This window comes from Conger conger, chromosome 15, assembly GCF_963514075.1.
Source record: "Conger conger chromosome 15, fConCon1.1, whole genome shotgun sequence".
In the NCBI taxonomy this organism is placed as follows: Eukaryota; Metazoa; Chordata; class Actinopteri; order Anguilliformes; family Congridae; genus Conger; species Conger conger.
This window is the reverse complement of record NC_083774.1, coordinates 16,182,472-16,432,471: the sequence shown is the minus strand read 5'-3', so window position 1 is coordinate 16,432,471 and position 250,000 is coordinate 16,182,472. Positions and strand designations below refer to the sequence as shown.

Sequence of the window (250,000 nt, the reverse complement as noted above, 5' to 3'; positions counted from 1 at the left end):
ACACCCCTCTATTGGGACATGAACCCTCACAAAACAAGCCAAGCCTTGAATTGAACTGAAATACGCCCTGTTCTCCCTTATCCAAAACGCAAATCAAAACAAATTTGACATTTTGCTGTAATATAGATCACATCTCTATGTGCTTATTTGTAAAGAGGGACAAGCTTCTTATGTAGAACAAATAAAAAGTAACATTTCCCATCATTATCTGCCCAAAGTTAGGGTCAAAGTACACTGTGTGTGAGCAGTCTCTCACACAATATTAACATCATCTGAATAAAAAACAAAACAAACTTTGACACGGAAGTTGCATGCCTCATCCAAAATTCAGACTTGGAAGCCTCTTGGAGAACGTTACAAATGCATTATGAAAAGCAAATGTAAAATAGCTGAAATTGAGCCTTCTTTCACAGGATAGAGTAGAAAGTATTGCGTCTGTGAAATAATGCAGTGTCCTTAGTTTTTGTTTTGAAATCAACACAAAATCGGTACAGCCCATGCAGACCATTACATGTAATTACATAAACATTACACATATGTAATTACACAATTATAACATATTATTATTGCACCATTCTATGACTGTTCCTGGGAGAACAATGAGCTGATTGAACAGGCAGCTTCAGCTCTTGAAGAAATACAAAATTATGTTTGCTTCAAACCACTGTAAGATATGTACTAACAGGCAGTGTAATTTATATTCAGGTATATTCAGGCAGGTATATTCTGTTCATTTGTACAGTCCACAAACATCCATCAAATGTAAGGTTCATTTATACAACGGCAAGACAGATTTTAGTAAGTGATGCACACTCTGTTAAGGACAGATGGACTGCACCTGGAATACCTATACACTCAGTGAGCACTTCATTGGGTATTTATTAGACATAATTTTTAGACTGCTGTAGCCTATCCACTTAGAGTTATGATGCGTTGTGTGGTCAGAGATGCTCTTCTGCATACCACTGTTGTGATGTGTGGTTATTTGTGTTACTGTCACCTCCCTGTCAGCTTTGGTCTGGTCATTCTCCTCTGACATCTCTCATTAACAAGGCATTTCTGTCTGCAGAACTCATTTTGTTTTGTTTTTTTGCACCATTCTTTGCAAAGTCTAGAGACTAGTGTGTGTGAAAATCCCAGGAGATCAGCAATTTCTGAGATACTCAAACCAATCTGTTTGCCACCAACGAACATTCCACAGTCACTTAGTCACTTAGATCACATTTTTCCCCCCATTCTGATGGTTGATGTGAACATTAACTGAAGCTTCTGACCCGTATCTACATGATTGTTTATGAGCATTGCACTGCTACCACGCAATTGGCTGATTAGATAATCACACAAATAAGTAGGTGTAATAAAGGAAAAATGTTCCTAATAAAGTGCTTGGTAAGTGTACATGATCCACATTTGTAATACAAGCTATTTTAACCCACTTCACAAGTGTATTAATAGGAATGACATTTAGATGTTTTTTTAAGTTGAAAAAGTAGATCTGCCATTGCGTCGTTTGTGCTTTTATAAAAGTCCCAGCTCTTTGTGAAGCACCCAACCCCTATGCTCCTTCACCCTCACCTCTAACATTATCCACAGCCAGCTTTCACAGACCTGCAGCAGGGGCTTCAGACATCTGCTGCTGAAAACCAACTCCCGAGAACAGTCACCGTCTATTCCGACACGGGCAGAGGCTTTATGTGAGCTCTCAGTCCCCATAGCGAGACGTGCTGAGAGAAGACTATATTAGCACATTGATTCAGAGTGACTGAGGGCCCTCCCGTGACAGTGGAGATGAATGGTGTGTCTTGCGAGATGTAGGTACTAGTGTGAGACTGAGGGCTTCAGAGAAGGAGGCGCGCATTTGAGGGCCGGGACAGAGGTGCGGGTTTGCTGCCTGTCGCACCGATTTCCAGAAGCGTCCCCATTGCACAGATGACACAGCCAATTCCCTCCGTGTCCTGGTCACGTCCCCAGTCTGATTCTCTCAATCCGGCCAACTAATCATCCCAGCAGTTTAACTGGAAAATCTATTTCCTCCTCCTCCACTTCAGGTTATGTGTGGAGAACCTTCTGGTACAAAATGGCTGCCCTGCATCACCTAGAGTAAAGCTAGAAGATGTAATATTTTCACATGACGTCTGACTGTAGCTACCTGCCCCATATGTGGGGGTTAATTGGTGTACTGCATAGTCCTAATGTAGGCAAGGCGAAGAGAGACTTAAGTTCTAATTTGCATCCATAGCAACATGTTCATTTTGATTTCAGCATGTATGGGTATAAATATCTACCACCAAAATATATGCATTATAAAAAGGCTTAATTACAACAATGGTTTGCCATTATAATGTTATTATATCTATGCTTTTGCTTTGACTAATTACAGGGATGGGAGTGAGGAACAGTCATTTTTGGGAGCTTGAGAAAGAATGAATATCCATGCCATAATACTGTGTATCTAATGTTCATGTCTGCACACCTGTATTGCGCAGACATCTTAGAAACAGCAGTGAAATGCAAAGCTACCATAAATCAGAGAAGATTAGAAAGGTTTTAAACTTCAAAGCACCGGCCAGGAAAAGGCGAGCGGATGAACAGATCAAAGAACGCAATCCTTTATCATTTAATTAGCTATGAATGCTGGCATCCATGAACTGAGTTTCTCAGCCGTATGATCCATCACAAGAGGAGCGAGATAAGACCGACGACTTCACCGGGTTCATCATGTCTGCATGCGCCACAGCTCCACTTAGCTCACAGAGTTCATCATGCGTGGATGTATCCAGTTAACTCTGTGCACACCTAGTTCATCATGTCTCCACTTAACTCACAGAGTTCATCATGCGTGGATGTATCCAGTTAACTCTGTGCTCACCTAGTTCATCATGTCTCCACTTAACTCACAGAGTTCATCATGCGTGGATGTATCCAGTTAACTCTGTGCACACCAAGTTCATCACGTCTCCACTTAACTCACAGAGTTCATCATGTCTCCACTTAACTCACAGAGTTCATCATGTGTGGATGTATCCAGTTAACTCTGTGCACACCCAATTCATCATGTCTGTTTTATCTCCACTCACTTTTTACCAGTTAAGTAAGAGTTATCACACTCTTACAGCTGAATCTTTACAACAGGAAATATTCCTCACAAGCTCTATAGCATGGTACAGTAAATGAAAGGGGCTGTTGTGTCTAGTCATCTCAGCGTAGCATGTTGACTCTTACACTGCGATTCGGTCACCTTGCGTGCTGTTATTTGTCATGGCACACATCGAGGGGATGACTCACCGCAGCTGACCGAGGCATGCCTGCCGTCGCTGACGGTAAATATTGTTTAAGCTTGAATGCTGACAAACATTGCATTTAAAATAATTTATTTTAAATGTGGTATTCTAAAGCAAATGTCAGACTAATTATTTTAATAGTGTTGGTATCCTGAGGCTAAATTCATTCAATTACTTGAAACTGTTTGCAGCAGCTTCAGTATGAACTTCTGGCATTCCAGTTCAATGCCATTTATCAGACGTCTGCAGAACAACTTTAACTAGATGTATTTTGCGGTGTATTAATGTTCCTGTCCAGGGTGTCATCCTAAGCATTACACTGATGTGTGTTCAGCAATTAATGCCCTCAGAAAAAAATACAAGTTTTTTTTTGTAAAACAGTGAAACCGATCGATTTAAAGCAAAGTTCAACATTAATCTTTTCCCATGGAATTACTGAGTCAAAACATACCATGCCAGTTACAGTATCTACACACCAAACAATAACAGTTAGCAATGAGCAGACTGCCAAGTATTCGTCTTCTCGTTTACAATGCAGAACCATATGCCAATATAATGCTGCTGGAGGAGTTTCTTTTATTCATAATATCTTATATATTATAAAATTTTGGTATTATGGGTGCATTTGAACTTGAATACCCCATTCAGAAATGCATGGATAATCGTATGTTCTATGCAAATATTATTTCTTCCCAAAGTAGACCGATAAGACTTGGAAGATATTCAGGAGATTAGATTAGTGAAGAAAGTGAGCTTTAAACTGGAAATTAAACAATGGTAACAGCAGTCAACGTGTCATCAATCTCTCTTCCCCCGCCCCACCCCCTTTATACTGTACCAAATAAAAATATTGATCATTTTGTTGGTTGAACAGACAAAGACACAGGCACCATCCCTGCATACTTCAACTAGGCACATTTCATGACTCTTTTTGAACTATTATACTGTAATTATGTTGTACATACGACACAGTCATGCAGGATGATGAGCCAGGAATGTAATTCATAGGACCTGCACAGGCAGAATTCCTCAATTCCAGAATTCCCAAATGCATGGAAAATCGCCCTGGAACTCATCGCTTCCTTATTTACCATACGGCACCTCACCGTAAGCCAAACAACATCCCAATTAACCCCGGCTCCCCGGGAGAGCCAACCGCATAAAAATAAAAACGGCTAACATGAGGTTAAGGACATAGAGCCCGGGAGCGTCTTTCATATCTCCAGATACGCATCGCGCGGAGTTTAGTATCCCTGATCCTCCTCTAATGAAGCGGGAAGATAAAAACATCTTTAATAATCCCCTCCGCCAACCTGATGAAAAAGGCGTAGGGGGTTTAGGGTCATAAAGAGCAGCGTGTCTGAGGAACAGATGGGCCGTGCTTCGGAAAACGGTGCCCTGGATATCAATCCTCCCATCTTCACTAGGCTGGGGAAGAGCCAGCCTCCATTTTGGCTCTCAGCGCTGTTGCTAGTAATGAGAATCTAACAGTGTGCTTAGATAGCCCTCCCCGGTTTCCACTGTGCCCTCTCCTTGGCAGTGCCACACACGTGGCCCTTTCACGCACCGCAGGGGGCACCGCTGTGTGACGGGCTGTCGCCATGGCTGCATCTTCACCGTGCCGCACACACGGCTCGCGGTCTGGGATATTTTTATACCGTCACGTACACCGCAGGTGCTCACTGTGGCAGTTCATGCCGCGCAGCCTCTGACAGCTTCCTGCAGGTCACATCCTGTCCAGAGCCACAGCTTAATGTGCAGAGATAAGATGCCACACCAGGTTACTGGTGTGATGCACCACTAGAGACCACACCCGGCTGACCTCACGTGTGTCCATTAGGCAAACGGAACATGCCCTTTCACTGTTCTGGCTGAACATCGAACAGATATACGCTTACACTGAGCAATTTAAAACACATGGTACAAACAGAGGCTTTATATACCGAACATCAAAACAACATGCATGTCCTCATTAGCTGAGGTGCTGAGCAGAGGAATCTATCATAAATGTAAAACTTGCGAGCACTGACACACAACATTGTCAGGTAAGTGTAACAGAAACCATGTGTAAATAACATATATAATACATATATATAACATACACAAATAACATTTCAGTCAAACTCTATAGGTCATATGAGTCTCCAGTACTATTCTTTTTTTTAAAAGCCCAAAACTACACAATCTCAGACACTATAAAATGGATTTGGCTACATAGAGAAGGCAGTTAAGTGAGTAGTTAAAGAACATGTGCAATAGTAAAATCCTGGTTCATGCCTTTTGGTCAAAGTGAGTCTAATGGGTGCAACCAAATTCATCCCCCTTGTAAAATAAGTCTGTCAGTCCGGCTGAAAGGTTTCACTGCACCCTTCTGGTGCCTTGGCTCACAGGAGCAGACTAATGGGTTTTGTCTGCTAACCTGCACAATTATACGGCATGAAAGGAACTGGATGCTTGTGTAAAGGCATGCACTGCACAGTACAGCAAGCTTAGCGGTGAAAACAACACGTTTCATCTCAATGTCTCGGCTGTTAAATTTGGAAGAGTTCCTTTCCCGACCCCTGAGGATGTTTTTTTGCCTTTGTCAGCAGTAGAGCTGAACACAGGGCACAGGGTATGACAGTGGCTGTGATCATTAACACACCCTGCAGTAACCCCCTGCTGCTCCTGTACACACACGCGGCTTTTCAACTCCGCAGACTTCCCGGGCGCTCCTGTTAGACATCCGCAGCATGGGCCCTCTGACTCTCTGCTGTGGCGGTCCTGTAAATCAATGGGGCCCGGTCCCACAAGTTAACCACTTTCTGCCATCTGTCACCTGCAGGGGGCTCACCCCCAAGTCTGGAATGAGATATTCTGAGCCGCGTAAAAAGAAAAATCGGTAGGCAGAAGCTGCCGTGTTCAAACAATACAGAACCGCCATTGCTTATTTCTGATCCCACGCAGTCATTTCAGTTGTTAATTGACAAATTAAAATTACTGTATGTGGATGGTAACAAAGTACCTCAGTGGATCATAGTACTCATAGTTTTCAACATCTTGGGCTGGGGTCCTGTGCGGATCTTCTTGTGGCTACACTGGGGATCAAACCACCGGCCTTGCGTGTCCCAGTCATGTACCTCAGCCACTACGCTACAGGCCGCCCTGTACTCAGAACTCAAAACATAATCAAACTAAATCAAATGAGGAAAACATTTGAAAGGAGGAGGAGAGCCCCAGCGACATGGTGAAACTGTGACTTTAGAAGCACCCTGACCTTGAGTTTCATTAAACAGAGGCTGAATTGGGCACTATTCATTTTCTTCCCTGGCATTTGCAGTGACAGTAGGCAAAGTCACATCAATGACAGGATATGTAACAGCTCGGATGGCTGGAACTTACTAATTAAGGATGCAGATTGCAGACACTAAGGCATCTGGCCAGAAAAAATCTTCCCAGATGGGTGGGTGGGTGGGTGCTGTGTGTATGTGTGTGTGTGCATGTGTGCGTAAACGGTCAGGTCCAGGGTGCACAAGTGCTCAGATATCTTAATTTTGTGTCTGCTGTCGAATCCCTCCTCTTCCCCCTCTTTGCCATTTATTCTGCTACATCATTTCCACTCCATTTACCTTCAATGCCCTCTAATCAGACACCTCCACATCTTAAAACAAAAAACATTTTGCTTAATTAATTTTGAGGTTTTCAGGCAGGAGAGTAACCCTACTAGGGAGAACATAGTAGTTGTTTTGTATTGACTCTCTGTAAATGACAAGGAAAATCACAAATCAACAATGTTTTTTTGAAGTGTTGTAAGAGGGTCCTTGAGACAGAGGTAAATAACCGTTGAAGGGGAAATCATCATGAACACATACTTACGTATCTAAAAGCGCACAGTCGAATAAGGGTACGCTTAAGATTTCATTAAAAAAAGAAAGGGAATTGGAAAAAGATTGGAATTTAGCTCGTGTGAGTAAGTTGCATTACGTCAGACTAATGGCCCAAGCTCATTCTAAGAGGATCAGAGGACAGAAACTAGGGCCTCACTCCGTTCATGCAGAACCGACGGCCCACAATGCAGCAGTCGCTGTGATTTCCCGGCGCGGCTGCCTTCCTCTGCCGCACCTCTCGGTGGGAAAGTGCGCTGAGGAGATTAGGACCCGGCCGAGCCCAGATAAAGGCCCGACAGAACCGGGGCTGCAGACAGAGAGGGCCCCGGCCTGTTCATCAGGGGGACTTCATCCTGCCCGGGCCTGTTCATCAGGGGATCTCATCCCGTTTCCACTGATGGAGTCTGGGAGGGCCCGGGCCTGTTCATCAGGGGGATTTCATCCCGCTTCCGCTGATGGAGTCTGGCAGTCTATTTCTTTCAATGGCTGCAAATCCTCCAGCCATAATGCGTGTAAATTAGATCAACAGCACTTCGCAGGTTATTAACGGGCAACAGGGAAATCTGTCCTGTCCTCACACACATACGCTCGTACAGACCCTGGCCCAGGCACACACACAGGTTCATTTGATGAGAGCCAGGGAAAGTGTATAACACGTACAAATAAAGATTTGTGGCAGAAGTTTGACCCAGAATCTCCTTACAAATGAACCGTTGCTGGCAATATACAGCAAGAAGTAAAAAGGTTTTAATATGCAAAACCTAGGAGATATTTAGTATTACAGAGTATACCCAAAATATACATTGTACTCCAATTATATTTTCTTATAAACCACAGTGAACGATAAGTATGCTAGTGCTAGGGAAATTGCCCTTTTTACCTTTTTACAAACAAACAAAAATAGCTATACTTCAGTTTAAGTTTTGTATTTACATATAGTTACATATAGTTTTCAGTACACTGACCCAGAAGGGGGTGGGGGGGGTTTTACCAAAACAAAAAGACATGAAGCTGGCCACAAACATTTATCAGTATTTTGTCTTCTGATTACCCCTTGTTGACCTTGCTGTAAGACCGGAATGTGCTAGCTACCCCCTTCTAGGAGAAGCAGAGACATTAATCTCACAGGCTGTCTGTCTGTTAGAGAGAGAGAGACAGAGGAAGATTCTTAGAGCATATTTCCTAAGCAATTAATGCAGCATACATGGTCTAATTGTAATAAAGATAATACTAAAAGGTCCATTTTAATCATGTGATTGTCTCTATGTTAACACACATTGTCAATTAAGAATCAATTAAGAAAATTACCCATACACTAGATTTGGACTACAAGTAATTTCACATTAATGTGGTTATTGTTTAATATGGTTATATTTTATTGTTTTAAAGTTTCCGCATGGCAGTTCTCTATAAATGATCTGAAATTACCGCGCTCTCAGTCGGTCTGGTATTTGTTATCAGCATCGACAGCTGCAGACTGCATCACAAACATTTGAAGCATTTAGATTTCATATCCCTTTTAACTGCATAAAGGTTAACAGTGACTCTGAAGGGGACGCAAGGTGACTTCAAGAGATTGGTGAACAGGAGACAGAGCTTCGTAGAGAAAATCATCGATTCTTACAGCCCTTCTCTTATCATCAGAATTCCCCGGCAAGCAGTCTTACACCATCAGATTATGGGTGGTGTAGTTGAAAGCCAATTTAAAAGTAGTAGGGACCTTACAGTTAATGAAAAAAATGCTGCTTCTCCTGTGAGGTTCTTGTCCCTGGACTTCACTGATCTCTAACAGCTCAGAGCACGTAGTGTTGACTAGCCAATGCTTTCAGAGCATTCCTAATATCAGTCTGCTGTCTTAACACTCTCACACAGCCTATGAAAAAGGAGCAGCTTTGCAGTCAAAATGCCCATGATGCTTAGGGGCATGCCAGAGTGAGCGGCAGCTAGCCATAGTGCTGCACCTGAGCCTCTTGTGAGAGACACACTGCAGGTAACTGTGTTAAAGGCAGACTATGTAGAATTTCTCGCTCCTGTGTTTGAACGTATATGCCCCATTCTCAACCCCGCCTTGCAGTCACAGGCCACCATGTACCAAGAGAGCACTGAGCTGAGAAACCACGGTCTGATATGATTCACAAAACATTAGCTTTAGTGAAAGTAAAATTCTCAGCCAGTATTCTGGAGCTATATTTCTTACAATAACCGACGGGCGCACAATGGATGTAACCGGTCGCACGACATTTGGCTTGCACACTGGGCAACTGGAGTGTGTTTATACTTTGTGCTGAGGACAACGACCACAGTCTAGCGACAATAGAACGTTCATGAACGTTCTGCGATTTTGGTCGAGTGACACTCGGCCACTGGACTTTAAACTGGCCACCGGAATTAGAATGTGCAGTTAAGAACACTGCAATCACATCTATTTCTGATCTTACACCTTAATGGCTTTTAAAAATTCCAAGAGAACAGCTTTCCCTCCGTATACTACCCCATTATTCACTCACTGTACAGTTTTTGAAGGCATTCCCCTCCGCATGCCAGCAATATGACCAGCAACCTCATCCCCTTTCATTACTGCAGCAGTTCCACTAGCTCCCCAATTCAATTAAAAATCTGCACATGGTATCAGCAAGATATTGGTAATAAAGTCAAGGTAATAACAAATAAAAAAATACTCAGAAAAAAAACCTCATCTCTTAAAGTACAGTGAAGATGGTCAATTACAAAACATGACAAGATTTGACATATGCAGCTGTAATCTCATGTTATAAAACGATTCTCCAATCTGTTCATTTCATTTCATCCTACACCAGAATGGAGAGATGAAGATAAAGAGGAAGCAGGCCAGATGGCATCAGTCCGCAGCTGCCTGGGTCTCAGACAGCTTACTCCTACGACATTTGACCCAACAGTCCATCTCCCCCATGAACAATCCTCATTTCACCCTGACCACTGTCGTCAGTATTTATCCTGGCTGTTTCACTGGAGCCTAAAGGGTGGGTTAAATTGTGAAAATCAATAAGCACTTGACAATTAACGTGAAGGAAAGTGTTTACTCATTACACTTGACAGGCAATGCCAAGCCCACAGCCCTGGTAAGACAGATTTATTTCCAAACCAACTCTGGTTTTAATGTGCACTCTTGGAGTAAGAACATGAAAAATAATATTTATCAGATATTTGAATCACAAGAAGCAAATGTGGTTCATCTTGTGAGAACATCAATTTACGTTACAATTCATACTACCAATGTTTGCAAAGAAAACCAAATTATTTTCCACTGAATACAGCAATAACCTGTTGCCTTTATATTTGAAATAGAAAAACTTGCAACTTACAATTTTGCAGCTGACATCAAATAATGAATTTTTCTTTGTGTCAGCTGTATCTAGCTTCTGCATCTGATGACATACGGATGAAGCGATGTCACTGAGGCAGGCGGAGAAGGCAGAAGTGATGTGGCACTTGCTGACAAATCTTGTGTTCGAAATGAAAGTTTGTTGAAACGCAGCGCAGGCAATAAAGGTGTTGCCATTGATGTAGCATGACAGAGCAAAAGATGGCATCAGTAACAGAAGAAAAGAACTCATCAGCAAGAACCACTAACCAATGGGGAAGGACCAAAGGGGAACCATGGAAATGAGACACCCACCCCAGAACAAGGCCACAACTAATGAAGATGAATGCTGATCATCGCAGTGGTGGACAAGTTCGGCCCTGGAGGGCTGGTCTTCATGGTGGTATACGTTCCAACCAGTTACCTTAGTTTTAGTTTTCTGGCAGTTCTATAAACTGCTGGTTCACTCCTGTACACGAGCACAGTCAAATCTTTAGGATACACTTGCAGTCTGCAGCACTAGCTGGTGCTTGGACAAATGTCATATCAAGATATCCTGAAATGGATTGGCTGTTCTTGTGCACACCCACACATACACACATTCTGTGCTGCTGAGGTTCCCAACCCTGTTGATGGAGATCTTCCGTGTGGTATGTTTTCATTTTAACCCTAATTAGCATCTCAGCTAGATCTCTAGCTGTTGAATGAGTTTTATTAGCGTGGGAGTGAAAACCTACAGGAGAGCAGCTCTCCAGGAACAGGGTTAAAAACCACTACTGTACGGACTGTAAGGCAGAGACCCACAACCCAGCAGTGACACTCCTGCAGCCTGAGTCTCTGGGCCCAGTAAAGCTGGCTACGTCCACTACACCTTCACTACACATATGTAATACCGTTCTTCGCAAAAACTACATGAGAAACTATTGCGGAACACATACTATATCATGCCTATTCGTTTTACTATGATGATATAAATATAATATTATTACTGCAGTTCCATTTATGCATGGATGCCTCCACAGCATATTTGATAAAACAGTTTTATCCTGTCAGAGAACTGGTTTCTGGTGGCTTTAGGCCCCTTAGAGTAAATCTATGAAAATACTTCTCAGCTATGCCCTACCCTCCTTCCACCCATCCAGGGAAAGCCTTGGAAAAAAATATACTCGTCAGCCTGCCCTTGGGACAGGCTCTTTTGAAGGAGTCTTCAAAATACAGCTGAATGACTCTAAAAATATTTTCTAATACAGAATGAAGGTCATGCATGCTCACTAAAACCCAACTTTGGGTTTATATTAATAAATGATCAACTTGCATAACTTGTTTTCATACTGGTTGTGGAGTCTGTGAGCAATAGCCACTCACTTTCAAAGATGAAAAGTCTTCCAGCAAAGATTTTTGCCGGCTCTTAATAATTCAAGAGTGCTGCAGGCAATGTTACACAGTGGAAAGTGAAAAAAGATCAATGCACACACAGCTTCAAGCTAGTACCTGTATAGCTACAATGGTGCACGCATCTTTCTCTGCATTAATAGTTCAGGTTTTCGATTCAGTCAAAAGCATTATTTTTTTATTCTGTGTCTGTGGAATTGCGTGTACAATCATTTGTGACCAAAAGTACATTCTAATTTGCTTAAAGACCAAATATAATGTCATTATAATGTCACCTGTACATTTCCCTCACCATATTACCACATCATAAAATTTGTGCTTCGACAGAGGTATCGCCTCAGATGAGAATTTAGTTTTTGCCTGAAAATGTCTTATTTGTGTCAGTTGGTCCATGACTGCATTATCCGCCATTACATTTGAGAGCTCATTTCACCCTGTACCTACCTCTAATAAGAGCACACTGCTTGTACAGTTGCTGCGCGGTTACGGCTGACAGTGGCGATGTGTTTTCTAGATGGGGGAGGGACAAACGCTTCCTTCTCATGCAGCTCTCCAAGCAGCAGCTAATCCGGCCCTTCCCCCTTCCCCAACGCGTTGGACTCAATAAGCCAACGACTGCCAAATCTTTTCTGTGTGATAGGAGAAAAAAAAAAACTTAAACCACCTCTGTTGCAAAATAAATAAATAAAGCATTTCTCTCATCACTGCCATGGGTGTTACTAAACAAAGTCGGCTGCAATGAAGCTGATGAAACCGGAGAGCACGGGTATTAGGCTCATTCAGTACCGTGAGCCGGATCGGAGCCCTGCTGACTGCCACTCGGTCAGAACAAATACAGTTGTAAAAATAGCCGCATTAGCATCGCAATGGGAGCCGTAATGACAATAGTAGCGATAATACGTAATGAAGAAACGGGACGATGTGCTAGGAATGCAGAACGCAGACTTCAGCATACCTCCGTTCAGACGCACGTGACACGGTCCAGAAGCACCTTGTTATGATTCAAATCTGTATGAGATCGCTCGGTCCGAACCACAGTTCTGATAGCCAAAGATTAGCCAACAGTAATGACATGCAATGTATGATAGCATTTAAGATTATTATCTTAAGATGTTTATCCTATAACCAGTGGGGGCAGAGTAAGCATATCTCATACACATATCTCATGAGCACCACCCCACACAAAGGAGAGTTATTTTCACTGACTACTTTTCAAAGAGCTCAAGCACTTCTTTATCCACTTCAAAAAATCACAATTTAAACTGCACAATCCTGGGTAAGCTAAGGAATGGCAGCATTTATGTTGAACTACCTAGTGATATCACACTAGCAGGCAAGGCCCCTGGCATCCTGTAGATAATGATGGCTGCATCTCCCTGCATATGTTCACTAAACATCTGCTGTTAGTTTTCTCTCTTACATCATCCATGACTGTGAATGACAATCTAACTGCCATGCCACAGAAATGAGAGATTATAGTCAGTATAGGCTACCTGACATGTACAGAAGTGGGAGAAGAAACACTGGAAAATAACAGAAACAATCCAGCGGCCCTGTGTAGGATGCTATCAGGTGTTATCACTGAAGACGGGTTACACACGGGTAGGCCAGGTACAGGGGCTGATTGCCAGTTTCTTGCTGTGAAGAAGGTCAATAAGACGGATCTGTCTCCCCACTGCAGACAGCGACTGGAGTGCCCCCAAAACAGGGTCAATACTGACCTCCCAACCTGCTCAAGGGAGCGGAGAAGCGGTGCATTCTGGGATACCGCTAGGAGAGAGTGCCAAAAGGTCTATTTTTAACACCATAAAAAAGAGAGCAATTAAGATCTCAATACCTAGAAAACTAAAGGTGGACGCTGGGTTTGTCCCACTGAGCATCAGGGTGCCTGAGGACACAAACAGAAAATAAACACAGTTTTCCACACAGAACAACAAATCAATTGGATTAAAGCGGTTCTGCAGACACCACCAAGACAGAAAACATCAACAAGCGCAGTTTAATGAGAAGCATTAGCCATCTGTGAGGGGAATTTAAAACAGGTTAACGGGGGTACAGTGAACTGCTGCCAAGCACGTATCACAGGGAATTCAACCCTGGGTAAAACCATAACTGAGGAATATATTATTTATAACAAAACCAACAGAACTGTACCAGTATATACTATTATACAGCTTTCTCTTTTTATCAAAATAATCTGACTACCAAGCTTAGTCCAGTAGTTTCTACATTTAGCTGTCCCCCAATTGCTACAAGAGCAAAAACAAAGGCAAGGGTAATACATGTACTCTAGCAGTCAATACGGCAGCCTGTCAACTCATACTGTGTGTATATGTAGCCCAGCTTGGGGGGTGATTCCATCTTTTCTGTAGCCCTCCTGCTTTTCCCCTCTGAATAAAGAATGAAACATTTTGGGTGGAGCATTAAAAAAGCATTAAGAGGTCATTCAGTGCTGAAATGCAACAGGTTGTGCCGCTGTTGCTGTACAAATGGAACTCGATGTACAGTAACAAGTTCCAGAGCTTTTTTTAGAGTGTAATCTCCTTTTGATAAATATTCATGCTGGAGCACTGGCCCATGGGTACAGTACAGTCATGCTTTGCGGGATTGGATTTGCATGGTAATATCTTATGGTACACCTCTGCTGCTCATTAGGCAACTAGACATATGTTCTCGAGTCCCAGAGAGCAAAAGCAAGAATTTACACATCTCGAGCGGTGGAAATCTATGTTGAGAGACATTTTGACACAAACTAGACTAACCGCAATATACCTAGCTCAGATTTTACCCAGATATAGCCTAGTCAGAAAGAAAACTTTCTGTCATGTTTCATGTTTGTCACGTCAGGTTTCATGTTTAGTCATTGTCTTAGTTACGTTATTGTCAAGTCACGTATTATGTTAGTCTTGTCTCGCCATGTTGTTATGCTTTATTTCTTGTTACATTTATTCATGTCATGTTACGTTTCATGTTTAGTTGTTGTTACGATGTTATTGTTAGTCTTGTCATGTCACATTATGTAGTTTATTCATGTCAGTTGCGAACTTGTTATGTCATGATTTATGTTTGTTTCATGTTATGTGGTTCTGTTCATTGTTTGCATACACTTTTTTGTGTCTTTCTGCAAACCTTACATTCCTGCTTTCTCTCTCTCTCTTTCTGTCACTCACACTTCCCTAAATTGTTTCAGTTCCCCTTGTCTTCTTACTAATCTACTAACTTTAGATCAGGATTGGGTAATACTAACATTGTTCATGTTACCTTTCGTTTCTTGTGCATGTAATTTAGTAATATACTAACGCTAGGGCAGGATAGGTTTATTCCTAACGATTACTAATTACCTCGTTAACTTGTCAATCCTCCACACCTGATTTCCATTCTCATGCTGCTCTCAATCTAATTGTCTGCACCTGTCTACACCTGCATATGAAGCTCAGTTCCATGTCATGCCTTTGCAAAATTGTTGCTGCCTGGTCGTCAGTGCATCGCTTTAGCGGTTTTGGCAAGCCATTGTCTACCCGTTACGATCCAAGCCTGTTTATTGACCAAAGATTATTGACTTCTGTTTTGTTGACCATTGCCTGCTGTCTTTCTGCTTTTGCCCCGCGGAGCAGACTTCGGTCTTGACTCTTGCGCCGTTATCAACCCTGAGCCTGCCTACTGTCCGTCTGTACTTCTGCCCCGCTGACCGCTTTCCTGGCTACCTGACTTTTTGCATGGTGTACCGATTACGAGACTGCCTTCTCCCTCGGTACTGTACTTTGGTTTTGGCTAGATTTTACGCGTAAGAACATTGCTTGTTTTTTGACTATGCTCACTGGACTCTCCCTGAATAAAGCCCTAACGGGACTTTATTACACCTCTGTTTCTGAGTCGTGCATTTTGGGTCCAACCCCCCACGCACCCGTCTCACTTTCACTTTTCAACCTAATATGGCTGGGTTGTGTCACCTTAAAAGCATTTCACTGGATTTTCCCCACAAAAAAGTAAATGCATTGTAATTGCAGCTGCCTTATTTCTAAAGGCAATTTTGTAAACCCAGCCATGTACATTAAGCCTGAGATTAGTTTGTGTTAAAACCACTATATTTTGGCCTGGATGGTTTGAATGGTGGAGCACTGTTTTTGTGAATCGTTTTGTTAATCCTCCACTGTGAATCATTCACAGTCTATATGCAGCGGTACAGCACAGCATTCGAGACTCAATAATACAAAGCTTTCCTTATTGTTTGACGAGACAGGAACACACAAGACAAGCGAATCAGATTTCAATCCGCAGCTGCGTGGTGAAGGAGGATATTAGCATTAATCAGCATCTTCACAAATCCAGAAAAATGCTCCATTTATGTTACCCTCTTGAAATTTCTTAAGTTTTTCTTCAGCTCATTCTCTGCCAAGTGTCTCTGTTTATCTCTGAATAAGCCATGAAGCTTTGCAATTTATCTTGCAGTGAATTAATTCACAGCTTGATAGGGGAACAGCATTACAATGTGCGTAACCCCCGTTAGGCTTTTCCACTCAAAGGTCTAAAAATGTAGCATAAAGAACCGAAGACAATGATATGTCTCAAAAGGAAAATAATTTTCATTTATATGATACAGCTTCTCCAGCTGTTCATGCCCTGCCCAGATATGAGAAAAACAACAAAAAGTGCACTTTTGTTGTTTTAGATATGTTCCCCATTCATTGTTCCTTCTTTTTCAGTGTTACATAATATAACGATATTACATAATGATTTTGGGAAGCAGCTCAAAAGTAGTTGGACAAAGTCGTTCTTATTGAGTTTAGTTAGGGATTAATTAGTCATTATGACGAAATGATTCCATTAGAATCGATTACAATGTGACATACTTTGGATATATAGTGTAAATGAAAAAGGTTTGAGGGCAATAATCCTTTTTTTCTTATAAAAGTAATACAATGACAATAATTTATGATATTATAGAACAGTTTTTTAAGGACGTAAATAATAAAACAAGATGAAATAAAGAAACCGTGTTGATCTCTGCTTCTAATTACCGATTAGTGGCTTGCACTCTGAAGTCCCTTTGATTGCATGTGAGCAGGTGTGGAGGGTAACAGCTGTTGGTGTCGCTGAGAGGGCTGTTTCTCAGCCTGTCTGTGTGAGTACCTGCGTGCCCTTCCTCCCCACGCAGGTCTCCAGTGTGGGACTACACCATTAAAACATTTTCTGTCTGCGAATATTCATGAGTGCAGCACCACAAATACAGCCAAGACATTCACATAGCGTTGGGTGCGCTGTGCCAACACATTTATTTATTTATTTATTTATTTATTAACCTTTATTTATGCAGGGTAAGTTGACTGAGCATGTGTTCTTTTGCAGCAATGCCCTGTTAATGCCCCCCCAAGTAGCCTAACCTGCATGTATTTGGACTGCAGGAGGAAACCTTCCCACAGACACACGGGGAGAACATGCACACAGAAAGGCCCAGGCCGGGATTCAAACCCAGGACCTTCTTGCTGAGAGGCAACAGCGCTATCCACTGTGCCACTGACATTTTCACCACACCCATTCGTGCATTTAGAATGATTACTAGTCTACACGGAAGGAATCGTTACATGACCCATGTTTCACTGCCTAGAATGTGCCCCACAGGACAGCAAATCTTGCCTGCGTTCAGTAACAGCGGTTCTGGAGGTTGGCAGATTTGGGGCAGTTGACAGAAAATTCCGCCAATAATCAATCAAGGAGAGAGCTGTGGGATGGAGAGTGATTAGGCATCCACTCTCCAGCTACATGGTTCCATACACTGTGCATGCATGATAATGTAATGCAATAACTGGGCGGCCTGTAGCGTAGTGGTTAAGGTACATGACTGGGACCCGCAAGGTCGGCAGTTCGATCCCCGGTGTAGCCACAATAAGATCCGCACAGCCGTTGGGCCCTTGAGCAAAGCCCTTAACCCTGCATTGCTCCAGGGGAGGATTGTCTCCTGCTTAGTCTAATCAACTGTACATCGCTCTGGATAAGAGTGTCTGCCAAAATGCCATTAATGTAATGCAATGTAACTGAATCTCCTTCTCAGATACGCTTTGTTTGGTTTCTCTCAGGCTCTTTTCACAGTGTACTGGTTAATGTTTTAATGTTGAGACAGGTTTTTTTTTCCAATGGAAGCCAGATTTGTTTCAGTATGACGCTTGCCTTGCATCAGCAATAACAACACATTTGAAATTAAAACAGCAGAATTGTGAAGACTATTTCTGTCTTCATGCTGTTTTCTGTTTCTTTTTTTAAAAAGTAAGTTTCAAGACCAAAATAACAACTTTCCAACTATTTCAAACATGAAAAAGGTCCTTCTCGTACAGTTACAAGTGAATCATAAATTGGACTAGCACTGGTACTTTAAAAGCTACTTAGTGCTTCCCTTAAAATGAAGTTTTAATAGCAGTGAAAGTAATATACATAAACTAAGGACATTTCGGAGTCATTTTAGTTTTTAAACTTTGGTCATTTGGGCATGTTTCATGTTTTATTCAGGAAAACTTAAGTGTGATGATTCAATTCAGGCTTAGATGATTCTTTAATGTGACACATTTCAAATTGCTTCCTTGCTTAATAGGCATGCAGAATATACATCCTCAGCACTTATTAACCCAGCATCTTTTATAAATGCAACTCAATATAATGATTATTAAAAATAAATGTAACCCCTGGAGATATTTTGTATCAAGCTAAAGTAATTGTAAAGGATTTGGAGTGTCAAGTCCGGAACAAAATAATGGTTGTGCTAGGCATTTAGACTTCCAGTTTGTCCATGCCAGGATTTGCTTCATTTACCCCAAGACATCATCTAGTATAATACAATTATTACCACTGACCCCACTAATCTGTCTTCAGTAACCACAGAAAAAAAATCTTTTTGTTGTTTTATCAAGGAAATCTAATACAATGAGCCTTTATTTCTTTATTTTTAAATATTCATGAACTCGGTCCAAAAGCCCTAAAAACCGGGAGTGAGATTCATCTGATGTGTGTAAAGACAGGGGTTTTTAAAGAAGATTACAAGTCTATTAATGTGTGGATGTGATCAAGAGCTTTCCAATGAAACCATGATAACCTGTAACATATTTGCTTACTATGATTAATAAAGCGATGAATGAAGCTTTACTCTATAAATCATTGGTACCTAAAGTGTGGCTAAATGTATCCATTTGTCACCCAAATTTACATTATTATCTGCAACTGCAGCCCCATTCATGAGCAAACCCCACTGCCAGGCTGAGTGTACACATGCACAGCCCTTCTCCAAAATGTGTGCCGTCAAATTGATGAATTTCTTTCATTTACCAAGTATGTTTACCACAAAGTATCAGTAATAACCAACTAAATCAGTAATAAATCAACATCAACAGCACTTGATTTAATGTACTCTTTATCCATTTGTTTCTCAGAAACATCATGTGAAGCCTACATAAAGCACACATCTATTAAATCACGTGAACCCTAAATAAAGCACACATCCACTAAATCAGGTGAACCCTAAATAAAGCACACATCCACTAAATCACATGAACCCTAAATAAAGCACACATCTACTAAATCACCTGAACCCTAAATAAAGCAAACATCCACTAAATCACGTGAACCCTAAATAAAGCACACATCTACTAAATCACATGAACCCTAAATAAAGCACACATCTACTAAATCACATGAACCCTAAATAAAGCACACATCCACTAAATCACGTGAACCCTAAATAAAGCACACATCTACTAAATCACATGAACCCTAAATAAAGCACACATCTACTAAATCACATGAACCCTAAATAAAGTACACATCTACTGCAGTACTGAGCATTAGAACTAGCAACAGTGTCGGTCTTCCTATACAATCCTACATTCCCTAATTCCATGTGAACCCTTCCGCTGCACACAGGGTGTGAGAAAGTTGTTTGTTGAACAGATCCTGGCTTGCGTGCATGCCAGTCAAATACAGTGATGAGTTCTGCTTGGAGCGTTTGAAGACATTTCACTCCCTGACAGCTGTTCAGGCATTACATACGACAGCCATGTCAAACTAACTCACATAATACACACTTCCCTTGCATGCGTAGCAAAGTGCTTGGGTTAAACAAAGCAAATCAGTTGCCCTTTATGTGCTCATTATATCAAATGCATGACTGAACAAAGATAAAAATAAACCAATAACAAAAGTGCTATTAACAATGCTTTCATTTTTAGCAGTGAAAGTATCAAATATACAAATGGAGCCTCTAAAAGATGAACCTGAATGATTTAATCATCAAAATATTAATAATCTGCACTCAACAATTTAATTTTAAAAAATGGATGAACAAATGTCCCAGCTTCACTTTGCTGTAATTTTGCGCCACACTAAGGGTTAAATCTGTCCATGTGTAACAATATTCAATTGCTCAATGTACCATGTTACTTCAGCTTGAATGTACATTTAAATAGCCACATATGACCCCACTTATTCTTGGGTGGAGCTTCACAGAGGACTATAATCTTTAATCTACAGTGAGCCAGGTTAAGGGAGTACTGTATATTTTATTTTAATATGCTACTATTGTCACTATTACTACTGTCAATCTCCTGTTTATCTGTGTCATATGCCATCACAAATGCAGCATACTTCAACTGATAATTAAATCAATTCACATAATTGAAATCATAGGAAACTAGTGACCATACATCCAAGATGGCCTCACAACAGTCTGTAAGTTTCTAATGTCCTTCAAGCAGTATGTGTCTAAAGACCACTGAGTCAGTGTGCATAGTGTCATTTCAACCCTGTCCTGTCACTAAGCTTACAAATAACAAGCTGTGTATAATGATCATAACTGTACAAGCAGAAAATTATGTGCGGTGTACCATAAACATCTCGCACATATAAATAGTTCCAGCCATATTTTGTCAGATCATATTTTACACTATTTCATAGCAGTTTTACCCAAACAAACAAGAGAAAGATGATGATGGATAGATTATCAACTTTATAGCTTTTGAAGAGAAAGCTATGCATTTTGGCTGCAGAGGGAGTTTAGAAATCCAAATACACTGTAATTCCACTGGGGACTTGCACAGGCGCTGAGTGATTTAATGCAAGCATGCAGGCACGCATGAGCGCACACACAGTACTCTTCTCTCAGGTGGAAAATGATGGTGGAACGGTTGATTCAAAATGAATACTAATGAACAGAACGTATGGTACATGCACAAACACACAAATGCATTATCAAATAAAACACAACCACACTGTTTTAGCAGAAGCGTCACCCCAAAGAATATTCTCAATAAATATTAATATTTTACAAGATCTTCCCCTAATGATAGCAGTTCTAATGAATAAGTGCTTTTAATGAGCTCTATTACGCCACTACATCGTTTTGGTATGAACTGGGATAATCACACAAGAATAAAGCCAGAATGCAGTATCAGCCTTGAGGAGATGGGTGGGGGGGGGGACAGTAATGTCCCATCCCTTCATTTTCTGCACTGCTCTGGGTCCTGGTCGTTGGGTGGTGATGTGGAGTCTGTGTGCAGTGTGCGTTCTCTGGATGAAAGGCAGGAGTACACATCTATCGCAGGGCCCACACACCATCCACTCACACATTCGTATCCCAAGGATAATATAAAGCCTCTTATCGGCCAAATCTGCATGTGTTTGGACTGTGGGAGGAAACTGGAGCACCCACAGGAAATCCACGCAGACGCGGGGAGAACGTGAAACGCCACACAGAGAGGCCTTTAGTGATCCAAGCTCAGTGCCTTTCTGCTCTGAGGCGACCGCTCTACTGACTGTGCCACCGCGCCGCCCACAACAACGTTTCAAATGTTTAACCCTCAACGCAAAACGGACTATTCTAGAATAAATCTGTATGAATTGGAACTGGAAGTCTCAAAAAAAATGTACTTCTCAAATGATTTAAATGTTTTTTTATATGGGTTATAGTTGTACTAAACGTAATAGTTGAATAGTTAGCTACTGCATGCATTAACTCTTTTGAAATGTTTTTTCAAAAATCAGCATCTGTGTTCGAGAAATCCATACCTTTCAGTTACCAGTAGCGATTGTTACATCAGGATTAGAATCGCGTATAAAGGCCAGTTTATAGTGCGACAACATGGATGTCGCTGGAGTGCATTTCTACTTGTTGCTAAAGACTCAGTCAGGCGACAATAGAAGGCTGATGAACGTTGTGTGATTTCAGTCGAGCGACACTTTCCCTTGACTATAAACTGCCCTTAAGCAGCATTAATGGCGTGTTAACTGAGCGTTCTAATGCTGAAGTAACAATCAGGACTGGTATTTGAATGCAGTCTTGAAAGAAACCTACTCTTCAAAGGGTTAATAGGGTGCACATTCTTGTAAAAAATCAGTTTACCTGTAAGCTTATACATCTTTATTTGTTACCCTTATACCCATGCTAACAGATCCCTAAAGGTACAGAGCATTGGTATAAAACCAGCCATGGTATAAATGTGTCAGCAGTCCATGGTCACAATGCAAGTACTGTATACAGTAGTTTGTTTTTTAATATTGTTCAAATTTGGCGAAAATATCTTTGGTATATATTTGCTACCTACTATAGGTTCAGGTATCTGAGCTCTGAAGACTTTACACCAGTCATATCTTACCCTGTAATTCACTGCAGAATCTGCAAATATTTATAAAAGGTTTTTTTTACCCCGGATCTACAGAGCAAAGGAAGCTACTGCACTGATAGAAATATGACCAGTAGATCTTCAGAAAAAAGTAATTTACATTTACTTTATGTTAAAGTACACCCCTGACACAGAAGGCACTGACTCTGTCAACTCTGTGGCCCTCGCTACTGTACAATGCAAAGTACAAAACCACAGTTTATCTCAAATCTACCTGTCCCTACCACCTGTTATTCCCAATGCACCACTTTACTCATTATCCGCAGTACACATGTGCGACCGCAGCTTTGATGTCCTATTGTGACACATCTAAACAACGACGGTTTCCAGCAGGGCATATTCGACCTCTCCGCAAACATGAAAAAGAAGCATGATTGCACCAGGGCAGCCACGTACCGAAAGCCCCTGACAGTTAGCAGATCTGATATTGGCGTATTGCATAATGGTAATTACATGATGATAGGAGCGAGCACTTCAACCTTCATTTCTCAGTTTAGCATCTATTTATAAAACGTCAAGTTAATTTAATGACTGACTGTCACTGTAAGCGGGGCCAGCGAGAATAACCATGAGTGACAGACGGCTCTCCTCTGTTGGCTGCCAATTCTGGGCCGACAGAGGTGGCACACGTGCTCAGCTGGCTCATTTCAGTGACATCTCAAAACGAGAGAAGGCTGATAACGAACATTTCCTGCATCCTGCAGTACGTTTCTATTAATGGTTGGCATTTATGTAGCGCCTTTATCCAAAGCGCTGTACGATCGGTGCTTCTCATTCGCCCATTCACACACACACAATCACACGCCAATGGTGATTGGCTGCCATGCAGGGCACCAACCAGCTCATCAGGAGCAACTGGGGTTCAGGTGTCTTGCTCAGGAACACTTTGACACACCCATGGCAGGAGTCAAACCGGCAACCCACCGACTGCCAGACGACTGCTCTTAGCACCTGAGCCAATGTCGCGCATCACACTTTGTGTTCTGCTAGCACACACTGTAATGGGCAAAACCTGTATGGTTATCCAGCACAAAATGTATTATTACATTTGCCACCTGTTTTCATACTTTTTATGGTTTTTTATTCATATATACTGTACACAAGATGGCACACACCCAAAAGTTAGAGAGGTGTAGATTCATGGATTTACGGATTCATGGAAAAGGATACGCATCCATATACCATTCATACAGGGAATGCCTGTAGTGACTCCCGGTTGGTCTAAATGTGAATGCACTGCTTACTACAGTCAAAAAAGGATGCTCATTCCCTGGACAACAAAGCTTACTCAGATTCCTGAATAGCATACATCTTTGAAAAAAATCTCAAGGTTAGGAATGCCCTTTGAACTACAGCCATGGTCAATATAAATGCAGAAGTCAATGAGGGCAATTATGAAAAATGTAATTCAATACACAAAATGACAAAGTGAGGCTGTAATGTTTCACATCGCATACAAGGGTAATAGATGTAATGCAAAACACATTATCCCCCTGTGCCTCTATAGGAAATGACCATGTCACTTCCTCTTTCAGTTAATCTAATCTATAAGGGAAGAGCAACACCCTCCATCCCTTATCTGCACTGACATGCATCCAATAGCATTATGTCAGCCATGCTATATAAATAAAAAGACCAACATTGAAATAAATGTGGATGTCAGGCTCTGAAACTATAGGCCATCTCGGTGTGCAGTGCTTGGGCCATCAGTGGCTTTTTTCAGCAGAGTCAAAAATGTCATTTTGTAACATATTCTTCCATTAACCTGAGACACCATGATGTGGTGGCCCCTCCATTAATTAAACCTGCATCCTCAAGCAAGGACATAACATTTTTGCTTCCCTGACCTCTATACAGCCTTTTTCTTAATATACGGAACATTAAATTCAAATAAAATAAAAGAAAAAAATGAAAGAGAATTTTTAAATACTTTCTCCTGGGTCTCAGGAGGTTAAAACACTGCTGCCTTGCGCATTGTGCACCCAGTGAATGATGAAATGAAATAGAACCTTGTGAAATATAAATCAGACCGGTCTGGTGTAATAAGAAAGCAAATTATTACTATTATATCTTAATATAAAACAACAAATAATTTGTATTTGTTGTAATATATGCCCCATATTTCAACAGACACATTACCGTATATGCTACAGCACGGAGCCTTGGTGAGTTTAACAACTGTAACTGAAATTCATCCCTCATGCAAATATGAAAAGTATGACTATGACAACTGTGACAACATGAGCGGGTAGCAGCGCCTCAGGAGAGCTAATGTAAATCAAACACGACAGCGATGTGACATCCACATACCTGCCATGGACAGACAGATATTACTCCAGTCAGGGTGCATTAGCAACACTAGAAACACTTTTACAATGCAGCCCTATGGGGGGGGTGGTGGGTGAATTAGGACAATTCCAAGAACCCCTTACAGTAATTGTGCAGTGATGGAGAGGCCTGGGGCGGTGGAGCCCAATGGGAGGTCTTATGATGGGGCCAAACTCCCAGGAGGTGTCCACGGAAGTCGCAAATCCATGCATAAGATAATCATCGTCAATATATTGACACCAATTGCCTTGTGTCATCTCTCCCAACGTGGGGAATATATGCAGCAGTAATAGCCATGTATTTGTGCTTTGTTTAAAAAAAGCAACACCGCTTTGATTATTACATTTTGAAAAATATACTTTACACAGACCAAAATCAATGAACGCAGATGCAGTGTGCAACCTGCGTAATGACTATCAATCTGTCTATGAAGGGTCCAGCACAAGGGGACACTCTTTAAGCCTCTACACAGTCTAAACTCTTAGCAGTGCTCTCCATCCTCAGCATTTCTGTGTTACAGTAAAACGTGAACGCAATAACACTGGTTAAAGCTTAAGCCTGATAGGGGTCAGTTTTAATCACACATTCTTGAGATGCTATCAGGCCTCTGACATGCAAATCTCATTAGAGACCAAATTCCACATCAAGTGAGTATAGAGCTTCAGTTACGCAATGCTCGCTTGGCCATAATGGCATCAGGGAAGACACAAAGAAAGTGTCACCGCCCATTAAGCAAGAGCTGTACCAGGATGTGGTGGGGGGGCTCTGATCTGTTCTGAGCTGAGCGTAGCCCCTGGGCTTCATATCTGGGGAAATTTCTGCATTATTGAGATGTCTTCACTAACCAATTAAGATGTGCATGTCCTTGCAAAAAAAAAAGTATGTAATGGTTTCTTACTCAATACATACAGGACATGAAATCCATCTGCCTCAATCACACAGACATGTGCTTACTCAACACTATGTGCCTGAAATGGCGAAAATGCAATAATAATTTCACTGTGCAAGAAATCCGCAAAACTCATATTTCACTGTAAAGGCAAACGCAGGTTCCAATGCAGGTAACATTCTAATCTGAGGGGAGGAGAATCAGCAGTCCGTTCAGATGGCTAAGCCTGGTTTCACTGTCCTGTGGCCCTGTCTATCTGTAGCCTGTTCTGCCTTCCCCCTCTCTGAATAAAATGGGGAAAATACATAAGGAGGGTGTTCTGCCCACTCTCATGCACTCACACAGAACTCATTTTGCGTTGCTCTCTGTGTGCAGTTCACACGAAATGAATTCCGCACAAGAGACACCACCTCATCCAGTCTTCATCGTACGGGGGCCGCCCAGGACCGCCCACGACACCCCCCCCACCCCCCTCCCGCAGGGGCCACTGTGTGATTGGCAGGGCCCAATCAATCCGGCGTCCAGGCAGCACAGCAACAGGAAATAGAGCTGGCTATGGTTAATGGGAAGCAGATGGCACCTACCTGGAGCTTCTGGAAAATCATTAAAGAGGGATGATCGCACAGCGTCTGCCACGTAGACACTGCTCCCGGACCCCGGAACAGAGACGCGACCGCATTCATGAAATCAATGAAGGCAGGGCGGGATCGTTCGGCTTCGACCCGGTTAGGGATGGGGTTACTGATGAATGAAACTTTTAAAGAAAATGCATTTGGAAACAGGGGACTTGCTTTTTTTTTTTCTATTCATCAACTGTGATCATCAGATCAGAATCGTGGATTTACTCTGAGAGGATGGTATGATCGAACAGATTCTAAATGCACCGGTACACATAATCCATAGAACTTCAAAAGCAGGTTTAATACTCCCAGCTTCAGCCTAAGCATAATGCAGTCTAAATAGAATTATGCAATGACAAATAATCTGTATGTCTCAAAACAGATTTCCAAAGGCTCAATACTTTACGTCCAATTGAAACGGTTGCAAATTAAATCTCAACTATGTCAAGCTGACAGATTTTTTTAAAACCTTTGGCATTTTTACACATCTGTAAAATGAATACCATCAAAATCCCCAAAAAACTTACTTTTTCAATAGCTGTGGTCCATCGACTGGAAGCAGTTGGCATGTCACTGTCTTCGTTCTCCCTGAAAATGACAGCACACACAATAAAATATTTTCCCACTCTAAACCTCCCCATCACCCTATCCACACAGAGTGTTCTCGGATGCAGATTAAACGATAGCATGTTAGCCGTTGGTAAATGACAGTTTTCAGGTTGAATACTAACATACTGCAATGCCATCACTTTGACCGGAAAACATTTAAAGGTTAGACACAGACATACAGTAACAACTGTAGTTAACATTTGACTGGTCATGTGGAAAAAAAACCTGTGTTAAAACCCCAGATTTCAACTCAGGTTTCATATCTACAGCACAGGATCTTTTTATGATTTCTTGCCTTTGTGTGAAAATACAAAATATTGTGTGTCTGTATGCATGTATGCGGATGAGAGTAAATGTGTGTAGGCGTGCACATAAAAGAGTGTGCGGACACACATGCGTGTGTGTATTTGTGTGCATGCTTGTACGTTTGTGTGTATTATTGTGTATTTGTTGCATCCCATGTGGAATGTACTGCCAGACCCAGGGTGCTGTGTCCTGTGTCCTGTGTCCTGTGTGTTCTGTGTGTCCTGTGCGCTGTGTCCTGTGTGTTCTGTGTGTCCTGTGCGCTGTGTGTCCTTTGTGTTCTGTGTGCTGTGTCCTGTGTGTCCAGTGTGTTCTGTGTGTCCTGTGTGCTGTGCCCTGTGTGCTGTGCCCTGTGTGCTCTGTCTTGTGTCCTGTGTGCTGTGCCCTGTGTGCTATGTCTTGTGTCCTGTGTGCTGTGCCCTGTGTGCTGTGTCTTGTGTCCTGTGTGCTGTGTCCTGAGTGCTGTGCCCTGTGTCCTGCGGGCTATGTCCTGTGTCCTGGGTGCTGTGTGCTGTGTGCTGTGGCTGCAGACTCTGCTGTGGGCTGTTTGCATTCTGTGCAGATGGACCACGGAGTGCTTGTGACACCTGGTCATATCTGTGAGTGCAGGTGGACTCAGCGGTGGGGGCGCAATGTGGGCTTCTACAGTGGACAGAGCAGGAGGTGTGGGAGGCACAGTCTAACAAGCGCTGCTGTCTTTCTCTTCTGTTCATTATGACCAGTCCTTCTCTAGCCCATATTTAAACAAAAGTTTAAGATGTAAAACAAAAGTGCATTTTAAAAAACATTATTCAGCTCAGATAGTCCATTGTGAGTGCCCCTGGTAATGGAGCAGTCAACACAGAAAATTCCCTGAGGCACAGAGGCAGTGAGCAAGGCCTTGGTTGCATGTCAATTCAAATGATTATGAGGACAATAAGACCTCCGAGGACAATTTGTATTTGGCTGGCACATACAATACAGGTCAAACAACAGGCCATCACTTCAGGATTATCCACTTTTCCTGGCAACCAAATCCAGAATGATAAATCCCAGCGGTGAGTCCGGCTGACCTTAATTTAGAAAGGTATGGGTGCATGAACATAACAGCACATGAAATGGAGGCTAATAGACACTGAAACACAGGTGCTATTAGAATAATAGCATCTCAGCCACAAATTCCTTTGGGAATTCAGAGAGGAGAAGAGATTTGTATTCATGTGCTCTATTTAAACTGTACATACGTAACAGCACCTACGGAGCAAACGCACCACGCTGCTTTGTCAGGGCTTTGACCATGCATGCTAAAGAGGGAATTTAGGGCACATTATACCACGAGCTGGAATTTCATCCAAAAGCATTGTGACCCATCACTGATTTGAAGTACAGCTGTGGCAGTTTGTTCTGATTACATAGAACATTTTGATTAAAAAATATAAAGAATAGTACATGAGCAATGAGATTAATGTCCCTTGTACTGAGCAAACCAGTGAATTAATTTCACTATAGAAATTATACAAAAAGGGGGGGGGGATCATATCCTGAAATCATATTTTTCTGTTTGACTTTGCATAATTTACAAAGTAAATTTTTCCTCGGTGCATTTACAGTAGCTGTAATTATAATCATCGTGACTCACACTGTGTGTAAGGAGATTAGAATACTAAACCGTCTCATTCTTCATAATCCCAGGATATCTACTGGATTAATTAGTGTCTCAAATTTTGGAAAGGAGCCACGTTCTCAAGATGGAAATTGCCGTCCTGGGCGTTTTTGACAAAGTGGGACACGAGACGAACATGAGCAGGCAATCTTTGTGTGTCGGCAGACTCTTGAATAATTTACGAGTTTCAAGCAAGTGCAAAATGAGCAGGAAGCGCTGGCGGGGGGGAGAACGGGTTGAATGAACCTTGTCTACCTCCTTTCAGAGACTGCAGAGAGCCATCTGGAGAAGCCCGCAGATGACTTTCATTAATCTTTATCATTGGCACTTTAAGAAACAAGCACACGTCTGAGCAAATAACGTACACCGATGTAGCTGAAGTGGGATGGAGGAATAATGATGCAGGAATGTGAAGAATCCTGGCTCTGTGTGCGTGCCCATCCACAATGAGAGTGTCAGGTGACCACCACCTTAAGACACCTGACCCAGGCGAGCTGATTTTACATTATGATACTGATCCAATCACAGACCAGAATTGAAAAAGTTTCAGCACATATAACATGTCATGTTTGATACATATGCATCATATGCATATGTATCATATGCACTCCTGGTCCTGGAGAGCCGCAGGGTGCCAGCTTTTTTTGTTACTCAGCATTTAATTGATCAAATAAAGCAGTTAATTACATAGTTAACTCACATCATCTGGTTTCTTGTGTCTGAATTGGGTGCTGATATTAAGGCGAAACAAAAACCAGCACACCCTGCGGCTCTCCAGGACCAAGAGTGAGGAACACTGTGCTACATCAGAAGCTTAGCAGTTGCTCAGATCAATATAATAACAAAAGAAAATGTCTTAGATGCTGAGACCATCCGGTCCTGGGTGATGATGATCCAACCAGACTTTGGGGTGAACATTATGCTGATACACAGTATAATAGTATAAGCCACCCAGAAGCCCCAAAAGTTTTTTTTAAACTTTTGTTTCTTGTTTTACTTTTGGGGAAAAAAAACTCTCCGGAGTACATTAGTGAACAAAAGTTTTGAATACCCTGAGACCTATGTTCAGTGTTTGTGAGGTGCTGTAAGGACAAGTGGTGATTGATTTCAGACCACTGTCTCTAGAGGTGGGATGGCAGAGAGTAGTGAAAAGGTGCTCGGAGCAGGGGCCGGATCTTCGCCCGTGGAGTTGCTGTGCTGGCTAAAGAGACTCCACACAGGCTCACCTGACGGAGGAGGGAAGCTGAGTCAACACAAGCGGAGAGGAAGCCTAGAGCCCCACTAGGAAGAAAGAAAACGCTGAGTGGCCAACCTCAATTTTCTCAGCTTCATTTATCTCCGTCGTTCATCTTAGAAACCTGTGGAGCTACAAATACGGTGTATGTGTCTGTACGTGTTGTGCATAATTGTGTTTGAGTAGTTTTTTCTCCTTTAAAAATTTTTTTTTTTTCATCTATGCTGATGGTATTAATGTGGCACTTCCAAGATGATTTAATGGTAAGACTATGAAGTAGCGCAGCATTAAGTACTGTTTGTAAATTATCTTGCAGAAGCATATGGAGGGTGATATTCTCAGGGCAGCTCTACAGACACCAGATGAGAGAAGCTGTAGAATCTGCACTAAAATAATGGCTAAGTTGGAGTCCTAAGACCAAATGAAATACTAAATGTTCAAACACTGCTTGAATACAGCTGCAATACCAGTTTCAACACTAATAACTTGGTGCATTTAATTAGTGATAATAGTACATTGGAATGGTCAAACCTAACAGATTGCCAGGCCACTATATTGTGAAGAAATCTAATAGAAACAAATCTTTCTCTTCTGTGATGTGTTCTGTCCCTCCACCATGATTTAATCACAGCCTGCACGCGGCTGATGACTATATAATATGCACCACATGAGCAGCACCAACCTGGTCAACGGCAGCCATTTTGCACCAGAATGCTCACCGCACATCAGCTTCGGTGGGTATTCAGAATGTAGGTAGTGCCTCAGCTGTCCTGAGAAGTTGGGACCTCTCCAGTTACCATGTGTTTAAATGGGTTGGTACTGAGAATTATACTGTATTATCCTTTTTTCACTGCAGAGAGCAGGCTCTGCCTGACTGAGGACCATTACTCTGCGGCCTTTTTGGGAGCAATGTTTCCAAACAGACAAAGTGGCAAGAAAACAAAATCCTGACCGGCTCCAGAGGCTTGTGTGATTTTTCCACAGCCTCTAATGAAGATGAAGCAATGTGCCCTCTGCCTCTCCAAGCAGAGATTAAGCCTTTCTTGTCATCAGCGTCAACAAAATGGAGGGGGGTGGGGGGTGGGGAGGCATTTTCAAGCAGAAGAACAAGTGAATGAGGGGATACAGATATTGATTGGCTGCATGTGGGGGGGGGTCAGCTTATCCCAGTCCATAAGCCCTGATGTGCTTTTTACACTAGCAGCAGCATAGAGGCTCATCTCACAGCAACAACCACCCGCCCCTCCCAGACAGACGGACAACTGGAGTGATGACAGGCTTCACGCCTATGAGAACCAAGTCACCATGGGACACATATCCACGCCTACAGCCTGTTGGGGACGGTGCCAAAACGATCGACACTCCTTTCTAATCCCCCACCCCCCCCTCCCCCCACCCCTTCAACACCCCCCCCCCCCCCTTGGCTGATCGATACAGGTGAGATCAATCAAGTGACCTTCAAAGCATCTGAATGTCCCACCATCAGAACCGGCTGTTGGAGGGCCGAGTCAGAGCTGAAGAGCTGCTGTAAAAGGCGGTGGGATATATCTGGGTGCGTTCGTGAAAATCCGCCTGCCGGAAAGTGCAGTATTGACCACCGACGGAGATAGTAATTCTGTTACATCACAAGCTCGCGGTCTCATTTTTCCGCACTGTCGACGCTGCCTTAAACGCGTTAAATGCAGTGCAAATATTGTGACAGGCAGGCGAGCACAACGTAAATATAAAATAAAAACTGGGCAGTCATATTCGGTTGCAGTGATGACTGGCGGTCTGTGTACATCATTGGGGCTGACTGGCAATTTGTCCAGACAAACCTGACGGAAGCAACAACACCCAGTGTATCCGAATATCGACTGAGGTAGCATCTGCTATGTTTTTTCTGAGCAGATGCATATGCAAGTGCAACAAATGGACTTTATGTGGATCTGTTATGTTCAATTTATTTGCGACCCTGGCAGGCAAGATAAACTTAGAAGTGATTGGAGGATATGTACATATATTAAAGAGAAAAAACAGGAAAACAGGCTTAGATAAAAAGATAAAGACAGACCAATAGATAAAGAGTACGTATGATTTTCCAGGCAGATGACATGGCTGAGAATTGGTCTTGATAGCAGATTAGTCAAGCCAACCTTAGGGCACAGTTTATTGCAGGCAGAGGATGATTCAAGCTCAACACTGTCTGCAATTACTATCACTTTTAATCAGCTTCAAACAGGGAGGGAGCGATGAGCGCAAGTCTTGGGCTCTTCAAAAAGTAATGTGGACCGATTCACTATTTCATTGGCTACATTCAGCCGGACAATCGTTTCACGTTACAGCAAAAGCCTCCACAACCACCAGTGTACACACTGAAACAGTATATAGCGGTTTCCATAGTGGTGTGAACATAGATGTGAAACTGTTTCAAGATGAGGTGCCATGCTGAAGACAACAAACCCAACTGTCACCTTCAGTTTGAGAGCATTAGCTCATTTAACTGGCGTGTTAAATACGGGGTTCCTCTTGAGTACAATTTCCAGATCAAGGTTACAGTGGCTGGTTATTTAATCATCAGACAACAACTTCCTCCCTGTCAATGTCTTTTTTTCTGGCTTCATGTCATGTTTTTTATTAGTTCAGTGCATTGGGCATCCAGGGAACAGCTTAACTGCAGCAAGGTCGAGCTGGAGATGTGGAAGCCTGCAGTGCAGATGTTAGAGAGATGGAACAGCACCTAATTTATGAGCCAACATCTTCCACAGGCCGTACATCAGATTCAATCACACAGCACCATTCCACAGCTGTGCACTGTGCACCAGGTGATCCTCATCAGATAACACTCAATGCCTGCTGAATTCGAAAAGTATGTACATGCTCTCAATGCGCTACAGTGTCCATTTCAAGCTGCTCTACCATTACACCGCTCTTCATCCTGAAGCCAAATGGATTAACAAGAGAATGCATACATTTGCAGCTAATTTATATTTACTGATACGTACTTAAATGGTCCTCGGTTAATGACTTGCAGTTAAAAGTATCAGCTCCTGAATATATAAATGTTATAAGGGGAGACTTATATGCCAGCTCCCTAAAGAACAGATGTACGTACTGAACCAGACCAACGCGCCCCACTCTATAAGCCTTCCATGCAAGGCAATTGAACACTAAATGGCCAAGTGACACTTTGAATGGGAAAGTTATGTACGCATCACTTCACATTGATCAGCGCCAAAAGCTGTGGAGGAAGACCCGCTTGACACATCGTCTCCTTGCCACCTCAATCAAACCCACATTGTTATAAACACACCGACTCACGCACACGGCTTCCTACACGTCTTTGAACTGATCTAATGGCATAGTTACAGTCGTATCCCTGTCTGCCTAATTGTTCGATATTACAAAACCTCCCATCTGCCTCACAAATGGCTGACTTGTTCATCAAAAAAAGAAAAAACTTTAGTCATGGTGACATTTTAGGATGTAGCGTTACCATTGAAAAGACAGGTCCTGCAAGTTTAATGGACTGTAACTGAACTGAAGCCTGAGACAAATCATCCATCAACCTACTTCATGCCTAGTCAACTTGCTTATTTTCGAAGCTTTGAAGGTTTGTTCTGAACAGCAGAATTCAATCTTCAATTCAATGGCCCCCTTTTCTGACCAAAACAAAATGGAGTAAACACACTTAGGTATTTCCTCTTGCCATGCCATGAATCCTGAAAGGATTTTTTCATAAGATGGAAAGCTGAGGCCCAAATCTTTCCTTGGCCAATTCCTCTTCTAAGTCCTAACTCAGCAGTCAGGTTCAATAAGAGCCTAAATACCTCAGGCACTTAATACTAGTAAGCAGTGACAGCTAGAGAAATTTCGAATTGCAGCAGGAACCAGTCGCAATTGAGGTTTGGCATTCGTACAAGATTAAAGTAATTACCAGTAGGAGGGTCCCCTCCCATCCATTTCCACTCTCTCCTCAATAGGTTTTCAGGAAGCAGGACATATACTATGATCAGTGTCCTGTGACACAGGCACATCTTAGCACACTGGTTAGTTATGGATTTCAATGACATAAAAAGCACTCAAACAAAACCAGATGGTAATTGTATGTTCCTATGCAAATGTCCCTTTGCATTCTTTATGTTTAGAGACAGTGATTATGGATGTGTTATTGACTCAAATATGCTCACCAGTTAGAAGGATTCATTCCTGTCAGTTAAACATTTAAATTATTTGTATTATTATTTCAAGAGTAAATTTGGACAACATTATCAATTTAATGGAGCGAAACATTAAACACGCTTTGTTCTTTATTTAAAACAGATCATTTTGGTGTCTTTTAGTGACAATTACATTTCCAAAACCTTAGTACAAACAGGTTTGTTTGCATAGCTACCTATGTTAGCGATTATGTAATTTTGGCAAAATCAGGAATGAAGTCAAGGTAGGGCCACCTTCATTGGGCTTGTCCTTTTCTCCTTATTGCTGTTTATTTTTAATGTGACTAAGCCAAGATCTGCTGCTACATTTTGTAAAGCTACAATTTTTAGAAGGCATTTCACCCTGTTCTCAAAGGCAGAGTTCACAATATTCTTCATTTCTGTAATTTTTACTATATGTTTACATATTAATTATATGTTTACTATGGCAAACTCTCCAGTGCACCCTCTACAGAGCAATTTGAGGCAGGCACATTTGGTAGGTAAGGTCAGTTAATGCTTTCTTAGTCAATCAATTCCAACTGAATCAATAACTGCACATTTCCCTTGTGAAGATGTTATTGTTATTTCAGCATTTTTGTTTTGTTTAGATCTCCGGGTTATCGACAAGAGGTTGCATCTAGCCAATAACGTTAATAATGCTGAGATGATTGAACAATTATCAGCGGTGGTCCTGTCGTTGTTGGCTATTTTTCACGCTCGTAATTCAGCGCTTTCCTTAAACACGGTCACTTTTCCGTTCCAAAATTAAGCGGAACGAAAGGAAATGAAATCGTATTCACTCACGCGGTTATCTCTTCTTCAGGCTGGTCGCCTTGGGTGACCTCGCAGTTTTCCTCTCTCTTCTCCGGGGAGCTGGGAGGGGGGCTGCAGACCGGTGCGGTGGGGCTACAGGCGGGGGGGCTGGGGCTCCGTGGGAGGTGGGGAGAGCCGGGGGGCTCTGGGCTGTGCGCACTGACGGGAGAGATGGCTTCTGGCTCGTCCCCAGAGATGAGCAGGCCCTCGATCTCGCTGGCCTGTGAAAGGCTGGCCTCGGGGGTGGCTTGGCTGAAGGTTGCGGTTGCAGTGAAGGACGGCCTGCTGTCCACTGAGTAGCTGTGAGGGAGGGAGCCGAATACAAAAACAAATCAGCGCCCGTCTTAGCAGCCTTGGTTATTTGTGGTGTGCTTGGACAATTTCAACTTTTTGTTTTGAAGACGGTCAGATTGGTAGAGTAGGGGGAACAGCAACCGGTCACGACAGGAGTGAAAGCGCTTCTCTCATGATTACAGAGCTCTGCCTCTTTTACACCTCCAAGGCCTCCATACCATCCCCTCAGACACAGGCCTGGTAATGCAGGAGTCCTCTAACCGGTGAGGAAAGGTGTCAACTCGTATGAAAAAAACCTTCCACCATGGGAGCTTGAAAAACGGCTCCAAATAGCGATGGAAAAAAGGAAGCCAAAGAAAGGTCCACAGACACTTCTTTAAAATCTGCAGCACAAAATGAGAAATAAAACTGCTCCAACGAATGTATGGTACCCATTCCTGCTCATCTAGCACGGTAACATGTAACATGCCCGGAGGAAAGTCTACAAGCAAAGACATTCATCTGCTTCATCTGTTTCCTCATCCCAAGTTTAAAATGACACATAGTAATTTTTTAATGAAACAGCGATGGGCATTGCTAATTTGAATTGCATATTACATATTATGTATATTACATTTTTTGTAATATCTATGTTATGCCTACAGTATATTCCATGAAAATCAATTCTTAATAAAAATGTTAACCAAGGGAATGAAGATAAAATTATTCCAATTTCATATCCTGGAGACAAACGCTGCAATCACTTGAATTTATATCTCGACAGCACACTCAAAAAAGCAGCCAATAACAAACGGCAACTGATAATTTCCTGAAGACCAGGCCAGACACAGTGATGAATGTCATCATGCACTTTAATAAAAGTGATTGGGCATTCTTTTAAAAAGCCTTGAATTGCATTGATGATAAAGGCTTGCATGGTTCAGCAAATCAAGTATTCAGTTTATCATTTTTTTCATTTTCCTCAAACATGTGAAGGAAAAATACATTTTGATTGAGTAAATAATGGTAAAATCTCTCTTATTCAGTCCCCAGGACTACAAATGGCCTTGAACCAGAAGCAATACTTCAAAGATGACTTTGCTCTCAAAGACAAGTGAGACCAATGAAACAAATGAAACAAATAAGACAAATGAGACAAATGAGATGACACAGCATTGATGAACACAGCAGAGATGAACACAGCACCGTCCATTAGAGGGGTGGCAAGAGTTTAGGCACATTCACTATTTTAGGAAGCCGTCACTTATGAATTTTACGTATTCACAACATTCCTTTTCTGATTGTGAAATACTCACTGTTTATTTTCTGAAGTTATGGAGTGATATGTCACTTGTTACTGATAGTTACGATACTTCCTACCTTGATGAAGAGACGGCTTTCAATCACAACGCACAATTAACTTACTAAAATTCTATAATTAACTGACAAGAAAAATGCGAAAAAATACTTTTGTGGAATGCAGTGCCCAAGTTACTGACAATCTCAAGTTTTAATCGACAGCAGTCAATGTGTATCATGCTTTAACTAAAATGAATATCTGGTACAGCACAGTACAAAGCTCAGGTGAGAACTAAATCCATTCAAGCAGGGTTAGTCCTGCGGAATGAGACACTCTGTTTCCCCATACAATGCCTGGGGAATCCTATTCTCTTTCCTACTTTGCTCAAAATAAACAGGTACAACAGGGTCACTGTAGCGCATATTTGAGAGATGCTCATGTACAGCTATACTAATGCTGATGTATTGTAATACCATTAGAGGGTCTTGCAAAGTCAATTGACTCATTAAATAACATTATTTATTCCCTTAGCAGGAATGCATTTAGCATTCTCGCCCCTCTTAATTTGGGTGAAAGCCCTACCCCCAGAATACACTATCAGAGCCTCACCGTGGACCTGAAAAGTCTAGTGCCTAACAGTCAGACTAAGACACTGCTTCTGTATTCAAGCTGCCTTGAATGTATGCGCCAATAAAAGCTGGGTTCTCTCTGCTGAGGGTTAGCATTTGTCAGTTGGAGGTGGACAGCAGCACTTGGGAGCAGTCAGTCTGTGCACTCCTTCTAGCACATTCTGACCCCCATAGAAAATCACCCAGACTAGAGGCTGACCTTGTTTTCAGGGTCTGTCTCCTTGCTGCGGCTCCCTCCTTTAATTTAGGAGTGTACAGACCAAGTGGCCAAAACAGAGCTTGCTTTTTGGATGCTCATTTCCTGGTCATGCTGAGAGACTGTGAGAGACGGTGCTCACCAGTGCCACTGTGGTTGGCTCTAGTATAGGTCATTCAAACCTGTGTTCAATATGAAGTCAATGGTACAATTGTGTTTTCCTTCATCTGATGCCTGTGTTGATTTTCTTTAAGTTATCGTGTTATCACGTCAATACAGTAATACTTTGTTGAGGAATGAGGGATGGATTTCTGTGCGTCTCTCTCACGCTTAGTGGAGGAGCCGCACTGGGATTCCCTACTGCACAGTCTCTGGCTCCAAATGTACAAAATGGCGCCGCCGGTAAACATGACTTCCTGGGCTTCAAAAATGCTTTTCACGAGCCCATGGATAGTCAGTGGGTGATGTAACAGTCACTATGTTTCTACAGTCTACGGCACAGACTAGACCATGCGTGCCTCTGCAGTCTGCTACACTCTGCTTCTCAGGCCCACCTACTGAGCAGTGCAGCCAGAGGATGCTGCAGCCGGCACAGACTACAGCCACCCAGCCAACGTGCCGAGCTGCTGCAGCACAGAAGCAGGGATTACTCCACCCATCCCCCTGCCCTCCCTGTGCAAAGCTGCAGTCAATCTGGCGCTGCATTCTGGGAATCCCCAGCTACGGTCAGCCCGCTCACAGACGGGATCATACGGTATGAGAAGTGCTGTTTAAGGGCGTGGCCCATCGAGTGCCCCCTGCAGCTGTTCTTATCACTTGCAGAAGGGGCACAGGGGCACTACAAGGAGAAATTGAGTTTCTTTCATATTTTAGAGAGGAACACAGAGCTTGCTTGGTGCATTGAGTAGACTTAAATGAATGGCAGGATGAAGCTTATTTCAAACACATTAAATATACTTATTCATACATAAAACTGCATCCTGTAAGCGTATTCAGTTCATGGAGCAAGCTGAGAGATGCATAGAAAGTAGCTGAAGAACCAATAGAGTTTCAAAGACGAGGCAGCCAAATAATAGTTATTGCTGTTATTAATTTGCTATTGATATTTATTAATGCTGTTATTTAACAATACTTTTAAAGGTACAAAAAAGGCACACAAAAGGTACAAACTTTCTTGTTAATGACTTGTTTGGTTTAAAAATGAAAGTAGATGAGCACATCAGAGGAATATAATTTGCCTACAATGCTATCCTCTGACATGAAGATAATCTTTTTTTAAAGCAGCCTTCAAAACCTTCACACTCAAGGCTTTGTCGGTGCATGGGTATGCAGCTCCACTAAAAATAATAATATGCACTTAGGGGCTCACAGAGCTGTGAGATCACTTGCCCGTCATTTCAGAGGGGCGGGCTGTCCGTAGAGAGCCGTGAGCTCACCTGTCCGTCAGCTCAGAGGGGCGGGCCCTCTGTACAGAGCCGTGAGCTCACCTGTCCGTCAGCTCAGAGGGGCGGGCCCTCTGTACAGAGCCGTGAGCTCACCTGTCCGTCAGCTCAGAGGGGCGGGCTTGCTGTACAGAGCTGTGAGCTCACCTGTCCGTCAGCTCAAAGGGGCGGGCTCTTTGTGGAGAGCAGTGAGCTCACCTGTCCGTCAGGTCGAGATGAATCTGGCTCACTGGAGACAGCGATAAACTGGGAGCCCAGCTGCAGGTGGAGCAGGTCTCCACTTCGCTCCTGTGGCAGATGGCCAGGTCCACGAGCTCCAGGTCCCTGCACAGGAATCACAACCTCAACAACGTTTTCCCGAGGAGGAACCTATTCCCACAACACATTTCTCTCCACCCTCGCAAGTCAACTGCGGCCGACTGAAGTCAGGGACAAAACAAACAGGGCTCCCGTCTACATCAGCGGATTCGAGCGTCAAGCCCCTACATTGTCTCGCCCGGTAGTTATTAGTCATACTTCGGTCACACTCGGAAGTTCTCCCAATGACGCCGGGGGAATAAGAGAAACTACGGGGACGCGGAGGGAAGCCGGAAAGCAATCAGCGGAGTTTGAAAGAGCCGACCCCGCAGACCGGCCCATTTATCTTGATGTCAGGCGGCGGTGTGAGGTCCCGTTAAACGGCCTCCTACCACAGCTCCCCTCCGCAGTGCGGACCAGAGGCGCCACGCCGTTATTTATCCATCTCCCGATGCAAATGAGCCCGCCTTTCCCCCCACCGTGATGGAGCGCTGTCACACTGTGAAGATTCAGTCATTCCCCCACACGCTGAATGTGTCTGCTGTGACAGGCTCCAATCAAAATCAGAGCCCCCCCCTGACTCCCGTCATACTGAATGGACCTGCCACGCCTCATATGGCACCTTCATATTTAATGAGAAAGCTCTCGCAATTTGGTCGTACGTAAGACTTCAATTTCTATCGACTAAAGTCTGGGTTCAATCAACATTTGTCTTTTTAGAAATAAATGCTATTTTTTTTCCCCCTTCACAAACACAGTTTGAAAAGTGAACGTTACGCTTTTGATGATTTAATCATCATTGAAAGTGAACTACTTCACATATGGACAGATGGGTGGATGGACTGATATTGATACTGACCAGACTATTATATTATATAGCTAAATATTAACTTGATATTTACTGCAGAATATAACACTACCTCTGTACACCTCTGTACACCGTAAATCAAGCACAGCGCTGTGTGAAAATGGTCATTTTTTTCATCCTAAAGCCTCATCGATCATGTCATATTTCTATTTGAGGCCTGCTGAAGATTGAGTTTTTCTTAAATGAGGCTTTCCTGTGGAAAGTCGTTCAGGCTGTCTGCAAATGGGGTTCTGCAGGGTTTCACACATTCAAGCATAAACACAGAAAAGCAGTTATTTAAATGGCTGTGCTGTGACTGCAGATGTGCCCACTGCCACACTCAAAATGTCAGGTTAAACAGCAGGAGATGGCACAGACTATACACGAACCTGTGGAAACTGAAAACACATTTTCAGTGAAGCCAAGAAAATCAGACTAATGGAATCAGAACCTGAAAAAGAAAACAAGCAAAACAAAGGCAGAAAAGAGAAAACCACTGAGGACAGTTGTCAAACCTTGGCTAGGTCATGGATGTCAATACACACTCAATGAGCACTTTATTAGGTATTTATTAGACTTATTTTTTTTACTTATTGGTCTTCTGCTGCTGTAGGCTATCCACTTAAGTGGTTTAATGCATAGTCTGTTAAGAGATGCTCTTCTGCATACCACTGTTGTAATGTGTACTTATTTGCGTTACTGTCAGCTTTGAGCAGTCTGTGCCTTCTCCTCTGACCTCACTCATTGCTAACTATTTACCATTTTTCGTTTTACCCACCATTCTCTGCAAACTGTTGTGCTGGTAAATCCCAGGAGATCAGTTTCTGTTATACTGAAACCACCCTGACTGACACCAACAGTCATTCCACGGTCAAAGTCACTCGGATCACATTTCTTCCCCATTCTGACATTTGGTCTGCAAAACAGCTGAAGCTCTTGACCATGTCTGCTGGTGTATAGGTCTACCTAATAAAGTGCTCACTGAGTGTATGCCAAAACATGAAACCCAGAATACAAGGTTTATGTTTGGAAAATAAGTATATCTCAAGCCTTGACATATAACATTTTATGCTATAGAATATATTTGTAATATATTCAGACTTTTAAAGTTTTCCAGAAAATAAGTATTCCTCACTCCTATGAAGTGAAACCTGTAATATCATACACATTTTTTGTAAATAAATAAATAAAATAAAATAATGAATATTTTATAATACTTTATATTCAAATAAGTAGCAAAATATTACTTCGTAAGGGAGTTGAAGGGGATCTTCGCAGCCACAAGGCACTGAAAATACTAGCGACGCCCTTCTCATAATTTACACCTACACTGCAATAAAAGTCTGTCCTAAAACCTGTGATGAGACTGAAAAGCCTTTTTTTTCTCTCAGGTATAGAAAATGATATCTTGTTTTTGCATGAAAAATGCAAATGTCTTACCCCATTGGCAAATCTTAAAATGAGCAAATCTATCTCGCCTTATTGGAAATCTTTTTTGTCTTATTTATCAAAAAAGTTTGGGCCAATTTAAGCTTAGTCCCAGACTAAACTGAGTTTTGTATGGAGAATTTAGTCTAGGACTAGGCTTAATCTGTGTCTGCAAAACTGGCACTTTAAGTGTATATATAAGACATTCTTATAATATAAAAATAAGATTATTTTTTCAGTGTGGAGAGTATGACCGCATTGGGCTCAGCCTGGTGCCCCAGGAGAAGTGTGCCTCCAGAGGGGGAGACCAGCACCCCCTCTCCCCACAAAGAGCTGCTGCAGCTCTGCCTCTTCCCCCCGCGTCCCCCTCCGATACCCGTCTCCTCAGTCAAACCCAGTCTCAGCGATCCACGCCGCGGAATACTCAATAAGTGTCGTCTGGCTTTCTGACTTTAAACAACGGAGATAACGCCCCCGCGCCTTTTGATGTGCGGTACGGGAAGACGAATGACTCTTTTTGTTTTTCAAAGAACACTGCAGAAGTAGCCCTGCTGCTTGTTGGGCTCAGCTTCTCACAGGCTAGGCATAGCTGCCATGCTAAGCTGTGAGTTTCAGTCAATCATTCGTTCAATCAGACGACCATTATTCACTTTGCTAGCAGTGGTGTTGTTGGGCCAGTAGGGGGCGGCATTTCCTCTGAACTGTGCTTCTGGTAACAATTTTGTTTTTCCCCCAATTTAAACAGCTTCACAATTCTCTCCCACTCCAGATTTAGTGAAAGGCACAATATAAATTATACAATTCTTTATTAGTAGTAATAAATGTGGGTTGACATTGGCTCGGGAGGTAAGAGTTGGGAGGGTTGCTGGTTTGATCCCGCCCTGGGTGCGTTGAAGTGTCCCTGAGCAAGACACCTAACCCCCAAAGGCTCCTGACGAGCTGGTTGGTGCCTTGCATGGCAGCCAATCCCCACTGGTTTGAGAGTATGAGAATGAGAAGCATCAATTGTACCAGGCTTTGGATAAAGGTGTATAAATTCTGACCATTTACCATTCGTAATAATAGTGGTGGTAGCAGTAGCAGTAAGCAGTGTCACTGTTAGATCCAATAAAGCTGGGGAGTGATCCAGCAGGGGGTATTTTGTCTAGGACATTTTAGGTGACCATAGCCTGTAATATAGATTGCGATTGCAGGGATGGGGAGATTGTGACTGGAAAGCTGCATCAGAAGATTTCAGGTTTTCCAGGCTGGCAGGACACACAGGAAGCCTGTCCTGGGTCCTGTCGGGGTGCGGGCCCTACCTGCTGCTGCGGGGTGCGGGGTCCGTCCCCAGCACGCAGGGCTCAGCGCGGTGGGGACTGTGCCCAGGGAGGCCCACAGCACAGGGGGACGTGGGGCTCTGCTGACTGCGGTAAGCGCTGGCCTGGACCTCCCAGCGATCCCCAACAGAGGCTGGAAAACAAAACTTAATCTATTACATTTGATTTTATATTTCTATAGCATTTTTTAAAGAGACACTTACAACAATAAAGGAATATAGCGTAGTGGCTAAGGTACGTGACTGGGATCTGCAAGGTCGGTGGTTTGATCCCCGGTGTAGCCACAATAAGATCCGCACAGCCGTTGGGCCCTTGAGCAAGGCCCTTAACCCTGCATTGCTCCAGGGGAGGATTGTCTCCTGCTTAACTTAATCAACTGTATGTCACTGTAAGAGCATCTGCCAAATGCCATTAATGTAATGTAATGTAATATAATGTAATAAAAACTGGAAAAGGCTGAGCCTGCCCATCCATCCCCCCCACCCCCCCACAAAAAACAAAACAGCACCTGAGGTTCAAAATACAAAAATGAGTTTATGTCTGGACTCAATCAATATGTGTCCTTAACTGACTGCGGGATGGGATCCAGGCTTTACATGACAGTGGTTAAATGCATTCTTACAGGACATCCTTCAACTACGCGATGGCAGTAAAGAAATATAATAAAAGGCTTATTTCTGGTGTGGATGCGTCATATTTCATCCCGCGGTGAGCAGACTCGGGAGAAGCCCAGCCGGAGTAATAAGGTGACTGGGCACAATAAATGACCACAGCCGTCCGTCTGACTGCATAGCAAACATCCACCGCGCGCTTCTCTGATGGGATCCGGAGATGAATCCAATCACATTTTAAAATAACACCTAAGGCACCTTCTTAATGAATTCTGTAATATCTGGCACATTCATTACTACTACCCCCCCCCCCCCCCCCCCGCACACAAAAAAAAAAAACTATAAAGAAATGACAAATAACTGGATTTCAAAGAAAAGGTTCAAGGTTTTTTTGAAAGGAGCTTAAATGTGTTTTGTGTGTATTTGGAAATACTTTGGCGCCGTTCGTTATTTATTGCTCCTGTTAAGTATCCCCCAGGCAGCCAGCCCTGGGATTCGTAAAAGCTTCGCTTTCTTCTAACGTCAAGTCACAAAGCCACCCCATACACAGTGGGACACAGTCTGCATTAGTCACGTCATACATCATTTCCTGTTAGTCTAACACGCAGGGGCGGGTGACACTGTAGCCCAGCCGGACCTGAAGCCACAGGGTGCAAGCTTTTTCGTGTTGTCCCTGCCAACGTGCTTTTTGGGAAAAGCACTTAAAGCAAATTGCTTCATTAAAACAAACAGCTGTAAAGACGGATAAGGTGTTAAAAGGAAAGTACAATTCACCCTGAATAAGGGTTTGTGGTGGGCATAAAGCTCGGAATGCAATATACTAGGTGAAGATTTCTCAGGAGTCAGAATTAAACTGGAAGGTTCATGGTTTTTCCACCACGTATTAAAACAAGGCCCGTCCTCCTTCATTCAGAAGCCAGTCTGCCTGAACATGATCACGTAATGAATTGTGAGGGGGGACGCTGTGATGTGTAATGGACTGGGCCCACAGAGCTCGGCCGACAGACTGCTCAGGAATCTGTCCCAGGGTTCTCTCCCTGGAGCCCGGCGACGCATCAGTTGCCACGGTGACCAGTGGCCAGAAAGCAGCCAGGATAGGTGAACCAGGAAGCGAAGGTCAACCCTCTGCAGGGAACAGACAACCGGTCTGACATTCTCCCCGTTCTTCTCCATTACCGAACTAACTGAGCTCCGGCTCCCGGCTCACTATATGTAGTACGGGACCCTGATTTGGACCAAATGAATTGCTTGTTTCCAGTACATCCCAGAATGCTGTTGGTTTGTTATCGTTTAACTGAAGTCCAAAGTGGGCTGTAAATCCGTAGCCTTTCAATCAGCCCCCTTTGGGAAAAGCGCTCTAGTCTAAAGTGCTATTCATTCCAACAGGCTTACTGACAACAGTGTATTGCCTTCCACATCTTCAGTATTGATAAACTATTAAGATACAAGATATATCGACATACATACATACAGTACGTCTCATATTCGAACACTGAAATGTAGTAGCATGTGTGTTGGGATAATTACAAAATTTGCCTATAATTTATAATAAAAAGGAAAGAAATTGCATATCTGGAAAACAGTTCTGATAAGTTACTGCAATGACATTTACAGCCATAATCCATCAGGCAGAAACAGCAGCAAGATGGGGGACCGAGTGCTTCGGGGCACAAACATGGTACAACAGGGACATCTACTGGCAGTAACATTTTTTATTTTGTGGACACAGAATTGAAGGAAATCATTTATCAGTTAAACCATTTATACTGCTGAACATTTCACTGCAGCAGTTGGATTCAAGTACATTTGCAAAGTCCCGTCTGGGGTTTGAAGTGCCATGCAGTTAAAATATGCCCCCCCTTCATTTCATTCAATGAATATTTGAATAATCTTTCAATATATTTGAAAGAGAAATGTAGCAGGCTAAGGTACCGGCACACAGTGAAAAACAGAAATAGCATTTTGTGCACTCACAATATAAAGAGGTGTCATCAGCAGCATCTGCATTATCATCTGTTCCTTTGGGGTCTTGCTCTTCCTCCGATTCCTAGCAACAGAACATCCATGAAAACATGACCGATTTAGCACTTCAACAATAACAATATGGAGAGTCTGGCCAGAGCTACAGTTGGACTATGCAGAAGTAAAAGGACCTCCACAGTACTGCATACTAGCTGTGGTGAGGCTGATGGCACCATCAGCGTGTGCTTCCTTACATGAGGTGGAGAGAGAAAGCCATTTCGCTCTTTTTCACACTAGCCTTATTTTGTATGCACTCCTGTAAGTTACATCTTTTAAATGAATAGATACTGTAAACACACAACCACGATTAAGGGCCAGTTTCACAGTCTCCATAGTCTTAATGGAGAATCTCCATTCAATTTAATCATCTGTGAAACTGTCCCAAACACAATGGTTTACCTTTAGAATGCCTTCCTCCACGTATATAGCTTTAAGCCTTTGTTTCAGAAAGTCAGCTTCTTCTTCTGGGATTTCTGTATAAAGCAAATCATCAACTGTGAAGCATCATTGATTGGCATCATTGGAAACTGATGGTTGCATGTTAAACCATGTGGCTAGCTGCTGGCCTATGCATGAACAATATACTTATTAAAATGTATTCTCTTAGTGTCTTTATAACTGTAGATAATGTGACCTGCTCAATGAAACTCAGTCACATTGACCCCAAGAATATTTTGAGTTTTGTCCAATTGTGTCCCATTTCATTTTGAGTGCCACCAAGTGATGTTTTTGATAAAACGTTTTGTCGCAAGAGTTATGTGAGGCTCTCAAAACTACCAATGTGAGACTACCAACACTGGGCTAATGAAAGTCATTTTATGTATAAACCCTTTAAAACTATATTTTTACTCTGAACATTTACTCTTGAGAGTAACTCTTAAGACCTACAGACCATTAAAGCAAATACATTAACATGCAGCCACGAACGCAGCTGATGTGGTTGTTTGTGACTGGTAAACGGTGACAAGCTGGCTAGCCTCCAAACAATGCACAACTCAGGTGTTACTTTCACTTTGACATATTGCGTTTAAAAAATAAAAAACCATATTTTTAGTCGAAAGCCATTTGCTTACGACTGATTATTATAGAACGGGCCACATACTATAGTATGTGAAAATCAATATGTTTTATACTTGAATACATTATAATCAAGCAAATAATAAACCTGGAGAACTGCCACTCCACCTTGCCTCTCCGTATGAGATATGAACCTTTCTACCAGGTACTGTACAGTACATTCCTTCATTACTGAACACACTGCTGAAGTCACTGCAAAGGCAGGTACAGCACACACCTTGCACCAAAAGCATCACACAAAGAAGTGAGAAATAATAGCAACGGTAGAGAAAAAATATGATCCACTTTCTCACCTGTCGGTAGCTCGTAGTAGACATCTAACAGGATCTCATGACACGTTGGATTTTCGGCACCACACATTTCATTTCCCACCATGACGACGTCTCTGTGTAAAGGCCACCACTGTCCTGGCCCGTCCTGGTCGCAGACCATGCGCCGCAAAAGAATAAAGGACAACAATGTTTCTGCAGCGGAGCAGGTGGCCCAGGATGCAGTCCTGAGTGTAACAGGATGTGGAGGACCATTCGGACGAAGCTGAAGGAGGAGAACGTGGAGCTTACCTGTTCTCTACATTCCACACTGCTCAACGGAACCCACGATGACCCCAAGAGCGTGTCCAGCATCGACCCTTTGTCCCACACCTCTACACAGAGACCCTTTTCTATGTCTTTAATTTCACTAAAAGGTTCAGAAAAAAACAAGTATTTTAAAAGAAAGTTAACACTTCTCAGCACTATCAATTATAGTGAAGCCAACTCTAAGCTAAGCCATTTTGAATATCTCACACATACGTTAATAGCGTGACTTGAAACAGATAACAAATCCAATATGATGTAACATGCTTGACCATTTTCTGATTAAATCTGGCCTGGAAATATCCATTTGTCGTAAATGATCATAATTGTCCTGATCTTTCCAGGCAGGCTAACTTATTGAATACAGATGCTGAAAGTGACAGCCATAACTTTTTGTCAGCCTCACAGTAAATGCGTGCTAATGAGAAGACACTTACAACATAAAGTCTTGCTCCCACAATGGTTCGTTCCCTCTTCGGGCTGGTGTGGTGCTCTTTAAATTCTGCACTTTCATGGTCACGTATGCATTAAATGTATCTGTGAATCAAAAATAAGCACACAGTGGAAGGGCTTCATGCAATATGCAAACCAATACATAGTCATAGTTACTGTATATCTGCACTGAGTCTTAGTCCTGCACACCATCAGATGGGTAAAGGGAATGATTCAAAAACTTTTTTCTTTCCTTCCTGAAGTGATTGATGATCCTGTTATTTAAGAAAGGTCCAAAGGCCTTGGCAAAGACACTGCAGTTCTGTCAATCTAATCTGGAATCGTGAGAGCCACTGATGGCGGTGTCTGATGTCATACCAAGGTCCCAAGCCAACGGCACACGTTGTATTTTACTTTGGCTCCACGGGCATTCTCAATTAATTAGAAGGCCTGCGATTCCGTGCCACGGATCCATTAACAGCCACGGGCACTTCTCCCCCCACCCCCTTTCCCATTGGCCGCAGATACATATTTCATGGGCAATTAGACTTATTTAGAACATCGTCGCACTACTCGATGCCAGCTGGCAAACGGCCAAACAGTAAATACAGAGGACTTTAATCAATTTGATTTTTCATACAAGTGAAAGCGCAGGCTTCTGGGAAATGGAAACCTTGACATGGCGCCTGAAAGAACATGACTTGCATTCTCTGTTTTGAGCTGCACATAACATTCACTGGTACGGTGTAGCATGATGTGTGTTACACATGTACGCACGCGCGCATGCTCACTTGCTCAGTAAGTTTACTCGCATACAGTACAACCCCAAAGATTGGCATAGTCTTGCAACTCACCCGGCGGCCCATGCAATCGTGCTCGCCTTACTGCAAAAACAAGACACAAGATGCAACTCAAACAACAGTTTCACCTCCATTTTCTACATAATCTATACATCTAAATTAAACAACACCTTAAAACAGGTAGGTGAATCGGATTTACGCAATGGCACGGCCATTGAACAGCCTAGTTTATTTGTGCGCATTTGTTAATATTTGTTTAAATAACCTCAGGCTCAACAAATGATTTAAAATAAACTTATACAAATGTAACGCATACATTTCGTATTCTAGTAGGATATGTTGTACTTGCTTCAATATAACCAACTGCGCTGTCCAAATAGTCATATATAACGCATCGTTTGGCATTTAATATTAAACCTCTATGAAACTGCAATTACAGCGTTCTAAAAACAAAAAACGTGTAACCTACTTACGCACCTGTTGACCGCCTAAAGTTCGCGAGCACAATTTAATCGGCATATTTTATTTTCATCCGAAAATCAAATGTTTTCTCTTTGACTTTACCTTTTATACAGAGCAAATACATCTTCAAAAGCCTGCGGAGGCTGTGTAATTTCCGCAAGTAGGCTATTCTCTCTGGTTTTCCTCTCCGCCGTCTCCTGTCCGACAGACTTCCCTCGCGCTCACCCGCCCCAGTCTGAGATGGACCCACTCCCAAGGGCAGGACGCAACAGCAAGATACAGTACCATGGAAATGTGCACTGACGCTCGTTTCCACTGTACTCAAATGGATTTACAAGTTTGTGGACATAGCAACAGGACTTATATGGAATAATTTTTAACAAAACGCAGTATTAAGGTAGCTGCCGTAAAACAAAAGGCAATGCCTGTTCCAGCAAAAAGTAACTGCATTTTTATGGGTTTGACACTTTTTCAGCTAGGGAGTTATTCAAATGGAGCTGTGTTTACCAACATAAAAGGAGCACCATACAACAAATATATGCGAATAAGAAATTAATAAAAACTTTTGATATACAGCAAACAATGTTTATCACTATTAGCAATGTGTTACGTACAATATAGAAACATGCAGTGTTTCTATATCTATATCCAGGGTTCCAATCTAGGATTTTTATTGAAAAATAAAATTTACTTAAAAATAAGACAAAAGGCTGCATAAAATATACATCCACACATATATTATATGATATGAATATAGAAGAAGGAATATATCGTTATGTTCAAACATATATGGAAACTATTTACTATCCTTTTTTAATTATTTGTATTAAGTAATCTCATTTTTTTCAGAAAACCATTGGGGTCAAAAGTATTGACACCTATAAAAATTATTGTAAATAAAATCCAGGTTAAATTGATAATAACATTTTACTTCATTTGGTTAATCTCAGTCTAAATGAACCATATTGTGTAATTCACTGGAGGGTTTTTATGAAAACTCAAGTCGAATAGATCATATGTTACTACATTATATGTATGTGGCACATGATGGGGAAAGATAATGGAGGGGTGATACATTCAGCAGCACGTTGGCGCCACCGTCTGGACGAGTAGGGCAGTTGCATGCTGGTTCATCAACAAGATGCATCAAAGTATTGCTTTGAGGATTGGCACTGTGTCTTCCTCCTTGGTAATGATAACCAGCTTTTGCCCACTTATAGGCTGGGCATTTCCAGACGTGATGGGACTCTGAATGCACTTGGATTTCAATTCATGTTTACTGAATCACTGAAACAACAGTTTTCTTGTAACAACAGCCACGTGCTTGCTTTCCTGTTTTGGCTCATATTTTTATTGCACAAAACCCATCCATATTTATCCAACTGGGAAAATAAATTGAAAATAAAATAATGAAATTAGGTAAGGCCTTCCTATTAAAAATGCTTGCCTGAGGGACATCCAGAGCTGGATGGACAACCACCATCTAAAGCTCAACCCAGGTAAAACTGAAATGATATTCATCCCTGCTAATGCCTCTCCCCATCTGGATCTCTCCATTTCCCTCGGGGATACCACACTCACGCCGTCACCCAGTGCAAGGAACCTCGGCGTGGTGATGGACAGCAGACTGTCCCTTTCCGAGAACATTGCGGCGGTGACCCGGTCTTGCAGGTTCTTCCTATACAACATACGGAGAATCCGCCCCTTTCTCACCCCCTACTCGACCCAGCTCCTGGTCCAAGCGATGGTTCTGTCCCGCCTGGACTACTGCAATTCCCTCTTGGCTGGCCTCCCAGCGTCCGCCATCAGACCCCTCCAACTCATCCAGAATGCAGCAGCTCGTCTGGTCTTCAACCTTCCCAAATACTCACACGTCACCCCCCTGCTTACTTCCCTCCACTGGCTGCCTGTCATGGCTCGCATCAAATTCAAAACATTGGTGCTAGCCTTCCAAGCAGTTAAAGGGTCTTCCCCAGCTTATCTGCAAAAAATCATCAGACCCTACACCCCTGCCAGACCTCTTCGTTCAGCCTCCACAGGCCGCTTGGCACCTCCCCCTCTCAGAACCTCCACCTCACGCTCACGACTACTGTCTGTTCTGGCTCCACGGTGGTGGAACGAACTCCCCGTTGAGGTCAGAACTATAGAATCTCTCCCCACCTTCAAGCGCAAGCTGAAGACACACCTCTTCAAGCAGCACCTCTCCCCATCCCTCCCTACCTCCCTGTGAACCTTAATTGTTGTCTCTGTGACTTGCTTTGTGTATCGGTATTTTAGTTGGCTAGGTAAGCAGTGTTTGGATAGTTAACTTTGGTGACTTTTGCTCTGTTTGTTCAAAAAAAAAAAAAAAAAAAAAAAAAAAAAAAATGGCCCTTGTCCTTATCTTTGTTGTGCAGGTAGCAGTTGAAATTGTACTTACCTCTAGGGTCTTTCAGCGAACTTATCCCTGGTTATGGGTATGCACTTTGTTGTACGTCGCTCTGGATAAGAGCGTCTGCCAAATGCCAATAATGTAATGTAATGTAATTTGGCTGAAATTTCCTCTTATAATTCAATTTCAAGTAAAAATTTTGTGAAACCAAGAACTAATAAATGTCTTATGCAGAAGCAACAAAGAGAGTGAGGGAAGAACAGGGAACACAGGAAACACAGGATAGAGTTGGAATAGGGGGAAATGTGACAAAGATATAATACATCTGGATAGACGAAGGTTTTTGGCGTTCATGCGTTCAATGCCATGGTTATAAATTGTGGAAGTGAAATTGAAATTGAACGATAGTGTTTTTTTAATATAAAGAAATAAACGAAGTGAACGTAATATGTCCACTAGGTGGTAGTAATGCACCAATCTGTATTTGATCAATCGGTAAATTATTATTATTCCAATTCATGCTTGAAAACCGACACAATTTATCTGAATTAAAGCACTTCGGCGATATAAATAGTGATATAAAATTCCTCCACAGTGATGATCAAATTATAGGGGTTTGGTTTTGTTTTTGAAATATTGCTAATGAACATCAGTTATGCTTTATAAGATACTTTCTATATTCAGGTAGAGATCCTGCACCTATACCCTACCTCTGCAGTGCAGTGGCAGACGTAGTGCTCCACATCCTGGGAGAAAACAGTGGCTCAATCCATTGGAGCTGGTGCCTGTCAGGCTGCTGATTACTCAAACCGCAGATCTTATTAAAGTTCGTATTCAATTATAAAATAATTACTTCAAATTAGTTCACTCATAATTGTTGGCTATTTACTCAATACTCAAAATAGTTTTATTGCTGCATAATCATAAGAAAAACAAACTTAACAAAATTAAATATCGGCTCATGTTTTCCAGTAATGCTGACAACACCATATCGACCTGGAGTACCCGGAGGAAACCCACGTGAGCACGGGGAGAACATGCAAACTCCACACAGAGAGGCCCCGGCCGACTGGGATTCAAACCCAGGACCTCCTTGCTGTGAGGCAGCAGTGCTACCCACTGCACCAGGCATTCAGAGTGATGAACATTATAACAAGAGTGTTTGCTGTTAAAACTGCTGGATTCAGAAATGAAACATATTTTATTTAATTTAGTTCACACTTCCCCGACAAGACATAGAGCAGTCAAAGGTGAGTGTGTGTGTGTATGTGTGTGTGTGTGTGTGTGTGTGTGTGTACAGTATTCTTGCGTGTGTCTGTTTTTGGCCAGTTAGATGGGACTGCCAAATATCTCTGAGATGTGTGAATTGGTCCCAAATCGACTCTTAATTTTCTCACTGGAGTCTCTGGATTTTCACAGTGATTGCTTAGTGTTCTCTTTGGCAGAGAGACCAGGCAAGAGTACAGTGTGTGTGTGTGTGTGTAAGTGTGGCTCGTATTTATGCAGTTTGTACAGAAACCTGCATTGAGGTGAACATGTAGATTTGATTTGGTGGTCCTTCCTAATTTTCCAGGATGAAGAGAGCACCCAGATTCCCTTGAAACAGAATGCACACAATAGCTTTGCACTAAATATCCCTTCTCTCTGGTGGCTAGAGTTTAGTTATCAGTTCCAGCAGATACAGCTTCATGCTTTTCTGCCTAATTACTGGTATTAAACTTGCTTACATGAAGCAAGGCTTAAAAAAATGTCATGAGGGACTTCAGCTTAGACATGAGCCATTCCACCTTAGATCATTCATACAAAATGTATTCCTTATAGGACAAAAATGTACCTCCACTGGTCATTATTTCAGAGAGTGAAGGGCTATTGACAATAGAACGTGGGATAATTGCATATAGTATGCTAATTGTTGTCATACAGACTGTGTGTGCAATTGATCTAGGCCTATAGCTATACATTGTAAATGTGCTGACATGCTGGTACATAATTTCAGGGAGGTTTTCAGATGATTTGTAGCCTATTTAACGATTTGCAGTTATTACTCTGCAACACAGTGTCTGTTTTAATTTTTTCTCACTGCATGGTGCAGTTGCAGATCAGTTTCCCCACAATACAGATACTTATATCAGCTAACTTGAACAGACAATGCCAATCCCCTGATTACCTTCATGTGTTATCAAGTACTCAGTCCGTTCTCAGTTCTACGAGAGAGTTAGTAGTTCAGTTATAGGCTATTATATGATAATTGTCATATGGATCAACCTAGCTTGTCCGTACGTATGAAAACCTGAAAGGAAAACTTGCTTTCGTGCCAGTATGAAATAGGTTGTATGAGAACACGTGTCTGTGTAATGGCGTTTGTTTATTCCCGAGGTGTCCTAGTGTCCGCCAAATTATGACTATTTATTATCCATATTTGGTGGGGGAAAATGTATGTGGGTGAGAGAAAACACCCCTCCCCGCATAATTGCACAACCATGAAGCCCAAAACCTCGCCCCAAAGCGCATGAAAGTTCCATTTATGTTTTTCTTCCACTGCTTATTTATTATTTAATTAAGTAGCCTACACCCCCTCCCTCGCAGCACGGTTTGTTTTGTTTCCACCAGGGTTCGAAATGAGCTCTCTACCCTAGGCGAGCGGTGTAGGCTAGCCTGCTCACTGTCGTATATACCATTGCATCATTCTGGAAACATACTTTCGCTCGGAAGCTGTGTACTTCTTCACTTTTCCGCGAAATGCTCGGGGGTCGTTTCAAAATGTCGCGCTCACATGCTATTACGCAAATCGAAAGCAGGGAGAGAGATCCCTCGTCATTTTGAATTGAGCGGCGCCTCTGTGAAGTACGGCAGGTCAGCTGGCGTATCACACACAGATTTATTATTTATTGAGAATAAGATGGCGGAGTTCTCCCCGGTACTGTCGCTGCGGGATGGAGACGGTCGGCTCGGACTACCGGTCTTTCCCAGGTCACGGTCAGGCTCGGAATCCGAAAGTGAGCTCTCGCAGAGCCTGGCCCGCACCAAGACCCGCTCCTATGGCAGCACAGCCAGCGTCACCGCTCCTTTGGGAGAGAAGTACATCGAACACAGAGTGACGGACAGTGACACGCTGCAGGGAATAGCACTGAAATACGGTGTGACGGTAAGCATATAGCCCATCCAGGCGAAGGAAAATGCAAACGACTAAAAAAATATATATATTTAGACGAAGAGGTAGGCCTTACTGCATCGGCATATGCATCCCATGAAATTGAATCGACATTGTTGTGTACAAAAACATTCGGTCCGATATATTTATTGTAATACTAATGATGGTATCACACAGTGGCTGTTAGATTTAAAAGCTCAGTTGCAAAAATCCACGGAAAAGCATTTTGACACTTATATAACGTGTCAGACTTGACACGCCTGTAAATAATCGACGGACATTTATTGCAACTGTCCTGCAAATAGATAAGTAATCGCTTACTTTATTTGTTTGGCCGCTGCTTGTAACCACCAAGTAGAACGTACGCGTTCAAGGTCTCCCATCATCACTAAATGTACAGATTATGTGTGAGTGCATGTGTGTGTTAAAAATGCTAATGTAATGCCATGTTTCATCAGTCTTTTGTGTCTTCTCTATGGTCACGTTCAGCCCTGACAACACACAGAAAAAGGTTTATTTAAAGTGACTATACTGGTACGTCTGTCAATGGCTGCAGATTGAATTGAATGGTGTTATTATTTTATGTATTAAGCATCACCAAAGTTAGAGAAATCGAATGCATTGCGATATCAATTTATACCAGTCTAAACATTTCCATCTATTCCTATGTGGAGATTTAATGGGTGGAGTTCAATTTATTACCAGACTCTGAGCTATTGGTTCAGGGTCCTTAATGACATCATGAATTCCCTGACCTAATGGCCAATAAATGTTTTTATCTCATTGCATAGCTCTGTCACCTCACAACAACAATTTGTAGGGTTCAAATCCCAGCCAGGGGAGCGATTGCATCTTGGTATCTTAATCCCCCTTCCAACTTTACCCCTCTCCCAGTCTCCCTTCTTGTTCAATACAATTTACTTGTGGGTGGTACAAGTAATTTCGAAACAGCCTGTTGCAAACCAAGTGCAGACTGACTGACGTACTGGTTTGGTACTATAGCGTACTATCAGCGGCCTGTAGCATAGTGGTTAAGGTAAATAACTGGGACGCGCAAGGTCAGTGGTTCTAATCCCAGTGTAGCCACAACAAGAGCCGCACAGCCATTGGGCCCTTGAGCAAGGCCCTTAACCCTGCATTTCTCCAGGGGAGGATTGTCTCCTGCTTAGTCAAATCAACTGTACATCACTCTGGATAAGAGCGTCTGCCAAATGCCAATAATGTTCTATGGCTTCAGAGAAAACCATTCATGCCCCATGATTCAGCACATATAAATGCAATGCAAGCGGTTTGCAGATTTGAAAAATGCATCACTCAATGAAATAATAAAACTAAGCAATTTCTGTGATGTTTACCTCTTCAGATGAATGTCTGCATTCATCTGATTGGCCTACGGTGACCCATCATCTTTTTTTATTTCTTTGTCTTCCAGATGGAACATATAAAGAGGGTTAACAAGCTTTTCGGCAACGAGTGTATATTCCTGCGGAACAGCCTGAACATCCCGGTGGCGTCGGAAAAGGCCTTCAACGGACTGTTGACTCTGGAATCTCCGGAAGGCGAGGCGGGCGATGGCCATGTGCTCTGCGACGGGCCCGCGGAGACTCCGGACGGGGACGGAGCGTCCTCATCACCCACGCCCGCGCCTCAGGACGCCAGCTTACGCCCTGCTCCGCCAGAGGAGCTTTCAGCCAAGGACTACTTACACAGACTGGACTTGCAGATTAAAATGTCCAAGCAGGCAGCCAGGAAACTCAAAGAAGAGGATATCAGGTAAGCTGAGAAAATGGAAAATACAGTCGGGTCCATAAATATTGGGACATCGACACAATTCTCATCTTTTTGGCTCTATACACCACCACAATGGATTTGAAATGAAACGAACAAGATGTGCTTTAACTGCAGACTTTCAGCTTTAATTTGAGGGTATTTACATCTGAATCAGGTGAACGGTGTAGGAATTACAACAGTTTGTATATGTGCCTCCCACTTTTTAATCCCTGGTGATGCTCTGCCAGGCCTCTACTGCAACTGTCTTCAGTTCCTGCTTGTTCTTGGGGCATTTTCCCTTCATTGGCAGCCATACATGCCCACGCCATGACACTACCACCACCATGCTTCACTGATGAGGTGGTATGTTTTGGATCATGAGCAGTTCCTTTCCTTCTCCATACTCTTCTCTTCCCATCATTCTGGTACAAGTTGATCTTTGTCTCATCTGTCCATAGGATGTTGTTCCAGAACTGTAAAGGCTTTTTTAGATGTTGTTTGGCAAACTCTAATCTGATCTTCCTGTTTTTGAGGCTCACCAATGGTTTACATCTTGTGGTGAACCCTCTGTATTTACTCTGGTGAAGTCTTCTTTTGATTGTTGACTTTGACACACATACACCTACCTCCTGGAGAGTGTTCTTGATCTGGCCAACTGTTGTGGAGGGGTTTTTCTTCACCAGGGAAAGAATTCTTCTGTCATCCGCCACAGTTGTTTTCCGTGGTCTTCCGGGTCTTTTGGTGTTGCTGAGCTCACCGGTGCGTTCTTTCTTTTTAAGAATGTTCCAAACAGTTGATTTTGCCACACCTAATGTTTTTGCTATCTCTCTGATGGGTTTGTTTAGACTTTTCAGCCTAATGATGGCTTGCTTCACTGATAGTGACAGCTCTTTGGATCTCATATTGAGAGTTGACAGCAACAGATTCCAAATGCAAATAGCACACTTGAAATGAACTCTAGACCTTCTATCTGCTCCTTGTAAATGAGATGATGAGGGAATAACACACACCTGGCCATGGAACAGCTGAGCAGCCAATTGTCCCATTACTTTTGGTCCCTTAAAAAGTGGGAGGCACATATAGAAACTGTTGTAATTCCTACACCGTTCACCTGATTTGGATGTAAATGCCCTCAAATTAAAGCTGAAAGTCTGCAGTTAAAGCATATCTTGTTTGTTTCATTTCAAATCCATTGTGGTGGTGTATAGAGCCAAAAAGAGGATAATTGAGCGAAAAAAGAGGTCCCAATATTTATGGACCTGACTGTAACCCAAAATTTTGAAAACGAACCTTTTGTAATCTTTCTTGTCTACAGATGTAGCATTAGCCATTATTTGAAATGGTTTGCAGTTTCTATTCCTCTTTTCTGTCCACAGTGCCTCTCAGGGAGATGTGGCACAGTCTGTAGGGTGGACGACTCTTCAGATATTTTCCAGTCCCCCTCCCCCCTGGGGGACCTTCTCAGCAGTGATCTCTTCTTGTTAAGGCCAATCCACATAATGATAATAATAATTTTACACTTAGCTGACGCTTTTACCCAAAGCGACTTACAGTTGATTAAGCAGGGGACAATCCTCCCCTGGAGCAATGCAGGGTTAAGGGCCTTGCTCAAGGGCCCAACAGCTGTGCAGATCTTATTGTGGCTACACCGGGGCTTGAACCACCAACCTTTCATGTCCCAGTCATGTACCTTAACCACTACAGGCTGCCACTATAACTATAGCAATAACGCTGACTATAACCAAGATGTGAGCATCCACACTGCTGAACCATAACGTTCTGTAAATAGTCCCTCTGCTCTGTCATCTCTGCCATTGTGCACGTGGCGCCCTGTAAATTCAGTTGGATTCTGATTGGCTGTCAGTGTTTTATCATCCATGCAGCTGGAAAAAATCACTCTGAAAGTGATTCCAACATTATCGTTTGTCACTGTCGTTGTAGTTGCGGTGTGGACTCCGGCATCCAATTGTTTTAAGACGATTAAAAAAAAAACAACATGTATATAGTTATAGTGTGGATGTGCCTTTTCCCTCTGCTTTCTCTGTCTGACTACCGCAAAAAGTACAAAAAGTGCTCCAGAACAGCCCCTGCCGACGTAGTACAGAAGCATATGTGCACCTCCACTGGGCCTGGGACTATTTTACACCCTGCAGGACGCACAGTACCACAGGAGCATTGTCACAGATTGGAGGAGAGGCATATCTCTCAGTGATGACCACTTTTAGCTTGCTTATGTCATGGAAAGGAGGCAATATGGCAGTTAGTATAAGAACCATGGCTGACATACATTCACCCTTTATTGACAGGATTGGCCCCATTGTGTCATACAACTGCTCGCATTTAGTATAAATCAGCTGACCATTTAAACCTGCAACTGTGGGGCCCAGCCAATATTTGTGCCAATAGCTGTTATTGGCTGTGACTGTGAAATCACATGGCACACACCCGTTTTGCATCGTATTTCACAGCCTGTCACAGGGTCACATTGGCCATTACATCACATTACACACCCGCCAAACCCCTTGTTCAGCATGCTTATAGCCCAACTGCACATCGATACAGTTGATTCATGTTTAATGATAAAACAGCAGTGTAACATTTGGACTCGGGTTGCAGTCCACTTTTAGGCCCTACACAGTATAGCATTAGAATGTAAGAATGAACCATGACTCAAGGTTTCTACTGTATGGAGTGTAATGTGTGGTTCAGATAGTAGCCTATATTCAAGGAATTTGGGAATTTCAATAATTCAGTCAGGAAAATGCCCTTTTATATTTTAAATGAGATGATGAAAACTGGTTGCACAACTGACTGGTCTAATACGCTGGAAGAATTCTGACCTTGTCTATACTTGAGTCGCTTCATGAGTGACTCTCATTACAGCAAAGTCGAGCGAGCCAATTGAATTATCCAGAAAACAACTGTAAACGCCATTTTCCCTAATCCTTAAGAGAGGAATATGTAGCTTTTGTGTGGAAAAAAACCCATTCAGAAGTTGTTATAAAAGCAGCCAAAAAGTCATGTGTCATTGAAGTTCTTGACTGAGATGTGAATCAGTGTCTGACAGGCTCTCTAATTTTAGATGCTGGAATGCCTCCTTCCCTGTTTGAGAAGGGATGCTTTTCCCCAAAAATCCTACACCGGACCTGCAACCATGTCCTGGAGGGTGCGGCCAGGGAGTATGGCACAGGCTGTGCCCACAGCAGGTGTCTTGGGCCAGGTTTTTGGTGGTCGTTTTTGTGCAGTGATCCCTGCAACACCCGGATCCCAGCTAACACAAAGCATTCCCATAACGTTACTGGGATGTTTGGTCTATGTTATAGCACTACTGGCACGTCCCAGCTTCTGTCTCCATGTCAGTCAGTCCACTTCCCGTAAGGATCAGGGCCTGTGACACTGCCACAGCCTGACGTTGCTTTTCTTGCTGGATCAATGCAGTGCAGTTTGCTGTGCGACGCAAAAGATTAACAGATTTGTTGAGAGTCTGTGGATCAGCAATAAAGTGGATTTGATTAATGGTGCAAGCCATACAGGTGATTTAATGAACCGTAGGCCCAATTTTGTGCTGCGTGGGCAAGGGCTTTGCACCTTGTTATGGAAAATTCTCTTGTTCCATCGGTCACAATAGGGAATAATTCTACACATTACAATTTGAATTTGATGAGGCTGGGGGGTGGATGTATTTATGAACCCTATAGCTGCAATAGCCATCGTAGCAATGGTGGGGCAGGGCAGGGGAAGTGTATGTGTGTGTATATATAGATGTCTGTGAGCGTGTGTGTGTGTTTTATTTGTGTGTGTGCGTGCGTGCGTGCGTGCGTGAGTGAGTGAGTGCAGAGGGAGACGTGACAGTGACATGGATTAGCTTCAGAAATGCTTCAGTTCTGCCTGTGCATTTCTGAAATTAAGACTATTTAGTTTTTGTGGTTATTGTACTGTGTCTGTGAACAGAAAGGGGTTGAAAAAGGGGTACAGAACAGGGTATAAAAATGGATGTACTGTGCATGTACACTCTTTTCAAACCAGACCAGTAGGGTTATCCCACTATGCCAGTAGGGGCAGGAACAGAATCAGATTTTCCGGTTGGTGTGTGCGCAATCTGTCGTGTAAGGATTAACGGCTCCCTGTCAACAGTTAGTCACGTAGCGTCTGTGTCTCCAGACAGGGACTGTGCTTCAACGCTGACAGGGATCAGCTGGATCCAAATGGCTGGGTTCCTGGTGCAAAGCATGGGTGTTTTAGGTCGTAAAAGAAGAGGAGGTGTTTTAGACAGTAAAACTAGAGGTGTTTTAGACAGTAAAACTGTTGGATGTTTCTAGCAATTATTATAAATCTGATTTTTTGTGTGTGCTTGGTACTCTCAACTGAACAGCTGACATTTCCCAAAGTAAGTTTGACAGTAAGCAGACAGTTATGACAGATGAAAGCACTGCTCCCCTTCCCTCGACAGGCTGGGCCCTATAGTTGCTAGTTAGATTCCTGGCCTCCACTAAGCAAAGTAGTAACTGGAAGGTACTCAGAATTAGGAAAAAAAGAGGTTGTTTAAAGTAAATTGAAATTAAATTTAGAAAATAAAAACAAAACAAATAAAATAAATGTAAACTATCACCGAATCTTGCATCTCACATGATTTTGGCATGGGTGTGTGAATTCTGATTGGATGGCAGCCTTGGTGACAAAAGAGAAGTCTAACCAAACCCGATTGTTGCAAAGAGTGGGGGTGGGGGACAACTCGATGTGGTAAGTTTAACCCAGTGTAGCAATGCAAATTGCAATTGGAGTGCACTGTGGAGAGATTTGAGAGACCCTGAAAAAGCGAGCAAAAATATGAATTGTGTGGGTGCTAAATGCAGCTGCTTGACCCTATTTAAGTACAGAGATTTCCCTGTGGTTTTACAAAAACCTGAACAGTTTCACATCACATTGCTCATTGGATTATCACTGTGAATCTCTGAACGAACCCTTGCGTACATTATTGAACACTGTTCAGTGTGGGGGGGGAAAGGTCCCAAGTCTTATAAAACTATATAAATGAACAAGCTATGTTCATTATCGTATTATTTTTCTTGTTAATGTTTGTGCAGAAATGTGAATTTTATGAATTGCCATTTTAAATGACCCCGTAGTGTAGATATTGTTATCGACGATTATGCTAATATCAAAATGAAAATTAAAGCGTTGAGGGTTTATTGTAACCAAATAAATTAGCAGTGAACAGTACAATTAGCAAAACAGTAGCTGTGGCAGGCAGATTGTGTTTTGAATGTATCATTCAATTTTTTATTTATTTTGTTGTCCTTATACTGACCTTTCGGTGTAATCCGTTTCATGCGTTGTGAACGTTTATGGGCCATGTTGACGAACGTGTTGCCTAGCGCTGAGAGCGAGCGGCTCTGCGGTGAATAAATGATGAGAAGCACGGCGCAGCGCTGATGCGTGTGTCCGGGTTTGGCCTCGGCATCATCTCTATTCAGTTCTCTCGAGAGCCTGTTCTTCTCGGCAGTCTATTTATAAAGCAGCGAGGAAAGAGAGAGAGAGAGAGAGAGAGAGAGAGAGAGAGAGAGAGAGAGGCGGAGTAAAAGCGGTCACTTGAGGCGCCGTTTCTCCACCTGGGACTCGTAGAAGCTGGCCGATAACGAGCCGCTGAGACGTACAAATGGAAATTACGAATGTCATTTGGATTATATCGGTTTTGCGGAGGATTTGCGGTTTGTGTCAGGGCCGCTGATGACTTTTGCAAGCCCTGCTGAAAAAAAACAAAACAAAAAAAAAATGTCTCAAGCTAGATTTTTAAACAGCCGGTAGCTGGTTGACCAGTTCAGACCGGCTCCTTACTCAGCATGGTGTGACCAGCTCTAGATATGTTTTGAAACAGCTGGTAGCTGGTCATTTCAAGCTAGCCATAGCTGGTAGTTAGGTGAAGGCGGTGCTCAGAACATCTGCCTCTCCTGTGATGGGCTCGTGGCCAGGCCTTGTTTCAGAGCGAGCTGTTAAAGGCTGGTCTTTATGCTGCAGAATACGGGATGGGAGGATCGCATTGTGACTCAGTGCTGTCAGCCCATTCTTAGGGAGTAATTGTAGAGAGAAACCTTGTAATGAAGGGTTGAAATAAAGACTGTAAAACCCGACGGGCCGTGTGCGGCTGCACTATAAAATCACGTCCAGGGCAACGTGCAGTGCTTACAGTACATTTCTAAAGTATAATTCCCAGCTCATGAACAAAGGCATTGTCCAGTTTGGGGATCCAAATATCCAAGGTCAGACAGTGAGTTTGACCATGTGAACACATAGCTGCCCACAACAGGAAAAAATGTTTTATTTTCTTATCCTTAAAAGCATGGGCTGCAAAATTGTGATGTCTAAATAGTGCATTTTATTGTTTCAAAACCAATTTAATGATGGATTGAAGAGCACCACCAAGTGCAGATGTCAAAGAGACTTTTTTTCCCCTGTCAGGGATCATGAGGAGGACTTGCTCCCCACATCATCGTACCAGGAGATCTGACGAGGAGGAAGAGTGCGGATGAAGGAGCAGTTATGTACCCAGGCGCCATTTTATTATTTTTGATTTTACCTTTCCTGTTTTCTTTTATTCTTGCTTTTAACCAAATCATGACAAGGACTTCATGTCCATGTGTTTGCACTGAAGTTTCAACCTTTGCCTTTTCAAAAAAGAAATAAATGTTGTTATTATTATTATTATTATTATTATTATTATTATGATTGTTATTATTCTTAGTTTTTATTATGTCTTGTCCATGGAGAGAGAGAGAGTATTGGGCTTGACCCCTGACCTCTTATGTCACATCCAGTGAAAGCACAAGAGTGTCATATTCGGGAAGCCGCTCCTTACTTAAATGGGTTCCCAGCCCTGGTCCAGGGGCGTTGGTTCACATTACTGCTTTGTCATACTGAGAGCTGGGGGAAGTGGGTGTGTACGGACTGGGGCTTTATTAATGCAGCAAATAATATAGTCCAGGGGTTTCAAACTGAGGTCCAAGAGGTTTTTCAAACCCTGAGGTCCAAGAGGGTTTTCAAACCCTGAGGTCCAGGAGGGTTTTCAAACCCTGAGGTCCAAAAAAAGCTCCAGGTGATCCTCACCGTTAATAAAAATGGCTTTTGTTACACATTTTCAAAATCACACATTTCAGACTATCAGACTAGCTATCAGACTGAATAAATATTACATATTCATGTTGTACTAAATGCGTGCCTGACATGGATCCATGAAAGCTCCATTCTTAGCATGTTAAATAGCTACTCTGTACAAAATGTTATAGGGGGAATGTTATAGGGAACCCCTGGTTTCAGCAACCATTTCAGTATTCAGGTAGTGGGAAGAAATATCCTGAATTCACTTTTTCAGGAGTTGTTAATCTTTTGCTTACAGCTTCTCTTGAACACATCCTATTTAAAGTCTGTCTTCAAGTATTCAACATATTTCAAAAACTATAGTCTTCAACGTCTTTTTTTAAAGGAATGAAAATATTCACTTGAAGTTGTGGGTGTGTGGAGGTGTGTTAATTTGTGTTATTTTTACATTTTTATTTTGCCTATTAAAAGCTATTTTGTGAAAGGGACAATTCTGTTTTGAAGTGTGAATGTGTTGTGGCAATTCCAGTTTAAACCTCAGTAGATTTGGTTGTTTTAATAATAGGTTTATGACCATTTGGTTTTGAGGAACAATAAATAAATCATCTGTAAACCAAAATTCTCCCTGTCTTTGTATTTTTTTGTCTTACCTTTCCTGCCAGTCTTAATATTTTCTTAAATATTTAACTTTTCTTCCCCCAGTGTGTAAGCCTGAGTTTGTCTGTAAGCCAGTCTTCATTGCTGTCTCATCAATTAAGTGTGCTGTTGTCTGTTTACCAAACACAGCGCTGTCGCTACCACTTTTCACTCCCACCAACTAAGACCTTTAGTGTGTTCAAAACCTTTTAGCACATGCAAAATGATTGGTGGAAAACAAATCACATGACCAATTGTTGTGACCATATTCTAGATGCCTGTGGCTTCTCTGTGAAGAATTGCCATTTAGTCTCTTCCTGCCATGGCAGTTCACAGTTAGTCATATTAACATATTGCCAAAGGCCGTCTCCATAGGAACGGGGGACTGTAACCTCTGACATAATTGACAAGGCAACTGAAAATAATGTGCGTCCACTCTCCAGTCATATTGTATTTGCCAAGGATAGGAAACGGTTACTGAGTGTGTGTGTGTGTGTGTGTGTGTGTGTGTGTGTGTGTGTTGGCATACATAATGCCTGCACATTACATCATTTTTAATTATTCATAAATATGTAATGTGATGTAATCTCACAGAGCAAGAAGCACTGTGTCATTTTCGAGTGGAGTGAAGTGACTGAATGTTGGAGTGGAAGCTATCAACAGACAACTAAGCCTGCTTCTAGTAAGACCTGGAGCCTGTATCACAAAGCCGGATTACGGAGTTAGCTGGATAACTGCACTGAATAAAACCCGGAACCCTCCCAAATCTGGAACATGGACTGAAGTAAAAAGAGCTGTTCCAGGTTTTTACAGTATCCAGCCAACTCCCAAATCTTACTTTGTGATAGAGGCCCCCATGTTTTAGAGTGCACATGAAGATTGTACTTGAACTGCAAATCCTCTAAAGAAAAGATTACTTGTAAAGTATGATTAGAGCTGACTACATCCGTAAAGAAAGGCAATGTTTTTAATTGCTTTTACATTCTGAAAAAAGTTCACAAATATTTACACTCAAAAATACTTTGTTTTTGTGTCTCCTCTAAATCCACAACATCAGGATGCACGTTGTAAATGTTCTGGAACATGCAGGGTGGAAAAAGGAGTAGTCACAAGTACAGAGAGGAGTGACACCAGTGCCCTCTAGGGGCTTGGAGGTCCTCTCACTAATCAAATACAGTATGTCTAACAGAAACCAAACAAAAACAATCATGTTCAATGACAACAGAACACAAAGGTCATCTCTTTTTGGCAGAATCAAAAGTACAACAGATAACACTCACAGAAAAGAACTGAAATAACAAATTACTCAATGACAGGTTACATGTAATGATTACATTTTGTTGTATTTTAAAGAGCAAAAGAAGATCTATTGCACCCTACAAGATCTGAAAGCTCTATGATTTGTCATCTAATCTCTAGCCAAGCAAAATTAATTTCTACCAACATCTGGTATATAGTGTCGATACGTTCGGTTGTTGTAATTTATTTTTCAAGCGCTAGAGGGTTCCAAGGAGGTAATTTGTCTGGTAGTGGGCAGAAAATAGCTGGAGCGCAAATGCTTTCCTGACCAGTTTGTGCTGATTACAGGACACTGCTTTCAAGAGCTGCTGAATGCCAAGAGGCATTCTGAGAAAGGCCTTGTTTACCACTAAAATGACCCTTAAGCATGTGTCTGTTTGAAATTTTGTTCAAATATTTTCTTTAAAAAACAATAAACTCCCAAAGCACTGTGAGTGAGATGGTTGGACGTATGTGAGAAATGCACTCAGTGGGGATGAGGCTGATAAATGTTTGACACTTCATCAGTTGGTATCCTTTGACTTCACCGTAGAAGTTTGCTAAATTGCTTTGACTATTTATGGTAGGGGGGGGGGGGGGTTACCCTGTATAAGTGCAGGGAAGTGTGGACTACAATGTAGAAAAAGGGATTAAATCTCAGTAAAGTTTACACGTGTGACTACGGAACCGGTTTGTGCGGTGTTCGAGCAGGGTTTTGTTTGGTCCCTACAGGCTGCCGTAGATCCTCTTGATGACCTCGCCCTCAGCTTTGGGAAGAATCCCACGATCGATGTACGAGTCCACCTGCTGGTTCATGAAGTCCCTCAGCTTGGACAGGTCATACTCTGTGGTGGAGAAAAAAAAATCACAGGTGCATTTGCTATAAACCTTCTCTATTTTAATCTCTTGATAATATGCTTTCTTCCTCCAAGTGTTGAGCAAGTGGCAGATCAGGCTACAGCTGCAGTCAGAAATGTTTATTGAAAAAAATGCCCTCAAAACTCAAAGCCACGATTGTACTAAACTCATCATTATGGCGTGTATTTCATATTTCCTGCGCAAAAGAACAGAATCTACTCTGACAGAGTCCTGATGGAGCGTGTCAGTTTAATTAAACTGTCATGCACGCTGGGTTCCTGTTGAGACTGAAGGGTAGAGACAGCCTGTGAACTATCCAAGCTCCTCTCCCCAGACCCCCAGACCCCCAGACCCCCTGCCCCCAGCTCACACCCATCATTATGCTGGCTCTTTTTGTGAGATAATGATGTATTTAAGGGCAGAAAAGAACAGGACCTAAAAAAGATGCCAAGCTAATGCATCAAGTCATGGACTCCAAATGCTAGTGCCTTTGAGGGTTATTGATCAGTTACTGTAAATAGGGCAGGCTAAATAGGGCCGTTTCAAATGAAAAGTATTGTTATTATTTGTATTACCTGTCTTGATACAAGATAGCAAAAGCTCCAAAGTGTTCTTTTTTTCATGGAGATAACACAAGAATTCAAAACTTTAAAATTTACGTTTATTTATTTATTTTATGTTCTACTTGGAAAGTAGGAAAAACGAAATGCTGTTGCACTGTACAACGATCAGGTGGTGACACAGTTTAATTACGCCTCTGTGTCTGGCCTTGGGCGTTGCTTTTATACTCTATTGCCATGCATGAGTTAGCACAAAATTCGCGGCTCTGTTCTTGGTCTGATGAGCTTGAGTGTGAGAGAATGGACCCGTCCTTTCAGAACTAATGGAAGGAGCAGCAGTGATGCACACTGCCGGCTGGGTGAGGCAGAGAAGCCCTCGCACACACAATGACTCCAACGGCACAGGCAAGCCTGCGCGAGCAAGATTAAAGCAAATTGCAGGTAAGCACGGCCAAATAAATAAGCTTTTGTGAAGAGGCAGAGGGCTTGCGTCTCTTGTCATTAAGGCAAGGCTTTCAAGACACTCATACATATTCAGGAAGCGTCTGGGGCAAACTAAACAATGCGCAATTTCACTTGCAAATTGCAGACAAACAAAAGGCGTTCTTTAATTGGACTATTGTTTTACAAGTTTCCACCAAGAATTGGGCAAAACTGGACATGGACAGGAGGAGGTCTCCTAATATCACTTTAAGTAGGGCACCTCTTAGAGAAGACAGAAGCCATTCTAATACTTTAAAAATGTTAAAATATTATCTGAACAAAGAGTTAACCCTAAGCAATGCAACCAGAAGAAGAGGTGGGTTTTATTTTTTTTGATGAGAACAGGCCATTCAGTCCAGCAATGCTCACTTTTTCCTACCCCCTAGTTTGCCTAAAAGCTAAATAGTATCAAACACTGTATCAAGCCTGGTATTGAAAACCCCCAGTGCTTCTACCTCCACTACACTACATGTACTGGCAAGCTATTCCACACATTGACCATTTCGCTGTGTGAAAAGATACTTCATAATATCTGTACAGAATTTCTCCTTTGCCAATTTTCATTTGTGACCTCTCGTTCTGCTAACCAAACTCACCCTAAAGAATTGCCTATAATTCATTTTCAAATTCATTAAAGGGATTAACAATCAAATCCCCCTTAATTCTCCTTTTGGTTCAAGAGATTAAGCATCTTCAGTCTATCCTTGTAACTCTTATCTTTTATACATGGAATCAATCTGGTTGCCCTTCTCTGAACCTTTTCCAGTGCCTCCATGTCTTTCTTATAGTGCGGTCCCCAGAACTGCACACAGTACTCCAAGTGTGGTCTAACAAGAGTATTGTATAAGGTGAGTATAACTTCCTTGGACTAATACTCAGTACTCCTACCTATGTATCCTATGGTCCAATATTGTACCCCCCATAAAGTAATCCTGCCTTATACTTCACATTTAGTTGTATTGAATTTAATTTGCCAGGTTATCGCCCACTTCTGGATTCTATTTAGGTCTTCCTGGATTACTTTAGTAGATTCCATACTGTTACCTAAAACTCAGTTTTGTATCATCTTCAAATTTAACTAAATTACTTTCAATGCCTATGTCAAATGAGACAGGCCTATGTCAAACTATGTTAAATTCCTTTAACATAATGTTAATCCTTTGATTTCAGACCCCACATTAGCCTGTTTTAACCTTAGAAAAAATGTGTATCTGAACTGAAGTGGATGTTGTCTCTATGAGGAGCACTTACCAGAAAATCACATCATGTCATTCATGAAAAGCATGTCTTTCTATTTTGTTTTGCAAAAGTATTTGAAAGCATAACCTTGAGACAGTAGGCACACATATTCCCAGGTTTAAAATTTTCCCCAGGGGCAGTTAAATCGTTAAATTCATTCTGCAGTCTGAGACTACCTGAGCCTTGTGAGGTTCTTACCCTCTCGGTTTCCATCTTTCCCATCTTTGTTGTGCTTCTTTAGCCACTCAATGTTCTTCCTGATTGCCTCCAGATAGGTGTTTGACTTCCCAGACTGGCCTGAGTGAGACAGAGAGAAAGAGGCAGCCATTGTCACAGTCATGATAGATGTGTCTCTTTGAATTGGACAGATTCAATTACAGCACAGTGCCCCTGTGAGTTCTGCAGTCGTATCAATTACAGGGTCCCTCTCTGTTTCCTCCCCCCTGCTCCCCGCACTCTGTGTGTACGGGTCAACGCAGGAATACCAACCGCAGCAGGACGATGCAGCGTGCACCCAGCTTGAGTCTTTTCCTGGGGCACTCATTAACACGACCCTGCTGTAAAATCCAGCTATGCCAGATTGACCAGCTTTAAAATTGAGCTGGTCTAGCTGGGCATGAGCTGGTCAACCACCATGGCCATGCTGGTCATACAGCTGGTCTAGCTGGATATGAGCGGGTCAACCAGTTAGTGCTGGTAGCTTGCCAGAACTGGTAGCGGGTCAACCAGCTACCAGCTGTTTCAAAACATAGCTTGAGGTGGTCAAGCTGGGAGCTGGTCTGAACTGGTCAACCTGCTAAACCACGTCAAGCTGGGAGCTGATCAGTTCAAGCTTGAGGTGTTAATGTTTTTCAGAAGGGAAGTAATGACTGCCATCGTTTTCATTTTATATGTGTCTGTCCTCGACACCATTTCACAATTACGTTTCTAAATATAGGCCTCCACTGTATATCCTTTCAAGTTCTCTGAACAGTTCCCAGGGCTTCCGATTAACATAAAATGCGCAATGAGGTAACACTGAGTAGATCGTGACACTGATTCATAGCTTGGCCTGGCTAAATTTGTCCTTAATCTTGACATGCAGTTAAATGCATTATGTATTTACAACAGTGATCAACAAAATTGCACTGGCAAGCAGCAAACACAAACACTCGATTTGTCGATTTTAATGGGCTGTAGAAGTGAACTTTTCATTTTTTTCAGTTTGTCATTCTTACAGCCAGGTGGAATTCTCCTGAGCTGTGCTTGGCTGGGCAGTTCCCGGGACAGACATGGCTGGATAGTTCACTGGTGCGGCGAATGACATGCCTGAGATCTGTTCTCGTGAGGGCGTGCGTGTGTATGCATTTATGTCCTCCTGCTCTGTCCCTGCAGGGAGGGGGGGGGAACAGCACGGTGTCACGCTCCGACACTGCCGTAATGGGACTCGTGTTTACCCAGTCTGCAGTGCCGGGAATCGCTCCCCCCCATCCCCCCCTCCCTCTGCACATCAGCCACATCAGACTCACTCTGAACAAAGAGGAGCCTGACTCGTATTCAATCTAACCTCCACGGCGCTCTGTCCTTCATCCTCTTCACTGTACGCTTAGAGGATCTGAACCAGCGTTATGTTTCTCAAACTGTTTTGCCACAGAAATGACAGTTCAAATCAACGCAATTTGTACGTGGGTGGGGAAAAAATTTGTTTGAATTTGAAAGGCAATAGACTTAAAAGTTAGGATACAAAGTAAGTCGTGGTTAGGTTAAAATGGTCATAAAGAAAAATGAAAAACAAACTACATTCGTACTGAACTGTACTAACTGTGCTATTTCTATATGCTATATAACTGTATCCTCATGTAGTTTTCTTGGTTTTGCCACTAAAATCTCTTAATGTCCACAAACTTCTGACAGTGTATCCGTAAATGAAGTATAATGCAGTTATTAATTATACAATTGTGATTAACACCGGAAGTGATGTGAAGTAGCATATCAGTGGAACAGCTTGTCTGAAGCATTAACAGATGCCAGACACTGACCGGTCTCTGTGGCCAGCTGGGCACTCTTGGTGGAGTCCTTCAGAGACTCGTACTCTTTCTGCATTTTGGCCGCGGCCTCCTTGGTATTGTCCACCTCATCGCTCATCTTCCCTGGTGGAGGTGGGGGAGGGACACACTGATTTTCAATTTGCCATGGATTCTGTTCTTAGTAGGGTTCATTAATTAATTGAATAATTCATTTCAATGAATCCTGTAAGTAGTTGTACAGTGTACTGATCTGAAATTGCTGAACTGCACCTCTGGTTTAGAAAGAGGGCACCTGTGTCAAAACATCAGTCCACAGCTGGACTTGCATCCCATACGAGAATTCTTTTACATTTCATTTTATGGGCAGCCTGTAGCGTAGTGGTTAAAGTACATTAACCCTGCATTGCCCCAGGGAAGGATTATCTCCAGCTTAGTTTACTCAACTGTACGTCGCTCTGGATAATAGCGTCTGCCAAATGCCATTAATGTAATATTAAATATTGAAATATTTATTGGTGGGTACTATTGCAGCTTTACCATGGACTAAAATGTCCCAGAGGTAAGTATTCTCTAAATCTTTTTTGATTTTGTTTTGATAAATCTGATGAAGCAGATGAAACTGTTGGGATTCATGGTGAGGTTGTATTACCTGCTGGCAGTTTCCCATCTGGGGCATCCAGAGACTTCCCCAGTTTGCTCTTCGTCTGGACGGCTATCATGGCGTCCAGGTTTTCTGCGGGTGAACAAAACTAATCAAAATGCAATCCGGCCTCATGCAACGCGAGTTATGAAAATGAATGGAGCCTGCGTGAAACAGAGCGGGCGTGTTATGGTGATTTAACACGCTCAGCGGGGGTGATGACACCGAGTCTCAGAAACAGCCGTTTCCGCTGAAAGCACCAGGTGGCTGGAAAGGTGCGATGCGTTTTCGAGTGCTCTTTTGAAAAGGCTGTTTTTCCGAGGCGCTGTTGTCTAATTACGTGGCGGTCCTGCGAGAGGGCATGGTCTACGTCGGGCGGAGGATGGCCCAGTGTCGGCTGAGTCATCGCAGCGCACACAGAACCATAAAACACGGGACGAGAGCGGGCAAAGCCGCCAGACGTTACCCAGCAACAAACAATCGCACCCCTGCTTCTCACCAGGTGGTCTTAGCGTTGCTGTGGATACCCGCAGCTCATATAACTGGAGTTCATCAGATTTTTGTTTTTATTTATTTTTTTGTCTTCATTTTTCTTAACGATCAGTCAAATTCAAACTACAATTACAATTAAAATAGTCTTTTGTAAGCTGCTACACCAAATAATGACCAGTTCTGTTCAAGGCAATGGAAAGTCCGCTGAGTAGACGGTTTCATATACCAGGGCAGGTCTTTCTGCTGTTACATACAATTTAAGTGCAGAGTGGGCAGGCTGGTCACTGTGGTTATGGTTACCATGAGCTCCAGCTAATGAAAGCTCTCAACATGGAGCCCGTTGGGGTGGGCGGAGTCAGAATGCATTACAGATAAATACACAATGTGCACTTCCTGTCTTCCTCTCTCACCACATGCAGAGCTGATGACATCACCCTGTTCTGTGGTCAGCCTGCTCTCTCTGGAAAGGGCTCAATGATACTTAATGCCCATTGTCTTGCTTTTGACCTTTATTACAAGGCTAGGAGTTTATTATCAAACAGATACACTGACAGTATGGTCTGTCCTGTGTGCCTGGGGGCCAGATTTGTGGAAGAAATGCATATCTGTGTTCGTTCCCAGTTAATCTTTCGTAATTATCCCAGTTGCCCCAGAGTGCGATAAGATCGGGTCCAGAAAATCTTTATTTGCTTAATTATCTGTCATGATTGATGAGAGGAAAAGCTTCCTACTCAATTCATTGAGTGTAAAATGGCAAGCCGCCATCTGATAAATTTCCCTGCTCTTGGAATCAGTTTTTCCAGCTTGGGTTTACTAACCTACACCTGTAATTTACATTTTAATTACCACTTTAAAGGGAAAATAAGCAATATAACCAGCCTTCAGATGGCTTTCCATGAGCTGTTGATATCCCCAAGGGAAGAGGGGCATTGATCTTACACCACACTGGTGACGCAAATGAGGGGCTATAAACATTATTACATTGTCTTTATTGTTTACCAGTTGGGAATAATTTACTGTACGTACTGTAGCTTGAATGTATTTTTTATGTCCCACTCAATGTTGAATTACAAACGTATATGGAATTTCATGATTTAAGTAACAAATGCAACATTTTCACCATCTCAGCGATCTTCCTCAGATCTCATGACAGCTGAAAGATTTTAGCTAATCGCACCTTTACTAAAATCATTAAAGATATGGGGTTTAGCCTAATCTTTGGCCCTGATTTACTAAGAACTAACTTTTAGCATGTGCAAAACTAATAACACAACCAATGATTGGTGCAAAACAAATACCATGACCAGTCACTGTACTAACGTCTGTTATGGGTTTTTTGTCACAGTGAGGATGGGCAGCCTTACCCAGGTAAGCCACACCTTCCTCGGGTGTGATGGTGCCGTATTTCACCATCATCTTCACAAAATCAATCAGGGTCTTCATTATGGTGATCAGGGTCTCTCGTTCCTCTGCGTCTTTCTCTGCGAACACGGTTCAGTTTAAGAGAGTCTGCCATTGTCTCCTTATCAAGAAAGCATAGTGTTCATGTGTGGATATATGTGGGTGTGCGTGCATGTGTGTGTGTCTGTGTGTGCTTGCATGTATGTTTGTGTGTTTGTGCGTTTGTGCATGCTGGCATGAATGTTTGTGTGTGTCTGTGTTTGTGTGTGCGTGCATGTATGTGTGTGTGTTTGTGTGTGTGCGTGCATGTGTGTTTGTGTGTGTGTGTGTGTGTTTGCATGCATGTTTGTGTGTGTGTGAACCCTGGAGATGCATTACTCTGTAGTCCTACCTGTGTTAAGGCTCTTGAGGAGACTGTAGAAGTTTGGGAAGTACTGCAGGTCCTGTAGGCCATCCTCACTGTTGGTGGCCCATGACCTGTCCACTGTGTCATCAGCACCCATCCCCGCCTGCTCCTCCTTATACTTTCTACTGGGCGTCTCGTCCACTTCCTGTTTCTCAGCCACTTCCTACAGACAAAATGAGTTGGGAATGAGCTACATCCCACCATGGGGGTTTCCAGGGTGATAGTTATTGCCTGAGGTGCCATTTAACCCTCTATATATTCATCTGCGCTTATATTTCAGCGGAGTTGGTTGCAAACAACCACGGACAGATGTGGGTGGCACAGCTGGTGCTCAAGGTCGTACCATGTTGGCGTCGGGGTTCTGCTCCACCCCCACGTTGCCCCTGGAGATGGGGTAGTCCATGCTGAGGTCATCCACCTCGTTGTCCTTGGCATTTTTGGTGATGAGCTCCTGTAGAGCCTCAGCCACCTCATACTCTAGAGTGTCAGCCTGGCTGTCCGTGATCTAAGTACAGCACAGGGGAGAGAGGAGAGAGGTTTTCACCTGTCATATACAACTGCCCAACTACAGGAATTTTAAAGCAGTTGTGATGACACTAATGTCTTCAGTGACAGAAATGAACTTGAGCTGCCACTACAATCACTACTTAACTAAATTTGTTTCTGTCACTGAAGATATTAGTGTCATAATTATATTCAATCTCTCCTAACATTACCACCAGTAATGCATGCGCAAGCTTCTATTGAATTTTGAACAAATTCACACCATGAATTCAAAAAGGCTAGTACCAGTCCCAGTTTTAGGAGTTTGGACACGATCCTGTCAAACACCCCTCTGTCGTCCTCTTCATAGATTTTGGTGGCGATCTTCTGAACGATGTCCTCCGCTGTTAACGGGGTCCCGTCCACTTGGCGGAAACTCTCTGGGTCATCTGAAACAGACGTCACTCTGTAAAGGGGACTTTACCCTGGTAATGTTGACAGGTACAGCAGGAAAGTTCAGGTAGTTCACTGGGCTGCAGGTTTTAGGTAAACGTTGTGGAGCCATAGTCCATTTGGGTTCCCTGGTGTCCTGACTAAATTCCCAACCTGGCTCTTTCAACCTGCCCCCTAACCTTCCCCTGCTTTAATTGGCAAAAACATTCTTCTCTCCACCTCAGCTAGTGTGTGGTGATTGGCCTGGTGCAAAATGGCAGCCGTACATCACATAAATATTGGTGGTGGTTGAGGCGAGTTTCCCCCTCATCACTGTGAAGTGCTTTGAGTGTCTCAAAAAGCGCTATGTAAATACGATGTCCTATTTATTTGTGCAGAATCAGTCAGTTCACATGGCTGGAGGTGTTTGAGAGCAGGCACATCTCTAGGCTTTCTGCCACCTAGGCCAGACTGTGGAGATTGCATTACCCTGATGCCTCCCCAATGAATTTTGCCACGGACGACCACCCGTGTTGCCTACGCCTCCAACCTGCCCTATTTGAGAGTAAACCCAGCAGTCATACAAACAGACTGCTGTATTCTAGTTCTCCCAGCTACACTTTTATCTCCTGCAGAGATGCATTGTAACATTCTCCCCTTCTCATCAGAAGACACCACAAGCATACTTCTCCGACAAGAGGCGTTGAGAAAACTGCAGAGCTTGTGGCGAAGCACGGCTCTGTGCGGTGCTCTGTCGGATTTAAGCCGTTCGCCGCGCTCGCATAAATATCATCCTCGCAGATCAGCCGGCTATGGGAGGACAGATCTGCCAAAAGCAGAGCGGAGCTGCGGCTTCCTAATTTCTCTCTTACATAAAGCAGTAAATCTAGGGCAAGGAGTACAGCCTTACCAACAGTCATTTTTACAGCAATGTGCTGTTTACTTTAGCCCCCCCCCCACCCCCAGGAACTGGGGCAGGAAATGTTCCTATGTATATTTTTTGCAGTATTAACTAAAAGCGCCAATGCCAAGGAGTAGCACAGTCAAAAAGGTGTCCGTTACATACAAGAGAACTGAGAACTGAGTGCCTTCTCTGCAATGGGTTATCATCAGAGCTAGTGGGCCTCCAGATGTCAGATGAGTGCGCTGATTGGCCATGCCTCACTTACTCAGACAGTGTAAGCTGAGCACAATGCAGGTGTTACGGATCAGCGCAAAGACTCGCTCAAGCAATCCGAGTCTAGCAGCGCAAGGTCAGGTCACTCTGCAATGCGAGTAGATATAGATCCGACAGCTCACAGCGCAGTCCTAAATCTGCTTACTGCACTCACAGTTGTATCATCTCTCTGCAGTGACAATGCTGACGGGAATATATTTATTCTGTAAAAACCAGATACTCAGGCATGTACTCTGCATGTCAGTGCTTATCCGGTTACACATGAATAATTAAAACGCCTGACATGAAAGCAAATTAACGATAAAAATTTTAAATACATTTTACATTTTACATTTTAGTCATTTGGCAGACGCTTTTAATCCAAAGCGATTTACAAGTGCATAGGTTCTACCACAAGTCAAAGCATCACATCCAGAACTAGAAAAATACACCTGGACTGCTGTTCTAAACATATAGTCGTCTATAGCTGAAAATGTCCTCTCGATAATTGTTGTATCGTCAAAGGTCAGCTTAAGACAGAAATTTGCATCATACTATTCATGTCTTAATTGAATGAGGAATTGTCCTGCCAGACATGATGCAAATACAAATGAACCTCTGCTATCTGATAAATATGACATCTTTCATGGATTAGGGGTATCTCAGACAGACAGGAGGCCTCTCTTGACACTGGTTTCATGGCTCACGCTTGCTTCGAGACACATAGCAGCAGGTGGCCCAAATGTTTCCAAGCAACAGAAGGTGGACAGATAATCCCCTCGTTTTTTATTATTTAAACAAATTGTTTTTCCCCTGGCGAGAAACCAAACTCTACCCCCCCCCCCCCCCTTCCTACTGCGTCAGGATGAGAGATCACACCCTTCCTCCTCTGGAACAGCCTTAATAGTTTCAGCTGGAGGGGCTTAACGATCCACAATGTCCAATAGGAAGCACTGCTGCTGTTCCACTCTAATGCAGAGGCTGGTTGTTCTAATCTAAATGCCTGGCACACACTCTTTTCCATGAGGTATGTTTTGTCATTTATGTCATTCAATGATGTAGGGGCAGGCAATTTGCTCAGAGGGGCAAGAGCAGTGGGCATGAAACCGACAACCTCCTGGAAAAAAAACTATCCACTACACAACACCTCTGCCTATAGACAGATTGTTTACCCTTTCTGGAATATAACGGTTTTCTCTGATGGCGTCTCCTAGAACCAATTATACATGGGAGTCAAAGTCAGGCTGAAAATTCAGACGCAGCAGCTGAATACCTGGGTGTGTGTAGTCTGTACCAGTTTTGGTGGAGTCGTAATCATCCGCCAGTCTCCTGCTCTTGGTGGAGTCTGAATCGTCAGGGACGTATTGAGTTTTCGGTTCCTCTGCATCGATGGTCTCGTTACCTGGGTCCTTTGACCCTGCTGCTAACGACTTGAGCAGCCTAAAATCGTCGTTATCTGGGTCTGTTTCTGCCTCCGTAGGATCAGACTCTTGTTTGTTGTCTGAAAGTGTATATGACAAACATTAGACACACGTCATTACTTCGCAATTAGTTTCTCTTAGTAAGCTTGTAATAGGAGATGTGGGGACAATCTGAACCCTAGTTCATCCTTAGATGTTATATATTCCATTAAAAACGCTTTTTTTTGTATGCTCTCTGTACGCAATATTCTGTATTCATAATTTCAGTGTCAATCTCTAAGGATGGAAAGCCAAAACAAGCTTTGAATTTAGAGCAATTACATACTGGGTCATTTACTGGATTGATTAGATACAGGCCTTGGAAACAGAGAGGAGTGATGAAAATATTACCTATGGGTTCTATTTTGCTGCCGCTGTCAGCTTCTGCGATCTGTTATGAGAGTCAAAGGGTTAGTATTTGCAGTTGAAATTCGACCCAGTTCATCAGAACCACGATCACATGTGGCACAAAACCATCCACCAACACGGCAGGCTTAGAAGCAATGCCTGATAACTGAATCAGTATGAAAACCAAAATGCAGTCAGACTTGGAAACAAGGCAGTTGTTTTGGAAACAAGGCAAGGCTATTTGTTTTTTTCCAATAGCCTACTGTGGACGCTTTTCAGGAAGGGAGCTTTAAGATTTAGCATTAATTTAAAGACTTCTGCTCCATCTGCTTCTGAGTTTTGGTGTGTTTTTTGACAGATGAAAAAATCAGCAGAAGGGAGAGCTTATTGTGAAGTACCTTGTTGTTAGTTAGGGCTACTCTAAAACTGTGGCGGGCATTATCAGTCCATCTGACTAAGAAACAATTTACATTATCCGAAATGAATTGTTTAATTGACATTCGATTCACTGGTTCCTGGTTAAGATATCGCTAAATTTGTAAATCAATATTTATTTGTAAAAAGCCTTTTTTTTTTTTACTGTTTTCACGCGTCCTTGTTAATCTGTTATACAATGAAAGTATCACTTACCTGTTCCTGCAATGGCCTCTCTTCACTCAGTCGTCTGTTGTACACAGATTTATCTATATCGAACAAAAAGAGTTTGGTAACAAAACCTGAAGCCTACCCATTCATGTATCCTGTAGAAGGGTGACCTTACACATAATCTTACACATAATGTATCACAAATTCAAATAGCAGAAATCTATTTACAGCATGTTACAGAAGCTGTGATTTGACTAGCCTGCATTTCTATGAAAGCGATGCATTGGGAGCCTACATGTCAGACCGCAACGGCAGAGTTATAATCCTCTTAGTAATCAAAAGATTATTGTCATGAAAATAGAACACAATAGATTTAAGAGAATGCTTTAAATTTCATTCAGCATTTTTGTAGGCTAGCTTTTGGTTTAGGTTTCTTAGTATTGTATGTATATTTTTATGAAATCACATCCCCACTCTAATGTTGTGGGATCTTGGCCAACTCATTGGCAATTCGCTCTTTTGTTGTAATCGTAGAGAATCGGGGATTTGATGAAAAATGATAATCTCTTCTCAAGTTTAGGCGACAGTTTAAACTAATAAAGAAAACAATCGAAACTACAATGATGACGAAGACATGAAACATGCTGCTTACCGTCGACCGATTCAGGTGTGGGAAACGCAGACATCTGATACACACTTAGGTTTATAATCTGCACAAAAATAAAGAACCAAATGCTCTTGGACGCCATTCTTAAATACATTAAAGTTAACGGTTTGCGGTATTGTCCAAGAGATTAACTCTTTGTAACGTTTTGTATATCCGAACTACGTCAGAAAAAGAAAAATAAATCTGTCGAATGTCTGGACAGCTCAGCTCTGATGAACAGGCGCTTTTCCGGTGGCTATCGTTTTCCTGTGCAGAGAAGCGCCTGTGAGTCTATTGGCGTTGGCAGAATGTTTAATAAAATTCCCTGCGTTGGAGCTGTTAGTTCCCGCAGTGCTGAAACCAGGTCGCTCAGTGTAATTTAAAGACGATAAAAACCAAGCTGGGCGGCGCGGAGGCTTCGACTTTTTTCGAGCGTTCGTCTTGCCCGTTGGTTGTGGTACCCAAGAGAACAAAACCTGACACTGGGAGAGAGCCCAGTGGAAGAGGTGGGCGAGAGAGAATATCCGCCCCTACGCGTGCGTCAGCTTCCACACAACCTGCGTCAGTCCATCCCTTTAATGCAATTTTTATGGTTATTATAGCATCAGGAAGCTTGTCTTCCAAAAGATTGATAGGTCAGCCTGGTATTACCCAAATTCGCATTAAACACGTAGCCCATCCAAGCAAATTTAGACGTCTGTATCCTATTTTAGGCTACTTCATTGTTATGTATTTTATAGACCTACAAAGGCGACACAAACAACACATATACTGTCTGGATGTTCCTCGAAGCCACTAGCCTACTGAACGACATGTATGCTATATTTCTCATAATTCCCCTGCCAATGTGAGAATCATTCGATTTCCATTAGCGCCCTTTCCAATCAATCTCTCTGGGCCAGTTTCACAGACACACATATGCCTACCCCTAGAATAAAATGCAATTTTGAATGGAAATTATGAATACAAAACTCAATTTACTCCAGGACTAAGCCTAATCGGTGTCTGTGAAACTGGCCCTCAAATAAAGAATGATTATTGTCAGGACGGGGCCATTAGTGCAGGCAGTGTGGGAGTGAATATAATGCATGATAAAAAAAATGTATTAAAGTGATTCTGAAATAATAACCAAACAACAATGTGATGTAAATACCATCGACTATATATGCCCTACTCAGTGCTGCTCCCTAATGCAGAATAAGGAGTGAATATAATGTATGATGAAAGTAATTTCTGAAATATTAAAGTTTCCTAAGCTCGTTTTGTGATTCTGAAATCAGTTTATAATCAAACTACAATGTGACGTAATTACCAGGTATATACTCAGTGCTGCTCCCTAGTGCAAAATAAAGATTACAACCATTTTCTGAAGATTTTAAATAAAGTTTTGATTTCAAATTCGGGGAGGTGACGTCAGATGCCGCTCATGGTTTATTTACTGTAGGATGTAGCTAGCAATGTTGTTGCTGCTAAGCTCCTAGTTGTCCTCCTCCTACTCGCCTTTCTTTGTACATATATTACGGATGTGATACATGAATTAAACTACATATCTCTGAAGCGCGTGTCCATGTCAGAGCTGAAATGAGTGATGTTGTTGAGAAGACACTCACTGCTCTCCCAAGTCTTCTGTCACTGGATCCGCAGCCCGGAGCAGGGAAACTTTCTGCCACTTCGAAATTGGGAAATCTAATCAGAAGCGTAACTGAACTGACTTCCAAGCATGTGAGTGAAACCCAGCCCGTTGTGTGCGGCGGTTCAGATTTAGAATGTCTTAACGGTGGCGAGCCGGTTAGCCAGCGACAACACTGACGCAAAGACACAATCATCATCGTCTGTCTCTTAGCCATGTAGATGACTGAGCTGGCGGACCAAGTTGATGTAGTTTATTAATGTGACGATGGCAGCAACACTAACACTGGTGCAAAGACACCACAATGTGTTGTCATTCACCTAGCTAGCGAAATGGCAATTCGGTACTGTCAGCCAATGACGACCAACCTTACTGATGAGTTGTATGCATCATTTTCGCTCTGTTCTGTTAAGGAGGAAGAGAAACTTATCAAGAAAGAGCTGTCTGCTCTAAAAGAACAGGTTTCCTCTCCAAACACGACATTGGTAAGTTGCTAACTCAGCTCACTCAGCACAACTGCATTATTCACTGTTTTATAGTATATATTTGTCAGTCCCTTCCCAAATATTATTAGTAGTGTTCACACATTGTAGGGTTGTCTCGGGTGTTATCGTTGCTCAAGAAGGCATCTGATTAGACACAACTAAGCCAAGCTATAGTTTCATATATCTTTTGCCTTCCTATACTTTTGCCTCTTGTGGTGCTGAGGTACTGCCCAGCAAATGCAGAGAGCAGGTCCATTTTATTTTGTTTTGCTGTATTTAATATAGCTCATTTTTGTATTGCCATAGTATCTTTATGGGGACATGGAACCATTTATATGAGAATATGTCATGTGTTGAATATGTCAGCTTATTAACAGAATGCTTGATCGTTCTATTTTCTTTTATTTTCACATTTTCTTAAGAAGTGCTTAATTCTTTTACTGCCTGGTTCAATTACAGAGACTTTGGATAAAGGCGCTATATAAATGCCAACCATTTACCATTTATCATTTACAGAGACAGATGAAGGAGGTCATGGTGAGAGCCATATACTGTGAAATGCTGGGATATGAGGCGTCCTTCAGCTACATACACGCCATTAAGCTGGCACAGCAGGGCAGTGGCCTGGAGAAACGAGTGGGTATGTTCTTTTCAGGGCTCCTCCTGCTTTTACATCGCACCAGCACTGCATGCTTTCCCAGTTATCATTTTAAGAAATCATAGGAATAATAATTTGAGGTGTCCTCAAATTAAAGCGAATACACAAAAATGTACAGCACTGTGTGCATTTTAGTAGCTGACGGTTTCAATCCAAACCAATGTCTTGACAGGGGTCAGACCCCTGTGCTGTATTTTGCAGATGCAGTAATTTGTAATAGTATCGGGCAATGCGGCACAGACCCGTTTGTCTAAATGGCAAGTCTGCCTTTTGTGAATATGTTGGAAACATACTTTATCACGGTAATCCCTTAGCCTGTCATTAAACCCCATACAAAGTGTGACACAGACATAAAATGGGAGTGGTAAAGAGTATCATGTAATGGGCCACTGTGTTTGAAGCTTACCTATAGTCTATTTAGTGATTTGGTTGTCATTAACACTGTAGAGGAATTAGCAAAATTATATGAACTGGTGGGCTCCTTTCTCCTTGTCTAAAGTATAATGATTTATTGCGCTCACGGACCCCCTTTCTGTTTGGAAGAGTGTCGCCCCCTCAGCTCCCTTCCCCCGCAGGAGTCGTGTGTTTTGTCTACTTATCTGACTCTGCCTAGGTATAAAGATGGGTGACTACAAACTACAAATTCTTGTCCTTCTCTCCATGATCATGAAATAAAGCTGGTCCAAGATTGAATTCTGAATAGGCCTGAATTGTTCTGAACTGAATTAATCGTCAATAAAAACCCACACTATTTTGTTTTTTTGTGCTCTTAGGTTACCTTGCGGTGTCGTTGTTTCTGAATGAAGGCCATGACCTGCTGCTCCTGCTTGTGAACACAGTTTTGAAGGTATTTGTGTTTGTAAATACAGAGGGTAATGGTGGTATTTGTAAATACAGAGGGTATTGGTGGTATTTGTAAATGCAGAGGGTATTGGTGGTATTTGTAAATGCAGAGGGTATTGGTGGTATTTGTAAATGCAGAGGGGATTGGTGGTATTTGTAAATGCAGAGGGTATTGGTGGTATTTGTAAATACAGAGGGTATTGGTGGTATTTGTAAATGCAGAGGGTATTGGTGGTATTTGTAAATGCAGAGGGTATTGGTGTATTTGTAAATACAGAGGGTATTGGTGGTATTTTTAAATACAGAGGGTATTGGTGGTATTTGTCAATGTAGAGGGGATTGGTGGTATTTGTAAATGCAGAGGGTATTGGTGGTATTTGTAAATACAGAGGGTATTGGTGGTATTTGTAAATGCAGAGGGTATTGGTGGTATTTGTAAATGCAGAGGATAGTGGTGGTATTTGTAAACGCAGAGGGTGCAAGCTGGCACTAGATGACACGTCGCAACACCTTTTGTTTCAGGACCTGCAGAGTACAAACCTCATAGAGGTGTGCATGGCCCTGACTGTGGTCAGCCAGATATTCCCCAAAGACATGATCCCAGCTGTTCTTCCTCTGGTCGAGGACAAACTAACTCACTCAAAGTAAGCCTCCTCTCTCTAATTCCAGTTGTTTATTTGCAATTGCTGTTGCAAAATTGTTAAATGTTCTTTAAAGTTTTTCACGTTTTTTATTTTTTGTATTAAATGCATTCTTTACGTTGGTGTTCAAGTGACTGAATTCTTACTGACTTGTGGGACATTATGATGGCTGGCCAGTTGTAACCCTCAAATGAAATAATACACAGACATGGATGAAAATAAATAAATAAATAAACGATGGCATATTCCAATGGCCAGAACAATTAGTGGAAATCTGGCATAGCTTTAGGTTTCAGCTCATTTTTGAATGAATTTTTTAGGGAAATAATTCGGAGGAAGGCGGTGCTGGCGTTGTACAAGTTCTACTTGATGGCACCCAACCAGGTGCAACACATCCACGACAAGTTCCGGAAAGCTCTGTGCGATAAGGACCCCGGAGTGATGACTGCATCTTTGCACATATACCTCCAAATGATAAAGGTAGTGTTAAAATGCATGGGTTCACAGCTGGAATTAATTCAGTATAGTTTGCACAATGATCCAGTATTTTACAGTATGTATCATTTAAAAGCATGCAAGTAGGCACAGTTTTCACATGTCTCAGGTGCTTTTTCATTTTAATTGGATAACCTGTTATTAGTGTTTTTAATTGGATAGCCTGTTATTACTGTTATTAAGTTTTCTTTATAAAATTTTATTTTGGCTGTTAACATTTTATATTTTGCGTTTGATATTTTGTTGTTCCTTCGGTTTGTTTTTGTGTACATTGCCATAGTGAAACTGCTTTAATAATAATTAAAGATTACTTATTGTAAACCTGTGTGCTCTCTCAGGAGAACCCTGACAGCTTTAAGGAGCTGACGGCGAGCTTGGTGGCCATACTGAAGCAGGTGGTGGGAGGCAAACTTCCTGTGGAGTTTAACTACCACAGTGTTCCTGCCCCCTGGCTGCAGATACAGCTGCTCCGGATGCTAGCTCTTCTGGGGAAGGAGGACCAGAGGTATCCCACAATTCTCTCACCTGCAGGAGCTCCCGGCGATGCTCTTTTCACATTGCAACAGCAAAGAACAAAATCTTACCCTGATAATAAAATTAAAAATAAAATGAAAAAAGACATTTTATAAGCCTCTGAATAGTTTCCGTGGGACAGGAACCATGCCATCTCAGCTGGGCCTTTATGCACAGCCCCTAATTATAAGCACATGAAAATTAACATCATATCCTGTGTTATTTTGAGCATTATTTGAGCCATGGTTAACTTGTTGTTAACGTTGTTATTGTACTGTGCAGCATTGAATACACAGCATGCCTCAGTGAGGCTGTAAAGATAGAACATTCTGGAAAGACCACCAGCATTAGAGGCACACTGTTCTCTTCTTTTCAGTGTCAGTGAGCTGATTTATGACGTCTTGGACGAATCTTTAAGAAGAGCAGAAATCAACCATAACATCACTTATGGTAGGCTTGTGTCTACAATTCCCCAAGAAAAAATGATTAGCTGCTTGGAGTACACAGCACTGTAATAATAGCCTTATTTCTCTTCAGCTATATTATATGAGTGTGTGAAAACTATCTACACCATCCATCCCAAATCTGAGCTGCTGGAGAAGGCAGCCAAGTGCATCGGGAAGTTCGTGTTATCACCCAAGATCAACTTGAAATACCTTGGTACGTGTGAAACCTTGACACTTCACAGATGGTGAAAAGTGCCTAGAGGGGCAACTTGAGTGGTTCCGGCTCTTAAATTAAAACCCTTTACAAATGTTTTCTAGTTATGGCCTGTTCCATACCGGAACAAGGAGGTGGGAATTAGTGAAAGGTAAAAGCAGTCAACAATCATGGAATGTTCAGGACAAGGTGCATTCTCTACAGACTGTAACACAGCATTTGATCCAAATTTGGCAGAATATCTTGTTCTGATCAATAAAACTTGGTATCAGCTATTATCAGTTTTTTAGCAGACTCGAATGTTTAACCCCACAGTGATAACAGCTTCCCTAATGTGCTTTCAGGTTTGAAAGCTCTGACCTACGTTGTACAGCAGGACCCTAACCTGGCCCTGCAGCACCAGATGACCATCATCGAGTGCCTGGATCACCCTGACCCCATTATTAAGAGAGAGGTGAGGCCTGCCCCTGCCATATAGCACTTTATAAGATAATCACACCAAGACCAATTATTGTGTTGATACCATCCCACTATTTTTAATAAAATGACTGTCTTGCCTTCTCCCAGACGCTAGAGTTGCTGTACAGAATCACAAACGGCCAGAACGTGTCGGTGATAGTGCAGAAGATGTTGGATTTCCTCAGGCAGAGCAGAGACGACCACACCACCATTGACCTGGTGGGCAAAGTGGCTGAACTGGCAGAGAAATATCCTTCCGTGTGCTTTTAATACTCAGCTACAAACTTAATGACCCCTTTAAGGTTTATGATGCACTGTTAAAAACTAGTCCTTTTGTTTCCCTTTAAGGTTCCCTTTATGACACACTGCTGAAAACGGGAGCTTTTATGACTGTGGTCTGGCAACCGTTTGGACAGTCAGTTTGGGTCAGTGCAGTGTTAAAACTCACCGTGTTCGCTTGCAGGACTGTTATTTTATTATTGTTTATGAGTTATTACGTACTATTATATGTGGCAACCTGTCACCTCCACTATTTACTTCACAGGTCTTTGAGCACTTTTTCAAAGACATACAGAACACAATGCTGTTTAGAAGAATTAAAACTGATCTCTCTCCATTCATATTCCTATTTGGGTGTTGGTTGAGTTGTGGTCGAATCTGTTCCTATACGCCTCCGTACGTATGCCCCGGACAATGTGTGGTTCATCCAGACCATGAACACGGTGTTCTCCCTGGGAGGGGATGTGATGCAGCCAGAGATACCAAACAGCTTCCTCCGGCTCCTGGCAGAAGGTACTGTACAATAATCCATTGTGGTTGGAAAAGGCCAGCATTGCTGGGCTGAATGGCCTGTTCTCGCCATTGTTATGTTAGGTCAGACATGGACAGGTTTTCCACATGTTCATGTATATTTATACCTTTTAAGATGTAGCTTGAAGGCCAATTTTCATCAGTATGGACAGGTCTGTATTTTTTTCCTTCTCATCCCAACAGTAGTGAAGACGTGAAAAAAAAAAAAAGGGTGATGCTTTTGTGTTTGTGTGCATGTGTGTGTGTGGTTAAATGATGTGTGCTTATGTCCGTGTGCGGGCGCGTGCCTTTGTGTGCGTTTGTTTAACACTGTGTTCGTATATCTTGCTGAAGGCTTTGAAAGTGCGGAAGAGGACACTCAGTTGAGGCTGAATGCTGTGGACTCGTACCTCGCCCTGCTGAAGACGGACACCTCCCTCCTGCCCCAGCGTTTCCTGCAGGTCATCAGCTGGGTAAGAGCAGTGCGGTTATACTCATTACACCACCACTCATCTGCCGTGAGGCTCAGCTTACATCACACTGCTGGTCATCTGCAGTTAGACTCAGCTTACATTGCACTGCTGGTTATGTGCCGTAAGGTTCAGCTTACATTACACTGCCGGTCATGTGCCTTTAGGCTCAGCTTACATTACACTGCTGGTCATCTGCAGTTAGGCCCAGCTTACATTACACTGCCGGTTATGTGCCTTTAGGCTCAGCTTACATTACACTGCTGGTCATCTGCAGTTAGGCCCAGCTTACATTACACTGCCGGTTATGTCCCTTTAGGCTCAGCTTACATTGCACTGCTGGTTATGTGCCTTTAGGCTCAGCTTACATTACACTGCTGGTTATGTGCCTTTAGGCTCACCTTACATTACACTGCTGGTCATGTGCACTTAAGCTCAGCTTACATTACACTGCTGGTTATGTGCCGTAAGGCTCACCTTACATTACACTGCTGGTCATGTGCCATAAGGCTCAGCTTACATTACACTGCTGGTTATGTGCCTTTAGGCTCAGCTTACATTGCACTGCTGGTTATGTGCCTTTAGGCTCAGTTTACAGTACACTGCTGGTCATGTGCACTTAGGCTCAGCTTACATTACACTGCTGGTTATGTGCCTTTAGACTCAGCTTACATTACACTGTCGGTTATGTGCCTTTAGGCTCAGCTTACATTACACTGCTGGTTATGTGCCATTAGACTCAGCTTACATTACACTGCTGGTTATGTGCCTTTAGGCTCAGCTTACATTGCACTGCTGGTTATGTGCCTTTAGGCTCAGCTTACATTACACTGCTGGTTATGTGCCTTTAGGCTCACCTTACATTACACTGCTGGTCATGTGCACTTAAGCTCATCTTACATTACACTGCTGGTTATGTGCCGTAAGGCTCAGCTTACATTACACTGCTGGTCATGTGCCATAAGGCTCAGCTTACATTACACTGCTGGTTATGTGCCTTCAGGCTCAGCTTACATTACACTGCTGGTTATGTGCCATTAGACTCAGCTTACATTACACTGCTGGTTATGTGCCTTTAGGCTCAGCTTACATTACACTGCTGGTTATGTGCCGTAAGGCTCAGCTTACATTACACTGCTGGTCATGTGCCGTAAGGCTCAGCTTACATTACACTGCTGGTTATGTGCCTTTAGGCTCAGCTTACATTACACTGTCGGTTATGTGCCTTTAGGCTCAGCTTACAGTAAACTGCTAGTCAGCCTTTAGGCTCAGCTTACAGTACACTGCTGGTTATGTGCCTTTAGGCTCAGCTTACATTGCACTGCTGGTTATGTGCCTTTAGACTCCGCTTACATTACACTGTCGGTTATGTGCCTTTAGACTCAGCTTACATTACACTGTCGGTTATGTGCCTTTAGGCTCATCTTACATTACACTGCTGGTTATGTGCCTTTAGGCTCAGCTTACAGTACACTGCTGGTCAGTCTTTAGGCTCAGCTTACATTACACTGCTGGTTATGTGCCTTTAGGCTCAGCTTACATTACACTGCTGGTTATGTGCCTTTTGGCTCAGCTTACAGTACACTGCTGGTCAGCCTAGGCTCAGCTCTTATCACCAGCTGGCCCTGCAGCTGCCCTTCCTCTCCCTCTTCCTTTGGAGTGGGCGCTTTCCCCCAGATTAATGTTCCTGGACTACAAGTGGCCTCCTCCACATGCCTTTAAAATTGCTGTTGCCATAGTTTCCCAGTTAAATTATGTGCGCAATGCTGCCTGGCTTCCTTCAAGGCTGAGTAGGAGACAGAAATGGAAGAATTTGCCCTCTGACAGTGAAGGAGGGCCACAGTATTGATGGTACATTTAATTAACATACGCCCTCTGCCAACCAATAGAGCTGCCCCTTTAAGAAGAGACTGTTTTACCGGGTGCATCTAACTTAATAATGAATTGTTGTGTGGTTTTAAAAAGACAGATGCCCATAAAAAAAAAAAAACAGGTTTCCTGTCTGGCAGGTTCTTGGCGAGTTCTCCTTCCTGAAAGCGGGCCTGGAGCCAGGCCTGGTCTTGGCCGAGCTGGCCCGGCTGTTGGAGCAGGGCCGCATCACCACGGAGACCAGGAGCTGGGTGCTGGCGGCCATGTCGAAGCTGTGCGGGGGGGCGGCGTGCGCGGGCGTGGCCGGGGAGGTGGCGGCACGCTACGGAGGGTCTCTCTGCACCACCGTCCGCCAGCAGGCCCTGGAGCTGGGCGTCCTCAGCCAGGACCCAGCCCTCAGGGACAGGGTGCTTCCCCAGAACGCCGGCTGGGACAGCCTGGAGGTACGCTGAGGCTGAGGGTAGGGTCATGCAGGTGCGGGTGGCAGAGGTCCTCAGCAGTATTCCTGTTGGGAGTTACTGTGATTGTGCACGGTCATTTACTGCATTGTAGTGCTTTAGCTTCAATTGCATTCATTTAGCTGCTGCTATCCAGGGCAGAGAACATAAGTGGCTGACCTGGCTCACTACATTTCCACAAAATGGCACTTTGCATTAACTTTACTCAGGTTTACCTCTTGACCATGTCTGCATGCTTTTATGTATTTAGTTGCTGCCACATACTTGGCTGATGAAATTGCATTAACACGCTGGTGTACAGGTCTTAACAAAGTGCTCACTGAGTGTGTGTGTGTGTATGATGCAGGTGGACTCTTCCCTGTCCTTCCTGGATGGGTTTGTGTCAGACGCTTTGGCCCAGGGTGCTGCCCCGTATAAACCTCCCCACCAGAGACAAGAGGAGCTCTCCCAGGAGAAAGGTACTGCAGAGATGTGTGTGTGTGTGCGCATGTGCGTGTGCGTGCGTGCGCGTGTGTGTGTGTGTGCGTGTGTGTGCGCGTGTCTGTGTGCTCAGGGATACTCTGCTGTAGTCAGTTTTTATCTTCAGGACTATCGCACTGCTGTATAAGACTAATCTCTTTATAACAGGGCATATTTCAGACATGCTTTGCAGACATATGTCTGGTCCTTTGACCAATGAGAAGAGATGGATACTGTCTAGCCGCATTGAAAATTGTGACAATGGCCAGGTCTGCTGAAGAAGGTGTATAGGAACAGACTCGACCAGCTATACTTTGAGAATGCCTGTTTGTTGACACACATGTTCAATACATCACATTCATATGCTGTTTTATGCTTTGTATGTGGAAATTATTTTGACCCATGTTTACAATTTTATACCAAGAAATGATTTTAAGGAGCCTGGTTTTAAGGGCATGTTGTCCAGGTTTAGGACTGCTTTCTTTCTGTTGGTTGATGTTGTGATATCTGCACTGCGCTTATTTATAACTAGGGTGCTGACGGGGTTGTTGATGAAATGGGAGCTAACAAATGGGGAGCTACACACATCACTTCACACATTTCACTGTAGAATCCGGCTGGCAGCACTGAGAGCTGTATCAGCTTTCTGGGAGGAAAAAACCTGTGATGTTCTCTGTGATTTTATCAAGTGCTGTTCTTTAAGATTTTATCATTTAGTTAGAATTCCATATTAACCATTTAAATATTCAAATAGGATTTAAAGTAGCTTGGCAGAGGCTGTATTGGTCTCTCTCATTCTCCCAGGCACAGTAGTGTAACAGTGTAACCGGTGGTGACTATGATTGGCCTGTGTCCAGACTCTGCTGCAACAGTGTAACCGGTGGTGACTATGATTGGCCTGTGTCCAGACTCTGCTGCAACAGTGTAACCGGTGGTGACTATGATTGGCCTGTGTCCAGATTCTGCTGCAACAGTGTAACCGGTGGTGACTATGATTGGCCTGTGTCCAGACTCTGCTGCAGCAGTGTAATGGATGTGTTCTTCTCCCTCAGTGTTGAACTTCGAGCCGTACGCCCTGTCTATGCCCGTCAGTCTGTCCAGCTGCAGCCTGACTGACAGACAGTCTCCCACGGGCTTCTCTCTCTGTTCTGGTCTCTCTGGCAACAGCGCTGAGCTTTCACACAAAGCAGGGTGAGTTCCCATGATCCCTCACTTCTCAGGGCTTGGCAGGGTTGGTGTTTCCAGATAACTTTTATCTGCTGTGAGGAATATTCTTTTTTGGTAGTCATCCTTTTATAGATTTTTGAAAGGAGGGAGTTGTAAAATACAAGAGTTGTCGGAGTAAATAACACATTTCCTGTCTTTTATGTCTGATACTTTGCTCACATCAGTGTGGTGCCATTTCATTTTCACACCCACCCACACCCATCACACTCGATAAAAGTGAAGAGTATCTGAGAGTACATGCATATTTGTGTACAGTTGCAATTAATGCATTTTAAAATGCATAAATGTCACGGTGTTATAGCTTTAATTTTACTTTCAGCAAATTAAATTTGTATTTTTAGCTTCATAGCTATGTTGGCATAGCTTCTGCTCCATTGATCTGAGAGTGAAATGAAGATTTGGTATCGAGTCTAATCTAACCCATGGGGCAGCCGTGTGCTTGGTGTGATGAGTAATTTGTCCTTGGCTCTGGTATCTGCTGTTTGCAGCTCCAGCTCGCTGAAGATGGAGGGAGTGCAGCGAGTTTGGGGGAAGGAGGGGTACCTCCCCCAGAAGGAGGCCACAGAGGAGGTGCCTGCGGTGCCCGTGGTTCCCCCGGCGCCTCCCCTCCAGCAGGGCGGCGCTGACGGCCCGCAGACGGATGTCCCCGACCACGCCCTCGCCCCCGCCCCGGGCCTCGCCTCTGAGCTGGAGCAGGAGAAGCGGCAGCTGGCCTCCTCTCTGTTCGTGGGCCTGGGGCTGCAGAACGAGCCCTGCCTGGTGAGAGACCGCCTACGGCTACATTACAGTCGTTTACCGGAAGCTTCTAAGCTCCTCAACAAGTGAAATAAATGGCAAAACTCTCACGCATGGCACACTCATAAACAATATTCATAGTAAGTACAGACAATCCTCCCCTGGAGCAATGCAGGGTTAAGGGCCTTGCTCATGGGCCCAACGGCTGTGCGGATCTTATTGTGGCTACACCGGGATTCAAACTACCGACCGGGTCCCAGTCATTTACCTTAACCACTACGCTACAGGCCGCCCTTCAGGAGGGGGGGACTAAGGTACAGTCTGTAAAAGTGTGTGACATCGTGGATAACTCTCTCACAGATGGGGAAGCCTGAAGTGCCTCCACAGAGGTTCAGGAGGAAGGCCAGGTCGCAGGAGCCAGCAGGGGGCAGTGACAAGCTCTCCGACTCCTACTCCTCTCACAGCACTGTCGACAGCCTGCTGGACTCCAGCCCCACCCCCCTGCCGGAGGAGGAGGAGCTTAGCCCTGCCGGCTCCCTGGGGGAGGGGTCGACCACCCTCGGGCCCCTGGGGGAGGGGCCGACCACCCTCGGGCCCCTGGGGGAGGGGCCAACCACTGTCAGCCCCCTCGGAGAGGAGCCAACCGTTACTGCCCCTCTAGAACATCCGCCTGTCACTCCCAGTCTATTGGACGCGGGGCCAAACACCCCCAGTCCCCTAGGGGAGGGGCCGGCCACTGACAGTGTGCCAGGGGAGGCCTCTAACCTCACCGACTCTCAGGAGGAGCGCCACAGAGAGTCCCCTCCTCCCCTGCCTGACGAGGACACGTGGGGGTATCAGGCCGGAGACGAGGGGGACGATGAGCCCGCCGAGGTCAGCGCGGGGGCAGCGGGGCCCGGCCGACCGGCTCCCCCCGGCCTCCCCGCGGAGCTGCTGGAGCTGCCCCACTCCGAGCTCCTCAGCCTGGGCTCTGACCCCAGCCTGGCCCTCTCCGTCTGGAAGGTCTACAGAGAGGAGGCCCTGGAGCTCCACCTGCTCATACGCAACGCCAGCGGGGCCTCCCTGCAGGGCGTGGCTGTGCAGCTCTCCTCTGACCAGCTGAAGGTACTGCAGCTGCCTCTCACTGGACTTTTACATTAATACTGATAATGTTTCTCAGTTTATATACTGCCCTGTCTTTAAAATTAAAGCACCTGGCAATGTGGAACTGAAAAGCAAGAACTATTAAAACCATAAATGTTGTAATTTATAAACAAAAGTAAACATAAAAAATGAAAAAGTCTTTGCATGTACTAATTTGGATTCATAAGACCTCGATTTGGAGCTGTGGTATGGGGTATGAGGGGTGTGGCCGGGGGGTGGTGGTGACGTCAGTCTGTAAGGAACACACCGCGAGTGAGACTTTGTCTTCGGTTCCCTCCAGGTTCTGGGCGATGCCAGTCGGGTGTTCCCCTCTGTGGATGACCTCGGCACTGTGACCTGCCAGTACAGCGTTGTCATGGAGACTCCCCTGGTCCAAGCCTCGGTGGGTGGGGCGGTGACCTACCACAGCCGGTCTGAGTCAGCCAATGAGCTGCAGTTCTCCCTGGGCCTCGCCTTGACGGACTTCCTCAGGTAAGGCCCGCCCTCAAAGTGCATTTGTGGGAAAAAAGTAGATCGCCTGTCGAAATCAAAGCCATTTTATTCACTTAGTATGTCTGCTAAATGGGAAGATATTTTATATTAAAGATTTAAATGCTGATTCTATATACTTAGCTGTATGTAATGGTTGTAAGGCCATTCACCAGAAGTGACTTCCTGTCCGACATTGGTGCACTCTGGGTACTGTAGGCCTTTTCTCCTGAGCATAGAGGACTATGGGAAGCTGTGGCTGTCCTTCAGCCATGATGTGAAACAGAACCTCCAGCTCTTGCCGGACAAAGAGGACCCATTCTCTGCCACACTGAACGTCCTGAAGGAAAAACTACAGCTCCACCTTGTGGAAATCATAGGTAAACACTGCTGCTGCCACTAACCTCAAATTGTTTTCATGTTAGATTTAATCCAGCTCTTCCAACCCTGTAGCCTTCTTTTTGAGGTGTATTGGTCTACAAAGTAGAAAACCAAAATGGGCACACTGGCCATTTAATTCTTTTTCTCAGAATTAAATGCAAATGGTGTTTCTTTTTTTGTCTACACAGCCACAATTTGGTGACTTCAGCAATTGCTAAATGGGATTTATCACCATCATTAATTAGAATAGCTCCTATTGACTGAATTCAGGCCACTGTGTTTCTCATATGAGGCTAACCTAAGGTCTGACTCACCCTGGTTGTTAAATGAATAATACTTATGAATAATTCACGAGGTGCTAATGTTGTTAATTAGCCTTTTTGTGAATAAGTGTAATTGATTTTCAGTGGTTCATTATCTAGCCCAGCGTCACCATGTCCCTGTGTGTGTGCTCAGGTATGGAGGGCGTCATGGCGTGTCAGCTTCTCCCAGGATCCCCCTGTCTGCTGCACTGCCACGCCCAGGCGGGCTCCCTGACGGTGTGGCTACGTTCTCCCGCTGGGGACCTGCCCGACTGCGTGCTGTACCACTGCCAGAGGGCACTGCAGGAGAGGTGAGGGCCGGCCAGGGGGAGAGGCGAGGCCCAGCCGAGAGCCAAGGCGACCGGGGGGAGGGACACAGGCCCGCCGGGGGGCGCCACGGCAACCGGGGGGCGGGACATGGGCACGTTTCCACGACGACCAAACCCCACCTGTCAAAAGCTTCCAGGAGGTGCAGTCACGGGGAACAACACCAGGAAGGACTTGGTGGTACACGTTTGGGTCACGCTCTCTAACTTAAAAACTACAGAACAACAAAAGACACAGTGCTTATTCTGTAAACCGCACCCCGTCCCTCCTTACGTTTTATACTTTCACTAGGCGAGATGTTTACTGAAGCACTGTATAAGGCAATGTGCTTTGCTTTACTTAAGGGCACAGCAGTGGTGGGATTTAAACCTGCAAGCCCAGCCTCTTCACTGCAGCCCCACTGTAGTCACAGCCTTCAGCCTTCATTTAGAATAATAATGTATTACTTTTTTTATGTGAAGATTTTTTTTAATTTTTTTAATTTTCAGTTTGGGTTTTTTCTCAGTTCGTTTAGAAACTGAATTGGCAAAATGCAGCTTACCTCAGGTAAAAAGAAGAGCTTACGGTTTGTTTCTGAGAGAGTCGTGATGTGTGCGCATCAGTCACCATGTATGTACTTCTGCTGAGACCCTGCATTTAGCCTGAGGGGAATCTGATCTCAAACGCCTTCAAGTGCCATGTGAGAGCTCACCAACTGACTACACTTCGCTTTGGACTGTATGACTCGAGCGCTCTTTCTATATCTACAAGAAGATGTTCATATGAGATGAAAGCCTTCTATCATGTGGCAGCCATGAATATAAAATCAGATAATTTTCTCTCTGTAAGTGGCACGTGGCAGCACATCTGCAGCGCTGCAGTTTCCGTGTTTCGGTACTTGAAAGACGGAAACTGGCGTTGCGTTTGGCTCTGTGCTGCTGAATCCTGTAAGACCCTTTTTGCCACGAGCAGCTGCTCCTCTCTCGGCTGTGTATTATATCCGCCTCTTCCGAAAGGCTGCATCAGAAGCTGAAAAGGCTCGACTTTCATTAGCCTCTTACAGCCTGTGTTTACTGTGTTTAGCATACGCTAAACTGGGCCAGGATAACTTTGCAGTGAGTAAATTGCCTCATGTTGATATCATGTTTGTCATAAAGCAATATACTTTGTCTGCCTATCGGTGTTTAAAATGCCACTGCACACTGAATGTCTCTGTTGCTGGCTGGTTCACGTTTTTGCTTGTGTCCCGACTGTAGTGTTAATGCAGTGCATGGATCCATCTGTGATTTATAGCGATGCTATAGGAGTCCTACTCCTACCACAGGATGGCCAGGTGTGTGTGTGTGTGTGCGCGCACGTGTGTGTGTGCACGAGTGTGTACCGTGTGTGTGTGTGTGTGTGCGCGTGTGTGCATGAGTGTATAGCATGTGTGTGTGCGTGTGTGTGTGCGCGCATGTGTATAGCGTGTGTGTGTGCGTGCTCGCGTGTGTATAGCACGCGTGTGTGTGTGTACATAGTATTTACTACTGTTAACATACTGGGTAGTGTCTTCATGTATGCTGACGACCGCTGTTGTGTAAGGCCTCTCCATTCTGGTGCTGTTTGGAGCCTCCTAAACTGTTACATCTCCACATCCTTCAGTGTTTGCATGTCCGCAGGGCAGAGCTGAGTGTGCAGGACCAACTCCTCCTGTGTCCTGGGTGTAGCACGTGCAGTGGCACTGTGTTATAGTGCGGCCTGTAAGTGTTTGGACGGTGACACGCTTCTTTTTTTTTTGTTTTGGCTCTTTTTTATTCTGTATTCCAATACACTGGATATGCGGTGTAGACGGTCAGCTTTAATTTGAGGGTATTTGCATCCACATTGGATGCATATTCCATGTAGGAATTGCAGGATCTTTTTTATATGTAGTTTCCCCAAAGGTAATTGAAAACGTTGACCATAATCGTAAATAAATTGGTGGTATTTAGTACTTGGTTGCTAATCCTTTCCATTCGATGACTGCGAGTCTGTAACCCATCAGCAGATGTTGGGTATCTGCCCTGGTGATGCTCTGCCAGGCCTGTACTGCTGCCATTTTCGGTTCCTGTTTGTTTCTAGAGCGTTCTGCTTTCAGTCTTGTCTTGAGCAAGTGAATTGCATGTTCAATTGGATTCAAGATGGCTGTTTGACTTGGCCAGTGAAGAACATTCCACCGTTTGGCCCTGAAAAACTCCTTGGCTGCTTTAGCAGTATGTTTGTAGTCTTCACTTTGTGACAGACACATCTATGCCTACAGTCTGGAGAGTTGTTGATCTGTATTGCAGTTGCGTTTTTTCTTCACAATAGGGTGACATTGGCTCAGGGGATAAGGCAGTTCGTCTGGCAGTCGGAGGGTTGCCGGTTCAAACTCGATCCCGCCCTGGGTGTGTCAAAGTGTCCCTGAGCAAAACACCAAATCACCTGATGAGCTGGTTGGTGCTGTTCATGGCAGCCAATCGCCGTTGGTGTTTGAGTGTGTGTGTGTGTGAATGAGAAGCATCAATTTCACAGTGCTTTGGTTAAAGGTGCTATATAAATGCAGACCATTTTCCATCCACTCCACTGGTCGTCCGTGGTTTACCAGGTGGTTTGCTATTGCTGAGCTGGCCAGAGTGTTCTTGCTTCCTATCAATATCAAATGGTTGATTTTGACACAACCATTGTTTTGTTCCACCCTACAATGGCCTGCTGTACTGGTATTGGCACTTACTTTGTCCTTATGTTGGGAGACAACAGCAACACACTCCAAATGCCACACATAGAATGGACTTTCTTTTCTTGGCTTTCTTGTGCATGAACTAATGATGCAATGACACTGCTGACCAAGAAACAGCTGAGCAGCCATTTGTCCAATTACTTTTGGTGCCATGAAATGGGGGAACTGTGTATAAAAGGGGCTGTAATTCCTGTAATTCACCCCATATGGAACTGGAGTACAGCGCCAAGACGACAAAAATTGCGTCACCGTCAAATACTTATGGACTGCACTGTATATTAGTAATTTTCCTGCAGTGTTTGGAACCGATATTAATAGAACATAAACGGTGTTCTGACACTAATGAAGGATTAGTCTCAACACTATGTCTCTTGTGGCATGTTAATACGCACCTGCGGTGAACCCAGAAGGGTTCGGTCACGTTGTATTTATTTTTAATAAACATACTGTGCTGAACAAAATGCCAAAGGTATATGGTGTCTTTATTCATGTCTGCTGTCTGAATCTAGCAAATAAAAAATCTATAATTTATATATGTCAGTTACTATTTATCCACACATGCTTCAAGAAACCAAGATGTGAGAGGAGCATCTAGGATATTATTTTGCTTTCATTTTACTGGTAAAATTTATTTCAATTTAAATTGTTTTATCATTTAATTTGGTGCTTAGATGCAGGTTCTTCCTGATAAGATTCACGTTTTTAGTTAAACAGGCCATAAAGTGCTTTGTTCTGGTTTTCAGTTGTGAACTTAAACACAGTACGTATTTTTGCACATGTAATTTCTATATTTTGGTGTCCCCAAATTGAAAAATAACAGAAAGAAAAAAATATCATTGTATTACTTTGTTTTAGGAGTTTAGGAGAACACACACTGGTTAGGTCACAGAGTTTGTACATTGGCAGGTTGGAGGTCAGTGGTTTGAGTAAGTGTATTTTGTTTTTGTACCTTGTTTGGAATGTAGTCCTGATGGCTTCCCACCACTAGAGGGCGCCAGTGTCCTCTCTGAATTTTGAGTCATTACATTACGTTACATTACTGCCATTTAGCACTCATGCAGACTAACTTTTCCACAGTATCCCTTTATACAGCTGCATATATACAGAAGCAATTCAGGGTATGCACTAAGCTAGTCATAGTACTACTGCGGCTCATAACAATCCTAATGTATGCCATGTCATAATAAATCTTTTTCAATGTCAGAAGAATGTTCTGTGGACGATGACGAAGAGGAACCGCAGGATTTGGGAAGGTGATGATTATTTGAGGAGGTATTTGTTACACACACACACACACACCCAGCCTGGCAGTGTTAAAAACACACACCCATCCTGGCAGTGTTAAAAACACACACACACCCAGCCTGGCAGTGTTAATCACACACACCCTCTCACACTGCTGCAGCTGGCCTCCACAGCATTAGTGAGATTCAGCGAGCTTCAGGGGGGAGAGAGTCTATTAAAACAGGACTGTATGCTGCCGGGATGGCAGTCCTGCAATCACGATATCACTTTTTCAGTTTTGTGTTTTTATGTGTTTATACAGTCCTGCAGGCTGGAGATCTGCTATGGGGAAACACTAACTATTTAGGTTCAAATCGATATGTTCGATATAATCTATCAGTAGTCTTTAAGAATGAAATTAAGGACTTGCGTGCAGTATGCTTGTGTGTGTGTGTGTGTGTGTGAGTGTGTGTGTATGCGGAGAGTGAGAGTTGCATTTTAAATATTCAACCTTTGACTCATACTAAAATATGGTCCTCAACAAAAATCCGGGCCAGCGGCAACTTTCTATTTTTCGTTTGCACAGTTGGTACGGTTTGTTCCGCGTCCTCATTTAATATATTCAGTGGAATTTGCAAATTGCTCCTAAAAAAAGCCTTTCTCATGAAGTGAAGTTTCACTGGCTCACTGTCTCCTGGATGCTTGTCTGGGAGATGCGTTGGCCGTGCAGAACACTGCCTGTGCAGTTAACATGCCTGACGTGTAGTGCCCCTTTCTGTGGTGAGAATAATAATAATAATAATAATAATATATTTTTATTTAGCTGATTCTTTTATCCAAAGCGACTTACATTTCGTTACACTAAACATGTGAGCAATGCAGGCTTAAGGGCCTTGCTCAGGGGCCCAACAGCTGTGCGGATCTTATCGTGGCTACACCGGAGCTTGAACCACCAACCTTCCTGGTCCCAGTCATGTACCTTAGACACTAGGCATGCTGCCCCTAGAGCAGAGGGTGAAGGCTGGAGAGCTGTATTACTGTTGATAAGGGTGCAGTAATGTGCAATACTGTACCTTATTGGTGATTTTATGTGCTTCTTATTCCAGAAGCAGGTTAAATCTACTGCTGAGCCTTGTGTCTGGCGAGTGTCGGATTACGGAGAGCCGCCCTGCGCTTCTGTAAGCTGCCCATCTAGTCAGGGAATTGTGGGAAGAAGCAGGCTTTTTCTAAAGCCTTCTGTGACGCTTTACCGAGCACATGAACTCTCAGCAGTGGTTTACAGTGTTGCATTTAACTGATGTTTATATTTGAGACTATGACAGTTACTCTTTAAGTGTTCTGGGACCTTCTGGCAGTTGTCCTGGTAAGAAGCAGGTAATGCCAGTAGCCATTAATGTGCCAGTAGACATTTGATGCGAAAGGTTTCATAGAGCGCTCTTAATCCTCTGTTGCCGGTTCTCAGTGGTGAGAGCAGCTGGCCATTCACATATTAATGGAGACGTGCGCTTCAGGGTCAGAAAGTACGCAGTGTGTGAGGGGGGGTGGACAGGGGGGCCCTCCCAGGCAGACTCATGCCTGAATCCTCTTCCTTCGCTCTGAAGGCCACTGACTGAGACACGACTGGGAAGTGTGAGCAGGACGTCTGTGGGTGTGCCCTGACAATTCCTTTACTTTCTGCCTGTGGGTGGGCCAGCTGTTCTGGCACATGTCAACACCCCCCCCCCCCCCCCCCCGATCCCCCCCATCAAAAGGCATTAAAGTGCCCCCTGAGTGTTCCTTCACTTCAAAGCTCATGATGTCAGCTTGGACCGGAGCTTGAGGTTTAAATATCGCAGGAATAATTTAACTTCACTCATCAATTTTTTTTGTGTAAAGATTATGTGTGCGTATGCGTACAGCAGGAGAAAGTCTGTGTGTGCGTGTTTCATTATATGTTGATTTGCTTTTATTCAAATATGACCAATAGCATACTGTAAGAGGGTCCCAATTTCATGCATCTCAGCCATGCAATAACTACACACATACACACACACACACACACACACACACACACACACTGCGGATTGCATATAAGCTGGCAGTTGGAAGTCTTTGATCACTTGCAATCCTGTTACTGTTTGCCTCTCTCCCATGTTGCCATTATTTTACAATCCATTTTACTATCACGCTCTCCTTTTAAAAATCCCAGAAGCTTAAAGACACACCGGTCTTTAAGGGATCTTATATTACAGAGCCTGGTGTGTGGGCAGCGCTGAAACTGTCACATTCAATCACTCAGAATGTTCTAGAGCTTTCCGGCCTTGGTTTACTCCCATTGGATTTCTATAGGAGGAATCTGGCTTTAATGAAGACTTGGACAGTGAAGGCCTCTCAGCATGTAAAACCCTATAAGAATGGAGTGTCATCCTTTAAGATGGAGTGCAGTGGGTGCTCTGTGTTTTGTGACTTTTTTTCCCCCTGGCATTCACTATTTACCACAAAGGACAAGTCAAGACTATTCAGATTCATACATAATGTTTCCGTGTATTCACTCGGTTCATTTGTGTCACCTTGTGATGTGGGCAGTGAAGGGAGTGACTCAATCAGCCGATTCAGATTCATTCCACGCTGTAATCAGCGGAGCTGGAGCTACACCTCAGAGCAGGCAAATCTAACATTTAAAATCAGTCGCTGTACGCTGCAAATGATTTGCCTGTCCTGTGAAACATGTATCCGGTGGCGATCGGCACAGAGAAATGGACAGAACGTCACACAGTGTATAAAATAACATTCAGGGACAGCGGGCTACAGTGCCGCTTAAAAAAAATAAAAAATAAAGCGTATTCGGACTATATGAAAATAAGAAACTGCAGCTTATAAAAATCTTACAGCAATGAGGGGAAACATTATGATTTCATAAAAACGTATTCATTGCCACCTCTTACACATATGCAATTTTGTATTTTTTTTTCTTACAAAAGACATAATCATATGATATATTCAGCAACACATATATTAAACTACATCTGTGAAAGAACGTGGAAATGATCGATTACATTTTTCTTTTCTTTTTTTTTATAGATATTTTTTAAAAATACATTTCTGAAATTTGGAAAACTACGCTCGTGACGCGTGACCCTCTCGGCCGCATGAGTGGGGTGAGGGGGGGTGGGGGAGCAGTGGAGCGTGGAGGGGGTTAGAGGTTCCCCTCGTCCAGGAGTTTGTTAATCCCGTCGCAGATCTTCTGCAGGTACAGTTCGTACTCCTCCGAGCCGTAGAGCGTGGAGAGGAAGTCGGCGCTGGCGAAGTGGTTGAAGACGTGGTCGATGCGACCGTGCGAGCGGGCGGTCAGGTGCGCCTCCACCAGCTCGTGCAGCAGGTCCCTGCACTCCAGCAGCAGCTCGGACAGGATGGGCGGGTCGAAGGTGTACTCCACCTGGTGGAAGCTCACCGCCGTCATGGCCGCCTGGTTCATCTTCTTGCGGAAGCGCTCGACCGTCTCCATCTCCTCGGGGCTGAAGCGGTGGTTGCGGTAGAGCACGGCGATCTTGAGCGCGATCTTGATCACGTCGCGGACAATCTTGTGCGCCTCCTTCTTGCTCCGCGTGTGCTCGCGGCTGGCCTTGTACAGCTCGTCCAGGATCTCGCTGCTGGTGTCGTCCGTCAGCAGGTTAGCCACGGCCAGCGGAGCCACCGAGCTCAGGACCTTCTTCTGCAGCTGGAGGGCCAGGCTCCTGGAGTTAAAGCCCTCCTGGCCTGCGTTTCAACAAGCAGACACAAGGGGGCGGTAGAGAGGGATTAATCGCACGTACACGTTTATCAATCCTGTGCGTCTCAGTATGTGTTAGTTTGTTTAGGTTGTCTGCTAGTAAAGCATTAGGTAAGAAGTACGTGGACATGAATGATCGCATAGCTAGTGATGTTTAATACATGCATTAATACAAGTATATAATAATTGTAATAATTGTGAATATAGGAGAATGTTATGTCGTTTTCCACATTCCACTGGCTATGAACATGCAGTGGTCATTTAGCTTTAACAGAGATTATTTGAATATGAGTTCGTCTGTGGTTTATCATAAATTATTTAATGGTGAATATTTTACTGTGTATATTACCAGTCAGCGCTTATCCACTGAGCTACGTGCCGCGGTTTTATTGCTATTAGTGATGTTCTACACTCACACCTCTCTATAGCACTCTTCCCGCTAATTTCCCACCTTATCTACTGCCTTTTTATTTATGCTTTCCGATCGCTCTCCTTAACAACGTGTGATTTTCGCTTTGGGAAATATTCAACATTACACTCACTGACAGTTGGTGTTATCTGTGACTGTGTGTATGCACGTGTGAGCGTGTTTGTGTGCACTTATGTGCGCCTGAAGAATGTTGAGATCAGAGATTTTGTCGTACGTCTGCCATCTTAACATTGTTTATCATTTTCATGTAATTCACGGTTGCACAATATCGACGCAAGTGATGCCGTGCTGTCCACAGCACAATGTAAATGTCACGCTATTTTAATGACATGTGACTATTCCGTTAATAGTATTTTAAAACGAGGGTTTTTTTTGGCCTGGGGCCCTGTTGCGTGTTATTTCCCTGGTTTTACACGTTTATTGGCAGGACGGACTCGTCAGGGGAACACGCAAAGAGAAGCCAGCTTCCGTCAGGCGATCGTAGCTACGCGCTAGTGAACGCGTCCACCCCAGGCCGTGGGAACCGCGAATCAACTTTTATTTTAGTCTTATCATGCAGCCGTTTGCTTGGCTGTTTATGCCAGTTATGATCAAAGCAGCAGAAGATAGTACGTTTTTTACTGCAAACAAAAAAAAAGCATTCCCCTGCCTCCCACGGAGAGAAGCATGCACCAGGGATTAACTGTTAATCACTTCATTTTAAACTCGAGTCAGAACGGTCTGTGTAAAACATTAACAGATATCGTCTCATTACATATTCCACTGCACTGTCCAAGGTCAGACTCGGAACATTAAGACTGGGGTGGCGGCTTTTAATTGGTGACATGCTTATGCCCATACTTGGTCACGGTCTAGGTTTAATCCAATCATATTTGTGTCCAGGAGGGCGATCTCGCCAGGCTGGAAAACCTGTATCCATGTAGCACAGGAAGTAATATTGATGAGGTGAGGAAATGGCTGCATATCAGAATAGTGTTTTTCAAGAGTACCGAAACTTTGGTAGAGACCCTGGGTTTGGCAGCCCATGCGGTGAGCACGGTTACTGAGACTGGCCGTCAGCCAAAGAACACAAGAGGACTGGGGAATTGGAACAACTGTTAATTTCCATTCTCTGCCCCCAAACCAATACTGCCGGCAGTCCCCCTCCCCAATGAGCCATGGAGGAGAAACCAATCAAGTGAGATGTTATAATGGCAATGCCCTGGGGAGAGCGGGAGAGAGAGGAAGAGAGGGGAGAGAAAGAGAGGAAGAGCTAGAGAGCGTTCACTGCATATGTGTCTCCTTATTGTATGACAACAGACCGAGTTATGTGTATATTTCTGGCAAGCATATTTCAGCATTTATTCATAACCACATCCTGGACTGCTTCTGTTCTGATAGTGGGATGCTTGGTTAACTTTTGAGACTGTTGGTCAGATCAGTGCCAGACAACATTTTAAGAGCCAAAACATTCACTATTCATCTCTACTATGGCAATGTTTTTAATGCTCTCTAGTAACTTCCTTTTAATACAATCGAGGTATTAAAACGTCCAGTAAAAGGCAAAATATCTAATGAAGCATGCCTAACACAGGGCATTGAGGCAATGTTTTTCAACAGTGGCCCTCCCACAGTTCTGTTTGGAGCGGCGTTGTCCTCTTCCCTGCCAGATCTGATTACTGATCAGGGTCCGTCAGGCAGCCAGCAGTAATGTTGATAGTTACTGGCTTCAGTTCCACCTGACACTAGTGTCCTCCTAAACTACTCTGAAATATCACCCCCTACCCCGACTAACTCATTCCCAGTTTGTGTCTGTGACACTCCTGTTTAGTCAATATCTCGTGTCGGATGTGGAAGGATTTCTCTGTTTTGTGTGTAAATGTCAGGCCAGGAGGATGCTGGGAAATGCTCTCTGGTTGGCTGGGTGTGCACAATATGGGCGGAGCAGCTTGCTGGGCTCCTCCCTGCTCTGATAACCTCATCATAGCGAGAGACTGGGTCTGTCACCTCTGCTGTCTGACTCATGAGGGCACGACAGGGGTGAGAAGATCAGCCCCTTCCCCCTGGAGAAAAGAGCCCACCTCTTACCCATGACAAATCCCCAAAGTTAATGAGCAGTTTCCCCCGGGCTTACCCAAAACCTCACAGGAGAGCCGCAGGTTTGTTTTTATTTCCGGTAAGTTCCGTAAGTAGGTCAGGGTGACTGCCAGAGACGGGAGATTGAGGCGGGTCGGTGGAGTGCTCTCCTGTGTGAGGGCCTGGGGAGAGGACACTTTGTGCTGATGTAGTTTGATTACAGCTGAGACCGCGCTCAGCCTGCGTCAGCGCTAAGCCCCGGGTAAAAACGCCGCGGGCGGCCGGGGCGCCGATCTCTCCCTGCGAGAGACGCAGCTGCCTAGCGCGACGGTCACAGGTCCGCCAGGGGTTTCTAACCGAAATGAGCTGAGCGATTCTGACTGCCTGTCAGTCCGAGGACCTGAGAATCAGGGAAGGCAGGCAGGTCACATGACTATGAGTCTGTTGGGCATTGAACCTGTGGCTTTCTGATGTTGTGGTTGTTCACACTACGGCTTGAACTACTTTTGTCTGTCAGGTTAGACTGAGGTGTCTGGCCTGATTACTGGAATATCAGGCAAGGTTTCCATCGAATTACCGTGAATAATGCACACATGATGCACCATGATTCATAATACGTCTACGCATATAAATCATTATAGTTGCATCTTGCTAAATGCACTTCTGCAAAACATTTAAATACAGTGCACGTGTGTAGTTGGTCTGCTGCTGTGAATATTTATTTAAAAAATGCAAATTTAGTCATAGCTGGCAGATGGAACTAAAGATAGATTCTGGGGCAGAATGTGTTTTGCATAGGGACAGGGACACAACTCACAATGTTTACAGGGACATTACTCACAGCCTGTGTGTTTACCTCACACAACCTTGACAGAGACATAGGTGACACACACTCGGAGACACAGGTGGCACACACTCAGGAACACAGGTAACACTTACTGAGAGACACAGGTAACACACACTCAGAGACACAGGTAACACATACTGAGGGACACAGATAACACATACACTTGGAGACTGAGGGTTAACAGTGTCTATACTGCGGTGCTATCTTTCTCATGGTGAATAATAGTATACTCACACCTTGAGGTGTAAAGGGATTTATGAATTTATGCTTTGAATTTGCCAGAAATCTTGAAACCCAAAAATGTATTCTCTCTGAAAGTCCAAACTTATAAGTTCAGCTTTACCGAACCCAAGGATTATCCTGCATAAAATGCCTGGTGAACACTTGTGTCTTTGCATTAACTGGCAAAGTGCATACAGTAAGTACAGTGTTACTCACTCATCATACTGACACTTAATATGGCACTGAAACATCTTTCTGATACCTCACTCCTGTCACTTAAGGGCATGGTGCCATGCTTCATAAATGCTTATCAGTTATTTGCTTGGGTTGCGGTTTGGGGTTGCCAGTGACAACGACAGAGCTGTTTATGCAAATATTAAAATCCATAGTCCATTTCTCGTTCACCCCTGTGTTGCTGTGGACAAAGGAGAAGTCAGAGCGGTGGTGAGCAATGCATTTAGTTCCCGCCGTTTTAAGCTGTGTGGAAAGGCATGCAGGTTAAAATAATTTCTCCGCCTCTTCTGCCTCTGAGTCATGACTGGTCCATGCATCGCTCTCTCTCTCTCTTTATCTTTTTCCCTCTTTCTCATTCTCTTTCACTACTTTCTCTCTCCCACTACCTGCTCAGGCTGTCTCCTTCTCTTTCCTTCTCTCCCCTTCCCACTTTGGTAGGCCTTTCATTCACTACCCTCTCAGAGGCCTCTGTAAATGCTCATCCCCTCACTTACAGCCGAAGGCCCCGCTACCACTGACGTTTCTCACTCCTCAAAGCATTATTACTGTACACAGAAGGCCATCAGAAATGCCACTGCCCTGCACAGTGACAGTTTACACTTCAGTCATTTAGCAGACACTTTTCACCTAAGCAAAAGGAAAGTTCATGTCACATGCCACCACAAAAAAAGCCTTCTTTTGACAAGGTGTCAGATGAAAGGTACTTTCAGGATAACTTATTTCACCACCGGGCATAAAAATGTTTATGTGGTTTATTTGCATGTGCGATGGGCTGATTTGAATGGTGAGGGAGCGTTGCTCCCGGGCTGAAGTGAAGCAGAAAGAGGCTTTTCTGTGCTGCTCACAGCTCGGACTCACGGAGCCCTGGGGGAAGTCTCTTGAGACACAGCTGCTGCAGAACTTCACTTGTGCCCCAGAGGGAACAGTGGCAGATTCAGCCCTTTCGGACGGAACAAAATTTGATTATCACAAAAAGAAATGATCGTCTTGGAGACAGCCACACATAAATACATTTTAGTTTTTAGTTAGATATCTTTTCTGTTCCTGCATTTGCTTTTGAAAGATGCAAAATATGCATCATGGTGTTTTGCCTTATGTATAATCTGTGTTTTGTTGAATGGCATTGCATAGCCAATTGTACAGTACAGCACAGCTTGTTCCATAACATCTAAAAGTGTCAGAGTATTACGTCGATGATCCCTCTTCACTCAATTACACATCTTAATCTTTAATCTTTAATTTAGGGCTTCACGTGTGAGATTAGAGACTGGTAGTATATTCAGATACACTAATATTAATGGAAGCAGAATATTTAAAATGTTTGGTCAATCTGGATCAAAAGGGTTCTTCAAAAAATATATTTGCAGATCATTCAATCTGAGGATTACTCCATTGGCTTTCCAAATGTAATATTCTGTGATGCATTTTTTATGGGTTCCATAAAGATACTGCCATGCATAACTTTAATGTAAACCCCAAATGTCCAGATGGATTAATCTTTTTAGTCTACTCTGCATGCTGAGTTAGTGCAAAGTGATGGGCTCTTTCACTCTGGGCTCAGCAATATACGAAGCAGCGATTGACATTTTTACTCTGTGATCCACAGTGATTGGTTGTTTCACTCTGGGCTTGCCTTGCAGTGATTGAATTATTTACCCTCAGTCCTGCACTATGGCCCACCGAGAGTGTGGTGTGTGTGGGTGTGTGTGTGTGTATACAGGTATATATGGCTTGTGTACATGCATTCACTGTATGTATGCATGCGTGTGAGGTAAAATACCATGCAGAGTTACTGTGGAATATTATCAGAGCGAGATATTAAATTCCTTTGAAAACTCAGTCGATATAAAATGTTTGATGGCTTATCACCTTGTCCCCCCTCAATTTCTTGTCTATGGCTGGACTCTGGCTCCTCCATTGAGTCAAACCTCAGAGCCTAAACGTTCAATGTCCGCTGCTTAGTTAAGAAGGCCTGACATGGTAGAGGTTACAGATTAACCAACATCACGAGCTGTAGCTGTGATACTTCTGACTGGGGGTGGCCAGTGTTACATTAGTACTTCAGATAACCTATATTATAATGTCTGAATGCAAATATATCTGAGCCTAAAGCTCTGTGTCTGTTGCTCAGCTGATACGGTCTTCTATGTGCCATGGCAGATCATATCCAAAATAGAGATTATTAATTCACGTAAGAGATCAGAAGGTCAGACTTCTGCCCCTGTATTTAATCAGTTTTCAGCCATAAAAGAAAAGAAAATATGGGTACGATTTAACTGTATTGGACTTAAGTTTAATATGTTTTGTTCAGTGTGTAGTACCATTTGTAGTATTGAAGTATACGTGGTTGATTCCCCCTTGAATATTACTGACATTTTAAATGTAACTTCGGAAATATTTAAAGGTTTTATTATCACATTGGAGCTCTGTGTCCTGCACTGTGCCTCCCCCTGGTTATGCACATCTGCTGATAAACTGGTATGATGCTGATATAAAGGATGGCGGTCGTCATACTTTTGGCTCTGACCGGTACAGATCTTTGCACTTGGAGCACAGATAGATGTGACCTTTGAAAAACTTTGATTGTGTCTGGAAGACACATTGGCTGTGTCTTTTGCAATCCTTTGACTGTCTGGCCCACATGTTGACTGTGTCTTTTGCGATCCTTTGATCCTTTGTGGTACGGACCCGTAACTGTGGAACAGGCTCTTGTGGGTTCAGTGAGATGAGGCTAGTCGTGACAGTACGCTGCAGCATTGGAGCCCTTTGACCCTGAGCTGTGGGGTCACTGCGAGCCCTTTGACCCTGAACTGTGTGGGAACGCCAGCGGAGGGTTCTGAGGAGCCCCGCGGACTCCTCTGGGAGCCGGATGGGAAAAAAGGAAAATTCCGGACTGTTCTAGCCTGGAGCGCGCCTTCCCCCTTCCTCAGAACCCTGGAGTTAAAGCAGCCTGCTCCTGCACCAGGCCTCTCCTCCAGAAGCAAGCTGGGCTTGTTACAAAAGCTGGATTTACATTTACTGTCAGTCCCGTTTTCACAATTACTCCCCCCGTCGACTGCGTTTATATATGCGCTCTGACTGAAACCCTGTGCTGCAGCAGCACTGGTAAGAACAGCAGCATGATTCTGTGGTGTAGATGTTGGCGGTAATTGGCAGTCAGCAGCCATCTGTTGGCATCTGCCAAGCAGTCATCTTGATGATGACTGATCCCTCTCCGTAAAGGCTGAGAGACGTCTCCTGCAGAGCACACCTGGTCTTTGTAGCTGATCCAGCAGAGAAGGTGTAAGCTGACTGACACGGTGGCAAACTGCAGGTGATCGCTGTGTTCACAGCTCTCAATCCGCCCCCTAAACTGACAAGCAGTTTCTCAGAAACGTGTGTTCACAGCGCTCAAAACTGACGAGCCCCGGGGACGACACCATGTGTACTGCTCTCTATCCAGCTGGGCTCTCAATAAATTCACCTTACATGAGCTGTTAACTCAATATGCATTTTATATTGGACTTTTCAGCATTTCATCTGGAGTGTTTAAGGTAATATGCATTTATTATTATGCTAATACAATTATGTGTTAATATCTGCCGCTTGTAACTGTTAAGATACATTTACAAAAGTCACAAAAGGTCTCACTGAACATGTACTTACTCTTATCCATGAAGTTGAAAACCTGCCTTACAGGAGTTTGAGTGAACTGATTGTTACAGGAGTTTGAGTAAATAACCTCCATAAATATCTTTAAAATCAGTGCATCGGTGCCCCAGCAGCAGAACTTAAACTTAACTGGGACAAAAGCAAAGTGACAGCCAGAACCCAGTTTGCAAAACTGAAGGAATATAGTGACTTCATAGTGAGCCTTCTCAAATCAGTTTGCATTGGGTGAACAGATTGCGTACTTTCAATAACATCCTTGTACAAATCAAATAAAAGACTGCTGTTCGATGTGATGCACTTTGATTGGTTAAGGTCAGACGACACATTTTGGTGGTTCATGACGCCTCTCTCATGCACCGCAGATTGTTTCACGACTCTGAAATGACCTCATCTCCCTTTGGCTGTCCTTGTATTAGCAATAACATCGGTTAAGATATCAGCACACTATAAATGATCTAACTGGCCACCGAGGCCAAAGTCTACAGATTAACATTAAGGTGATGCATATTAAAAGGCCATAGATATGAAAACATACAGCCTGTAATGTTTGAGGGGATAAATATTAAGACGCACAGTATCTAATGCAGCCGGTAATGTTTAAGGTGATGAATATTAAAACATACAGCAGGAAATGTTCCCCCTAGTGAATGAGCCGTATAGCCGTAAACACATTGGCAGTGCACCTGAATGCACCTCCATCTTATAGACCTGTCTCTGCAGAACAGAACAGCAGGTGGAGGCTGGGGGTGGGGGGGGTATTACAGTAGCTGTCCTTCACTGAAAAGGTAATTTGAAAGTTGTTGCGAAAAAGCTGTGTAACTGCGTGCCTACCGTAAATCCTCAAATTGTGTCCGGGATTCTATTTGAATCCGGGCCTCCGATAATAGCCGGGGGTGTGGTCGATTCAGACAAATAAAGGCCGGCCCCCAAATACAAGCCGGGGTAATATTGCCTACCAGTAGGGCTATCAGTCCATGAGCACTAGAAGACATTGTTTCGATTTAACTCAATGAAATAAAAGCGCTCTTCTTAATATTTTATATTGTTGGTTGGTTTAATACTGTTGCCAATGAAAAGTCGTTGTCCTACACCATGGGTCTCCAACACGTTGCTCTCAAGCTACCAGTCCCTTGCCGCCCCCTTCTGAGTAGCTTGCCAAAGGCTGAAGCAGTTTACATTTAAACACAATTGTTGCCTCGAGGCATTCCAGCCTACGAATTTAATAAAAAGTAAATCAGGCAAAATAAAAAATGAACTCAATTTAGGCTACTTGGCTACGCAATGAGGTTTCCATGTATTTACAGCACAGCGCACGTTCAATGAATGAATGAAAGCAGCTGCCTTGGCTCACAATAAAGAGACGGGTGGAAATCCCGACACTCTTTCAACTACATAAAGCTTAACAGTGAACCATCAAATACCCCCCAGATTTCAGTGCCCATCAGTCCCAACATTTAGCAATAGAATCAAACAGTCCAAAAGTCACTTAAATCCCAAACCAAAGCGAAAATCTTTTGATAGCCTACCGGTATGCTGCTCCAAACGAAAGTATGTCTCACAATAAAACGCACTTTAGGAAAAAAAGATCCTTAAGAATAAAATTCTACAACCTAATAAGAAATAAAGGCCTGCCTCGAATACAAGCCTGCCCCAAATAAAGGCCTGTGCTTTGTGCAGCCTAAGTAAATAAAAGACCCCGGCCACAATTTGAGGATTTACGGTAGTTTATGCCAGATCTGTGTGTGATGAGAGCCGTGTCCCTGCCCAGGGATTGTGCACATCAGTGCTCTGTCACCCCTGTGTACTGGCCATGTACACCAGATGTCTCTGATCCCATTAGCAGTTTCCTTCCATACGTCACGGTTTGGGGGGTTTCTGGGATACAGGCAGTGTCTGTCTCCCGTATAGGTTAATGCAGATTTACGGGCTCTCCCGCACATGTACCCACAGAGAGCTTCCAGGCCAGCACAGCATCATGGGTAAGGAACCAAGCGAGTACCAGCTGGTGCATTGCTGCCGGACCCTTGTACTCTGGGTATTCTAGCTGGCAGCCGTGGTATGCTAGTTTGTAAGTTGATGTATTCTTCAAGGGTTCCAATTGTATCTGCACGGTCACACTAGGACTCGGAACCGTACTGTCCTCTAGGGTCCTCTTCACACTTGTTCCTGTGTTCGATCTGCACTTCTGCTAAATGGTCTGCTAAATGCTTTGTACTACTGTACTACTTGAGATTGTTTCTGGAAATATCATCTTGCATTAAGGGAAAAGGCCCTAATGTGGTCTGATCCATTTATGGATTTCATACTTCTCTAGATTTTTTCATTAGTCTAGTTATTTGCTTGATTCGGTATATTTGCTAAATTGCCATGCTGTCCGTAAGTATTTGGACAGTGACACCGTATAAAAAGGGCTGCAATTCCTACTGTACATGATTCACAGGATATGAATGTAAATGCCCCCAAATTAAAGCTGACAGTTTCTACTTTAATTGCATATTACTCATTGTTTTTAAATTCAATGTGCTGGAGTACCATGCCAAAAAGCCGGAATAGTGTCACTGAACAATGACATCCGGACTGCAGTGTGTTTGCCATGAGAACAAAGTGAGTCTCAGAGTGCATTTGAGCCCTCTGTGGGGATGAGTGAGCCCCACGCACTTTGTGCTCCACCCCTTCTCCAGCACAGGGCGAAGGGCGGAAATGACTGCGGTCAAATTTCCAAATGCCTGGGCCGAGTCAGCCCTCAGCGCTAGTAACGGGCTGGAGGGAGAGAGGGAGGGTCAGAGAGACAGAGAGACGGGGGGAGAGGGGAGCATTTCGGCCTGTGTTATGAGAGATGGATGGAGGGTAGAGAGACAGGGAGAGGGGAGCTTTTTTGTCTGCGGTATGTAGTAATGGAGGGAGGGAGGGGCGAGCTGGAGGGAGAAGAGAGAGGGGAGCGTTTTGGCCTGTCTTATGAGAGATGGATGGAGGGAGGGGGAGCATTTTGGCCTGTAGTATGGAGAGCTGGAGGAAGAGAGGGGAGAGAGATGGGGAGGGGAGCTTTTTGGCTTGTGGAAGGAATGTGAGTGAAAGAGAGTGATGAGGCAGAGACGGAGACAGAGGCAGCTGTGCCTGTAGTGTAATGAGAGTGAGACTTCCTCCTGCAGAGCTGGGAGAGGCCATGTTCTTTACGGTTCCGTGAGCTGCGGACCCCAGAGAGCGGCAGGCTAACGACGCTGACCTGCGCTAGGCTACAGGCTAACAGCACTCACCTGCGCTGGGCTACAGGCTAACAGCACTGACCTGCGCTGAGCTACAGGCTAACAGCACTGACCTGCGCTGGGCTACAGGCTAACAGCACTGACCTGCGCTGGGCTACAGGCTAACAGCACTGACCTGCGCTACAGGCTAACAGCACTGACCTGCACTGGGCTACAGGCTAACAGCGCTGACCTGCGCTGGGCTACAGGCTAACAGCGCTGACATGCGCTGGGCTACAGGCTAACAGCGCTGACCTGCGCTACAGGCTAACAGCACTGACCTGCACTGGGCTGCGGGGAGCGCCCGCTACTGAATTTCATCAGAGAGACGAGGCTGGATCTCAGCCCCTTGCCCCCGGCGGCCCTTGCCGACGGTGTGACAGATGTTCCCACTCCTGGCTGCTCACGTGCGCGATCTCCGAGGCGCGTGAGAGACGGGGGCGCATCTGTGCGGCAGATTGAAGAATCGCTCCGGCCCCGACCCCTCCCGCCTGCCTCTCCTCCCCCGGCATTCCCCCGTCATCGCGCGTCACCATTACTCACTCCGCTGAGCGCTTGGCCTCCGCACAGGTGCATGCTGGGAAAGGAAGACGACACGGCCGGTACCAGGCACGTGGCTTACAGATGTTGACTTTAGGGTTGTTTATGGCGGGGGTGTGCTGGGTTCTGCCATCTCCCCTGACTGCATACCCCTCTGCCTGAGGCCTGAAGTTTTTACTGTAGAAGAGGGAGCTCATATTCAGCCCTCACGTTCACATCTTCATGAAGGAAAGCCCCACAGAGTTGATTAAAAGGTTCGATTTCAGGGTAGTCTCTGTCGGCAGGGCCACCTTTGAAGCTGTGCGTTTCTAACCGGACTGAGGGGCTGGAGCGCGTGCAGTTGAAAGGATACTCCTTATTCCCACACACAGGGGACTCATCACCACCCCCGTTCCCCTGTCCAGCCCCTCTCCAGAATACACAGCGCCTCTTTCTTAAGAAAAACAGACGTAAGGAGCTTCCTCCTACGTAGAGACCTCTGTCTGATAACTACAACTCACATACAGTATGGATAAGGTTCTGGCAGACACTGGCCAGTGTGTTAATGTAGCTGTGTATTGTAGCACAGCACAGCATAACACGATGTTACACTTGGCAGTACATTGCAGCATGACACAGTCTACCATTAATTTACAGTTCAGCATGGTATACATCACTTTATCAGCGTGGCCTTATGCAGTACAGCCAGGTATTGCACAGTCCAGCACAGAACACTATAACATTATGGTACAGTATACAGTACAGCACAGAGAGCACACCAAATACAGTGTGTTTTAGTCCTGTTCTGATTCAGGATACTTTATTCATCATGTGTTCATTCAGGTATGTACAATGAAATGTTGGCAGTGCAGAAAAGGGATCAACTACATTCCTTCCCCAACTGTAATAATACATAAACAAGAGACAGGTACATCATTTGTTTTTGATTATGTGTCCTGTATATGTGTGTGTGTACCAGCTGGAGCATTGCCGCTAAAGTGTGTGTTACAGCCTAGAGCTAGCTGGCACGAGTCAGAGGTAGAAGCATATAAATCTCACTGCCGATCACTGGCATGTGCGTGTGTGTGTGTGTGTGTGTGTGTGTGTGTGTGTATGCTGTTGGCGGAAACTACAGTAGCAGCAACCCAAGGAGCCCTGGCTGGGGCCTGAACCTGTGACCAAAAAAGCAATAATTTGGGTCAGTTTTGGGACAGTCATGCAGGTAATGGAGCTCTTCTCCCATTAACACCAAAGGAAACCTTGAGCTGCCTGCACACACTTGTGTACATGCGGCCGCACACGCACCCAAGGACTCTGCCACGCGCACAGTCACAAAGAGAGGGCTTTCATGACCTGCCCTAACGACTTTAGGAAGTCTACCCTTCAGCAAAAAACATACCTGCTAGCAGGTATTGCAGGTCTTGTGTTGTTAAAACACTGATACCAGGGTCAGTAAACAAAGCCAACTCAGACGTTACTGAGTACTGAGGCAGGGTCACGGGTCATACCATAGAGCCCCAAGCTTTGTACTCGACAGAGCAACAGAAGTTCCACTCAACTGCCTTAGTTATTTACTAAGTCCTGCTTTGCATATACATGTACTGTAGGATGCAATATTCTCTCTGGGGAATCTATACTTTATTCTTTGAAATTCTGCTGGTTCGCACATACTCAAAACAGAAGCCAATGAAATAACTGCCTTCTGCTCCCAGTTTTTCTCTGTATATTCTGCTGATCATACTTCAGTCACTTTATGTCACCAGTAGCAGGAAGTAGTCAAGAAAATATTCACCATGGAAAAAAACTGTTTGGCTTATATTTGACCGATTTAGGGTGCAGAAACGCCAAATAGCCGTGTTAACAAGGCTCTGAGAAGCTTACACAACCTAACAGAATGAAAGTAATCCCTCTTCTTTAAAAATGCACGACCTCAGTTCTCAGCTCATCTTCAGAGGAAAAAGCAAAATGTGTTTGTTTTTTCTCAGAAAATCAAACTAGTCCCATAAAATCACGGATAGCTGCAGGCTGTCAATAAGGAGGCACAAGTGACCCCTATTTTGGACTGACTGATTGGCGCTTTAGAAAAAACAAGCATCTCTCTCACACAGGCCTTAAGGCCAGAATGCACTGCCGAATAGTGGACTGGCCTGTTTAGAAGCCGTCTTAAAGGAGGCTTAGCTCGTAGCTTGTCTGCATTACTGCCATTGGCCTTTTACCATGATTTAATCAACCAAAGCACTGTCCCTCTGATAAACTGTGTGTCTAACAGCACTGTGATAACTGCCCCTCTGATGCATTGTGTGTCTAACAGTGCTGTGATAACTGCCCCTCTGATGCACTGTGTGTCTGACCGTGTTCTGATAACTGCCCCTCTGATGCACTGTGTGTCTGACCGTGTTCTGATAACTGCCCCTCTGATGCACTGTGTGCCTGACCGTGTTCTGATAACTGCCCCCCTGATGCACTGTGGGTCTAACAGTGCTGTGATAACTGCCCCTCTGATGCACTGTGGGTCTGACAGCGGTGATAACTGCCCCTCTGATGTACTATGGTCCTGACCGTGCTGTGATATCTGGTCTTGACATGTTGCACTCCACGGACACGTGATACATCTCGGCAACATCAATCAAAGCCCCCCCCACCACCACAGAGCACAATAAGGACATCTCTCAACATTGTGCTAAAGCGTGAATCTAAGGCAGTAAGCCGGCGACCTTTGGAATACGATCCGTGTCATTCGCCCAGGTTGTAAATCTCTATCGGTTACCACCAGCCCTTTACCCCACCGACATCAAAGCGGAGTAATGAAATCTCCTGCTATGAAGTAGCACTCTACTAACAATGAGCCTGAAAGCACTGGCCACCGCCGTACGCACCCCTGCACACCTCATGGTTTTCACACACCGTTCATTACAGCACCCGTATAAAACCCAAACGGACCGAAAGCCCCCGAACGCGGACGCGCAGATAGAGAGCTGTGGAGTGCTTTGCCCGAGCCTGCCAGGTCCTCTGGCAGCCGGCTCCTGGAGGTACAGGCGATGCCTCTGTGTCGGAGAGAGCGCGGCAGGGAAAGTTTACCTGGAGAAAGCTCCCCCTCGCTCAGCTCCCCGGAGTCCGAGTCCATCTTCCCCCCAGCGGGACCCCGCTTCCTGGAGACACGCTTTTCAGCTGGGACACTGGAGCTCTTGTGCTTTCTTTTCCTTTTTTCTCCTCTTTTTGGCTCCGGAGCAGCAGCTGCGTAAAGAAGCTAACTGACGGCACGGCTGCCTGCGATTTTGTAGGCTCCCTCTTTCTTTCTGTCTCTTTTTTTCTCACTCTCCCTCTTCTCTCTTAGTTTCTCCCTTTCTCTCTCTCACACACTTCACTCTACCTCCTGCTTGCTGATTCTCTCTGCTCTGACTTTGTCCCTCTCCCTCTCTTCCTTTAACTCTGTCTTTCTCCCTCCCTCCTACTCTCCCTATATCTCTCCTCCTCTCACTTTCTCTATTCAGTATACCCCTCACTCACTTATTCTCTCACTCTTTTTCTCTGTTCAGATGTACTCCCTCTTTCTCATTCTTTCTCTCTCCCACTACCTGCTTAGGCTTCCTCCCTCTCTTTACTTCTCTTTTAAACTCTCTCTCCCTTTGTCTCTATCTCTATCTCTCTCTTGCTGTCTCTCCCCTTTGCTCTCCCCTTGCCTCTCTCTATCTCTTTCCCTCTCACTCTCTCTCTCTCTCTCTCTCTCTCTCCCTCTCCCTCTCACACTCTCTCTCTCTCCCACTCACACTCCCTCTCTCTCTCTCTCTCTCTCTCTCTCTCTCTGGTGTGACGGCTCAGTCTCCCAGGTTGTGTTCTCTCTCCACAGTGGGGGTGATATCCTGGTGTGTGTGGCTGTAAAACTGCCTCCCTGACTGGAACTCACGTGAGTGCCTCTCCGGGCCACCAGCTCTCATGGGTCTGAACTCTGAACGTCTGCGCACACTGACCCTTGCCCCTTGTCACTACAGAGCTGTTTAAAATGATTTATGTTTTTACAGACAGGTAACAGACTTAGGAAACATATTTAGATCTAGGTCAAGTAGTTTAGTTTAGTTTCAAAGCAGAAAAAAAACATTACTAGCGGCCCCAGATTTTAGAGGAAGCTACTATTGAGAATTCTTTATGAATGGCTTCACACACACACACATTTACAGGGTTCATTTTGCTAGCTGTAGCTGTACGGTCCGGTCCGGTGAGTGTTGGTGTATCAGGCGGACAGACAGGACAGGGGCTTCAGCTGGTTTTAATAGATTTTTAATAGATAATTGCGTGTTCTGTTCTCACCAGGGCACAGTGGAGCGGAGGTGCCATTCACTCAGCTTGGCACCCTAAAGAGTCTGGTGGAGGAGCTTGTTCTCCAGGGGACATTTGATGGTATAATGTTGCTGGTCGGTTTTGGCGGCGCTGCTGCTCGTTAGCCTGTGTTGACAGTGTAAACCCGTCTGTGCTGCAGGTGCTGAGAGCGGCAGGCTGCTGGTCTACCGCATGTTTGTACGGGGAGCAAGGAAGCGGTCATGAGAAACTGTACCTATTCCCTCATATTTAGTACATTACCTCACCACTTACTGACAGGTTATCCATTAATACAGTCAGATATTGTGCTGAAAGTGCCTTTGCTGAAGGGTGTGACAGCACGTTGCTCTCTGTTTTCTACGATTTCATCCCTGAATCGGCAGGGTGCCGTCTCCTTCTTCTCGTCCCTAGTGCGATGTCGTTACTACCCTCACGATGAGGTGTCACCTCTTTGTGCCCACTTCTCTTGTCCAAAGTCTCTTTCACTCTGCTGAAAAAAACGGCTCAAGCTAGGTTTTGAAAAGGTTTTGACTAGGTTTAGGTATGGAGCTGTCAGACCAGCTCAGTAATGGTTTGACTAGCTCTATGTTTTGAAACAGTTGGTAGTTGGGTTTTTACACCAGGGTAGCACTGCATCCAGGTTTGCTCCTGTCGACAGTGGAGCATAATGCTTGCCGATTGCCTTTTCTTCTCCTGAAGAAGGGGGTTGAAAGCAGTCCTTTGATGTTCAGTGACTCATGAGTTGATGCCTTTCCAGTACAGGCTGGAAGAGCTGATGGTCTCTGCCAAGAAGAAGACCAAAGGAGTCTCAGAAGTGTACTGACTGAGTCAGTGCCTGGAAACTGCTTTTACACACAGCCATCCCAGTGTGTGGCTTTTTATGTTCACCAGAAGTAGCCAAAGTATTCATCTGTATCTAATCTCCAAGCTACAGATAATGGATATACAGCGAGAGCCCACACACACACACACACACACTCACTCTCTCTCTCTCTCTCTCTCTCTCTCTCACACACACACATTTGGAGAGTGTTACAATCCTTGTTGTGCTGGCTCTGTACTCCTGTGGATTTGGAATGAAACGGGGAACATGAGTGAACTGTCAGCTTTAATTTGTGGCCATTTACATCTACATCGAGTGATCCATGATGGAATTACAGCTGTATATATAGCATACAAGCTTAGAGCGCATTTTAATGCCATGCTAATTACTGGGCACAGCGTCTCTGTTAATGCCAGCCAAAGACTGCCGCCAGCCGTGTGGAGTTAACGGCAGTCTGCACGCAGACACAGCCATTTTGAGCACAGCTGTGGTTCCCCTCTGTGGTTTGGCCTGATGCACAGTGTGGTAGGTGACTGTGTGCCATTGGTTGCCAACACATATCTGTGAAGAATCTGAGATTGTTGTGTCAATTGTTGAGCAATTCAGCCCAAAGGAACAGCTGTATTAGTATAAAATACAATAGTTACATTTTAAACAGAGTGTGGCTTATTAGCTATAAATGAACCCGCCTTTTTTACTCATCTTTGTTAGGGGCAGTGGTTCCAAACTTTTTCAATCAGGACATTTTTAAACCCCTTCCCCTCCTTCTGATAAGTTTGGTTCTGCTCAGATGGTTCTGCTCAGTTTTGGAGGGTACTTTGTTTGCCAATACTTGCCGATTAAGCTGCACAGAAATGTCCCAGCCCAGATATCTCCAGACCTGTATCATACGTGATGAGTCTCTATTGCAGAGGTCTTTGATTTCATCATCAATGAACCTAGTTTAACAGCCACATGACACAGTTCTTTCACAGTTGGGCCTGGTTAATAATGAATTTTCACTTTCCCTTGTGTGAGTACTAGAAAAATTGCTTTCATGTCCTTGTTCTAATTTTAACAGTATCATTTTCTATTAAACATGAATACAGCTCATTTGTTTTTGTTCGCTTTTGTTTGCTTTGCAGCGGACAGAATTGTACGTGTTTCGGTAAAGATAAACACTTGCCCCGTTTCAATTAGCTGCCGCGGTGATTATTCAATGTCTGGGCTTCATTGTTTTCCAGGTTGCAGAGCAGCGTGACCGTTTCATTTTTATTTGAAAGAGGATGCTTCTTGCTACACTTCCTGTTCGAGCTTTTCAGGAAGGAGACAATTAATTCACAGCGGACTGAGGTGGTGCTGTGTGTATAAATAAGCAGAGCATATAGTAGGCGATAATTACAAACCTGCGATTCGAAAATGACGCGCAGGTAGGCAGGGTGTCATCGGTAATTAACTGAGTGTGAACCGAGAATGTAGCTTCTTTGTACAATGGTTCTCCTGCTGCTCTACCCTGTAAAATAGACACGGCAGTTTTTTTGTCCGGATTAACAAAACCACCGCAGAGGTTACTGTCACAACGCCCGACTGCAGGTTATACTGTACACAGGCATGGTACTATGGGATTCTCCTGCAGACAGCAGGGATATGGGAGTCTGTTTGGACACATCGTATGAGATTACCGTAGGGTTTCCTGTGAACTCATCGGTATTCACAGCCGCTAGGTTCCGTGGAAAAGCTTTGTGCTCTTTGATGAGCGTAAAGGGTTATAGAAATGTTGCGTTTTGTTTTCCCTTGGATCTGGTTCGGTGGAAGAATGTTCCAGATCATTCTGCTGCTTCATTTTTTATGTTTTATGTTTTATTTTTTATTTTTTTTAAAGACCCTTTGTAGTTTTCCATGACTGTTTACACTAGTATGTACTGTGACAATAACAACATACTGATCTTTCCCAGAGAGAATCCAGCCAAAGCTAAACAAATGATGTGGCGTATGGCGTTTATGACACTGCTAGGTTATAAATATAACATCAGAGGCCAGCGTCATCTGTCAAAGCCCCTAATTCTTCCTTCTATAAAATTCTGGAAAATTCCACTAATTCCATTAATTTAGGTTCGCAGGGAATGGCATTTGAAAATGTTTATCAAAAGCTTAATTGCACAGCGCTGTGTTTCTGTGGTGTTTGCTGAGAGAGATGAAACGGGACATGATCATGTCGACGTTGCCTTCGTCATTCTCGTCCTGTTCAATCTCATCCTCATTCTCATCGTTGTCCTCCTCAGGCTGGTGTTCTCAGCACAGGAGCCCTGTGTTTCACTGTGATACTGTCCCAGCCTGGTTTCACGCAACTTTATAAAGGAACACACACTATTTGACAATTCAGATATTGCGTTTTCCTTTAGCTGCCGCTGGATGCTGGTTTCTTTGCTTCAGAGTCAGTAGCTGTTCCTCCTGTCCGTTCTCACTCAGGCATTTTTGCTTGGGTTACTGATTCCGTTCAGTTGCACATGATGCTTATTCGCAAATATCTGTTAAACAAAGGTTAACTAATGCATGCGAATGCTTTTTTTGGGCCACAGGTTCAATGTGCTTTACAATAACACAGTATAACATAATAATATTATGCATTTAATATACAGATGTGAAGAGCTTGTGTGAAATGTAAAAATCCAGAAAGGAACTGTGAAAACCTAAGCAATAAAAATATAAAATATTCTTATTATACTAATATACTCAAATTCTGTATAGAAATATGTCTTTAAAGCTGACTTGCATCTGGAGATATTCTGTGCACCCCTAATAGAGTCAGACAGAAGTGCTCCATAGTTATGGGTCAAACTGTCAGGCTAGGCTTTCCATAGTTGTGGAGAGAGTTATCAATCAGCTGAAGGGTTCAGTGACCCGAATGGGACTCGGAGTAAGATGCAAGTCATTAAGCGCTCAAGCGGCTACAGGCAGCAATGTAAGATAAGGCTGGCAACGTTTCCGAAATTAGCTCCTAAGAAACCTTGATGGAGCAGCAGCGAAGCATCATGGGAAATCCCTGCGGCTGAGAGACGAGGATGTGGCAACGAGGGAGTTCGCCAAACTGTAATCCCTCCGGGACTCTGACGGGAGCCATCCTCCGCTCACTTACGAACGCCGGGCCGTGTGTAATCAGAGCCTGTTACCGCCAAGCCGCCGCGTTTCATACAGAGAGGATCAACACTTGATCCCCCAATATATGTAAGCAATATGATCACCTCTTACATCCTCTCTCACTGAAAGTGACTGAGGGTCAGAGTGACCCGGCACACCAAAATAAATAACCATTACCAACTTAGAGGTGAAAATACAGAGGCAGGCAAAATGTGTTCCCAACAGAGAAACAGCTTAAGGCCCTAAAGTATATACATTTATTGTGAATTATGAATAAAATGCCTTTATTTTATTATTGACAACCAGGCTATGTGTGTTTATAAAACGTGTATTTTCCATAGCTACAGATCGAGGCAAAAACGTAATTGTAAACTTTCACCAGTGTCTGTGATCCATGCCGACTACAAGGTCGTAATTAAGATAGGAGAACATGCCACAAATACTCATGTTTCTCCCTCACTTCCTTGTATCACAAACAAAGAAAACAAACATTAACACATTACATTAATGGCATTTGGCAGACACTTTTATCCAGAGCGACGTACAGTTAATTAGACTAAGTAGGAGACAATTGTGGCTACACTGGGGATCGAGCCACCGACCTTGCGGGTCCCAGTCATGTACCTTAACCACTACGCTACAGGCCACCCCCATCTAAAGGATGTTCAGGTTCCAGACCCTTGTGATTTAGCAGGACTTTGATAGCTATTCCTGCGATAGAAGAGTCATTATCAACATGGATCCTGCACACCCATGAAAAATCCTGCGCAGCAGAATTGGTGTTTCCTCTGCCTGGTGTTTCCTGCTGTTCCTGTGTGTTCTGATGGTGATGATGGTGATGATGGTTTACTCTCCTCAGTATATCACACTTGACTGTGGGCTGGTCGTGCATTCTTAGAGCACAACACAGAGGAGAGCTGCAAGGTGCGCTGGTTTTTGTTTTCGCCCGAACATCAGCAAACTATTTATAGACACAAGAAACTAGGTGAGGTGAGTTAACTAATTAACCGCTTTAATTATTGTCAGAATTTTTATTATTTTATTTGTTTAATTTATTCCTTTTTAAAGACTTGTCATTCATCTGTCAATATTACCATGTCTCCAGGCGGTGTTCTCTGTAACAGCGCTGTAAGTTAATCCCTGTAATATTGTGGCCTTTTAAAAGCATTCTATAGCCAATGGGTGACGGCGGTACAAGCGGCATGTGCTATGGTATGAGTCATTCTTTTAATGCATTATCCTGTCACTCCTTTTCTCACACTTCCCGCCTGGTCTGGCCATTTCTCAAAAGCAGTCAGATTTTGTGGATCTCGGACAATTGTTCCGTGTGTACGGTATTGTTGAAAAACATATTTATCAGAATTTTTTTTTACTTGACTGCTAGGAAAACTGTGAGGAGCATGCATATATCCTGGCCGGGGTGGTGGTTATGCACCGTGACCTTTCAGTGTGTACCATGACAATAGCGTCGCCAGGATAGCTTTCATCTTCTCCATAGCGATGAGCTTTCCCTGTCACCACCTATCAGATGACAAAATAGTCATAGAACCTAGTTATGTCTATAGTACGATAACAGCATTCTGACATGTGCATCTGGGGTTTGACTGTCTTGGACCTGCCGGATGTTACAAATGAATCGCTCTGTTGCGACCATCCCCCCCGCCAACCCCCAATTTTTTTTATTGCCCCAAGCATCCCAGAATGCAACACATTTCCTACAGGGAGATACAAGCTATGCGCTTTATATCCTTATCTGGGGCATCGGCCGTGGCCGAGGGGCTTGACTTCTGCAGCAGCGGGGCAGTGGGACCGGGGATCACACGCCAACCAGGAGATTCCATCTGAGCAGTAGACCAGCCCCCGGCGGGCCCAGGCCAGGTTCGAGTCCTGGATGTTCATGGGAAATCTGCACAGCGGAGCCATCATGGAAGCGCTTACTTCACTGGAAATGTATTGGGAATACGAGCGGCTCTGTGGGTTTGGTGGCCAGTACTTTTCCAGACTCTGAAAGGACGTTTTTGTCAGCTAAATACTGTCTCAGAGGGGCACATTTGATTGTATTTCACATGGTCTTAGGGTTTTTAATCCAGAATTGATTCCGAAATTTTTTCAGTTCAACAGTTCAAACCTTGAACCCTGGTCTCCTGCCTGAGACAATCGCACTAACCAGAACCCCAAATCTGCTGGGAGCCAGGGCCGCCTTTTCAGTATACAAGGCTGTTCTCTTTTGACATTTTTTTGATTGATTGATTAGCAAAAATGCAGGCATGAAATTACAATGCGAGATTGTCTGCCCCCAGGATGCTGTTGAGGGTGAAAATATAGCTAACCAAGTTACATCAGCAAGCCAAAGTTTGGATTTGGATTTGAGTGATGGTGGTGGTGAATTTGCATGTGTTGGTACTGACAGTCTGTTGTGGTTACAGGTTCGAGGGCGTCTGACATTATTGTCCTATGGGGTGGGGGTTTGGTAATGCACACACACACACGCGCACACACACACACACACACACACACACGCACACACACATACATATCTATCATTTCTGGCCAACACTGCCACTCCCAGTAATGCATGACATGTATGTGTCACAGCCTGGTTGTGCTACAGTATTCAGGCTAATGTTCTCCTGTGTGCTCTGGCGCCCTCTGTTGCCTAATCCAGGATCTGAACGTGCAATATTACGACTATTTCATATGCATCTATGTGGCTGTGCTTTTATACATCTATGCATATGCAAGACACTTAATCATCACAGTGTAACACCGAGTCAGTTAAACTTCAGGGATATCAATCTGTCCATTTAGGAAGCACAAGTGATGGTGAATCAATTTCACCTGCTTTGGTGCAAATGAAAGTGACAACAGGTGCAATGGAGATGCAAAAGCAAGACAACTCCCAAAAAGGTCATGGTTTTGCATGTGGTGGCCACAGACAATTCCTCTCTCCTCATCCTTCCTGACTGATTCTTCCTTGTTTTGTGTTCTGCTAGTGTCCTTGTCACTACTGGTAGCATGAGGCGGTACCTGCAGCCCAATCTGGTTGCACAGGTATTCCTGCTCCTCCAGGATGGCACATCCATACTTGCGGTCGCAAGAAGGTTTGCTGCGTCTCCCAGCACAGTCTCAAGAGCATGGAGGAAATACCAGGAGACCTGCCGTCATAGAGATGGACAGGGCCGTAGAAAGGCATCAACCCAGCAGCAGGACCGGTAGCTGCTCCTTTGTGTGAGAAAGAACAGAAGGAGCACTGCCAGAGCCCTAAATGACCTCCAGCAGGCTACTGATGTGCATGTTTCTGACCAAACTGTCAGAAACTGGCTCCATGAGGGTGGCATGAGGGCCCGACCTCCTCTAGTGGGACCTGTGCTCACAGCCCGGCACCGTGCAGCTCGATTGGCATTTGCGAGAGACCACCAGAATTAGCAGGTCCACCATTGGCGCCCTGTTCTCTTCACAGATGAGAGCAGGTTCACACTGAGCACATGTGACAGGCGTGAAAGAGTCTGAAGACACAGTGGTGAACGTTATGCTACCTGTAACATCATCCAGCATGACCGGTTTGGCGGTGGGTCAGTGATGGTCTGGGGAGGCATATCCTTGGAGGATCGCACAGACCTCCATGTCATAGCCAACGGTACCCTGATGAAATCCTCAGACCGATTGTCAGACCTTATGCTGGTGCTGTGGGCCCTGGGTTCCTCCTGGTGAAGGACAGTGCCCGGCCTCATGCGGCCAGAGTGTGTAGGCAGTTCCTGGATGAGGAAGGCATTGATGCCATTGACTGGCCCTCACGTTCCCCTGACCGAAATCCAATTGAGCACCTATGGAACGTTATGTATCGGTGCATCCGACAGCGCCAAGAACCACCACAGACTGTCCAGGGGCTCACTGACCTCACTTTATTCCAGATTTTCAACGTGGATAAATCACTCATCAAGATCTGATGTGTCCCTTAAGTGTGCTGAGCAGTGTGTATAATACGGAAATGTAAAAAACGTTCATATTATATCAAGTTAGTTATATTGTTCGATCTCTTTTACATTGATTTTAATTATCGACTGACTGTATTACATTTATTTTTAGTGCATAATTAACAGGAAAAAAATCAACATAAACTTTAAGTTTTTAACTGAAACCAAATGAAGGAAAGGAGTCGTTTTACTGTCAATAATTGTTTTACTTTTGGGTTACAGGTAGGAACAAAGTGCTATTATATCAGTCTGTCTGTGATACTCCAAAATGTTTAAACAGATTAAGCATTTTAGTGCCTGCGAAGCCAAAAGGTTACTCAAATAGCCAACCACAAAATATAAAAAAACAATATCAAGGTAGCATTTCTACACTTAAACATTAAAAACGAAACTGTACAATATAAAAATGTCAAATAACAAAACAATTTTTGCTACAACATGGATGAACAGAAGCAATGCGAGCCATACTCTGTCTTTACTGTGTGCATCTGGGTGTGAACATCATGGAGATATTGCTGTTATCCTCTACTATCTGTTGCGACATGTTGTTGGTTTGGCGGATGTTGCTGAGGGTGCGGCCGTTGCAGGGGCTAACAGTATACCGTGACAACAGCGTTGCCAAAATGGCTTTCATCATCACCATGGAGATGTGCTTTCCCACACATGAGCGCGGCCCGGAGCCGAAAGGCTGGAAGAAGCGGTTGGGCACCTAACGGACGACAGCACACACCACCCAGTTACGACAGCACACACAGCACAGTTGCAACAGCACACACAGCAGTTACAACAGCACACACAACACACTTACAACAGCACACACAGCAGTTACAACAGCATGCACAGCAGTTACAACAGCACACAGCACAGTTACGACAGCACACACAGCACAGTTACAACAGCACACACACAGCAGTTACAACAGCATGCACAGCAGTTACAACAGCACACACAGCAGTTACAACAGCACACACAGCACAGTTACAACAGCACACAGCACAGTTACAACGACACACACAGCACAGTTACAACAGTACACACAACACAGTTACGAGTCAGCCCCTACAGCACAGTTATGACAGCACGCACAGCTAGGAGGAAACATGGATAAATTGTTCAAATACTCATAACAATAAGATAAAGCCACTTACGTTTTTTTCAAAGTTCTCTATTCTGAATTCATTGGGCTTGGTGAAGAATTCACTTTTGTGCATACGCCCCACATTCAGGATAATGTTGGTTCCCTTGGAAACCTTGTAGCCTTCGATGACATCGTCCTCTAAGGATTTCCTCATGGTGAAATCCACCACTGGATGATAGCGCAGGGACTCGTTAATGAAGCTCTCCATGGTGCTTAGGTGCTGTATGTTGCTGTTGTCCACCTTCCTGTCCCCTGTGAATGCATTTTTCAGATGTTAAGAGGAGTTCCTCACCAAGTTCCATCTCTTATTTTGATGGAAGCCTGTTTTGACGGAAATATGGATTTGTTATATAAAGAGCTGGCAATGGCTACATGACAGTACAGACCGAAATATAATGGCACCGATTAATACAAAATGTTCACACATGTAACCGTTTCATTGTTTAGCATTTCCTTGAAACCTCATACCTTCTGAAATCAACACAGGAAACAATCGCTCCATCAACAGGGTATTTTAAAGCAGACAGCAGTATGTCATTATATCAAGTCTTGAGTCCATTTCATTGGTTTAAATCAGACAGTTTTTAACACTGTGCTTGCACTGCTCCGTGTTAGCATTGCTGAAAACACTTTTAATAGATGCCGGATCAGTTAAGGTGATGGTTTTTACTCTGGAGTCACTGCAGGGACTGAGGCTGCATCACTCTGATGAGTGGGATAATTGTTATGAGAGGCTGGTTGGTGTCGTGTTCTGCGATGTCACACGTTTCCTGTGGCGGGCGGGGGCACTTGCCGCAGATGTCCAGCAGGTGGCACTCACCGATCACCGTGTCCAGCTCCTTGAGGATCTCCCGCTCCACCTCTGGGTGCTGTTTGAGCAGCATGATCATGAAGAACAGGCTGATAGACATGGTGTCCGGGGCGGCAATGATCATCTCCAGTATGCACTGCCGCACGTTGTCTGCCGACAGCTCGCCGTGGTTCTGTGAGAGACACGCTACATTAGCTCAGGAGGTAAGAACGGTTGTTTGATAGCAAACTGTTTGATTTGACTGTTCGGGCAATGTGCATGTTGAGGATCAGATAGCCTCACCATCCCAGTCTAACAGCCATGCGCTGGTTATGCCTCACCTGAGCGAATATTAAATCAGTGGCAAAGTCAGTCTGGTCCAGCTTCTCTGCCTCCTGGAGAGCTTTGCGTTTCTTCTCCACCAGTATTTCCATCTCGTCCTGCAGCCCCTGGCTGAAGAAATAACAAAAAGGACAAGTTCAGGAAAAAATGCTGGATTAAAGGCCTTCCACTATGGTGAAGGTATCCTTGCATCTAACTGTGAACTGTGCATTGAATCAAGGCATATGTAAGGCAAAACTAAATAAAAAATAACCCCCAAAAAAACATTTCCCCAAACATGACCTTTTTGTTAAAACTGTGTATATGGTGTGTGTGCGTGAATGAGCGTGAAGGTATGTGTGTGTGTGTGTGTGTGTGTGTGTGTGCATATTGCATAGCTATAACTGATGTGCAGGAGAGACTTACACTGCTTCCTTGTGTTCTCTGTACATCCACTCAAATTTGAACATGAAGTCTGGCCTGATCAGTACTGACTGCCAGGTTTCAAAATACTTCTGAATTTTAACCAGCAGCTCCTTTTCTGAAAGACAAAAACACAGAACAACAATGACAATCATGCCTGGCAGTGAACTGAAAAGAATATTAGTCATTGATTGGCTTAAGAGGCCAGAAAGGACAATTTAAATCATGATTTAACAATGCTGACCTAAATTATGACAGAGGCTACTGGGATCTCTAGGAATGAGGGTATAATTGTGTTAATATTCAAATTATCCAAGTGTCCATTATCAAATGACCCTTGCTTAACGCTGCTCTCAATATGCAGTGGGCAATGGACAACAGACTATATAACTGTAACTGAGTTACAGAAGCAGGGTTGTAGTGGTGTAACATGGACTACAGTATGTACCTGAAACTGAATTACAGAATCAGACTACTGAATTTCACTGAAACTGAGTTACAGAGTCGGGGTTGTAGCAGTATAACACAGACCGTCTTACTCTGTACACAATACAGAGACATGATGCAATGATGCAGCTGTGTAACACAGGCTACGTGTCTACAGAAGCAGGGCTGTGTCTGAGCGTAGAGGTGACATCACGGGGGCGGGGGGGGCTGACCGTTGAGGGGCACCCTGAGGAACATCCTGTTGGAGATGTCCACGATGGTGCTGCGTAGCAGGCTCAGGATGTCCACCTGTCCCGCAGGGGTGGTGTAGTCCTGCAGCTGGTCCAGGTGCCCATCTGTGGAGCTGACACAGATGGCCACCGTGCCCTGCAGCCCGGGCCCTGTGAGAGCTGACACAGGAACAGCACGCTGATGGCTGATCTTTTCACTGATCCCTCACTCACACAGGAACAGCACGCTGATGGCTGATCTTTTCACTGATCCCTCACTCACACAGGAATGACCATTAATTATATGTAATTTTATGTGACATCTCATATTTATGGAAGGAATATCTTTTTATTTTCTTTGTGCTTTAATTCTCGCCCGAGAGAAAAAGAGTACCTTTGGTGAAGTAGGTGCGCAATTTCCTCCAGAGGTCTATGTTGTTGTTGAAGATGACTCCTCTCTCATGCATGCCAATACAGCGCAGTCCCTGTTCACTGCCAAATCTACTGATGTATTGCGGTTTCCTTAGGACCTGGTACACTGCCGATGACCTGGGGGAATCATTACAGATCACACCTTCTACGGAATGCTATATACTAATTACATAACTACTATAATTGAGCCTTTTGAAATTAATATGGCTTAACTCACTTTTATTAATGATGAATCATAGCCCATTCGTCATACAGTGTAATCTCTTTTCAAAGTTCACTTTTTAACATTGTATTGCACACCTGCAGCACGCTGGCAATTTCTTTTCTTTTTTTTGCTGTCACTGACATGAAGAAACGTGTTTGTGGTGCGTTTGCACTGTAAGGTACAGGTGTTGATAAGCGACAGTGTTTGTGGTGCGTTTGCGCTGTAAGGTACAGGTGTTGATAAGCAACAGTGTTTGTGGTGCGTTTGCGCTGTAAGGTACAGGTGTTGATAGGCGACAGTGTTTGTGGTGCGTTTGCGCTGTAAGGTACAGGTGTTGATAAGTGACAGTGTTTGTGGTGCGTTTGCGCTGTAAGGTACAGGTGTTGATAAGCAACAGTGTTTGTGGTGCGTTTGCGCTGTAAGGTACAGGTGTTGATAGGCAACAGCGCTTGCCTGCTTAAGATCACCGTCTCCTCCCCGTTTATCCACACTCGGACGATGTCGCCATATCGCTCGTTGTAGTAGTTGCTGGCGGTGCCGATGCCGGTCCAGATGAATCTGAAGTAGGAGAGCAGGGGGCCGACGCCCAGGCAGAACGGGGGTCCTAGTGCGGCAGGAACACGAAACACAGAAACCGGGTCAGACCCAGATAAGGGACAACAGCATGCCTTATAGTCACCATTAAAGTCCATTAAAGATTAACTCTGCATTGCATATGTGTGTGTGGCACAGGTGCGCAGAACAGTGATGCAACCGGGATCAAGGCTGAAAATGAATGTAGGTCTAACAATTCGCAAAATTGGTAATTTTCACTGATGGATTTTTTTCATTTTCTTTTTTTGCATTTAACGGGAATATTAGCAATTACATTGTTTAACATGCATTAACTGATTGAAATTATGTAACATGTCATGTGTAGTCAGATAAAAACTAAGATAACATGGCATCAGGTGGATCAGGAGCTTAAATACAGCCAATAAGAAAAAAAAACATAATACTACAACTACAAGGACAACTACAACTACTACTACAACTACTCATTTGTAATTATTATTATTATTATATAGCACTTTTTAAACAGTGTTTTCAAAGTGATTCACGAAAAATGCAGAGATGCGCCTGTTTCCCAGCCTGTATCACGCGCATTATTCTAGCCTGCAGCTGGTCAGCTGTCCAGTGACAACACAGTGAGCAACAGTTACATCTGAACAGGCATTTCCGGCACTGAGATGTCTTATTCTTGCAAAAAAAACGCATGTTTTGAAAATAAAATAAAATAAAAATATTTAGGCAAATGCTGCGCACGCTCATAGCGCCGACAGTGGAAAAACACCGGGCCGCAGCTGGGCGAGACTCACAGACCTGGCACGGGGGACGTGTCCGAGCGCCTCCAGGCCAGCAGGAGCAGGAAGAGCAGGAGCAGCAGAGCGGCCGTGGCCCCGGACACGGCGCTCCCGGCGATGTCCGTGGCGTTGCGCGGAGCCCTGATGAGCACCTCCATCAGGATCTCCTCCAGGTGCACCTGCTTCATGGTGAACGCCGCGTGAGGAAGTGGACGCTGGGAGGCCGTGATCACCGTGCGACCGGCTCTCAGCTGGACTGAGCGCAGGGGAGGGGGGCGACCACACCGTCCTCTCCGTATATATACACACCGTCTCGCGTGGTTAATAGACAGGCCAGGGAGATTCAAAAGTCAAAACAAAGGAGAAAGTTTTAAACAAACTGGACTAACCTTGCTTTTTCCAGCCCTGTCCGATTCTTGTCCTTGAGTATCTTTCTGCAAGAAAAAAATTGGCACACTATGTGAAACCAGTAACCAAAACACATCCAATATTAGTTTTTTCCCCCTGCGTGACCTCTTGACCCTCTGTTTCTGCAGCTGTCTAACCACACTGCTCTTTATTCATCTTCCAGGAACATGGCTTTAATGCATTCAATGCGGTGTGTGAAATGTGGAGAAATCTAGAGCAAGGTGAACACCTGCTCACTACATTTTTTAATAGTAGTTATCTGCAAGTAATTAAACACTGTTATTGCATTTTTATCATTTCTCTCTGATATTGTCCTCCTGCGCAGTTGCAAGAATTCCTTTTATGCTGGTTTTCTTTAGTCCTCTTTGCTTGTATGCCAGTTTCTGAGTGCACAAAATCTTCCCTGGCCTATGCATTAGAATTGTTTTTTTAATTAGAATAAAAATATTTTTATCATAATTTGAAATGTTATAATTTGTATTATTATTATTATTATTATTATTATTATTGCTATTGCTATTGGCTATTGGCATTGCCGGACCCATAGGGCCGGGTTAGAATTGTATGTTTCTATTACCAAATGACTGATGCACCTTGTTGAAATGTACATGCGTGTGGTACCTGACGCAGTAGCTGCGGTCTGGTGTGGAACACTCGGCAAGCTGTCACAAGATGGCAGAACAAACAGCTATGCCAGTCAGCTTACACTTCAAGTTCATGCTAGCTCGACGAAAGCAAGCAAGTCATACAACACTTCAGACTGCAGTTAAACATATCAGCCTCTTAGTTAAAATGACATAGCAGTCTTTTCATTCGAACACTGCAGGTATTATACGATGCTGAGCTATGAATAGCTGGAAGTTATCTGGTAGCCCACAGGTAGCTTGGTAAGCAGATAAAATGATAACAGATATAACATCAGCTGATCCTTATCTTCTATAGTTCGCTAGTTTAGATTCCATGTTACCTGGGTAGCTATAGTTTTCTCAGTTAGCTTAGTTGGCTACCACCCCGCTTAAGCAGTAGGCAGATACCTAAGCTAGCTAACGTTACCCACCTCTGCTCATCAAAAAAAAAAAAAGTGTCTCTGAGCAAGATAAATGTAGACCATTGACCATTTACCATCTGGATCTTGAGGTGAAGGTTTGATCAAATCACTAATGTTTGGTAACATGAGACTGAAAAAAGCATACGTTTTTATGTAACATTATTAGTTAAATTCAGAGAATTCAGTTCACATTGAGTACTTTATTAGGAACACCTGAATACCTACTTATTCATGCGATTATCTAATCAGCCAGTTGTGTGGCAGCAGTGCAATGCATAAAATCATGCAGATACGGGTCAGGAGCTTCAGTTAATGTTCACATCAACCATCAGAATGGGGAAAAAATCTTTGACTTTGAGGATTGTTGGTGCCAGACAGGGTAGTTTGAGCATCTCAGAAACTGCTGATCTCCTGGGATATTCACACACAACAGTCTCTAGAGATTGCAGAGAACAAAAACATCCAGTAACGCATTCTTAATGAGAGAGGTCTGAGGAGAAGGGCCAGACTGGTCAAATCTGACAGGAAGGTGACAATAACACAAATAATCACGCAGTCATATGCAGAAAAGCATCTCTGAATACACCTTACGTGTCAAAATGATCCCTCACTCACACCGGAACAGCACACTGATGGCTGATCTTTCACTGATCCCTCACTCACACAGGAACAGCACACTGATGGCTGATCTACTGTCATCGTATTTATGTTACCAAGAGGGCTATAAGACTGACATATGTTATAAATAACTTGCTATGTTCTGTTAGTTAATATCTGCAAATAATCTGTAGTGTAGTCTTGTGTAGTCTTGATCGCATGACCATTAATTATTTCAAAACCGTGTTGTTAATTGTATGTGACATCTCATATCTATGGAAGGAATATCTTTTTTATTTTCTTTGTGCTTTAATTCTCAGCTGAGAGAAAGAGAGTACCTTTAGCGAAGTAGTTGTGATTGAAGATGACTCCTCTCTCATGCATGGAAATACAGAGCAGTCCTTCTTCACTGCCAAATCTACTGTTGTACTGGGGTTTCCTTAGAACCTGGTACACTGCCAATGACCTGGGGGTATCATTGCAGCTCATATCGTCACGTACACGATATACAACGTGTCAAACCTTTCAGTAGGATAGGCTAGCAGCAGAGGACTTAATCAGTCAAAATAAAATAATAATAAATACCTAATGAGTGTATATAATTACACAAACAGCTGAAGAGTGAAGGTTTGGACACAACAGGAGAATTGCTTGTAATCAGTGCAGTTGTCACAGACATATCCACGGAAAGACCGGTGTTTCGCTGATCCAACACCTCACAGTATTTATTCCCATTCATTACCCCAAAATGAAAGCCCCTAACAAACGTAATCATTCCTAAATCAGAGTTATTTATGCAGACATTCCTAGTATTGGCAGCTTGATCGTTTGGAACTATATGTGGTATTGGCTTGCTTACAAGCACCACAAATCCACAATCTCACGCTCTATAAGCCAAAAAACATTTTCTAACATTCTGAGATGGAAATGCCTCAATGAAGAAAGTAAATATTCCCTATAAATGAGAGAATAATATATTTAACATTTTCTGGTTTCTTGGGGAAGCAGATATCACCAATATAATGTTGTATATTTTCATTATACAAAAATGAGAGAGGGTCCATTTCTGCCCTGACAGACATGGGTAAACACCTGTAGTTTCTGCCACATATACTCCCCCACTGCTACATCAGGGTCCGGCTAAACGAGGCTCTCCTGGCCTTGTAATTATTATTATTATTAATATGTATAATGACAGCTAATTATGAAGCCAATATGGCATGATATGTGGCATTCAGTATGTATGACAGGAGCAACAAGAACCAAACAAAAATTGGTACAGAACTGTAAAAATGGCAGCAATTTCTCAGAAGATAAAGAAGGCATGCAGTTTGTTATTAAATTGATTTTCATAAAAATGAAATGTGAGTGTCAGGCTGATGATACTCACCCAGCTCTTTCCTTCAGCTGACTGAGAGAGTGGTCTGTGGGTGTCCTCTCCTAACGCAGTATTTAAGACTCTTCTGTTCTTCTGCACAAGACTAAAAGTTAAAAAGAGAGGTGGCACACTCTTCATTTCAATGCAGTCTTTTTTTTTTTGCTAACGTTTCGTCAGCAAAGCTCCCTCTGTCAGGGCTTTGACAAGACTGTCAGCATTCTTCCCTCCGCAAAAAAACCTGTCCTTTTGAGCCTAGGCTTGTAATTTATTGGTTGCTCGGATACACCTTGGTAAATGTGGTTTCAAGTGCCATCTGATGTCCCTTTTTTTCATTAAGAACCCCCACACCCCCCAACATCCCTGAAGCAGAACAAGTAAGCAATGAACCAAGACCAATTTGATGAGGAAGTGAAAAATAGCAATAATAACATACCACTCAGACCAGGGGACTCTGGTGTGAATGTAGCAATTTTTTACTTCACAAAGCAGTAAAAAAAGAGAACTGGGCTAATTCATCAGCTGAAGAGCTCTTTCAGCAGCTCTCAAAACTTTTGGGTCAGCCTGACCCTGCTGGATCAAAAGCCCAAAGGAGAGGTTCAATACATCTGCAACAGTGGCAGTGTAAACAGTGACAAAAACCAAAAGTGGAGAGGAACATGGAGTTTCTCCAGCATGACGAAAAATAATGCCACTGTGTAGTGGGCCTGCCCAGTCCTGCTTCTTACAGTTATTCTGATCCACCTGACAAATCTATATTTGTCAAAATAAATATGTGACGTGGTTCTGGCATCATGTTATGTTTTGGATGCAGATGTTTTTTTATTTTATTTTCATTATTTTATTAAACTCTGTGCAGCTGTGATCAGGATTACATAGTGCTGCGTCATGATATCCCCGCATTAGTTGAACATAACGGTCTCGTGATTCTCATGTCCGTTTAATAATTTTAATTAACCTCTTTCAAGTAGCCTCATTCGTGTTAGCATTGTGTCTCCCTATGTTAAGTATATGGACAATTAATTGTCGAAATTCCAATTTGATAAAATGTAGTCATTAAATTATTAAAAGCATGTATATTTCTGAATTTCCCACAGAATGAGTGGTCTTGTGTCGGGATATTATAATTTTATTTATTTTTGCGCAAAAAATGTTTTAATGTTTTATACTAACTTAAGTTAATTTAAGTGTATCCATGGCAGAGAAATGGTGCAGCGTAGCCCATTGCCATTGTTGTAGACCTACAAAATGGCATTGCGATTGGTTTTGAAACAGGTGAGATATTGAGGTTCAGAATTTTTTTAATGGAAATGCCAACCAATGCGGTACCACGCTCACGACAATTAAGTCATCACCTTCATCCTGTGTTGCTGAAGTTCCCCTGCAAGGAGGATTGCTTCCAGGATGACAGTGCCCATGTAACGGGTGAGAAATTGCCAGCCTCTCACTCGTCCAAATATTTGTTGAATAAACGCGTTACCTGCACTTCACCATGCTTGCTAGCGGAGCTAACCACGCTACACCCATATCTACAGAGCGTGTGCCATCTCCCAACGGGTGAGCAATGTCATGTGAGCCACACTGCTTGACTCTGAGGGAGAGCTTGTCGAAAGCTCCAGGTGGTTGGCAGGCTCTGCGGCGCTAACGAGGGAACATTTAAGCTCATGGCGCGAGGTGCTAATGCAGGTTACAGTCTAGGTATGCCCTGGCCTTTTATACAAATGAGAAAAAAAAACACACAAAAGCAATCGCTGGGGAAACCAATTGCTTGACCCGCTGTTCCCCAGAAGTGTCACTGAACTGCTCATTATTCATTTCAGCATGTATTGGATGCGGTGTGTGAAATGTGGAGAAAGCTAGAGCAAGCTGAAAACCTGCTGACTGTATTTTTTAATCGTAGTTATCTGCAAGCAATTAAAGACTGTTATTGCATTTTTATCATTTCTCTCTGATATTGTCCTCCTGTCCAGCTGGAAGTATTCCTTTCATGCTGGGGAATAAAATGCTTTGGTGTTTCGTTCCAGCAGGTCTCTCCTTGTTGCCAGAGAATCAGACCCCCAGTGCTGTCGTCCCTACAGAGCGTGGTCAGGCAGTTCCTCACACTGCGGTGGGTAACTATGATAGTTCCAAACAACATTTTCACCTTTTTGCTGTAATTGTCTTTCATTTAAACTTTGTGTTCTTAGCCTGGACTATTCTTTTTTTTTGCATGGCTGAATTTGAAGGTCTTCATATTTCACTGGGAAACTGGCCTCTGTGACTGATATGCTGATAAACCCTGTTCCCTTCGCTGTCACAGGGAGACTAAATATATGACGCTAATGGGGACACTAATAGAGTTCATTCACCTGAGAAATATGTAGCAAGTGGTTTAAAAATGCCTCATGTGCATGTGCCCTGGAGTGGATATGACAGTCATTGAGATAATGCTCGTCTCCACTAGGTGGCAGAGCTGAGCAAGGGTTTCTTTCTAGCAGTTCTCTATTTTGTAGACCATGATCTATGCAAAGTAGTTAGCTGTGAAGGAGTAATGGGACTGCTATAATGCAAAGGTCAGGCAGGAATCAGAACAGGTGTACATTTATTTAACCCAGGCTGGTGTCTTTTCTCATACTGTGAATATAAATATCCAGTAGTTGTAAGGAGGGTTGCCAGATTTAGAATTTGTCAAACGTGGAGCTAGGTGTTTGCTGTAGTTTCCAGCCGGGACCACAAACTGGACAAATTTGAAAACCAGACATCCGGTAAAAAATCAGGCACTACTTCATGGGCTTACCGTACTTGTAAGCCCATCATTTAATGGGAGAACAGAAGCACTTGGGTCCTCTGTTCCATCTGCTTAGCTGTGCAGTCAGTTAAGAGGTTTTAATCTCAACATGACTTCCTTGTCAAATACAGGCTTTATATATCAGAGGACTATACTTCAGACACAGCTGGCAGGGGCAGGTGTGTGATTGAACTGAGAGGAGCTGTGCTTACTTGACGATATCGGAGACAGCCGTGCCAACCACATCCCTTCCTCTCTGGATGATTGTATAGCTGAATAAGTAGAGCCCTGACTAGCTGCTGGGCTGATCAGGATGGACAACCCAACAGCCCAGAGCAGTCACAGCTGTGATAAGCTACAGGGCGGCCTGCAGCGTAGTGGTTAAGGTACATGACTGGAACCCACAAGGTCGGTGGTTTGATCCCCGGTGTAGCCAAAATAAGATCCGCACAGCCGTTGGGCCCTTGAGCGAGGCCCTTAACCCTGCATTGCTCCAGGGGAGGATTGTCTCCTGCTTAGTCTAACAACTGTATGTCACTCTGGATAAGAGCGTCTGCCAAATGCCAATAATGTAATGTAATGTAAGCACTGTGCTTTCTCGATACCAACAGCAAAGCTTTGTTTGTATTGAGCTTCACATGAATCATATTCCACGTAATATCTCTCGGCATCCTTGTTGTTTTCCCACAGGCCTAGACGTAATCTCATCTCATCTCTCGTCCCACTGCATGTACCTTTCTCGTAATTGGCCGCCATTCTCTTCATTGTCCGGTTATTACTTCTTACAATGAGCCTTTCTGTGTGGTCAGAGTCGTTGTGTCCTCTTATCAGAATAAAAAGAACTTTGTGAATTCACTTAACGCCTACTCTCTCCAGGAAGGAATTTCCTGTGTTCAGTTGGAGGTCTTTGTGGAGAACAGCAGCTTGTACAATGCTGCCTCTATGGGTCTGGGAGCTGAGATCCCCTGTCTGACAAGGGAGGCTGTTTCAGAGTCCTAGTAAGTATGAATGCATGCATGAGCAATGGCTATACTTCCTGTGTATCTTTATTAATCACTCTCAATATGAGGCCAGCTCTTTCCTGTGCCTAATGCTCTAATACATGTTAATGTCATTTCTCCTGGATGGCCTGTCAGACATATTCAAAGCATTCTTTGTTCATAGGCTTCTTGCATGTTCTGTGTACTGTACAGAATATATGCGCTTGCATACATTTCTTGCTGTTGACCTGTATGTTTTGCGCATAGAATTGGGAGTTTGGCAGAGGCAGGATTCAGACATTTCTGATGTTTCAAAACCAATTTTTATAAAATGGCCTTACCGATGTCAATTATTTGCTGGGAAAATGACATTTCTGTTACTGTAGGACAGGGTATGTTGTGGGATTTCAAGTTCAAGCTCAAATAATTCACTATGTGTGTGTGTGTGTGTGTGTGTGTGTGTGTGTCTCTGTGTGATTTGTGCATGTGTGAGTGTGTGCGTGTGCATGTGTTTGTGTGCGTGTGTGTCCATGTGTTTCATGCGCGTGTGAGTGGGTGTGTACGTGTGTGGATGTGTGTGTGTGTCTGTGTGTTTCATGCATATGTGGGGTGACATGGCTCAGGCAGTAAGAGCAGTTGTCTGGCAGTCGGAGGGTTGCCGGTTTGATCCCCCGCCCGGGCTGTGTCAAAGTGTCCCTGAGCAAGACACCTAACCCCAAATGCACCTGACGAGCTGGTCGGTGCCTTGCATGGCAGCCAATCACCGTTGGTGTGTGAGTGTGTATGAATGGGTGAATTAGAATCATCAATTGTACAGTGTTTTGGATAAAGGCGCTATATAAATGCCAACCATTTACCATATGTGAGTGTGTGTGGGTGTGTCCGTGTGTGTGTGTGTTTCGTGCGTGTGTAAGAGTATGTGCGCTCGTTCTCCTTCACCCTTGACCTCTGCTCTAGGAGACGTACGTGGGTACTTTCCATGGTTGGCTCAGAGCCACTGCAGATCAAAGCAGAATTCTGCCATTGGCAGAAATCACTAAGGAGAGCTGGCTCTCGGAAAGTTCCTCAGAACAATCCCAGAATTCAGGCTTTTATTACCATGACGACCCACCACTCTTTCCCAACGACAGACCTATACCCCTCTCAATGGTACCACTGTCTTTATATATATTTTTTATGAACGTGTCATTAACTTACATAATATCAGCCCTGAGCTCATTGCTATAATGGGACTGATAAACATGGGGAATACATGTTCTGATTTTTTTTTTGCCGTCTTGTGGAAAAAGTGGAGGATGTTACAAATGAGCAGTAAAATTAGCGTAGAATTTCAACCATAATTAACTTGGGATATTGATATAGCTGTTCCTGCTGTATCCAGGCGATGTCTAGAAATGACTGTACAGGGAAGGGGTTTAATTCCCCCTGCTCCTATTGCTCATCACTGCCCCCTCTGTTCAATTAGGGGACTGCAATGTGCCAGCATCTCCCTCACAGCACTGTGTGGACAGCAGAAATGCGAGGATGACTGCAAGCGAGGATGTGTCCTGCTAGTGTGTCATCTCCCAAACTGACAGAGGACATTTTCACAACTGGTTTACAAGGCTTACAAATATGATTTCGCATTACAAAGTGTACAAATTAAAAGTAGTCTGTGGAGAGATGAGGAGCATTTGAATGGGTTATATCGAGTGAAACTGAAGGTCTGTGCTGTCCAGAGAGTGAAATATCTTGTTTGTTTTCAGTCCTATGAATGCTTCAGAGCAGTCATTTTTAATTAGAACTAACAGCATATTCAGTCACTGATTGCATCGGTTAAAAACTTTTAATTTTAAATTTTAATTTTGAACAGCTGTCAAAACGAAAACGATACCAGCTGGACAGTCATCTGCCTTTGCCTGTGTAGGTGGCAGCAGATAATGTGCCAAGATGGAGTTAGAGAATAATTCTCTGCCATATAACCAGATTTAAAAAAATAAGTGTCAACAGCCATTCTTGTTGAAAATAAACATCATTCTCTGACTCTGTGTCTGGGTGACGTTCGTCAAGCAGACTGTGACCTGGATTACATTAATGCTTGATCCATAACTGACTCATGACTTTGATTCTGCGACACAGTTGCAAGTTATTTAGGGTGACTACTGAACTTGCCAAACTGTATTTGTAGGAGAAGAAAGCTCTTGTATTCAATCATAAGTAAACAATAGCAGAATCTGTGTGTACTGAATCCAGGGCCTTATTTGTTTCAAAATCTAGTAATTTACCTGTCTGTTGCTACCTGAAATATTGTGTAATACATTTTGTTTAGAGTTAACACTGCTCTAAAATGTATGCATCCTAAGATGAGAAAATGCAGTGCCTTTTTCCTTTTCTTGCAGTTGATGGTGTTTTTTTGCTCAGATTCTCCACAGTGTTACATGTTAATTTAAAAAGATGAAGCATTGACAGGCAACAAAAGTCTTGTGTCAAAAACATAATATGCCTCAATTTCAGAATGATAATCAATTTGTCTGTGGGCAGCTAAATAATAAAGCTATTCATGGTTATGTCATAGTCAAATGTCCTCCCTCTGGTTAAATCAGAGTTTTCTGTTAACTCAATTTACATATCAGACATCAAAACATCCTTCAGACACACAAAATAGAAGATATTTTCAGAGTCTGGGCCATTTTATGCCTCTACAGTGCATTCATGCACCAAATAGTCTTTCAGTTTTCAATTGCTGGGTAATTTGCTCTTCTCAACTGTTCTTATGAACAGTCAAAAGCATTAAATGATAACGGAGGGGTTAATTATTAAGTTGATAATAACACATTATCCTTAAAAATGCCCTTGTTTCAAAATGAAGGAAATGCGGTAGTCTACAGTATGTTTTTTGTGGTCTTGCACTGGGGACAGGAGAAGTCACCCATAATTATATCACAGAAACATAATTCAAAAAAGTAAACTTGAATGGACGGAATGCTGGAATTACTCCTTTGCTGTTTTCAGTAGTTGAAACCTAGTAGTGTTAACTCCCACTTAAATGCATTGCAAAAACAAAAATGCTGGAATTACTTATCTACTACTTTCACTACTACTAGTATAATGGCAATGGGTGTCCAATCGTAGTCTTAGAGCCAGAGCCAGCTAGTTTACCCACAACCTAATTTATCAATTAAATTAATTTGATTGCACAGTTAATTCACCTCACATGATGTATTGAGTCTAAAATGGTTGTTTAAGGTGAAAAGATACACCAAAAGACCTATGACTCCCAAAATCCAGGGTCGGGGCCCCCTTTTAAGATGATAGAAATAGACGGTTATAAATATTCTGATTGTGAATGGCAGAATGCTTGATCCTCAGTTAAAGTGTCCTGTATCTCAGAGCTGCGCGTCTGAATAGGAGGGAAATCCAGTGTGTAATTCCAATTTCATCCCTGCTCCATTTCCCAAACTCACATTTCTCAAGAAAAAAAAAAGATTCAAATCCTTCTTCCGCCAGTGACCTACAGCCTCAAGGCACACGCGTCTTGTTAGAAAGGAAGTGTTACGGAGAGTGAGCTTTTTCACACACATTTCTACTCGCTTGCTTCTCGAAACCTGCTTTGGATTACGGAAAACGTTTCTTCACACGCTCATTGAAATTCTCTCTCTAGAGATGTGTTGTTTTGTGCCTAGAAAGGCTACAAATGTAATTACTTGTCAGGAAGAGAATAGCCCATTCAGGCCATGGAGGTCTGCCCAGTCAGAAGAGCATCCAGCACTGTGGTGAGGCTGAGGAGTAACACTTCCTTGTGTCCGTGTTGTTTACCCTTTACATTTAACTGAAATAAATGAACTTGCACTGTTCTTTATTTTGCTGTGTCTGTGTCTGTGAGTTGGCCTTTGTGAGCATAAGTACACCTGCAGTTTATTATAGGCCCTATACTGCCCTCAGTTACATACGTATGTGCAGCACTTAAGAAGGTGTCATTGAAAGGTTCATTAAAGGGTGATTGAAAGGTTAATTCTGGGTATATTCTATGGTAGAAACACACACACACACACACACACACACACACTTCACAATGCTCACAGTGCCCACTCTGCACTGTGGGAGATTCCACTTTGCTTCTCTCAAACATTTCCAATGGAGAAATTTCTGTCTAATCTTCACATCAAGCTGAAGACACCAAAACACAGTCAATCGACAAAATTTGTGCTTTCCAGGACCTTTCCTATGGCCTCCCCCAGTGAGAACCATAGGAGTTAAACATGTCGGGCAGATCTCTCCTGGATACCACTGAAGGGGGCTGGAGAAGTGGGTCATCTTTCAGAGATGGGGGGCTTCAGGGCCCAGTGCTGGGGAGGTTGGAGTGTTCTCCCCACTGCCTGCCTGGGGCTCTGAGGGTCTGGGCAGTTAGCTACTTTTATCTCTTTTTCCAGGAAGATGCTAATTCATCCTGACATTCAAGGGAAAGCACTTCCATTTGTTTTAAAAAATCTGGGGATGATTTTTAGGGTGGTTGTGGAATCATGCTTGGTAGAACCTATGAACTTCATTTTCCATGTACATTTTCATAAATTTAAATTCATTTTAAATCATGGTGGTTTTTGTCATTTTGTCATGTTTTTTCGGGCCTTTGGAGCCCATGAAACAACTGAATGTGGACATGCATTAATTTTTTAAGTAAATGTTAAACTCATTAATGAATTCAGAGTTAATTCGCCCAGGTACTTATGCAAAGAAATGAGTGAAAACCCAAAAAAATGAAAATCTGATTAATGAATTTGTCTTTCTATAAACATTTTTGAGATTCATAGATACTTCTGTATAATTATTGAACTGCTTCTCGCTACAGTTATGGAAGTGATATTTCATGTTGCAGAGTAAGGTAGCGTGACAAACTGTGACAGCGAATCATCTGAAGCGATGCGATTGTTGTGATCACCTTTCCAGACGAACGCAGTGCGGCACCTGAGGCACAAAATGGAGATTGATGTCTCTGGCTGCCTGAGCGACCCTTGTGTCGCTGTAATCTGGGCGGCATGCTGGCTCCGGCCACTTTCCTCTTCTGAAGCCACTGTCTCGCGGTGCGTGTGAAGAAGTGTTTGTGTTGATGCGGTCATTGTGCGGTAAAGCGGGCGAGGCCTGAGTCACTTGCAGGGCCCTTCCACTCCATCGCCTAGCCCTGAATGTGAATTATGTCACAAACGGCCCACGGCTACAGTTGCCGTGCATAAGATTAGGGCGCACAAAAAAAAAAGGGACCCTTCTGAATATAAATGGAGCGGCTACACAAGCTTGGAGCTCTTTCACAGAGGGACACGAGTTGCGCAACGCGGAGTCCAGTTTGACTTTTAGGGGAGAACAAGGACTGTGTTTGTCATTATCCCGCCTGTCTGGCCAGGATAACGTGAACATCGGATAAAGATTGACCTGAAGTGTTCTTTTGCAAGCTGCTGTGGTGCGAGATGCTAGTGTCCGTTGTGCGGTAAATATACTAGTTTCTGGTTTCTGGTGAATATTTTGGTTCTTTTTGTTTTTTGGTTATGGTGTCTGGTTTGTGTGGTGTTGGTGAAGCCTGGTAGGCAGGTGAACATATTGGTGCTGGTGTCGTCAGATAGCTGTTGTGGTTATTACACTGCTTGTTCCTGATTTGGCGTGATTGGTTTCTGGTTTGTGGTGTATATTTTGGGAACAGTTTTCAGGTGTGTGTTGGATATTCAAGATCTGGTTTCCCCTGATAGAGGTGGTGGATATTTGGGTGCAGGCTTGCCCTGATAGAGGTGGTGGATATTTGGGTGCAGGCTTGCCCTGATAGAGGTGGTGGATATCTGGGGGCTGGTTCTGAAGCGCTGAATGCTGAAAGAGGGGGGGGCGAGTGAGGCAGGACGAGGCATGGGGGCGGGCGGGGAGTCTCTGTCCTGGAGGATGAGGGTCCTGCTCTCGGGGCTGTGCGCTCTGACGCTGCTGAGCTGGGCCGGGCTGGCGGTGCTGCTCCTGAGGCAGACGCAGCTGAGTGCGCAGCTCGTGCAGCTGGACGGGCAGGTGCGGGAGGTCTCGGAGAGGGCCGTGGTGGAGTTCCTGAGCAAGGTGACCCCCCTCGCCGAGGGCCGGCCCAAGCGCCATCGACGCCACGGCCAGAGGGGCCAGAGCCCCTGGGGGCCACAGGGCCTCCCTCGCGGGGAAGAGCAAGACGACATGATGATGATGATGACCTACTCTATGGTCCCGGTAAGGAACAGACACTAGTGTGTGTGTGTGTGTGTGTGTGTATATGTGTGTGGGCAAGTGCATGTGGATGTGTGTCTGTGGGTGTATTTGTGCCGTTGTGTTATTGGGTGTGAGCATGTGTTGAAATATGTGGGTGTGCAGGTATACAGTAGGTATGCTTGACTGTGAGCATGTTAATGTACTGTATGTGTGTATGTGTATGAATATGTGCTGTCTGTTTGTGTAATTGTGTGATGTTGTATGGCTATCTGTTCTTAGCTGTGGTGCTTGTTTTTAGTTATGAAAAATATGCAGTTTTGTAGGCACCTTCGTGAGAAAATGACACAGTAAAACAAACCTGGTAAACGCATCAGTAGAGGAAAGAGCAGAGCCTGTGATTTAGCATTCGGACTCCCCCACCAAAAACATCCGTCTCCAGGGCTTCAGGCCCTGATGGGGTGTCCTGCTCAATGTCAGTGTCTGTGGACACCAGAGCCAGAATCCATGATGGAAAATCTTATTTAAACCATGGATTCTTTTATTAAGATTTTTTTGTGGAAGGAAAAATAAAACATAATTTAGTTTAGACTTCATTTTGACAGAAGTCAAACTGATCAGTAATGGTTTTTTCAGTGCGCAGGCCTGTACGTCAAAAATGTGGGCTTGTAATCACTTGTTCCTGTGACCTCACATTGCCTTCTTTCAGTGTCAATCATCAATATTTATGATATTTTGAAGACGTATGCTTCTTTATTTGTAGATCAGAGTCTTTGTGGATCTCTGCAACAGCACCAATGGAATTTGCTTGACAGGTATTCCTATATTTCACACGCATCAGTTTTTGTCACTTGATAAAACAAGATGTCCTCTTCTGAAACAATTCATCACAATTGATTAGCATGAACAACATGAATGCCAAATATAAAGTGGCATTCGGAGACACGTGTACCATATTTCATAAACATCATGATTTTGCAGTATCCAACATGCACATATACAGTATCTGTGAACGTTTACGTGGTGATGCAGCATTAGAAATGTAAACTGCTGAACATCCTGTTGACCTCCTTATGTTTTATTTATTTATTTATTTTCTTTTTGCAGGTCCCCCAGGACCCCCTGGTGAGAAAAAGCCTCTGCGTCCTGATCAGGAAATCTATACTCACTGCATTTAACATGGCTCAGGCCAATATGATTGTGTTTAGATTGTAAACATTTGATCAAAGAACAAGTTCAGGACAAAGTTTGCTCAAAGTCAACTGAATCTGAGCATTATTACATACAGTGGGGTCCAAACATTGAAGATCTGGGATTTTTTTTTCATGTAATCATAAACAGAAAGTTTTATGATTTTGAAAAATGTAAAATAAAGTTAAACTTTGCAAGAACTACTTGAAGAGCAAGGAGTGTTGCACAATCCACAATCACCTGATCTCAACCCCATTGAATATTTATTGGGGCACTTGAAGATGTCAATCAAGCATTCAGTAATGCCACAAAATGTTCTTTGGAACATTGTCAAATAATACTGGCTCATCAGGTTTTGCACAAAGTGCCAGCTCGAGTGCACGTTGGCATTAAAGCAAAATGGTGACATACCAAATACTAAGAAATTCTGGTACATTTTCAAGATTCAACTTTCTGCACAAATTGTTAAGCTGATAATATTTTTTATAATTAAAAAGTTCCAAAACATTTCCACTGGTGGTCTCAGACTTTTGGAGCCCACTGTATTACATTGATAATAATGTGAGCATTACTGTGTATATGACTGTTTGGTATATCTGCTGCAGGTTTGCCTGGGCTCGATGGAATACCGGGATTTAATGGAAGTGACGGGATTCCTGGACCAAAGGGAGATCCTGGAGTGCAGGGAAAACGTGGGAGGAGAGGTGAATTTACCTGCATTTACTCACCTAACCCCATCCCCCCCAAACCCCCCCCCACACACACACTTTTACCTGCCTGTTATTGCGAAAAGAAAACACACACCTTTGCAAACCTATGTCAGCCTTTGTAGCAGACATAGCATTAGTCGTGTTCAAAAATGAACATTTACAGAAAAAGAACATTTTGTCACTGTTGGTCAGAACCAACCAAACTAGAAATCTCCTCACTACCTGTTATACTATAACTTTTATTTAGGTCATATTTAATAAGAAGTAACATATTTACTACAGGATTTCTAATAAATAAACTGGCACTTAAAATGAAATATGACTTGATTGATTGTTTAACACCTGTTTCTACCTGTTCCATTTTTATTAGTTTTATTTCATTGTTGGCGGTGCCTTCTAGAACGTTGAGTGATGTGACAGAAGGGTGAGACTCACCCTCCTCTCTGATTATTCATTAGGGTGGTGTCAGAGAGTTTCTCTCATGAATGGAAAATACCCACGCGCCCACTGTTCCTCCGCCACTTTATCGCTTCATCAGACCAGAGCTGGGAAGGAAACAGACATACACAATGATGCTTTTCTTTTTTGAGGAAGCTTTTGGATTTTTTTACTTGGAGAATATTGAGAAAATGTTGGTGCAAATATGACAGAGCTTTCATGGAATTTTTGCCGCAGGGGACAAATTTGCATGTGAGACTATACTAACTTAGATCAATTTGTTACTTTTTACCGTTTTTGAACCATGATAAAACCACTGTTTGGTGGCTTCATTGACTGGTCATCAATGCAGAGCCAATTACCTAATATCCTATCGTAGTTTGGGTAATGATCATTAATTTACTGTTGAGTCACAGCTTTTTTTAAACTGTCCTTCAGGAATAATTCATCAGGCAAAATAGGGAATGGCTTCTTTTCACTCATATATAGTATATATAGATAAAAAATAGGAAATTACAGCTGTAGAAACCAAGCCATTTCTTGGGGGTTTGGAATGCATCTGGTCGTACAGTATGACTTTTTGGACAGTGTGTCTCTGTGTGAGTGGACCTGAGACAGCCGTCTAACCAGGTGATGTCACTGGGTAGCAGGCCATTGGTCCACTGACCAGGTGATGTCACTGTTGATGGCCGGCCATTGGTCCACTGACAGGTGATGCCACTGTGGATAGCCGGCCATTGGTCCACTGACAGGTGATGCCACTGTGGATAGCAGGCCATTGGTCCAGTGATGTCCGTGCTGTTTTCTCAGGTCCCCCCGGCCCCCCAGGGGAGAAGGGAGATCCAGGAGAGATGGGGGAGCCAGGCCCCCCTGGGGAAAAAGGAGAGACCTCCAATGATGTCATATTAGAAGGTGAGGTCAGAGATGATGTCATTTTATAAGGGGATAACAGAAGTTAACAGACTGGTCTCACTATAGGAAGTAGAGACCGGTCTTATTGCCAGACCCGTAGAGCCTGGCTAGAGTCATATGTTTCTATTATTGAGTGACTGACATGCCTTGGTGAAGGTTAACTTTGCTTCCTGTCTGTAATTGGGAAAGCAGTGATGCCTAGCCAAATTCTGAGGTAACTCCACTAATGTCCATTCATTCCGCTGTGTTAAGTGAGTAAAGAGACAAACGGTGTTGATTCCATGAAGCAGACAGTGTTGTTGGCTTGTTTGTTTCCACGGTATTCATGACATGGGTAATAGAATCAGTACATTCAAAGATATATATATATATATATATATATATATATATAGTGCAACCTGTTCTCTGCTACGACAATCTTAGTGGGTCACCATTTTGGCGTACCGGCAAGGGTTGAGCAAACCATGTATGAGGATTGTACGGGCACCATTTGGTGTGCCGGATTTCACGGGATGGAGTGGAAACGACACCCACCCGGTGCGACTGATTCGCTAGTCAGTGGGGTTTTGGTGCCGACCCAAAAATAGTACCATATCACAAACCTACAATGCAATGCACTTAAAAAAACATTTTAAAACATTCTGAGATGGTCTTGTTTCAGAAAGAACTGAGAAAAAACATTAATGCAAATCTTAGTTTATTTGATCCATGCGACTTGCGGAACTGACATGGAGCGCCATCACATAGGTAGTCAAAAAGCTGTGCATTTTAGTGAAGCAGTGCAGATTGAATACTTTGAAATGGACCTGCAGACTTTGGTTGCAAAGGGCAGCACTTTTATCACTGTCCCAGCATTTACCATTTTTTTGCGGGGTATTTTGGGAAGGCCCTCCAGGTCCAGTGGGTCCCCCTGGTCCTCCCGGTCCTGTTGGGCCCCCCGGTCCCCCAGGGCCGCCCGGCCCCCGCAGACCCCCCAGGAACAGAACTCACAGAGCTGACCTGCAGAGGGCCCAGGCTGTGGGTGAGTCTGGGCCAGCGATTCCTCCTCCTCTCACTATCACCTCACACACAGAGACCATTTTAACAGAGCCAAGATTACATTGAAAACCTTGGCACAGGCTTTTTTTGGGGGGCGGGCTAGTACAAGTTAGTGCCTTTGCAAGAATTCTACTGACCCAGACCAGTGAACAACATTGACCTTTATTCAAAGGTCATAGCCACAAATACTGTTTTGTCAAAACATATTGTTTACCACAATATTTTTGGATATCGTTTGGATGAAGCAATGGAAAACACAACAGTTTTGTTGACAGTTAACAGTATGTTGACAGTGTGTAGAGGGGTCAGCCTGAGGGTGTCTCTACAAATGAGATGCTGAATTCTGACCCTTCTCCCTCAGGCCTGTCATACGCAGTGCCAAACGATGACACCTCAGCTGAGAAGCCACAGGAGGCCCCATCAAAGAAAGCAGGTACAGGTTCATGAACTCATTATACTCTTGTTTGGTGCTGATAACTGAGCGATATCACCCACAGTTTGTCTGATGTGTCCTTTTTCTCTGCCTGACAGAATGCCTAGTCAAATCCATTACGAATCCAAGAAATATTTCCAAAATGGAGACTACGTTCGGGGCGTGGATGCAGGATACGTCTCTGGATGATGAAAGAATCTGGGTGGCTGACCACTTCTTAGGTACCTCATGAAATAAAATAATCATATACAACTGTGATTACACTTTTTTGTATTTTTTTGTATATTTATATATGTGTATATTTCAGGACTAGGTGAAATTGGAGTGAGCACCCTTTCACAGCCAGTGTACAGTATTTATACATGTCCACTGAAGAGTATAACTGTTTTCATGCATGACAGAGGAAGACTTAAGTGTTTGTTTTAACATCACTGTTTTAACTGTAATGTCTTTTTTATGTTGTCTCATGCATGTTTGTGTATTTATATTCTCTTGAAAAAGAGATGATAACCTCATTGAAGCTCTCTTCTGGATAAATAAAGGATAAATACGTAAATGGAGAGATAGCAGAATAAAATGATTTTTCAGGCTTTGGTTACATTCCGAGTTGGAAACCTGAAACTCGTGTATGTTATGGTCTGTTGTCTGTAAGGCCGGGAGCTGAAGGAGTACCGGAGTGTCGCCGCGTTTCAGAACGGCTCCAGTGAGGCCATCGACGTGCGGCAGTTCTTCTTCGGCTGCGGTCACGTCGTGCACAACGGCTCCGTGTACTACCACATCGCTGGGAAGTTTGCCATCGCCAGGTGAGTCTGCCAGTTACAGTATGTCAAAGTATGTCAAAGACACTTGCTCAGGCGGTAAGTGCAGTCGTCTGACAGTCAAGAGGGTTGTCGGTTCGATCCTGCCCTGGGTGCGTCAAAGTGTCCCTGAGCAAGACACCTAACCCCCAAAGGCTCCTGAGAAGCTGGCTGGTGCCTTGCATGCACTGTTGCTGTGTGAGTGTGTGTGTGAATGGGTGAATGAGAAGCATCAATTGTACAGCGCTTTGGATAAAGGTGCTATATAATGCCAATTTTATTTACCATTTATTGCTAATGTTGCTTTACAGATTCAACCTGCACAGTAAGAGACTGCACACCCTGACCATCGATAATGCCCTGTACCACAACCTCACCTATCTCCTGAACAACTCCAAGACGTACTTCAAACTGGCGGCGGACGAGAGTGGCCTGTGGTTGGTGTTTGCGTCGAGCATCTACGACACCGTCATGGTGGCTCAGCTGGACGAGAAGACGTTCTCCGTCGCCTCCTACATCAACACCAGCTACCCGCGCGCCAAGGCTGGGAACGTGTTCATCGCCTGCGGGGTCCTTTATGTCACGGACAACAAGGACACCAAGGTGACCTACGCCTTCCACCTGCTGAAGCAGAAGCCTGTCAGCGTGACCTTTGACCTGCGCTCGCCCAGTGGCGTCCTGGCCATGCTGTCCTACAACCCGAAAAACAAACACCTGTATGCGTGGGACAACAGCTACGTCAAAGTGTACGATGTTCGTTTCCTTAGCGACGACTGAACTTTCCCTGGACTTGCGTATCTTTTTGTAGCCATACTTTTAAGAAATTATTATATTGTTGTATTGTAATTATTTATTCAAAATTGTTTATGGGTGTGTTTTAATGTCAAATTATAAAGGGGTGATCGACTGTATGGAGTAATTACTCTCGTTTATTGATTGGAGCAGATTCCTGAAACTATAAGGTAGTATATTGACTCAGATGCTAGGGTTGCAGAAGAATGGACTTCATAACATAGGCAAAAGCACTGTCTCCCAAACTGTCTATGGGATGTCCCCATTGCCAATCCCCATCCCCACCCCCTTGGCTCGAGTATGGCTTGAGTAAGGCTGTTCACATGTCTTCCCCACCACACAAAAGATGCAAGAGTACTTTGGTGAAATAAAAAGAATTTATTAAACTTACAAAGGTAAAACTAACAATGGCAGATGGCCATTCTCTCTCTGGGACCTCACGTGGAGAGTTTGTGTTTGCGCTTCCCGCATTTCCGATAAACACACACATTAACACGGATACCTAAGCAAAAGACAACTGGTCAAACAGTCATAAATACATACAGCAGACATGGTTCTCACCAGAAACACAAATCTGTTCCATGAACACCACACATTTAACCAAAGTACGGCTAGTTCAGCTGGTATGATACAAACACAAGATTACAGGTAACGTGTGTAATCGCCCGTGCTGTAGTGATATGTTCTAACTTAAGACCACCTTCAAACCACTCACTACTCGGCCAAACAAAGCCAGACATTCATTGTAAATATGTCTTGAATGGCCAGATTTATCAAAGAGCAGGTGTGTATAGGCAATTGGTCACTGGTTTTTAAAGTTTTATATAGCAATATAGGGGCCCAGTAAAATTCCTCTCCTTCAATCATAATAAGTATAATAGATGTTACATCAAACTAGCCAGCCTTTCTACCTGTATGCTCTTAGTAAACCTTAGTAAATCCTTATAGTGTCTGCATCTTTAAATCAGATTTAACTGTGTCTCCTGTGTCGTGTGCAAAGGTTGAATTCACTATGGATAAACCACTAAAACTACAGTAACCAAAGTAGTTGTGCACTTTAATCCTCTGTACATTCCTACAGCAAAGGCAATAAGTTAAATATAAATATGCAAAGTAACAATAAAAATAAATCTTAAAACTATTTTGTGCAAAAAAAAGAAAAGAAACAACAACATCCTTGTGTCTCTGGTAAAGTGGAATGTTCTAGCGCTGGGTTACGTATGCACCGAAAGGACAGAACGTAAACCTCACTTTGGGCCTTACAGGCTCACGCCCCAGTTTTAAGGACAGTCGTGGCCTTGGTTGGCCGAGATAAGCGCAGTCTTCTCACCACAAGCCACCGACTCACGGGCGACGAGGGTGGGGCGGCTTCACTCCGCCACGCTTACTGAGGCCCGATCATTAAATATAATGCGGATAAAAAAGAACAAGTGCACTCACAGCGGAGACCACGGATGCGCTGACTGGATACTGAACCACAGTGCCGAGAGGTGCGAATAATGAGGACGGATACAGTACGGTACACACTTTCAGTGCTTTTAGAGAGCTCCATCATCCACATCGCACTCATTTACAGTTACAGTACATGCATAGCTTTCCTATAAGAACACCATATCAGAGATTCTGAAAACGATTCTGAAAACGAAATTCGCTTTAAAAATAAACGGGGTGTAAACTCTTCCCGCTCGGGCAGGGAGGGGTGCGTAGTCGGGGGGCGGGGGGTGTTGGGGGGGGGCGGAGGCAGTGACGGCTGAAAGACGTTTGGGCACGGGTGCGGGTGCGGGGCCCCCCCCCCCTTCCCTCCCGTTTGGAGTGTCACAGGATGTTGAATATGTTGGCGGGGATGTTGTAGCGGTCCGGTAGGACCCTCATTTTGAGGGTGCCGTCGGCTCCGCAGGTGAAGATTCGGTTGCCGGGGCAGGTCTCTGCCTGCATGACGCCCGCGCCGATGTTGCGGAAGATGGACTGCTTGGCGTGCTCGGAGCTGAAGGAGTGCAGCAGCCCGTGGCCCGTCAGCTTCCACACCTGTCACAGGTACACACGGAGGTGAGCGCAGGGGAAGGTTTCACACCGAAAAGTGTATGCTTATCTGTGTGTACTGTCTTTTAGGTTTCGTGAGCAAAACAAAACACAGCCCTGTGGCCTTGTCCCCGGGTATACTGTAATATTCTGTAGAGCTTCCTAAGCCTTGTCACCTTGGATCCATCCAAGATAATAACACATTAAAGGCTTGTTTCCACCAGGAACATTAACTATGCGCTAAAATGTACTGTACAATGCACAGCAGTGACTGGTTAGCCATGCATTATTGTAGAAGATGTGGTTTAAAAGAGAGCTCGGCATGATGACTATCACTGTTGCTTTGCTTCAGTTTTACAGTTATAATTACATTGTATTGTAACATTATTAAATTGAGCCAGAACAGTTTTTTGTTCATTTTAGTTGTGTGTACAGCCGTGAGCCGCACCTTCATGTTTCCCTCAGCGGAGCCGGTGATGAAGGAGTCCTCGGCGGGGTCCAGGGCCAGAGCCTTAATGGCGGAGTCGTGGGCCTGGAAGGTGTGCAGCAGCTGCCGCTGCCGGATGTCGAAGATGCAGACGAAGCCCTTCCTGCCGCCCGAGAGGATGAGCTGCTGCTTGGAGGCGTACTGCAGCACGGTCGCCCCGTTCTCATGGCAGGGGAACGCTGAGGGGACGCACAGAGCACGCTCAGAGCACGCTCAGAACACGCTCAGAACACACTCAGAACACGCTCAGAACACACAACACACTCAGAACACACTCACAGCCAACACTGCATTTTTTTACACCACTGCCATGTAGTAGAGTCTCCTATCCAGAGCAAATGACACAACTGTTTACAGTTCTACATCAGTTTATACAGCTGGTTTTCAGGGGGGCTTTTCTGGAACACCGAACACATCGGATATCTCGTCTGGCCTGAATTTTATATATTTAATATTATTTTATCTCATTAGGTTTATAAATGCCATAACGTCATGAATGAGAGGTACACATATTATAATACAGGCTGTCAAGTGGCACACCAGATCTGCTTGGCTGATAGTCATGTGATTAAGCAAAACCAACTTACCGTGTACCAGAGAATTATTGGGAGAAATCAGGGTGTCCCAAAGGCAGACGTTTCTGAAACATGAATAAAATAAAAACTTCAGGAGAAATATAAATGGAGGGAGTGTTAGTTTTACTCAAAGGGCAGTGGGTGTAATTGAGGACGGTGGAGCGTGTGTGATTGACGATGACCTGCTGTCAGTGGACAGACCGGCGCTGGCGATCAGGCTGGAGGAGGTGATGAAGGCGAAGTCACCGCAGGTTTTGGTGTGACACTGCCAGCTCTGTGTTCAAAGGGTGGGAAAAGGGGGGGTTTGATTTAGCCTCGGAAATTACCGGAACAAGCGAGACGCGGAGGGGGAACATAAATCGCCCGGGATACGAGTTCACATGAGTGCTTGTGGATTCAATCATACATGCCTCAGTAACAGTGGTCTAAGCAACAAATATCCAATATCTTTCTGCTTTGTATTTCTCCTCCCCAGACTTACCAAGTAAGGTTTGGGGCTGGAGGATGTTTGGTTGACCTGCCACAAGCTGAGGAAGCCCTCACCATCGGCAACCCCACACTGCAGAAAGGACAAGGGTGAGGCAGTTCAGTTTAGTCTGTTAAAATGAGTTAAAAGGACTAATCACAATGAGATATCTATAATTTGCAATGTAAGGCCTGAATTACACTGGACGTGTTACATGTGCGGTGCCTAGCTTGCTTCCATTCAGCTCCCACGCTAGTGTTGATTATAGCTGTTACACATTGTCTTGCATACCTTGGGGTGAAACGGCTTGGCTTGGGGTTGAAATGGATCAGCTTGGGGTAAAGTTGCTGCCTGTTGCAGCATGTGTAGAAAGCGAGCAACTCTCTAAAAACAAAGCTAAGTGTGTTGAGCTCTAAGGCTGAGCTACAGGTTTACGCTCACTACACTGCATTTATTTACATTTTATAAATAAATAAAATTCCATTTTGTTCTATATGTTAATGCTAAAATGTTTACCAGTATTCCTAATGTTCAATTTGTTATTTAAAAGTAAAATACTACAGAAAAGACAAGGGGTTAATTTTACAGTCTGTACCACAATGGAGGGACATGCAGATGGAAGAGGACCACAAGCCAACAATATGTAACCAAACACGCCATCTGATTTATCTCCAACTGTTAGTGAATGGGTGAGTTCCCCCAGTTCATTTACACAAAAACTACAGGTCAGACCATTTTGGTCCGGCTAACAAGTTTTAAAATAATTCCTCCTCTTGTATGTGGCTTGTATGAGGTGGATAGCGTTACTGCTGCTGCTCCCTGATGAAATTAGCTGTGAAGAAGGACACGGTGTGACCACAATGAGCACTGAGTGGGCTGAGTCAGCTGCAGCTGTGGGAATGTCTTGTGAAATACACTGATAAACTGCATAACCCCTTAACACCACTCTCAATGAACAGGGCATGAGAGTCCAACACGCCTTTCTCTTTCCAGAACATTCTACATTAAAGTAATCTGGAGTAAGTGCACTTAAATTTCTCCATAAACCCTCAGCGTGGTGAGTACACTTATTGAGAGAGGGTACTCATTAGCTTCATTAATGCAAGGGCCCAACTAACAAACATCCTACAGGATGCTTCTGTGTGACATGTAGGCACAGGCCAGTTTCTGGTTTCATGGCATTCCTCCTTTTGAAAAAGTCACGGTTCTAAAACCACTAAACATTTCCTGTCATAACATTACGACGGTAGGACCTGTTCCCTCCCGCCCCTCAAGGTAAAATGACTGATCACAAAGAGATGGCTATAATTTGCAGTGTAAGGCCTGAATTACACTGGACGTGTTACGTTCGCGGTGGCTAGCTCGCTTCCATTCAGTACCCATACTAGTTATAGCTGTTACACATAGTGCGCACATCTAGTCGTAGACAAATTACCAAAGTCGTATTTTCTCTGCACTTGGCCAGCTGCTCTCACAGACATACAGTGTGGTAATTCACTGTTGATGCTCATATTTGCACAATGTCACCATAGAAACATATTCCTGGACTATGTTTCTGAAAGGTTTATACATAATATATGCAGGGGAGGAAGTAATGAATTACAACATGTCATGCGAGAGTTCTGAGAAAGATAGAATAAAGAAAGTTAATTGTTGAGGTGGAATAGCCCCAGAGGTAAACTACAACAGCATACCTTGGCAAAACGGCTTGGCAAAACGGCTTGGGGTTGAAATGGGTCGGCTTGGGGCTGGAATTGCTTGGGGTGAAGTTGCTGCCTGTTGCAGCATGTGTAGAAAGCGAGCAACTCTCTAAAAACAAAGCTAAGTGTGTTGAGCTCTAAGGTTGAGCTACAGGCTAAGGCTCACTACACTGCATTTATTTACATTTTATTCAAGTGGTTTTTTTTTCCCAAGAAAATAATTAAATGATGTTCTATATGTTAATGTTAAAGTGTTTACTAATGTTCCTAATGTTCTACTTGTTATTTAAAAGTAAAATATATTTTGTTCAATGTCAAAAAATGTGTACGATTTTGTACGAGTTATTATAATAACATATTTTAGAGGTGCGCAATACCGTGAAACCGTGGTATTTTTTGGCTACGGTTATCGTACCTTCAAAATCTCATACCAGCTCATCCCTAGTTACACACAGATTCAATTCAGTTCAATTCTATTCTATTTTGATAGTGCATTTTACTGTCACAGAGATGTTTTGCACTGGAAATACAATAGATTATATCCTGCAGGATCCTGGGGCATGGTATGTGTATACTGTAGATGCTAGCCTGTGTGAGCATTAGATACCATTATGTTTGAGCTGAAGATGCTAGCCTGTGTGAGCATTATATGCTCGGTTGTGTGAGCTGTAGATGCTAGCCTGTGTGAACATTAGATGCCATTATGTTTGAGCCATAAATGCTACTGTGCGTCACCATTAGGTAATAAGATGTGTGAACTGTAGATGCTAGTGTGTGTGAGCTCTAGATGCCATTTTGTGTGTGTAATCTGTAGATGCTAGCCTAGCATCCAGTGCCTGCAGTGCAGAGCTGACCTTGTTTCCCTGGGAGTTGAAGTAGAGCCTGGTGACCCTGGCGTTGCCGGCCTGGCGGAAACAGATGAGCTGCTGGGGCCTGCTCCACTCGAACATGCGCACGCTGCCGTCCTGCGCCCCGGTCATGTCTGATCCACACAGAACCGGCCATCAGCCACCAGAGACAGAGCCAATCACAGGCAGCGCATTCAGACCCTAACAGCCAACCAGCCACCACGCAAAACCCAAAATCCAATCGCTCACAAGACAAAAACAGCTAGTCGTAACCACAGAAAGATCACACACGGAACCAAGCAGCCAATCGGTCATACGAAAGAGAACCTACCCGTTCAGTCTACACAGATAAGACTAAAACCAACCCCAGTCACCACACACAGGACAAAGCAGCCAATCACAGACACTGTACACAGAATCAGTTACAATCACGGCACAGTGAATGAAACCCCTAATTATGGTCACGACACAGAGATACCAGCCAATCAGCCACACTGACAGCCATGCCTCAGGCAAAGACACCCCACGCACTACTGCGAGGGGTGATGTAATAAAGACATTTATTTATAAAGCACAATGTAATGTAATGTTATAAAGCTAACATTCAAAATATGATAAATCAATCAGAATGGGTTCCAATACTTACAATACTGGTAAATTGGATGGGAGGTCATTCTCTTGACATTATTCAAGTTCCTTTTGATGAGCTGCAAAAATATATTTAATTCAAAAAATATGTTTTTTGTTTCTTTGAAAAAAGGTTTTAGGTTAAATAATCCAAAACGACAGTAATCTGGACAGATGCTACACAAAATAGACACACAATATTGAGGTTGGAGAAGTGGACATTTGCTGCACATTGCATTATCTCCAGCACTTCTCTCCCATATTACATGTCATGTGACCTAGTCTCTCATGATGACGTAAGAATGCACCTTGGGAAGTCTTGTTTGAGCAGCTCTATGTATTCTTTCTCTTTGAATATCTTATCTTTGAAGTAAAAACGGGAGACCTTGGTCATCACAATGAAAATAGACTCATCAACGGTGTGTTTTGTCGAGAAACCTTTGTTTATGTTCTTGTGATAGAAGAGAAAAATTAATATGAAGATCTGCGCCACTCTGGAGAGAACGCTGGGTTCTCGTGCTCCAGTATCAGAAGCGAGACTAAACTTCATCCACGTGTCAGATGCTCCAGGAGACTCTTACGGAGTAAATCACATATTTTCCTTTAAATAAAACCAAAAATCAGCATCAGTTCAAATAGTGATGTAGAAGAGGGGAAATTCAGTGTGACGCTAACGGACTATCCTGTGTCCTGAACTGAATCCAGGGATTGAACTGAGCGGCTCTCTGTGTCCATCTGCTGGCCACACTACAGAACTGCAGCCTGGTATGACCTCCCAGTAAGGACGCTGTTTGTTGACGTTTTGTTATCGCAGGCCGGCTCGACGTACCACGTTAGCGCCCGTGCTCGTCTGCCCGCTGCCCAGCCAGGGCATGGACGGTGAGGCGGGTATGAGCGGGGGGGCGCTGGCCTGGGCGATGTTGGTGTGGGAGGAACGGTAGTCCGTGTCGTCAGAGCTGCGGAGCGACAGAACCACGTGAGTGAGACAGCAGTCTACCGCAGGCGTTACCCTCCCGCAGTCTATACCCACAACCGCCCCCTACAGGCGGCTAACGCTACTGCAGATAGAGGGGGTAGACCTGGTGCGGGACTCCTTGTCGAACTCCTCTCCGATCCAGGTGTAGGGCTGGGCGGCCAGCAGGGCGGACACGTCCACTTCCTGCACATCGTGAGTGGACGCCAGCACAATCTCATTGGTGTTAGCCTGTGAATGAACACAACCACACATAGCCAATCACAGGGCACGTTGGGTGTTCAGTCTGCATAGTACCCATCACTGTCTGACCGAGATACTCTTGTACCAGAGATGTTATGCACTAAACACTCATGTTGCTTCCATGTTTATTTTAACTACAGGAGGTTTTGATTTGTGACAGACGTTTTTGCTCCTGCACGGTCATTAGATTTGCTTACGACAAGGCCAAGAATGTTGAATGTGTTGGCCTTAGCAGTAAGAATACAGAGTCAACCATCTGGTTGATATATAGCTATACACGTGCTGTTACCTACTATATCACAAAGATTTACTTGACTGACTGTGACTGAGAGATTCCTGTACTATGTCACTGACTGGCACTATGGTTAAAAGACAGGGACACGCACCTTGTTAATGGCAAATGCCATGATAATATCGGCTTCCTTGTGAATGACCTTGGCCTTGCCTCCTGGGTAGCCCAGATCAGCCTCCACCTGCAAAGGAAAGAGCCTCTGCTGTCACAGGGGTCCACTGCTCTGGTAAAACACCCCAGCATAACACCGCTAGCCCCTGCTTGCAAAGAGCTCTCAGCAGCATGCATTTCACACCATGTAACCCATCCATGCCATGGCTGACCACAAGTCCCTATATTTAAGCCTGAGGCACTTCTGCACTTCAACGGTCGAACACCATGGAAACCACCGGCAGAGTAGCTCTGGAATGAGATGCAAGCACAGTGCTCTTAGGGCCTGATCTACTTGGACAAAACTAATAACACAGCCAATGATAGGTGCGCAAAATACCATGACCAGTCATTGGTGATGTTATTGGTTTTGTATGTGCTAAAGGTGTGAGTAAATCAGGCCCTTAGTTTTGCAGTCAGTTAATGGTGAGGTTGCAGGCTGCTGCTGGTAGCTGGTAGGTTTGTTAGGGAAGTGGAATGTTCTAGAACGTGAGTCTGAGAGCAGAAAGGGCCCAGCTGGCCCCACGGGCCCACGGTGGACAGCAGAGAGGGACACTACCTTTTGGAATTTGCCATTTCCTGATATGCAGTTTTGTTTGAGTTGGTCCACAAGGTCGTCTGAAGACTACATACAGCACAATACAACACACACACACACCCCACGGTCACAACACAACACAGCACAGCACAGCACAGCACAGCACAACACAACACAACACAACACAACACAACACACAAACCACATGCAATAACAAAAAGAACATGAGATGGAGAAAAAAAAAATATGATAAGTGTTTTTTATTTCTTGTTGGTATCACACTAGAAAAGACTGGCACCCTCCAGTAGTTTACAGCTATTGTATGGCAGCTATCTAATTTGCCTTTTCTGTGAGTTTACACAGCACACTCTGGATGGACAAAATACAATAATCAACACATAAAATAATCAACATAGACTGCCCTCAACCTATTATTTATCTCTTGGGTTTCTGCTAGATGTTGGTAGACCGCTTTGCTCTACTGAATGCTGGATAAATGTCCCGTATAACCACCTGGAATCTGAGAAGATAAGGCTGAGCATTCCCTCTGTGAGGCTGTGGGATGATACTGATAACACTGCAATACAACACTATACCACATTGTTTGCTCTTTAATGGACACTCACGACATCTCAGGACCAGTCTTGAGTAAAGGCGTCAGAAAATGCGAATATGCACCACACTAACAGTAGCCACAGCACTCTCATATGCCTAAATGCAGAGGAGAAAACGTGTTTTTGAAAATAAATGTATTTACGTTTTGTTTCTGTTTCAGTTCTCACACAGCTATGTGTTGGTATAAACACAAATACAGCTGCTCAGCCTTTGCTCTAAAGTGTCAGTTTCTGTAAATGAAAGCAGCGTGATGGACGGTTGAAAGGCTAATGATGTTCAGAGCTCATCATTGTTTCACTGGATCCATTAGAAGGCTGAGTTGGTTGCTGTTGGCCATGTGACTGGGAGCCTCAGCCTGCCTGCACTCAGGAGGCATGCCGGGACTTTCTATGGTTAACTGTCTATAGAGGCCCATAGGAGTCACAAAACTCAGACCAATTGAAAAATAAAATTCCCCATCAATAAAAAAGTGCTAAAAATAATGGGGAAAATCAATTGTGCTACAAGGAACCCCCTGCTGCCCTATTTTGAAAATGTAATGCTAAATATATGTATACAGTGTATTTCTAAACATGCAGTATTTGTAATACTTTGTATATTTGTCCATTGTAATGTGTGAGAATGTATGAGAATATATGTTAATATATATTTAATTTCAATATATTTTCAGTATATTTCCATTTGCAAAATACCAAGCTGCCTGGGCTATTGGGTGACTCATGAAGGCACTGTTGTAGGGTATGGGTGGGCTCCACAGTATAGTTTCTAGCCAGGGCCAATGAGACTGGCGTCCTGCTGGGCGACGCGTGATTGGCTCCCTGTCAGCTGGGGTGACAGCTTCCCACGGCACACGAGCCGCCCCCGCTGGTTGCCAGGGAGCCCACAGTCCGCCCGCTGAGCGGCACACAAAGTGTCGTCCTCTGACTCATATCTGTCGAAGCGCGGCTTTTAGACGGCAGTGCCGTAAGAAGCAGTCCCTCACATCGCATGCTGTGGCACATGCTCGCCCGGGCTCTCCCGGATCAAACGCAGAGGTTCCACAAATGAGCAGTGACGATGAATATGATTGGGTGGAAAAAAAAGTATTGGGGAAAAGCTTTACAATTAAAAAGATGCATGACGTCTCCTTAACATAGTTTGGAACAGATATTAATAATGCCCACATGCCGTGACCCAGAGAACTCGCAACGAACAATGCGGGGAAGAGGAGCCAAACAGTGACTCCTCACATTAAGGAGCCCTTACCTCACTTTGTTTCCGCTTCCTGGTGAAGATGTAGCGAATCATTGTCTCCTGGAGAACATCCTGTTTGACTAGGAAGTGCCACAGACGCCTTTCGGGGAAAGACTGGTGGTTTTTGGCCCTGGACAAGGCATAGACACAAACTCAAACAACCTCATCTTAACCTTGCATAGAACTGCCTGGTCTACCACTGGGGGGGGGCGGGAGCTGTGACTCAGGAACTGAGGAACTAGGGGGGTTACGGGTTTAAATGCTGCAGCGTAGTAGTGCTGTTGTGCCTATGCACAAGTTACCAAGCCTGAATGACTTCAGCACAATATCTGTGTGAATGGTCATTGCACGAAAGAAAGCATAGGCTATTGAAGTAAAGTGGCACAGTCCCACACATCCTATTCCTTACCTACCCCCCACATGAAAAGGACTATAGCACACATTCCAGTGAAAAATGAATCTATCTGGGTAATTAGGTGATTGTGTACTTGAAGGGTGTGTTCTCTGGCTCCAGCATGGCCTTGTGCCTCAGGATGGCGGGGCCCCCTCCCACGCTCAGGTCCGTGGGGTAGGTGTTGATGTAGTTGGGTGGAGGCCCGTCAAATTTGTTCATCCTCTCCAGCAGCAGGTGCTCCCAGTTCTCCAGCATCTTCAACGAGGCGTTCACCAGAGGGGAGGTCACCGGCAGCTCTGCAAAGCACAGGACCAGCGCTGCCCTTAAGTTAAATACATTCCCCAGGGAAAGGGTCAGTTTCGCCATAATGGCTTGGTATGTAATTGGCATGTCTCAACTCAACGTTTACTAAAGGGTTAATTTGCAAATACTTCATGGGCCAGTTGCACAGAGACAGATTACATTTATTCCACTTTTGTACTGATCATCTCCATTCAAAATGAATTTAGTCTAGGCTTAATCTGAAAATGAAAAGTCCCATTACTTTTTTTCTCATAAAATTGACTTGCAAAAAAGACAAAATAAAAATGTCTATAGGTAAAATATGCTAACAGAGAACAGATATGGTAGAGAGAGAAGGAGATGGAGAAGATAACCGATGGCTCAGGAGACAGCTGAGCTCAGCCTATGGTAAACAGTGGGCATACCTGAGAATTCCAGTCCTGTTATAGGCAGGAAGTTGTTGATGTTGTGCAGGGCCAGTTTGATCATGGCTAACCTTATGAGAGTCCAGCTGTGGAGGAGAAGGACCCAACAGAATGGTCTAGATATGAGAACAGAATACTACTGTGGTATCCTGCCAAAATACACAATCTAGCATCAACATGTAATGTTTCCACAATGAGTCTACTTAATGCTGGGTTAAAACAAAAAACTATTTAAACTTTCAGAGGAAAAATATGGATTGTGTTCCTTTCAGAGTAAAGTAAAATGTAAAACAAAAAAAGTATTATTTTTCAGGAATACATGCTGCAACTAGAATCTATCTATTATTTTGGTGTTTTTTAAAATATTTTTTTAATCTTGATTGACTTTGAACTTTATTTTGTGGGTAATTTATGACAGGACAGCTTTGTTTGTTGGCTTTGTCTCTAAAAATCCATGAGGCCAAGGTTAAAGGTAAAAAAGGCCTTGGTAAAATTTGGCGTTTGTGTTGATTTTGGAGGCTCATATCTCTAGGATTAAAGCAGGGGAGAACCCAAAGTTGTTGATGTTGTGCAGGGCCAGTTTGGTCAAGGATAACCTTATGAGAGTCCAGCTGTGGAGGAGAAGGACCCAACATAATGGTGCAGATATGATTGAATATAAATAGTACTGTGATGTCCTGCCAAAATTCACCATCCAGTATCAACATGTAATATCTCCACAATGTGTGGGTCTTGCTAAAACAAAACCCCACTCCCACACAGGCCCTTTTCGAATTAAGATCAGCAACGCATGATTTAAACTCTATGGTCTGAATGCAGTTTGGTTAGAATGCAGTTTCAGAGGAAAAAAACATGGATTGTGGTCATTTTTTGCGAAATCCATATTGGAATGCATTATCCACCATATTGGAATCTGTCAGTGAATCTGCGTTTCTGTTACTTTAAGGCAGTAGGGGTCAGGTGACCTGATGAAAACAAAATGGCCGCCACGTGAGAACATGCGGGGGAAATGTTTGGAAGTTTTCTGTTTGTCTTTTTGTTTTTTAAAGTAAAAAGTAAAACAAGTATTATTCTTCAGGAATGCATGCCAGGACTAGAAGGATCGCTGACATAAGGACTACCTAAGAGAGGTGAGTTTTCTACTGTTTGAATCATTGTGTTTGGCTCTTCTGCATTTCTGTTACATGAATGTTTTTTAGGCCTGATCTGTTTTCTTTTCTTCTGGAGATGAAACTAATTAATCCATTATTATTATTATTATTGCAGTTTTGGTCTTGATTGACTTTGAACTTAATTTTTGGCTGGACTAATGGAACTGCTATTTGTTGGCTTTGTCTGTAAAGTCCATGAGGCCTTGGATCAAACAAAATCCTTGTGGCCGAGTCTTTTTCCCAGGCTTGGATGGGGAGGGATATTGTTAGGTCTGTGGTTGAACTTAATTTGTATAATTTAGACAGAATTTTCCTATTATTGAATGTTTTATTAATTGCGAGTTTAAGAACATATTTTAATTGAAGTTATTTTCTGATTTTGTATTCTTGACCAAATCCTGGAAAGTGATGAAAGTGCTACACCGAAAGATGTCTTGAAAGTGTGCAATTTCTCTTTGTTTCCATGTGGTGAAGAAATATGCTGTAATCCTTAAGTAAAAAGTTGTAATTGTGCCATATTGGCAGTGTATTTGCATGGGGTCATTTTGGATTGAAAGATTTTTATTATTTTCCACCAAGCTGTCAAGGTTAATGAGTGTTTCTGAAGCAATTGTGGTGCTCTATGGTAGTGTTCAGCAATGGTAGATCGGAGAAGGAAATTTATTTGCATTCGGATTGTTCCATTTATATCCGTCGGTCTGTTGGTTGGTGAATCCAGTTTGTGATGTACTGCAGCTAGTTTGCCAAACGGTAGTGATAGAAGTTTGGTACTTCCAGTCCTCAGTAGAGTTGAAAGTGTTGTTAGAATTTGGTTGTCGTGGAGTTAAACCATTTAGTGGTTGGCTGAATTGGATAATATTGGAGGTAGTTAATAAGTTAACTTTTGGTAGTATTCGGCTTCAGCGAAATAGACGAACAACACGGAGACAATGGAGAATGGAAGACCGTACAATTAACTTAAACACAACGTGCAAAACAAACGCAAAGTACAATACACATTTACATTTAACAGACATTTATTTGTTTGTGTTCTATGGTTGCAAACTGTTAGGGGTGTGATTTCGGGTGTGCACCCCCGACGAAAGTCCGTTAAACCGAAAACAAAACAATGCGTTTGTTAAATTAAAGCATTTGAGTGCCACTCGTGGCCTGAGACAGAGCCCTTTGTCACAGTACTACAATTAGAGAGGGGTAAGTTTGTCCAACGATTCAAGCCATCTTGAGTAGTTTTTATTAATGCAATGAAATTAAGGAACAACAACTCTAATAGCTTGGTGAAAATATTTATACAGTGTGAAACTCTGATGTTAGTCTGTGGCCAGAGGTGTATTCCTTTTTTTATCCTGTGAAGATATGATTCTCCGAAGCCAGATTGTGTTAAACAGAAATGTCCAACACCCTTTCTGCCTCTAATGAAGCTATTATTGTTTGGGTGTTTTGTTTTGATGTATTCATTTGCGTATTTTGTTTGAATGTCTTCCTTGGATACGTCTGGTTTGATGTGGATGGTTTAGTGATGGGGGGCGCGGTAGCTGGAACATAGGGTTGGGTCTTTATTGAGCCATGCCATTAGTTTGTGCTGCGTTTCGACCGATTTGTGCCATATGACCCTTGGGATATTCAATTCATTTTTGGCACATTCAGATCCGCCTGGGGTCGAATCAAGAGGTGCTGTGGTGCGACCTCCTGGAGTTGGCGTGGAATGGCCCAATTATTTTACCTCTCAGCACTGTACAGCAGTATTTCTAACTATTCAAAGCAGACGAGGGGAGGGAGCACCTGTATGAATTGGGGTCGCTGTGCTCGGTGATCTGTGTGTCGGAGAGGAAGGCGTCTTCGTCGTCCTCGTCCTCGCTGACTCCGCTCTCGTCTGAGTCGTACAGAGCGCCGCTGTCCGCCAGGGGCAGGAAGGGCTGCAGGGGACACATTCTCCATAGTAACCAGATGGAAAACTCTTGTGTTTCTTATTGGATTCTCAGCTCTTGCAATGCTTCAGAGTCTCAGATCCTGTGTGTTGTTGTTGGGACTAAACTATGTCCCCAATGTTATTGTAACATGGGCGTCATTTGGGATGTAACAAATGTTTAGAAATCCCAAATTTCCTCTTCTACTGGCACTAATGCAGAAAAAATATATATATCTGAGACCAAATTTATATTAAAGAGATCTAGGGTGCCTAAGGCTTTTGCACAGTTTATCTATAAATGGTTCAACATAACCGTTTAATGCAATGTTCTTCAAGTTGGAACTCAGTGTAGCCTTTCATGGTCAAAGTAATACAGTAATTAAATGGCACAAGTATTCCCTGGGCGCTTTTTAACTTGACGGTGTTATGTGAATGCTAAAAATGGTAATGTTGTTATTGCTTCAGATACTGTTCTTAAAGCAGAGGTGGGAAACTCGTACTTAGTGAACCACAAATTGGGTGGATATTTTATCAGTGACCAACTGATTTATACCGATTTAGCTGTTTAGGAGAGCAAACTGAGCAGGGGTCCTCACTTCTGCTCCTGGAGAGCCGGGGGTGCTGGTTTTTGTTTTTGCCTTAATATCAGCACCCAATTCAGATCCAAGAAACCAGGTGAGTTGAGTTAACTGTGTAATTAACTGCTTTCATTGATATACTTAGTGCTGAGTAACAACAGAAGCCAGCCGTGCGGCTCTCCAGGATCAGGAGCGAGAACAGATGCCCTAAAGGCTGCTTCACACTAAGGCATCGATTGACAGCACACTGTAGCGCCATTATGGAAGTTCCTGATGAATTGCAAGCTTCAGGGAAGAACTTCAGCTCCATACTTTGGCCACAAAGTAGTCCCACATGCTGAGTTCCGGCGGGATGAACTTCTCCCGGTAGGAAGGCCTCTCTGCAGGCACTGGAGGGGGTGTGGTCGGCGTCTCCTTCACCGGCCGTCCTGGGACCAGCATGCGCATGTTGAAGCGCCTGCGGTGCTTGTCAATCTCCTCCACAGGGGGTGGAGCCACTGCAGGGAGAGCCAATCACGAGTGGAATATTAGTGACGGTGTACTGTGCAGCACAGAGTGTCATGGCTGTGTTATTGAGGAGGGAGCTGTCAAAGCGGGTAAAGGACAGTGTTTATCTGTTCCAGAAAGAGAGAAAAGGAGTTACGAGAATATTATCAAAGATTGGAGTGAGAGAAGCAGAGATATGAACACATTTGTTAATATTTTTACTGAGCAGCCAGAGAGAAATATGAGCGTGTGGAAGAAACTGTTCACAAAGGACAAGAGAGAGAGGCGGAACATTAGTACAGCGAGGGAGAGAAGTGGAGAGAAAAAGAATGTTAGAGAAATGGATAGAAAACAGCAGTCTCAAAATGTTTGAGCTCAAACAGACACAGACACACAGACACGCGCACGCACACACACACACACACACACACACACACACACACACACACACACACACACACACGCGCGGTGCTGTGGAAAGTGAAACCCAGGTGGTGATGGGAGTTCATGACTAAAGAAATCGGTCAAAATGAGGTATCGGTATACATATATCTGCGGGCATCTACCCTGGCATTCATCTGCGTCAGGAGTGTGGGAGGAGGTGGTGGGGATTCATTAAGGAATACATGAGTGAAGTGGAGTGGAGGGGGGGGCATCCAGCTCTACTTCCTTTCACCCATCCCTATCATTCTAATGGGGCGTTAAAATTCGTTTCCCCCGCAACATGTTTTTAATTTAATTACAAGGCACCGCAGGCAGGTTAGAAACCATGGGGCCCTTTGTCAAAGTCATCGGTTCATGCTTCACACTGTTGCTATGATAAATATCTACTTATTTGTGTTTACCCGTACCCTGAGAGGCACAAATGGCCTATGTCGGTTACCCGTTTTCAGTGTGCTGAATGCGACAGGATATTTGCTGAAACTATTCTCATTCCGAGATTTCTTCAAGATTACAAGCGTCAACAAAGTCCCAGCCCGAGGTTAGAACCTTAAAGCTAGTTAGGAATTAGTTTCTCTGACCCACAATGCCACACCTCACTAGCATGAGAAGGCATGGTGGCCTGTGATGAGGAGAGGAGGAATGTGCCTCTTCTCTGAGCTAAATATTAGCTGTGCCCACACACACACACCCACACCCACACGCACACCCACTCTTACACACACACACACACACACACACACACACACACACACACACACACACACACAAAAAAAAACATACACATAGTGTTATGTTCACAAACCTTCAGAGCTACCCTTGATCTCTGTCTCAGGAGACTCTGTTCAACATTAAAGATCAGGCAAAACATGAAGCGCATGAGAACACAAATACAAGCAATGCAAAAAAATCAACTGAAAACAACCAATGATTAGAACACAATGTACTATGGGTAAACAAATACAAACTTACACACTGCACTATGGGTAAAAGAAATCCATGATAACAAAGAGAAATACAAATAAACAGTCTTTTGAATATGACCAAGAATACGCAATGAACAATCTATCAAGACACCAGTAATGAATACTGCATACACACTGCTCTATGGGTAAACAACCACACATTCAATAATGCTTTAGGAAAGATAACATGTATTGCTGGTTCACAAAGACTGTTCTAAAGTATTATCAAATATTTTTCCCCTTAGCTCTGTGCAGAAAAAAAGTATTTGGGGTTGATTGACTGATTGGGGGTTTTGTGCAGTGCTATTTTATCTCTCAATGTGTTCTGCTAGGAGGCACAGACTGTTATATGGCTGAAGGGCTGTGGCATTTACAGCCCGGCTTCATATCTCAAATGTGGCATAAAGAAAGGCCCTTTCAGAGAACACTGTCAGTCAGCACCAATGAAACCCACTGTTTATATGATTCTGAGATGCGGTATTTTGACTGCCTTGAGTGGTCATGCTGTCGTAAAAATATTTTCGAAAATATTCTTTATTTTATTTTTAGCGAATGTCTCTTGTAGTGGTGGTTCCAGCATAGCTGAATCTATAGTTCTTCAGATTAAAACCAAGAGACTTATGTCCCTTACAGGAGACAGAAATGAATTGCCGTGATCATAGGAGGAGTTTTGCTGTGATCCCCACTGCCCTTGCCTATGGGAAGATAAGTTACCTCATCTTTGCTCACTAAATGTTACAAGCACTAAAATATTCAGTGAGAATCTTCTGGATTGCTGGGCAGCTGACAGCCTGCAGTGGAGCCGTTGAATGCCGATGAAGAGGGAAATGGACACGGCCGCGGTTACCGGTGGTTAAAAATGTGACATCGCAACATTTTTGGAAAAAGCGTAATCGCCGATCTGCGTCCCCAGACTCAGTCCAGTGAAATAACACGACATCCCCAGGGCATGGGTGACCCAAATAATGAATGTTTGCGGGGTGTAGAGATAAGCCAGTAATAAGCTACAGTCACATTAAATGAAAGCAGGGAAGGGGAGAGGGGGAAGATATGGGGAGGAGAGAGGGAGGATAGGGGGAGGACAGAGGGAGGAATACCTGCTTTAGCCTGTTCATCTCTCCTGCTCTCCGATTCCACACTAACTTTACGGGCTGTTTTCCACAAACAAAACAAAAGAAAAAAAGGAAAAATTCACATGCAAAACATGGCAGGAGCATAGCAGAATGGATAACGCTTGGTAAAAAAAAACACATTTCCTATCTTTTCAGATAAGAAGTGATTGGAAAACAGAAATGGAATATGCTGCAATGTATTGTAAAGATGTGAACCTTTCGGACAACATTAAATATATTTTACAGTAATGTTTTTTTAAATATATAGCAATATCTGAAAGTAGAAATATTTTGTATATCTTTCCATTTACTGTGACATGGTATTATATATTTTTTTACTATTAATTTAGTTTACTACTTTATATTGCAGTATATTCAATTTCATTCAAGGATTTTTTTTTCCATGAGCTTGGGGGGTAAAGACCCTGCAATAAGTACACTGCGATGTAACTCAGGTTGTGCTGCCTCCACACTTGTCCCTGTGGCTCGTGACACAGACACTGACGCAGTGACACGGTAAAAGCTGCTGTGCTTTTACCGTCAGGTCCTAAAGTATGTGTTGCCTTTCCTCAGGAACCACAGAAGCAGCTGTGAGGTGAGAGCGCTGTGCTTGTGGGTCAGGGCAGGACTGATCATCGGCCTGATCAGAGCAGCGGAGATTACCCACGCGCCTGCTGATGTCGGAACGCGCCGGCAATACCTGGCTTGGGCTCCGGGGGCCTCCTGGGTTTGACGAGCAGCTTGGCCCCTCCCCCGAACACGGCGGCCCACATGCGGTTGTTGAGGGGGTGGGCGCCCAGGCGGAAGAGCTCGTTGCTGGAGTGAGTGCCCAGACCGTGGATCAGGAGGCTGAGGTAGACGGCCACCACCGCCTCGCACAGCATCACGCTCAGCCGGGGCCGGTCCTCCCCCTGCGCCGACGCCGCCAGGCTGATGAGGGAGGACACGCCTGCGTGGGGGGAAGCGTGTGAGCGAACATGTAACACGCACACGTGTGCACAGATGTACGCGCTGCGGCCCCGAGGTGGGGTTGGGGCCGCAGCGTAGGAGAGGAGGTGGGGTGTGGCATACCTGGCCAATGTGCCGGGGAGGAGCTGGGCGTGGCCTGTTCCTCGATGCTCTCTGTGCGGAGTCTGCGTCTCTCGCTCAGCAGCAGACCCTGGTACACCATCCCCGTGAACTGATTGGCCTCCGACCTGTGCCGTAAGAGGTCGCAGAAAGTCCCACACCTTCATCAGCCGAAACATTCCTTCAACCAGCTTAACCCCCTACTTGACCCAGCTACTGGTCCAAGCAATGGTTTTGTCCCACCTGGACTACTGCAACTCTCTCTTGGCTGGCCTTCCGGGATCTGCCATCAGACCCCTCCAACTCATCCAGAATGCAGCAGCTCGTCTGGTCTTCAACCTTCCCAAACACTCTGACCACCCCCCCTGCTTACTTCCCTCCACTGGCAAATTCGAAACACTGGGGCTAGCTTTCCAAGCATGAGACCCTACACGCCTACCAGACCTCTTTGTTCAGCCTGGTGCCCTCCCCCTTGGAGGTCAGAGCAGCAGACTCTGACCACCTCCAAGCACAGACTGAAGACACACCGCCCCAAGATGCAGCTCGCCCCACCCCTCCCTACCCTCCTTGTAGTCTTTAACTGATTGGTGGTTGTTGTTTTTCAGTTATCAATAGTGTCAATACTTGTGTTATAACTTGTTTGTGGGGAAGATATTATTGTGATTGATTGTTTTGTTTGGCTATGTAAGCAGTTTATTGTTCCCACGTAAGTGTTTGTCATTGCATTGCGTTGTGCTGTCCACAAATAATTTTAGATATAATCCATTGTCAGATTTATCAAATGAAAAAAAAAAATAAAAAAAAATAAAAAAAGTTTACCTTGTCTTATGTATTTTTTCCTTTTCCACTGAAAAACATTTTTCCCAATGAAATTGTTAAAGTTTGTGCATTTATTTCAACGTGGTTGTAATATAAACGTGATTGCCTATCCAAGTGAGTCTAAATAAACATATTTCATTTTTTTGCCCATTTTTCACATTTTGGACACAAACAACATTTACAATCTCTTTCAGTCAAAAAAGAAAGATTTCTTTTTGACCATTTTTCAAGTTTGAGACATAAGACTTGTGTATTTTTTCACTTTCCACTGAAAAACATTTTTCATCATGTTTTAAAATTCATTAGTTTTCATTTATTTATAGGGTGTATTAAAAACACCATTTACAATCTCAGTCAAAAAAATAAGATTTTTTCTACCATTTTTCAAGTTTGTATGTATTTTTTCAACATGGGTGTGTTATAAACAAAAAGTAAGTTTTTCAGTCAAAAAATAAAGATTTTCTACCATTTTTGTAGTTTTAGACATAAGACTATAGTCATGTATTTTTTCACTTTCCACAGAAAAACATTTTTCATCATGAATATTTTAAAATGCATTAGTTTTCATTTATTTATAAAGGGTGTATTATAAACACCCTTTTTCAGTCAAAAAATGAAGATTTTTTCTACCATTTTTCAAGTTTGTATGTATTTTTTCACTTTCCACTGAAAAACATTTTTCATCATGAATATTTTAGAAAGAGAATTACTGGATTGATTGCCTATCCATTTGAGTCCAAAAAAGGAAAACAAATGTAATAAGACTATCGTCCTCTGTACTTTCAACATCAATGTCTTCAAAGTAATTTTCTCTCAGTAATTCGTGGGTGTGAAAACTTTGTGGAAAAATGGCATTTTCTCTTTGGCAAAATCTACACCCACCATTACACACCATTAATAGCTTACAACTAGTTTCACTTAGTTCAATTTTTGGACAAAAGACTGTTGACGGTAGTCTACAGCACCATCATCCCTTAGCACCCCTCACCTCACCACCTCCGTCTGAAATTGCATCTAATCCTCCCAAAAACCAAAACAAAACACCCCCCACCCCTTCTGTAAACATAGTGGCACAATATCATTGGATGCAGTCTTACCTGTAGCTGTGACTGTCACAGAGGGCCTGGTATATGCAGGCTGACAGGGATGCTGCCAGTGTGTGCAGTGTGTTAACCTGGGGAAACAGGGACAGGAGAGGGGTCACTTACTGTGGGCATCATTACCCCAAACCCTGCAGATGATCTATTAAAAATGATCAAAATATTGATTAGTTATTATGCCTTTGACACTCTTTGGCAGTGGTTCCTAACTCTATTTATGGAGATCTACCATCCTGCAAGCTTTCAATTCAGCCTGATTCAGCACATCTGATTCTACTAATTAGCAGCTGGACAAAATCTAGCAGTTGCATGAGGTGTGCTTTGTTGGGGTGTGAAATTCTACAAGGACATGGCTGAGAACCAGTCAGGAGTCCCCAACTGGCCAGCTCTTGTCTTCTTTCCAGTCTCTTTACTGCCCTCTTCTCTGAGGTTCAACAAGGAGAGCACGGGTTCAGGTGCTATGCTACAGCTGATTAATATTCATGAAGGGAGGCAAGGGACAGAATGGTCATTGCCACAGGTTCTGCAGTTGTTCACACTCTGCGGTCATCTGGCTAGTTTACATACAATCTATGCCCAATATATCAATATATCAGGGTATGGTGTATGGTGGCCTGCTGTAGACACAACTTCCCTGTTTTTCCTTCATTATTATTCACTATCCAAAGCTTATCCAAAGTGTCTGTGAACGACGTGTTTATTAAGTGTATTTACCTGTGGATGACTATATTGTGGTGTGCAGGAATTTATCTCTAGTTATATTGATACATTGTCACTGGGGGAAGGGAAAAACAGAGGGGGTTATCTCAACATATGTCAAATCTTTACATTTTCTGTACACCCTGTGAAAAACTAAATTGAAATTGTATCACAAAAAAAGAATCTACGGCAGAAAAATGACCAAAGGTGTCAGAGCACAGTGATGTCACCAGCGGAACCTTACGCGGTCGTCGATGATGTCGGGGTGAGGGGGCGTGTCCATGCGCACAACAGTGTACAGGATGTCATGGATGTGGTTGCTGAGGTGGAGCACGGGGTTGGCAATGACGGTCTTGGTGGGCGCGATGCTGGCGGAAAGGAGGGGCAGCGTGGTGGGCAAGGGGAGGGGAGACTGGAGCTGCTTCATTGTCGTCTCCTGATTGGCAGAGATGGGAGAAAGAGAGAGCAATCAAGCAGAGAGAACAAGTGGACCGCTGTGCCAAAACCCATACAGAGTGTCACAGTGAAGCATGGTGGAATGTGTATCACAAACCTTTGTCAGTTTGTCAAATATTCAAAACTCAGAAACAGTTATTACTGCAGTTCACACTGGGCAAGAATCTCATTGGATGTATTGGGCAGCTGGTGGCCCACGGTAGTGGTTTATGAATGTATGTTACACAATTTCCAGCCAAAGACTTTGCTTGGACATATATACCACCTTTGCACCCTAGTTTCTGACAAAATATGCTAGGCGTGCACATGCTGTTTGTTTTAATGGGTGATAAATGGCCCACTCCCGTAGAGCGGTATGGCTTTCGCCTTTGCGGCCAAAATATCAGCGCAGTGCTCTCAGTCAACAGACACATGGTTGGCATTTCTAAACTGGGGAGACTATGCAAAAAAAGAGGGGACACCCCTCATGGGTGGGGGGGGGGGGACTGACCTGCTGGGACTCCTGCAGCAGGAATATGAGCTCCATCCTGACGGAGGTCACTCCTCCGCCCTTGGCCCCGTGCAGGCTGCAGTAGCTGAGGAAGACCCGGAGCAGGGCCTGGTTCCTCCGCAGCCAGGCCTTGCGTCTCTCGGCGTGCTGCTGCTTGGCCTGGAGGCGGCGCCGCTCCAGCTGGTGGCGCTCGTAGGCCCCCCCTTCGGTGTGGTCCAGAGAGGCGGGCTGGTCCCACTCCGCCCGGCCCTCGTCCCCCTCTCCCTCCCTCCCCGCGGACCCGCTCCAGGCCTCCGGCCGGGCCTCGGCCCGGTGGTTGCAGACGCGGTGCATGGCGCCAATCTCCTTCTCCAGCCAGCTGTAGAGCTGGAAGCGCAGTTTGCCCCCGTCCACCTCGTACCCCGTGGCCAGCGTGCGGAGCTCCGTCATCAGGATCTTCAGGCAGGCCCGGAACTTCAGCTGCTCCGCGATCACGTCCACCTCCGCCTCCGCGCCCGAGTCCCCCCTCTGCTGCGCCCCGGCCCGCCCCGGGGGCCCCGTCTGGGGCTCGGCCTCCTCCGCCGGGCTCTTCTTCATGGTCAGCCCGCCATCCTCGTCTTCGTCGTCCTCGTCATTCTCATCATCGCCCCAGTCCAGCTTCAGGCCCTCATCCTCCACCGTGCTGGCGGGCTGGCTCCAGTCCAACATCGCAGACGAGTCCGAGCCACCGGAGGGCGCAGGCTGGGCCCTCCCGCCGTTCTGCATGGGCTGGATGGGGCCTTCGCTGGCCAGCGAGGGACCTTCACTCCGGGAGGCCCCCGTCTTCTTTGTGATCCGGGGGATCTTGGACAGCACCTCCAGGGCTAGCACGGGGCAGCCCACCTTGAAGTGGGCGTTGGCAGTGGTGAAGAAGAGCTTGCGCTCGATCAGGTTGATCTCGTCCGCACCACTTCGCTCTGAGGTCAGGCCCAGGGCAGCCGGGGCACCCTCGGGGCAGGCAAAGTGGCGTCTCATCAGCAGGGGGTGCGTGCGTAGGTAGTTATAGAAGCTGAAGACTGTGGGGTTGCACGACTTCACCATCACCTCTGAGAGAAGGAGAGTGAGCATGAGATACACTCTTTACACTTTAGCAATTTTAGCTATTTTTTTTCTTAACCTTGGCCTAACAGGCCCATTCCGATTACTGAGCTCACCAGTGCTCTCTGTTCATGATGTTGTTTAAACAGTTGACTTTGGTAAGCCTAAGGTTTGGCCTATGTCTCTGACTATGTCTCTTATTTCTCAGCCTCATAATGGTTTCCTTGACTTTCATTGGCACAACGCTTGTCTTCATGTTGACAAATGGCCAAAACAGACACCAAAGGCAATCAAAAGCCTGGAATCAAGTTGAGATAATGACAGCACTAAGGAAGCAATTGAACACAACTGATTAATTAGAAACACCATTTGTCCCAAACATTAGTGACTAAGTATAAAATGTGCTGAAGACCAAAATGTATTGAAACCAAAATGTATAATAATCGGTACTTTAACCACACATTTTCCTTTCATTGCTGTTCCAGAGCACAAATGGATAGGCTTGCAGTATATTGTATTTGGATTATGTTAATGGTTTTCAGCATTAACGGCTAGTTCACTATCCCCAGGAGGACTATTAAACATCTATAAAAATATTTTTTTTAAAATATCTGAGAAAAAAAACATCCACAATCACACAATAATAGCATTTATGTGTGTATGTGTGTGTGTGAGTGTGAGTGTGTGTGTGTGTGTGTGTGTGTGTGTATGCGTGCGCGTGCGTGCGTGTGCTTGTGCCTGTGTGCGTGCGTGTGTGCGTGTGTGTAATGTGTGTGTGTGTGTGTGTATCTGAACAGCTCACCAGGATTCTCATCCTCCTCCTTCGGGGTCTGCTCCAGAAGCGTGTCCAGAGCCCTGGAGTAGTCCTTCATTACCCAGCAGGCAATGCTGCGCAGGAAGGGGTCAGGATGCAGCCTGGTGCAGCTGAAGCCAGAGCCGTCCCTGCTGCAGCCCAGCACTCTCTCGTACAGAACGCCCTGACAGGTGGACGAGCTCTCGTAGTCTGACTCATACAGACGAGCCACTACCATCGCTAGCTGTATGTCCTCAAGCTTCTCCAGGCAAACCTGTAACGCAGGGCTCTTTGTCAAACAGGAGGGTCTGACAACTTTATTTGTCAAACCATTAGCAGTTTAATACATATCAGGTGCACTAGATTGAGATTAAGAGGCAATACAATTTAAATAACCCATACTTAAAAAGCGAGGAAGAAAACATGATAACTTCTGTCACTGCTCATACACTTACAGTATGTATTATGGACTTATTGAATTTCCACAAGAGAAAAGAAGGTAACACTACCATTCTGGACAGAATGTAGCAAAAAGGGATCTGCTATTGCTAGGTGATCCTAATTAAACCTGGCAAGCTTGTTAATAATGAACAACATGTTCAGCAAGGTGATTCTTATTGAACCTGGCAGCCTTGTTAACAGCATGACCAGGACCATTTCCAGGTTAAATATGTGCTTCTCATCCACCTCTATTTGTAGCTTGCCAGCCTCCCCTGGTGCAAAGAATTCTAACGGATGTAGACTACACCTTCATGCATTTGAGATCCAGTAACGTTGTGAATAGGCCTTTCGTTTTCTGGACCGTGACAAACTTATGCAACAAATGATACAAGAAACAGTCCCAACCACAGTCAGCTGCAGTGAAGCTTAGATGTCATTGCAGTAGCTCACATGTGTCCAGATCTTATCTCCTCTATTTAGACTGCGCACACTCTACCCCAAGAAAGCTAAAGAAGCATTTATATAGCACATGCATTGGACTTATCGCTGTGGTTTAGGCTATGCCTCTTCATAATCCTGAAATCCCAGGACAATGGCAAAATAAGAAAAAAGAAAATCACAGTACTGCAAAAGCTACCATACAGGCCTCTCTCATGGTCAAGTTTTTTTTTGTTAATAAAACTTGTGCCAGTTTTCCATTAGAAAGTTGTTTAGCCTTCGAACAAGTAAATTACGAAAGGCGATTAGATATCGGCTGAGGATTTATCTAAAAGATGTTCCTTAAGGTCTCATGGGAGAGGAAACAGCCCCTGAGGAAGTCTCGTCTTTGGGATATGCAGAGCATGGCTTTTCGACGGTGCGCTCGTTGTTATTATGGAAATGAAAATCGACGAGCACCTCGATGGCATCTTTGAGGGCGCCGGCCAGCAGGAAGAACCCTGCCGCCTGCTCAAAGCGCTGCTTCCCCAGCAGAGCGAAGGCGTTCTTCAGGGCCGACTTTCGCCATCTGTCCTCGGTGAAGTTGCGGCTGAAAAACTGGGTCATCTTTTCGTCGTGCTGGGATCTGGAGGAGGAAGCAACATGTACAGCAAAAATAAAATAGAAACCAAACAAAATGGGAAAAAATGAAAATAGAGCAAGCTTCAGAAAAGTAATGTAAAGGCAGGCATTGCTGTACCCAAAGATAAATATGTCTTGCAGACAGTTAATAAAAATACTCCACAGTTAAAAGATAAAGTGAGCACTTTATTAGGTATTTATTATTTATAAAAAAACAGCTCAAGCTAGGTTTTGAAACAGCTGGTAGCAGGTTGACCAGTTCAGCCCAGCTCCCAGGGTGACAGCTCAAGCTATGTTTTGAAATGCCAGCTACCAGCTCAGACAAGCTACCAGCTGGTTGACCAGCTGATTCCCAGCAAGACCAGCTTTATGACCAGCTTGAAGAGAAATGAGCTAAATCTGCGTTCTAAATTAAAACAATGAAAGCACAAGCTGCAATTGGCTCACCTGAATAGCCCCCACAACACTGCCTTCTTCTTCATGGCCAAGTAGAAGAGAGCAGCATCTAGGGGTTCACTGTTCCTCTGAAACGCTGTTTTGGCTACCTGGAGAGGAAGAGCCAGAGAGATAAATGTGTGTCAGGATGATGATGATGATGATGATGATGATGATGATGAAGAAGAAGATGACGAGGAAGATGAAGATGAACATGATGAGGAAGAAGCAGCATGTACTACAGTAACTGTCCCATACACTGGCCACCCACAGTCAGATGGGGAAATACACAGACAGAAAGAGAAGCTAAAGTACATCTTTTAGCTAGCACTGTAGTACCCTGTAATGAACAGCACAGTGCTGAACTGGGCTGTGCGGAGGTGAATTTGGCAGTGCTGTGTTTTGCTGTGTTGTGCTGTGCCGTGCTGGGTGAGTGTAGGTTTGAGGCCCACCTTCTCCATTATGCGGCGCAGGGTGTTGATGTTGCGGACCCACCAGCCCACCCCCACGGCCCTGAGCTCTGCCCACTGCGGGTCCCCCCTCTGCACCGCCGGGATCATGGACAGCAGCTCCTCCTCCGCCTCGGAGTGGAAGGCCCAGGCAAAGTGACACGTGGAGAGACCTGCTCTCACACACACACACACACACACACACACAGATACATACACACACACACACACACACACACACACACACACACAGATACATACACACACACACACACACACACAGATACATACACACACATATATACATGCACACACACACATACACACACACACACATACACAAGTATACACATACAGGTATATACACACAAATACACACACACATGCACAGATACACACACATACACACACAAGTATACACATACAGGTATATACACACAGATACACACACATGCACAGATACACACACACACACACGCACACACACACTCACACACACATACATACATACACACATACACACACAAGTATACACATACAGGTATATACACACATATGCACAGATACATACACACACACACACAAGTATACACATACACACAGATACACACACACACACACACAGGTTCAGCATTAAGACGATCCTGTTTTAAACCCATAATCATCTCAGCAGGCTGACCGTGGCATCAATCCTGCTACTAAATCACACGATCAGCTCCGAAACAGTTAAAAAGCCCAGTGAATCACTGCTGCCTAAAATATGTCTGACCGCTTTCCCTGTGAGCAAGAAGCATGCAGCGTGACCAGTCCCAGCATTAGGACTGACAGGACTTCCCAGCAGGCAGGGAACTGGGCTGTAATCACAGCCCTGGCTGAGTCACTGTGGGGGTGAGGGGGCGAGAGCACAAAATGGAGGGTTAATGGAGGCAGTACCTTGGTGCAGCAGCTGCATCCTGTAGAGGGGGGGCAGTGAGGTCAGCAGGCAGGTGTGCAAACGCATCGCCAGCAGGTACCTGAGGCCACACTCGTCCAACGCCTCTCCACCTGTACACACATGCATGAGTATACACAGGTAAACACACACGCGTACAAACACATACATGTGCACACACACACATACACACACACGTAGATGGTACAAGGTAAATAAGCAAGTCATTTTCTGCAGAACTGTCTATCCCAAAAACCATACATGGAGGATCCACACACCCCCCAGGACATTAGACTCTCATGGTTCCATTTTTGCACAGGCCTGAGGCTTTTCTCTGATTGGGCCAGGCCTTTGCCCATTCCAAGGTCTAGTCCAATTACAGCAAAGCTTGTTGGGAGCGACATTAGCTCAGGAGGTAAGTGCAAGACACCTTACCCCCAATAACATGGCAGCCTATGGCCGTGGGTGTGTGAATGCGTGTGTGAACCGGCGAATGATGAGGCATTAATTGTAAAGCACTTAGGATAAAAGCGCTATATAAATGCAGACCATTTACTTAGACTCATAGCAGACAGCCTACACATTTTCACACTTAAGACCTCAAATTCACAGTGCGCTAACTATCGTGTCTCGCACCTTGGAACAACGTGACTGGCGTGGGTGCAACCTCAAATAGCCCAGGCCATTAAAATATCTTCTCTCACTTCCAAATGCTTCAAGCGAAGCAGGGCTACATTTGCCCATTAAACTCAGGCCAATGGGGCTGTCCGTCCCTGAACCTTACCCAGTGGCATCAATGCTTACTTAAAGGCCTGGAACGCACTGTTAAAAGTCTGCTCCGTACTTCCTACCAAAAGACTAAATAACTGATTTACACCGTAGGTAACGAGACAAAAGATAAACCAGGCTTTGTTTAGTTGGGTGGGTAGCTGGCACGTAAACCACGCAGGACAAACAAAGTCACTCTGATTACCCAACTCGGTCATGGCAGTTCAGCGTCTGACAGCGAGAGTTACTTTATGGGAAGCTTCCTTCCCATATGTAAATCTACACTGTAATATATCATATCAGTCTTGTTTTTATATGTAAATCTACACAGTAATATCTCATATCAGTCTTGTTTTTATATAGGGACATACATACACTCAGTGAGCACTTTAAGTATTTATTAGACTTATTTTTTTAAACTTATTGGTCTTCTGCTGCTGTAGCTCATCCATTTAGAGGTGTGACACGTTGTGTGTTCAGAGATGCTCCTTTGCACTGTTGTAATGTGTGGTGTGGCGCCAGGAGGGGAATATTAAGGCACTGTCCACCAGGGGGCAGCACTGGCCCTAGAGCCCAATATGGCCACATATAATTGTAATCATCGTAGTTGTAGCCAATTACCTCGTTATAGGGCTATAAGAAGCCTGGGTTTTTCAGATGAGAGACAGTTTTGGTTTAGAGGATTGGGGTTGTATGGACCGCTGTCTGAGCCAACGTTTAGGTGAGAATTGTTTTACCTTGCTTCATTACATTTTGTTCTGGTTTGGACAAATAAAAGGCATTAAGCCAAACCTTGTTTTTAATTCTTCTGTCTGTTCACGATGTGAGCAGTGGCCACCCCCAGCCCTGCATCACATTGGTGTATTGGATTTTTTGAGAATTTGGTAAAAAAAAAGAAAGAAAATGTTTTCTTTTGTGGGAGTGATGCTGTGGAGGAGACACTGTGCCAGCAGTAAAACCTTGGGGCCCACGCCAGGCCAGCCTTACAAGCCTTACATGGGAGGACATTGAGGCCTGGATTCAAGGCCCAAGTGTTGGCATTTCAGGCTGCTAAGGGGACTGCCCCACCTTACATACAATCCTTGATCACTCCCTACTCCCCAGCTAGACCACTCCGGTCTGCCAGCTCTGGTCGCCTTATGGTTCCCTCTCTACGTGCACCTGGCGGTCGAGCTGCACGTTCACGCCTGTTTTCCGTTCTGGTTCCTCAGTGGTGGAATGACTTGCCTACCACTGTCAGGACCGCAGAATCCCTCCCCCTATTTAGATGCTCAAAACGACACCTTTTCAAACTCTACCTTAGTCCTCTCTCCTGATTTCCCCCGCCCCCCCTTTCTGATATCCCTATCCTCCTTGTCTAACCCAAAAAAAAAAAAAAAAAAAAAGATTGCACTTATGATGACGACAATATCTTTAGAACAGCACTCCATGTGTATTTTCCTAGTTATGGATGTGATGCTTTGACTTGTTGAAGAACCTATGCACTAAGTCGCTTTGGATTAAAAGCGTCTGCCAAATGACAAAAATGTAAATGTAAATGGATGACATGGCTGACCTTGTTTTAGGCCATGGCCCCTGCTTCGGTTGAAGAGGAGATGCGAGGGGTTCGGGCACCCGAGGAGCTCTGCAAATGTCTGGGTTGCAGACGATAAGGAGCTGGACTGGGGCGAGTTGGCTGGGTCCGGTTTGGGAGGGGCCTCAGCCCCACCACTACCCTGCTTGGAGCTCCCACCAGAGGGTGCACCTGGAGGAGCTCCTCCAAGCCCTGGTGGAAACTGTCTGACTGCAGCAGGCGACCGTGTCCTTGGGAGAACAGGTGGCCCGCCCAGTGGCTGTCGTCACCCTGTCTCCCAGCTGCCGCACGATTGGCTGATTTAAATATTCACATTAACTGGTGTACAGGTCTACCTCAAAGTGCTCACTGAGTGTATGTCCATATTAGATTTCTTTATGGGTTCCAACTGACTAGTGTGCTGTTGCAGCATTTTCTACTTGAAATGTGTCCTTTTAAAATGCCCCTCATGTTTCTTTGAGTGAGAGTAAATGTGTTTTGCTGGGAAAACCAGTAATTCATAAATCTGTTTTATAAGGGCCACTAAACTCCTACGTACTTCTCCCAGGGGGCCATTGTCTGTTTACCTCAAAATATGATTCATTTCAGGCTCCAATTATAAAGCAATTTTACCCTCCAAAATATTTACAAAGAAGGCTGTATGAAATGATCAATGCAGCTAAATGTTGTATGCACATATGCTCAAAGAAATATAATTTGTATGTAGTATTTTTCCCCAAAAAAGCTGCATTATATGCTACTATAATGCAGTTTCTCACAGGTTCTGATTCACCAGGCTATACAAATGAGGGTAATAGCGGTGTAAAATCTACTGTTTGTGGCATTCATCATACACACACAGAAGAGCACAGAACTATCTGACAAAGACACTGCAAAGGATGTTGAAATTAATTACACCAAAAGGCGGAAGTATCTGAGAGGTGACGGAAACGTGTGTAGTGTGACCAATGCTACTGGAACAGGGTTAAATTAATTTTGTTCTCTTTTTAACTCCAAAAGATAAGTTCAACTGCTCCTCTGTTCAACAAATTCAAAAAAAAGGAACTGCAAATTTCCGCCAATAGCTCTACACGATCGCTATCTATCTGTGTAGACGCGGACGTGCCTGTGGCCTGTATAGCCTACAATGATACACTTGTGTGAGGGACTACAGGGTGCAGGTATTCTAGGTTGTCTGTCTGTTAGGACTCTAAACTGCTAAGTGCGCAGTGGTGTGAGTCAAGAGGATGCAGGTTCAAATTAATACAATTTATTCAACAATGAGCAGTGCGGAAATATAATTATGTGGAAAGGTGCAATATGAATGGCTATACGCAAAAGGTGTGCAGGAGGTCGTATTATCGAGTCTCCCCGAACCATTCCACGTTCCCTTCTATATACCCAGGGTTTACAGGAAAGCAACAAATCATCAAATAAAGAGTCAAGACGGTGGTAACAACATCCTGCTGATGTTATCTCTGTATGCCAAACAAACCTGGTTAACCTTTGTAACACAGCTGCATGCTGACTCACAGGTAACTTGCATTACCTGTGGTTTATTTCCAAATGCTGTTTCAAAATCTTTATTCAGCAACCAACATGCACCACCAATGACACCAAACTATTTCCCACAACATTAGCTATCTAAAGACACCAAACACTGTATGTGGAAAAACCCATGGTTTATACAGCACTATTTCAACTCATCGGTTCTGGGAGCCTTCCACTGAGGTGGCAGAATTGCGCAATGATGGGAGTAATAGTCCTGTATTGACGAGCACTGTCTTTTCATCAAACCTTGCTGACCCTGTGTCAACACGGTCAACACAGTCTGTTTCCTTTTGGGGGTCTGCAGAGAGGCACACTTATGTAAAATGCCCAACACATTTTAGAAGTCAGGAGATGGTTGCAAACATGTAAATGGAAAAAAAACCCCGAAAGATACCATTTTTCACTATTAGGCCAATAATGAAGAATAATACAAAAAATTGCTTCAACACACAGTGAGGCAAGTGGTTTGGTAGGCAAGGAAAATGCACACACTCAGACACTCAGACCCAGTGACGCCCGCACACTCACCAGTGTACTGTTTGTCCGTGGAGCCGCTGACCTCTGATCCGGTGGTTGCCACGGTATCGGCCAGCGCCACCAGGAACATCTGCTCCAGCCTGGTGAGGCCGGGCAGGCTGGAGTGCATCAGGTGGCTGGACAGCACGCGGGCGTGCTCAGGGCCGAAGTACGTGGGCCCGTACTGCGACAGGTCGATCACCCGCGACCTCCGCTCCTTCTTCTCCTCGGCGAAGCTGACGAAGTCGTCGGTGCTGACGGCGGGCACCTGGAACAGGTCCGCGTACTGGTCGCCGGGCGCGGCCCGGGCCTCGCCCCCCCGCGGGGCGCCCTTCCCCGCGCCCTTCCCGGCCTCGTCCGGGGGCTTGTAGGAGGCGTCGTCGTCGGCGGAGAGCAGGGCGTACAGCGGCAGCGGGGGGATGGAGTTGATCTCGGTGTAGTCGCGGCCGCCGTCGCGCCCCGCCAGCACGGCGTCCCGGGCCGTGCTCCCGCTCACGCTGATGGTGCGGGACATGTGCCGCCGGGCCCCGCCCTCCCCCGCCTCCACGTCCCGCACCACCGCCACCTCCCCGGCGATGCACTTCACCAGGTGGGCCAGGATGGCCTTGGCCCGCCGCACCTTGCCCAGGTCCATCAGCTCCAGCAGCTGGGTGGGGTGGTACTGCGGCAGGGTGGGGGAGAGCGAGTGCGCCGCCTCGAACAGGCTCCCGTCCTGGCTGACGGCCGGCGCCCTCAGGGCGTCCTCCCCCGCCTCCAGGATGCTCTTGGACCTGGGCCGGGGCTCCGCGTCCGCGTCTTGCGCCGTGACGTTTTCCGACGAGGACAGGCTGTCGCTCTCCGCCTCCCCGGGCCTCCTGTCCCGCCCCCACTGGGCGTACACCTGCATCTCGCAGTCCATGCCCACCACCAGGATCCCATCCCGCACCCAGGACAGGGACACGGGCAGGGAGGGGGTCCCGTCCACCGAGGACGCCAGGTCCACGGCCCTCAGCAGGACCCAGCGGGACCGGATCCCCTGCTTCACGCTGCCCCCCAGGGGCAGGGTCACCACGGCCGCGCCCTCCCCCCCGCCCGTCTGCTCCCCCACCACGCCCGAAACCCGCCCGTACATCAGCACGCTGGAGCCCACGCCCACCGTCAGGATGTGGGACCCGTCCTCCTTGGACAGCCAGTCCAGGTGGACAAAGTGCTTCCGGCTCCCGCCCCCCCCATACAGCAGGTCCAGCTTGCTGTAGACCACCAGGTTACTGTCCACGCTGACGCGGGGGTCCAGGGCGCCCCCGTCCGACCCCCCGACTAAGTCGTCCAGGTGGATGGTCTGCTCCAGCACCCACTCGGAACCCCCGGTAGACTCGCACTCATAGATGGAGACGTGCATGGAGAACTCCCGCCTCGCCTTAGCCAGCGTGTGTCCGCCGTCTCCCGGCAACGGCTGTTTGAAGGACACGGCCAGGCGGCCGGTGTAGGAGCAGCTGACGGCCACCGGGCGGCCGGGCACGCTCACAGTGCTGTCGCTGTCACGCTCCTCATTCATCAGCGCCCAGGGCTCCCAGCGGTACGCCCGGGCCCCGTCCCCACCCGCCTCCACCCCGCAGCGCCAGAATCGCACGCGCCCGTCCGAGCACGTGGTCACCACCAGGTACGGAGCCAGGCTCACCGGGTAGATTGAGGAGGAGCTCAAATGCCCTGCAAGACACATTCCGAAAAATGAGCACAAATACTACATCCTGTTCACACCTATGACAACAGTACAAGTTCCTTACTAGATTCCCATATGGCAGACTCATCTTTAGAGATTAAGTTGCGGTGGAAAAGACCATCTGCTAAGCGACTGAAATGATGTATCTAAAACAGTGGTGTCGACTCTTATCCAAACAGGGCGCAGGTTTTTGTTTTTGGCCAGCACTCAAGATACCTCATTCGACAAGGTTGGTAAATAGTACTTCCCTGGGCTAAAACAAACACCTGCACCCAGATAAGCCTTTTTTAGATGAGATTGGACACCCCTGATATAAAAAACCCATCTGCAGAGGGGTGTGGCCTGTGTCCTACCTGCAGAAGAACACAGTGTTTGAACCACCTGAGTGGCGTACAGAGGGGTGTGAGTTAAGGCGTGGGGCGTACCTGCAGAGGGGTGTGAGTTAAGGCGTGGGGCGTACCTGCAGAGGGTTGTGAGTTAAGGCGTGGGGTGTACCTGCAGAGGGGTGTGAGTTAAGGCGTGGGGCGTACCTGCAGAGGGGTGTGAGTTAAGGCGTGGGGCATACCTGCAGAGGGTGTGGCGCGGATGACCTCCACCCCAGCGGGCAGCTCCAGGCGCTGGCTGTACACCAGCTGGGAGCTGAGGATGAGCTTGCTGGCGGACTGCAGGTGGGCGGAGGAGGAGGAGTGGGGGAGGGGGCTCTGTCCAGGGGAGGCATCCGGAGAGGAGTCAGCGGCGTCCTGCTGCAGCGGCACCACCAGCTGGTTCTGAAACAGCTGCTCCGCGAAACCTCCATCTACAACCCCGGAAACCAGCGGCTGCTATCAGTCTCTCAACCACACACCAAGCGGTAATGATAAAATGGCATACCAAACACTTTTCCTGGGGCTATGTTTTTAAGAGAATCCCGTTAACCCTATTATGTTAAGAGTTTATGACCGCTTTTATGTTTGTGGTCAAATTGGCCCCAACAGTTCAATTAAACACAACATTTTGAGACTTTGTGTGTCACCTTCTTATTGTCGCCCAATTGACTTAAATGGTAAATGGACTGCAGTTATATTGTGCTTTCATCCAAAGCACTTTCCAATTATCACCACACAGACAAACCCGCACGCACGCACGCACGCACGCACACATTCACACCAATCAGCTTGTCAAGGGGGTTACGTGTTTTGCTCTGGGGGTTAAGAGTTAATTGCAGGTTAATTGTTTTGCTCAGGGACACTCTTGACACACCCAGGGCAGGGGATCGAACCAGCAACTCTTCAACCGCCAGACAAACACTCTTACCTCCTCCGCTAATGTCGCCCCCACTTAGAGATACAGACCTTTGCAAGACTGTAGAGGAACACTACCAACATGAGTCAGGGCTCTTATGAAGTCGCTCTGGGCTTCCCCATATAAAGAAGGAGGCATTTTACTGAGAAAAGATAATTACTGTGCTCATGGTACAGTGGCAGATAACCACACCCACATTCAGCCCTGCAGGCCCAAGCCCTCCTCCTTCACCACTGTGGCAACCTGTCTGCTCCACATTACCTACTGTTGACAGTACATTACAGTTTGTGCAATATACAATAACGCAAGATCTTTTTTGTTGTTTTACTTCTGCGTGTGTTAAATTAATGTAGTGAGATGGTAAGTTGACATTCGAACATTTGTACTGACCCATGCAGGCCTGGACTGACTGTAAGTGCAAATGCCACATCTGTAGCGTGGTGCTGCAGTCTCCATCCTTCTCCATCACCACCAGGAAGAACTTTTCTGAGAAAGGTGGAGGGTAGTACCCTGTGGAAAAATGAGAATTCTTTTTATTATCATAAACTCAGTCTGGCATCAAGAAACACTTCAAGAAAAACACACTGAAAACCGACAAAGTTTTGATTTCATTTCAACAAGTTATAGCTGTGCTGTATCACACTAATACACAAAGAATGTTTATGTCAAAATGTCATAATTCAAGTATAGATTCAGGGTAATACAATTCCAAACTGATTACAGTAGGTACATGATATAATGCTCATAAATAAGTATTCAGTAACCCTTCAAAAGTCCCCCAAGTACTATTAATCTTTGAAAACATTATAAAATGGCACTTCTGTTATGCACCTGAGAGCCGGATGATGTCAGACATGTTTCTCTGATTAATGGTGGCACTAAAAAGCTGAAATGTAGGTGCTACACAGCAAACTCACTCTATTCAACACCAAAGCGCCCTTTGTAGGTGTGAGGAAAAGTAATGAATGAATAACCCTTGAGCAGTGGCCAGATAAATCACTGTGGAAGCTCACATACTCAAGAGGGGCCTACCCTGGTCGCAGTCTGGAGGAGCCTCAGGGGGTCTGTACCCCAAAATGAAGTCCTCCTGGAAGACGTGGAGCAACTGGGTGTTGGACCCACACTGGGGAAAATGGGAGGAGAGACACAGAGTAAGCACAGACTCAGCGGTGATCTATAGCACTGAGAACATTACATTACATTATATTACATTACATTACTGCCATTTAGCAGATGCTATTATACAGAGTGACATACACAGCATTTCACATAGTATCCATTTATACAGCTGGATAGACTGAAGCAATTCAGGTTAAGAACCTTGCAGTTTACTCTCTGGGTATTCAGAATTATTTGAAACATTCTACCCCCTTTAGTCACCAGTAAAATAATTCCAACAGATAGCTCACAATGACAAAAAACATCAGTACGAACACATTTTTTTTTTCATACAGCTGTAAGTTTTCTTTTGGAGCGTGTTTTGTTCATACCTAGGGTAGTGTTTTAAATTCTACCAGCACGTAAAGAGTTAAACTCCCAGTTATCTGGCCCAGGTAAGACGCACAGTGCATCCATGTTAAATGTTAAGTGTGTGTGAGATCCACGCTCACCTGCTCTGTAATGATGTCCAGCTCGATGATGCAGCCAGGCCTGGCAGTAGACTGCTGGCTGACGATGCTGAAAACCTTGCCCACCAGTTTCTGCCCAAAGTAGCAGGTGCACAATCAATCTCTGTGACCTCCATTACCCTCTCATCAAACACCGACACGAAGAGGCCAGTTGAAGAGGCCTGGCTGCTTACCGAGGTCTCTGGGTCCGACAGTTCATCTAGAAGTTTCCGGGCATCGACCACCGCCTGGTACAGCCGCAGGTGCTTCCCGTCAGACGCCACAAAGCAGGCGCTCGCCGAATTACAGTATGAACCTGAGCAGAACATTACAACAACTCACGAACACAGTATTACTTCTCTTTTCCACACTAAAATGACACTGTAAACGGCAACTGAAAGGCAGTGAGCGTTGTTATTGTAAAGGCTTGGTATTACGATGGATGTATGCACGCATACATACATACACACATTAACACATACATAATGAAAACACAATTAAGCAAATAACAGACTGGCATTACACTCAGGGAAAGCATTTGATTGAGCATACACAAAACCATATGAGCTCTCTGTGTTATTAAGATAACTTTTCTAGCTGCCTTTCACTACCATGACAATACGGTCATTGCTATTATTACGGCGATCATTGGCATGTCATATTATGTGTCATATTAATCCTGCTGAAAACTACTGTCAGTATCAGTGTAATAGTAATGGCCGAGTCCTGCTCTAAGCCCTGTCCCTCACCTAGGACTGAGCTGGGGATGAGCGTGGGCAGCCAGGCCACGTTGGAGAAGGCGGAGGTGTGCAGGGAGTTGATGCGGGCGAGCTCCGACACCCCCCCGGTGCAGGACAGCGGGCCGATGTGGTCCACCCGCCACAGGATCATCTCGCTGTAGATGGCGTTGGGGTCGTGGAAGGTACGTGTGGCGACGTTCTTCAGCTCCACCTGGGACGCCCCCCTCTGCGGCGTGCCCGGCCCCGGCCCCGGCTCCTCCTCCTCCCCCGCCTCCGCCCCACCCTCCTTGCGGCCGGACGGGGTCAGCAGGGAGTTGTGGTGTGAGGACGTGAGCAGGAGAGGCAGCACGGTGTGGCAGGCCAGGTCGTTCAGGTGGAAGCGGTGTCCGCAGTAGCGGAACTTATGCGAGACGGTCAGCACGGTGGAGAAGGCCGACTTCTCGGCGAAGGTGACGGCCCATTGGTTGAGGGAGCCGTCCACGTGCTTGGACACCATCATGACGGCGGGGCCGATGAGGGCGGCCAGCGAGTGGCCCCCGGCCTGGCCCCCCAGCCCCCTGGAGCCCGAGGCGCTCTGGGGCAGGCGCTGGGCCTTCCGCCTCCGCTCCAGCGCAGAGCTGGACTCCCGCTCGGTGAACGTGCAGGCGTACATCATGATGTTCTTGCTCAGGGAGTTAGCATCGCCCGCGGGGAACGCCACAGGGATCTGTGAGGAGAAGGACACCTGCAGGAAACAGGAAGAGCAATATCAGCCGTTAACAATATCAGCCGTCCACCCATACGAAACAATACACACTTGTAACAGTGGTCAGTGGGAATCAATATTATAAATATACAGTGCAATCTGTAAGTATTTGGACAGTGAGTTTTCGCAATTTTTTGTAGTCGAGGCAATAAATACAACCTACACTATATGGTTAATGTGCAGACTTTTAGCTTTAATTTGAGGGTTTTTACATCCATATTGGGTGAACAGTGTAGGAATTGTAGCCATTATTACAGATTGTCACTGTCCAAATACTTACGGACTGCACTGTATTATCTGTATTTATAGGGCCAGTAGTCCGAGGAGAATAAAATATCTAAAACCACCTGCATTAATGGGACCACAGGAAGTGAATGCTGATAATACACAGTAAGTACACACTTTTGTGTGCATGTAAAAGCCAAACAGCGGAGCTAGCGTACCTGGACTTGTCTGAATATTCCCGGGATGTACTCATCCAGGTACTTCACATGCCACACCAGGAAGGAGCCGTCCATTGGGTGGATGGTGAAGAGCATGTCTGGGCTCTTGTTCCACTCCAGGGTGAGCGCCTCCAACTTCCTGTCCAGCAGCATTGTGGGTAATGGCGAGCTGCCGCTGGAGCCGGGGGAGGAGGCCTTGGTGCTACCCTCAGGATCTCCATCCTCCTGCTCCGAAGAGCCTCTGTCTGACATCTCATCCAGATCTGGAGCAGGGAGAGAGAGGCCCACAAAGACTACTGTCAGCTTACAGACATTTACATTACATTACATTATTGGCATTTGGCAGACGCTCTTATCCAGAGCGATGTACAGTTGCTCCCCTGGAGCAATGCAGGATTAAGGCCCTTGCTCAAGGGCCCAATGGCTGTGCGGATCTTATTGTGGCTAGACCGGGATTAGAACCACCGACCTTGCGGGTCCCAGTCATTTACCTTAATCACTACACTACAAGCCGCTACAGGCTGCCCTTCACATTAGAGAACATTAAAGGCTTTGTATATTTTAAAATGTAAAATAGAGACTCTATCTGTTGAAACTGTAAGCAAATATTTACGGTTTTAAGTGTTCTTCAGAAAGCACAGAGACACATGAGGTCGCTACATGAGAAAATATAACACCACCCATGAAAGGGTCATTTGGACGTGGTACCTGTTTAGAGGAGAGTCAAACAAAAACAACTCCCAAAATAATCAAGCTCCACTTTAACACGAAAGATATGAAAGAGTGCCATTATAATATTGAACATTATTATAAATGTTAAAATAGTGAGGAATGTCTCATAGACGTTGATAACAGCAGTAAACGCCAGTGCTGAAGGTACCCAGGTCAAACTTGGCCTGCGACCCATCTTGGTCCAGGCCGTCGCTGCCGGACTCCAGGTGGGTCTCGGACAGCCTGCGCAGCTGCTGCATGAACAGGTCCATGGAGATGGTGAAGCTCAGGTCCTTGTTGTTCAGCCAGTGCACCACGAACCCACCGCTGGCCTCGTCCGCCAGGAACGACGTCCCCGACAAGACCGAGGGGATATCTGGGAGGCACAGAGAGCAGAGAGGAGGACTTCAGGAGAGGGCAGACGAGCCAAGTGGAGAGACATGTCCCACGAGATATACCCGGGTTGAGATTAGATATATACCTACCTGTACTGAGATTAGAGATATACCTGTACTGAGATTACAGATATACCTGCATTGAGATTGAGGTATACCAACTGAGATTAGAGAAATACCTGTACCAAGATTGTGATTTACCTCTACTGAGATTGAGATGTGCCCGTATTTGAGTTTACCTGTGTTGGGGATGAGATGCACCTGTGTTGGGGTTGAGATGACGTGCCTGTACCTGTGTTGGGGTTGAGATGATGTGCCTGTGTTGGGGTTGAGATGATGTGCCTGTGTTGGGGTTGAGATGACGTGCCTGTGCTGGTGTGTACCTGTGTTGGGGTTGATGCTGGCGGAGATGTGGAAGTGGCAGAGGGCGTTGGCGTGGTGGGAGATGTGGCGGTGGACCTCGTGGGACCCCAGCTGGCTGGGCAGGAGCTCGGTGTGGGCGGCCAGGGCAGAGGAGCGTCTCCGGCCCCGACGCAGGTGCTTCAGGTGGTGGATGGACTGAGGGAGGAGCAGAGAGTTACAGAGCAGCAGCTCAGAATGAAGAGTTACTGAGCAGCATGTTCGTGGGAGGAGTGGGCTGATGCGACGGAGTGGGTTTGTGGGAGGAGTATGTCAGTCTGCTTGGGTCAGACATGCACCGACATGTACTGTAGATTAAATTCCACAGCGGATATGAAGCAGCATGTGTGGTATTGTGTGACCTGTGCTTGGAGCAGCAGGTAATGCTGGTACCTCCAGAGCGTGCTGGATCTTGTCCTTCTGCCCCCCTGGGTGGGGCAGGCTGGTGCTGCTGCTGCTGCCCTCTGAGATCTGCCCCCCCAGCAGGCTGTCCTCAGGCAGCAGGGTCTCAGACCACAGCCTGCAGATCCCATCCAGGCAGGAGGTGAGCAGCACGTTACACACCGAGCCCCTGCACAGATACACACACATACATACATACATACACACACACACATACACACACACACACAAACACAGACAAGAAACACAGAACTTGTGTTATATAATATAAACAGATGCACAGTGTAGGAAACAGTGCATCTCGTTGCTAAGAAAATACAGCAAACCCTAAATCTCCAGGCAATTTCCTTGGAAATGCAATCAGCATATCAACATGAATAACATTGCCACATCCTGTGTAGCCAAATTGAGTAACATGTAAAGAGAGCCGTATTTGAGGTGAAAGGGTGAAGACGTAAAGCTCACTTGGGCATGTACTTGCTGGTCCTCCTCCAGGAGAAGCCGGTGACAGCGCGGGGATGCGCCAGGTACACGAAGGAGAAGTGGACGGGCGTGGCCCTCTTCTCGAGCAGCTCTGGGATCACCACCGCAGACTTCCACCCCGTGGTGGGGTACCACACCTTCAGCAGGCAGTCGTCCTGGGACCGCACAGGCACAGGGTCACACCCACACCCTCCGAGACACCCAAAACTACAGCCTTCCCACAATGCACCTGGACGCATGACAGCTCGTTCAACAGAAGGATGGTGGTGAATGCACCCTCACCATTTCTACAAAGCAGACATCAGTGAAAAATACCCTGATGATGAATGTTATTGACATCCATATTATTATCATTATTATTATTATTGTTGTGGTTTATGTATACCTCTGGATATCTGCAGATCTAACTCAATTATAATTATTTAGGTACAAAAATCATTATTAATATTTTTTTCATAGCATATAATTATTCCACAATCAAGGTGCTTCTCATTGGCCTCCACTGGCTTCCCATTGCCGCACGCATCCGTTTCAAGGCCCTAGTGTTGTCAGGCTGCTAAGGGGACTGCCCCACCTTACATACAATCCCTGATCACTCCCTACTCCCCAGCTAGACCACTCCGGTCTGCCAGCTCTGGTCGCCTTACGGTTCCCTCTCTACGTGCACCTGGCGGTCGAGCTGCACGTTCACGCCTGTTTTCCGTTCTGGTTCCTCAGTGGTGGAATGACCTGCCTACCACTGTCAGAACAGCAGAATCCCTCCCCATATTTCGACGCAGACTCAAAACCCACCTTTTCAAACTCTACCTTAGTCCTCCCTCCTGATTTCCCCTGCTCCTCCTTTCTGATATCCCTATCCTTGTCTAACCCCCCCCCAAAAAATAAAAAAAAATAAAAATGCACTTCTGATGACAACTATGTTTAGAACAGCATTTCCTGTGTATTTTGCTAGTTTCTGGATGTAATGCTCTGACTTATGGTAGAACCTATGCACTTGTAAGTCGCTTTGGATTAAAAGCGTCTGCCAAATGACTAAAATGTAAGGTGGTGCTTGTTCAAGAGTACACTGCTGTGCCCGCCTGATTGGGGCCTGAAACCTGGCTGCTTGCCCGGTCCCCTAACCCCCCCCCCCCCATGCTGCCACCCAAATATTCCCTCATGTACACACACAATGGATCACATGACTTCCTTCCTTCCCAGTAAGCAAAAGCTTCAAACCCTAGAGGGGTGGAAATCTACGTTAAGAGACTTCTGACATAACCCTAGCCCCAATACAGCTCAGATTGTACCGAGATATAGCCAGGCTACGTCCCAGTTGGCTAAAAACTATTCATCTAAACGACTTTTCACAACAAAAATCGTCGCTGGGTTCCAACGACTTTGTGACTTTCCTCTCAGGATAACTTCACAATGTTAACTGTACTGTATGTCACTGGCTGCTTTGATGCAGCAATGGTGTAATAGGAACATGCCCTGAGAAAATCTATTTCTATGGTAAAGGGGAAATTAGCTTAAAAACAGGAAACACAATTTCCCATATGGTAAAACTGTACCTTCCCCGCGGTTGCGAAATACTCCCCGTCAGGCGACCACTTCATCACATGCACAGGCACGGCGGTCCTGGAAGAAGCACAGAGAGACGTCAAACTCCACACAAACACCCACAGCACCATCTGCGGCAAAACTGGTGGGAGATAGCGCTGGAAAGTACAGGCTTATCAATTCCTCCTTTTTTCACCGTAGCAGATGTGTGCTGTTTACTGTTCTGTGGTTAAAGATGCTGTATACCAAATTAAACCTATTTTACAGTAAGGACATGGGAAAGACCACAGGAAAGATCACAGGAAGCACAGGTATGTGTCTGGGTATCCGGGAGGGAGGGGGGGGGGTGCATGTGTTTCAACTCTCTTTAGTGACAGTCTCAATTTGCTGGGGAAGGAAATGAATGTGGCACACAGAGATGGAAAATCTGTACATTGGGTACAGTTAATAAAAGCCCTCCAGGACCAGGGTGGAGTAGACTTGCAGGACTATGGCACTCCAGGACCAGGGTGGAGTACACTTGCAGGACTATGGCCCTCTAGTAGAAGGGTGGAGTAGACTTGAAAGGAATATTTTGAAATGTCTTGTGAATTCCACGGGAACCAGTGTGAGTCAGAGTTCCTCCACGTGAGTGCAGAATCAGCTGATGCTGACCACTTTATTACGGCACTGTTTGGCCGCTGTGCCTCCAACAAAAGGTTTCAGTTTGTATCAGGCATTAACTGTCACTGTGGCAACAGTCACACAGACCAGGCCTGGCCTGCTCTGTCAACAATCCATATACAGGAAGCAATGACTGTACCAACAACATGGAGTGGCATGCCAGATATCCATTCTGTGTGTGTGTGAGCACGCATGTGTGTACGCCGGTGCGTGCGTGTGTGTGTGTGTGTGTGTGATGGAATGTGTGTGCAGCACTGAGTGTGTCTGTGTGATGAAATGTGTGTACAGGAGTGTGTGTGTGTGTGTGTGTGTGCGTGCATGTGTGTAGACCCGGGCGTGTGTGTGTGTGTGTGTGTGTGTGTGCGCAGGAGTGAGTGTGTGTGTGCGCGCAGGAGTGAGTGTGTGTGTGGGTGTGTGTGTGTGTGTGTGCAGGAGTGAGTGAGTGTGTGTGTGTGTGCAGGAGTGAGTGTGTGTGTGGGTGTGTGTGCGCGCGCAGGAGTGAGTGTGTGTGTGGGTGTGTGTGTGTGTGTGTGCGCAGGAGTGAGTGAGTGTGTGTGTGTGTGTGTGTGTGTGTGCAGGAGTGAGTGTGTGAATCTAAACTGGGACCTTGTTAACCAGGCACTCACTTGCATTGCCAGACGCACTTCCAGTCGTTTAAGGCAGGGTGGAGTTTCTCTTCACCAGTCTGACCCTCCTCTTCCTCCACCAGTATGTCACCGGAGGGCGGGGCCCACAGCTGCAGCTGCTCTGTCGCTGCGAGTATCCGGTTACCTGTGTGTGTGTGTGTGTGTGTGTGTGTGGGGCAGAAACCAGAACAGAAATGCTTTTCCTTGTTACTATGGAGTACCCATGTTACACGTTGGAGTAAGTGCTATTAACTCATGCCCTACGAAAGCAGCAGGATGTGAAACTAAAGGAAACAGCTGATGTATCAGGGAAATGACGGTTAGCTGGTGGTTCATACATTGTAGACAGACTGCTGGTTTGCTTTCACTGGCAAAAGTAGCTATGATTAGGAAGATTTTTCAAAATTTCAACCTAACAGAAACCAAAATTCTTACATTTGTGTTTTAAAAAAAGGATGAAGCACACTACCATTAAGCTGAATTACAGTCCTAAAACCTTATAGGTGATGAAAACCACTAATAAATGGCTATGAACAATTCCACCAAATTATACAGGCACACATAGGCATTTTCCCACAAGTTTGAAAGAGGAGAGAAGTGCTGTAAATGTGCGGGTCGTGTGGGGATACCTTGCGGATCCCAGGCCAGATTGTATGTCACATCGCTGAGGAAAAACTGGCCTGTCTTGTGCCACTGGTAATTCAGCTGCTGTGAGGGTGAGACAAAGAGACAGGGAAGCATTGCATGCTTATTCATTTAACAATATCCAGCAGAACTATTTCAGGAATGTGCTACGAATAAACATCAAGTTTGCCTTCAGGATGGTGGGTCACTCTAGGTAAGCAACGCTCTAAGCTGTTACACTCCTTGTCATGATATGCCACATACTGGATTTCATCTCCAATTGTACATAATGAATATTACAAAACTTAAACAGACATCACTGTATAGAAATAAAATCATATGGCAGAATGTATGGAAGTGAGTAAATAATTAACAGCAGGAAAGTACTCATCAGAAGAGTAAAGTAGACGATGACTCACATTGTGTCGTTTGTTTGTGTTGGTAGTGACAGGCTCAAAGATGCACACAGTGTTCCCATAGGAGGCAGCAATCTGGGAATAAATGAGTGACTGCACGTCAGAGTCCCACAGCACTGGTCATGTGCACTGAATAACACTAAGAACACTAACGTACACTCAGAGTACTAACTCACACAAAGAATACTAAGAACACTGACTCACAATAAGAATACTAACTCACACTAAGAACACTAACTCACACAAAGAGTACTAACTCACACTAAGAGTACTAATTAACACAAAGAACATTAACACTAAGAACACTAACTCACACTAAGAGTACTAAATTACACTAAGAACACTAACTCACACTAAGAGTACTAACTAACACTAAGAGAGCAGCAGTGCAACATCAAATAACAGTGGGGGGGGGGGGGGGGGGGGGGGGGGGTTTACAGGATTTATACATACATTCCTAATTAGACAGCATTTAGTTTAACAAATCAGTCTTGAACCAATACAGTTCCCATTGGACAGCCATGAGAGCTCATGTTACTGTAAATAAAGGCTTGTCTGGAAGATGAACACAGTACTATTTCTCTTCTCATGTCAATAGCAGTAGGTTCTCACTAAATGCTATGGTGAGGCCTGTAACAGCCCTGGACAGCAGTATGCAGTATATACATTAGGAGGCCCAGTACACACATGCTTTCTATATAAAAAGTACACATACCCTTCCCAACTGATGAGAACATGCCACACATCCCACTTGTATGTTGCCATGCTGGGCCCCAGGGATGATCTGAACGCACTCAAAATCACTGGAGAGGATGACAATATCACAGCCAGACCCGTATGCCTGAAAACAGGGAGAGATAGAAACGAAAGAAGAGGGGGGGATGAGTAGGAATCTCTGCTGTTTCAGTGGGGGTAGGGGGGGAAATAAAATCAAACAGGCTCAATCATCTCCCTCTCATAGGTGCATCCAACAGCTGTAGGGGTGAACACTTCCTGCAAACACCTTGCAGGATAGGGAAATAGGAATGATGTCATTTCCTGTGACATTCTGGATCAGTATGAACCTCACCCAAAGAGGTTAGCATCAGTGAACATACTGTACAAACTGCAGGCCATGACTTTGGTATTGTGACCCAGCAATGGAACTGTCAAGACTTCATGAACCCGCCAAACCCACAGGGGGAGACCTATCATAAATCGTCGCTCACTCCCCCATGCAAACCAATCAAAAGACATTGCACCTCCTTCCGACGCACTGTGACAGCTTTAAATCTGACGTGCTGATTACACACGACAGCCCCACCCACTCCTGGGATGTCCCACTCCACAAGCGTGATTGTGGTCCCATAACATGACCCCAGAGGAACCGCCACATCAACCAGATACACAACGACTGAGGTTGTGCAGAGGTTGTAAAAAAAAAAACAAAAGCCTCTGGTTATGTTTCTACAACAGGATATGGAGTGGAAGAGCAGTGCCCTGTGTGGGAATGAAAGTCGGAGGCCCGGGGCAGTGCCCCTGTGACAAGTGGTCGCTGCTCTTTCTGGGGTCACTAATGAACACTGACACGCGGTGCCGCACCTGGCAGCACACCTAGGCCGCGGAGCGTTGTTATGGTTACCGTTCCAGGGATGGTTTATTTAAAGGATTACAAGAGGCGCAGAGCCTCTGCAATACGCAATATTAACCACAACCTGTAAAGAATAATTATGGACTAAATCTCAGCCAATTCTCTTTCCGTATAAACAAAAAACAACCGCAAGAAGATTTCTAATGTACTACAGTCTGGTGACGAATATTAATTGTAACTATCACACCTTGTTTAGGCATTCCAAGAGGATATTCTTACCCAAAGTGACCCCCCCATTTGAACAAAAGGAGGGAGAAAAACACACATACCTGCATGTTTATATACCACACACACACACACACACACACACTCACACACACACATACACACTCACTCACACACACACACACACACACACTCACTCACACACACACACACACACACACACACACACACACACAGATCAACAGTTACAATAACTGAACCCTGCAAGGGATATAGTGATATCTGATCATCCTGGCTACAGCAAGAGCACTCTTTTGAGCTTAGTTCAAAGCTGAGGAACAGGAGCTGAGTGCATCACCAACCTGCCTTTTAGTCTCACAGCTTCAGCATTCAGCCTGCTGATCTGCATAAATCTGACAGATCACAGCTTCTCATTTGCATCAATTACATAACATCAGCTAATCTCCCTCTTCACTTGCCTTTCCCGAATGCATTTCTTACATAGAGGTCCTGAGGTAACCCTCAGTGAACTTACTGCTATGCACTATGTCGTATAGGACCGGGCATAAACACAGTGCACTATCAGTGACACATCTAGGCTTCACTCTTCTCAATTCAAACTGTTGAAATGGATAAAACATTTGCGAGATATGGAAATATTTACAAAATGACATGATTCAATAACCAGCTACACCATTAGTAAGTTAATAAACAACAATATGACTCATACCCATGTGTGCAAGCTTACTATTCATAAATAATACTATATGACATGTAGCCAATAATGACATACATACTACTGTATTCAAGTTGTCACATACAACTTCATTATGAGGAAAATAGCTAAATAACTAAAAAGCACACGCTGATATACTTCAGAACTGTGCACGTTTATTGCGTATATAATTATTTTTGTGAACAGAGGCACATGTCTAAAGCATTATAATTGAAGAAACGTAAATGTCACTGTCATGTCAGCTGCCATAGGAAAGCCTCCATTAAAGCATGTCCTTGACATAGAAATGTTCTTACTGTGACTAATTCAATCACACTGACATTCTTTCAGCTACAGTCCAAGCGTTCTGAAGTACATTCAAGCAGCGCAGGCTCTCATCACAGGAACAAAACATCTTGTCATCTCGCAAAAAGGGGAGCGTGCCCAAGGAAAAATGCAATTAAATGAATATAAAGAATTAGAACAGAAATTCACTTCAGAACAAAGTGAACCAATTAAACCCGATTGAGCCAAAGCTGAAAGGTTACGCATAGTGAGGACCTTTAACCCCGGCCACGCTGAATATGGACACACTCCCATTACAGCAAATGCTGTTCGATATTTAATGGAAGACAATTTTTTGTCTAAATGTGACTCTCTTTGTGTGATAAAATAAATCCCACGCACATTCCAGCTTCTAGTATTCAAGAACAGTCACCCCTGACAGCTACTAGTATGAGAAAAGAGTTCTAGAACACAGTCACCCCTAACAGTTTCTAGTATGTGTTCCAGAACACGGTCACATCTGACACTGTATACAGCAGTAATAAGAGAGAGTTAGCTACAGCCACTCTGGTAATGAGGCGTTCCAGAGCACATAGTCACCATTTCCCAGCTTTTGGGGGTGGCATCACGACAAGTGCTGCAGATAGAATATTCTTGGATTATGAACACCCCCAAAAAACCATAATATGCCAAATAAAACGTTCAATTTTTTATTTACAAAAGCAATATCCAAATCCGGTAATGTGACCAACTAATAGTGACGACGAACGGTAAATTAATCTGTGCAATGAATTATTCAGTTAAATAGACTATGGAACATTGGCGTTAAACGGCGACATCAGCTAACTTTACTCATAGCACTTATTTATCTCCAGACACCAGACCATATTCACTTCTGGCTTTGACACGTAAGCTTGAGGTCAAGGGTAAAACGTATAATGGCATGGTCTCTGTGTAACAAAATGATAATCAGCAAGCTATAAAACTACGCAGCACATCAAAAATAGCCTTTCTCTGCAAAGTACATATGCGTTCAGTGTGTGCACTGAAATCATACGGCCATGTTGACAGTGCATCGTAAATGATTCGGGCCATAGCTAAAACGGTTCACCACTGGCACGTGATCACTGCTAGCGTAAATAATAAGCAGTAGCCGTGAGTGCAGTGCAAGGAATATGGGGGAATTGAACGACCTTGGCGAAGATGTAAACCTATAGTTCAGACCACTAGACCGCTTACTCTAGCTCCTTTTGAACTGGGGCAGTTGGTGTATGGGTTCATTTTAGGTTTCCAATGTGTGGTAAAAGTCAAGTTTCTTGCTGAGCATCCTTTAACTGGTTCTTAGTTCCTCCGTTCACCGCACATCACGATACTGCCCTGTATTGCATAATCTTGGATCATGTCTCGCTCTATGCAGCAATGGCAGGAATAAAAATGCAAACAGTTTCTACTCAGCTTCCATTATGCAATGCAGAAGAAATATGTTCATGGTTCACGTTTCAATTTTATGTCTCAGGCTACATGTATTTTAGTGAGTCTTAATCTCTCGTTGTTCATACAAAAAAATATTTAGAATAAATCACGCATTTGTTTTGTGGCTGATATTCATTCGCGTCTGTGCTTAGACTACAAATGCATTCGACACTTTGACAACGTGACACGCATATTGAAAATATATTACTTAATATATTACTTATTTCAACTACCTGACGTTTCTGATACCTTTCTGCAAACACTAAGCCATGCAATGCTTTAACAAACATCTTGTCACGTTGTAGCCCATATTACTGTATCTCGCAGAGAGGTAAACTCTTAATTAGTAGCATAAAACAGGCCCATATGCGTTCTCCTAAATGTGTACATAGCTTACGGTTAATAAACAAAGCACAAAAAACAATAACAACAGCCGTATAAATCATCACGCTCGGTAGTCACTTTGTAGACAAAAAAAATTAAGTGCTGACTTGAGTAAACAAACACTAGTCTATGACCTCAGTGTGTTACACAAAAAAACACTTTGGGTTAGGGTACGCAGATAAAATCGTAGATACGACTTAAACAAGAGCATTCTAGTATGTGAATTATGGTGGCAAACACTCAAGCACACATGACTTGCTTCGGAACAATGTTCCAATATTTATGTTACTTTTCGGAAAACTAGGTTACATTCGATACAATTATGCGCTCCTCGGAGTCAGCAATAAATATAACCGAAAAAGCTTTAAATAAGCTACCCAATCATTTAGTGTATATCACGTTGTAATTGACACAGTTTATGCACTAATAGTCATTGCGATTATCTGTGGAGCGCACTGACGCCAAATGTTTGCGAACTCTAGCATTACCATACTGATGTGCGACTTCGCTAGTAGCCACATCTGTCAGAAATAGGAAATATGGGAGGGGTGAGTTCGGCAAATCATCGATTACACATTCACGTACATTTTCAATAAATGAGTCTAAATCGAAACTTAGGCTCCTTTCTAGTCAGGCAATGTAGGATATGCTCAGCTGTCACCCGGAATGGACGATGTCGAAAATGAAGATGCTGATGGAAATGTCTTAAGACTAGTCACCCCAAATACGCGGTATATCACTGTGCAGTTCCCGTTTCTTAATCTAGCCAAGCTACCCCATCGCTGCAAATATTAAAAGGAATACTTACAGTAAAAGGGATGTCGTTGACGCTTCCCACCGAATAGCAGCTGTCTCCGGGATTTACAGCTCCAGTCAGCACCTGGTGGAGATGCATCTTCCCTTTTACGAGAGACGGATCTTTAAATATTTACAACACATACGTTAATTTTGCTTGTCGATTTCTACATTTGTACTGCCATAGTTATCCCACCAGTCCTTCTCCGGCCTGTCAGTGCTTTTTTCCGCCTAAATCTTTCCCCCGGCTTTACTTTAGACTGACAGTGTTAAATACGGAACAGCTTGATCACGCGCTGTCCAGTTTCCTCGATGTAGCTGTTTAATTTTCTAGTCTCGGCACGGTGTCAACACGAATGGCCGAAATTACAACCCCTCGGTTTGTAAGGACTGGTTTCTGCAGCAGGCGCCCGCCAAGCGCGCTCACGCCATTCCCAGGCGAAGCTGCTCGTCACCGACATCCCTCAAGCATGGTGGAGCGCGCATGCCGCGATGACGATGCATACGTTCATTGATCACTGGACCTGCGGGGCTGCGAGTTTAAATGGTACTGGATTTAAGATCTGTCGCTAATATCAGGTATTCAGTGACTATGTGGGTAGTGCTTAGGGACTAAAAATATACGTGCTTGTTAGCCATTGCAGTGCACATTTTGACACGGTTTTAGGAAACGTTGTCAAGAGGGCTTTCACAGGGAATCCCCAACCCCCAAGACTAGGGGTACTTGGTGCATTCTGTCAGAAAAGCCTTAATGCTGTATGAATGACAATTGCAAGTGTCAGTGCCTAGAATTACAGTAATGAGCCAGAAGAAATAACTATGAATCAATGTGCCCGCACAGAATCATGGGTGACTCATTTCTAGTGGCATATTTATAATGGGGGTATGGTTTTTCCCCCCTCTTTTTGAGGGGGTCTGGGGACAGTAAAACAGCTTGTTTTTGTGAGTCCCCTGAAGAGGGCAGGCCTGGCTGAGGGTCAGGAGCCAGCAGAGGCCTGGAGCAGGAGCAGGGCATCGGTGCCTGTGAGCGAGTGACAGAGGACGCAGGGACGTCAGAAAGCCTGGACGGAAGGCCCAGCTGAAGGGCAGCTTGTCAGAGCCAATGTAACACAGTACACAGGGAACATCTGACCGGCCAGTGGATGGCTCCTCCTCTCTAGCTCTGCCCCCCCCCCCCCCCCCTCCCGAGATTTCTACCCATCTGGGAGTTTTTCTCACCACTGCCAGAGGGATTTTTCTCCCCACTGGGGAGGTTTTTATTGAACTCGCTATTTGGGGGTTCAGGTCTGGTGTTTGCCCTTATGTTACTCTGTAGAACATATTTCTGGCAGCCTTCTGTAAAAAGGGCCATTACAAATAAAATTTAATTGAACATCCAATGTGGTTGATTCAAATAAATGGACATAAACTGATTGATAATGGTAAAACCAGGAAACATTAAAAAGAAAAGATACTCTGTTGTGTACATGTGTGGTGGTCATGTGTGCTACAGTGCTTCCTGTATAGGCATGCCATTTCATCTTGAAAAATAATTTTATAGCTTTATATTTCCTTTGTTTTTGGAACATTAGAAAATTTTAATTGAAAATTAAAAGTTTTATGTAAACAGGCCCCAAAAAATATTTAAAAATGTAGGTTTTCCATTCAGAGATTTTGTAAAAATTTCAAAAGGGCAGACTAAAACAAACAAAAACTAATGCATTAGTCTACAAAGCACTTACTGCAATGACAACCCTGTTTAATTAGTGATCTTAAAGTGGAGAAATGAATTAGGGAGGCACTTTTACTGGAAAAAATGGAGTAAAAATAAGCATTTTGAGTACAACTAGGCATGTCCACACCTATCATACAAAAGCCCAAGTTCAGTTTTTAATGCATCTACTATTAAGTCATCAATGTATTTGTTTTTCATATATTTGGGAAGGTTATATTAGTCAAAATAGATTAGGTGAAATTTTAGAGCACTGACACACTGTGTACATATTGTCTGTCCTTCAGGGAAAAAAGATACACTTAAACTACTATGTATTATGCAGGACACAGGAATTATGGAATATATGGGCAATGAGAACACAGGGCTTCAGTTATACAGAGAGTAGAAATGCTTTATAGATTTTCTCATTTCATGGTTAGCTTTTTGCCTCAGGAGGTTTTCAACTGCTATCTATTCCCGACTGTTCTGCAATAAAACTGGTGATTTACAGATCTTGTCCAGAATTGTCATTTTAGTGTGAGGAATGAACAATAAACACAATAACTCTTCTGCAGCCTCTTGGAAGATCACAGATAGGTGTTTGTTCTTAAGCTGTACTTTTGTGCTGCCATTTAACAACAGGCTAGTATGGAAATATCTGCGCCAAATGGACTGCTGTCTCCTTAACCAGAGAAACCTCTTCCAGTTAAGGATTCGATATTTGGATATTTTCCAAGTGTCAATGAATGTGGAGAGTCCGCTGTTTATATGATGAACAACTTCATGCAGGGCCTTTTCCTTTGCGCTGGTGTAAACCCCTCCGCTTGCTCCCGGGAGAAATCACCTACAGCCGAAATGAGACGCGAGGCTTGCCACGCGCGGCGAGCACGATTCCCGCCCCGGCAGATGCACCGCTCTTGCCGTGGGCCGAGCACCACGTGACCGCAGTGCCCCAGACTGTGTGGGAGGAGATGAGCTGCCTCCAACGATTCGCTTCAAACTCAACGCGTGTAAGCACTCAGTGTTTGATGCACGTTTTAAAATACCAGACATTCCAAACATATTGCATTCCACCGAAGATCGGGAATGCTGCCGATAATAGGGACACTATTGCTGTGACGAGAAGTTCTTCCGAGCTCATCAGGTTACATCAGGTAGCTTCAAGTATGTAGCCTGTGAAAGCTAATTAAAATATTAAGAATTTGTGTCTACAAATATGTCCCTGCATTGTGAATACATTTGATTGCATTATATTTCATTATTTCCCTAAGCTTATATAGCCAATATACTGTTAAAATGAATGCCATTCATGCATTGTGCGCACATTAAGTTAAAGGTCATTTATGTGAAGGTTGGACTTTCTCGCTGGGTGGCATTTCCCTTTCAGCAGTTTACTGACACAAATCCTATGAAGCAACATTACCACTGTAGATACATTTCCAGTCAAAGGAAATACTCGCATGACATAGCTGGACATGTCTTCAGGATATGTTTTTGTTCTGAAATCTAACTATAAACATATAAGAATGTATTTTTTCCCCTGAACATTCCCTTTGTGTCAATTTCAAGCCAATGTGAATTCAGAAGGCACTGAATTTTGGGGGAGATCTGAATGTTGAAAAATAGATTTACCTTGCCCAGGTCCTTCAATAAAGCCACAGAACTGCACGAGCAAATGTATAAGTAATTATATGAATGAATACGAAAACACAGACATGTTTCATCTTTGTGCCCGGTTTATGTAATCTGTTCTTAATCTTAAAGAGTATTCCTATACAGTGCTGTCTGCCCTTACTCACTATTCAGCCATGACGGTCAGTCAGATTTAATGGTTAGTAAGGCTTGACAGGCAAGGCCTGCAGCCGACATGGCTTTCGGCCATATAAGGTTCACAGATCATAAAGTTTAACGGCATAATAATGGAAGCGTCTAGTTCTTGTGTAGTGTGTCTGACAAGGCGAAGATACTGTAGAGCAGCTTGAATCTGCACGTTGCTATTCCATGTCTTTTCCTTTTGGTACGACGATAGAACACCTTTAGACTATACAACTGGTTCATACTTGTATTGCATGTGTAGGCCATTTTACATAAGTGTGCCTCTCTACAGACCCCCAGAAGGAAACTGACTGTGTTTAGCATGTTGACACAGGGTCAGCAAGGTTTGATGAAAAGACAAAGGTTAACCAGGTTTGTTCGATGTACATCAGATAACATCAGAAGGAACATTTTTTTTTTACTGCCGTGTTGTGATTCTTTATTTGATGATTTGTTGTTTTCAACAGTTAAACTAATCTTTTGGAGTCAGATAAACTAGAAAACATTTAATTAACCCAGTTCCAGTAGCGCCTGGTGAGACTACACGTGTTTCCTTCGCCTCTCAAATACATCCGCTTTTTGGTGTATTTGGGGGCTCCTACATATGTATATTTATTATATACACAGAACACAGAGCAACAATTTACGCAGTGTATGCACAACATGCTTTTGTAAAATGGTACCCAAATTGTATCAAATGATACAGCTCAACATGAGCTTCAGTGGTTAGGTGGCTAACATGGAGGGAGTATCATTCATTTGCACCAAAAGAAATGCACACACAAACATGCATATCCAATCACTTGCACACAGCGAGAGATTACTTGCAAGTGTAAAGTTTTATCTCAGCCATAAATTGAGACTTGAAGGAATTATACACTGAGTGACCATTTTATTAGGTAGACCTGTACACCAGCATGTTCATGCAAATATTTAATCAGCCAATCATGTGGCAGCAACTACATGCATAAAATCAATGTCAAAAGGTTCAGCGGTTTTTCAGATAAAATGTCAGAATGGGGAAGAAGTGATTTGCAGGTGCTAGACAGGGTGGTTTGAGTATCTAAAAAAAATCTTCACACGCAACAGTCTCTAGAGTTTGCAGAGAATGAAGTGGAAAAACAAAAAAACACCCAGTCAGCAACAGTTCTGTGGGCAGAAACATGTTGTTAATGAGACAGGTCAGAGGAGAAGGGTCAGACTGGTCCAAGGTGACAGTGATGCAAATAACCATGCATTACAACAGTGGTATGCATCTCTGAACACACAACACGTCAGAAGTCTAAGTAGATAGTTTACAGCTGCAGAAGACCAATAAGAAAAAGAAAAAAAGTCTAATAAATACCAAATAAAGTGCTCACTGAGTGTACATCTGTGTGACAGTAATTCCAAATCTCGCTACTGTTGCATTTCTTCTGAGAATTTGGAAAGTTTTTTTTTTCCTGCTCTGCTTCGCCCCACCCCACTGGTGTCGGCACACCATGTCCTGTGTGTCCTTGGCATACCCAGGTTTTCATTGGTACACCCATACATTGTATGTTGCAAACTTTCCCCGTGACCTGTGATTAGTCTCCTGCAGGCACTGCTACTGTCTCCCACCTCACCCCAGCTGTTCCAGTCAACTCTGCACCAGAGCGCTGTCGTTTTCCCTTTTCTCACCCCCCCTGTCTCTCTCTCTCTCTCTGACAGGGTGATAATCTCCAGGCTTCTCAGCAGAAGAGCTAAATTTGGTTTCTGCAATGAGCATCTCTGAGAGGCTGAGAACAGATGGGTGAAAGGTGGGGGTGGGGGTGGCAAGTGGAGGTCGACAGGTCTACAGGGGACCAAATGCAACAGTTTCTCCTGTGAGAGGAGATCAAGGGCTTGGCCTAGTGGCAGGTGGGGAAGATACCCCATAATCCTATTTTGCAGGTCTCTGGGTCACCTCAGCAGCAAGGTAACATTTGCCCTGCTAAAGGATTTCTGCCTCTTCATGGGGACCTTATCGGTAATGTGCCTGTACAAATCCTATTAGTAGACTAAAATATAATATTCTTATTACAGGAATGTGAATGTGATTATAGAACTTACGCCCATTGTTCTAAATGCAAACCAGCTGTGTTTAGACTGTTCCACCCACCCCCTCAGGTAAATCAGGGACTGTACTCTTACACTTACCTAACTTTATTGAATGTACCATTTCAAAGAATCCTGACAAAAAAACACCACTGTGAAATGATTAAATGTGGCCGGTTCAGCCACAATAAGATCTGCACAGCCTTTAGGCCCTTGAGCAAGGCCCTTAACCCTGCATTGCGGGGGAGGATTGTCTCCTGCTTTGTCTAATCAAATGTATGTCGCTCTGGATAACATTTACATTACATTTACATTTTTGTCATTTGGCAGACGCTTTTAATCCAAAGCGACTTACAAGTGCATAGGTTCTACCATAAGTCAAAGCATCACATCCAGAACTAGCAGAATACACATGAAATGCTGTTCTAAACATAGTCTAAACATAAGTGCCAGTTTTTTGTTTTTTTTGGGGGGGGGGGGTGGTTAGACAAGGATAGGGATATCAGGGCAGGGGAAATCGGGAGGGAGGACTAAGGTAGAGTTTGAAAAGGTGGGTTTTGAGTCTGCGTCGAAATAGGGGGAGGGATTCTGCTGTTCTGACAGTGGTAGGCAAGTCATTCCACCACTGAGGAACCAGAACGGAAAACAGGCGTGAACGTGCAGCTCGACCGCCAGGTGCACGTAGAGAAGGAACCATAAGGCGACCAGAGCTGGCAGACCGGAGTGGTCTAGCTGGGGAGTAGGGATAAGAGCGTATGCCATTCATATAACGCAAATGTTAATGGTTATTTTCTCAATGCATTTTGTGGCCCTCATATACACTCCAAGGAAAGTTTTCTTGACATAATCTCACAGCCAGTCCTGACTTGGAGATCCTCTTCCTTCGCTGGAAGAGAAAGTGAGTAAACCTGTGTTTCCTCAATTACCTCATCTTCCTGCCGCAACAGTCATGAAGTGATATGCTGGAATTCAGAGGGGTTTTTGCAGGAAAAGCTGGTTTATAACAATGACATCATTTATGAAAAATACAATGACTTTTGGATCATTTTGCGTGACACCAACCCTCTCCAACAGTCTGTAATACTGTGATTAGAGAGCACATTTGCACAGATGTCGAAGAGTTCAGCATTGTACATACCTGTCTCTCATTGTTTCCTCAATTTTGTTTTTCTTGTGAAATGATTTGGCCTGTTCATAAGGACAGCCCTGAGAAAGGAAAAAAAAGTGCTGTATTGAATGATGATGGAGGCAATATAATTGTGTGATGAGAAGCAATCTACTCAATCAAAGTGACATGTCTGGAAAGATATAACAGGCTTGACCCAATCCTGCAGCTGTTTCACTGGATGACGGTACATCCACAGCACTCGAAAAACAAACTACATGAGCTCAAGAGTGCACAACCAGAACTCTGGGCCTGTAATGTCATGCCTCCCACAGTATGTCCGCCTCCAGTAGGCACTCTGTAAACTACTGCAAAATAATGCCATTTGTTACTTATTGTATTACCTCAAAAAAGTAACAGCAAAAAAACGAAACAAAAAAAGGAACAGCAGAAATGAGGAAGACAAACTTTAGTTACCGTGCCTCAGACAATGTGTAACAGCTTAAACATAGTGGTAAAAACTGAGAGCACTTGCAATATATAAAAGTATGAAATGAGCCAACGTAGTGGTTTCTGTGGGACGAGCAGCAGCAATAATAGAAGTGAGAGCAGAACTAAAAGTAAGATTAATAGTTGTAGTTTCAGCAGTAGATGGATGGACGGCATTGATAGACAAAGGGAAACATTCTGACAGCATATAGAACGAAAGAAGACTGGGCACCTGTGTAGTTAGAGATGTGCACTCAGTGTCTACATGCTTTTATGCATTTAACTGCTGCCTCATGATTGGCTGATTAAATATTTGCATTAACAGGCTGGTGTGCAGGTCTACATAATAAAGTGATGTGGTGCTGTACAATAAGACTGTAAGACAATGTCATATTGTCTAATCTCCCTATTGTTGCCCATCAACCTACAATGTGAGTTTCAGCACCACATTTTAAAGAATTCGAAACATTTTACCATTATAACATTTATGGAGAATGTTTTTCCCCAGAGTGAGGAAAGAGCTATCCCTTCTCGATTTCCTGAATTTTGAGGTCAAACTCATGGAAGGTACCAGTAAGTTTCGAGAATGTTTCAAGATACGCACTGACAGTGAATATGGGTCCAGGATCCTATCCATAGATCTACCATTCACCTGTCTACATTGATTCAAAGCGGAGATTTAAAATATCATTTTTCCTATGGAGGGTAGTGGTGATGAATGCTCATTACAGGGAATATCTTTGCATGGATTTCAAAGAAAGAGCTTATTCTGGGGGCCAATTTCCTTTTTGAGGGTCCCTAGACCTTTCACGTCTTGGTGATGCAGGGAATGTTATTTAGCAATTGACGAATTGAGCCAGACAGCAGGACTTTGGCAGTACACATCCTGAATTAGCCACAGGTCCTGAGCGAAGTATTTAACCTGAACTGTCTCAATAAATATTCAGATGAATAACATGATCTTTCAAATAGTGCCTGTGTACATAATATCTAATTACAGTAAGGTGTTAATATCTATAGAGTATAATTAAATTAAATTAAATTACATTTTATTTGTATAGCGCTTTTTACAAAGGGCCTTTGTCGCAAAGCAGCTTTACAGAGAAACCGGGCCCCAAGAGTACGCCTAGGGCAACAGTGGCAAGGAAAAACTTCATGGAAACCTTGAGCAGAACCTGACTCAGTAGGGGAACCCATCTGCCGCTGATTGACACCGGTTTATAGAAACAATGGTTTTAAACAGAAAACCAGTTTAAATAAAAGTACATAAATGTCCAATAACTTGAAACACAGATGAGGTTGAGGGATGGCAAGAGCACTAATGGGTGGCACTGTCAGGCAAGGGGACAGCCTTGGTGCTACAGCTGAATCAGCAGTGGCAGGAGGGAGTTGTACGGCTGGTCTTGGGCTGGAGTTCCGGGCCTGGAGGGGGTGAGCAGGAAAAGTTGGGCTAGAGCTCCGGGCAGGTGCCCCAGGGAGAAGAGGAAAGTAACATTGTTAGGGGGTCCAGATGGCAATTATTCAATCACAGCAGGAGGGAGAGGTACCTGCGTGCGATAAGGAGAACCCCGGCAGAATAAGCTTATGGCGTAGCTAAGGGAAACAGAGGCAGTGGCCAACACAGCCATGAGGGCAGGCTTGAGACGGTCACCACCAGACCATGACTGGTTATGCTTAACACAGCACTACCAACAATGATCCACTGACAGCACTGACCACCAAGTCCACCAGAGACTCTGTAGCTTATGCCAGCCACCCACTCCTCTATAGGACAGACTAAAGAGATACGTTTTTAGCCTAGCTTTAAATAAGGTGATAGTGTCTGCACCCCGAACATGAGCAGGCAATTTGTTCCACAGGAAAGGAGCATGATAGGAAAAGGCTCTGCCACCTATGGAAATTTTAGTTATTCTAGGAATAACAAGGAGGCCTGCACCCTGCGAACAGAGTATTCGTGAGGGAGTATAAGGATGAAGTAAATTGTTTAAATACAGAGGGGCAAGTCCATGTAAGGCTTTAAAAGTCAGAAGTAGTATTTTGTAATCTGTGTGTCAATAATTAAAAAAAGATTTTTCATTTAAATGGAATTCTCAAGTGCCATAAACCATCATTACTGTAATCCTCATTCATAGTGATCACACACTGGATACACATACACAATCTCCTGAACAGCTGTGCCATTTATAGCTATCTACAGAGGGCTGTCATTTCACAGCTATAGAGGACCAATTCAGGAGTAAAGAATAATGACTAAAATTATATTTTATTTTTTGTGGGGAAAATATATCCAACGTTATATTAATCGCCCAGTTGATGATTGGGGTACCCTGAACAATCTCTGCACGGGGGTCAAGATATCTGAATTAAAACCGATAGCACACGCAGTTATCCTCTCCCTTTCGATCTGAAGACCTGGATAACCACTCCTAACTGCCACTTTCAGTTCTGCCCACCGAAATGAGGCGAGAGGGGAGAATTGATCCAGCGTCTGCAGAAGTAACTCCAGCTCTGCGTGTATCAGCGGCGGGAGCGCGGTAGAGAGGGCCGGCCTTGACCGCGCAGCTCAGCTGCGAGGCGTCAGGGCTTTGATTTCGCAGAGAGCCTCCCCCGAAGCCAAAGCAGCGCTCGCGAGGACACGCTTTTAATTCCCACGCTCCGTCTCCGTTGTCTGCGGCGCGGCGGAACCTCGTTGGCGTGCCGCGGTGAAAGTCGGCGCTGTCGTTCTCTTTATTAGCCCATTTCGCGGACGCTTTTGTTTGGCTCCGGCTGTCGCCCCGGGGTGCGGCTGAGTGATGGAGTGAAGACTGCAGGGGGAGATTAATCTGTCGTTTCTTTCCTTATCTCTGTGAGAGCTGCAGGAAATGAGCACTGCCATCAGAACTGCCATCAGCTGCCGCAGCTTGAACACACACATGCAAACACAAACACACACACACACACACACACACACACACAATGCTCAGACACATCCACATACAGCTTGCATACATCCACCCACAAACACACACCTGCACATCCACAAATGGACCCCCACACACACATCCACTCACATGCTTACACACACACACACACACACACACATCCACTCACATGCTTACACACACACACACACACACACACACATCCACAAATGGTCACCCACACACACGGAGACACACACACATCCACCCACATGCTTACACCCACACACACAGACACATGCTCACACTCACTCTCTCTCTCTCTCTCTCTCTCTCTCTCTCTCTCACACACACACACACACACACAAACATCCGCAAACAGAGCCACACACAGTTACAGGGTCTCTGGGGCTCAGCTTTCATTACCTCCTGTAGTGTGAGGCAGCGATCCTGCTGCTGCAGGTTGACACAGGGCACAGAGAACGTGAGCACACCCAGAACCTGCAGTGAATAACACTCACCACTCAACCATTAAACAGCTAATAACCAGTGTGCCAGTGGAGTACAGGGGACAGCAGAGACGGTCAGGGGCTGGGTGTGGAGGGGGCCGTTAAACAACATTACATGCCAACTTAAAGTACATTTTATGACAACTAACATTCGGCAAGAACAAAATACCATTTAACAGCAAACAAAAAGTAATCTTGTTTGGATACATCATGTGTATGCTACGTAGCTAGCTAGCTGGCTACAAACTATCTAAAGTAAATATCCCACAAAAGCCAGCATATTACCAGCTGACATACTAAGGCTCAATGCCCAACAAATGCAAAGTCTGTGCAAAGTCTCTAGGGTCTAAAACTCTTCATTCACTTTATTCATACCTTAAATCCCACAACAGAGGAGCAGCAAAGACAGAACAGGGCTCATATCTGCACTAGGAGAAACAGAATACATTCTGCTCCCAGTCTTTATGCAAAACACTCCTTCTCAAGCCAAGAAGATGCTGCAAGGCAAGTGTTGCAGCAGCTTTGCCGGAAGCCTGAAGCAGCGTGTCTATATCAGGCAGATGTACACCGGCTGCTGGATGGCTCATTCTGGTAAGGCACCATGCTGTGCTCTACTGATGAGCCCAATGGTTCCAGATCTAATCCGATGCCAGCGCCAACTATACGTAGCTCTATAGGGTATGGGAAGGTTTTGGTGCCTGCGCTTCACCTCCGCTAGTTGATGAGGTGCTTGTGGACTGTACTGTATGCTACAGCTACATAGGAAAGGTCTTCCTCTGACTCAACTCTATGCACATTTAGCTGTAGTCTGTGGTGTTGAAAGGAAGAAAGACGATTCAGCAGTGGGGTTAGCGCATGAAAGATGCAGATAACTGGGCATTCCAAATTTGGGTGGGAATTGGCTACACACATCCCAATGGTGGCTGCCAAATATATTTAGAATGTACCTATATATATACGTATATATATATATATATAAAAAATAGAATAGAAGTGGCAGCCAGCTGAATGTACTTCAGAGGATCCACGTCCCAGTGTACACACAAATTCAACTGGGCAAAAGTGGATGGACAGCTAAATCTATTAAAGCGAAATAGTCATAACATAAAGAGAGAGTGGATCTGCGGATTATGCAGAGTGGGACATACCAGTAAATAATAAATTCAATTACATTTGAGATATTTTGACAGAAGACACTTTACAGAGTTACTGACGGGAATAAAAAAGGCAAATACCAGCCCCCTGATAGCACATGAGGCAAAAGAAAAGTCCCTAGTGGGAGAAAAATTCTCAAACAGAGGCAAGAAAAAACTCCCCGATGGGCAGAAACCTCAGGAGGAACCCGACTATAGAGGGATGCCAATCCTCCGCTGGCTTATAGGTTAGTGGGTAGCAGTTGAGATATTAAACTTGCAGGTCCACATAAAGGTATTATAAAAATGTATTATAACACTCAACATAAACAAAGTTGATTCTCTAAAATTGTAAAATATGAATGCATGTAAATACCATAGAATACAATAATACAGTATATGCAGATATAATAGATTAAAGTGACTTACTGCTCCTTCCCAGGACAGGTTAAGAACAGAATGTAATTTCATTTCTTGACCAAAAGAGGGCGCTACTAGCCCAGTAATGAATTTTGTCGTTTGGCCAACGGGATAACTTAATGACTTCACATTCCAGCCCAACAAGTCCTCTGAATGATTTTGCAAGGTGTCTTTTCTAATTGTGAAACTAAGCAAGCAAAATTAAAGGGAAAAAAAATTATAATACAAAATGAAGATAGAATACAAAATACATGCCACATGAAACGATCCCAACAAAGAAACAAAATGACAGAATGGGTTTTAATAGTGTGCTGTCGATGCTACATTACAATATGGCCCTTATCAATGATAAGAAGAGCATGGGACATATTAAAAGGGATAGTTCACTCTCTGGACATTTTTAAACCCTATTATGCCAGTTTCAGTTTTCAATTGTCAGATTTCTAATACAATGAAGGATAGTTTAGATATTTATACATACCTGCTGTATAGACTGCTTTGAAGTTGGGCTGATTGAAATTTATCTTCTTGCTTTAGTTAATACTCACATACATCCTGTAGCCAAGTCGCTAAAGAACATGACTGGGGCCTGGAAGGTTGATGGTTCAAGCCCCGATGTAGCCACAATAATATCCACACAGCTGTTGAGCCCTTGAGCAAAGCCCTTAACCACTGATTGCTGCAGGGGGGATTGTCCCCTTCTTAGTCTAATCAACTGTAAGTCGCTTTGGATAAAAGCATCATCTAAATAACTCATTATATTATTATTATTATTATTATTATTATTATTATTATTATTATAAAATATCCTTCTGAAAATATTCATGTATAGAACATGTCAGTGACCAACAGGGGGAGACAAAGACCAGCTAAAATGGCATGCTTGAGCCTTTAGGGAGGGACAATAGATGGCAGTGGCACTCACCTAATGTCTGTTCTCTTCACAAACATTTCTATTCCTTTGTTAAACTAGACAAAACATGACAAAAGCAAATATGTCTGAAATCAACTGTGAAATCATAGTATGGCATGGTGTTGCTATGCCTCCTCCCATTTTCAGGACAATTCAGGGTATGAATGAAATTAAATGTACCTTTCGTTTTATCACTCATTTTAGCCATCAGTTTCAACTGCGTCTCATACAACTGTGTCTCTCTTACAGCTGCATCTCTCTTACAGTTGCATCTCTTACAGCTGCATCTCTCTTACAGCTGCATCTCTCTTACAGCTGCATCTCTCTTACAGCTGCATCTCTTACAGCTGCATCTCTCTTACAGCTGCATCTCTTACAGCTGCATCTCTCTTACAGCTGCATCTCTTACAGCTGCATCTCTCTTACAGCTGCATCTCTCTTACAGCTGCATCTCTTACAGCTGCATCTCTCTTACAGCTGCATCTCTCTTACAGCTGCATCTCTTACAGCTGCATCTCTCTTACAGCTGCATCTCTCTTACAGCTGCGTCTCTCTTACAGCTGCATCTCTTACAGCTGCATCTCTCTTACAGGGGGCGGCCTGTAGTGTAGTGGTTAAGGTAAATGACTGGGACACCCAAGGCCGGTGGTTCTAATCCTGGTGTAGCCACAATAAGATCCGCACAGCCGTTGGGCCCTTGAGCAAGGCCCTTAACCCTGCATTGCTCCAGGGGAGGATTGCCTCCTGCTTAGTCTAATCAACTGTACGTCGCTCAGGATAACAGCATCTGCCAAATGCCACTAATGTAATACAGCTGCGACTCTTACAGCTGCATCTCTTACAGCTGCATCTCTCTTAAGGCTGCATCTCTTACAGCTGCGTCTCTCTTACAGCTGCATCTCTTACAGCTGCATCTCTCTTACAGCTGCATCTCTCTTACAGCTGCGTCTCTCTTACAGCTGCATCTCTTACAGCTGCATCTCTTACAGCTGCATCTCTCTTACAGCTGCATCTCTCTTACAGCTGCATCTCTTACAGCTGCATCTCTTACAGCTGCGACTCTTACAGCTGCATCTCTTACAGCTGCATCTCTCTTACAGCTGCATCTCTCTTACAGCTGCGACTCTTACAGCTGCATCTCTTACAGCTGCATCTCTCTTACAGCTGCGACTCTTACAGCTGCATCTCTTACAGCTGCATCTCTCTTACAGCTGCATCTCTTACAGCTGCATCTCTCTTACAGCTGCATCTCTCTTACAGCTGCGTCTCTCTTACAGCTGCGTCTCTCTTACAGCTGCATCTCTCTTACAGCTGCATCTCTCTTAAGGCTGCATCTCTTACAGCTGGCTAGGAGGGACCAGTAGCTTTAACAATACAGCAATACAGCTTTTGTAAAAAAAGATATTCATAATAAAACAATAGAAACACATGAAATAATAAGCATAACATGAAGGGGAAAGGAAAACATAATACAAAATATCTATTCAAAAAATTCAGGTATACTCAGTAAAGATAAAAAGTGGGTTGGTGCAGCCTGTAATTTGTTCTCTTCCTGTACCATCTCATACACAGATAAATGGCCCTGCACAACAGACAGTTGCTTTGGGGACATGGTCTGACCACAGTGGACTACCTTGACCTTGATAAAGAAGGCTTCTCTCTTTGTTTCAAACTCAAAGGGCACATTTCTCAGACTCACAACTTTCTCAGATTGCAAACTCATTATCAGACACACTAGTCAAGGCTTTCCTTGGTGTGAAACAATCAGGCACGTCTAGCCCGAGGAATGCCAGTACTGAAATGCACCTGGGCAAGTGGGCAAGTTGAATAAAGCTGCAGAAATTTTGTTGAACGGATGATTTAAAACTTTGAAATGAGAAGTTCTCTGTTCCGTTGCCCAGTTCTCTCTGAGAGGTTAGACTCCATCGCTGACAATCTCCTGTTGAGAGTCAGCCGGTAAGCGAAAACACATTTCAATTTTCATGTTCTCACACCGGTGCAGTCGCAACCTCCATCGGGGGGGACTGCTGGCCCCCCCCACCCCCCTCCCTCAGTGGGAACCACGCTCTCACCAACAGGAAACAAACAAAAAAACCAGAGGGATGTGAAAGACAGCAGCCGCTCGTTTCCCGGGTTGACAGCTGGTGTCTGACGCCGTCGATAAAAGCGGCCATCTTGAGTTTCCGAAAAGCAGCATTGCACAGCCAGGCAGGGCCTGCTCTCAAATCCCAACAATGGAAGGGTCATTTCTCACCGTCGACATTTATCCTTTTCATAACTATTAAGCATAATAATAATGCAATAAAGCCTGGCACACAAAAAAACAAAAAAACTGAGAAATTGCCAATTTCAATAATGTGCAGTCAGGCTCACAGAGGGGGGCTCATAATTCAAGGTGGGCCGTCTTGGTGTGACGTACTGCGACCCTGCACATATGGATCATCATTAGACCCCGTGCACACATTAGTATGATGGAGGTGTACTGCCCTTCAGGACAATTGCCAGCCACTGTGTGTACGCCAAAATCAATTTTTACTGTATGCTCATATTTTAGTGCTATTTCTCAGCAATATCCTAATTCACTGCGTTACTGGCTGTTCTCTGTTTAGAGCCTTGGCGCCCCTTCAATGTGACATTAATATACAGTCTCTTACCGAGATGGCCATTGGAAGTACTCCGGGTAAAAGCATCTACTTGCGTAAATAAATCAATAATGTTTTAATGAGGACCACAGAAGAGAGCACTAAGCTGGCACTGTCCCTGTCGCACTCGCGTGAGTGTAGGTGTGTGTGCTGACCCGCCATGCCCCTCTCAGTATCATTCTGCATTAATCAACAGATCTTTTACATCTCTAACACCCCAAACAGAGTAAAACCTTAGTGCAGATCGTTTAATTTAATCTACTGTATATTTCAGAAGGGAACCGAAAAAATCTGCATCAGAGGAGAATGCGGGGCACGTTCCCAAAGAAGAAAAGTCTGAAATGAGACACAAAATCAATTTTATTTCATGGAGAAGTAACGTGAAGAAGTAGAACGCTCACTTTCATCCACATTGGTATTGATTAAAAATGAAGCTTGTTTGCAAACAGGAAAGCCAATATAAACTGCCACATGACCTGTAGCATTTGCTTGATGGTTTTAATCAGCGTTGGTGTGTCATTTTTAATTATTGTGACAAATCATTTGAATTTAATTGTTGTGATAAATCAGTGATGTACCAAACTTCTCTGGAATAAAAAGAAAACTCATTCCGACTAATCAAAGAGTTTTTCTGTATGTAAGCAAGGTAGAGCTAGGGCCAGTCAATCAGTGGGGAGTGATTATGACCTCTCAGTGAGCAGGGTGTGGTTAAGGGCAGTGTGTAAGCAGGGCATGGCTAAAGCCAGTGTGTAAGCAGGGCGTGGTTAAGAGCAGTGTGTAAGCAGGGTGTGGTTAAGAGCAGTGTGTAAGCAGGGCGTGGTTAAGAGCAGTGTGTAAGCAGGGTGTGGTAAAGAGCAGTGCGAAAGCAGGGCGTGGCTAAAGCCAGTGTGTAAGCAGGGTGTGGTTAAGGGCAGTGTGTAAGCAGGGTGTGGTTAAGAGCAGTGTTTGAGCAGGGCGTGGTTAAGGGCAGTGTGTAAGCAGGGTGTGGTTAAGGGCAGTGTGTAAGCAGGGTGTGGTTAAGGGCAGTGTGTAAGCAGGGTGTGGTTAAGAGCAGCGTGTAAGCAGGGCGTGGTTAAGAGCAGTGTGTAAGCAGGGTGTGGTTAAGGGCAGTGTGTAAGCAGGGTGTGGTTAAGGGCAGTGTGTAAGCAGGGCATGGCTAAAGCCAGTGTGTAAGCAGGGCGTGGTTAAGAGCAGTGTGTAAGCAGGGTGTGGTTAAGAGCAGTGTGTAAGCAGGGCGTGGTTAAGAGCAGTGTGTAAACAGGGTGTGGTTAAGGGCAGTGTGTAAGCAGGGTGTGGTAAAGAGCAGTGCGAAAGCAGGGCGTGGCTAAAGCCAGTGTGTAAGCAGGGTGTGGTTAAGGGCAGTGTGTAAGCAGGGTGTGGTTAAGGGCAGTGTGTAAGCAGGGTGTGGTTAAGGGTAGTGTGTAAGCAGGGCGTGGTTAAGAGCAGTGTGTAAGCAGGGTGTGGTTAAGGGCAGTGTGTAAGCAGGGTGTGGTTAAGAGCAGTGTGTAAGCAGGGTGTGGTTAAGGGCAGTGTGCAAGCAGCGCGTGGTTAAGAGTAGTGTGTAAGCAGGGCGTGGTTAAGAGCAGTGTGTAAGCAGGGTGTGGTTAAGGGCAGTGTGTAAGCAGGGTGTGGTTAAGAGCAGCGTGTAAGCAGGGTGTGGTTAAGAGCAGTGTGTAAGCAGGGTGTGGTTAAGAGCAGTGTGTAAGCAGGGTGTGGTTAAGAGCAGTGTGTAAGCAGGGTGTGGTTAAGGGCAGTGTGCAAGCAGGGTGTGGTTAAGAGTAGTGTGTAAGCAGGGTGTGGTTAAGAGCAGCGTGTAAGCAGGGTGTGGTTAAGGGCAGTGTGTAAGCAGGGCGTGGTTAAGAGCAGTGTGTAAGCAGGGCGTGGTTAAGAGCAGTGTGAAAGCAGGGTGTGGTTAAGAGCAGTGTGTAAGCAGGGTGTGGTTAAGAGCAGAGTGTAAGCAGGGTGTGGTTAAGGGTGGTGTGTAAGCAGGGCGTGGTTAAGAGCAGTGTGTAAGCAGGGCGTGGTTAAGAGCAGTGTGTAAGCAGGGTGTGGTTAAGGGCAGTGTATACGCAGGGCATGGTTAAAGGGAGTGTGTAAGCAGAGCGTGGTTAAGAGCAGTGTGTAAGCAGGGTGTGGTTAAAGGGAGTGTTTGAGCAGGGCATGGTTAAAGGCAGGGTGTCAGCAGGGTGTGGTTAAGGGCAGTTTGTAAGCAGTGCATGGTTAAAGGCAGTTTGTAAGCAGGGCATGGTTAAAGGCAGTGTGTAAGCAGGCCATGGTTAAAGGCAGTGTGTAAGCAGGGCGTGGTTCAGGTCTGAGGTCAGGGACAGAGTGGGATGAGCTCTGAAGCGCTTGTGCCAGTAATCTGGCTGGCTCGAGTCATTCTCAGCATGGAGGTCTGGTAATGATTATGTTCATTCAAGGCAAAAATTCAAAACATCCCTTGCCCAAATGATTCAGCGGGACTGCTGTTGTTATTTCCTGTTACTTTTTTCAAAGGCATGAGCAATGTCTCAGAAAAGCCATTGAGGGTTCAGTGCTGCTTGTTGTGTTGTCTCCCTTCAGAGGTTGACTGGTTCTGGACGCTGAATTACATGGTGCCATATAAAGTTCCCTGCTACTGCATTCAAACTGCATTTATCACCAGCGAAAAAGGTTATATTCCGACTGCCGGATAAATATTCTAATCTGTCAGGCTCTGCATTACTGCAAACAACAAACAGATGAGAATGAAAATTGGCTTTTCCAGCCTATATAAATTCATTGCTAATAACCCCGCACCCAGAACCAGCATTATTCTATGAAAACTGGCATCCGCAATATGATTCTCATAAATTTGTGATTATGGGAACATTTGGCATTTAGAAAAGACGGCTCCCATGAAAATCAATACAGTCTCCAGTGACTTGAAAAATAGCACGTCATTTATAAAAAAGCAAAGCAAGCAAGAAAGAAAATCCCAACAAAACAGTCCATTCTCCCGCGCTAGCCGCCATCGCTCTGCATTGTTCAAGTCTGCCGAGAGTTCGCGTCGCGGGAGCCTAGCCATTGCAAGCAAATAAAGGACATCTGGTAACACGCAAAATCTACTTCCTAATTACCAAATTAATAAACAAACGTCGACGGTCTTTCATGTTCGCAGCAATTAGGCTGCGCTGTCAAGCTCTGCGCCTCTGATTTGTTTTGAAAGGCGCGCGGCGTCGTTTTGTCTTTCAGCGTAATGGCGGAACAGGAAATTCCCCCCTGTGCCGAGAACAGACAAATATAGATTTTTGCACTACCCTCCTTCAAAGCATCTGCATGACTAATTCTGCGGGAGGAAGCCAACCCAGCTGGTCGCTCTTGCCCTGGTCACTGCAGGCTAATCCGCCCACGTCCGTGGAGACGCAGGGCGCCGGCAAATGATCGACCGGCTCGCGTCTGCCCACAGTTCTAATAAAAAAAAAATCACCAGATACACCAGTCTCAGCGGCCTGCCCTGGTCAATTGCCAGAGAGGAAATGATCTTTAGACAGATTCACGATAACGGCACATCAAGGCATTGAACTACCGAGGCATGAGAAACGAGGGGTTGTGGGTAATGTGGGCGCTCCATCACTTGCACATTAAAACAAGGCTTAATCTGGTTTTATTGGACTTTGCCGGCAGGAAATTTAACTTCACCGCGGTATGCGCCTACTCCGCTACAATGATGAGACGAGAGGCTTCGCAAAACTTCTGACTATTTGCAAAGCAGCTCTTACTGTGAAAAGTTTTGAGCTCTTACGTTTTTCCACAAACTACCCTTGCTGCACAGTGTGTGCGGCATGCTGACATGGCCCAACATTGCGGCTTGCGTTTGAGCTTAAGGAGTCAACCCAAATGTAACGGATTGCATTCAACTCATCTAAATTTTCACTGATTGCACTAGTCTCTCAGTTTTAAATCTTTGTGTATTAGCCATATGATTAACAGGTGTGCATTCACTCACTGATAGTGTGTGAACACACTATCATATCAGGTTTCGGCAAACATTCCGCATCACATTTCTGTAGACACACCCTTAGACTAGTACACATATGACTAAGTCATCTAAGCTTTGCAGGACTAGTGTTATGCAAACATTTAACTCACTTGTCTGCTTGAATCAAACCAACCTTAAATCACAATTCTACATTGCAAATTAACTCTACATCACATTAAAACTAGCTTGAAGTCACAACTTCATCACAATCAAACCTGCCTGAAATCATAACTCTACATCACAATCAAACCTGCCTGAAATCACAACTCCATATCACAATCAAACCTGCCTGAAATCACAACTCCATATCACAATCAAACCTGCCTGAAATCACAACTCCATATCACAATCAAACCTGCCTGAAATCACAACTCCACATCACAATCAAACCTGCCTGAAATCACAACTCCACATCAAAATCAAACATGCCTGAAGTCACAACTCTACATCACAGATTCCATTCCTTTCTTTCTTTTCCACACTCAATTTAAATAATTCTGTGTTATCAATGAAGTCTGAAGTGATCTCAGGAACCTTCGCTTTGACTCCGCTCACCCTGCCATAAAATAATAATGCGGGGTTAACGGCAGAGAGCATTGATCTTTGCTCTGTTCAAATACAGCTCGGCAGAGCCATCATTTGGGAGCAGAGAAAACCTTCTGCAACTGGACGCCATTTTGAAAAGAAAGATCAAAGTTGTGAAACTCTGAGAAATGCTCGTAGCATTCCAAAGGGCTGGGGGCTGCCTGACACACGCATGCTACACTCACAGAGACAGAGACCTGGGCCTTTTCAGCCAAAAACGAAGTCTTATCCCCCTTACAAAAAAAGTTTGAGCCAATATTCGACATTGTTATTCGACCTGGCATGCTGAATTTGTGTGCAGCTGCGGGGAGAGCGTGATTTCTCCGTCTCGGCTTTCCGCTGTCAGCGCGGAAAGCGACGCTGCTTGAGAGAACACATGCCCCCAGGCTGCCCTGCTTCTGCACTCCACCGTAATGTGCTGAAAGGGGGCTGAATTACTGTCGGAGAGTGTTTTACAGTGGTGGGGTCCCGTAGAAGCGGGTTTTGGGGTGGGGGGTGGCAGTGTTTTCGGTCCGGCAGAAGAGTACAAGGCAAGGGGGTGGTGGTACTGCAGGGGAGGGTAGAGGGAAGGGGTGGTAGGATAGGGTAGGAGGAAGGGGTGACCCCTTGGGGAGGGTAGGGGGAAGGGGCCCATACTGAGGGGCTTCTTGCTGGAGGGTGCTGGGTTCAGAACTAGCTCCATGCCTGACTTTGTCCCAGGGGGTTCACGCCAAGGTCCTGTATTCAAAAGCAAAATGAATGTGTCCTGGACACATAACGGAGAAGCACAGCTCTGAAACACTGGGGTGAGTTTGGCAAGCTAAAGCACTGCTAGAGCGTTCACAGGCCTCCTGGATTAGGGACTTAAAGGGAATAATGAATTGGGTGCCCTAGGGCACATGAGTGGATGTGAGAGAGAGTCAGGGGGAGTGTGTTTACATGTGAGCAAGTCTGAGTCTTTGAATATGTGTGAGCGAGTTTGTGTGTGTGTGTGTGTGTGTGTGTGTGTGTGTGTGTATATGAGAGAGCTACTGGGTGCATGTGTAGTATCAGCATTTTCACAAGATGTTTCCACGAGTCCTCACTCTACCCCATTCAGTACTCTTCTTCCCCACCACTGCTGTCTGTATCACCCCAGCCTGTCAAGGCAATCAAAACTCTACAGGAAGGGGCATGTTATACATGCTAAACTAAATCACTACTGATGGAAACCATATGGACCAACAGTGCCGCAGGCCCGTAAAAACAGATTTTATTGTAATTTATTTTATTATATTAATTTTCCATTGCTATTACCATTATTATTGTAGTCATTTTTTTATATTGCATTTTATCTCTTCTAAAAGATGTTTTATGTTAAAAACTGCAAAGTGCTATATAAATAAAGTCTGACTGATTGCACTTTCCGCACCAGCCTGTGAGGCTTTGAAACAACAACCTTCTGGTGATAAGCCAGGTTCCCTGCCTACACTGGATGGTACAGCCCAAATAACATTCAGTTCCCCAGCAGCAGTGAGAGGTGATGAGCCAGGTTCCCTGCCCACACTGGATGGTACAGCCCAAATAACATTCAGTTCCCCAGCTGCAGTGAGATGCTATAGGTGGTAAGCCAGGCCCCCTGCCCACACTGAGTGGTACAGCCCAAATAACATTCAGTTCCCCAGCTGCAGTGAGATGTTATAGGTGGTAAGCCAGGCCCCCTGCCCACACTGGGTGGTACAGCCCAAATAACATTCAGTTCCACAGCTGCAGTGAGATGTTATAGGTGGTAAGCCAGGCCCCCCTGCCCACACTGGGTGGTACAGCCCAAATAACATTCAGTTCCACAGCTGCAGTGAGATGTTATAGGTGGTAAGCCAGGCCCCCTGCCCACACTGGGTGGTACAGCCCAAATAACATTCAGTTCCCCAGCTGCAGTGAGATGTTATAGGTGGTAAGCCAGGCCCCCTGCCCACACTGGGTGGTACAGCCCAAATAACATTCAGTTCCACAGCTGCAGTGAGATGTTATAGGTGGTAAGCCAGGCCCCCCTGCCCACACTGGGTGGTACAGCCCAAATAACATTCAGTTCCACAGCTGCAGTGAGATGTTATAGGTGGTAAGCCAGGCCCCCCTGCCCACACTGGGTGGTACAGCCCAAATAACATTCAGTTCCACAGCTGCAGTGAGACAGACAGATAGCAGCGCACCTGATCACACGTGCTGGAGGTCGCCCCATGGGCTCTGTTTCCACACAGAGGCTTTCTCAGCTCCATTCTTAGCAAATGGGTCTTTGTTCACAAGCCAGAGATTGTGCCTGTTCAATAAGCCTCTTGTCTGAGCCCTCCAGTGGAGGCCATGAGAGAATAGTGAAGCTCCATAGGGAAGGTGACTGATTGTTCATTGTTCACGGTAGGACTGCTTAGGACGAAATCAACATTTGTCTCTCCTGATGTCGCCCGAAAATTGCATTAGAATCCAATGCAGGCGCACGTTTATTAGGGGAAAATGGGAAAATAACATTATATGATGTGTGCCTGAGAGAGAGTTCGAGACCTTTCTGACTTTTACGATTCCTTTATTCAACAGCACAAATAAAATAAAAGAAGATGACACATATTACACACATTACAAAAATATCAGTCTTACACAGAAAAAGGAAAAAATTGAACGAATAGTGAGAGACAGGGAGATAAAGGGAAGGAGGCAGTGAGAGAGATAGGGAGAAAGCAGGAGAGAGGGAAGGATGGAGAGAGAGAGAAAGATAGAGAGACACAGATAATGCAGGAGTGAGGGAAGGAGGGAGAGAGAGAAAGTAAGATAGAGAGACGGAAATAAAGCAGGAGAGAGAGTAGGAGGGAAAACAGAGAGAAACGGAAGGACAGAGATAGAGAGAGAAAGAGAGAGAGAGAGAGAGAGAGACTCCATTCTACCTGAAGATGACACCACTGGGAAAAAAAGGTGGCACCTCCCCCAAATTAATTTGTGAGTGCAACAGCTGTCTGAAGGAGAGAGAAGAGCTTGCCAGATGATGCCTCCTTATCCAAATGTGGAAACTGCTTTTAGCTCCGGGACCTGAGCATATCATTTTGGTCATGCGGTATTTTTGGAGGTACTGTTAGGAATCACCTCACATCCCCTCACCTCTGGGACTGTTCGGGTTTAAAACCATAACGTTAGGAAAATAATGGCCACCTAATGTGTTCGAATCCATCGAGCTTTAATTGGGTGGGGGTGTGAGACTTCGATCAGTTTCACTTACAGACTTCTGTCCCCCCGTCTGAATGTCACACACACCTGCACAAAAACACGAACAGTCACCCCTGTTTATCACTTAACGGTTTTTGGCAAGGCCTTATTAAAATAGTTCATTATTTGCCTTCTAAAGCGGTCTAAACCAGAAAGTAACCAGTCTGTTGCAGGCAGAATAGAACTCCAGAAGTAGCAGTTTTGGGTCAACCAGGCCCTTCCAGGGGAACCACTGCTTCAGCTATCCATAAATCCTAGCTACCCACAATGCCCCTGCAGGTTACCAGCGGTCATGAGAAAGGCGTGCCTCTCCGTTGACCAGAAAAGGCTCTTCTGTAAATCTGTGTGGGTTACGGTGTGAAAAACATGGAGTCTCCTGTGGGTGAGTGGCTCAGCTGTAGTAAGGGATGTGTGGGTGCTGCTTGAATGGAGGCAGCAAATGACTGTTGGCTTCAAAAAGTGTGTGTGGGGGAGGGGAGAGGAAGAGAAGTTGCTTTCGGTCACAGCTGGTATTTTGCTTGCCGGTATTGTTTAAATTTGGACTGTCAGCTCCATCCAAACCAAACTGGCACATTTGTCTTACTTTTCCCAATGCTGTCTCTGTTTTTATAGGAACTGTCAGCCACTGGAATTCAGCCACAAGAACATTCTAGATTTGTACAAAAGAGACAAACGTTTTGTTTGCAAATTCGCTCTACTCGAACCACTCAGGACTTCCTGCTAGAAAAATGTGGGTCAGACATCAAAATATTCTAAATTATGAATCATTCGTCCCTTGTAACCTCTTAAGAGCCCATAATTCATAATAGGTGGTGTGAAATGACCTGTATCTGTGTGTGTGTATATGTGTGTATGTGTACATGCAGCATGTGTGCGTGTGTGTATACTGTGCATATAGTATGTGTGTGTATGTGTGTGTGTGCATGTGTGTAGTGTCCAGTATTTATGTGTGCATGTATCTGTGAGTGGCTGTCTGCATGTGTGTGTATATGTGTGCATATAAATACAGTACATACAGTATGTATATATGTGTGTGTGTGTGTGTATGTGTGTGTGTGTGTGTGTGTAGTGTCCTGTATTTATGTGTATATGTATTTGTGAGTGGCTGTCTGTATGTGTGTGTATATATGTGTGTGTGTGTGTGTCCGTGTCTTAAAAATTAAAAGCAAATGCATCTGCAGCAGGGAATGAAAAGACAGTTTGAGTGGTCCGTAATGGCCGATAATGGCTCCCAACCTGAAGAGGGCAGAGAAAGTCAAGTGAATTAGTGAGGGGGGGCTGGGGTGAGGATGAGGGTGGGGTAGCAGACAATAGAAAGTTAGCCATGATAAGAACAACACTCCTATTCTGACAGCTTACACAGGCGAATATTAAATCAGCCCTAAACACTGGCCTTCCCTCCAGCACCGGTCCTCTGACTTCCAGCGGAGGAGCAGCGGCCTTTCTGTTGGTGGAGATGCTGATCGGAGTTTGTTAAAAGAACAGCCTACTCGGGAAGGAGCAGCCCTGCCAAATTCAGTCACAGCTCTACATCAGAGGCTACCAGAGATTCGGATTTTAAATAGAAATATCCTTAATTTCCTTTTCCCATCTGAAGCCATGCCTGGTGACAAATACCCCTCCCCCGAAATGGCCTCTGACTGACACTCCTCATCAATTATTCCTCTGCACAGACTTCCTGCTGTTCAGACCCGCCTCCCCCCTCTCTCAGCTCCACTACACCTCAGTACTCTGACGGAGGATAAAACGCATCGCTCTCTCTCAGCTACACCTCCCGACTCAGACGCAGGATAAAATGCATTCCTGCAAATCTGCAGAGACGATACAGTCACATAAACTACAGTACAAAGAGCCAGAGAGGCTTGAACGGGACTGGGAGCATTTCGGGTTCCACTGTGCGGTGAAACGGGTAAAACTGGGATGCCCTACAGGGCCAGGGAGCCTCTCCGAATTGATTGAGGGGCCTTGGTCAGAACTCTGTATTGCCTCCGCAATTATCCGTATTGTCGAAAGTGATTATCAACCAAAAAAGGTAGCCTACGCACATTGAAATACTTAGTTGCTTCTGGTTTTCTTTTTTTGTGCGGAACACTTGCAGTACTAGGAAGAGGACGGGGGTAATGGGACAGTTTGAAAGGAGGCCATCAGCTCCTTCCCTCCCTGACACTTATTCTGTCTCTCAGGGTAATAGAAGGTTCCGGGGGCTGTCCGTGTACGTGTTGGGACAGTTATAGATGTTCTATTACTGGTCACACCACGTCATGAATATTTACACCAATCAGAAAACTGTTCAGCTACAACAATCTCAGACTTGGAATGCAATTGTGACTTTTCAACATCGAGACTAATATCTGTTCTGGAAATAGAGTATGCGGTAAGGGGAATGTGATATGTTGCTGTCCTATGCCCCATTATAAGTTAAAATTACCATTAATTATTACACTGAATAAATAAATAAATAAATAAGAGGAAAAATAAACAAATGGTAATTTTTCTAGGCTTCTAATTTTGCTGATGTATTGGAACTAGAACAAGAGAAAAAAGAGACATAAATATTAAAAACTCTTTCACTGCTTTTATTTATTTTTTTGCAAATGAGCTGAGTGGCCAGAAACGTAATAAAATATTAATTATAAATTCAGCCTCTCATGTCAGGTAAAGTGGAGGCTGGTCTTCCGGAAGAAAAACTTGTCACAGCCGGGATATTTCAGTGGAGCATGGGCCACTCTGACAGCAAACATGGCTGAAATTACGCAGGACACAGCTCCAGAATGCCCCGGCCAATGCATGCATGACAACTGGCAAATTAAGAACTGGATTAGTCTGTCATTTTGTCACATGAATAACAGATGGCTTCGGACTAACTCAATTATTCATTGGTGAGAATCTCGCATAAAAGCTAGGCTGATTTTTATCTGCTTCTTGAAGTGCAACTCTAAACAGTCCAGGTTGTCAAAAACATTAATTCCCCTTCATGACGTAAGCTTTCATAAACATGGAGCAGAACACACTCGGGAAAACTTTTCAGAACTCTGACATCTTAACAGATCTCGGGTTGCCAAGTTGGGGGAAAGATCTGGCCTCAAAAGCAGCCTTGCGCAACTGCGTCTGCTGCCACATCAATCCACATTACGAGAGGCTTCTGAAAAGATCAATGGAGCACACCTGGCGATCAGCTCCACTTAGGGAAGAGACCTACACACTGTAATTCACACGGCTCATCTGGGACCCAGGACTTCGCTCTGCAAATGGAACAGAATCAATGTAATAGCCAGTGTTCCACTTCATCACCCATTCCCCATCGACCCGCCAGGCAAATCCACCCACATTCTTCACATCCACCCCACATCCACTTCACATAGCCCACATCCTGATCCATTCACAACCATGTCAGCAACCATCCAGTTCCCGCTGTCACTACTGGCACCCTTGACAAAAGGCGGCAGTATACAATAAACAACACAGGTAACACAACATGTCAACAAGAATGTGAGAACTATAGTCGTTTATACCAATACAATGGCTCAGAACATTTAACAATTAATATTTCTTCCCAAAAAGATACATACGTCCCAGATTTTGCAGCAACCCAGTGTTCAATACTTCTCACCTTCCTTTCCAAAGATAACATGCATTTATTTTATGTATTTCATTTATTTACCAAGGACAGTGCACATTAATCAACATTTTAGTTAATTAATGAGCTCAATTTCATCTGTAGTCCATAGCCTGCATGTGTTTGGACATCGGTTCGGAGACTGAGATGGCCATTGCAAGCAGGACATTTCTTTGTTGATTTTGAGGTGGAGCTGGGATCACAGTCTTGTTGAAAGATCAATTGTGAAGTTTTACTTTCATGGGGAGGGGGAGGGGGTTTGCCCAAAATGTCTTGGCACATGGTACCAGTATACGGACACAAATAGTGTTGTCTCTGCACACCCCTCCCTAATCGATACACACAGGCACTACAGAAATGTAATGACCTCTGGAGTCTGGAATTATTTAAAAGTACTTTTCCTTCCCCACCCCTTGCTTTTACTTTAACTTCACAGCCACGAAATAGCGGGGCTTTTACAAAGCACATTTACAAGCTGACCAGAAACGTGTGAAATTAAAACCATCCTTCACCAGAATTCGCCAGGAAAATGGGAGGGAATTTAATTTATTAATGAACAATTTCTTTCGCCGCGTGTGTGCTTCTTCATATTTTAGAAGAGTCAGGTTTTCAGGAGGGGGGGGAGGGGGGTGGTCTATTTGTCTCTCTCTGGTAAGCGGGCCTGCTGGGAGAGTGCAGGAACAGCGAACGCGTTTACACAGACGTGGCCTCGGCTGAGAGGGACCGAGCTGTGCGTCTCCATATTCATGAGGCGCACGGAGACGCGCTCAGCAGCGAGGGTGTCAGGGAAGATTAAAGAGATCAACCTTTTTAACTGTGGGGGAGATATCAAATATAAAAAAAAACCCCAAGATAAAACGGAAGAAATAAAGCAGTTCATTTTTTCTCTCATGCGCGTGGCGAACGACGGCCGGCCAGACTCCTGATCCGTAAAAAGCCAGTCGGGAAAAGGAGGAGCTACATCAGCTTCTTTCCAAAACCGTAGACTGTAGGAAAATATGGACCAAGAGCCCGTTACGTCACCCACGGACTCCTACGGGGCTCATGAAAAGTGTTATGAAGCCCAGGAAGTCAAGTTTACCGGCGCCGCCATTTTGTACATTTGGAGCCAGAGACTGCGCAGTAGGGAAACCAAGTGCTGCTCCTCCACTAAGCGTGTGAGAGACGCACAGCAATCCATCACTCATTCCTCCACAAAGTATTGCTGTATTGATCTAATAACACGATAACTTAAAGAAAATCAACACATCGGGAGGCATTAGATGAAGAAAAACACTGAACAAATATCTAAGAAGAAGAAATATTGACTTTGTATTTTGACCGCAATTGTACCATTGACTTTATATTGAAAACGGGTCTGAATTACCTACGCTGGAGCCGACCGCAGTGGCACTAGAGAGCACCGTCTCTTGACCAGGAAGTGAGCATAAAAAACAAAGCTCTGTTTTGGCCGTTAGCCTAAAACACATAACCACGGAGTGGCTGGATGGCCCTCCTGGTAAAGACACGGTTCCAGTGCATGGGTGGGCCCCATGTCGGGCATTCCATCCACACCCCCGCAGAGCTGGCTTTAGCATCACCCGGGGATGGGAGGGTCTCAGTCTGCTGGGATTATCTCATCACGCACCAGCAACCCCAAACGCACCTGTTGAGCTGCAAGCCTGAGCTGTCTACCGTATGATAAGAAGCAGAAGCTGAAATCACTCTTTTCAGCACCGGCCTGAATCGATAGCGTATGCTACAGCAGTGAACGCTGGTGAAAATATGATTTGATCATTTTTTTTATTATTACAAAATGAGAAGAAACTGGAGGCAAAAAATCAATAAATAAATCAATAAATTAATTAATTAATTAAAGAGTGTTCAAAGATCACAGAGACAATTTATTCAGAATAAAACATGCTGAATAAGGAAATAATTGCAATTTCAAGATCCGGAATAAGAACAGTTGAACGTTCCATTGATTGTTGATTGTTCAACTGTTTAATGGAACACTTAGCTGAGGGGGTCTTCCTCTAAGAATAACACACTATACCAAATAAGCAAACAAGCATTGTACAAGTCTATCTGGCACAGCTCCTACTGTGTGTGTGTGTGTGTGTGTGTGTGTGTGTGTGTGTGCGCGTGTGCGTAATATCATTATTTTCTTCAAACGACATCGAAATTCTCTGCACGTACGATGGACTTGGACCAGTGCTGCTGCTGCTGCTCCTCCTCCTCCCTCCTCTCCCTCTTCCTCCTCCGCCTCCTCCTCCTCTCCTTCCTCTCCCTCCTCCTCCTCCTCTCCTTCCTTTCGCTCCTCCCACACCAGGCTGGATCCCCTGTGGTAGCTCTGACACGTGTGATTAGATGTGGATTTCACCGTGTACCTGTTGCTCTCGGATGTGACTGTGCTCATGAGGAAGGAGACTGCCTTCAGTATCTCTTCCCTTCAGTATAGACTGCCTTCAGTATTTATCACAACCTTCTCCTGCAAGTCATGCTCAGCAACACAGGGAAGCCAGCAGTGGGGGGGGGGGGGGGGGTGGGGGGTCTGTGCAGGCGAGAGGAGGGGGGGCAGGTTTGTTGCTGGGGTGGGTAGAGATTGTTGGATGAGTGGGTGGCATTTGTCAGATAGATGGGTAGGGCTTGTTGCTTGTTGGGGAGGGGTTTATTCGGTGGGTGGGTTTGTTTTTCAGAAGAGGTGGGTGAGGTTTTTCAGAGGGGTGGGTGGGGTTTGTGACATAGGTGGGTGGGGTTTTTCAGAGGGGTAGGTGGGGTTTAAGGAATTGGCAGGTGGGGTTTGTGATATAGGTGGGTGGGGTTTTCAGAGGGGTGGTTGGGGTTTGTGATATAGGTGGGTGGGGTTTTCAGAGGGGTGGGTGCGGTTTGTGATATAGGTGGGTGGGATTTTTCAGACGGGTGGGCAGGGTTTGTTTGAGGGGTAGGTGGGGTTAGTGAGGGGCCAGAGAAGGGGAGAGGAGGGGTAAGGTGAGTGCAAGGAGAGAGGAGTGGGTGTGGGAAAACTATTCAGGTCCCATCCATCGCAGGTCATAACAATCCCTCTGACATTGCCACCATTAGACGACCATGGCCCATTTGTTTTGATGTCCGCTTTAAATCCCATTTTTCCTTTCTGTTGGCATACACAACTTAGAGAAATACATTACTGTGCAGAGATGTTCCTTTGGGGGCAGTCAATCAAAAAGAATAATGTGACAAGGACTTTCATTGCCTGTGATCATTCTTAAATACTCAATTGCACCTCTGTGTGTACTGCGGAAGGCATTGCATTTGATAGATGGACTCCCAGAACTTCTCCCCTTACCTACCTTTTATCTATAAAATTGTTGATACTGAATAGTCCCCTGTATTGCCTGAAAACAGAACAACACTTGTACTTAAAATAAAGAATTGTGGCTTTCTAAATCTATGCCTCAAAGCCATATGCTGCTACAGGTGTAACAAAATTCAAATAAAACACATCAACAAGTTACAGGTGGATGCACATATGTGCACGCACACACACCCTCTCTTGGTCACTCTCTCACACACAGAAACACACATACGCATGCACACTCATGCATGCACACGCACACACACAGACACACACACACACACACACACACACACAGTTCATTCCCAATTACACTATGCTATGCTGTACTAATCTGCAGGGTGACTTCAGACACCATATAAAGGCATAACTTTAGCATTATCATTATCTGTAGCACGTCTCTTTCATCTCTGATCAGTGAGAAAAATAGCTTTGACATCTCTTTTAGAGGTATGCGAGGGAGATTACTTTCATCTGGACTGAAGTTACCGGCACAAAATCAAATCTTTCCTTATCAAAACTGAGGGGGGGAAGCAAGAGCAAAGTCTGCAGAAGGGGAGTTCACAAACAGCCAGTTACCAAAATTAACCTGTCATTCATGGCACTTGATGAGTGCTGCAGCGGATCCAAAATGGAGCCAACAGCACACAGCTGCCGGTCTGCAAGACACTTCATTTATTTACTTCGAAATGTAATTAATGATGATTAATCCAGGCGACAGGCCAGACGGGTTTATATATGACTCACAACTCGACAATAAAACTGCCGCGTGTTTAGGGAAGCAGGACCTCATGACAACACATCGCTTGCTTTTTCTTTATTGTCATAAAGGTCATCTCTCCATTCATCCCTGCAGAAGTTACACACGGAATTCACAGAGGCAATGAACAGCAAGTGGTAAAAATATGACACTGGTTGTTACAAGCAGGCATGCTGAAATAAAATGTTATGCCCCTTTATTAAAGTGACATTCTAGCACTCTAAGAAGGCTTGGTAGGCATTGTGTGCGCATTGCAGTGGAGGTTTCACTAAGACTGCTACAAATTACTATGTGCTGAGAAAATATGTGCATCAACAAGTTGTATATTAAAAAGTATTAAGTGAAATTAATTATTGACATGAGCGCACACTAAAACATTTTAACTGCAGTCATTTCACTGGTTTCTGTTGGCAGTAAAAAGAGAGGCAATTACCTTTCCAGCAAATGCAGCCAGCCTTCATGAAGTACAGATGTCCTCTGATTGGCTGAGCAGTGCATGTGTCATAATGAATGCAGCAGTTGCAGTCAACGTTGTATGAACATGAAATGCAGCTTAGTCCACATTGACTTGTCGACTTTGGAAAATGGCTGTCAAAACCATTTCGTTGAACCAGACCTACTCTTATGCCTTGAATCACAGATTCAAGTTGTTAGAAGAGAAATACTAATACCCACTCATAACCGGCAGACACTTTAAGGCGGCAGATTATGCTTGTTTAACATGTTTGATTTGTTGGCCTGCGGTGCAGTTTGTTGTCAAACTCATAACGCAGTTGCTTTGAAGCCACCCACATTCCTCTATTGTCAACCCCCTCATCCTCACCCAAACGGTTTCTATGAATACTCCATGACTAGGACTCACAAGGTCGGCGGTTCGATCCCCGCTGTAGCCACAATAAGATCCGTGCAGCCGTTGGGCCCTTGAGCAAGGCCTTTAACCCTGCATTGCTCCAGGGGAGGATTGTCTCCTGCTTAGTCTAATCAACTGTAAGTCGCTCTGGATAAGAGTGTCTGCCAAATGGCAATAATGTAATAATGTAATGTAATGTAATGTAATGTAATATGAGAGAGACCCATGAGGCAGTTTCGTAGGTCTACCTGCAGGGCTCTCACACACCAGCCCCGGGCTTTTCTCCTGCCCCGTCTCTCCCACGACTATCCCTCCGAGCCGAAAAACCTCCGCCTAATTCCACACGCAAAACCGCGCGGTGCGGCACTTCAGTCCTGGGGAGGGGGTCATGTAAACGGCGGGACGGGACGTTCCGATCGGGGACGCCCATCGCAGGCGCTCCCCGGCGAGGAGAGGCTTCCTGGGGTGATTAGCGGAGCGGCGCGTAATTACCGGCCTAATCAGCCGTCCGCTCGGCCGGCCTCCCGCTCCCCGCCACCAGCTGGTGAGGAGCGTTCTCTCGCCACACCGCCAATTTACCCCCGTCACCCCCCCGCCCCCCCCTCCTCCTCTGAAAGGGTGAGCTCCGTGTCCCTTTCCACGCTTATTACAGATCAGCTGTTAATTGCTGTCGCCGGGGCGATATGACGCAAATTAAAAAAGGGAAATAAAAGCGGAGCCGGCTCCTCTCACAGCCGGCTCCTCTCGCTCCTTCCTGCCGATAACGGGCAGGACACGGGCCCCGGTAATTAAACACTTTATCGGACCCGAGCAGGGAAAGGGACAGCTCCGGAAGAAGCGCCCGCCGGCGAATCCCATTAACGCCGGGGCCGCTCTCGTATCGGAGCCCCGGCGCGCCACCTGTCACTCACCCCCCCGAACGCACCGCCCCCTGCACCCGCAGAAAAGTAATCACAGCAAACAAGTGAAAAAACCCCACCGCAAGTTTACAAAATCATATATTTTTTACCCGGAAAGTGAAACGCAGACCTCAAAATCTGCAAGCGATTTCAGTGTCTCGTTGCGGTTTTTCAGCCTTTAAGAATAAATGAAGCGCAGGCCAGACAGGTCCAGCTGGGCGTCAGCGCTAACCTGACAATGGTCTGGCAGCTCCGCCCCGACGCCCCACCTGCACAAGCAGACCAGACCCATCTGGCCACAGCAGGACCCCAACTCACCAGCTGGGGCGTCCACTGCACTGCCTGTTCCCCCCTTCAGAATCACCTAGTTATAATCACCAGACCAGGGCCTGAGTCCTTCCTCCAGCACACGGAGACGGATGCCAATTACTCCCCACAAATTAAATCTGCTCCTCGCAGACACAGGCCTGTCAAAACGCCTCGCTTTTGTTTTCGGTCAAACGCAACCAAGGGGCGCGCGGTAAACGATTGTGGAAAAGAGCTGCAGGCGAATCGTCTGAAACGGCTTAAGCACCGACTGCATAACTCCTAACGCTTTGGGCTGATCCGCCCCGCGTCTGAAACCAGAGGCACCAGCGGGGGGCTTAGGACAGCCAGAGGGGGGTTAGGATAACTCCAAGGGCCCTCATGAGTCGTGCTGTAATTGTGCAGGGACGGGACGGCTTCGGGTGGTTGGGCCCCACGAGAGTTCTGTTTCACGGGCCCCGAAATCCCTGTGAAACACCGGCTCGGTTTCCCGTTGAGCCGGAGAAAGCGGAAAACAAGAAAACACAGCGCACCAGTCTGGCGGCTGACCCGGAGTCATGGTGCGCAGGTGGCTGCTGCTGAGTGTTTTCGCTTCAAAAGGCCGTTAGGATGCTGCCTACCTGCGCACGATCACCTTCCACAGGTTTTAATTAGGCAAATTGCGAGGGCCGGGGGTTGGAAACGGGCCCTTTGGCATGGCGGACTTTGATGGATGACGGGAGACGGTAAAGTCACATTGACCCTGTCCCTCCCGTAAGGAGGGGGAGATTAAACGCGTGGGCGGGTGACATCCACCAGGAGCTCCGGGACCGGAGGAGACGGAGCGGCCATGTCTGGATGAGTAAACACACTCCCGTTTTTTATACTTTGTCGAGTGAGGTGACATTTATCACCCGTTTTTATCCCAGCGACTGACAGCGACAGCAGAGCAACACTTCCTCCCCCTCTTGTGAGGCTGTAAAGTTTTGTGAAGCTTTATGTAGTTGTTTATTTCCCTGTCTTTGGTTAATCGCAACATGTGGGCAGGGTGAAATTCACTCAATGAATGAATAAAGTTACCTGTTTTAACTGGAATCATACATTTTTCAGTAAGTAAAATATTCAGAGAATTACATTTTATAGCGTGTGCATGTGCGTGTGCTCTTTCATGCTATTATGGCAACATTTGTAGAAATATTGCCATACTGACAATATCAGGTCATCGTGGAGGAAAAAGATCTGATGTACCTCCCACTGCTTAAATGATACAAATAATCCAGTTCAATTGAAGTCTTACATGGACAAGTGTGTGGTGAAAGACTTCACAGAATGATCAATTTATATATGCGACAAATTTATATATGTGAGGTCCAGATATCAGGAAAAGCTATATGAGGTCATATATCGGGGGAATTATGTGAGTTCAGATATCAGCAGGGTTATTGAGATCAGATATCAGGGGAGTTATGTGAGCTCAGAAATCAGGGGAGTTATGTGAAGTCAGATATCAGGAGGGTTATTGAGGTCAGATATCAGGGCTGTTATTATGTGAAGTCAGATATCAGGGTTGTTATTGAGATCAGATATCAGGGGCTTATCTGGGGGCAGATATCAGGGATGTTATGTGAGGTCAAATATCAGTGGGTTATGTGAGGTCGCTAGACTATAAACTGGCCTTGTCAACAGCTGTTGCATAACACTGTTGACAGAATAAATCAGACCTTTTTTTCCACCAATATTGTACTGCATTTTGAATGACAGAATTTGTCTTACATTCACAAAGACTACTTCTCTACCGAACTACTTTTAAGCACAAAACCGAACAAAACAGTACAAAAATGTGCAGATACAATTGCTGATAATGGAAGGTTGAATAATGGAACCAAAATAATAAAGGACCTGAATGTCTGGTTATCTCCATGCATTTACCAAGGCTATGTTTAATTAAATAATTACGCCGAAAGGCATTACATGAGCAAGAGTGCTCATAATGGCACGCTTGGGAATATGTTAAAACAATCCCCAAAACCCTCTGACTTTAACCTTGAAAACTCAATTGAAGCAGTTTGGTACATTTTAAAAACACTTTTCATGATTCACCGAAAAGGTGACATAAAAGGAAAGTGGCGTACGAATCATGAACGCTTTTAAACTGGACGAGAAACGCTCACTACAGCTCGGCTGAACCCGCTGAATACTGCTTGATGTAAATTGTCCAACTAATAAAAGCTGAGATGAAAACCTGAAAGGCATTTTTTTTTGGATGGTTTGTGCTGAAGCAGAGGTACTCAGCCTAGCATTGTGATTCCATATCAGATCCTGCAAACAGAAATGGGGTTGGAACAGGTGAAGTAATATAGAAGTACATGTATAATTTATTTAATGGACTTGGACAAGCAGAGGCACTTTTCTCAAATGTGGAGCAGAAAGGAACACTTAATTTCTGACCGTTCCGACCATTTTCTAACCGGAGAGAGGTTGTTCTGGTCTCAGCCATGATGGCAAAGTAACTGCTGTGGTCAACTGGTCACCCACAGGCAGACAAACATTAATGTCATTTTGGCAGACTTATCCAGAGTAACATACAGTTGATTTGACTAAGCAATCCTCCCCTGGGCCAATGCAGGGTTAAGGGCCTTGCTCAAGGGCTCAACGGATCTTATTTTGGCCCCACCGGGGATCGAACCACCGACCTTGCGGGTCCCAGTCACGTACCTCAAGCACTACGCTACAGGCCGCCCACACTGTGAACACGCTTCGCAGGAGATATGCATATGTATGATGGAGAGCACTGCAGGGATAGGCCAGGGCTACATACTGTATGTGATCAGGTATATAAAAACGAATCTTCCCTTAAATTAAGGTTAAAAAAAAAAGCGCAGTGATATCAACTGCAATCATTGTGAAACGAGCAGTTCATATGCCTCCGTGGAGCCGAAGGAAAGCAGCATAAACGCAGTAAAACCAAAGTGTATCTTTCCACCACACTGTAGAGAAGTATGAGCGTGGTCTACTCGGGGTGGGCTGGGGAACGGAGAGGGAGGAAGAGGGAAATGGGCCCTAAACTGAGCCATCTTAAAACTGTGGGCTGTGAGACGAAAACATTTTTATTTACTTATAATATCCTTTGGCATTTACACCAGTGAAATTAAATACAGCACCTCTTAATTTATAGTATACATTACATTGTGCATATTATGATCAGATAAAAAATTTAAAAAAGTTATTTGGGGTAGGGCACATACCTTTTCATCAAGGGGATTTTGGATTGGGAACCACTGTAGTGAACTCCCGAGACACACGGTCAACAGAAGAGATTATGTTAGATGAAATGTTATAATGTTATAATGTTATAATGAGATTAGGATTAGATAATATGTTAGATTAAATTAGATTAAATTGAGATTTATTCATTATCTTCAAATAGGATAATCTTTTCATATTATCCTATTTGATAATTTTCCAAATGATGCAATATACTGGTATTATGATGTAAAATGCATGTAGACCACAACCGTACAAAAATAATAAACAAACAATATTTCCAGACAACAGGAAAACATGAGCAAACACACGGATACACACTCTGAGACCGTGTTCATGGTAAGTGGGTAAACACAATGTGCACTTAAACTCTAGCTGTGCACTTAAATTACAATTGATTACAGCACAGGAAAATGTAGGGGACGAGACAAAAATCACAACTGACCTTTGCCGATTAGCCCGTCGCCATGGGTTACCAAAGGTCAGTGTAGCCAAGCCCGGTATGAATTTGGGAATTTAAAAAAAGCAAAAAAACAAAAGCGGAGCCAATGCGGATTTTTATTTCCGCCCTCAAAGCCTGGCGAGCAGGCAGGTGACATGGGGCCTGCTGGGAGCTGCGTTGCTCTGATCTCCGCTCTGATCGCTGTGACCTCCGCATTCATACGGCGGGATTAGCCATCCTCCAGGGGCCCTCAGCAAGCGCTGCGCGGGTCAGGCTGAAGGTGGGGGGGTCGTAGCCCCGTCACTTTCTGTCAGCCCCCCCCCCCCCCACCCGCCCCATCATCCAGGGAAAAAATCTGATGTGACATCCAGAACGAACGCCCGGATCAAAAGGGGCGTGGGGCGGGGAGGGAGCGCCAGCAGAAAGCCCGGGCCGTAATCGCTCCGAGCAACGCATTTAGAGGCCGGAGCGCAAACAAGGGCTAAAACGGTCCCCTGATAACTGTTGCTCCAGCGGTTTCAAATGGCAGACGTATTTTTAGAGGGAAGAATCCGGTAGAATATGAAATATTTAATGATGGTAATAACCGTGCCAGTCAAATCTATTTCCATGTAAAGTTCTCGATTAGGAGCCGGGGTACATGAATATGCATGAGAGTAGGCGGGAGCGATGTAGCGTGATGGATATACTCCCGCTGGAGTGGAGTTAACGGAGGTGCGGAGCCCGTGGGCAGGGGAGTTAGGGACGGGTCAGGAAACTTTGGGCTAATTTCGGGGGGCCGCGTTCATTTTCTGAGGGCTCAGGGTCGTTTTGGTTTCCCCCAAAACCCAGACTCGCCGCAGAAAAGCCTCTATCCTCCGCCCCCAAGGTCAAACACTTCTGCGGAAAGCGGCAGAGCCCCGGTGTCGGAAAGACTGCTCCGTGACGCTCGACCGACTCCAGACGTTTGACATCGCCATTTCGTAAGAGGCACGTGTATTCTCAGGCGTCGCACAGATGACTCTTGATTCGTGGCATAACATCTGAACTGTATCACTGACACGCAGTCAAAACAACGGCATGGACGGGGAAAACTCAAGGCTGTTATGATCTCACGGCGGAAACCCGAGTAGCTGGAGCCGGCAGCACTGGCGGTGAAACTAATCTGATCCCGTAAAACACGCTGGATGCCGTCTATGCCTCCACACACAATTATGATATTCTCTAATTATTTGTATTACAAACGTTTATGCCCCCGAGTCAATCATAAACATTTTATCACATTTTATTACATTCTATTACGCCGGTTTCTTTGAACATGAGCATGCAGTATTAGATATAATATATTTATATCGCATGGAAAATGTTGTTGTTGTCGGTGTTCTGTGTGTTTGTGTACATGCAGTATATTAAGATATGTTTTATTTTATTTGCTCGATTTGCTGGACAAATAATTTCATTTCTAATGGGTTCTTTAAATTGTTTAGAGAAGAGTACAAAAATATGAATAATAAAATAAATAAATGTCACAATAAAATCACAATAATACACCCAGCAACCAATAAAACCAAGGACAGACATTTCAAAATTGTATCAGAAACGGTCTAGCAGTTGGTAATGTGTTCATGCAGTATTTAACTTGAATTTATATTCATGTGCACGCTCTTACGAGAATGACACAGGAACCAGACTAGTTCTCAACAATAATAATCATTAATATCATCGAATGCAGTCAGAAATACGCACAGTTACAGCCTTCACCTGTGCAACAGACCAGGCCCCTCACTCTGCGTCACAGTAATTTAATGTGCAGCATCCAATAAAAAATATAATAATAAAAAATAGATTTTTATGACTATCTGCTCTCCCCTCACTGTCTGGCCTGTTGAGGACACCCCAGATATTTTATGCATTTTATGATGTATGAATAACGGGTGCTGTTTCCTCGGAGCCTTCAGTTAAACCCTAAAATGTGCTAAAAAGCTTTTGCCACCATTTACTGTTTGTGCCTGGAGTTACAGGAACAATGATAGAGTGTCATGCAGGACCAAAACCCTTTACCGCACACAGCGAGTCATAGGAATATAAACCACAGTACTGTACGCTGTATAATGTACCCCCAAAGTTGCTGGATTATTGTCTGTAATGCACCCCTGAAGTTACACGCCAATCTCCCTAATCTGTGCACTGCACTGCTGTCTTGGAGCAGCTTACCATACACTGGGTAGGGGATTTATAAATGTAATCGGCTTTCCATTATGAGATCGGATTTCAAACACCGAGACCCTTCATGTAGCTGGTGTAATGTAATATTAAAACACATGTACCGTAACGCAGCTCGCTGTGTGCACTGCGGTGTGGGCCACTCCCTGTTCTGCAATGGCGGAGAGGGCCGTCTGCGACTGACAGTGACGGGGGTCCGCCCGACGCCCCGCACTTTGGGAAAGTTACCGCCGTAAATCAGCGGGTCCTTCATTTACAAAGTGCCTGTGCATCACCCTGATTACCTCCAGTTCGTTACGTGACGGAGCGGAACAAACACGCCGCGAGAGGGCCGCGGCGGGGCCGCTGCAGTGCCTGATGGGAATAAATCACACATGTTGATAGCAGTGGGAAGGGCCGGTTCTGCTCCAGACATTTATAATTACAGCACACGGAAAACAGGGCTATTTTCAGGCAGGGCTTTAATGCCTGCTGATGTGTTTATCTCTGTGCTGTACTGTATGTACTAAGATTTCATATGTATGTTTCTGAAAATGTATAATAATATAATTAATAATGCAATTACACCATACATCTGCTTGTGGTAGCTTTGCGTATTCTTGAGTGAAGACAGGCTTGCTGAAACCTTAATAACTCACCTATCTCCTGTGTTTAAAAAATAGGCCAGTAATTACATGACAGTATACCTATAACTGTGTATACGTCACACATATTTATGTGTGCTTGTGTGTGTGTGTGTATGTGTGTGTGTCTGCACACGTGTGCTGCGTTTCTGCATGTGTGTGTAAGCCTTGTGAGTGCTTGTGTGCATATGTGTGTGTGTGCATGTGTGCTGCATTTGTGTGTGTGTGTGTATGTGTGTGTGCACGTGTGCTGCCTTTGTGCATGTGTGTGTATGTATGAATTTATGTGTGTGTGCACGTGTACTGCATTGTGCACGTGTGTGTGTGTGTGTGTGTGTGTGCGAGAGTGTGTGTGTGTGCACGTGTGCTGCGTTTGTGCATGTGTGTGTGTGTGTGTGTGTGTGTGTGTGTGTGTGTGTGTGAGTGTGTGTGTGTGTGTGTGTGTGTGTGTGCACATGTGCTGCGTTTGTGCATGCGTGCGTGCTCAGCTGTAAGCTCCCTTCAGCTGGGGTCATGTAACACTAAGATCGTTGGCCCATAATACCATGATTGTTTAAAGATGGTTGATGGCTCCCAGATAGCTTAGCGGGAGTTTTAACCAGCGGGCATGTTTCCCATTCAGCCAGGTACCTGGCTTCTCCCGTTTCACTCCTGAGAACACGCCTGGCCTCCCTGGGCCTCAATTCACCCCCATCTCATCTAGCCCAGGGCCCATTTCAATGGCCGTACTATTACAGCACATTTCTCACCATTAGCAACAAGTGTCATCTTTCCGTAATAATGATTCTGAGGCTTCTCTGGGCCTGTACTGTGTTTGGGGGGCACTTGATTAGAGGCATGAGGAGCCATGTAATTCACCCCGGTGGAAAATTAGACGCTGAAATAAACCAATCCCCCGGACACCAGGCAATCCTGCTGCTTTCAAAAGGCCTACAAGTAATTGCATGGTTTAAAAATGATTTCCAACAACTTCTGTGGTAAATACAGCAATACAGAAAAAGATCAAGCCAGGATTATTAACCACAGATCTGCGAGCTGATTGCATTTTAAACCATCTAACAAGGAGCAAGGAACAAACGGGGGATGATTCACAGCCCATTTCATTCTTTCAGAAAGCGGCATGAAAGGAAGACGTGGTTCGTAGGGACCCTTGGAGCCGTATCGGCGCACGGCACTCAAATGTCACTCCTGCGGAGCGCGCAGAAGACGGCGCGGCGTAGCAAGTCCTTCATCCTCTTTAATCCCCACAGACACAACAAACAACAATGGCAACATGTGCGGAAATTAAAGGCAAAAGCCTCCAGTCAAAGCCGCAAGCCGGGATTTAAAACACAGATGAAATAACTTATTTAGAAAAACATGTTGCCAGCAGCGGGCTGCACGATGCTAACGTGATAAAAAGATGTTTCGCGCTAAGTTCCACCGAGAACCAGCAGTTCAGAGCCTATCACATCCATCTGAAATCTTGCTCGCTTGCTGGACCGAGCCACACCAGAGTGGACAGGACCGGACAGGACCAGGCCTTCTGATAAGGCACTCTTTCTGATAACAGCAACATGTGTCACTTAGCAGTTGTGAAGAAATTTGTTTTAGGTTCTGTTCAAAAGGGCATTTTTCCCTAAAGGGGGAATGGTATCTTCCCTTTGTTGACCTTGCTGTAAGACCAGAATGTGCTAGCTGAAAAGCAGAGACATTAAGGTCAAAGGCTGTCTGTCTGCTGGGAGAGAGACAGAGAAAGACTTGATTCAGAAAGTGGTCTAATAGTAATTAGGACTATCACTAAAAGGTTATTTGTAATCATGTGATTCTCTTTCTGTTAACACACAATGTCAATTAAGAAAATTAGCATTACATTTCCCTCCTTTTATCATTTCATGATAACAAAATCAATTTTCTGATCACATCTTACTCCTGTTCACAGAGGTTGTTTCTCATGCCCTTCTGCTAGGTGTGGACTGTCATCCACGTTATGTTATGCAGGCAATGCGTGGTACGTGGATGACAGTTCAAATCCCGCTCCAGGTACAGCCACTGTGCCCAAGATAAAAGTAATTAACCTGAAACACTTTGTCGAATATCCACCTACATAAGAATTCACATGGGCTTTTCCCAGGATAAAGGTCCGTTGAGTAAACTCAGTAGAACGTGAGAGGGGTGGCTGGGGGGGCGGGGGCAGAACAGGTGAGCCCCCGTGTGATTGGGCGCTCTCACAGCTCAATCACAGCCAGGAGACGGCTTCATTACCGCCGATAAACTGCCCAGCGGTGGGGCGGGACCGGGCTGAGCTATCAAACTGAGAGACTGACACCTCAGACCTGCCAAACTAAACATGGCCGCCTTCATCCATGCGAAGCCCGCCTCCCACGCTCCCGGGGAAACCGCGCTGCTTCTGACAGCCTCAAGAAGAGAAAAGAAAAGACTCGCGGGCTCCCGTCCACCATCGCCGAAAGACAACAGAGCCCGCTCCCCCTCGTCTCCGAACGCGCTCGAGACGCCCTCGTTAAAAACAGGAGCGTGTTCGCCGTGTTCACGGCGCTGGAGCACGGAGGAGGGGGTAACCAGCGGAGGAGCTCTCTCGGGGAGCGGAACGAAGGCCGCCGGGCGGTGAGACAGACGCTCTCCGCGCGAGGAAGTCACGTCGCTCCGCCAAAGAGTCCCCGCTGAGACCACCGCTCCAACAGCGTCACCTGCCCGGCCCCCGCGCGCCCCCCACCTGGGACTGCGCGCGGCCCCCCGTCGAGGGCCTCATCTGCATAGGGAGATGAGCAGAAAAAACATCGCCCATGTTCCTCCCCGGCGGTCCTGACAGGATTACCCCCCCCCCCCCCCCCGCCTCTCTACACGCCTCCCCCACACGCGGACATGCCTGTCTCCATGGCGCCCGAGCAGACAGCTGTCGGCGTGAGCGCGTGTTAACCTGCCAGAGGCTTCGTCGACTGCGCCCGTTACGCCCACCCGCCCCGCCACTCCGCCGCGCGGCTGAGCCGCTGAGATTGCGCCGTAACTGACAGACGCGATTGTCTCGCCGCGGTTCGCGTTTCGGCCGAGATCGCTGTCGTTTCGCGAAATGTCATGATTAAGAGGGCTCCCTCTTTCACTCCGTGTCACCGCGTCGTCTTACCTGGCCTGGAACATCAACCGGGACACCTTGCGCGTTTATCTCCTAACACACACCTTTATTTACTCGTCGGTGTACGAGGCGTTAATTCATTTGTCAAGTGTCAGGTGACAAGAATGCAAATTGAAAATAAACAAATTAAATAAACGGAACTATGGAGAAGAGACAGCATGGAACCGGTTTATCCAGTCATTGCCTCCACATTCTAACGTGAGGGTAATCCCTAATTATAACCAGCTGGATGTTCTTCAGTAAAATAGAGACATTTTGTGTCTCAGGTCTGAGTGAACGCTGAGCTCAGAAGCAGTCTGAACATACGAGCCTGCAGGAGAAGACCGAAGACAGTCTTCTTAACTGGTGTACTTACCGTATGTCACCACCCGGGTGGCCAAGACTAAGATGGTCCAAGTGGAAAAAGACCAGACATTACATTCCACATTTAAAAACCAACTCAGGAAGAGGAAAAAGAGCTGTGCTGTTAAACTCGAGGAACTACTAAAACTACTATTTAACCACTGATGAATGGCTCTGTGCTATTTCAACGGGCTGACAGTAAGTACTGGTTATGGTTTCCATAAAGCGCAGAGGTAAGGCACAGCAGGATTGAAAGCGCCATTTGTTTGGTAACTTGAATAAGGCATGGCCATACCATTTACATAATGCTTTTCCTTCACTGAACTACCTACAGGGCCTCGGGAAGCGTTATATACAGCATTCAGACGACGCACTACCCGGAGTAAGAGCAGGTTTAAAGAGTAGATCTATGCCCTGTGAAGCCTGTTAGCATATATTATTGCACAGCAATAAGCCATCAGCTGAGGCCCTGTTTTCAGTCATAGTGACACTAATTCGTTAGCTAGGGGCTGCAAGGCCTCATATTGGGAAAGAACATAGCTCGAGGGCTACATTACGGTAAGCCGCTGCAGAACAATAAAGCGCAATCATCCTCCAGCAGGTACTATTTATTCATTTATTTTCAGAAGTACGACGCGGCCTGTTTATAGACACACACACACACACACGGAGTAGCTATATGATAGCAGAATTTCGGCAGCCGAGACTGACCCCTTCCCCAAAGACACAGCACCGCTGCGCTATCTCTCTGTCCCTCGGCGAAGCGTAGAAAAACGCGAGGAGAGGTCCGGACCAGACAAGAGCGACGGCTGCCCCCCGGCGAGGCGCGCGTAGATAAAGCGGCGGGAAACCCGGCGGCGTTCGGTGAAAGAGGCCGTCTCCCATTCTGCTCCCTTCCTCCCGTAATCCTATCTGCGCGCGGGGGAGCCGGGCACACGCGCGCCGGCGATTGTTCGGGGGAGATGGGGGTACGAACTACCCCGGCTGGGGAGACGCTATCTCCCGGACGCTGACAGCTCTACCGCTGTTGCCTGTCACCAATTTTCTGGGCACCACGGTAATGGAAAAATCCCACGGGTGTTTAAAAAAAAACTAAACAAAAAAAAAACTATGGTGAAATGAGCACTGTAATATATTTCTTTATTTCGTTTATATTTTTTAAACCAGGAAAAAGCATCCTCCTTTAAATTAATAAATGCCACTTTGATAAATGAGTTTTTATCAGCTGTTACCAGCACCACCGTCTTTGGGCAAAGTCTCCCATAACTCTTTCATTTATTAATTTTAATAGCCACGCTGGATGTTCTGTTAGTGCTAAATTATTCAAACTAAGGCACAGATTCAGTCTAACCATAATTTGCTTTGTGCTTAACTCTATGTGACAAAGGGATATGTTTTTTTTTTAAAAACCTTTTCATCCAATCTGGAATCGTCACTTGTGCCACACAAGAGGCTGCAGTACCACACACATCAACATAACAGCAGTCCTGCAACACAGACCTGGCCTCGATCCTCCAGTGCAGTCACCCACAAGCCAGGGAACATTACACACAACGGGTCACACAGAGTTACAGCTGAGCCAGCACCAATCAGATGTGACACATATTGCACGCAAGGCCCGGATTCGTGATAACCAGTTTTCTTCGATTAGCTTTTACATTTGAATATGTACTAATCACTTTACATTACATTTCATTACATTAATCACTTGAGTTCAAAACTCAAGGCCAAAGAGCATTGCAGTTACTGTAGATTTACTCTGGCCCTATAAAGCTTGGCTAGGTCTTCCACATTCATTTCAAATGGGAGCTCATTATCAGGTGTAAAGGCGAGTCATAGCCCTCTCTTAACCTGGCCGCTTAGAGGCGGAGCCCTGTTGCCCCGGTGAAACACAGTGTTTTGAGGTGCAGGCCCCTTCCAGTAAGGATCTTGTCTCGGTCAGTCGACTACTCGTCCCGCCCCCTGCAATGCTCCATGGTGCTGTCGCGCGTCATCTCACCTTGCGGTCAGAGAACGGATTTGTTATCCTTCTCAGGAAAAGAGAGAAGGGTTTCAAAGATCTAATTAAAAATTAGTCTGGAAACCTCAACCCCCGCCCCCAGGGGGCGCCACGCCGTCAGGCCCTCTCAGACAAACAGACAGGGGGGCACGTGGTCTGAGCTGCAGGGGGACGAAGGCCGCCATGGTCTGTAGACATAAAGACAGCTTACAAATGATGTTAACGCACTGGAATCTGTTTCTACTGTTGCTGTTGTTTTTTTTCCAAGAGACTTAATTAAAAGGCAGGAAACGGAAAGCAGCTGGAGATATCGGTGGTTTTCCGCCCTTCAGCTGCCGGGCAGAGGGCCCGGGGCCGCCCTGTCGGGCCGGGAGGCTTCACTTTGTGCCGTTTGACGGGGCTGTTTTGATAGGTCTGAAATGACCTGAGGAACACGCTCGGGGGAGAGGAGGGGGAATGTGTCCTGATTGGGAGGTCAGGTACCCCCAGAGCTGGAAGACTGACAGCTGGAATGTTTCCAATTCCCCTCCCGACTCCGGCAAGCCGACCACGTCCTTATCGGCCGGGCCGTCCCGGCAAACCGACAGCGTTCCCGCCGGCCGCCAGGGCACCGGTTCAGACGCCGCGGCGCTCCTTTGATCCCTGATCGGTTACTTCAGCCCGGCCGACGCGGAGGTTTCGCCGTTTCAGGTGCTCTGACTGTCACTGGTGGCAAAGCAGGGCTAAAAAGCTGTAGTCATGTCCCGCCTTTCAAAAGAAAGGGCACTCTTTAGAAAATAGTGTATGTCTCTCCCTCTCTCTATCTATCTCTCTCTCTCTCTCTGTGTCTGTCTCTCTTTCAATTCACTCTGTAGCATGTTCTTTCTTTTGAGTGAGAATATGGGAATTGTCAGGCGCTGTATGTATAACTAGGTGACGGAGTTTAATAAAGTGTGTTTATAAATAATAAAGACGCGGCAAAGGTCGCCTCAGAGTGGAAACTAAGTGGGTCTGAATGGAACAGCCCAGTGCAAGGAGTTTCCATCTCCACTGCACATGCATATTTCATAAGCCAGTGCATTAAAAGCTCTGGAATAAGAAATGGCTGGCTAGCTAGCCGGATTATTATAGCCCTACCCGGGCGGTATTATAACCCCCCCCAACTCCACTGCTCTAAGGCGGTGGGCAATAATGGGGAACGGAAGGGTCGTGCTTCTCTCAGAGAGTCACAGTTTGTGAACCAGAGTCACCTGGCCTGAGCTGGGGGGAACTGAGAGCGTATTAATGCATCATCCGGCCCAGGGTAGATAAGCAGATTAGCCCCTCTTCTCTCTGCCCCCTGGGGCAGATGGGGGGCATTAGAAATGAACAAACCGCATGAATAAGCATAGAAGCCAATAAAACACACGTCAGGGGTTGGGGTTGAGGGAGGTCGGGGAATAGCGTGTGAGCGCTGGGACCTCCGGAGATGAAAGGGGTTATTCTTCCTGCAGATGTTTTTTGGTTTGTTTGTTTGTTTGTTGTTTGTTGAGAAGACTGCACAGATGTCAGTAATGGTGCAGTGTATTTGTTAGGGAGCTTGACTTGTAAAAATCCAGATTCAAATCCCGGAGAGAGACAAATATCCTCAATACAAAACAGACTCCTTTAACAATGCTATGTGAGCTGCTCTAGCAGAGACAGACCTATACAGCAGCTAATTACATAAGGACGAACTGGACTGCAATCAGCTGGCAGTGCAGAACAAATATATACTGCATCTGCCGTTTTATTCAGTGCAGAAAACAACACAAACCAAAATAATCCAAGTCAGAAACCTCTGTAGAGGTGTGCCACAGCATATACAGTTTATCAAATAGAGTACTATGCACATCTGAAAGCCCAAAGTCATCTCTGGTGCCTGACAAGAGGTGAGTCAAAATGGAGGAATATCCCACATACAGACTGAGTTTCACTTAAACCACATGTGTGATTTTGAAACTGGCTACTAGCTACACAGGGAAGACAATAATCCAACTAGATGCCCTTGTAGGATATTTTTCACATACAGCACCATTCATCTTCGGCTACTCCAGCAGTGCCATGATGTGGTCACAGGTGAGTTAAGTCTCTCCTCTCCCTGTTCTGTTCCCAGCAGGCAGTTCTGCTGCAGGGCCTCCCAACCCTGTTCCTGGAGGCCTACCCTAACAAAGAACATTCAACAGCTGGAGCAGGGCTGCCCAACCCTGCTCCTGGAGGCCTACCGTCCTGTCGGTGTTCACTCAAACCCTAACAAAGCACACCTCATTCAACATCTAGAGCAGGTTTGTTCAATTAAGAGCTAAGTAAGAATGACTCTCGCTCTCCACGACCAGGTAACTGGCCCTCACATGGCATTTCATTACTTCCTGGACCAAGGATTTTTGTGTACTGGTTCCTGACCACCATCAATTGCTCTTGTCAACTTAAGGGTTTACCCAGTTTGGCATTTCAAAAAGAAATCCTCATTAAAGCCAAAGACCACACATCTGCTCCATCATCAAGCAAGCCACTGAAGGTGCATCATGGGATGTAGTTCAGCGTGGTTGTACACAACTAATGACCGACTGGATCGATCAATCCTTTACAACTACGGTCGCCAAACATTCTGGAACACTTATGTGACAAATAGAAATGCACATAAACAAAGGCAAATGTCTGAACAAGGGAAACATTAACATAAGCAAGGCGGGCTGGGGCTCTCGTAACTTATAAAAATTGAAAGCTTGCGGGCGCCTGCTCTGGTGCTGGATTGAATGCTAATTATCTTTTCCTGGAGTTTACTGCTACTGTCATAAGCCTACTGAAAGCGCATATTTACTCTGGTTTGTTAGTTACCCCGGACTATAGCATCTGCTTAATGGATACTTTACATACTGTACGTATATGTAATCTAGAACTCAGAGAACATTTGTGCGTTGCTATTTTACATGCTGAAAGCCGGATAGTATTACAGGATAGATGCAAACCAAGTGGGGAGGAACTAATACAGAGAGACTTAAAGGACTTACTGTAAACCCTCCTACTCACGGTAGGAGAAGGCCAACTGTCTCCATGACATAGCTGACTAATGATGTATCCAAAAAGCTGCAAATGGAGATGCCAGTCTGTGCTTGTGTTGTGCGCCTTTATGGACTGAGCTGGTTGGAAGCCCAGTGTTTAAAACATAGGCATCTTACACTCCAGAAGAGAAAAACAAATATTTCAAAGCTTTATGGGCGTAGAAACCGAAACGCCCATCTCTCCATCTGGGTGTAAATTTATCTTCTTGAAAGAAACACACGCTTTGATGAATTCATGTTAGAGTGTAATATAAATAATTCTGTTTGAGTGCACATTTGCCAATAACTATCATTTAGCTTTTTTTATATTTGTACGGTTCACAGCATGCCGAACCCCTACCCTGGCAGTGATAACAGCCTTAGCCTAAAGGTTAAAAAATTGACTTTCGATAACAGCACACAGAGAGGGAATTCTGTGGCTGATGGTGCTGATAAGTCCAAGCCGCAAGCTAGTTCTCGCATTTCAGTTCATTTTCCCTGCTGGAGGGAGAATACGAACGCATTTGCAAAACATGATGTGAATAAATAATAAATAATAAAAATACGGGTGGTAACATTCTTGGAATTCTTCATACCCCTGGCATACTTGGGAGCGGATGCTAGCAGGGGGTCGGATGTACCCGTGGGCGGAGTTTCGGTGCCAGGGGGAGTATCTGGCACCGAGGGGGGGGAGGGTATGTGCAGTGCCCATGCTGAAACACGCTCTACATTCAAAATGCCAAGAAATAAATAAATTAATAAATAAATAAAACATCTCGGAGGGATGGAAACATTTATGACTTCATCCCGCCCATACCTCACTGGGCGACACTCCTTCAATATTACGCAAGGCACATTCAAAGAGCTGAATTATTTACCATCTTTCTATGATTTCTCTTTTGTGTCCCGCTGTGTTGGCATAGTGAAATATTAAACATGAAAAATGAATGACTGAATGTATGAATATGAATATAAATCAACTTATACCACACCCGCCTGGGAGCAAGGGTGGAAAAACTTATATAAAACAGCATAAAGTTTTCTTCATATCCCTTAATATTAATGTTCCTTTCTGTTATAATTCCAGATTAATGGGTTAATCAAGCAATGCGAATATTTATTATTGTGTTTAAAGCGATAATGTGCAATAACTAAGATTTATGACTGGTGCTGAATTGAATAATTGTACTGTCTAAGCACAAAAGCTCATAACCCACCAGTATTTTCACACTTTTCAAGGCCCTTCAGAACACCCTCCATCAGCAGAAAAGCAAGATATCATCTCTCCTGTTTAATTACGCATCTCACTTAACGCAAGGCAATAAGGATGACGCGATAACACTCGTAACATCGTAACGTTAAGATCTCCCATACCTCTTATCGTCTTTGATTCCAACC

At 44.6% G+C, this 250,000-nt stretch overlaps 7 protein-coding genes across 12 annotated transcripts; 3 read left to right on the top strand and 4 right to left on the bottom strand.

The window, feature by feature from the left end:
- The first annotated feature begins 53,827 nt into the window (after window positions 1-53,827).
- Window positions 53,828-63,869, top strand: LOC133111786 (lysM and putative peptidoglycan-binding domain-containing protein 2-like). Its single transcript, XM_061222370.1, has 3 exons — window positions 53,828-54,382; window positions 55,821-56,161; window positions 62,615-63,869. The coding sequence occupies exons 1-3, from the start codon at window positions 54,011-54,013 to the stop codon at window positions 62,661-62,663; spliced, it is 762 nt and encodes a 253-aa protein (XP_061078354.1). The 5' UTR covers window positions 53,828-54,010; the 3' UTR covers window positions 62,664-63,869.
- A 966-nt stretch (window positions 63,870-64,835) lies between these two features.
- On the bottom strand, window positions 64,836-78,862 carry LOC133111651 (secretogranin-3-like). 2 transcript variants are annotated; one of them, XM_061222169.1, is made up of 12 exons: window positions 78,366-78,861; window positions 77,759-77,811; window positions 77,132-77,171; window positions 76,594-76,821; window positions 74,039-74,181; window positions 73,593-73,754; window positions 73,235-73,412; window positions 72,807-72,923; window positions 70,960-71,043; window positions 70,323-70,433; window positions 68,503-68,601; window positions 64,836-66,009 (listed from the first exon to the last, which is right to left on the bottom strand). In XM_061222169.1, the coding sequence occupies exons 1-12, from the start codon at window positions 78,472-78,474 to the stop codon at window positions 65,891-65,893; spliced, it is 1,443 nt and encodes a 480-aa protein (XP_061078153.1). In that variant the 5' UTR covers window positions 78,475-78,861; the 3' UTR covers window positions 64,836-65,890. The 2 variants fall into 2 exon arrangements, with proteins under 2 accessions (XP_061078153.1, XP_061078154.1); XM_061222170.1 differs by lacking the exon at window positions 70,323-70,433 and having other exon boundaries at window positions 78,366-78,862.
- Window positions 78,863-79,793: 931 nt separating this feature from the next.
- Window positions 79,794-139,447, top strand: ap4e1 (adaptor related protein complex 4 subunit epsilon 1). Its single transcript, XM_061222194.1, has 24 exons — window positions 79,794-80,081; window positions 80,403-80,474; window positions 80,991-81,114; window positions 81,906-81,979; window positions 82,498-82,619; window positions 82,937-83,096; window positions 83,450-83,616; window positions 84,001-84,074; window positions 84,162-84,284; window positions 84,629-84,738; window positions 84,852-84,991; window positions 85,423-85,535; window positions 85,887-86,005; window positions 88,012-88,314; window positions 88,676-88,787; window positions 89,841-89,979; window positions 90,504-90,774; window positions 91,111-91,854; window positions 92,174-92,364; window positions 92,581-92,741; window positions 93,199-93,355; window positions 135,248-135,330; window positions 136,867-136,988; window positions 138,436-139,447. The coding sequence occupies exons 1-23, from the start codon at window positions 79,941-79,943 to the stop codon at window positions 136,947-136,949; spliced, it is 3,783 nt and encodes a 1,260-aa protein (XP_061078178.1). The 5' UTR covers window positions 79,794-79,940; the 3' UTR covers window positions 136,950-136,988; window positions 138,436-139,447.
- Window positions 99,234-115,940, bottom strand: LOC133111807 (tumor necrosis factor alpha-induced protein 8-like protein 3). Its single transcript, XM_061222398.1, has 2 exons — window positions 115,338-115,940; window positions 99,234-101,046 (listed from the first exon to the last, which is right to left on the bottom strand). Exons 1-2 carry the CDS (start codon window positions 115,381-115,383, stop codon window positions 100,487-100,489), a joined length of 606 nt encoding a protein of 201 aa, XP_061078382.1. The 5' UTR covers window positions 115,384-115,940; the 3' UTR covers window positions 99,234-100,486.
- On the bottom strand, window positions 124,673-133,465 carry LOC133112139 (aromatase). 4 transcript variants are annotated; one of them, XM_061222852.1, is made up of 12 exons: window positions 133,239-133,370; window positions 132,187-132,314; window positions 130,185-130,229; window positions 129,815-129,977; window positions 128,906-129,056; window positions 128,210-128,364; window positions 127,819-127,995; window positions 127,163-127,277; window positions 126,757-126,868; window positions 126,446-126,608; window positions 125,636-125,877; window positions 124,673-125,196 (listed from the first exon to the last, which is right to left on the bottom strand). In XM_061222852.1, the coding sequence occupies exons 2-12, from the start codon at window positions 132,226-132,228 to the stop codon at window positions 124,963-124,965; spliced, it is 1,599 nt and encodes a 532-aa protein (XP_061078836.1). In that variant the 5' UTR covers window positions 132,229-132,314; window positions 133,239-133,370; the 3' UTR covers window positions 124,673-124,962. The 4 variants fall into 4 exon arrangements, with proteins under 4 accessions (XP_061078836.1, XP_061078837.1, XP_061078834.1 ...); XM_061222853.1 differs by having other exon boundaries at window positions 129,815-129,974; XM_061222850.1 differs by lacking the exon at window positions 132,187-132,314 and having other exon boundaries at window positions 133,239-133,465.
- Window positions 139,448-142,794: 3,347 nt separating the features above from the next.
- On the top strand, window positions 142,795-149,866 carry LOC133111145 (gliomedin-like). The gene is made up of 10 exons (XM_061221293.1): window positions 142,795-143,171; window positions 143,911-143,962; window positions 144,255-144,272; window positions 144,944-145,042; window positions 146,297-146,398; window positions 147,285-147,419; window positions 147,798-147,869; window positions 147,968-148,090; window positions 148,522-148,672; window positions 148,978-149,866. The coding sequence occupies exons 1-10, from the start codon at window positions 142,797-142,799 to the stop codon at window positions 149,441-149,443; spliced, it is 1,593 nt and encodes a 530-aa protein (XP_061077277.1). The 5' UTR covers window positions 142,795-142,796; the 3' UTR covers window positions 149,444-149,866.
- Window positions 149,867-151,177: 1,311 nt separating this feature from the next.
- LOC133111144 (dmX-like protein 2) lies at window positions 151,178-200,775 on the bottom strand. Of its 2 annotated transcripts, XM_061221291.1 has the most exons (46): window positions 200,384-200,775; window positions 195,639-195,764; window positions 194,927-194,998; window positions 194,513-194,591; window positions 193,884-194,028; window positions 192,606-192,672; window positions 191,035-191,207; window positions 190,561-190,738; window positions 190,152-190,326; window positions 189,543-189,749; window positions 188,663-188,925; window positions 187,484-188,198; window positions 186,929-187,050; window positions 186,738-186,827; window positions 186,160-186,250; window positions 185,518-185,637; window positions 184,412-184,642; window positions 182,160-183,833; window positions 177,763-177,873; window positions 176,833-177,002; window positions 176,393-176,490; window positions 175,784-175,949; window positions 174,455-174,719; window positions 172,597-173,660; window positions 171,895-172,086; window positions 170,949-171,025; window positions 169,036-169,160; window positions 168,665-168,913; window positions 167,950-168,003; window positions 166,693-166,728; window positions 165,273-165,457; window positions 164,256-164,389; window positions 161,326-161,411; window positions 160,713-160,914; window positions 160,237-160,354; window positions 158,398-158,463; window positions 157,783-157,869; window positions 157,260-157,384; window positions 157,010-157,136; window positions 156,200-156,260; window positions 155,560-155,687; window positions 153,021-153,098; window positions 152,722-152,813; window positions 152,552-152,604; window positions 151,926-152,143; window positions 151,178-151,483 (listed from the first exon to the last, which is right to left on the bottom strand). In XM_061221291.1, the coding sequence occupies exons 1-46, from the start codon at window positions 200,468-200,470 to the stop codon at window positions 151,274-151,276; spliced, it is 9,192 nt and encodes a 3,063-aa protein (XP_061077275.1). In that variant the 5' UTR covers window positions 200,471-200,775; the 3' UTR covers window positions 151,178-151,273. The 2 variants fall into 2 exon arrangements, with proteins under 2 accessions (XP_061077275.1, XP_061077276.1); XM_061221292.1 differs by lacking the exon at window positions 166,693-166,728.
- Between the last annotated feature and the right edge of the window lie 49,225 nt (window positions 200,776-250,000).

Excerpts from the sequence above, each read along its gene's own strand:
- LOC133111807 (XM_061222398.1), bottom strand. The coding sequence starts at position 115,383 with ATGGACTCGGACTCCGGGGAGCTGAGCGAGGGGGAGCTTTCTCCAG. Across the intron at positions 101,047-115,337 it reads CGAGGGGGAGCTTTCTCCAG|GCCAGGAGGGCTTTAACTCC; the intron begins GTAAACTTTCCC and ends GTTGAAACGCAG.
- LOC133112139 (XM_061222850.1), bottom strand. The coding sequence starts at position 133,364 with ATGAAGAGTGTGCCACCTCTCTTTTTAACTTTTAGTCTTGTGCAGAAG. Across the intron at positions 129,978-130,184 it reads ACAGGGCTGGAAAAAGCAAG|CAGGTGCACCTGGAGGAGAT; the intron begins GTTAGTCCAGTT and ends TTCACCATGAAG. Across the intron at positions 126,869-127,162 it reads AGAGAACACAAGGAAGCAGT|CCAGGGGCTGCAGGACGAGA; the intron begins GTAAGTCTCTCC and ends TTATTTCTTCAG.
- LOC133111145 (XM_061221293.1), top strand. The coding sequence starts at position 142,797 with ATGCTGAAAGAGGGGGGGGCGAGTGAGGCAGGACGAGGCATGGGGGCG. Across the intron at positions 143,172-143,910 it reads TGACCTACTCTATGGTCCCG|ATCAGAGTCTTTGTGGATCT; the intron begins GTAAGGAACAGA and ends CTTTATTTGTAG. Across the intron at positions 148,091-148,521 it reads GGTGGCTGACCACTTCTTAG|GCCGGGAGCTGAAGGAGTAC; the intron begins GTACCTCATGAA and ends GTTGTCTGTAAG.
- ap4e1 (XM_061222194.1), top strand. The coding sequence starts at position 79,941 with ATGAGTGATGTTGTTGAGAAGACACTCACTGCTCTCCCAAGTCTTCTG. Across the intron at positions 82,620-82,936 it reads GACAAACTAACTCACTCAAA|GGAAATAATTCGGAGGAAGG; the intron begins GTAAGCCTCCTC and ends TGAATTTTTTAG. Across the intron at positions 86,006-88,011 it reads TCCTGCAGGTCATCAGCTGG|GTTCTTGGCGAGTTCTCCTT; the intron begins GTAAGAGCAGTG and ends CCTGTCTGGCAG.
- LOC133111144 (XM_061221291.1), bottom strand. The coding sequence starts at position 200,470 with ATGCATCTCCACCAGGTGCTGACTGGAGCTGTAAATCCCGGAGACAGC. Across the intron at positions 188,926-189,542 it reads GCAGGCCAAGTTTGACCTGG|ATCTGGATGAGATGTCAGAC; the intron begins GTACCTTCAGCA and ends TCCCTGCTCCAG. Across the intron at positions 168,914-169,035 it reads CTCCCCGGCACATTGGCCAG|GCGTGTCCTCCCTCATCAGC; the intron begins GTATGCCACACC and ends CCCCCCACGCAG.
- LOC133111786 (XM_061222370.1), top strand. The coding sequence starts at position 54,011 with ATGCTATTACGCAAATCGAAAGCAGGGAGAGAGATCCCTCGTCATTTT. Across the intron at positions 54,383-55,820 it reads CACTGAAATACGGTGTGACG|ATGGAACATATAAAGAGGGT; the intron begins GTAAGCATATAG and ends TTTGTCTTCCAG. Across the intron at positions 56,162-62,614 it reads CTCAAAGAAGAGGATATCAG|GGATCATGAGGAGGACTTGC; the intron begins GTAAGCTGAGAA and ends TTCCCCTGTCAG.
- LOC133111651 (XM_061222169.1), bottom strand. The coding sequence starts at position 78,474 with ATGTATTTAAGAATGGCGTCCAAGAGCATTTGGTTCTTTATTTTTGTG. Across the intron at positions 70,434-70,959 it reads AGATGGGAAACTGCCAGCAG|GGAAGATGAGCGATGAGGTG; the intron begins GTAATACAACCT and ends CACCTCCACCAG. Across the intron at positions 68,602-70,322 it reads CCAGCTGGCCACAGAGACCG|GCCAGTCTGGGAAGTCAAAC; the intron begins GTCAGTGTCTGG and ends TGTCTCACTCAG.